Below are 246,127 nucleotides of genomic sequence, written 5' to 3'. Positions count from 1 at the left end.
TATCAGTGCTTTTTTTCTGGGGGGGAGATGCAGGGGGACGCAGACTCCTAAACATTTTGTGAATCTAAGTTTGGCCTCATTGAGGGGTAGTATTTCAATATGAGTAGGAGAATGAGAGTACCCCTAAACATTTTTTTTAAGAAAAAAAGCACTGATCAGTATGGTGTGTTTCTTTGTTTTTTGTTTTTTTCCTATATTATTAGCCAGAAAAAAACAGACACTGCCTTGGCCTGTGGATCAGTGGAAGAGAGGTGGATCACAGAGTAAATGGAGACAGCAGATGGACTAGATTTCAGCAAAGTGTAATTTGATGGGGCAACTCTACCAGTAGCTTTTGATAAGAGAATATCATATCAAAAGCTTATAAGTTTGCTGTGTTGGCGCTTAACCTTTAAAGTCCTGAACACAAGCTTGGCATTCAAATACATAAAGGAGTGCCTCTTTCCAGACCCCTTTCCTCGTGACTTAAGGTGTTGTCAAGTGTTTCCAGAGGTTGTGGTGGTGCATTTTTAGTAGAATGGAAGGAGAAACTGGTGATAGTAATCTGGTGACTGAGAGGGAGATACACAGTTCCACATCGGATGTTTGTTCTCTTGAATAGAGAGGGGGCAATTCTGAGCTTGTCAACTTTGGTAGCGCTGGTGAACTTGGGACGTCATGTGTGCATCTTAAATCCTGCATACAATTGCACAATGTACATACCGCTCAATGTACATACCATCCTGATTTAAGTGAGACATCCCAGAATTACAGAAGCCATTCCGGGTTCTGATTGGATCCCAGAATGTCCTGTTTTTTGGTCCAGCATTCTGGCTTGAGTCAGCTGGCTTGTGCCAGAGACCTGGACAAAAAGGAGCCCGTTTTTTGGTCTCAGTTTCTGGTGCAAGTCAGCTGGCTCTTTCAAGAGCTTGGAACCAAAAAGACTAGCAACCTGATTTGCCTCATTGGGATGCTGGAGAGTATGAATGTGTTCCATGGTGTGCCAAGTGGTGGTGTGACTATGCATTGTGATTGTGTGTGTGTGGTCTCCATAAGAATTTTTCAAGTTTCCAAATATGCCAAAATTTCAGATTAATTTATTACAGATTGCCACTGATCACAGCTAGTTAACAGGTGTTGAAAATTGACACAGTGATCCTTTTTATTCCAATTTTCAACAGGCGTATCATATATTTCTTTCCACCTTTTGTGAAAACTACCAAGAGACTTTATTCAGGGTGTGTTTTTCAAGGAAGGCAATCGTGCCTTAGTTTGGTGGAGTTCTGAGCAGCGATTCAGATGCTCTTCAGGTTTTCATACCCGATTGAAGTCAACTAACAGTGACAGCATATACATAGATCAAATGGTGAAGCAAGAATTTTGATAAGGTCCACAACGTTAGCAGAGAACCACCTTGTAGATGCTGTGAGCAATGCTGAAATATAACCATGTTGTGCAGAGCCTCAATGAATTTGAAGACACCCAAAACTCATTTAGGCAAATGGGGCCTAATTCTAGATTTATCTTCATCCTCCCCACCCCCCACCCCCCTCTGAGTTCTTTGCAAGTAACACTAAGACTAAGGAGGAGGAGGAAGAACCTGATTGGCCGTACCACCCCCTGAACTGGTTGTAAATAAAAAGTCAGGCAGATGGGGCTTGCTGGGGGCAGACTGAGGTGGTCAGGGCAGGGCCCCATTTGCAGGAAAGGGTTAGCCTTCCCTGCTCTCTACGCAGATGTTTTCTAGATCAGTGACACAGGCACTGTGGAACCAGAGAGCATTTCAGGAACAAAGTGTACCTTTCAAAGGGTTCATAGTTTAATCCTACTGTAGTCCTGCCAAATCTTTTCAGCAAATTGATTAATGATTTTCAGGTCAAACAGCCTGGCTATTTATGAGACTTCACCCATTCCCTGCTTTTTCTTTGAGTCATCTTCATCTCAAGAATTTCAGTTTTTAATTGAGGTTTCTCAAGCAATCACCTTGGCTATTACAAAAAGATAAGCATATGCTAGAGCTGAACTACTGAAATCAAAATTTTCTCTTGAGAAAACCATCTTCTCAAGATATATATTTTATTTTAGTAGTTCTTCTAGTTAGGTAATGTGAAAAATGTCAACTGAGAGCCAATGAAGTTAAAAAATTACAGAAGAGGGGAGAAATATAAAAATCTGCTGGAAAGGAAATGAAATATACTCAGAGTCGCAAAGTGATTTCATGCTCTTTATTCAGCTCATAGTGGTGAGGAGGAATGAATGAATGTCCCCTCAAAGCATCTGCTTTATATACATTATTTACACAATGGGCTGCACATGATTGGCTAATTCAGGAATTCTACTGTAAGCCAATCAGGTTGTGGATTCACTTCTATCTGGAGCATGATTGGGTGGTTCCTGCCAACCAATCATACTGCTGCATTGTTCTAGGACCAATCAGACTGCTGCATTCTGAATCCTATTGTTCTAGGACCAATCAGACTGCTGCCTTTTGGATCCTATTGTTCTAGGACCAATCAGACTGCTGCAGTTTGGATCCTATTCAACTCCGTACATAACAGGAAAACACCTTTATGGCTATCTCCTTTATGGCTATTACAATTAAGAGAATCAATATGGATAGACAGTGGGCAACTAACAGGGAATTGCTGCACTTTACAGAGGGGGAACCTAAACTGAAATCAATGGAAAGTGTAAGGAGCCATGTTACGGACTGGGTTCAATATCATCAGTTACATGCAATGTTTAAAATAGACAGGAAAAATGGTTCTTTGGACCAAAGTTCTCAATTTGAAAAAGAACTAACTTCTACAAAACAAAGAAAAACTTTTATCTAAAATGTACATTCTGTTATTAGATTGGGAAACAAAGATGAGCTTGTCAAAGCTTCTATGACACACAGGGCAATAGATATAGGCCATAATATAGATTTTAATCTCTGGGGAAAACTTTGGAAAAGCAATTTGAAAATTAAGCATGTTATTATTTGAAGGAGAACTACCTGCAAATGATTTACAGATGATATTTAACACCATGTAGGCTTGCTAAGATGTTTAAAACTGAATCAGATAAGTGCAGGAGATGTAATGAGGTTGAGGGAATGTTTTTTCATATGTGGTGGACCTGTAAAAGGGTAAAAGAATATTGGGAAATAATCCATAATGAATTGAAAAAAATGTTTAAAAGTACTCCCCCTCCCCCCCAAAAAACAGAGTCTTTTTTGTTGGGGATAATTTAGATGGAAATTCCCAGGTGTCAAAAAAGGTTATTTATGTATGCCACTACTGTGGCCCCATGTTTTGTTTGCCCAAAAATGGAAAAAGAGCAAGGTCCCAACTAAAGAAGAATGGCAACTTAAGCTGATGGAATATGTGCTGCTTGCAGATTTAACATATAGAATAAGATGAAGAACATACGTTTAGAGAAGACTGGGGGGAAATTGTGTACACTTGAAAAAGTTGGCAGCATTAAGATAAATTCAACAGTGTAAATAAGTTTTGATGGATGTAATAATGGAATACTGAATGGTTTAGTTTCTGTAAAATATGCAGGGATTTATGATATGCAAAATGAACCATGGAAAGAGAAGAAGGGAAGTCATTCCCAAGCCAGGCAAGCGCTTCCTGATTTAGGGGAGGAGGCAGGAGGGTTGCAGGATCCTGTCAGAGCTTTGCGCCTCCTTCCCAAACCCCAGGAAGCTGAATGCAGAGGAACAGAAGGCAACTTCATGTGCTGGAAAGAGGCAGAGAGGGTGATTTGGATGTTGCCAAGTGGGGTGAACCTTTTGTCCCTATTTTCTGTCCCAGATTCTGCTCCTCTTGAAAAGGCCTGAGATGCTCCTCCCAGACTCAAGGGCAGCTTCAAAGGGCATGGGAAGACATCATAGGGCCCTTTTGGGGAAGGTCGGCAGGAGCAGTGCAGAGCTGGGATCAGCCTGTACAGAACGTCCTCAGGAAGACTCCTTGTTGCTTCTACCCGCAGGAAGGAGTTTTGCGAAATCTTTCCACACTTAAAACCCCGCCGAAGGCGGCATACAGCAGGAAAGGATTTGTGTAATTGCAAAAGTATAGCAAAAGAAGGCCTAAGCAAGAAATAAAAATGCACCAGAGCATACGGTACATGACAAAATTAAACCACCCCCAGATAAGTCATAATGAGATCTAAAAATAAAGATACAAAAAAACCAATAGCAATAACAGCAAAATTAATGTCTCCATGGTGGACATCAGAAAAAAAGCACTGGGTATGCTAGTGTTTTAAATTTATCGTGCAGATGGGGCCTCTGACTGTCCTTGGCTCTGGCTCCACCTATTGTTGGCCTCCCTGCCTTCCACTATACCAGTTTTAATGTGCAGGCACCAGCTATCACTGGCAGAGAGGCAGCAGACATTCAGAGGGGCAGAACATCTTGATCTATAAATGGCAACCTGAGCATTTTTAGGCAAGGCTTAGGCAGCGATGGAGGGGCTGCTTATATCCAATTAGACATATAAATAATCTTCTTCTTTGGCAATCACTTGTAGCCGAATAAGATTGTCATCCATAAACATGGTTTTAACAATGAGTCCGTAAGTGACTGTGGAGGCCAATTCTGGATCCACACGTCCTTCCACAGTGGGGACATTGGTTTCTGGGCGGGAGCTGATCACAGTGTGGATTTGCCAAGCTTGCCTTCCTCCTAGCATGTTTCCCCCTTGCGTTCTGAGTTCGAGTGTCTTCAAAGTCCATGACACCTTTGGCTGTTCTCCAACTGGAGCGCTCGCAGGCCAGTGTTTCCCAGTTGTCGGTGTTTATACTACATTTTTTAAGACTTGCCTTGAGACAGTCTTTAAACCTCTTTTGTTGACCACCAGCATTCTGCTTTCCATTTTTAAGTTCAGAATAGAGTAGTTGCTTTGGAAGACGATCATCAGGCATCCACACAACATGACCAGTCCAACAAAAGTTGATGTTGAAGAATCATTGCTTCAACACTGGAGATCTTTGCTTCATCCAGTATACTGATATTAGTTCGCCAGTCTTCCCAAGTGATGTGTAAGATTTTTCGGAGACACCGTTGATGGAACCTTCCGAGAAGTTGGAGATGGTGTTTGTAAGTGGTCCATGTTTCACAAGCATACAGAAAGGTTGGTAGTACAATAGCTTTGTAAACAATGAAATGTGAGAAATGTTCATCAGAAACAAATTAGATGTCTGTTTCGTTGGCCAGTCGTGCATGTGGGTGTATATACTCTTTGTATATACAGTACATTGTTTCCCAGTTTTATCCAATTATTGTCTTATGGAGAACTGTCGTGACAGTTCCATTGGCATGGAAATCTGTTCCTTCTACACAGGGGCTTCATATGGGTGAACAGGCCCTCATAGGGATGCAGGTGGCGCTGTGGTCTAATCCACTGAGCCTCTTGGGCTTGCCGATCAGAAGGTTGGCGGTTCTAATCCCCGCAATGGAGTGAGCTCCCGTTGCTCGGTCTCAGCTCCTGCCAACCTAGCAGTTCGAAAGCACAACAGTGCAAGTAGATAAATAGGTACCACTCCGGCTGGAAGGTAAACTGCATTTCCATGCGCTCTGGTTTCCATCACTGTGTCCTGTTGCACCAGAAGCAATTTAGTCATGCTGGCCACATGACCTGGAAAGCTGTCTGTGGACAAACGCTGGCTCCCTTGGCCTGAAAGCGAGAAGAGCGCCGCAACCCCATAGTCGCCTTTGACTGGACTTAACAGTCCTGGGGTCCTTTACCTTTTTTTTTAACCTTAATATGGACTACCTCATGAGTTAAGGAATATGAAGGATTTGGTAACCACTACAATCGCACACAACAACAACAAAAGCCACCCAGAAATAGATCGGATGTGATTCCGGATAACTCAAGAATAGTTGCACTGTAGCCAAGGGCTTTGGATGCTCAGGACATATTTGGAAGTCTTGCTTTCAGTCTTCTTGGAAGTTGACAAACATTTGTGAAGGAAGAAGAAGGTGTGTAGATCTGTCTTTGCAGTAATGTGAATTAGGAAGGAACAGAAATAGGCCTTGATCACAACGATGCTTTGTGAGAGGGATGTTAATCTGGAGCCTGGTCAGGGCTTTGTAGGGAATTAAGAAGGAAGGCTGTTCCTCCTTTTGCATTTGGACTAATCTTTCTCTGGTTGCATAGTAAGGGAGATTAAATTGATGTCCTGTTTTGATGAAACACACTACTATCTAGGTTGTTGTTCTATGTGCGTCAGGAGATTAGTATTAAAAAAAAATGAAGAGATTTATTCTAGTTATCTCTCTTGTTATCAGCTAGCAAGCCCCACTCCCTGATCCACTTTGCATGCAAAGACAAGCACATTAATCTGAATTTTCATTCTAAGCGTCCAGTGAGCCTGGCTAAATTCCACTAAATCCAATAAAAATCCCATTTTCTGGGGTTCTGGAATAAAACTCTAGGAACAAATCTTTAGTTATCTGAAGGCACAATCTATTCAAAGGCAGAGAGGTGCAGTGGGTAGACAATAGGTGAAGAACAAATTTAAAATATGCAGTTAACATTTCAATTAAAAGCAGCAAAAAAGTAACCCCCCACCCCACCCCACTGTTTTTACCAGCAATGTTGAGAGCAAGGACAAATGAAATGTGCAGAGAACTTTACAGATTTCAGATATGCAAACATGTAAGCAAACATGTAAGCAGAAATGAGAATTGATATCTGCAGGGTTGGTAAATATCTTCACTTCTGGAAAAGTTAGCAACACGATGAACGTAACCTGCAAAACGTACTGGATCCTGCAGTTAGGTTTGTAAGAGTCATACATCCATTCTAAAGCTATGGATGTGCCCTTTTAAAAAGATAACATAAAAGGCCTTTCTCCAGCATTTGCCTTTCAATTATGGGTTTTGTGCCAAAGCACACAGTGCAATTAGCACTATCATGTTCTCTCCATATGGATTATAGACGAGTAAGACAAGTTAGTCCACACAATCATTTAGTGTGAAACAGAAAACTCCATTTGCATTAACTTCCAGCAAGTTTTAAGTTACTCAGATAGAAATGTGATAATGCTGTACTGTTGTGTGATGTGCGTGACGAACCAGGCTCTGAGTGGCTTTGCTAGGTGGACTGTTGTGATAACAAAAGCAAGCTGGCATCCCAGAATATGTAATCTCTCAAAGGAGAGTTTAATCTTCTGAACAGCACCTGGTATAAGATCCTAGCTGTGTTCTTGGCAGCTACCATATATGCTGGCAGTAGTAAGCTCTATTTTATAAGTGGGCTTGCTCCTATAACCTTTTCTTCCCTAATAAGAAAGAAGGATTATAGGAGGTGTGCTTTGCTGGCAGGAGGGCTGGCCCTGCCATTAGACACAGTGAGGCAATCGCCTCAGGTGGCAGATACTGAGAGCTGTGGTGGGAGATCCCCTGGCTATTGCTTTGAAGTTTCCTGCCCATTCTCCTCCGTTTGATATCAGAGTTGTGTCGATCACACTGCCAGTCATGCAGACCCTCCAAGGTGGAATTTGCACCCATATAAAAAAAAAACACTGTGAAAATGAATTTTGAATTTTATTTTATTTTATTGAAAAAATACATTGAATTTGGCATAGCTCACTATTACCATCTAGTGTCACATTTGCACTTTACAATACATTTAAAATGTTTTATTTGCAGCTGTGTAGCTGTCCCTATTTTCCAGGGACGGATTTACAGAAGCTGTTCCAGTTTCTGATTTTATCCCGGAATGTCTCGCTTTTCCTTAGAACATCCCTATTTTCATTGGAGAAATGCTGGAGGGGGTGGTAAGACACCCCTATTTTCATTGGAGAAATGCTGGAGGGGGTGGTAAGACACCCCTATTTTCATTGGAGGGTACGGAGTTATTCAACCCCTGAGCCAAGTAGATAAGTAACTATACAACCTTTATACAACATCTGGAGACAGCCCTGTATAGGGAAGGTTTTAAATGTTTCATGTTCTATTAAGTTATATAAAAACATAATTGGAAGCCGCCTATTATGGAATAGGACGTCCCTATTTTCATCAGAGAAATGTTGGAGGGTATGGCACAACTAGCCTGCTGCCTTCAGGTGCAATGAAGGCCTGATCAATGGTCAGCCCAGTCAGCTTCTGTACAGGAATATGAATATATATATATATATATATATATATATATATATATATATATATGAAAAAAGTTCAATTCCTATCAGTACTGTGGAAGTCTGGAAGACAGAGTAACATAGAATGCTGCCTTATACCAAGCCAAGACACCAGTTCATCTTGCTCAGAACTGTCTACCCCAACTGGCAGCACCTCTCCACCATTTCAGAGCGGGGTCTCTCCCATCCCTACCTGGAGATGCTGGGCAAAACAGATGCTCTGCCACTGAGCCACAGTTCTTTTTGCTAGAAAGAGATGGGGCTGGTCTGCAGTCTCCGCGGCCTGAGCCTGCAGAGCACAGTAGTTCATCTTGAGTCTTTGGCGGGATCTATACTCACTCTTATGGGACGCGGGTGGCACTGTGCGTTAAACCACAGAGCCTAGGACTTGCCGATCAGAAGGTTTGCGGTTCGAATCCCCGTGACAGGGTGAGCTCCCGTTGCTTGGTCCCAGCTCCTGCCAACCTAGCAATTCGAAAGCATGTCAAAGTGCAAGTAGATAAATAGGTACCACTCCGGTGGGAAGGTAAATGGCGTTTCCGTGTGTTTCTCTAGTTCGCCAGAAGCGGCTTAGTCATGCTGGCCACATGACCCGGAAGCTGACATGTGTTGGCTTCCTCGGCCAATAAAGCGAGATGAGCGCCGCAACCCCAGAGTCGGGCACGACTGGACCTAATGGTCAGGGGTCCCTTTACCTTTACTTTTATACTCACTCTTTAAGAGTTCTTGGAACGATATTTTTTGATATTGTTCTAAAATGTCAAGGCATTTGGTTTCTTGTTCGTAACATTTCCTTTTCTAACGTGTCTACCCACTTATTTGATTGGGAGAGCTCTGCATCGCCCTCTGGTGTCTCATTTTAATAACGTATTACTAACTATTTACAGTAAAGCTATTTGAAGCTGAGGCTTCAATACTTTGGCCACCTCATGAGAAGAGAAGACTCCCTGGAAGAGACCCTAATGTTGGGAAAGATGGAGGGCGCAAGGAGAAGGGGACGACAGAGGACGAGATGGTTGGACAGTGTTCTCGAAGTGACTAACATGAGTCTGACCAAACTGCGGGAGGCAGTGGAAGACAGGAGTGCCTGGCGTGCTCAGGTCCATGGGGTCAGGTCCATGGGGACCCAACAGAATATCCTTTACTTCAAGTAGTAGAACTCCAAAATTGCACTTATTTTTGGCTAAAGTGCTGGAGGCAGAATGGCTGAGCGCTTTAAGGGAACAGGAAACACCCAAACTTTCCTAAAATGGTGAAGCAAGCAGCATTGTACAGACTGGTTTTATAACACAGCACATTGTACACATCAGCTATCTGTGTAAACTTTGTACATTTCAGGGAGTTTTCTCTTTCAGGCAGAGGTTGGCCAGGTTTTGATGACATCAACTCGTCATTCCCAAATCCTAACAAATCTATGTTGTCTCAGTTGCTGAATTTCCTGACACTGTCGGAGAAAAGATCAGTGACCAGCCTCGACGACAAACACACGATAGCCAAAGTGTCTATAACACAGAGAGTAGATGAAGACGGTTTACAGGAAACGTTTTTCGAGTCATGTGGGGAAGAGATGACAAAGCAGATTCTGAACTGTTTAATGATAAACCAGAATGCAATCCAGAGGAGGGGGGAAAGGAAGGTTGCTAATATAAAAGGGACTGTCCCAATTTGCAAGGTAGCGTGGGGAATTTTCAAGCAAATATACTTAGGTAAAAACCCCTTCATTTATTTATTTAAATATGTCAGCGGGGTTAATACAGAGGGGGAAAACAGCATTCAAGATCCTCCGCCCTCTCAGACATCCCCAAAACTGCTCCTCTTCTGCCCTCAACGATAGACTGACCACCAACACCCCTTCTGAGGCGGAGGTCAGGGCCAGTGACCAATGACAGAAGTTGGATTTTATCCTCTTGACTTTAAAAATTAAGTTTAATAGTGCCAATAAAGAGATTGTGCAGTTGCACAAACACTACATTTCATCATATTCAATTTTATTTTGATGCTTTTGTTATTGAAAGCAACGGTCAATATATACCATTTTTCACTGAGAGCAAAAACTACTCTCCAAGTGAGGAGAACTGGAGTCAAAGAATTTTATGAACATAAAAAAGCCCCGCTGGACCAGACCAAGCACCTATCTAGTTCAAAATCCAGTTCTCCAAAGGCCTATGGGAAGCCCACAAGCAAAGCATACTCTCCCCCTTGTTATTCCCAACAGCTGGTGCTAGAAGCCACTGACAACTTGTCCTCCATAATTTTTTAGGGTGGTACTAGGGACAGAAAGAACATCTAGTGTGATTTTTGGCACCAGGGCAGAAATACCCAGTTCAAAGAGTTCAGCCCATATTGCATAAAGTATGGTCTCTCAAAAGCAGAAAAAAAGAGATGAACAAATAGACCTTGAGGCATTGGCTGTGTATTACTTAGCAGAACATATGAAAGCAAGCCGACCTCTTAGCACAAGCAAAGACAGGAGGGAAAATCCCAGAGGCACCAGCCATTTCACATGGGAGAGAATGAGTAAGATTCTACACTTCTGTCTATAACTAACTGCCAGCAAAACCTAGAGTTTACTTCAGCTAGGGCTGGATGGATATGCCAATTTCTGTCCTCTCAGTTTCTTATTTTTCCAATCTTATATTCAGTTCCTCACATTTCTGCAGAAAACTGCAGGTTTTGTTTTTAAAAGAACCATGAAAATTCATCAGCATTTTAGTGCCAAATTCTCCTAATATGTCTGTCTTCTTCTTCTTCTTCTTCTTCTTCTTCTTCTTCTTCTTCTTCTTCTTCTTCTTCTTCTTCTTCTTCTTCTTCTTCTTCTTCTTCTTTGACAAACACTCGTGGCCAAGTAAGATTGTCTTCCATAAACACGGTTTTTAAAGTGAGTCCATAAGTAACTGTGGAGGCCAATTCTGGATCCACACATCCTTCCACAGTGGGGACATTGGTTTCTGGGTGGGAGCTGATCACAGTGTGGATTTGCCAAGCTTGCCTTCCTCTTAGAATGTTTCTCCCTTGCATCCTGAGTTTGAGTGTCTTCAAAGCCCATGAAACCTTTGGTGAAGGCTGTTCTCCAATTGGAGCGCTCGCAGGCAAGTGTTTCCCAATTGTTGGTGTTTATACTACATTTTTAAAGATTTGTCTGTATGCAAATATGTCTGTACTGTATGCAGTTTTGACTAATGTGAACGTTTTGCAAGCAATTTTACCCAATATTTATGTGTTTTTAAAACATTGTTTGGAGAACTGCATCACAAGCTTGGGCTATAAGGACAGATTTCAAAAGCGGGCTGTGTTTCAGTTTGGTTGTCATATTGTTTCAGAAAGTGTGATTTAGACAGGTTTGCCTTTAAATGTGGACTGAATCAAATTTCTCCCCCAACCCTAACTACATTCTATCTAGTTTGTACTGCCTGCTTGCTCTAGAGCAGGGTTTCCCAAACACTGGTCTCTAGCTGTTTTTGGCCTACAATCCCATTGGTCCTGCAAGCTAGGGAAGGGCTTCCAATGACAAGCGCAGGGACTGCAGAAGCACACCCATTTTATATGCTTCTTGGATCATCCAAATGTGATTTGGAGTCTCTTCTTCTTGCATGACATGATTCCCTTTAGTAAATAGTCAGGATTTTGCATTTTGTCCTCTTTTGTTCAAGGTATTATAATCAGAGTGTTGTGTTGTAGAAAATATGCAAGTGATTGTCAGCTGTGTTTGTCAGTCTTGGGCTCCTCAGACTGCACAAGAAGCAAGCTGTGTATGTGTGCAAACACTGTATGCAATTATCTGCACATCCCACTTCTGCCAAAAAAACTACTGCAGTTCATAGAATTTGTCGGTTGCATGAGAATATAAAGACTTTTAAGATTTGGACTTCAGTAGTGCAAATATTGAACTTCAGTAACACAAACACACCCTTGTTTGCACTCAAATCCAACACCTGTAGACTTTATTCATTATTTTAACCACTCCCAATTTTGTTTTTGCGTGTTGTTTTTGGCAATTTCACCAACGTCTGCAGACTCCAGAAATATCTGTACAGAGGAATATCTTTGGAGAGATATTTTCAGAACAGGAGCTCAATTTGTTATGGCTGTGTAATTTTTCTGCATATCTGTATACAGTACTCCAAACTTTCAAACAATACTGAAAACGAGTGAGTCAGAGCATTAACATATCATCAGCCAAACCCAGAGTGGAGGCAGCTGCTGGTGATATGACACAAACATTCAGACAAGTACATAACTCATGCTAATCAAGAAACATTTCTGCAGAAAAGATGACTAAAGATAGGCATAAACCATTCTTGATGATGGGTCCCAGGGACTCTCATCTCTTTCTAACATTTGGACAGAAGCTAGTTAGAGGCCTTACCACTTAGTCCTTCAGAGATCATGGAAACTAATTTACTTTTCAGAACAGCTTCTGGCAGTTGACCTTTGAATGAGTTTTTTCTGCATCTTCTTATGTATGGTTGGGTGTTTGCTTCTTTTAACCATCTGTATCTTAGTGTGATTTGTAGGTTTAATATTTGTCGCATGCTGCCTTGGGTCTTGGAGAGTGGTCACAATATTTTAAAGAAAATAAATAAAAAATTAATGGGAAGCCCAATTTTATTATATGCTGTAGAATAACAACAACAACAGCAAATTATTATTTATACCCCCCCCCCAAATCTGGCTGGGTTTCCTCAACCACTCTGGGCGGCTCCCTACAGAATATTAAAAACATGATAAAACATCAGTCATTAAAAACTTCCCTAAACAGGGCTGCCTTCAGATGTCTTCTAAAAGTCAGATAGTTGTTTATTTCCTTGACATCTGATGGGAGGGCATTCCACAGGGCGCGAACCTCACATCTCGCAGTGAGGGAACCGCCAGAAGGCCCTCGGAGCTGAACCTCAGTGTCTGGGCTGAGCAATGGAGGTGGAGACACTCCTTCAGGTATTGAGGGCCAAGGCCGTTTAGGGCTTTAAAGGTCAACACCAACACTTTGAATTGTGCTCGGAAACGTACTGGGAGCCAATATGGGTCTTTCAGGACCGGTGTTATATGGTCTCGGCGGCCACTCCCAGTCACCAATCTAGCTGCTGCAGTCTCCAGTCTAGCTGTCCAGTCTAGTATTCTTCTAGTCAATTACAACAAAAAGACCAAAGGCAAATCCACCCAGTGCTGCCAGTGTGAGGATATCTTCCTGTTATGTACTGAAGTTCTCACCCTGGGCCAGCAGGGGGATACTGTAGATAGTTATGCACATGAAGGATCGAAAGTGATGTTCAGTGATTGGATAGTTTTAGAATGTTGTTACAGTAACGTGGTACTGGAGCTCTATATAAGCAGGCTGACTGAGCCCTTCAGTTCAGTTCTGTCCTGGCCTGTGAATAAACAAGAGCTGTTTGAAGAATCGCTGTGTCGTCTGATATGTTCACCCACAACTTAACACTTCCGTCAAGGTCACTTACGCACAGGGGGCTCGTAGCACGGCCCAGTTATTGCTCTTCCATTGTAAGCTGCAAGCAGAAGGGCAAGCACCTTTGCATACCATCAGGACTACTGCACTTTTTCTATGTGTCTCTCCCACTGTGTCCTGTCCAGACCAGTTGGCCTGACATAGCAGCTGTGGGTGAGGCCATTTGCAGCTCAGCACACACAGTCACCATAACCCTTGTGGTGGGTGCCATCTTGATTTTTACATTTTAAGGCAATTTTAAAATTATCATTAAAGCAGTGCTCCAGCTTTTATTTGGAACAAAATAGAAGTATAGTGCTATAACACCACACTGCTATTATGCTGTAACGCTATACTGTACTGTGTTGTAGCTGTCATGAACTGGCAGAACAACGGGGAGGAGGAAGAGGATCCCGGTGAGGGATTGCTGGGACAGGGACACACCAGGGCAAGCAGGGGATGGGGAAAGAAGTATTCACAGGATGACAGAGGATAGTGAGGGGATGGGGGTCAATGCACAGGAACCAGAGCAGCAGGACCCATCAGCAGAGCCAGAGGGGCTCCTGTCTCCACAAACACAGCGGGCTCTGAGGGAGCAGGAGGAGGGGCACTCTAGGAGGCTGAGGCAGGCAAGGGCCCACAGCCCAGCTCCCTAGCTGGCCAGGTGAGGCTCACTAGCTCTGGGAAAAGGTGTGATTCCTCATCAAGCGCAGGTGCCGCAGTCAGCATGCAAAGTACAAAAGGGAAGCAGAGCTGAGGTGCTGTGTCTGCTCAACTGCCCATGTTCACGGATCTTGACTTGGATGCTCCTGGACCTGTGCTTTGGGTTTGCCTCTGAACTGTATCCTGACTGGTGGACTTCAGACATGGCTACTTGGATTGACCCTGAATTGTGTTTCCTGACCTTTGGATGTGGGACTTTGTTTGTGTGGGCTGACCCTCATGACTTTGAACTTGGCATACTGACTTGCTGCCAGGTAGGCCAAGGGTTTAGGACAATAGCTGTCTTTCAGCATGGTCATAAAATGGCACCTATTGCTAATATTATCCTGAAAGTGTGGTGAGTTGTGATAGGTTCTGAAATATACTTGGAGTTGAGAATGGATTTCATGCTCTTTATTCAGCTCATAGTGGTGAGGAGGAATGGAAGTTCCCCCACAATATCTGCTTTATATACATTATTTACACAATGGGCTGCACATGATTGGCTAATTCCGGGATTCTCCTGTAGGCCAATCAGGTTGTGGATTCACTTCCACCTGGAGCTGGATTGGGTGGCTCCTGCGGACCAGTCATTGTTCTAGGACCAATCAGACTGCCTCATTCTGAATCCTATTGTTCTAGGACCAATCAGACTGCTGCATTTTGGATCCTATTCAACTCAGTACATAACAGGTCCACTTTACAGTGGTACCTTGTTTTGAGTCCGGGATCCATTCCAGAGCTCCAGACGCTTGACGAAAAGGATGCTTGATGAAGCGCCACTCTGCGCGCACATGTGGAGCGGTTTGAGCTTCTGCGCATGCGAGAAGCGTGATTTAGCGCTTCTGTGCATGCGCGAAAGGCAAACCCGGAAGTAACCTGTTCCAGTACTTCCTGGTTTGCCATGGATGTCCGCTGAAATGGATGCTGGACAGGGCGGACTTATACAGAGGTACCACTGTATTGATGTATCACTGACCATGTGTAGCACTGAAGCAGTGTTTCTCAAACAGTGGACTGGGATCCACCGGTGGCCCACTTTCAGATGGGCCTCATTGCCTCTTCAATTGTCGTCTCTCCCCTTAACCCACGACATTTCGGTTGGATCAATGTGAGCAACCAGCAACTGCTTGCATGCTGAGCAAGGTGGCTGGGGGAAGGAGGGAAGCAAGGTCTCCTTCCTGGGTGGGGAAAGGGCCGCAGAGGAAGAAAATTAGAAAGTGAGATAAAAGGTTGTGATGGTGGTGGTGCAAGTTGCTGGGAATCACAAGTGTGGAGAGTGATGTTCCTTTCATGTCCTGCTTATGGGCTTCCCATAGGCATCTCGTTGGCCACTGTGAGAATAAAAGGTGGGACTAGATGAGTCTTTGGCCTGATCTAACCTGTTCTTAATGAAGCATAGAAACTCCAGACAAAACACCTTCTATGGAAGCACTCCAAGTGGAGCATACGTTAAATCCATCAAAGGCATAATAAGAATATCAGGCCGTCGCACAGAGATGTTTCATGCTGCCTAAATTGCTTCCAAGAAATGTGCAGTTCCTCTTGTGTTACGAGAAATCCCAGGTCTTTTTGCATAAACCACTTCCAGTCCACGATGTTGAAATGTTTATGCTATTAGACCAGGGGGACCCCTTCCCAGAGCAAAAGAAAGGCCAAAGCTGACTTGGCTCAGCTTGAGCAATCACAGCTCTAAACAGTGTATAAATACAATCTATTATTGAGGCTAAAAGGCCTCCAGGAAACAATACCGTTGCTTCCCTTTGGACATGGTTCAGCCGTTGCGCTTAACTTACTTAAAACCCTTGACAGGGATTCAAAGATTCTGAACCAATTTTGTCTTTAAATAGCTAGGAAGGAAAGGGACTGGACCTGTGATCCAAAGCAGTTAGTGTTGCCAGCAAAACCACCAATTGTGCAGCCAAATCTGCCTTTATGTGGCAGTTTTCTCTGCTGCAGCTCAAATTCTTGAGGCCAGCCCCTTCTGTATACACACCATACATTTAAAGCACGCTCCCAAGAATCCTTAACAAAGTACACCTCACTGGATTATTTGGGGAGTGGATGTGCTTTAAACATATGCTGTGTGAGAATGCTACAGAGAAAAAGCCCAGCTCTAGCAAATACAGTGGCACCTCGGGTTACAGACGCTTCAGGTTACAGACACTTCAGGTTACAGACTCCGCTAACCCAGAAATAGTACCTCGGGTTAAGAACTTTGCTTCAGGATGAGAACACAAATCGTGCGGCGGCAGCAGGAGGCCCCATTAGCTAAAGTGGTGCTTCAGGTTCAGAATAGTTTCAGGTTAAGAATGGACCTCCGGAACAAATTAAGTTATTAACCCGAGGTACCACTGTATACTGTATTTTTACTTTGGCTTGTGGCCCTCCCGCTGTAATGACAAGAAAAATGAAATGAAGTTCATGGGTTATATGTGGCTAGCTGCCACTGAACTCAGTTGGACTTACTTCTGAGTAAACAGCTTTAGGAGTGTGCTTCAGTGCCAAAATTTCAAAGTATCCTCTCCCAAGAACAATCTTCCTTAAAAATGAAGGGTTTGGGGGGGGGGGAGGAAGTTGAGAGGGAAAGTCACAACCACAATAACTTCACAAATATGCTTACAGGGTGTGTGAGACCTGGCAGTGAGTGAGAAAGAGGGATCTTGGGATTGTAGTAGCTTTTAAAGGGAGGTTGTAGACAAATTCCTGGAGGATAAAATGACTAGCCATTGTGGCCACGTATTGGAAGCAGCAAATATCCATATAGCCATTGCTGGGAATTGCAAGGTGGGAGACTGCTTGTGTCCTGTGTCCAGGCTTCCTATAGGCACCTGGTCGGCTACTGTGAAAACAGGATGCTAGACTACATGGGCAAAGCTCATCTCATGATCTGAATGCCCATGTATTCAAGTAAGCTGCTTAAATGTTGCCACCACCCAAACATTTTCCTTTGGCTTAGCAAGACCTCACGATGCCAGCTCTGGTCCTAAAGGTCCTGTTCCTTCCTTCTCCAAATGTATGGGGACATTTACAACAGGATTTAGAGTCCCACAGTTGGCAGGGACCCCATCTACTATCTTTAAATGGCATCCAGGAAACATGGGCTATAGATATTGACTTTGGCTGGCTTCTCACCACAGCCTTAGTAGTGGTGTGATAAAAGTAATCTGACACATGAATTTCTCTTATATAAAGACAATCACCACTATACTTACAATGCAGGCAACTGATACAGCAGGTGAAGGAGGCAGGTTGAAAGGTATTACAGTCCTTCGGGTACATGGACAATTCAGGCAAACAAATTCCTATCCAGACCCCTGTAACCAGAATATAAACCCATTCCAATATAAAATAAGATTTGAGCCTTTATCTGTCAAAACTGCCATCCCTTGTACAGTGGTACCTCAGGTTAAGTACTTAATTCGTTCCGGAGGTCCGTTCTTAACCTGAAACTGTTCTTAACCTGAAGCACCACTTTAGCTAATGGGGCTTCCTGCTGCCGCCGCACTGCCGGAGCCCGATTTCTGTTTTTATCCTGAAGCAAAGTTCTTAACCCGAGGTAATATTTCTGGGTTAGTGAAGAAGCGTCTGTAACCTGAAGCGTCTGTAACTTGAGGTACCACTGTACACCCATTCTGCAATCTTTTCTATTTCTGCTAGCTCAAGATATTGGATCAGCCATTCACAGACAGAAGGGAGCTTCATAGCCCTGTGCCATTTTTACCGCTACCATCTAATTCCCTATCAACAATTTCCCCAAATCAGGGATGCCTACATGTATCACATTAAATAAGACCATAAAAGTCTCAAAGGCAGTTCATGATACTGCAAAGGGATCATACCTGACTTAATTATATTGTTTCCAAATGTTGAAATGATCATGTCTCAGTTTGGCAAGCCTGTCTAATCATCCAATAGTGTTTAGAAATTCGAAGAGCTGCACTTTGCCTGTAAATTGATAAGTGGAAACTTCATTTTCTGGAACAACGGGTAATTGGCAATTTACCTTCATTTCACCTCTGACTTTCTGTTCTAATTACAACACTGGTGACACTAGACTAATAGGCACGATGGATTAAGAGCCACTGGTTACCATTTCTGTCTCATGTCTGATGCTTATAGGTACAACCTATTATTTGCACTGAGCCCTTTGTTTCCGCCTCGGCATGCTGTTTGCCTGTTTGAAATGGGAGAAGCAGACCAGAGACTGTGTAGAATTGGGGGGTGGGGGTGTGAGTTTCAAGCCTGTGGATATTTTCTCATATACTGTAATTTCCAGAAAGGAATTGAAAACAAAACTGCCAATATCATAGCACTACTATATTACCTATGGCGCAACTGCATTTGGAATACTGTGTTCTGGTCACCTCACTTCCAAAAGGATACTGTAGAACTTGAAAAGATTTAGCAAAGGCTGGAGCACAGGCGTAGGAAGGTCAGGTGGTACACGGTGTGGAAAATTTCTTGTCACAACTGGAGAAACTTCCCTATGAGAAAACATTACATTTCTGACTTTATAATTTGAGGGGAGGGAGATAGCATGTAAGATGGGACACGATAGAGGTCTTTTTCTCCCTCTGTCATAATTCTAGAACCCAGGACCATCCAATGAAGCTGAATGCTTTGAAATTCAGGACAGCGGGTAGTACTTCTTCACACAGCGAACAGTTAAACAATGGAACTCACTGCCACAGGAGGCCGCAATACCCTCTGCTGCTAGACAATATCCATTATGTAGGGATGGTGTGATGGAATAGTTATAATGAAGTGGGGCTTGAAGGAGTTTTACACATAAAGGGGTAATATTTGGTTGAGCACTGCATTTTTTTGGGTTGTGTGGAAGCTCTGGTTTCCTTTGGAGAATTCCTGCAGTTACCTAGGATGTCCACTAGATGGTTGGATTGGATAAGAGCAGTTTATGATGGTATATACAGATCTCTCTCTCTCTGTTTTACTCCTTCATGTCTGAAGGATGGATATGAATGCTAAGTGCTCACTGTGATCAGACTAGAACTCTACAACCAGGACTGGCTAAACAACACAGCGTCTAGTCCTGCTCTCTTTCACATCGCACATGCTTTTTTAACTCCTGTGCTGACGTCCCTGATGTGACTTTTGCAGTCTCTACAAACAGAGACCCTCTTTCTTTCTTTCTTTCTTTTTTAAATAATACTTTTTATTAATTTTGAGCATACAAAAATTTTAAAGACATACCACACAAATTATTATACATATGTCCTTGTTTGGACTTCCTTCAGCATCTCTGATAGCCTTCCGTCTTGATTATTTCTCCTGCAATTCTTAACTTAATATTGCCTTTTCTAGCTAATCATTTCTCCCTTTCCATTTTTACAATATATTTCTTAAATTACTCCTCACAGAACTTCTTGTAGTCCTACAAACATAATCTGATCATCACAAATACTTTTCAAGATACTCAGTAAATTTAGTCCAGTCTTCGGTAAACCTCTGGTCTCGCCGGTCTCGGATCCTTCCTGTTAGCTTGTCTAATTCTGCGTAGTCCATCAATTTCATCCTCCATTCTTCTAATGTTGGTAGTTCTTCTTGCTTCCATTTTTGGGCCAATAATATTCTTGCTGCTGTTACTGTATATAAAAACAACTTACAATCTTTCCTGTTTGTATCATTTCCAACAATACCTAAAAGAAATGCTTCCAGTTTTTTAATAAAAGTGTATTTCAACATTTTTTTCAACTCATTATATATCATCTCCCAGAAGCATTTCACCTTTTTACATTCCCACCACATATGATAAAATAATCCTTCTTTTTCTTTACATTTCCAACATTTATTGCTGACTTTATACATTTTTGCTAACTTAACTGGTGTGATGTACCATCTATACATCATCTTCATCACGTTTTCTTTTAATGTATTGCATGCAGTAAATCTCAAACCTTCTTTTCAGACCCTATTTCTTCTTTCGACCCTGATAACACAATTAGCTAAGGCACCAACGTTTTTAGCTTTGTTAAAACATGAATTTCATTCCACTGCACCTAAATATATTCCTGTGGTGTCTACTCCTCTCTACTTCAGATTTTTTTTTTATTTGCATGCTGCTCTTTTCAGAGGGCAGTTTAACAACAAAATCAAGGAGGTAAGAATACATAAAATCCATAAAGTAGCACTCTATGCGCTGGCAGCTAAGAAGATCAGGAGGAAGGAACTAGATGAAATAGCAGTTAACTGCAAAGGGGATTCGGATATTTAATTTGGCACATCTTACCTGAGAATCTTCTGCTATTCTATTCTATTTAATGCAACAAATAATTTTAGTAGCCGTGACTGTGGTTTTATTGTATGTGTGGTGCCCAATGATTTTTATGGTTATTGTTGTTGTTTTTGTTGTCCTTCTGAATGATGCCATGGCCTGTGGCTAGTGCAATAAAAGTTTAATTGGAAAACATAAAATCCATAAAATAACAGTCAATTAAGAATGCACTGATGCATCTTCTTGTCCAGCTGCTTGACACTTTAAACAAATGAGGCCAGACACATTTCTTTTTAAAAAATTAAACAAAATATTAGATTTTACATTTTAGTATTCAACACATTTATCATATAAACAAAGAAGATAGAAATTAAAACAAAACTCCCCCCACCCCTTGACATCCCTCAACTTCCCCTCCTGGTTCTTTGACAATTTGTTACTTCTGCTTAAGGCCAGGCACATCTCCACAGGGAGAGATTTCTGCACGCAAGCACCCACCTCTGACTGAAATAGCTCTGTCCCAGTCCCTCACTCAAGGGCCACTAGGAGGAGCTCATCTGATGACGTTAAAGCATAGGCAGGTTGATATGAGACATGAAGTTGCAGGTATTTGGGTCCAAGCTGTTTATGGCTTTAAGCATCAGAGTAAGCACCTTGCATTGGTACTTTCATTTGCAATAGCATAGATTGTATTAGTTTAGATTTCATATATATGGTCATAACAGTCTCCCTCGGGGGTTTGTGGGCTCTCCTTCCTTGGAGGTTTCTAAATAGAGGTTGGATGGCCATCTGTCATGGATGCTATAATAAGAATGATAATGATAATGATAATGATAATGATAATGATAATGATAATGATGATGATGATGATGATGATGCCGTTGTTGTTGTTGATGATGATGATGATGATGATGATTTATTATTTATATCCCGTCCATCTGGCTGGGTTTCCCCAGCCACTCTGGGCGGCTCCCAACAGAACATCAAAAACAGAATAGAACTTCAAACATTAAAAATTTCCCTAAACAGGGCTGCCTTCAGATGTCTTCTAAAAATCAGATAGTTGTTTATTTATTTGACATCTGATAGGGAGGGCATTCCACAGGGCGGGCGCCACTACCAAGAAGGCCCTCTGCCTGGTTCCCTGTAACCTCACCTCTCGCAGTGAGGGAACTGCCAGAAGGCCCTTGGAGCTGAACGGTGGGGGTGGAGACCCTCCTTCAGGTATACTTTAGCTGAGATTCCTGCATTGCAGGGGGTTGGCCTAGATGACCCTGGGTGTTTCTACAATTCTGTGATTCTATACATGCATCATTTTATTTGTATACCACCTTTCCCTTGTTCAAACCATGCCCAAGGCACCTTGCAACATGAAAAAAATACATCATTACAAACATAACCAAAAGTAGGCATAAACAATAAATAAAACATCAAAAAGGACACAACCAAATTAATTTCAACACAAATCATAATAAGTTTTCAACTAAAAATTAATAATATCAGTAGCAGCACACACACCTGAACAAAGCCCCCCAAACAATACTGAGCCCAAGAGTCTGTTCGGCAGCCTCAGTTTTTGTAGCTGGAGTCAGTCAGAGGTCCTGCCCTCCCAGGCCAAGTGGAAAAAGGCCTGCAAGGCAGGGAGCAGGTCTTCCAGGACTCACAGAAAAGATGGTCATAGCTTCAGTCAAGCATGAAACCTTATTTTTGCAGTTGTTGTTCTTTAGCATTCCCTTGTTGATTAGGCAGTTCTCCAGGCACTTCACATGAAGCAGTATTTATTACACACTAGTGATTCCTTTAGAATAGATCTCCACCCCCCACTGCCACCGCCAATATTTTTGAGAATTAAATTCAGCTTTCTGTTCATCCTCCAGCTAAAATCAGGATGAACAGCTGCACTCTCAGCCCTTACCCTCCGCCCCTTTTCAGATTTTGAAAGGGGAATTGATTTCTTGGCAGTCATGAAAGAGCAAGTCTTTCATCACCCCGAGTGACTTTTCCATTGCTTCCTAAATCTTTTATTGCTTTGCACACAGCAATTGCCTGTATTTCTTGCCAGTATGGATGAGTCTTTTGGTTCAGCCTCGGAACCCTAAAAATCTTTCATTTCACTGGCATGCATTAAAAAGCATGGTTTCTTTCCTCGCCATCGTTAATTTGTGCTTTTTAGCCTTAGCCACCATCCAGTAGCCCATGTCTTTAAAATCTCCTCGGCATCCAATTGCTTAATTGCAAGGCAATGGCGGAGTCTTAGATTATAGTTTTAAGACAACTTTTAGAAGGTAGAACAAGTATTGCTAATGTGGCATCCATGGGCACCTGCAAAGTCCTTCCCTTGTGCTCAGCAGACTCTTCTCCCCTCACTGAAATTAAGCTTTTGTAGCCAAAAGGATAGGTTGTAGTATATATGCTTGGTTGTGGTCTATTTTGTTTTGCAAATGTCCCTTGAGTCCCCAAAGGCTGGTGACCCATGGTGCAGCTGTTCCTTGCTTGTACTGAAAATATTTATGTTGGAGTCTTGTAAAGTATTATTGTTTTTCCTTCCTGAAGGAAAGGAATAACAGCAGTGGTTCATGCTTGTGGTAGATAGAGTCCATTCCTGAGAGTCTTATTTCAGCATTTAGTTTTAAAACAATAGTTTCTCCATCCGGCAATCGCACACAGGGATGTTCTTGGAGAGCAGGAGAGCAAATGAAGAAATGTGCTCTGCTTTCACAATATCCCCATCCTCAGGCCAGCTCTCAGCGGATAGGTCAGCCAGCCAATGTGAAGGCATGTATTTGACCCTTGTGGCTAGTGACTGCTTAGTTACATAAATATGTTGCATCTATCTTTGGAACCAGGAGTTCTGTGAGTTAAGAGCTTCCTTACGCAACACTAATGTGAAAAGTGTGTGGTGTTGGAAGACAATAGCCCTCCAGCTTTTCGTGTTATTCTCAAACTGGAGGGTTCTCTCTCAGTCCCATTACTGAGGGATTTTCTCTGTCTGTGATATGTCATTAATTCATTAATTCCAATAGCTTGTCCTGTTCTAGCTTCTGAAGCAAGACCTGTTAGTAAATGGATTATAAAAGTGTGTTCTATTAAACATCAAAATTTCACAGTAAATCTCATTATGCTCATTATAGCATATTGGTTGCTCAGAATTGTTGATCAGTGTTTGTTCTCTGGATAGGTAGTTAGGGGAAGGATCAGGGGCACTTTGAGCCCACAGGTGTCTATTTGCATGCACGTTGTTCACCTGAGTAAGGAATGATCTGAAACTTGCGCATCTCTGACGCATTTGCTATATTTTTTTAAAAAAAGAAAGGCATCTCATCTGATCATTGCTGACAAGAAGCGTACAAGAGGTCTACAGGCATAGACATACTAAGGGGTTGGTAAAGCTATGCTGTACCAATGAGCTATAGCCCTCTCCCTTCATTCAACTTTGCATTTGTAGACCAACCGCACATCTATGATGTGGGGGGTGGGACTCAAAAGTAGTAAACAAGGAAACTCTGATATCAAGGCCACCTCCCCTCAACACATGCACACAAGGCCTTTTCAGGAAATGAGATGATCACTCCACTGTGATTGGATTAAGGAAAGTGTTGGCAAAGGGCTAAAAGTAAAATTCATGAGAATTTTGTTTTCTGCAAAGTCCTGTTGTTCCATATTTTTTTTTACAAAATGCTTTAACAGACTTCTGACTTGGGCAGACGTTTCTTATAAAATGCCATGGGAGTTGGAAAATGAACTAACCCATTATTTCTAAAGCAGATGCACTCAGCTTCCCTTTGAAAAAGGCTTTAATGAAATGTTGACAATGGCCACCTTTGGCAGCACTGTCTGTCTAATTAATAACATACGCAGCTAAGCAGAAACCTCTGAAAAATGCATATCTGGGTTGGGAAACCATCTTTTGCTCAGTTCCTGACAAAACAAAGCTGTGAGGGGAATACAGAATGTTCCAAATCCCCTTTAATGCTGGGCTGCAATAGGGGATTTATAGATATGTGCAAAATTAGGGCTCCTTGTCACTGAGAATTCCCCAAGTTATTAGTATACATTGTTAACTGAGAGGATGTCTTTGAAACATGATTACAAACAATGATTTGCCATGGTTGAATTCTAGCATTTTAATTCGATGCTTTCTTTCTATTCTCCGTTCTTCCTACTCCCTGATTAAAGTCAGTGGAGGCTGGTCTATTAGGGGAACCAGGGCTTAGTTGTACCAAGTGAAATGTAAAGCCATTTTTAAAAAAAGTGTTCCCCAGAATCTCAGAGCCACACTCTTTTCTCTTCTAAACATCATTTGAACTTGGAGAGGCATTTCTGTCAATTGGCTGCTCTCTAGCTGCTCTCTGCGCCACTCACTCCAAAAGTATTGCGAGGAAGTCCATCCCATCTGTCTCCAAACAGAAAAACCATGTGATTGTATTTTTATTTTTTTAAAAAAAATAGTGACCGTCTGAAAACGTCCACAGAATGATAAAAAGATAATGGAAGGGAGTTCCAATTCCTTAGAGAGTTTGACTCTAGGAGGAGGAGGCCAGGGAGTGCTGCCATACCTTGGTTCTTGTACGCCTTGGTACTCACCTGTTTTGGCTCCCGAACACTGAAAACAAGGAAGTAAGTGTTCTGGTTTTTTAACATTCTTTGGATGTCCAGTGTGGCTTCCAATTAAGTGCAGGAAGCTCCTGCAGCCAATCGGAAGCCGTGCCTTGGTTTTTGAACATTTTCGGAAGTTGAATGGACTTCCAGAATGGATTACATTTGAGAACCAAGGTACAACTATAAATCTGACTGAGGAAGCTGCCTCAGGTGGCTGATACTGAGGTGGGCAGAGTGGCCGGAGCAGTGAGTGCCATGTGCACTGCCCTGTAACCACCACACTAGCCCACAAATGCAGTAGAAGACCCTTTCCTTTCACCAGTATTGGAATAAGATTCCACTGCCAGCCCAATTGGCTTCTGTAGGTACCTTGGGAAAGGACGCCATCTTGTCCTTTGCCTCAGGTGGCAAAATATATTGAGCTGACCTGGAGGAAAAGGAGAGTTAAATCCTCACAGTCTGTCTTATCATGCATCTAATGAGTAGCAAGCAATAAACCCCTTATTTCTTAGTCTAACTGGAGTATACCCAGGCCTTTGGACTCCCTCCACATGCCATCTCCACCTCTAACTGGCTGCGTTCCCCGTAGGCAGCTGGCTTTAAGGAGAAAGTGTGCACTCTGAGCCTCAGGAAACCGGCCCTGGCAGGGTGAGTTTTATGGCAGTGGGTTGGACCAGTTGACCCTCAGGGAACCCTCCCAACTCTACGGTTTTTTGAGTCTATGGTTCTCTTAGGGAAAGACATGTGTCACATGACTCAGCCCCAAAAGATGCTAGTCCCAATTTTCTTCTGTGGCTTGTTGGAAGGTACGGGATTTACTTCTGAGAAGAACTGCATAGGATTATGCTGAAAAATGCTTGCAGCACTTTGAAGTCTAACAAATTAATTATGGCATAAGCTTTTGTTGTATATAAGCTTTCATGGATTAGAACCCATTAGAATCTGGTAAAGTGGATTTCGTGTCACAAAAGCTTGTGCCATAATAATTAAGATGTTCCAAGAGGCTTTGTTGTTTTTGCTACTTCTCTGGAAAATCTTCAAAGGTCTGTTCCTTAAAACACATTCAAGAAAATAATTATCTGATGTGGTGGACTAATGCAATTGTTTTGGAAAAGAATTAGAAATTGGTTAGTCACTGTGGTGGAGATACATTATTAAATGCTGCTTTTATTTTTATTTTTTTGTTTTTATTGTATTGGTTTTATGTTATATACTGCCCTGAAATCCAGAACCTGACAATGTTAGGTTCTTTAACATTAACAGCCACCTGTTTAGGGAGTATTAGTACTACTACTAGTAGTAAAAAGGGACGCTGGTGGCGCTGTGGTCTAAACAACTGAGTCCCTTGGGCTTGCTGATCGGAAGGTTGGCAGTTCAAATCCACACGACAAGGTGAGCTCCCATTGCTCTGTCCCAGCTTCTGCCAACCTAGCAGTTCAAAAGCACACCAGTACAAGTAGATAAATAGGTACTGCTGCGGCAGGAAAGTAAATGGCGTTTACATGCATTCTGGTTTCCGTCATGTTCTTCTGTTGTGCCAGAAGCAGTTTAGTCATGCTGGCCACACGACCCAAAGCTGTCTGTGGACAAATGCCAGCTCCCTCGGCCTGAAAGCGAGATGAGCGCCGCAACTCCATAGTCACCTTTGACTGGACTTAATCATCCAGGGGTCATTTACTTTTACTACTTACTACTACTACTACTAAATTTGTATACAGTGGAACCTCTGTTCCCAAACAAAATCCATTCCAGAAGCCTGTTCGGCTTCTGAAACTTTCAAAAACCAAGGCGCGGCTTCCCATTGGTTACAAGAGCTTCTTGCACTCAGTGGAAGCCGCGTCTCATGTTCGGGTTCTGAAAAACATTCGAAAATGGAAGCATTTACGTCTGGGCTTTCGGTGTTTGGGAACCGAAACGTACGAGAACGGAGGCGTTTGGGAACTGAGGTTCCACTGTACTGCCTTTCATCCAAAGAACACAGGGTGGTTCAGAACATAAACGGGGTGGTTCAAAGCATATTAAAGGTAAAGGGTCCCCTGACCATTAGGTCCAGTCGTGGACGACTCTGGGGTTGCAGCACTCATCTCGCTTTATTGGCCAAGGGAGCCAGCGTACAGCTTCCGGGTCATGTGGCCAGCATGACTAAGCCAGTTCTGGCGAGCCAGAGCAGCACATGGAAATGCCATTTACCTTCCCGCCAGAGCGGTACCTATTTATCTACTTGCACTTTGATGTGCTTTCGAACTGCTGGTGTGATGGCCTGGGAATCTGATTCAGAGGCTGAACCGGAGGAATCCCAGCCTGCACAGGAGTCCCCGCCTCCAGGGCCAGCTGAGCCGGGGCAGTGCCTTGAATCTGAAGCGCCTGCACCTGTGCTGGATCCTCAGGAGCAGACACCAGATGAATCCACTCTGGCTCCGGAGGTGATTGAGGACCCATTGCCTACAGGTGCGCCTCTCCCAGCCCTGTCAGGGGAAGGTGAGCCTCCCCCTGGGTCCAGTAACCCTCCAGCCTCTCCTGAGCTGCAGAGGCTCAGGGCAGAGAGGCAGAGGGAACTGGGTTCTCTCAAGAGGAGTGCTCGTCTTAAGGCCAGGAGAGGCGGGTCACCTGTGGGCCGGGACTGCCCCTGGCCTCAGAGAAGATAAAGGCCAGTCAGCCCGGTCCCAGGTTGCGGGAAACCTGTTTCTGCCAGCACCCAGCCTGTTCTTCCAGAGTTCCCGACCTTGCCTGGCTCCTTGCTTTGGACCCCGCTTCGCCCTTGGTGGACAGTCTCCAGACCCTCGACCCAGGACCGGATTCTGACCACGCCTCACGGTAACCTCCCCCCGGGACCAGCACAGCTAGGTTGGCAGGAGCAGGGACCGAGCAACGGGCGCTCACCCCGTCAAGGGGATTCGAACTGCTGACCTTCTGATCAGCAAGTCCTAGGCTCTGTGGTTTAACCCACAGCGCCACCCGCATCCCTTCAAAGCATATTAGGGACAGCCTAATATAGTACAGTTATCTATATTGGTTGACTACCACGGCCCACTTCTCTGCTTAAGAATATAAGCATGGTCAAGGTGGTTGTATAAGCTACACTACAATTATGATTACTCTATCAACCTGTTGTGTCAGCATAATTTAGAAAAATGTAGTAAGTTCTATGAGAGCAACTTTATATATTTTTTAAAAAATGATATTTATTCAAAGTTTCAAAAATACATAAGTATGAAAAAAGAACAGAAAAATACAACAGAAAAATATGTCAAAAAGAAAATACAAAAAGAAAAAACAAGAAAAAAGAATACTAATCCCATATTGCATCTTTTCATTTGCTTGTTTCTTGGACCTCCTCACACCTCCCTTTTTGTATTCTAGCTTAATTCGTTGTTTCAGCAAATTCTTCCCATATTTCTCAATTTTTGTTTAAATAATTTATCTTAACAGTCTATCTTGTTTATTAACTCAACATATCCTTTCCATCTTTTGCTATATTCTATTGTTCAATTTACATTAATTTCTTTAACCTTATCTTGCCTTAAAAGTCTTAAAATTCAAATTTTAAGCCATATTTCTACATAACTCCTTAAATACTTTTTACTAAAGCCAATTAGTTCCATTCCAGCATAATCCCTGATATTTCATTAGTGTTACACTAATTCCAAAAATAGAAAGAAATTTTTCTTTTTATAGACTTTTTCTTTTTCTCTAGTTTTTATCCAACGTCCCTTGTTCCTGGTCTCGGGTTATGTCAGTCCTTTCTAACCATTGCATCCAGTCCATCAATCTGGTGATCTTATGTCCGAGGCCCTTAAGTCTCTTCTATGCCCCTTCTGCAGATTTTCTTGTTCTTGTTTGTGCTTACGCTCTTCTTTGTCTTTTGTTGGTTTCTTTCATAGTTTCTTTCTTTTCTCCTTGGGGAGTGGGTCTCCGGGGAATTCCAGCCGGTAATAATCTCCATTTTCCTTCATCAAACTAGCCCATTCCCCGCAGTCCCACTCCCCGTCATCGTCATTGTAATCCAAAAAGTGGTTATCCAAAAGGTAATTGTCAACCTGTTTCATAGTCCCACCAGAATTAAGAGCTTCCTTGACTCCAGACGCTTCCAGCCACACTCCAAGTTCAATCTTCCAAAGCAGCGGCTTTTGCTCCTGCAGGACTTTAGGTCTCACCATTTGTGTTGCTTGGGGTACAGTCGCAACCTCTTCCGTCTTCATCTGCCCTTGGACTTGCCCTGTCGAACCAGTTTCCTGAATTGGTCTCTGTATAGTTTCTTTTTCCTTGTTTCCTGTTAAATCATATTCACTGGCTACAGCAGTCATCAAGTCCAACTTTTCATTCATCAAGTTCATTTTCTCATGCAACTGCTCCAGCAATGCATTTGTCCTGCCAAGGGCAGACACCAAAACTTCCTCCCAGCACATTTCCGTTCAAGGTCAAACGACTGGTCCCACGATCTCAATCTCGCAGCTGTGAAGTCACCGAATAAACTGCAACAGCAAACTGACAGGCTCCCTCTAGGGGACACAATTTCTATTTGTATCCATCTTTAAAAACGTATCCACCAAAGGAAAATTACTTTCGATTTTCAAATACTTTGTTTCTTTAAAATGCAGAAATGCAGAAAGCAGCGTTGAAGTTAGTTTGTTTCTCTCTCTCTCTCTTTTTTTTTTACTATCTGTCAAAGTGCTCCACTTTTAATCAATGGACGTCTCCAACGATTTCTGTCCTGACATCCCGTTCCCAGGTTTGGGATGATGGAAACTTATATTCCTTTACTCTCTCTCCTGCAGGCTTAAACAGTCAAATCCCCCCCCCTTTTCTCCTGCTTCCAAGGGGGTTTTCTTGGTAGTAGATGCAGGAAATTTCAATCTTTAAGACAACTTTCCAGGCTATTAGATTGCAAGGTTTTTGCTTCAGTCTGATTACAAAAAGCGGAAGGCGGACTTCCTGTTTAAACCTTCCCGCTTCAGAGCCTAATTCACAAATTTCTTAATCCAATTTTCCGTTTTTACTCACGGGTACTTTGTTTAGAGTCCAATTGTCATCAGGAAAAAGTCAGCGCTCTCCGGCGATGGCTGTGCGGCTTCCCTCCGTGAAAGTAGCAATCGGTTCGCTGCACCGCGCTGCTCACCCCACTTCGCTCCGGAGCCCCAAAGAGGGGGTTTCCCTGCGAGTAGGGGAGGCGCTCTTGGTGCTCTGCCGAACCCCACGTTCCCAGGCTCCTCCGCCTGGGATTTCTAGCGGGTCCCCGCCTTCGCCGCAGCGGGAAGACCCAATTTCCACGGAGCCCGTTCCTCCGGTCGAAGGAACTCCGCCATTCGTCGATGGCGCTGACCCGGAAGTCTGAGAGCAACTTTATAATAGACTTATAAAGAGGTGGGGAAGCCCTCTTTCTTGGAACTTGGAGTAGATCTGGACTACAGAAGGTGCTGCACATTGGCCAATGCATGAGTCACATCCATTGCTACTCCAAGCGGTTTCCAGGAACTAAATGAAGGGAATGTCAGCATTGTTGTCTTGTTGTAGTATTATGCTTTATATTTTATTTGCATGCATTAATAAAGAATGTGTAGCCTTCACCCATACGTGTGTTCATTGTCTTCCAATCCTAAAAGAACCTTTGACTTCTGGCAGCACCCTTTCTAATTGCATGCTATAAATACCCCTCTCCTCACCCCGCCCCCAATGCCATCTTATTTTTCCATAACAAGACTTTGTATCCAAAGTTTGGCTTGGGTCCAACAAAGAGGCGAGCTACTAATGAACATGAACGCATGTAAGCAACATGTTCTCTGGGTTATTCTTCCTGAGCACAACATTTTCAGGTAAAATAATCTGTGTGCTTCCCTTTTTTGGTCTGTTCTCTCAAGACCATCAAGTATTTCTGCACTATGTCATGGCTATAAGCAACTGCGTAAATATTTCCCCCCCCTGAGAATCTCATTCTGTCCTGTGTACTCTGCCTCCTTGTCCAAAGGCTCACTGAGTCAGGCTGCTTCCAAAGCAACAGATTTTATCCTAATTGTGCTTCCTTTTAAATCCTTGGAGAAAAGCTGTTTCCTAAGAATTAGGACTAATGGACCCAAGTGCATCCAATTAATCTTAATTGAAACTAAAGTACTTCACATTGTTTCCACTGGTACTTTCAAGTCTCTGTATAACAGTCCTTGGCTCCTCCATATACAAGATTAAACGGCATTTAGATTCCATGGGTTTAATTTGAGAGAGTGACAAAACTGTGATTCAAACCAGGAAGGATTCTCTTCAAATCTCTCCTCCGGAATAAACTCGGAGGGGGCAATAATAATAATAATTATTATTATTATTATTATTATTATTATTATTATTATTATTATTTATACCCCAAGCACCTGGCTGGGTTTCCCCAGCCACTCTGGGCGGCTCCCAATAGAATATTAAAAACACGATAAAACTTCAGACATTAAAAACTTCCCTAAACATGCCTTCAGATGTCTTCTAAAAGTCAGATAGTTGTTTATTTCCTTGACATCTGATGGGAGGGCGCTCCACAGGGCAGGCGCCACTACCGAGAAGGCCCTCTGCCTGGTTTTCTGTAACCTCACATCTCGCAGTGAGGGAACTGCCAGAAGGCCCTTGGAGCTGGACCTCAGTGTCCGGGCAGAACGATGGGGGTGGAGATACTCCTTCAGGTATACTGGGCACAGGCTATACTATTCTTAGTATAGTATTACAATGGATAGTTCTGATAGTTCTGCTTGCAGGAGATCTGTGAGGTTAAAGGTTACTGTTAAACACATGTTTAATGTGGTTGATTGATATGACTCATACCAACCATGTAGATGCTGCTTGTTGATGCGCTAGATGTCAAGCAATATAGGCATGGGGGAGGGGGGAGGGGGCTGAACTTGCATTGACAGCAGCCACTTGCTCCTATGGCGGTGTACTCAGAGGAGCCCTTCCTACCATATTCGGACATTTAGCTGCATCCACTATTTCGGCACTTCTGTAGTGCCATGACATGCTCATGGTAGGCCCACATTCAGCCTGACACCCGGTCTTCCTTCTTTAAATACCTCCAAAGAACTACTGTCAAAACCACTATTACTTGTTTTGATTGGTAGCTCTTTGCAGCGTAATGGTTAACAGCCACCAGACATGTGAAACTCCCAACAAAAACCGCTTTGGAATGTGTGCAGAGTATGAGAAGATCTGTGGGTCAATAGTAGAGCATCTGCTTTGAATACAGAAGGTCCCAGATTCAATCCCAGGCATCTCCAGCTGGGACTGACAATATTCCCTATCTGCAACCCTGGAGCCAGTGTAGACAATACTGAACTAGGTGAATCAATGGTCTGGTTCATTTTAAGACAGCTTCCTATATTTAATTTATTCACTTCCCACCCAGCTACAAGAAACAGGATGTAAGCAAAGAAAACTATTTCTCTGGCTCTGATTTATATCAGGCTGCAATCTGACTCATTTCATTACCTAAGAAAGCCCTCGTGTGTTTGGCTTTCGTCAAGGTCAAACTCAAACCTTATGAGAAAATTCGGCAAAATGTGCATATGACAGTGACATGAGCCATGGTTGATATGAGATTAAATTCACATCCTGTCCCAACCCCCTACAGAAAGAAAATATGTTGTCAACAAGGTATAGGTTATGTGTCTCAAACATCACATAACCAGTGGGATTTTAAAAAACCTTTGTTCTTAGCACCTTGAGCTACTCTTTTTGCTATTTCTGTACATGAAGAATGTGTGCAGTAATGGCAGATCTTGACTGTAAACTCCCATTCCTAGTCATCTAACAATTAGAGATGAATTTTCACCTGTTGATGTTCTTTCCTATCTTTGACTGCAAATTGCATTGCTCTTTCTATTTTGGTGTTCATGTTTTGCTTTGCTGAAAGTGGTGTATATTTATTTCTAATTGAAATTATAAAAAAAGAGAGAGATGAGCTTTCCTGTGTCCCAGGATGAAAAATGAGGAATTGCAGAGCATGGGGTAGGGCAGCAATAGCCAAGGTGGTGCCCTCCAGATTTTGTGGACTCTTGGCTCCCATCGTCCCAGACCATTAGCCATGCTTCTGAGGGGTTTCATGTTGGCTACCCCAGAGGCAGGGAATAGGAAGAACATGAAAATGAGCAACACCAATTTTCCATTTAAGACAGCCCATAATAACCATACATAAGATGCAAGGATGCTCAGCCAGATTGCACAATGAGATTGGCGTCACTCATGAGTGCTCATATAGGAACGATCAGGAGTCACTGCAGAAAAGAGACTCGTATAGAAAGTCCAAGAATAAAAGCAGGCAGTTAAGTCAACAATGCCTGATATTGAGATGATAGTTGTGCACAAAACAACCTAAAAGACAGTCTAACCCCTTATATACTTGATCAAACACTGTGCTCTGCAGGAAAGTGTCTCTCCTGCATAACATCAGGAGATTCATTCAACCGAAATAGGAACCAGACCTTCAGTGTGGGGGCAACTGAGTCAGATGGGCAGGGTACAAATAAAACTACTACTACTACCACTATTATTATTATTATTATTATTATTATTATTATTATTATTATTTCCCTCCCATTGCACATCAGAGAGGCGCTATTTCCATTGTCTGTTGGGTTCTATGAAAGACCTTATTTTTAAAAATAATGAGTTGTTTTTAACTGTTGATGCTTCTACTGCGAAATCATTTTGAGATGTTTCATGATAAACTGTTCACAGATGCGATAAAATAAAACAACAAACATTTATTACATGGATTTGCCACAATATCACAGTTTCAGGAGGAGTTTACTGCTGATACAATTAATGGAAATGAATCCACTTTTATGTACAATACACAAACAAATTCTACTTAAACCTCTGAAACCATTTTTCACAGGATGGAGTGTTTCTTCCAGCTCTGAACTACGAACAGACAACATCTCCTAACACCTGGCCTGTCAGGATGTTGCAGTGCCACTTGTGGCTGAGCGGAAGGGAGAGGTCTGGCCGATCTTGAGTCTTCCTTCAACACCACATAGCAGCAAGAATAGCTGCTGAACCTTTCCCTGGTGTGCAGACAGTGAAAGCCCAAAAGCCCTCTTTGGACTAGGAGTTGCCAGTTCTGCTGTATGAGGGAACAGATGACTGTCAAGAAAAGACACAGCAGTAGAGGCCAGCAGTAGCCACGAGAGAAGGGAAATGAATCATGCAGGAACTACAATAAATTGTTGCATGCTCATGCCAATTATATGTTCACTGTTGTCAGGCAGAAATAAATGGCTAGTAAATTCATTAGTAGAAAGGGAACACATTAATGGACAGTTGCCTGAGGGTGCGTGTGAAACAGGGGGATGGATGGAACAGCCAAACTACCGTATTTTTTGCTCTATAAGACTCACTTTTTCCCTCCTAAAAAGTAAGGGGAAATGTGTGTGCGTCTTATGGAGCGAATGCAGGCTGCACAGCTATCTCAGAAGCCAGAACAGCAAGAGGGATCGCTGCTTTTGTTGCACAGCGATCCCTCTTGTTCTGGCTTCTGAGATTCAGAATATTTTTTTCTTGTTTTCCTCCTCCAAAAACTAGGTGCATCTTATGGTCTGGTGTGTCTTATAGAGCGAAAAATACGGTACTTGTATCGCATCACAGCTGCAAAGATTCCCAGTCTTTACAAGTTTATTCCCCTAGTTGCCATTCCTTCAGTACAACTAGGAAAGGCCCTCCCATCCCATTCACAGAACTGCAAGATGCACACAGTTTCACAAACCCAGCAGCAAAAGAAAGTCTCTTTTGCTCCACTTTTTCATTGCCACATTCTAAACTAAGGTTACCAGACATCCCCGTTTCACGGGGACAGTCCCCGGATTTACAAACCAGTCCCCTGACAAAATCCTATCATTCCTATTGAAGTTGAAAAGTGTCCCCGGATTCATTGAAAAAAATCTGGTAACCTTATTCTAAACTGTTCCCTGACAGCAAATTACTTTGTTCAAATCTCATTCTCCCCTCCTCTGTTTTTTTTGTATTAGATTTTATTAGGTTCCTTAAAAATAGATGTTTAATGATGAGTATATCATTTTGTAACTGTATACCACAAATACGATAACTTCACTTATCTACCTACATCTCATTTCTCTCTTCCCCCCCCCCCAATCCTTTTTCGGCTGCTGCTATTTGGATTAGAGGGATCTTGGAGGGAAGAGAGAATGACCAACATTCCAGCTGGGAGCAATGAAAGCTTTCCCCCACATGGTTTTTACCGAATATGTCTATGTCTATGTCTCAATTTGAATGGGATAGATAAAACAGGTTGTGTTTCCACATCTGGAATCTACATGGAAGGGTTTTCTTGGATTACATTTCATTATTCCTTTCTGACATCTGTTTTTGCCAATTCCTTATTCCTTTGGAACAGCTTGCCCAGTAAACATGAAGAACCATTTTTCAAATAAAAGGACACACCAAAAATCCAAAACAAGAACCATCTGGAATCCTGAACCAGCCAACTTGATTCCATAACTGGAGATAAAGTCCTGGATGTGGAGCATTAGGGACACAGTTTGTATTGTGCAGCCAGGCTTCTGGGGCACTTCTGGTGACATGTGACGTCCTCATCACATGATCATAGTCTCTGTGCTGCTGTCATATTCTTGTTGGCATGCCTCCATTGTCTCCTCAGAGCCTGGCCTGGTGTCAGAGAAAGCCTGATAAACTGACAGTTTCCCTGTAATCCTTTTTTATCTCGTGTTTCTCAAAAGCAAAGCCAAACATAGTGACATGGAAGCAAGTTTCACACGGCTCCATTGTGTATCGGGTGTGTCCGGACTCTGTAAATGATCACTGCTGTCGCCGGGCACAAGAGCAGGGATGTCATGACAACGATGGTGACCAGGATGATCAGGACAATGACCCACACTTCCAAGATGTGCTTTGGAAGGGGAAACTGTGTGGGCTCTATGTCTCCCAAAACATCCATGCTCTTCCTGTTCCTCCCTAAAGCAAAGAAGAAGAAAGGTATCAATAAAACAGGACACAGAGCAAATGCAATCCTCACAGGTGACAAGCACAAAACCTTGCCCTATCTCCAGAGTTGAAATAACAGAGATTGGATAGGCTGCTTGAAATTTATGTAAGTTAGAAGACTTATCTGCACTTCATTCGGTCCAGAAGAAGACATGCAGGGCGCTTCTATCTATACATATTGTTATGAGTTTGTGGGTTCCAAACAGCCCTAATCCCTAGATCCAGTAAGTGTTAGAATTTAATCAATGCTTGGGGTGCTAAGATGGGTGCCAGACCTCTCTAATCCCCAGGTCCAGCAAGTATTAAAATCTAATCAGAGCTAATTAAACCTGGCTAGCTTCCTGTGTTGAAGTGATCACCTGGGTGATGGACCATTAAGAGGACAAAGAATCAAAGGATTCCTCAACAGATAAAACCAAAGTTTACAGCATAGAGAGGTTAGGAAGAATAATGTGGCAGAGTAGCAAAGAAGCGAGCTGGAAAGCCAGAGAGGCACAGCAATGGTTGATCTCTGCCATTGCTGCAGCTATGGGAGAAACAAGGCCCTTTTGAGGCTTTAATGCTGTGAACCCCTCCATCATAGACTCAGGTTGTATATATGTGTAAATAAACCATATACAATATCATAAAGGCATCACAGTCTCTGCTGTGTCCCATTTCCAAAAGGAAACATGAACCCTGGGTAAGTACCTGGAGCCTCTGGAATCTCAGAGATTGGGGTAGCATGCAACAATACTTACTCAAGCCCCACTTCATGCAGTGGGGCTCTCTGGCACATAAATAAGCATATGATTGCAGCCTTAAGGACATAAGGATTTGGTCTGTGCCAACACTGCTGCGTGGGATCAGATGGGATGGATCACTTCTATGCCTGCCTGCCATCCAGGCACTACACAGAAATAGATGTCATTTAATGTTATTTCATGTGTTGTGGCTTTCTCAGCTAGTTTGCTGTAGTGACTAGTATATTGGAATTCAATGTTGTAGTATGTTGAATGTTCCGTCAGTGCAAACATTTCAGGTTGCTAGATGGAACAGTCGCACCCACCCATCCACCTTCTTCCATGCGCTGTTCTGGGGATTCTCCTGACCGCCACCAGCCTTGCACAGGCTTCTGTCAAAGGGATTCATTAGCTGAATCCCACCCAGATATAGGACTTCTAAGTCTGAATTCCTACTCAATGGAAAGAGGGTCTGGAGCAGGTCACAAAGCCAGAGCATAATTTGGCGCATGTGCTAAATTAACAATTGATCCAATTGCGCATCAAAGAATACAATGAATGTTATTTATTTCAGAGGACTGCATTTCCACAAAATGTCACAGAAACAAAACGAGGGCTTTGTTGCAAAACACTGCTGTGCAACCGCGCCACATGCTCATAACATCAAAATGTGAAACTGTGCATGGTGGCACAGAAGGGAGGCAGTTCTCAGGGTGAGTGTGGGCTGCTGTTCATACTTCTTAAGCCGCATGGTGAGGAAATGTTCTGTTTAATAAGGTATCTTGAGGAGGGAAGGGAGCTGTAAAAGGAAAACCATGTACTCTGATACCCTCCAATAAAAAAGCATCGTAAAATGCTGGCTCTTCATTAGTATTCATTACATGTCATTATTTTAACTGCACCGCTATTGTATAATCTGATGGAAAAAATGAACAACTCTGCTATTCTGTCCCCCAGTGAGATAGAAACATGTTGACTTAATGCAGGAGAGCCAAAGTTTAATTAGCCTGGAAGGGTGCCAGATACCGATTATTTCAAAACAAGGATGGGGAACATCAGATCTACAGGCCAGATGTGGCCCTCTAGAGCTCTCTACCTGGCCTAAGAATTGTACCCATTAAAAACCCCGGAAGTGCTGCAGGATATCAGCGTATAAATCTTCTCAAGCAACATCACAGATTCTCTGCAAACTGGCAGGCCTTTTGTATGCTCAAAAAAATGATACACAGTACATCATTTATGCCATCTGAATGTGAAAATGTGCCTTAAAAATGGAACAGTGGGGGGCAGGGGAGGGAGAGGAATTGTTCAGTTGTGTGTGAGCTACCTAATTGCTATGTTGTCCTCTGCTATTGGGGGGGGGTGTCCCCTGGTTCTTTGCCTCCTTGTACAAGTTCCTACCAACCCCAATGGATGACTTAAAGATTAGATAAGATTAGATAGATATGCACAGTTTGTGTGTGTGTGTGTGTGTGTGTGTGTGTGTGTGTGTGTGTGTAATAAGTTCTGTAATGAGTCAGCTCAAAAGCAAGCAATTTGGCTCCCAACCAATCAGTTGTAAGTAGCCAGAGTCTCTCCTCTCTCAGCAGCACATTGCCACAGCAGAATATGCTTTGCTGGATTAGGCTGCAGTCATAGGGGCACTGAGTACAGTGGTACCTCGCAAGATGAATGCCTCGCAAGACAAAAAACTCACTAGACGAAAGGGTTTTTGTTTTTTGAGCTGCTTCGCAAGATGATTTTCCCTATGGGCTTGCTTCGCAAGACGGAAATGTCTTGCAAGTTTGTTTCCTTTTTCTTAACACCGTTAATACAGTTGCGACTTGACTTCGAGGAGCAACTCATAGAACGCGGTGTGGTAGCCTTTTTTGAGGTTTTTAAAGCTTTTTGAGGTTTTTGAAGCTTTTCCAAAACTTTCCCGACACCGTGCTTCGCAAGACGAAAAAAATCGCAAGACGACAAAACTCACGGAATGAATTAATTTTGTCTTGCGAGGCACCACTGTATCTGCAAAGAACCATTCTGATCAGTTTGCTGTCCAACTTCAGGCAAGCTGACACCTGTTTGCTTTTTTAATCTAGCAGGGATGATTCAAGAAGAAGCAATTGCCCTCCAAAAACATTTCCCACTACCTTTTTTGGTAACTGCACAGATGTGTGTATGCACCTGCAAGAAGAGGAAGGTGGGGAAACATAACATAGGGCAGAGGTTGCCAGGGTGGCACCCATGGGGCACACATGTGCCTGCAGAGGATTTCCCTGATGCCCACAGGGTCCCCATTTCTCGGTTCAAATGATCAGAACAGGACCTGTGCAAGGCCCTTTTCCTCTCCAAACGCAAGCATCTAAAGTTCTCTTTTTAAAAAAAAAAAAATTATTAACCGACCAATCAAATCAAATCACATCACATAAATTCCGAATTACAAAGCCGAATTTTAAATTTTTGTTGAGGGGACCCATATTTCAAGTTCCTAAGTTCTAAAGTTCTCAGCCCCTCAACCAAAAAGAGTTATAGCCCTGAATTCCATCACCTTAACCTCAACATACAGACCTGTATCTGTACAATACTATCTACCTTAATGAGAAACATTGGACATCCCAGGCTAATAAATTGCTGCAGCACTCCCCCTCGCCCTCTCTTCTCCTGGACGAATCCAACTGGTGTCCCATGAACTGCCGGAGTGTGTCTATGTATGAAGCCCCATTCATAGTGCCTCCTACTTCGGTACTAGCAAAGGGGCACTGCCCTGCCCCTGAGGGAGGTCAGCAGGATAGATATAAACGTGGATAGCAAAGTGTGTGACACACAGTTCTCTTCTTGAACAGAACAGTTTGGTCAGGGAGCTCAGGAGGATATATGCTGCCTGAGACCTTACTTTGCCCAATGGCAAAACTGGCTCTGGTAGGAAGCTTGCAGCTTCTAAGCCCATGGGACCCTGCCTCTCATCTGTCCAGTCTCCAGGGAAGATTTTGCCTGGGCAAATAAAATTAGTGATGGAGTGAAAAAATCCTTGTCAAATCTCCAGTCACACGGGCTGCCTGTGTGTATATTTTAACTACAGTAGGCGTTGACGCAGATTTCGTGTCTGATTCAGCAGCCTCGAGGCATCTCACCTGTACTTAATCATGGTTTCCTGAGTCACGAAATCCGTTTCTTTACACGAATGAAGCAACTGATGACACCAAACAGTGCGCAAACTCCTGCCAGCTGGATATGTTGCTGTTTCCCACCCTGATCTTTTGATCCTGTTAACATTTATTTATTTATTTATTTGCTTGCTTGCTTGCTTGCCTGCCTTTCCAGTCACCATCAGCCTACAAAGCAAACCAGTCCATTCTTTCTCAACAAGAGGCTCAACATCTGATTCTGTCAATGGGTCGAATCCAGACTAAGGCTGTGTAAACATTATCAGCTCAAAACACAGCCACATCATTCTGTTTCTCAATTCAGATCAAAAGTGCTTTGGGGGAAACACATCAAAACACAGTATTTCCTAAGAAGACCGCCTTAGACTACCTCCCTCCACCCAGCCTAGGGTGATCTACCATCAGCTGCCCTGTGGGAAAGATCCTGGTAACTTTTTAACATGTTGTTTATTGTGTTTTTAAAATATGTAGTTAGTTGTGAGCCACTTTGGGAAGATTTGTATCCTGAAAGGCAGGTTATAAATAAATGTAACCAGGGATAGGAATCCTGTGGCCTTCCAGATTTTGTTGGACTCCAACTGCTGTTTAATGCCCTAGGTCAAAAAAGCAGCTCGTCCCCTTCCTGGCAAAGTAAGTTATAAAAATACAGAGAAAATGTCTACTTTAGGATAAGCCTTAGTGGAACGAAACTGCTATCATGTATGCAAGAAGAAAAGGACGTGCAATTGTTGTTTCAGCAGACCTATTTGCCACAAGTTTTCACAGGGAATTTTGTCCTAGGACTATCCTAATTCAGAACTACTGACGAAGTATGAAAAATGCTAACCTCTGCTCTGGTAACCAATCATCTCAATAAGAACCAACTGTGGAACTCAACTGTAAATACGTGCTATGAAAATGTCTGCTACGAATGGGAAATGGAGGTGTCATCATATGTTGATGTTTCTCTGCAACTCTTGAATCAGGAGAGGCTGTGCAAGCCCTGGACTTAGTGCCTGGACTTAGTGCAATTCCCGTCCCCTGGGTCTACTCTTGGTTCTGTAGATCTCTTAGTTGCAGCCTAACAGGACACTCCATTGACTAAAGATGTCAATAAACTGAACAATAAAATGTTAACCAAAAATCATGGTTCAAAATTTAGGAAAGATAACCAAAGTGACTCTGTCAGGAATATAATTCATGAGCAGGATTCCTGGGAATGCAGGCTGGTTGGGAGTGCTAGTTTAATTTGGGATTCAAGTTTCACCGCAATGCTATTTTGTGGGTTTCCATGTCAGAGTCTTATGTGGAATAAGACTCTCCTATGTCACAGGCAGGCTGAGGCGTGTTTCAGTGGAGGAATTTTCTGGCAAGCTTCTGCTGAAATGGAAGACCTTCCTTCTATGAGTGTGTGTGTGAGGCAGAGCCTACGCACAGCACAGGAAAATGTGTGCTCCGTGCTCCGTTTACAGAGAAGTGCATTAGTGCTGTCGTTATTTGGAATGAACTTCCTGGCAAGCAGTAATCTAAGCTGTTGATTTGCTCCGAGTGAAACTCAGTTATTTCCTACACTGACAAACGTTTTGTGGCTCCAGGCTCTGATCCCTGGACGCTTCCTCATGTCGTAAGCAGCCTCAGTAATCTTATTAGTTTTGCTTGGACTTCATGTCCACATTCATGTCACACACAGAACTAAACTGGGATGCTGGAATACTTGAGATTTAAAGCCGGCGAGTCCCATTAATTCAATACAAAAGCAATCGACTTCAAACACAGCTTTCTGACAGCCATGATCGTACCATGAGTAGAACAGGGATGAGGAACATCTGGTCCTCCATATGTTGTTACACTAAAGCTCCCACCAACCTTTGGAGCAACGTGTTGGGCATGGATCCAGGAGACCTGGGTACCAAGCCCTGCTTAGCCATTAAGTTCACAGGAGGAGTCCCTGTTTCTCAGTTTAACTTCCTCTTATGCTTGTTGTCATGGAAATGAGACAGTACCACACATCATGTGTATGAGTATGAGCAGGAGGTTCGAAGTGAAGGACTACAACTCTCTTTGCCTCTTCTTCTTCCTTTCCATTCCGATGAAGGGTTCCATGTGTGGCTCAGAGGCATTTCTAGGAAATGCGAGGGAAGAAGGTAGACTTGCTAGGTGCCTGCACATTGCTTTTCAGCCAGCACAGTACAAATTAAACAAAACAGAAAACCGGAAGAGGCAGCTGGCGAAGGGGCTGTCTGCGGGCATCGTGCCACCATGTAAGGGACCTAGGTTTCAGTATAAGAAGCATAAGTAATCCTTGCTTACTTACTTGCCTCTCTTGGGCACGTCATTCCCTCTCACTTTAACCTACCTCAAAGGGTTGTTGTGAGGCCCCAGTGCTGTGCTGATCTGAGTGACAGGGTGTGATAAAAATGTCATATGAAGAAAAAGCTTACGCAACTGTGCAACTTGTTATGCGATGACTATGGGATTGTGTACAATGCGCAAGCGGCTCCGACCGAGCAGCCTGACATCATATTGGCTGTACCATTTTTGTAATTTATCCCCGAAGTTTGGTGACGCTTGTTGCCACTTTGACATCAGCAAGAACAGGTTAAGCTGGAGTCACTGTGCCAATTCTCTTAAGCGCTCCAGATCAGAAAGATAACATGACGTCAAAACCTGTGGAAATTCAAAGGCCAGGCTACACCCATCTTAATGCCTTCAAGGGATTACTTGTTAAAACACAGGCTGTTTGTAAGAAACCCACAAACCTATTTATTACTATCACGCAGCGCAGGGGGCTCCGCATTTAAACCAGCTTGCCGACAGACAAAAGGGGGGTGGGGACCCAACAGGCACTGTGCTCTGAATCCTGGTGTTTAATGAAATGAGAGAGTTTGGTGGAGCTTGGAGAAGATCCAAGAGCAGGTTACTCAAATTTTAAGAGATTCTTCATTGCCGGTTTTAATGGTCATTCTTGCTGAGCTGAGGATTTATGGAAACCATTTCTCCCTCAAATTGTGAACGCATCCTGCTGGGTGTTCAAATGCAAAGACTATAAACATGGAACAGTCTCCCTCGGGAGGTGGTGGACTCTCCTTCCTTGGAGGTTTCTAAGCAGAGGTTGGATGGCCATCTGTCATGGATGCTTTAGCTGAGATTCCTGCATTGCAGGAGCTTGGAATATATAAACCTTGGGGTCCCTTCCAACTCTATGATTCGATGGGCCTGTTGCTCTTGTTACTACTTTCTGCAGGCCCTTCCCAGTTTACCTGGCCACCCTACTTCTGGGGTAAATTCATCTAAATCTATGTCTACCCTAACATTACAGCCCTCCCAGCCAGAAGTGACCACCCCATCTGGTTGTACAGTGGCTACTGCCTCCACATTCCTGCCCCTCCAAAGGAAATCCCTTGCTAGTTCCTAAGTGACTCCAGCACATCAGGAGCTGGGGTTGTTCTTCGAGTTCACCTGAAAAGTTTTAATTCTTGTTGGGAGGGTGACCAACAAGGTGCTCACCCACATACCAGGTGTTTATCATATTGTATCAAACAATACTTGATGCATTTAATTTAGCAGGGCACAGGGTTCAGTAACTCCAACCCAACTGTCTTAATAGGCTACAATGGAACAACCCTAAACTCATAACCAGAAATACAAAAGTCCAGGCAGCCATTAGGGGCAGCAGAGCTCCCCCAAAGCTGGGCCTGCTGGTAATTGGTACCTGGGTAAAAGCATAAGAAGAGTCCTGCTGGATCAGGCCCATCTAGTTCAGCATCCTATGGCAAATGGATGGAACAGCACTCTCTTCTCTGGTGATTCCCAGCAGATTCAGAGGCATCCTGCCTTTGACAGGAGAGCCTAGAGTTGCTAGTAGCCATTGATTGCTTTCGGCTCCATGAATCTGCCTAATCCTCTTTTAAAGCCGTCCAAGTTGGTCATCTTGTGGGAGCAAATGCCACAGTGTACAACCATCACCTCATTCTGTTGCATGTGTCAGCCCTTTGCTACTTTCAAATAAACACGAAACTCTATTATCCATAAGGTATGGCATTATACAGGAACGGAAACAAAAGGCAAAAGTCAACACTTGGCTGAAACTGTGCGCAGTGGAACAGAGCAATGCAACCTTATTGCTCTTAAATGATAACAGTGAATGGGTGTCAGTTCAGGGCACAGAGGATAGGGCAGATAAAAGATTCAAAAGTTTGTTCCTGGGCAGATATTTAAATAAAACGTTAAATAACTATAGCAATGCTATCAACACAGATTAAGCAGCTGCCCTTGGCACACACAGACCTGTTGGATTGCTTATAAGGGCCACTCGGGATATTTACGTGTGTGGAAACCAACACATTGGGGTCCATTCTACAAGTTCTGCCCCAGCTTCCAATCTTTCCAGGTCTCCATTTGCATAAACCCAAGGCACATACCCTGCAACAACATGCATAGGTTCCCATACGTGTGATCCATGTACCAGGTATTGATGGTGCATATGGAGATCTTGGAACATATGGAAGTCAGCAATGGGACGGCCATCTCCCACTCCATGCCTTAATTTATACACAGCTGGGCACCTGGTGAAGACTAAGGTGTAGAATGGGGGGGAGCCCATGGCCCTCTAGATGTTGCAGGATCCCAATTCCCATCCGCTCCGGCCAGCATTGTAAGAATCACAGAGATGTAGAGTTGGAAGGGACATCGAGAGTCATCTCGTCCAACTCCCTACAATGCAGGAATCCTGCCCACAGTCATCTCTGGGTGGGCTTGAACCACCAACTTTCTGGTTAACAGCCAGTTGCAAAAGAAGATGGGTTTCATAATCTAGCAACATCCAGAGGGCCACAGGTTCACTACCAATGTTCAAAATTCCCCATGTGCATTTTGCACCTGGCTATCACCTACTTGCAACCACATGAAGATGCCCAGGCACCAGGATGGTGCCTGACGTCTCCACCATCTGGAGGTGCATGCCTGGGGATCCTGGGATCTTGACTGTTTTCACACACTAGCAACAGCTTCCTGTAGAATTCTATTCGTGATATTTTATCTGCACAATCAGAAGGAATTTCAGGAACCAAAACGTCGTATTGGGAAATATGACTTCCAAGACATCTGGCCACAAAATGGCACCTAGACATTCCGTTTTGGCGACTGTAACCCTGGTTTAAGGAGTCATTTGGCTCCTAGCTTCTATATCTGAGTTTCTAACGCTGTTCCCTACCTCTAGTGTAGTACAGTGGTAACTCAGGTTACATACGCTTCAGGTTACAGACTCCGCTAACCCAGAAATAGTATCTCAGGTTAAGAACTTTGCTTCAGGATGAGAACAGAAATTGTGCTCCGGTGGTGCAGCAGCAGCAGGAGGCCCCATTAGCTAAAGTGGTGCTTCAAGTTAAGAACAGTCTCAGGTTAAGAACGGACCTCCGGAACGAATTAAGTTCTTAACCTGAGGTACCACTGTATAGATGTTTCCAATTAATAACCTGACACTGCCAAAAACAATGGGGGGAATGGCATTCCTGTCATGCAGTTCCTTAGAAACGCAACATAATTGACAAAAACTCTGTCCTATGTAAGCTATACAATACTTAAATGTTAATTGTTTATTTATTTAACAAGTATCTTTCTTGGATAGAAACTGCCTGTCTGCAGAAAACTACTACTATCTATTTCAAATTCAACAGGAGTGGAAGGCGTGTTATTAAAGCACATAGCTTGCTTGACTGGTTAAGAGTCAGTCCTAATTTGATTGGAAAATCTCTTGCTTTCCAAAGAAAGTGGAAACAAATCAGAAGGGAGAAGTCTAATCAAAGCAGAGGCATGAAAATCAGGAAGCATCTTATCTGAGAGCAGAGGAAGCCAGTCTGAGATTATTTTGGTGGCCAGGTATAAAAATAAAATTAGTGCTCTTAGCACGCCACAAAATAATACTAAAAAACAAAATGGACATACAGTAGTCTAATAATGCCACGCCAAATCTGTCGCCTGAAGCTGCCTCTTAATGGGAGGTCCCTTTTCAGAAACATGATCAGTCCTTCCTTGAAGGTTCAGCTTTTATTTTTAAAAATACTCTGGCCCTTTTTAAGACTGGAGATATAAGGAGGGGGTGGGGAAGGCTTCAGGCAGCATCCTATCCAATTGCTCATTAAGAAGCAATGCAATTAAATCCCTTCCAACATAGACAGATACCTGTATTTATGATCTTGCAGTTCTGTAAGTGATTCCCGCCCCTTACCACAAGGCTTCTGGCTAGGTGCCTGAAGTAGAGCAGAGAGAGAGAGAGAGAGAGAGAGAGAGAGAGAGAGAGAGAGTGTAAAGGGGCCCCATCACTTTATATAATGAACAGATTATTGTTATCATTTATTGAATTTATATACCGCCCTATACCTGCAGGGCAGTTCACAGAATAAAATCAAAATATACAAGCACTGTAACTGAGGACGTTAAGAACCTAGGAAAGCAGGCAGCCTTCAAATCATCAGTAAGGGAGGAGGTAGGAGCAATTCCCATTTGTGAGGCAGAGACTGAAGGTTCCAGGCCAGATAATCTGCATTTATGTCACTTTCACTTGTCTGCCTTCACCTGGAATTCCTTCAGCCCCAGAATTCCAAAGCAAGGGATGCTGCTTTGGGCTGACCTGCCTCACCATCTCCACTGCCTCCTGTCATCCCTGCAAGCGAGACCCATCCAAATATGCATCTATTTTGCATTCTGCACTTTAGCAGCGTGTGGTAGGATTGTTTTATAGTATTATTGCATAATACTATAAACACTTTAGGAAGTTTGTGTTTATTGTATTTCGCTTTCTGCTTGTTAACTGATTTCAGTTGTTGTTCGGCAATTAAAAAGAAAAGAAAACCTAAATGCAATAAATAGTAATAATATTACATGTAAAGGTCTAAAAGCGTGCAGTTGATTTCTGGGTTTTATTTGGGAACCAGACGTGTCAATTTCCCCTACATGTGTGTAGGATTTGACATGTGCTCATTCACATCTGGACAGGCCATTTCAGTATGGATGGCTAGAGATGGAGGAGGAAACATGCCTTGTGGTGGACAGCTTCTTCGAGAATTGTCTAAACCAGCCAAATGTCTCTCAAAGGCAGCACAAGAGAAACAGCGGAATATCCAATGCTAAGTCAGTGCCCAAACACTACTGATCAGGATACAAATGGTACAACAGTTAAGGGTGCGGACATCTAAATGATGGCAAACTGGCACACTGAATATGATAGGCTGTGTGGCAGAAAGCTAACAAGTGATTTAGAACACAGTGGAATTTGTTAGTATTGCTGGTAATTTACAATGTCCTTTACCATCTTTATTTCATGCCTGCCCTTAACGTCACAACAGTCCTGTGAGCTGAATTGCTGTTATTTCCATTTCACAGATAGGTAAGAGAAGCTGAAAAATAAAGGACTTGTCCAGAGTCATACAGATAATCCAAGAACGAAAAAGGAGTTGAACAGTAGTTCAACATCTTGTGCTGTACCACACCCGATCTTTTCCAAACGCCTGAACTAATAGAGATTTTTTAAATATATCTAAAGCATCCCTATCCAACCTTTCCTTTAAAACTTCAAAGGGTTACTTGGAAAGTGGAAAACATTGCAGATAAGAAGCTTCCCCACAGCTTTTGTTCATGCCAGAAGATATAAACTGAAAGAGGGGAGGAAGAAAACAAAATAAAGACACAGCACATCTGTGGTTAGTATGGTTATGAAATTCATACAAGCAACATATTACTTCCAACCTTATATTTGACTTTCTTTGCATTTAGGTACGTCTGTCACAATTAAACAGACAAGAGTAGGAATGTGTTTATTTCTTTGAATCAAAAGATGAACCTGGTGACACTCCTTGCAATTGTCCCTTTCTGATCAGCTGCATAGAGAAGACTGCAAACGCACTAACCAGAAATGGGTTGAAAACCAAGAGAAAGTGAAAAATGAAAATAACAGAATATCATCTGAAACGATCAAACGCATACCCATATGGGAGATCATATACATTCTGTAGCCTGAGAGCCACTCCCAAGTCTTTTTCAAGCACCGATAAAGGCAATTAGACATGCCAATGAATTCCAGCTCACTGCAATTCCTTTGAATAAGTACTGAATTAGCGTCATTTCACTACTGGGAATGGAGACGGTTACACAACACTGTGTGGGCAACAAAATGTATAATGTACATAGGCCATCACAGGTGATTAATGTAAGCATCACTGTTATAGGTACTGGCTTCCCTCTGCATATGCATGTGGTGGATTAACTATGTCTAGTCATTGCATGTGCCCAACTCCATGGGTTTTTCCCATATTTTGCTATAGGGAAATGAAGGAAAACAATTGCCTTTCGGAAACAGTCTGGAGATAAGGATCCAACAAGAGAGGAACTGTTGCCAAAAACCAGGATACGAACAGCAAACCGCACAACCTTTTACATCTTAGTTTCATCTCGTAGTTTTTGTTAGTGATAGCTTTACAATAGTTGCTATAAAAATGATAGGCAAGAATACATGCAATGCACATTCAAAGATCTCATATTTATATCATAAACCACAGGAAAAGCTAACTATAAAGCAAACAGCACAGGCATATCTAAAAGAGCAGTATATACAGATATATAAATGTGTGCGTGTGTGTCAAAGGTTTAGCTTAAGCGATGCTCACCAGAATAAAATAGTCATAAGAGAAGGTTTGCTACCACCTTAAATGCCCCAGTGTAGAAGGAAACTTACAAATGGGTCTTGCAGGGTAGTAACCTGATCTTGCAGGGCAAGATCACTCACTTTCCTGGGGGGGGGAATCCAATTACTTTCTGAAATGAAAGATCAAAGATGGTATGGATAGAGCCCTTTCTTATTGACGAGCTACTTGTGGAATTTCCCTTGGGACTTAAAACTATTACTGATCTCCAAGGCAAACTGCAAGCAAACAAAAATCGGAGCAATGCTAAATGCAAACGGGAAAGGAAGTGAAGAGAAACTGACATGAAGAAGGTGCTGGAGGAATATGAAAGCGCACGAATAAAGCAAGCAAGCGAAAGAAATCGTGGCACTCGCCTCTCTCGAGAGTAAAAATCACGGACAAGTCGCTGCTCATCGCTACAAAGAGGACTTACAGGAGTTTCTTATGCTGCTCTTGAGTCTCCGGGCTGCTTCCAAACCCCGCCTGGAGAGTCGCCTGCTCGGCTTGCGAGCGTCTGGTCCAAAAGAGCGCAATATCCGCGGCCGCCGAATAACTGGACGAAGAAAAGTGGGGAGTAAGTTCACGCACACCCGGCAGGTGGGATCCTCTTTCTCCGAGCCCGGCGGACAACTTCCACCCCGAAGACCCTGCTCTGGCCAACGGGATGCCGCCTCCCACGCCCGGAAAAGGGAATTCGAACAAAAGCGAAAGTTTCCCTCTCGCTTGCTCCGCGCGCTGGAACTCCGCGCTCGCCTCGTTTGCGCTGCTGGGAAGGTCAGGCTTCGGCTGGGCAGCCGCGCTACTACGCCCCGCCCCCGCGACATCAAAGGCGAGAGGGCCACCTAGTGGCCACATGCGAAGTGCAAAACCTTAGTTTGATTTGATAGGTTTTATTGATATACCAGTAGTATCCAGTTGTATACTGTACCTTCTCATCAGAAATAGCATGTCGAGGAGATATTTAAGTATAAAGTAGCTTGTCAAAGAAAAAAGAAAAACAAACCAACATGGCTGTATAACAATGAAGCATTTATTTATGATGGATATATGATGGGTGATTATCATGTATGATATCATGCATGAGATATTATATATATGTTAATCGGTGCTTTTTTCTGGAGGGACGCAGGGGGACGCATACCCCTAAACATTTTGAGAATCTTTGTACTTTTGTCCATTTACTGTATTTATTTTTCCCGATTTGAACTATAAAATAGCGATTTTCTTGAGTCAAAATGAGAGTACCCCTAAACATTTTTTAAGGAAAAAAACCCACTGATGTTAATTTTAAAAGATTTCTGGGTCTGGAGTAGCCCCTAGACCCAATGAAAACGTGCACTCATGGCCACAGTGATATATGAGCTGCTTTACACAAAATAAAAACTCTGACATACGCAGACATACACATGTAGACCTGGTGAGAACCCACCATCATAGTAAAGAGTTTGGTGGCACCTTAAAGACCAGGAAACATGCTGTAATGTGAGTTTTCTTAAGGAAGAGCTTACTTCATTGGATCCATTTCTCTCAACTTCCTGTTGCATGGAACATGCACATTTCCCACACTTTTACTTAGTATCACAGAGTACATGTGGTTTTCCTATGCGGAAGTAAAAGGCATTCATGTAGATAAGCAGCTGCATAAAATGTGGCCCCAGAATGTGAACATATGCAAGACTTCACTTGAGGTTCAGCACTGGAATCGTTAATGTCAGGACCTTGCCCTGTAGTGCATGAAAGAATAATAAAAAAGAGAATTGCAGCTTGCTCTTAGTTTTCTGAAATCAACAGCTGTTTTTTGTTTTTTTGTTTATGTTCTCTCTTCACTGTCAGAGTTATGAAAATACACGTGCCGGATGAAGTAATGTGAGTCATGGAAGTCATATTTTCCTGGAAGCTCGCTAAGGTGTCTGTTTCTGAGAGCTAAGTGGTGCACTCACAACACTATACTGAGACTCTTCTATTGCCAATGAAGACTAAAACTCTATTCAAAACATACAATTGTGACTAAATCAGGGGTAGTCAACCTTTTATACCTACCGCCTACTAATGCATCTTTCTTGATGGTAAAATTTCCTTACCACCCACCAGTGCTTGATTGAAGGAGGATTCAGCTTGTGCCATAGAACCCCCAACCGCCCACCTAGAATCCTGAAACGCCCACTAGTGGGCAGTAGAGACCAGACTGACAGACAACCCCTGGACTAAATAGTTAGCAAGCCCTGAACTTGGCAACAGCATAGGAAAGGGAAATGAAATCTAATGAAATTCACAAACCTCACTCTCAGACACACACATCCCATTTCAGCTAAATCGCACGCACGCACGCACTTTGCGGCCTTCTAACACATCCTTAGGGTTACCACTGTCAAAGTTGTTATGGACCCCACCCCACACAATGATCTGGGCATTGCTTGAGAGCCAATGTCTATATCTGCCCTGCCAGAAGCTCGCCCACTCCTCCATGAGCAATTCGACTGTTAACTTGTTGCACCTCAAGGCCCCACCCTTCCTGCCTCCCTGAATGGGCAACCTGGGTGGACCTTGGTTCACCTCTGCTAACATCCTGAAGCATTTCAGGCCACGGTGTCAATTTCACAGGCATCTATACATCTCAGCTAAGTCCTGTGCTGGGGATCTTCAGCAAGTGAAGCTCCATGAAGTTCACACTTTTAATCCACAAGGAAGGTAGCACATAAGAGAAGCTATTTGCCTAGAACAGCCAGGGCATGTTCAAAGGGTAAACAATCTTTTCTTCTGGATTTTAATTGACTTCAATGCTCTGTTTTTAATATTTTGTTAATATACGTATATTTTGTTATATTTTGATACTGTATTCTGCATGTGCTGGCAGCTAACGATTCATTGGGCTATTCTGTTGTGGGTTTAATCCTAGTGAAAAAGGTGGAACATTTAGCTAAACTGGTCTCCCTGTTGACCCCAGAAGGTGCCATGGTACAGACAGGGATAAGAGCTTTGTTAAATGCTCCAAGGTACATCACACCCTTTCAGAAGGAGTGTTCTTTGTCTTGATAGTTGTCTTATTTCAACCATTTCAACCATTTAAAAAATCTTCTTCTATGCCTTCTAGTGGCTAAGGGAAGGACCTCACAATTTAGGTCTTGTCTGGTGTAGACATCATCCCTCTTTAGAACATAGCTTAAATATGATGACCATTGAAAATAGAAGAGAGCCATCACAAGTTCAAGTGCTCAAAACAAAAGTGCTCAAAACTTTGATTGGTGGTAACATTATAATAATAATAATTTATTATTTGTACCCCGCCCATCTGGCTGGGTTTCCCCAGCCACTCTGGGCGGCTTCCATAGAAACCAAAAATACACTAAAATATCACAGATTAAAAACTTCCCTGAACAGGGCTGCCTTAAGATGCCTTCTGAATGTCAGGTAGTTATTTATCGCTTTGACATCTGATGGGAGGGCGTTCCACAGGGCAGGCGCCACTACCGAGAAGGCCCTCTGCCTGGTTCCCTGTAGCTTTGCTTCTCGCAATGAGGGAACCGCCAGAAGGCCCTCGGCGCTGGACCTCAGCATCCGGGCAGAACGATGGGGGTGGAGACGCTCCTTCAGGTATACTGGGCCGAGGCCGTTTAGGGCTTTAAAGGTCAACACCAGCACTTTGAATTGTGCTCGGAAACGTACTGGGAGCCAATGTAGGTCTTTCAAGACCGGTGTTATATGGTCTCGGCGGCCGCCCCCAGTCACCAGTCTAGCTGCCGCATTCTGGATTAGTTGTAGTTTCCGAGTCACCTTCAAAGGTAGCCCCACGTAGAGCGCATTGCAGTAGTCCAAGCGGGAGATAACCAGAGCATGCACCACTCTGGCGAGACAGTCCGCGGGCAGGTAGGGTCTCAGCCTGCGTACCAGGTGGAGTTGGTAGACAGCTGCCCTGGACACAGAATTGACCTGCGCCTCCATGGACAGCTGTGAGTCCAAAATGACTCCCAGGCTGCGCATCTGGTCCTTCAGGGGCACAGTTACCCCATTCAGGACCAGGGAGTTCTCCACACCAGCCCGCCCCCTGTCCCCCAAAAACAGTACTTCTGTCTTGTCAGGATTCAACCTCAATCCATTAGCCGCCATCCATCCTCCAACTGCCTCCAGGCACTCACACAGGACCTTCACCGCCTTCACTGGTTCTGATTTGAAAGAGAGGTAGAGCTGGGTATCATCTGCATATTGATGGACACCCAGTCCAAACCCCCTGATGATCTCTCCCAGTGGCTTCATATAGATGTTAAAAAGCATGGGGGAGAGGACGGAACCCTGAGGCACCCCGCAAGTGAGGGCCCAGGGGTCTGAACACTCATCCCCCACCACCACTTTCTGAACACGGCCCAGGAGGGAGGAGCGAAACCACTGCATAACAGTGCCCCCAGCTCCCAGCCCCTCTAGACGGTCCAGAAGGATGTTATGGTCGATTGTATCAAAGGCCGCTGAGAGATCCAGCAGAACCAGGAAACAACTCTCACCTTTGTCCCTAGCTCGCCGGAGATCATCAACCAGCGCGACCAAGGCAGTTTCAGTCCCATGATGAGGCCTGAATCCTGATTGGAAGGGATCCAAATGGTCCGCATCCTCCAGGCGTGCCTGGAGTTGTTCAGCAACCACGCGCTCAATCACCTTGCCCAAGAATGGAAGATTTGAGACTGGGCGATAGTTGGCCATACTGGCCGGGTCTAAAGATGGTTTTTTAAGAAGCGGTTTAATGACCGCTTCTTTCAGCGGATCTGGGAATGTTCCCTCACAGAGGGAAGCATTCACCACCCCGCAGAGCCCATCGCCCAGCCCTTCCCGGCTTGCTTTTATTAGCCAGGATGGGCAAGGATCAAGGAGACAGGTGGTTGGTTTCACGCGTCCAAGCAGCCTGTCCACATCCTCGGGGGTAACGGATTAACAACAACAACAACAACAACAACAACAACAACAACAACTTTATTTATGCCTTGTCCATCTGGGTGGCTTACAGCATATCTAAAAACATAATAAAAACATTAAACCTTAAAAACTTCCCTAAACAGGGCTACCTTCGATGTCTTCTAAAAGTCAGATAGTTGCTTATTTCCTTGGCACCTGAAGGGAGGGCATTCCACAGGGAGGGCGCTACTACCCGAACTCAGGAAAGCCATTTGGTCATTCTGCTTCCTTCTTCTTATGAAACCTGTCTTCATCAGATGAAACCTACTAGAAGCACATCAAGGGACCCACTAAAGCTACAAAAGCAACCAGGAAATAAACTGGTTTAAATCAATTGCTTGTCCCTGAGAGGAAATGATTACTCTAATTGAGCTTGCAGGGTATGTAGAATTTCTACAGAGGTGAGCATGAGCATGTATTTGGTTGGGATTTGAAAGAAGATTAGGAAACTCCACACCAAAGTTCCTCGAGAAGGAAAAGTAAAATCCCTTTGTTAAGATCTCCCTGTGATGTGAAATGTTTGTTTTACTGCAAATTCATATTAAGGCATTTCTCAGGATGCCAAAAGAATAGCTCAGCCGTGGGAAACTGGATTTCCTCCATATGGAACATTACACAACAATACAAAGTTTCTCTTGGAATATTCCACTGTTGCATGATGTTAAAAGGCCAAGGAAATATGTCTATTCTTGGCTGACTCTATTTATTTATGTTTTAAGCAAGTAATAGAAACAGCTTCAGTTTTCTGTGGCCACTTCATACCAATTAGCTAACCTTCCAATATAGGGGCATGAGAGCAGCTTGCAAGTGTATATAGTTCAGAAATAATGCTAACCCACAGTCTGTTTTAGCCATCCTTTTTTTTTTTGAAAAAAAACTATCAGTTGTCCAACAGATGATCAAACAAACCATAACCTTTCCCCCTGAAATATACTCGAAGTCGAGAGTGGATTTCATGCTCTTTATTCACCTCTTAGAGGTGAGGAGGAATGGAAGTTCCCCCACAATATCTGCTTTATATACATTACAGTGGTACCTTGGGTTAAGTACTTAATTCATTCCGGAGGTCCATACTTAACCTGAAGCACCACTTTAGCTAGTGGGGCCTCCTGCTGCCACCGCACTACCGGAGCCTGATTTCTGTTCTTATCCTGAAGCAAAGTTCTTAACCTGAAGCACTATTTCTGGGTTAGCGGAGTGTGTAACCTGAAGCGTATGTAACCTGAAGCGTATGTAACCCAAGGTACCACTGTATTTACACAATGGGCTGCACATGATTGGCTAATTCTGGGATTCTCCTGTAGGCCAATCAGGTTGTGGATTCACTTCCACCTGGAGCTGGATTGGGTGGCTCCTGCGGACCAATCATACTGCTGCATTGTTCTAGGACTAATCAGACTGCTGCATTGTGAAGCCTATTGTTCTAGGACCAATCAGACTGCTGCATTTTGGATCCTATTGTTCTAGGACCAGTCAGACTGCTGCATTTTGGATCCTATTCAACTCAGTACATAACACCCCCCAAAATTTGGTTTTTCCTTCCCAGCTATTCTTGGCTTAAGGTACTTTTGTAGCTTTCTGGGCATCTGAGATGGGGGGCCAAACAAACCATGGTTACAGATGGGTGCTGGATTAATATTATGCCAAACCACAGTTAAAACGAAGGTTTGTAAGCCAGAAACAAATGATGAAATAAACCGTAGAAGAATATAATGGATGCTTTAGCTGAGATTCTTGCATGGCAGGGGGTTGACCGCTAAGGTCCTTTCTAATTCTATGTTTCTATGATTCCAAGGTGCTTCTTTTGACAGGAACCTATACTTACATGGTTCTGATTACACTGTGTAAGATGTAGCATACCTCCCTGCTACACCTGGTACCTTAATCCTAAAACCAGTACCATAGTTTCATTAAGAGTTTTACTGACAAACTTATGGCAAAGCTGCCTGCTACATTAGATAGACTTCACATACTGTATATGTATTTTTAATTAATTAAAATGCTGCATTCTGAGAGGTTCATGAAAGCTTACAGTGAATGTGTACACCACCCTCCCCACAGTACCCATGCCACACACAGCAAATAAAACATCTATGGAAAGTCAATTTTCAACTCCATTTGGAGCTTACAGCAGAAGAACAAGGATTGGATAGTAGGAGGAGAGGAGTCACCGACAGGTGGGGAAACACTGTAAATATATCTAAGCTTCCATAAACATTGCTATAGAACTAAGGTACTGGCTAAATGACAAAGTAAACACGAGTCTTCAGTTGTGCTTTTGCATAGTATGAGGTTTTCAGGGTGGATTATGTGTCCTAAACAGTTTCCAGCGTGAACATCGGAAGGAATTCCAAAAATTTTATTTAAAGGGGGGATAAACCAATTAAGAAGATTAGGACTGAGATGCGCTTCCTAATTTATTTCTACCTTTCACAGAAATGTCCCCAGGGTGGCTTACAACACAGCTCTGAACAATACAATACATGGTCAAAGTAATCTCTTAAGTATAAAAATCCATAAAAGAGCAGCATAAAAATCACCAGCAGAGATATTAATGAATAATAATATATAATAAATAAATATATATAGATATTTATACACAGCTACAGACTTTATCCTGCAGTAAATTTTGTGGATTCTGTACAGAAACGTTCAAACATGTTCTGTGGCACCCATGAAATCAAATTTAAAATTTAGAATCAGATAGACATAAATATAATATTTTATATATAAATAATATATTAAAAATATCAATCTATGTATCTTTCTGTTTTAACCATCCATTTACAGTACAGTATTTCGCCTCCCCTCCCTATGACGTTACACCAGGCGGAGTTAAGAGAGGGTCACCCGGAAGTGACCAGCCCACGCGGTTCTCTTCCGGGTCACGTGACGGAAGTCGGGGCGGCTGGGTGCGGCGAGCGGCTGGAGAGGTTGGGGCTGGTCCCCGTCTTTCCAAAATGGCTTCGCTGCTGCAGTCCGAGCGCGTTTCGTACCTAGTGCGAGGCGAGAAGGAGATCCGCATGCCGCTCTCGCAGCTCTATTTCTGCCGCTACTGCAGTGAGCTGCGCTCCCTCGAGTGCGTCTCCCATGAGGTAAACCGGGCGGGGGCTGGAGAACCGGGGGGGGGGGAGGCGCCACATCCAACGCCTCGAGAGCCCGTTGATTGGCCCGTCCAGCTGCCACTCGCTGCTTCCCTTCATTCTGTTGGTTAGGGGGGATGGATGGATTAGAGGGAGGAGGGTCCATATCATTCTTTGATTTATATACGATGTGTGGAGGTAGCGTCGCCCTCTCCCTCATCTCTACCGCAGGATGCCAGTTCTGGCATCACTGGAGTTGTGTTGTTAATTATAGTCCTCCGTAGCCTCTCAGTTGCTTCCTGGGGTGGTGTGAGCCTGCCGGTTGCTCTGTTCTGCCAGAGCTGAGTTTTGCACAGGATAGTTAAGTCACAACAACCTCTATCGCATTCTGTAAGCAGTAGGCGGCTGTTACTCTCTCTGTGTGTGGGGGGGTGGTAATTAGCTACACCTTCATTCCCTTTTTGCTTCCTAAACTGTATATTCAGCACATTAAAATAAATCTCTTCCAGTCTTCTTAGTTGTTCTTTTAGCAGCCTGTGTGGTGCTTGAGTTTTGTGCCCCATCCCTCCATTTCTGTAGCATATTGTGTCCTCTGCAAGTCACAGAAGCCAATACGGATAAAATGTAGCACTCTTACCAACTGATTTATTATTATTATTATTAATAATAATAATAATAATAATTATTATTATTATTATTATTTATTTCTACCCTGCCCATCTGGCTGGGTTTCCCCAGCCACTCAGGGCGGCTTTCAACAGAACATCAAAAACAGAATAGAACTTCAAACATTAAAAATTTCCCTAAACAGGGCTGCCTTCAGATGTCTTCTAAAAGTCAGATAGGTGTTTATTTCCTCAACGTCTGATGGGAGGGCGTTCCACAGGGTGGGTGCCACTACCAAGAAGGCCCTCTGCCTGGTTCCCTGTAACCTCACATCTTGCAGTGAGGGAACTGCCAGAAGGCCCTTGGACCTGGACCTCAGTGTCTGGGCTGAAAGATGGATGTGGAGAAACCAGTTTCTTTCTCTTCTGATTAGCCAAGTCATTTTCTGATTACCCAGTCCTATCACAACCTCTAATTGATTGTCTTAAAAATTCTGTCTTCTTTCCCCCATTTTATTTGGATGTAGAGGGTGGTATTCAGCTAAGTTTTACTCATAGCAGACTGGTTGAAATTAATGAACATAACTGAGATGGGTCCACTAATTTACTCTGGGTGAAACTTGGTTGAGTACCACCCAGGGAGTTTTCTTGTTACACAGAATGGTCATTTATAGCTTAGTTGAATTCTTTTCACTCTTAAATCTTTTTTGCCCTTTTAATCTGTAGAGAATGGAGACAGCCAGTTCATAGTGTGCCAACCTGAGTGCAGCTTCTACCTTGACCATAAGATTACTAAATAGGCCTGGACACATGTTTTACTTTGTTAGAACATCAAAATAAGTAAAGTAGCTGTAAAACTTTTAAAAAGCCATGCTGCTTTGTGACTTTGGCTTAACAAATGTCTAAAGATTAGAGCCTGCTTCTGCACCTAATTTTGGCATAGTTGGGGGCTGAAGTTGCAACTCTGTTCACAAGTCACACCTGCCTGCCTGCCCACACCTTGGTCCAGTGTTCTTTTCATGATAACTTTGACTTGTGTAAAGAACATCTGTATTATTTCACAATCTTTCAGTGTAAACCCCTCCCCCCACATTTTAGATGAGTGTTAGTAAGCCTTATCTCTTCTATTCAAGTTTATAAACTAGATGCCAATGTGATAGGTTGGGAATTCATTTGTAAAGCCTAGGTAAGTGGTGGAGCACATGCTGTACCTATAGAAGGACCCAAGTTCAGTCCCTGGCATCTCCAGTTAAAAGGATTAGGTGGCAAGTGATGGGGAAGACTTCTCCTGTTAGAGAAACACTGTTGGTCACAATAGAGCATACAGGCTTAGATATACAGATATCCTTACTTTTCTGTATTCCTGTGTTTATGTAAAAGATGGAGAAAGACAGTGGCAGGTAATTCGCATATCACTGTTTTTCACCAGTTTTGTATAGCTAAGAAGAATGAGAACAACATTAGCATTGTTGATATGCATCAAACGCTGTGACTAGAACAGCCAAAAACCTGCTTTGTCCTGTCATCAGAAAAGGTTACCCAACAAATCTCTTCATTGTGTTGAAATGAATGTGAGATTCCCATACATCAAGTCAGTATGTGCTCTCAGAAGAAAGTGAACACATTTCAGGCCAAATAATCCAAAGGGTATATCTACACAATCAATTTATGGGTTTTATTCCAGTTCTGATTCATGAAAGAATCCTTGGAATTGTTCTTTGACAAGGTTGCTGAATTTTCTCTGCTAGAAGTCCAAAGGTTCCTTTACTGAACTATAAATCTCAGAATAGTTTAGGAAGAGGTAATAACTATTAAATTAGTTTTTTAATTTGTATATGCAGATACATTGTATCCCCTGTATTGATACCCAGTGGATTCAGAGCTGAGTTGGTTTCTTTGTCCTCATTCACACCTAGACATTTCTTCATTTTCATCTATTCTTTAGCTAAAAAATTAATTCATTGCTAAATTATGATAAATGATTTCATTTGGGATAATGGAAGCATTCCTCTTTATTATAGGTCTGTGGAAGTTGCAAGATACAGGATTCTATATTGAGAATTTTTTGTTTGAATAAAACATTGGATACATGGCTTGAATTTGATGACCTTTTAAAAAAATATATAAATGGAACTGATGTTCCGAAAAACTAACATAATTTTATTAACAGTTCCTGATCTGAATATTTGCTCCTGTGCAGAAATCCTAATTTACGCTGGATTTAACTAAGATTATTAAAACTGAAATGTTTATTTTTGAATGCCTTGCAATGCAATTCTATACATGTCTACTCATATGTAAGAGCTATTTAATAAGTGGGTATTGAATTCTGATATGCCTTGTTCTGGTGTATGAACCCTGAGTAAGCAAGGGTCAAGATGCATGCAATGCATAAACAAAGCAGAAAAGCTGAAAGACAGGCTCAGGAGGGTGAAGTAGTCTGTGTATTTGACTGTCCACTCAAAATCAGTCTAGTAAAGCTGTTTTATTCTTAAGGGTTATGGAAAAAATTAAGCACTCCCCTTCTTTGCTGGTTCTTTTAAAGGTGGGGTTTTATTACATGCATTTGTTTGTAATGTGCCCCTTTGCTTATAAATGATCTTTAAAATATACAATGTCTCAAGAAGTAGCATTATGTTATTCTGGAAGGACGAAAGGTTCAGACAAGTTGGAAATAAAGTACTTTAGTGTGAACAGGAAATTATTTGCTCAGTTATTTCCACCAGTGTTCATAATAATATAGATGATGATATATTTGAGAGTGGCAGTGTGGAAGGTTGTTAGCACATAGTTCAGCAACATACTGTTAAATTCCATCTGAATAGTAAGACAGTAATCATACTTGGCTTAGTTCCTGGGCATTAGAAAACTGAATAACTTTGCCAGAACAGTTTGTCTGTTGTTTGAAGATTTTTTTTGTGTTTAGGTCAAGAAATTTCCCAGACATCTCAGTTTTAAGATGATGATACTTTTCAGTGTTTTGGGGGGTTGACAACATTTCGCATTCCTTATAAAGGAATCTTTGTATTCATTATAACTACTCTGTAAGTAAAGAGTTATAAGGCTGTGTACTTATGCATGACTTCCTCCAAAGAATCCTGGAAACTGTAGCTTTCCCCACTCACAGAGCTACAATGCCCAGCATCCTTAACAGACTCCACTTTAAAACTGAGGTGGAGTGGCTTGTCTAAGGCCATCGGATGAATTCATGACAAAGGTAAGAATCAGACTGGGGACTTGATGTCACATAACTTGAACTACTTACTATGCTGTGCAGCCCTTAAAAAAATTCAAACAGTTGTTGTTTTTTGTATTGGAAAAGGATCTGGTGAAGGATAATGGTGCAAAATGAAAAAGAGCTTTTTGTATTTTTTTAGGTGGATTCTCACTATTGTCCCAGTTGCCTGGAAAATATGCCATCAGCTGAAGCCAAGCTAAAGAAGAATAGGTAAGACTACATGCTACTTCTGTGATTCTCACCTTACTCAATACTTTTCTCATGCTTTAGGATAGTCTCCCTTCTATCAGTGTATATTTGTCCACAGCACCTTAGTAAGAATCTGAAACAATTTTGAAAATCCTCTAAGTGAGGATTTTATTTACAATGTGATCTCATTGTGATGAGGAAAGTGCTTTTGTGTGTTTGACTTAGCACTCTGTTTATAGTCTGCACTGCTAACTACTGACAGTACTGGAGAAATATTGTTGCAATAATTTACACTTGAGCACGAGCCTGTTTCCTTTTCACACTCTCAATGTGTTTTTTTGTGAAATCACAAGAAAAGCACACTGTGGAATTGCTGGTGATCTCCCATGCTGCAAGAAGGCTTTCAGAATGAATTTACATCTGTCGTACATTGACATCTATGCTTTTGTGAATTTCTGTGAAATACATGGGGAGTGGATCAGAGCACTTGTGGAATCTTGAATGTTTACTGTGACCAGATTTGAAACTTTGCCTACAGCATGTTTTGTGCCCTTTCACAAAGGGTGATGGAAGTGGAATGAAATGGCTTACTTTGTTTTTTGTTGACTGATTCTGTTAAGTCTTTTCTTTCATAGTAACACCTTTGGAAAGAATTTGGTTTTTTAAAACTTGTCAGAGGCAATTTCTGAGTTATAAAACAGAAAATCAGGAGCCTTGAACAGCAGGTATAATCCCTGGTGTTCAAGTACAAACTTGAGTCAAACTTCCATGCTGGTCTCTCTCTGTTTAGGTGTGCTAACTGTTTTGACTGTCCTTGCTGTATGCACACTCTCTCTACCCGAGCAACAAGCATCCCTGCTCCGCTGCCTGATGACCCAGCCAAGACCACAATGAAGAAGGCTTATTACCTGGCCTGTGGCTTTTGCCGCTGGACTTCCAGAGATGTTGGCATGGCAGATAAATCAGTTGGTGAGTAGCATTGGTTTTCAGATGAATATTGCAAGTGTTGTTAGAAAACTTTTTCATGACATGTTTTGCATGCAGCCTTAATTAGAATGTGGAGTGTTGTTTTTGTAATTCAATACTAAGAGCTGGGAAGATAAGTAGGGCTGTGTGAAGAGCTTATAGAGGTTAGCTTCCATTGGTGAATGGTGTTATTATTATGCTACCAAAATAGTCAGAATTGAGCTCTGAGGATGCATGCCTATGTCCTTGGAGTACTGTTTGCTCACAGGCTGCATTTTATATAAAAAAAGCAGCTTGTATCCCACAAAGTTGTCCTGTTAACACAAAAACTTCTGCCTATGCCAGTGGTGGCCAAACTTTGCCTTCCAGCTGTTTTGGGACTACAATTCCCATCATCCCTGGCCACTGGTCCTGTTAGCTAGGGATGATGGGAGTTGTCGTCCAAAAACAGCTGGAGGGCCAAGTTTGACCACCATGGGCCTATGCAATGGGACTTCTTCATGGGCTTTCAGTATAAATATAAGTGGAAATTTCATGTGTTGTAACATTTTTCATGCTGTAGTATTATTTACCATGTATATATGGTGGAAGGGAGGGTGCATTATTCTCCCCCACCCTGGAAATATCTTATGCACCCCTAGCTATGTTTCTACTGTGTTTTACCTAGCTGAATTCTAAAACCCAGAATACTCTGGGTAGGGGAATAATCCTCTAGGAAAGGGGTCATTTGTAGGTGAAAATATGTGGGTGTCAGATGGGTTCAACATCTCTTTCGCCTGTCAGTAATTTCCTACAAATATTTCTCTGTGCCCCTGCATTCATGTTGACCTTCAGACACAAGTATAGAAAACATGTCTTTGCTAGTATATTATGCAGTTCTGCCATTTTCAGCTTGTGATGCAGAAGAACTTTTAAAAAAAATTATCTGACATGTTGATACTAATAATACCAGATTTAATGAACCGTGGTCTGGGTTAGATGAGAGGAGGAGAGAAGCAGGCAGTAATTTTCGATATGTTTCATTTTCTCCGTCCAGTGCATGTATGATCTCTCTCTCCCTTCCCTCACATCCACCAGCCTTTTAAAAATTGCTTTGTTGTGTTGCAGCCAGTGGAGGTTGGCAGGAGCCAGAAAATCCTCATACTCAGAAGGTACGTAAAAGGAATTGCTTCTTCTTTCATAGAGTAGCCTGAAAAAGAAGAGTCTTTGTGTTGGGTCTGCTCTTGTCTATCTCTTAACTCACAGAAGAGAATCAACATTTAATTAAACTTGAAAGAATGAGTCTGCATGGTTGAGGCTAGACTGCATCTTTCCCCAATTGATTTAGCACTGTAGCATCAAATTGGGGCTGGGGATGACATTATGTTGAGCAAAACATACCAAGTAGTCCAAGCCGTTTTCCACAACATGCATTCTTTGAGAAGTGGCCCATCTACATTGACCTCATTAGCTGCTGGAATGCAGTTTAAACTAGCAGTCATCAGGAATTGGCACAGACCTTGTGTCATGCAGAGGTCAGCATCTTTCCCCAGCTTCAATATACTACACTGATTTGAACCTTCTCATACAGATGCACTGCCACTAACATGAATTACTCTGTTCAGAGTAGTTATTTGAGAACGAGAGCTCTATTTCCTGCTGGCCTTCTTATCTGTCTGGCCCTACCTTTGAGATGTAGGGCGTAGCTCATCTCCACCTAAGAGTAGGATATGATGTAATGCAAGCTTCTTTTTTCCGTTTCTCTGAGGAAAGAGCAGTGGGTAAAATTGTTAGGATGTGCATGACACTGCTAGCTAACTGGGTCAGTTAACTGATGTCAGGAGTTGGGCAAGAAGCTGCTGCTGCAGCTCAACTAAGGAAAAAACAAAAAGGGACACCCCCCAAAAGTATTTCCACCATTTTGTTTAACCTTTACTTTGGCAGGAACAGCTTTTCTTCCAGTTCACATCTTAAACTGACATTCCTTTCTAATCAGATTAACAAACTGGTCGAGTATTATCAACAGCTGGCTCAGAAGGAGAAGATGGAGAGGGATCGTAAAAAGTTGGTTCGACGCAGACCCTACATGCCCCTTGCTTTTTCGGTGAGCTAGGACAACAGTACAGAATTCTGGAACTCTTGGGCAAAATCAGAAGACAGTTTTTTAAACTTCAAAGGCATAAATGTTGTTTTTAGTTGAGACTTGTAAAAAAGAAGCAAGCAAACAAAACAAACTAAAATCTTCAGAGTTTATTGGAACCGTGTCAGATCAATAATCTTCCAAGAACAAGTTCCAAGCATCTGTGTATAGAAAGATTTCAGAATGTTTTGCCGTTTATTAAGGGATATTGTCCACTACTGAAATGTAGACACCTGTCATTTGAAATCCCTCAAGTAACTCAGGATTGTATTAAGAAGAGCAAGAATTAGTCTGAGCTGGAAATCAGCTAGGCCGAGATGCTGCTGCTTTCAGTTTTATTATACTGACTGATCAGTCACTAAATATTTGCTTGCCTAGCTTATAGTCAGCACAAACTTGCTATGTGCTAGAAATCATAAGATGTGACAATATTTCATTTCAGTTTTCAGCTGTGCAGCCTGTGTCATTTGAGAGGCTTACTTTTTGCTTAGCTGAATATTTTTGCATATGCTTCCTACCTCTTGGATACCCGTATAACCTGCTTGCTCTGTGCATTTGCTTTTGTCTTTATTGCTGCTTTTTTCTTGTCTCCGTTGCTACCTGCTGCTAATTTGGGGGCTCTCCGCAGCAACACACTATACATGTAGTGGTAAGTCCCTTCAGTTTCTGATAGTGTTAAAACCTTTGAAACCACTTGCGTTCTACTGGTATGTCAATATTTAGTGTACTTAGCCTTCTGGTCTTGGATCTGCTTGTAGTACTACAGTTGAAGTCCAGTTTGCATACAGTTAATGAGCTGAGCTTTCCAAGCAAGGTTGGTAGACCTATTGCTATGGACTTTGAGTACATTTTCATTGTCCGTATAAAGAATGATGTTTGCCGGTTCAAGTCCCTGCTAACAGAGTGAGCTGGTTCATACATGCTAAGCCTCAGTTTATCTTAAACCATGGTTTAATTGTGAACATGTCTTCCCTTATACTGCAAAAGTCCCTTTGCAGCTTCTCCCCCAACGCAAACCATATTTTGATTTGCTGTGATGTCTCAACTAGGAACATGCACAAGCAGCAAGCTAGAAATCAACTATTCTCTGACTTAGATGTAATATCATAGGTCATACAGGTAGAAAGAAGTACACTTGAACCTCCGTTTATGTAACCCTCTGGTTACGTAAACTTCAGGATGCGCGTGTGGCAAACCTGGAAGTATTTTACCAGGTTTCGCCACGCACGCATGCGCAGAAGTGGTCCTCAGGTTGCAGAAACCTCTGGATCTGACTGGACCTCTGGAACGGATCCCGTCTGCAACCGGAGGTACCACCATACACCATTTTTTCTCCAAGTGCATGTTCCTTCTTCCTAAAATGACATGCACCACCACCATACAAAATGACACAGGATGTAACAGGACTGCTTCCTGGGAAATTTTCAGTTGAAATCCCCATCCCACGACCCCTACAGCCAATGATCTCCAGAGTAGCAGAGTAGCATTGGCCAAATCTTTGTTTCTCTGTTTTCCTGTATGTTGATTGGAAATCCAGTGACTTGAATTGCAGGGTGGTTATAGGATAACACTGAATCCAAAGAACCTTGAGTGGATGGAAACAGGTGTGCAAATAAATATTTGTGCAAGTCTTCTCTGTTGGGTAGGTTCTTGGTGCAGTGCTCTAGTACAAGAGTAGCCAACTTGGTGCCTCCAGATGTGGTTGGACTTACAGCCCCAGCCAGCATGACTCGGAAAGTTCAGCTGTATATTCACCATGCTGTTTCTTTACGGTTGATACTGTTCTATATATTTGCTACTAGTTGAATTGTAGCAACTTGTCAGTGAATACCTTGCCTGATGGTAGTTAATCTGAGCTGTAGAGTGTCATACCATTATCACAACTATTTCTTTCTGTCCAATGGCGTCTTGACTGTAGTCAAATATATTTTTGTCACAAAATTATACCCAGTATAATTGTCACAAAATTATACCCAGACAGCTACATTAGCTGTCAAGTGGAGTATACATTGGAGCATCACATGAAAATAGGTCAGGGTAGGAGGTTTTAAAAAATAGGGTTGTTTCAGTGGCATGCTGCGCCCCTCTTCCAGCATTTGATCAATTATTTTATTTTATTAACCAAGCTACTAAAAATTCATTTGAACAGAAAGAGAAAACCATATGCATTGCCTTTGTGTGTGCGTGTGTGTGCATACTTGATTCCTTATGCCCCTCAAGCTGTCAGAAACCACGTGAACTTGTTTCAATCAACAGACCTAACTTTCCTTGCATACTTCTTTCCTAGGACAAGTATGGCCTTGGAACCAGGCTCCAGCGTCAGAGGCCCGGGGCCCCTATCAGTGCCCTCACAGGACTTTCGTGAGTGCTAGGCCTTTTTATATGTATGACGAGAGGTGGAATGATGTATTTTCACAAGCTTGCCAACTGCTGCTCATCTAGGGTGCAAATAAATTGCCTGCAGACTGCCAAGAGTGATCCAGAGTCTCCCTCTGCAGCTTATATTCAGGAGGAGTCTGTTCCCCCCTTTTTAAAAAAAAAGAAGAAGTGGTCCATTGCTCAGTTTGGAGTGTGCTTTGGCACTGATGTATACTTCACAGTTGTGCCTAAACCTTCTGCTTTGTTTTACACAACAGTGTGACTGCTACCAGTCTCTTCCTTTAAGTTTTGCGCCTGAGATTGATTATCTGTGTTAGTGCAGTACACAGCTAGTGTATGGTGGGCGTCATCTTTTCTTGCAAACCCAGAAGCATTTGCTCATTTTATCTCTTTGCTGTTGATCTTCTCTTCAGAGGAAACAAACTCAGATGCTTTTTGCATATCCACACCATACATTTGGTGCATATTTAAAACACATGGCTTCCCCCAAAGAATCCTGGGAGCTGTAGTTCGTTAAAGGTGCTGGGAATTATATCTACAGTATGTCAAGATTCCTTGGGGTACAGTAATGTGCATTGGATGTGCCTGAAATGTATGGTGTGGCTCTCTTTCAGGTTCCCTGTGCATGTATTCTTGGAAGTAAGCCCCTGTGTGCTTAGCGAGTCTGAACTCTGCACGGTTTGCCTTGGGATTTCAGCAATGCAGTTCTGTGTAGCTTGATAAAAGCCATTTTGTGAGGGAAAGGTTGAAAGCAGGGGGTGAGGGGAACTATGCTTAATCCTTTTCTATGTCAACCATTTCCCATTCTAAATTGTTCACTGAACAGCTCACCCCACCCCTGCTGTGGGTTGGTTTTCTTTCTTTTTTTCTATGTATGTAGGGTTTTTTGTTTTTTTGCTGATTCCACCTTCCCTCTTCAGCTCTTTGTTGCCAGGAGGTTGGGAGATCCAAAATATTATAAGAGGTGGCATGGAGGGCTGTATATTTTTGTAAACTGCTTAGAAGATCTCTTACAAGCAAGCACTATATAAATGTTATTAACAAAAGAAAAATAAGAGAGAGGAGGAATTTGTGGAAATTGCCTCCCTTCCTCTTCTGTCAGCAGAAGCCTTCTCTGGATCAAGGAGCCTCCATAAATGGGACAACACTAAATGCAATCTGCTTTGTTGTCCCTTTCTGTATTTTTCCTTGTTGTTAATCCTCTAATCCCTAGAACAGCTGTTCTTAAGAAGTTTTTTTTAAGGGTGTGGCATTTAAGGATTGCAAAACTAGTGAAAATTAAGGCTAGTGAATGTCGATAACTTTTTCTTTATAATATTTACATGCCGATCTTATTTATGGTATTATCTTAAAGATGGGAAAATTTCAAGAAATGGTTTTGAGAAGCACATCAATTTTCACCTTCACCTGGCTGAGCAAGTTCTCTCTCCCACTCATTCTCTGTAGCCTTGTGTCATTGTCCTAGGTGTTGTAAGGAGGTCTGAATGTCAATCAGCAACTTGCTTACAGTTGCTCTGCGAAAGTTTTAATTTAGCCAGTAATTGTAATATTATTGAGGTTTTACTGTGCTCAGTTACTTCTAAGCAACTTTCTGATTATCCTAAGCAGCTGCTTTCTTTTTTGCCTCAGGCTGAAAGATGGAGAGGACCAGAAGGAGATAAAAATTGAACCTGCTCAGGCTGTGGAGGAAGTGGAGCCTTTGCCTGAGGACTATTACACACGACCAATCAATCTGACAGAAGGTAGTAGCTCTTAGCATATCTCTTGTGCTCTCCTGCCCCAGCTTAATATGTTCAGGTGGTGGTCACTCTTTCGTATTGCTCAAAACTGTTTTTTGTTTGTTTGTTTACTTTCTGTACTGTGAACAGTGACAACCCTACGACAGCGCCTCCTCCAGCCAGACTTCCAGCCAATCTGTGCTTCTCAACTTTACCCACGTCATAAGCATCTGCTGATCAAACGCTCCCTTCGGTGCCGGGTATGTAGATTTTGCTGAAAAATATGTTAGTTTCTACTTCTACTGCTTTTGGTGTTTCTTTTTTAAAAAAATTGTCTCAGTGGTAGCATTTGTAGTTGTAGGTTGTTGTCTGCTGTTTGGCCACACATTTTGTTAATGTTTGTTTCCCCTAGAAATGTGAACACAATTTGAGTAAACCAGAGTTCAACCCTACATCCATCAAATTCAAAATTCAGCTGGTAGCTGTGTAAGTATTTTGGATATGGGTGGAAGCAACAATCTATAACACTTACGGTTGGGTCTGTATTCTCTCCTGAGTTGTTCCACTTCAGACTATAGGTGAGAGCTCCTAAAACAGAAATCACAACACATAGCAAACTGGGATATCAGAGAACAGGGACCTAGTCTAGCCTTCCCTCTGACACACTAGTGACTTCTCTTCTACATGCAGGTACATAATAGTCTATGTACAGAGGGCTACTTGGTTTACAAACTCCAGTTTTGAAATGTCATTTAAACCAACCTCTTTAATTAAGTCTGGCCCCATGTTCTCATTTAGTCTCAGTTACAACTTTGGAAGTTGCAGCTAATCTACAGTACAGTTCCCTTTTAAAAAAATTAAACCATGTTGTGTTTGTAGTCATCTACTTTTTCCACTTTTTAAAACATCACCATCTTAAGAACCCATTCTGGGTTGAAAGGTAGGAAGCCAGATATCTAAAAGTGAAAGTGCAGTCAGAAGTCTAGAGATGTTGGGTTCATACTTGAATTTGCTATTTACTTTCTTTTATTTGTATTGTAGCAACTATATCCCAGAAGTGAGAATCATGTCGATTCCAAATCTGCGCTATATGAAGGTTTGTTCTTGTGTATTTTGAACAGTCTTTCTAGAGGTGGGATTTTAAATTAGGGATGGGGACCAGTGGCCCTCCAGAGTTGTTGGGCTGCAACTCCCATTATTTATGACAATTGGCTATGATGGGTGGGCCTCCTGGGAGCTGGAAGTTTTAAAGGTTGCATGTGAGTCAGTGTTAAACCAACTTTTTATTTATTTTATATAGCTTTTCATATTGAGTGCGTTATTTTTTATAACCTTGGCTCAATTTAAGACACCACACCAAATCATGGTTTGAGCAAGCTGTAGTTTCAGAAGAGCCGCAATTGATGTTTATTTGATTGGATGAATGAACTGGGGAGATCTTTAATCAACTAAAAGCCTCCCCCCTCCCGAATAATTGGATGACATTTAAAAAAGCACCATCTTGAAGCACAACTCCGTTTCATGTATATAGGAGGAAATGCCTTTTGCAGTATAATGCTTGCTATGACAAATATAAACACTAACTAAATCACTAACTGAATGACTGGAAGACTAGCTGTTTTTTAAATGTGAGAAATTTGTGAATTTTAGAGGCATCAGTGAAAGGCAGAAACGTGTTTTTTGCAACAGCATAAAAACAGGGTGAAAGATTCTTACTGAGAGTGATCGTTTCCTTTGTGTGTCTGTCATTTGCACAGGAGAGTCAAGTTCTTCTAACTCTCACCAATCCAGTGGAAAATCTCACTCATGTGACACTGAAAGAGTGTGAGGAAGGTGATCCTGATGACACCAGTAGTACTGCTAAGGTACTGCAGCTTCTTCCTAGCATAGATTCTAGGCCATACTTTGATGCTGTGCTGGAAGCTACACTGACTGTATGCTCCTATAAATAGCCACCTGTCATTGAAGACTTAGGGTGGATTTATATGTAGCTATGCAAAAAGAGACTTCCACATGGTATTGGTACCCATGTGGGTGCCATAAGCACTAAGGGGTTTGCCATATTAGGTGGGGTTTGTTTGTTTGTTTGTTTTAAAAAGTGTATGTTTGCTCCTCTGGCTCCTTTTGAGAGGAAGGATGGGATATAAATATATAATAAATGATGATAGTAACATGCACTGAAGATGTATTGGGTATTTTCATTCCAGTGTTGTATCTTGCAGTTGGCCACAGGCAATCTCTCCCACTCCATTACTTACCGTATATATACTACAGGGAAAGCAGGGTGAATGTTGGTTGGCTACTTGTTGCAAAACATATTTTCTACATAACTCTTTTTCAGGTGGTGGTTCCTTCCAAAGAGCTACTCCTGGCTGGCAAAGATGCAGCAGCAGAATATGACGAGCTGGCAGAGCCTCAAGATTTTCAAGATGATCCTGAGTAAGCTTTTCCATATCTTACAGACCTGTGTATCAATTTGTCATCCATGATTCATTGGCAGTTGATGGTGTTGGCTTCCGTCAGGTTGGCAACTGATAGCACAGTATTTATTTTCCTCTGCTGTGTAGTTTGGAATTTAGAAAGTAGTTGATAGAAGAACATCCCACCCCCAATATAATACTAGAACTTGGGGTGATCTGTCAAATTGATTGGCAGGGAATTCAGGGCAGTCAAAAGGAAGTGCTTCATGTAAAACAATTAGAGCCTTCCTTTAGAGCCCTTTAAAAGGAAATCTGACAGGTTCATGGAGGAGGGATATATCAATGCTTGGCATGCCTCTGAATGCTAGTTGCTAGGAGGGCAATATGTGTCAATTCTAGTTTCTAGGCTTGAAAGAGGGCTCTTGACTTCATGTCTTGCTTGTGGGATTCTTGGAGGTATTTGGCTGGCTGTTTGAAGCAAGATACTGGATTTTGTGGACATTTGGCTTGATTCAGAAGGGCTTCTCTTACTTTTTGAAAATTCAAATTCAGGCATACCCATGAACTCATCTTTTAGCACTGGGCAAGTCCATGTATTTGGTTAGTTCTGTCTAGCTATTCTAGTTGGCTTAAGCAACTAATAAACTTTCTTAGTGACATAGCTCACAGGGAAGTGTTGTGGAATTATATTAAAACCTCTTTTCTTCCTTTGCAGCATCATAGCCTTCCGGAAGGCTAACAAAGTTGGGATATTCATCAAGGTCACTCCACAGAAAGAAGAGGGAGAAGTTACTGTGAGCTTTAAGATGAAACATGAATTCAAAAACCTTGCCGCTCCTATCCGGCCCACGGAGGAAAGTGATCAGAGCTGCGAGGTCATCTGGCTCAATCACCACGTGGAGCTCAGCCTGGGCCCTGTGCTTCCATGAAACTCGTCTGTAACTGGAACCTAAACGATGGCCACACACTACATTGTGTCACTGTTCTATAGAAGAATGCATCCTGACAAAATGCTGAAGGCACTGCTTCACAGAGGCTCCCATCAGATATGAACTCGCACACCACAAATTTCAGCCAAAAGATGCAGAGGTCGGATTAGAAGAGAAGAGCCACACTCTTGGATGACTCTCCTCTCTGCAACACCTATGAATTGATGGTCGTCATCCCCCGTCCCCCCCACGCTTGGTCAGCTTTGTAGCAGAAAGCTTGGTGTGCACATTCTGTGGTCATCTTGTATTGCTCCTTGATAAAACGGCATGGAATTTCCCAGCAAACGACCTTACTTGGCGTTCTCTGCATCGGTTTTGCAAAGCTAGTATTACATAATGCCAACATCTCTCTCCCTTGTGGTAGGTTCTGTTCACAGTAAAAATTATTCCAAAGCTACAGTGGCACCATCTATAGTGAAACAGCAAGCAGCAGCGGCAGTATAATGTTCTCTTGCTTCCACCTTCAATTGGATGTGCCATCTGTTTCAAATAGCACTTGTTGGCCTTTTACTCATGTACCAGAAGTTGATATTTCATAAGATGTTACCTTGTCCTGCATACTTTCTTAAGGAAAGGCTCTTAAGAAAAAAAGGCATTTGAGTGCTCCTCCCAATATTCTGCAGGTTTTTTGTGGGGAGGAGGGTGGGTCTTCTGCCACTCTTACATTGGAAGATGCAGGTGTAAAAATGGAACAGGATCTAGGGTAGTTCATAAATGAAAATGCTGCTGTAGTGCTCTTATTGTAGCAGGGGTGCCATTGTGGGAATCATTTGTGTGTTTTTTGTTAAATTATTTATTTAGGAATAGGTTTATGACCAAAGATAGCTGAGAATTTTGATACGTGAGATCACTTTCGTTATGCTTTGAAGTTTAAAATCTCTTGAAAAAGTAGCTACAAGCGCCCACCGTGCATCCTTGCACACAATGTACTTAATACTTGATTCCCATACCATTATAAGAAAAAGTGAATGGCTTTCACAAGGCTTTGTTAGTAGCAAATTTAAGAAATAAATGGTTGTAAACTCTTTAATTCCCAGAGCTTGGCTCTAACCTTCCACCCATACTCAAAAATTCAGCATTGCAGTGTTGCATACACACAGAGACACAAAATGCAGAGATATGTTCCAACACAAACTTCTTGGCTAGTATTTTTTGTTAGATTACTGAGAAGGAAAATGCATATGGTGGAACTCGGCTGCTTTTTCTGCTTATAATTCTCAGACTACGTAACAGATGTAGGTGTGCTTTGAATGGGGCTCTGCTGTTGTAGCCTGGGAGTAATGGGGGCATGTGCAGATCACGTGATTGAATACTGTTGTCAGCAGGTGTGCGTTACAATATGAGAGCTTATTTTGTAGCCTCAGACAGAAAGAGGAATGCTTATTTCCATCTTGGATTAAAGTAAATGGACTCAAGGCTGTGGGAAAACTGTTTTCTTGTAGATTGCAAGTTGTTCAGAGGTGTGTCTTTTAAAAGTCTTCATTAGTTTGGCAGCATTTGGATGAAGGTAGCACCTTATCCAGTTTGTGCAATGGATGTAAAGAAAAAGAGAAGCTTGATGTTCACAAGATCTGCGTAGACTATACACAATATAAAGCATGAGTTTAAGAAGTCTAACCAGTGTTTATTCTTAAATGTGTAGTGTTTAGTGTCTGCTGATCTCAGTTTTTAAAATAACTCAAACTAACCCCTGATTTAATTCTGTCAAGACAATTCTTGACTGAGTAATATTTGGGAACTTCATTTTCGAGAGCTGTTGCTGTGCTGAAGTGATACACACCCAAAGCTTCTTTGCAAAACGTATAGGAAAGTTGGGGCATACATTGGAAGCTTTTTCCTTTTAATCTTTTAGGACTCTGTTCTGTATTACACACTTCTGCAGAAACATCTCACTGAATCCTCACTAGAGGGCACTGGAGACACTCTGCCTTTATCAATATTAATAAAATGACTGTGTTGCCTTATTGTTTTACTTAATGTAGTGAACTTGAAATAAAGAAGCAGACAAAGCCATTTATTTATTGTGTACTTTTTCTGATAGCACCAATCCTTAGGGTGTAATGGAGAGGACAGCATCTGCCACTGTCTTTTTCTCGCTATGCAAGCATAATGGTGTCAGACTGGATTTAGGAGTTCAGTGATTTTAAGTGTACCTACTATGCCCTTATATATGGGCAAAACACAAGCTGCGGAAGCTTGGCATGAGGAATGCTGTGGGGGCACTTGATACAGTAGCACTGATGGACCTAAACAGGTGTTGGCCTCATCAGTGCCTGCTTGAGAGACCATTGAGAGCCACACATAAGCTGCTATTGGCTCCTAACGAAGACAGGTGTGTGTGTGAGAACAGCTGATACAGCCAACTGCCGCCATAGGGTGAGGTAGATCATATTAAGCTCCTGGAATTGCACTTGAGCTACAGCCAATTTTGGCTCAAGAGAAATGAAAGGAATATTGGAAGGAGACATGGGATAAAAATGGTTTAATGTTTTAATTGCTGACTCCGAGGAATGCAGTCAGTCTGCACCCCACTTCATACAAGGTAAAGGCTCATTTACACATTCCTTACTACTGTGAATTATCACTCTGCTTCATCTGCTCAAGTTCTTCCCCATGAGAATAAGTATGTTTTAAATGCCTTTATCACTCTTGTCTGTCCAATTTTGTAGTACATTAGCATCTTGGGCATATAAGCACTCAAATGTGCTTAGACATTAATAATTAACATTTATATTGTGCGTTTCCAAGTGCTCAAATTGCTTATTTCAGTTATCCTTACATGATTGCTGTAAGGCACTTGGGTTAAGGATAAGAGATTACATAATGCTTCCTAGTGAATTTGTGACTGAAGTAATATTTGAACTAGGAATGGTACAGCTCCTAGGTGTTGGCAGTGAGTTATCACTTGCTACTGACATTACTTGTTGATGGTTAAATTGCTATAAGACTGCCCCTTTTTATAGCCAATGGTTGCTGCCATGTAATGTTTAAATTGCCCCCATACTGCAAGTACCTGTGCTTAAATTGCCACCTATCATAATTTTTTAAAAATTGCTATACAAAGAGCTAATTGGAATCTTTGTTATTATCAGACTAATATTAATTGGGCATCACTCATAGAAATTATAACCTATAGTTCCCATTTTAGGAAAAGCATCTTTCCTTGTAGACTCATGGAATGTCTTACGTTATGAGATGATCCCTGGTGTGAGATACAAATTCCTCCATCTGAAAACAATGCAAGAGCCACCTAGATTAGGCCAGTGGCCCTTCTGGTCCAACACCCTGTTCACAAAATGCCTGGGGAAAGCCTGAAAGCAGAATATGAGAACAACACTGCCCATCTGCAGGTACAATTTCATAGTGGCTCCAGTACAGAGCAGTTGGGATGCCTCTAGGTTTCATCTTGTTCCCTTCTGCTTTAACACCTAGTTAAAACTGTTGGGAGTACTCATCCGGAGGTTTGAGCTAAACTCTCATCAGTGTTGTTATAGATTCCTGGGAGCTAGGGTTAAAGCACTGATTATGCAGGCTAACCTTGTTTTTCGAACCAGGGCACCACCTAGGTAGGAGATAAGCTGTTAAGAGCTGGCTGATGATGGCCAGTCATCAACCTATCAATAGGGTGAAGCCTGTGTGAGAAAGGAGGGGGGACTCATCTAACTGTGTGACAAAAGTTCAACAACTTTTGCTCCCCTAAAAAAAAGCTCAAGAACTTTGACCTGAACCCCCCAAAGGGGGTGGATCACTGCCAGTTTATAACTCTGTGAGTAGATGAGTCTCTTGGGAGTTGGCCACCCCTGATGTAGACAGAAGGAAAGGTTTGAAAAGGTGAGAAGGGAGGGCAGATCTCTTGGTGGGCTGGCTGAGACAAGCTGGAAAAGAGAGACGGATGGCTGTTTGGCTGCCTTTGAATCCAATGCTGGAAGCTCCTCTTGAGATGTGAATGCTGGAGATCCCTCCACTGTACATATGTGTAAATGGAACACTTAATCATAAAGATACCACAGTCCCTGCTGTACCTCATGCCAAAGAAAAAAATCCCTGGGCAAGTGCCAAGCCCTCTGGAATCTTGCACTGTTCAGAGTTTGGGGTGACCTGTAATGGTATGCAGACGACTGGTCTGGAGGGTAGGATTTGAACCCATGGCTACAAGAAACGAGATTCCGACTCAACAGGAAAAGCTTTCTGACAGTAAGACAGTGAAACGGTCTCCCTTGGGTGGACTCTCCTTCATTGGAGGTTTTTAAGCAGAGTTTTGATGGCCATCTGCCATGGATGCTTTAGTTGATATTCCTGCATTGCAGGGGGTTGGACTAGATGACTCTTGGGGTCCCTTCCGACTCTATGATTCTATGACACAGCTCTACCTCTCACGTCTCGCTTCTACCCACTGGCCTGTGGGGGCTGTAACTGAGCACTTTCCCACTAGGCATTTCCTACTAAACACCACGGAGGGGGTGGGACTAGATGACCCTCGTGGTCCCTTCCAACTCCACGATTTTATCATTCTATGGCTTCCAGACAGGCTGCAATCCTGTGCAAACAGAAGCAGGACACCTGTGACCTCTCGGTACAGATGAGCTCTCTGGACACCGGCCATGCTGTCTTGGGTTGATGGGAGAAAGAGGTCTCCCTCCCCCCCCCAAAAAAGACCCCTCCCCCGGTCTGTAGGGCCACCGGTTCCCCGTTGCAAAGGTGGGGCGGGGCACTGCCACTCTACCCGTCTCTATCTCTATGGCGAGGTTACGTGTGGAGCGCTTCCGGCGTGCCGACAGTCTACTTCCGGGCGCCCCTGTTCGGCGTGCCAAGATGGCGACGTCTCTGGGATCCAACACGTATAATCGGCAGAACTGGGAGGATGCGGTAAATACCCCCCGGGGCCGGGTGGTTCCCTCGGGTGCCGGGGCGGGAAGGAGAAGGGTGCGGGGGGAGGTAATCGGGGCTCTTCAGTCTCCCGCGGGCGAGGGATCCGCTGCCGCCAGCCCGCCCGCCCAGTGAGGCGGCTGGGTTCCTGCTTCTTGCCGGGTCAAGGGAGTCCTGGGAGTCGGCAGCGAGAAGCCTCGTGCTAACCACCGAAGTCGATCCGATTTCCCACCTTGTAAAAGAGACGTTTTTGGGGAGAATCTAGCTTAGCGAAGCTAGTGAGGTGTTAACTGTTGCTGCACAATAGTGCAGCAGTGGGCGTGTGGGCTGTTCGCCTAATATGCCGAAGTGCAGTTCGGAGGATGTATTTAACTGCATGCTTTAAACGTGAGAACTCATTGCTGTGCTTTCTCTCACGGGCTGAAGAAACCAGGAGATTTGAGTTGCACTCATTTGTTCTCCTCTTGCCGTTTTTTGCTATTGTGACACAGCACTTAAAAATAAAGCTGATACTGTACACATAAGTAGCACCCAGCCCCAGAAGTGCCCGTGACACTGAATGCTTTACATCAGATCCATTTACTGATATTAGGAATGTCTGAGTTGTTCGTTCTCACATTCAATTTGAAACGTCCTGTTTATAGACAGGATGTTTATAGACATGTTTATAGACATCCTGTTTATGAATTCAGGGTTGGTGAAATGTGCTTGCAGTTAAATTATTTTCTTTTCTTCTGTGTAGGATTTCCCCATTTTGTGCCAGACATGTCTTGGAGAAAACCCCTATATTCGAATGGTATGTGTTTATTGTGGGCTATTACTAAAGATCAGCCGAATGAAACAAAGATAAGAGGATATTAACTTGCAGGGAACTTCCAATTCTGACTTCATTGTTATAAAGTATGTACTCTTTATGTGATGGATTTTGCTTCTAAGAAAATATGTTTTAGATTAAGGTATTGATCTTGTGAATAGGGACGCGGGTGGCACTGTGGTCTAAACCACTGTGCCTAGGGCTTGCCGATCGGGAGGTCAGCGGTTCGAATCACCACAACAGGGTGAGCTCCCGTTGCTCGATCCCAGCTCCTGCCAACCTAGCAGTTCGAAAGCACATCAAAGTGCAAGTAGATAAACAGGTACCACTCCGGCGGGAAGGTAAATGGTGTTTCCGTGCGCTGCTCTGGTTCACCAGAAGCGGCTTAATCATGCTGGCCACATGACCCAGAAGTTGTTCCGGCTCCCTTGGCCAGTAAAGTGAGATGAGCGCCGCAAACCCAGAGTTGTCAGCGACTGGACCTAATGGTCAGGGGTCCCTATTGTTCTTGTGTATTCACTTGCAAGAATAAGCAATGTATTGTATTATAGTTTCCTTGGTAGAAGGTTATGTTAAATATATTGAGATGAATATCTTAGTAGGTATTTAGATCACTTGTTTGTCTGTGATTGGAAATTAAGCATTTATAAATCCTTTTAAAATCAGTTTGACTGATCATAGTGATGTGCCTCAATTTGTGTTTGCAGGCTCTCCATAAGAATCATTTTTCTCTGAAGTTATTCTTTACTAATGCTCAAATTTACACTCTGGTGTACATGCACAGCTGTTATGTAACCAGCCATTCCCACAAAGATTTAATATAAGAAACATTTCCCTTTTGTGTATAAAAAACGACTACTTCCATTGAATCCCTGGCAGGCAGTATCCTTTATGCTTGGAAGGGAGATCAAGATAACATTTCTTGTAGAAATGTGATTTACAGTCTCTTTAGAAAGAGATGTGAGGTCAGAGGTTTTTGCATATTCTTATCAGAGAAAGTGTGAATTCTCTTCTGTTCCCTAGGACAGTCTGAGCAGATAAAGTAACATTCAGTACAGTTAACATATATTGTGGAGATAATTTGTAGGAGTTGACAAGGTAAACTGGATTTCAAAAGGCATATAATCTTGGGATACAGTTATTTTTTCTAACATGTATTTTCCTTTATTTTAGACCAAAGAGAAATATGGAAAAGAATGCAAGGTATGTTTGTCATTCAAAAGAGAGTATGTTACAGTGACATAATTTTAAAGGGTGGTTGTATTACTGGTAGAAATATTTCCTGACAATTTAGTGTCACAGCAATAAAGGATAAGCATTAAATCTTACTCATGCAGTTTAGTTTAGTTTAGTTTAGTTCAATTCACTTCAATGGTGTCAATAGAACATGTATACAACAGTGTTGCTAGATCTACACAGCAAAACGTATCATTCATTTCCACAATGGAATAATGGAGAACAGCAAAGATAGCATTGGCTAAAAAGGACAAAACACTCTGCAATCAGTTCCCATCCTCATTGAGTCTTCCAATAATTACTTCCCTTGTTTTGAGTTTATGTAGTGTTGACAACTGAAAGTCATGTGTTCTTCTATAGTTAGATAGGCTGCTACATGTTAATGCAATCTTGTCTCAGATCTGTGCTAGGCCATTCACAGTATTTCGTTGGTGCCCGGGTGTACGGATGCGCTTTAAGAAGACAGAAGTGTGCCAAACATGCAGCAAGCTGAAAAATGTTTGTCAGACCTGCCTTCTTGACCTGGAGTATGGTGTGTAGCTATCATTTTACTATACTGTGCAAATACAAAATTAACATATTGTTGCCGAGTATAGAATGTTGTTGTTGTTAAAATTTTATATCCTGTTCTTCATCTCAAAGGATCCTGGAATGCTGAGTGATACAAAATTTAAACATCTAAAATCAATTTCAGTACAAAAACAGATTGTATATGGACTCCCCTTCCACATTTGGGGTTGAAATTGAAAGACAGTTGAAATTGTCTCTTGCAGTATGTGCTCAGCCTACTTCTCTTAAGGGAAATAACTGGACAGAGGTCCATGGTTTTAGTCCATGATCTACTTTCAAATGCTCTCAAACTATTTGCTTAAATACTTTGCTTATAACGTTTGTGGTCATTATTGTTTTGCTTTTATATTAATTTTCTGTTTCCCCATTATATATTAGGTTTGCCTATTCAGGTTCGAGATGCTGGACTCTCGCTTAAAGATGATATGCCCAAGTCGGATGTTAACAAAGAGTATTACACCCAAAATATGGAAAGAGAGGTGAAGTAATGTTTCTTGTGTAATTAGTGGCGTTAAAGTAAATGAACCAGATCACTAAGACATGTGTTTTCCACCTGGTTTTATTGTGTACATCCCTGTTTCTCTGCTTTTGTAGATCATGAACTCTGATGGCACCCGACCTGTTGGTGCTTTAGGAAAGGCAACATCCACGAGTGACATGTTGCTGAAACTGGCTCGGACCACACCTTACTATAAACGCAACCGTCCACATATCTGTTCATTCTGGGTGAAAGGAGAGTGCAAAAGAGGAGAAGAATGTCCCTACAGGTATAATTATGGTGAAAAAGTAAACTTTATCAAGAAAGCAGATGGAGTAATTAAAAGGTTAGACGAGACAGGTGAAATTGGCACTTAACAACAAATGTCATGAAATATTGCTCTTGAATCCTTAGACATGAGAAACCTACAGATCCAGATGATCCGCTTGCAGATCAGAATATCAAAGATCGTTACTATGGAATTAATGATCCTGTGGCTGACAAGCTTCTCAAACGAGCTTCCACAATGCCTCGTTTGGACCCACCTGATGACAAGACAATTACAACGCTGTATGTAGGTGGCCTGGGTGACACCATCACTGAGACTGACCTTAGGTAAGTGCATTTTTGGATCTACTTCAGATGGTATGGCTTGGCAGTGTTGGTTGCATGTCTTTTGGTATGTCTGCACAATAAGCTTTGAGGTTGTGGAGTGTATTAGGTTTGAAGCATCTTAGACTTCAGGAATGTGAAAAGGGGCATTTCTTTATTGGAATATGTTTCCTCCTCAGGAATCACTTCTATCAGTTTGGTGAGATCCGGACAATAACTGTTGTGCAGAGGCAACAGTGTGCATTTATCCAGTTTGCTACCCGACAAGCTGCAGAAGTGGCAGCAGAGAAGTCCTTCAACAAGCTCATTGTCAATGGTCGCAGGCTTAATGTGAAATGGGGCAGGTGAGTGATAAGGAAATCAAGTGATGGCAACATGTATTTTTCTTTCAGAGATTCTGCCTTGACAGTTTCTGCAGTTAGCTGAGAGCACCATCTTGCTTATTCTCCAAGCTGAACTCGTGCAGCTTCTCATAGAGCTATGACACTTCTAAGAAAGCTACCCGGTTCTCTTCCTATCTATACAGTGAGGGGGGAAAGTATTTGATCCCCTGCTAAATTTGCCCATTTGCCCTCTGATGAAGAAATGACCAGTTCATAATTTTAATGGTAGGTTTATTGTAGCTGTGAGAGACAGAAGAAGAACAACAGGAAAACCCCCAGAAACCCAGAAGACAAAAGTCAGAGATTGATGTGCATTTGATCCTCTAACAACCAGCCAGATGTCAGGGTACCTGGTATCTTCACTCTATGTAACAAGCTGAGATTAGAAGCAGCTACTGTAAGGGAGAGGTCTTACCTGTAATCCCAGCTCGTTACAGTACCTGTACAAAAGACACCTTTCGACAGAAGCAATCAATTCAGCAGATTCCAAACTAGTCACCATGACCAAGACCAAAGAGCTGTTTTTAAATCTGGAAGTCCAGCATCCACCCAGCTTAATACTTGACCATAGTTCAAATGCTTTGATTTGGTTTCAGGTCTCAAGCAGCCAGAGGAAAAGAAAAGGAAAGAGAAGGAATCACAGAATCCGGTATAAAACTGGAGCCAGTGCCGGGATTACCTGGAGGTAAGGAAAGTGCTCCTTGTTCAGAAACATGGGTTTTCTGACATTCTAGACAAGGTGAATTGCAGAATTGCAGAAAAATTGTTTAATTGGAAAACGGGCGAAATAAACATTTTTATTCTGAGAGGTTAAGAAGGTCTCATTTTGAAGTTGGCATAGCTAGAGACTGGCTGAATTAGGACTAGAGAAGGAAACTGTGCTTACGAGAGAGTCTGTGACTAAGTTTATCAGAAGGGAGGGAGGTAAAAACTAAAGGTAAAGGACCCCTGGATGGATGGAGGGAGTTAAGTTATACTTTAAGGCAGAAATGAGGAACCTGTGGTCTTCCAAATGTTGTTGGGCTCTAGCACCCATCAGCCCCAGCCAGCACAGCTAATGGGGCAAGGATGATGGGAGTTGTAGTCCAAGAACATCTAGTGCCTTGCAGATTTCTCCCTCCTGCTTTAAAGGTTGGGTAGTTGAGCTTATTTGAAACCTAATAATATAGGCCTTGGCAAGATGAGGCATTTGATTTAGAGTCAGGTAGCTTTGATAGGGAAGGAAATTCCTTTACTGAACCTATACGAACAATAATAGACATTGAGAAAATGGACAGCAGTAGTGCTCCATGGACTTGGGTTGCTCTCGTCTGCTGAAAAAGGTTGACATCAAGGCTTTTGTGTCCCCACAGCTCTTCCTCCTCCTCCTGCAGCAGAAGAGGAGGCAGCCTCCGCAAACTACTTCAACCTACCTCCCAGTGGCCCTCCAGCTGTGGTGAACATTGCCCTGCCACCCCCTCCTGGCATTGCTCCACCCCCACCCCCAGGTAATTTTCCTTTGTTTTCTGGGGAAATATGCAGCAGAATGTCTTGTCTTTGCATCTATGGATCTACTTTCTATTGCTTAGTTAATCTCTAGGATGATGAACATTTTTTATTGTTATTCGCTTAAAAGGGAAGGCTAGTTGAGCGTGTTTGCTTCTTTAATCATCCCGCTCAACTTTATCGTGGCATTTAGCAGCAGAGAAGTGATTGCTTGTGAGGCAACATTGTGGGAAATGTAATTGTGGGGTCAGACTATTTTTCTATGGAAGATTTGCAGCCCAGTCTTGTGCTTGATTGCTAGGAAACACCCCACAAAGTGCCATGTGGCTTACCCAAGCAAGATGGATAAAAAAATGATAACTTGCTTTTAAAAATAAAATAAAAAAGAAAGAAATTGTGTTAAAGACAACAAAATCAAGGTATCTTACATTAATTAAAGGAGTATGTCAGGTGCCGGTCACAAATTCAGAGAATTTTCTCTGACCTATAAAAGCTTTGATCAAGTGTCAAAGATTGTCTGTCCTCTTTTCCGCAGGTTTTGGGCCACACATGTTTCATGCGATGGCTCCTCCGCCTCCTTTCATGAGAGCTCCGGGTCCTATCCATTATCCTTCTCAAGATCCACAGAGAATGGGTGCCCATGCCGGGAAGCACAACAGCCCCTAACATCGCAAGATCATTCTCATTGTTTATTTTCTTCTTCTTCTTTGTTTTTTTTATGGAACTTTACGTTGGTAGCATACCGCATTCAGTTACAATGTGCAGGAAACAAAATATCTCTCCTTCATAGTCACACGGCCCTGGTTCAGTCCAGCTGTGTTACACAAACAAAAAACCAGATCACTTGTATAACCAAAGAACTTGATACAAGTATTTTGAGGAAACAGTGGCTTTTTTTTAAAATGACCTAGAGGAATTTTAATTATAGTAGAACTACAAATCCCATCAGCGTTTTCAATTTTGCATACTTTCAAATAAACTAGTCTTTGGCAACAAAACGAGACACCCTCCTTTAAGACAGTTTGGTAATCCCCAGTGGAAACTACCCAACATTGTTCAGAATGGCCTGGAAAGCCCTTCAGTAGTAATCTGTCTGAATGTCAAATTACTGTGTTGCCATTAAAACTAGATTCAAGTTTCTCTTGGCGCTGAGCTGGAATGGAAAGATACAGGGAGGTCATAGACTATAATGAGGGGCATACGGATGCTGTGCCACTTTCTATTCAACGCTGTTTCCCATCATTCATGATTCTGTCTGTGATGCATGCTACCAAAATGTTGAGGCGGCAGCATTGCATGCTTGTTAAAACCTCTGTTAAAGGGGTTGGTGACTCTCTGAGTTGTGACTTACGTGGCCTTCATGTCCATTTGCTACTGAAACTAGTCTGGTTTATTTCCTAACGCAACACTTGATTACTGATGGCTCTTTTAGATACGTGTTTTCGGTATTTACCCTGTACCATCTGTTTTTCTGCATCAAGTCTGTCATGTGTCCTAGTAAAGAGAATCATATTTTTACCTACGCCCAAGTCTTATTACCTTGTGTGCATTTTTTTTTCTAAAAAAAGAAAATACAGCACTTTGCAGGTTCACTCAGTGATATCTGGAATTTGCTTCCAGAGGCAGTTGTGTAAAAGAAATGGATTTGGCATTGCTTACTGTTTGCCCCATTTACTAAAAAGATGGAATATAAAAGTGACTGATGAACATTTGCACAAAGGCATTTTGATTTTTTAGGCCCCCACACTGGTGTGAAACTGCAGGTGGTATGCTATTTATCAAAAGTGCCCAAGTCCTTATTGAAGCAAAAGTGCCCAAGTCCTTATTGAGGCTTTAACAAATTCTAAAATGACATCAGAGATGAATCTCAAATATTGAAGTGTTTTACCAAATAACCAAGCAACAAGCATTTTAAAATATAGTTCATTTTATTTTCCCACATATTTCCAAATGTAAACATCACTTCCAGTTCATAAATTTAGAACTATTCCTTCACTGACAAGGATTTTGTAACAAATAATAGTCTGATATTTCTACCTATTAAATTGCCTATATGCTGTGTTATGGGAGCTGGAATGGAAAGTCTACTCTCGATGTTCGGAATAGCTGTTGAAGTGCCCCCTTTGGTAGGAATTAGCTTTTAAGTTCCCTTTTAAAGAGTCCCTCTGACAGCTAATGTTCTTAATATTACATTTATTTTACATGTTGTAGCCCCTCAATCACTAACAGCAATCTAAGAAAAACTGCCTAGTTTAATAGCCACATAAATACCAATAATTTAAAATAGCCATAAAAATTACACAGGAGTTTCACAAAGCTGAATAAACAAAATAATAATAATAATAATAATAGCAGCTATAAATTAATGAAAGTAAGTATTTAAATGAAAACTCTCCTATTACTGCTGGTATGTTCTCATCTATTCCAAGATCTGGAATATGTAGGTCTGCTTTATAAAATGCCTGTAACAATACAGGCAGAGTTGAAAACCCAGGACAGTGTGATCAGACCAGTAGCGCCCACTCGCGGACCATTTTGGGAACTGTATTAGTAACAAACAGGTCAGTTAAGTGGCAATCCTTTTTCCTGTTTTAATTTCAGTCCCTTTTCTCTGTTTTATTTCCAGTTTGTGGGTAAGGAGATCTTAAGTTGCAATCCTAGAATGCTGTTTACATGTGATTTCCATTGAAATGGCAAGCATGAATTTACTGCCCTGCTTTCCCCCCTCAAGTCCATTTCCCACTAATTTCTCTAATCCTTAAGTTGAAATTTAAATATTTTATATTAATGGGCTTCTTAGCTTTCACATATCCTGCTACATATTTAATGAGGCTAAATAGAATAGCGAGAACAAAACTTTGTGTTGCTTTCCTCAAGAGCTAATGGGAAGAGCTCCTCTCATCAGATGGCAGAGTTGGCTCTCTCAGCACTAGTTCATTAGCACCATGGTGATGTTGTATTTAGGTTCCATAGCAAACTGCTACTGTGTCCCTGCAACCTAATTTGTCTTGGGCCTTAAAGATATGACTCATCCCTCCCTGTTCTCAAGTTAGATGTTGGGTCTTGTCTCGAATGCAAAAAACTATCTGCAAATAGCTTCTAGGACAAGCGAAAAATGAAGTTAGAAGACAGCTTTCAAATCTTTATTGCTATTACCTAGATATTAATGTGATTTTTACTGTTACAGCATCTTACTTTGATGGCACCCCGTAGAAAATTTTGGGGTGGTATTTGACACAAACTTGGCATCCAGACTTGTTTTTCTCTTTAGACCAAAGGAAATATAACTCATCTGAACTTGAATGTAGCTTCATGCTTCTCAGAAGGAAATAGGTTCACTTTCCTGAACAAACTAGGTTCCTTTTGAGAGTTAAGCAGCAACTTGACATCTTGGCTTTTGCAGTTATGAGCTTGGTAGAAGGCCTCACTTCACTGTAGGATCCTTTCAAAAACATAAGAAATCCCAATATGAAGTGGGTTGCAGGCCGTGCTTGTACAGTTAAATTGTACAGTAAAAGCCCTAGGCGGGAGCTTGTGAAGGACGCATGTAATAGTAACAAGCATAACCTACTATTCCAACTTTGCCTTGAGTGTGAGTAGGGTATCTATTCTATGCTAGAGAGATTCCCTTTTAGCAGGTATATACAGTCATGGGAAAAACAAAGTGCACCCCCTTTGAATCAGGGGTTTTACATATCAGGACATAATAGCAATCTTTTGTCCCTTAACTGGTCTTAAAATTGGGTAAATGCAACCTCAGATGCACAACAACACATGACATATCGTGCCATGATTTATTTAATAGAAATGAAGTCAAGATGGAGAAATCATGTGTGAAAAGCTAAGTCCACCCTTACTGTTTCCATAAAAATTAAGAAGCTAAGTAGCAGACAGGGGCTGCTAATCAAATGTCATTGCTTAATTGATGATCAGCATGTGTGCCCACCTCTATAAAAGGTGAATTTTTAGCAGCTTGCTGGTCTGGAGCATTCAGGCGTGTTTTAACACAATGTCAAGGAGGAAAGAGCGATCCTCATGAACTGAAGCAATGTTGTAAAGAAGAATGGGCCAAAATTCCTCCACAATGATGTGAGAGAGATAAAGTCCTACAGAAAACAATTGCTTCGTGTTATTGCTGCTAAAGTTGCTTTTACGAGCTACTGAATCACAAGGTGTACTTCCTTATTTCACATATGGCTTTTCCATTTTGGCTTTATTTCTGTTAAATAAATCATGACACAGTGTAATAAGTCATGTGTTATTGTTCGTCTGAGATTGTATTTACCAAATGTTAAGACCTGCTAAGGAACAGATGATTGTTACGTCTTCGTGTGTAAAACCACAGAAATAAAAAAGGGTGCTTTCTTTCTTTTCCCCATGATTAGGAGGCTAGCGTGCATTGGCGTTGGAAAAAGTCAGGCAGCAGCATTATAGGAAGTTACAGATCTTCAGATTCTGGCATCGCCTGTATCCAGCCCCGAGGTGCTCTGTTGAAGCTGGGCCTGTTTAACATGAGTTCCAAGCTGCTCATGTCTGTTGGGGCTTCATTCATCTCATACCCAAGGATCACATCATTCAGTAATGGTCCGCCAAATGGGGTTGGGGTCCTGCGGGTACAAAAAGAGAAGGCTGTAGTGTGTAGCACCCATTCAGTGTTAAGTGGGGAAGAGATTACAGTATGTGTTGGTCCTCCGTGGTCATGTATTATTAAATTTATTCTCCACCATTCGCCAGCAGGTCCCAGGGTGGGTTAACAGCAATTTAAAATTCAGAAATTAAAAACAAGTTAAAGCAAATTACATTCAGAAGAATAGTGTGGGTCCTGACAATCTGTAGTGGTCATGGCGATCGTTTATTATTAAAAGTGGGTTGAAAATAAACGTTTCCCATTATCTGCTGCACTAGTCTGCTCTAAGCAGTTTCAGCTACATCGTCGTTGTTGTTAATTGAATTTATATACTGCCCTATACCTGGAGGTCTCAGGGCGGTTCACAGAACAAAATCAAGATATAAAACTTGATAAAATAATCAAAATAAAGACAACAATCCAATAACCCCCACAAAAAAACACATTTTAAAAGGGCATAGGATATCAATCAAATCAACCAAAGGCCTTGGTTAAAAAGGAACGTTTTTGCCTGGCATCTAAAGGTGTATAGTGAAGGCGCCAGGCGAACTTCCCTGGGGAGAATATTCCACAGATGGGGAGCCACTGCAGAGAAGGCCTGTTCTCATGTTGCCACCTTCTGGAGGAAGCACATGAAGAAGGGCCTCAGAAAATGATTTTTAATTATGTTTTATGTTTTTACTTGCACCTACAGAGTTCACTGCTGGCATGTTTCAGTCAAGTTTTCCCTTGATGTTCTAGTGCACACACAATTTGAGTTGCCTCACACTTGTGAAATATATGCATGTGTTTATTTTACAATGTGTATTTTTTTGGGAGGGGGGACTGCAGATGGCTTCAGTTCTCTGCTGCTTTGCACAGCTGGTCAGTGTCTGTTTCCAAAATAGTAATAGTGTTGTTACTCTGCAGAACTTTGGTCCTTTGGTGAAAATCTAATTGTGCTTGAAAGTAGCTATGTGTGTTCTTGGTGTAGCAAGAAGCATGTTACATGGAATTATATCTTGAAAGCAGCACCTGGAAGGCAGATGTGCTGGGGGTGTTTTATCTAGAATTTTAGGATGTTAAAGACTAGCATTTATTCAAGTGTATTATGCAAACAAAAACGTTGTGTAAAACTCAGAGCCAGTTTATTTATTTTCACTTGCAACAGGGCAGTAAAAACTGAAAATCTGGGTGTATCTGAGGAAATAAATCAGTGTTGTTGGCACTGAAATGAAAGTAATTTTCAAGTCAAAAGGTTCTAAGTTAGAATGCTTAACCAGAAGAAAATATTTTCCCCAGTATATATATTTTTTCAAAGACCCATCTTGGCACCTAGGCTGCCTTTGAAGACAGCCTTGACATAGTACCCCATGGTGCACTGCCCACTAGGCAGATCCCAATTGCAGCCTTCACTTCATTTACCTATCAATAGGCAGCCATTTTTATTTCCGATAATACTTCCTGATGTAGCATTCCTCCAGGGCAATGTGGGAAATTAAAATGAGTGCAGGCTGCTCCTGTCAATAGAGAAGCCTGCATACCAAATACTGATTCTGTGTCCTCTTGGTCCCCTAATGGCCATGGTGGGTTTTGTTTTAAACATACAATAAATAATAATTTTCTTTTAAAAAAATTCCTTGCCTTTCAGTCAGGTTATTTGCCTTGAAACATTTGTTTTCTTGAATTGTTTTGTGGCAAGTCATAATCACTGAAACATTCAAATGAAGGCGTGGTAAGCACTGAGTTAAATTGGTATACAGTGCTACTAAGTGTTCATTTAAAACATCAGAGAGAGGAAGAAACCAGGCAGCTATGTCTCTTTAGCATATATGAATGTATTTCTGCTACAGGGCCTGAAATAAACGGAAACATGAGCAGTAACCAAAACTAAAAGAGTAAGTCTTTGGAACAGTTCCCTGGTCCAACATATGTTAAAGATATTGAGACACAGGAAGATTCTGTTTTTAAAAAAGACGTTGCAAGACAGTAATGGGAGCAGGGCTGGCCCAGGACATTTTGGCACCTGAGGCAAATCACAGAATGGTGCATCCCTCCCTGCCAGGGTAGAAGGGGTAAGTGAAGATCTACATCAGGAACTAGAGGAGGAATAAATATCTACATCCAAATCTGCTGCCCCTGTGGATCCTGCCGCCCAAAGCAGTCGCCTCACCTTGCCTCCAGGGTGGGCCGGCCCTCATTGGGAGTGACGAAGATTAGTTGGTCTTGGTTTCAGCAAGAATTTTTTTATTTAGATGTGAAGAGGCTATGAATTATGCTTTAGCAACATACACTGCAGATGATGAAGTTTTGGAAGTTGCCAATTGGCAGCTGATGAAGGCAAAAATACGAGTGGCACCTTGACTGCATTGTGTGGATCTCTAAGATTAAAGTTGGTGACTGTTTTCATTTGCAAAGCTGTGGGTGGAATTGGATGTGGCAGAGGTTTCCTGGTTTATGCCAGGGGCAAGGTCATCGGGGGAGCTGTTGACAAGGTAACAGCAGCAGTATTTCTGGTGCTGGTAGCCAGGGTAAGGGTCTGAATGGGATAGATTGTGGTCAGGGAAGGAGTGAAGTAGTTTAGCCAAAGATCCGCTGGGTCATACCTGGGCTAGCAGCTGAGGAGGAGCCCAGTGTTGACTACTCTTTTTGTACCAGCTTGGAGCTAGCACAAGAAAAATAAATACAAATACCCCCTCTTTTCTGTCCTGGCTTGCAGGTGGGAAGCCTACGTCAATCCATTCCTGCCCAACGAATCCTTGGTCAGGAGTTAGAATTGCTTTATAGAATCAAGTTGGCAGCACTGTTAAAAACTGGGAAGTCTAACTTGCAAATTATTGCCTTATGAGTTGTGGAAAAATTTCTGCCATGAACGTGATAGGTTTCATTTAATTTCTGTTGCCAGTGTGGATACCATATGGATTAAATGGATTAAAACTGTGCCATCAAATCAGAGTATTTCCCCTTGACCTAACAGCATTGCCCTCTTGAATCTTTTCTTATAATATATACCCCCGCAAGTGAAAGACAGCAGTTAGCTAGTGCAGTTTAATAAGGAAAAGTGCCACTGTTCAAGTACGTGTGGAAGCTTCACTTTCAGTGCCAGGAGTTAGGGGTGGTTGAAGCATTAAATCTTAATTAATTCATACATGAAATAGCTTTTTAGATAATGATGTACAGATTGAAATTGAGCTCCACAACAGATTTCACACTTCTCCAAATGTCAGAACACAGTTCTCGGCAATTTAAGCATATCAAAATATAGATTGACATATGACTTTGAGAAAAAATATATATTTAGATACGTAATTAAAATAACCTTTTCAGTGTTGTCATTTTTTAATTTGCAGATTAATGCAGAAAGGAAACAGAACTCTTGGTTAAAAGCATGTGAGAGTGGCATGGGGTGTAAACAGAATCCTCACTTGATTCCTCTTCCTCCAGTTCCAGCGACACAATGATGTAGGAGACTTACAATTTCAAGGTTCTGTTACTAGCAGTTGGGAACAAATTCATAAGCCCAATCATCAGTGAGCCCCAAGTCCTAAAGCATTTTTCATACAGTGGATGCTGGGGTTGCGAAATTGATCCGTGTGGGAGGCACGTTTGCAACCCGCAGTGTTCGCAACCTGCAGCGCTGCGTCTGCGCACGTGCGGGTTGCGACTCGGCGTTTCTGTGCATGCGCAAAGTGCATTTTAGTGCTTTTGTGCATGCGCAAGTGCCAAATCTGGAAGTAAACCGTTCCAGTACTTCCGGGTTTTGGCGCGTCCATAACCTGAAGTGTCTGTAACCCGAGGTATGACTGTACTTACTTTGTATCCCTGCAGAATGGGACTTCTGGAAAAACACTTGCAAGAAGAAGGATGCAAATACATTAATAGTGCCACCCACATGTCCTCCAGCTAAGTCCTAGAAGTGATACCAGACTCCAGAGCAAAGCCCTACCTCAAACCAAGCACTGCCCAGGGCAGGCATGTCCAAAGTCCATTTCGGGGGCCTAATTCGGGCACTGCGGCAGTTTATTTCCTGTTTCCTGGGGTAAAATCCTAAAAAAACACCCTCAACAACTTCAATTCTTAAAAAAGGTCAACAACTTTGGTCGGCCCTCACGGCCCTTCATTTCATCAAATCTAGCCCTCTTTGAAAAAGTTTGGACACCACTGGCCTGGGGCAAGTTGAGGGAATCTAGCCCTCCAGAGGATGCTGGACTACAACTCCTATCATTCCTGACCATTGGCCATGCTGGCTGGGGCTGACAGGATGTGAAGTTCAGCAACATCTGGAGGGCCACAGGCTCCCCATCCCTAGTTGATGGGGATGGGGGGGGGTGTCCTGCACTTTTCTGAAAAGTTGGTTTATGATTATATGCTAGATTTTCTGGGGCCATCTTCCAACATTTTCATACCATAAGCCATGATGAACTGAAAGTATTAACTTGTGAGAATTTTCCACAAGGTAATGAATGGCAAAGCAGTGGCACATGCAAGCATGCCTTCTACACAATTGCTGTTACTTTAACAGTCCTATATGAACTACTGCTAGTGAGCCATGGTGCTGGAATGGTTGCCTGGCTAACAGAAGAACATCTTGAGACACCAGCAGCGCTGCACCTAGGGATGCAATTTGAGGCCAAAGCCTGTGGCCCTGCAGCACTCCCAAATGACCACCCAGAGCAACAAACAGATCCTGCATCAGCTCCTTGGGTGGAACAGACATGCCTCCAGTCACCACAGCATCCTTTCTTTATTTTGTTTTAATTCTAGTCAGCGGGAGGCAGGAATGTTTATGGCTGCAGGTGCTCGTTTTATTATTTTAAACTTACAAAATATATTATCCCATTTTTTTCACAACGAAACAGTGCTTATTCCCAAATAAATGGGAGGAATTCAAACTTGTGCTAAGGGAATTGTTCCACCAGGGCAAGCATTTTGGCTTGACAGACAGAACAATCACCCCTCTATTTCCCCTGCGTACAGTTCTACAGGTTCTTCTGACACACACTCTAATTTCAAGGGTTGTTTGTTGTGGGGCATAATCAGCCATGAATGCTGATTAAACTTTATGCTGAACATCCCAGCTCAAAATTCCACACGGAAATTGAATGAAGCCTTACCTATTGAAGCTCCTGACGTCAAAACTATTCACTTTTCTGGGAGGTTCAGGCAAACGGGTCTCATGGTCTACCTGGTAGTCCTCGGTGCTAAGGAACTCCCGCCAGGGGGACTGGTAGCCTTTGGGGATGGCTGTCCTGTTGAACTTCTCTGGTGGTACACCAGTTAGAGGTCCAGAATAGCCTGTGGTTCAGAATATCACATTCAATGAAAACATCTTAAGTACGATGGCAGAGAAACCTGAAGTATCTGATTTCAGAGGTCTTGTTCCTAGCAGAAACTAGAACATATGATGTGAAAGAGCAGGGCTGTTTCTAGATTTCGGAGGCATTCAACAATATCCTGTCCTTAGTAGAGGATCTGCATGGCATCTAGAATGTCCCATGATCAATCGCAGCATCTCTGCCTGAAACCAGGGAGAGCTGCTGCCACTCGGTGTACTGAGCTAGTAGTGACTCAGTAGAAGGCAGCTTCTTCTCCTTGCCTTGGCATGTCCTGTCCTGCTTTTTGTAGATGTGCAGTTCACACACACACAAGAAAGCAGCACTGGCTCCCTCCCCAATCATTTTGATAAGCAGGGTCGCTGCATCAAAGGCCAGTTGCCATCCTTAGAAGCTCCCTCTTCCTTCCCCTGCCTTCCTGTATTTAATGAAGGACACCAGCTTGTCTCTGATTCAGCTGTCCTCTGCATCAGTCTGCTTAGAGGGAACGGGTATTGAGATGTCTCGTCAGACGTCTCAAGGAACCTTGCTGGTGAAGTGAAGTTCCCGAAACTACAACTAACCTGGAAGTTGTGAACTAAATCTTGACTCCACCTTTGGTCAGGTACAAATGGCATCTGCTGATGCTAAGGGAGATTAAAAAGAAAACAAAACTATAGCAGTGTCACGGGCTCCAGGGAATGTTTGAGATAGCACTGGAGTGGGGCTTAACCTGACAGCAACTAGGATCCTTCCAACGACTGCTGTTACCGTTATTTGGACATTTATTGACATGAACGAAATTTAGGAAGCTGCCATGGTCCACCTAGCTCAGTATTGGCCCCACAGTCTCTCCAGGGTTTCATACAGGGATTTTTTTCCAGCCAGTTTCCAAATTATGGGATTGAACCTGGGACCTCAAAGCAGGTGCTCTACCAGACTTTTAGAAGACATCTGAAGGCAGCCCTGTTTGATGCACTATTGTATTTTAATATTTTGTTGGGAAGCCCAGCCAGATGGGCGGGGTATAAATAGTAAATTGTTGTTGTTGTTGTTGTCGTCGTCATTAAACTGCCCACTTGCACTCTTGCTTTTGTGCTGAATAAGAGTTCTGGTCCCAGTGGTGCTGTGCCTGGATCATACCTGGAGCGATGGCATTGGGATTCAGGGCTTTGCTCATCCGCAAGACTTTGTTTGTTTTCTTTGGCACTTTGGGAGGTGTCGCCTTTCCTGAGGCTGCTTCGTGAAGTCCAGCCTGGTAGTTCTCCTTCCCTTCAGCATTATGGATAGACTAGCAGACAAAGGGAGACAGGCATAGGCTGTAAGATGTTTTCTGTCATCAGAAAGGTCTTCTAGCATGCTTTCAAGACTGAGGTAGGCAAGGAAATTCAGACAGAAGCAGAATGACAAAAGGGGAGTGGAAGAAGGCCAGCCAGGCCCCTGGTTGTATGAGCTTTTTTTATTCACCATTGAGGAAAATAATTTTGCTTGAAGGAAATAGAACACATCTCGCTGCTTCTGTGAATGGACCGCAGTCCAAAACTGCCTGAATGCTTTCCAGTGCTTCCACCTCCTGCTACTCAAGTGCCATGTATTCTACAACGGGATTGTTAGAAACTAGCATATTCACACTACAGCCTTATATTTGTTTCAGAGTATAGAGCTTCCCCCAAAGACTCTTGGTGGGCTGAGGCTTCTTGTTAGAAAGCCCTATCCTACCCCTCACAGAACTACAATTCTCAGAATTCCTTGGGAAGAGGCAATGATAATTATACCAGTTGGTCTGTAGTGTAGGTTCCCTCTCTCAGAAGAAAGGTACCAACGAATTTCACTTTTCGAGCTGCGCAAGATATTGAAACCTGATCAGCAAGCACTGAGTGCTACGCTTCCATCACATGCTACATAAATGACAGGACATGCAGATCAGGTACATATTTGGGTGCATGCATGAAGACAGTTACACTGCCCCCACTGAAATATTAACTTGGAATAGTCAGTGAGTCTGCTCCCTCTCGGGGAAATGGGTGACTATGGGAAAGAAGTCCAAATGACATAGGTTCAGGGTGAATCTGCCTCAGTGTGTCACCTTTTGGCTTCTCCAGGTCTCATGATGGACCCTAAACTCTAGCCTAAGCAAGTGAGATCTTCCCCATGCAGCAGTCATGCACACTACCTGTCCTTCTGACATGCCAACTCCATTGTAATTAGCGTGTGAGCCTCCTCCTCCTCCAGAAGCATTTGAGATCTTGCAAAGAGAGCAAGGAAAAGAATATTAATATATGACATGGGCAAGGGCCATGGATAAGCCCTAATGCAGACACTAGTAGATTAAAGCTAAATATGGCCTCCTGTTAGAATTGGCAGTCCTGCAGCTTATTCTGCAGTGGAGTGGTTCATAATTTTGCCTTTGCGTTGTATGCCCGTTCCCATAGCAAATATGGTGGCCTCAGTTGTGAACCTATTTTTAGAAGATGGGGGTGGGGGGAAGAGAAGTGGTTTGTCAAATGCATACTATATGAAAGAGTAATTAATAATCACCAGCCAGGTGATTTAACTTTTAAAGACTACTAGAGAATATATGTGTAGGTTAAATGCTGGGATGACTAGATGTGCTCCAGCTACTCACAGACAGAGGTGTAAACAGTTAAATTTCTTTAGGAATGAGTTAAAGAAAAGCCGTCAAAGACATTTACTGTCAAAGGCTTAATGTAGCCACTATATAAATGAAGAAGATCACAGGCCTACCACCCAACTGATGGTGCCTGTATAATTAGAAAATGGGGACTTTTTCCAATGTGAATGCATTCAGCTCTAAGTCTCTGATACTGACTTTTGCTGAGCAAAAGAGACTGCAAAGCATGGCACCGACTCCTCAAGCAGGGGTGGATAAGCCCCCATTCAGGGGCCTGATCTCTTAAACACTCAGTTTGGGCCGTGGCAGCAGCAGCAAAATGAGGGGGGGTGAAAGGGAGAGAGACAACGCTGTTGTGGGCACAGCCCCATGATCTAGCAGGGGTGTAAATTGTCCCCTCCCTGGACATCAGGTCCATCATTTGGTGAGCAGGCAGGGAACGATAAAGCCCCCCTCCTCAGTTGATCCACAACTGAAAAAGCGAGGAGGAAACTGTGTATCTTCCTGCCTCTGTTATATGTATGTGCTATGTGCGTGCGTGTGTGCCTGTGAGAGAACAACACGCCAGGACATGTGACACTTGGAAGATTGACTAAGGGTGACTGTGGCCCTCTGGCCCAAATAAGTCAGGCACCCTTGTTCTGGAAGATTCATGTCACAGCACAACAGCTGGTGCAATAAACTTACAACTGGGTTGCATCCAATGCTGGTCCTACTCAGAGTAAACCCACCGATGTCAATAGACATGACTATCTTGGGTTCAGTAATTCCAATGGAACTGCTGTGAGCAGCACGCAGTTGCATACAGCCCACTAATTCATTTTATTAGCCCATTGAATAGCATCTGAACAGAGATAAGTCAGTAATTGTTTAGACCAGGAGTGGTATTGCTGGCCAAGAAGAGGGTCAGAGGTGCCTGCCTGCCTGCCTGCCTGCAAGATGATCTTGTCCATGCATTGAGTGCATGACCACCATGCCAAATCTTGCATGTCTTGTGAAGCTCAAAGGACAGAGGATGAGCTGAGAGCAGAAGCGGCTTGACATCTTGTTCTGTCTGTCATCAGTAGGAGCAGACATGCCTTGGCATCTGTTCTCAAGGCACCCTCTAATAGCTCCTAGGTGTTTAGTTGTTAAAGCCTTTCCCCCTAAACAGTTTAGGATAAGGCTTTTTGGAAGATTGCCTTCTCCCACACTGCACATCCACTGAGACTTTGCTTCATGTTGTGTGGCACAACCCAGTTTGCCCCCATCTTACTGACATTTTTGGCACATGTTTTGTTTCCTCTTATCTTTAGTTTGGTTTCTCTCCCCTCCTTTTATGGCTTTATGATCTGGCTGCCAATGCTTAGTCCTTGCTTGTTTTTACACTATTATTGGCTGTTGCTTTTAATCAGCAGTAGACAACCTCTGGTCCATGGGCCTCATTAAGCCTGGCAGGGGTTCCAGTTTGGCCCATGAGACTGTTTTCCCCAAGCTATGCCCAATGTCAAATATAATCTCAGGGTGAGGCTCTGATTGGCAGCCCCTAAAAGCCCCTTGCAAGCACTGACAATCAACTAATGAGTGGTGCCTGCAAAACTTTGTGCCTGGGCCAGAGCAAACCATCAGCTGACTGGCGGTGCTTGCAGAGGCACAGGCCCACCTGATATCGCCACAACATCACATGAAGTGCTTTTCCTGTGTACGGGTGCTTGCAAAGTCCTGTTCCTCTGCCGATGCCGTTTGATTTCAAACTGTGTGGGCAAATGAAACTGCTTCTCACAGCTGATGGCTGGATCCAGCTCCCTGACCTTGCTTTTAACTGATGTTTCATGGACTATCTTGGGAAATGCTAGTGGGGCAGAAAAGTAGTGTGCAGATATTTTGATGAATAAAAATAAACAGGTGGAAAATAGAGGGGAGGATGGCATGGAGGCCGTGGATGAAGATGGAGCATAGCTTACACTTGAAGCCAAGCAACAGAATTAAAGAGGCCTGCCATTCCCCTACCCATCTCAGCAACCTAACTGGGAAGAATTCACTTTCTCATTCTTAGGCAGTCAGGGATCCATGGTTGAGAAACAAGAGTCCATTTGGTCAGCACTGCTGCCTCCCTTGCTGCACCTGTTGCTGTGGACCGACAGGTTGTTCTCACAGAGCTTCCTGCCTCTTCCCTCAGGACGGAAACACAACTCACAATTCTGTAGCCCGAAGGATGCTCCAGCACAAAGTTCTGCACTCTCCTCTGCCTCTTCTGGTACAGCCTGGAGCCCTTGTTGATTGGCAGGGAGAGCTCCTCCATCATCAGATCCTGAGGGATGCTCACCTTCTTTCCTAAATCGAGCTCCACCAGAGCTGAGAAAAACAGGCGTATGTCACATGGAGGCAGCGGAAAGGCTTTAATTTACAAAACGCTGGTTGTAAATTAATTAAAGGTGCCCTAATGTAAGGCGGGGAAGTGAGGCAGCTCATGCTGGAGGGAAGAGAGGAGAGGGGGAAGGAGGTGTTGGAGAGCAAATCTGCATCTGCCCTATGTGTCCTGCCCTGCCCACTCCCCTCACCTGCCCCCAACAGCTTGCTCCCCTCAGGCGTGATGGAGAGCACTGTCCTATCGCCAGTACTGAAGCTTCAGTCTATGGAATGGGGGCACCATTTTGTCCTTCACCTCAGAAAGGTTGTTTACTGAGCTATGAGAAGAGCCATCTAGGCTCCACTTAGGCGAGGCTATAGAGGAGGAGGAGTTGGAGTGAGTGAAGGCATCTGCAGCTGAGCTAGTCTCCCAGTGCCAGTGGAAGGACACAAGAACTAAAATCCCCCTTCTGGCAACTGGGCATGCTGACAGGAAGGTGGTATCTTGGTGGTATCCCTACTGTCAAAAAAGCACTTAAATTGTTTGTTCTTTGGGTGGGTGAGAGGTATGAACCGGCCTGGGATCTGCTGGAGCCTTAGCCAGTCTCATTGCCCTTTGCCCTAACCTGGAAACAATCACGGAGCCAGCCTGGAGCTGACGGAGGGATCCAGCCCTATTGTCCTGTTCCCGCTGCTACAGCCACCATGAGCTGCTGGCTATGAACGCAGTGGTGGATCCACCTCTCCTTAAAGCCCCACTGACAGGGGGCAGGGGCAGTCTGCTTGGGACTGCAGCCTTTGCCTTTGTGAGCTAGAGGCTGTAAACGAAAAGCCCAGTGAAAACAAGCCAATGCACGAATCCTGTGAAGGTCAGCAATCTCTGAAGATGATGGCAGTTGAGGACAGCTTACCTTCTCCATCTGTGAGCTCCCCCATAATGGTCTGGACCCGTGTCCTCGGCTCTCTGCTGTGATCTGAATGAAGGAGGGGGAACATTTTCTCGACTGCAAAGGAAAGCAAGAGTTTATCAGTCTCCATACAAGCTTCATTAACATTTAGAGGGGGATCCAAAATTTGGGGGTCACACGTTAACGAAGCTATTCACACACATCTCTCGTGTGTGTTGTTGTTTCTACATAGTATTGACTAACAACTGGCCCTACTTGGGATGTTTGTCTTTGTAAATTTGCTCTTTTTTCTGAATGTGAAAATGCTGGAAATGTTGCCACTGTCCTGGGCATGAAGCCAAATACATTTGTGCAATAATAACAAATGTGCAAGTGGATGAGAGACTAAAACTGGCTTTCTAGGTTATAGAAATGAGCAGTGAGTCATTTGAAGGACAAAACGTTTTAAGACCTTTCTGCCATTCAAAGCTGTTGTGACCGTGGAATGGGCTGCCTTGGAAGTTTTAAAACAGAGTTTGGATGGTCATCTGTCATGGATGCTTTAGCTGTGATTCCTGCATTGGAGGGGGTTAGACTTGATGACCCTTGGGGGTCCCTTCCAACTCTACGATTTTATGATTCTATTTTATTTGACCCGTTCTTAGAAACAGCCCATTCATCCAGCTTGCTCTCTCCATACTTTGAATTTTAATCCAGTTATGAAGCATTCAAAGCCCTAGAAACAACTGGACTTTGCTCTTGGAGGTGGGGACCTAGTTGTCTGCAGGGGACTTGCCCCCCTTCCTTTCTCTGGTATCCAATGAAGAAGGGCTGTGGCTCAGTGGTAGAGCATCTGCTTTGCATGCAGAAGGTCCCAGGTTCAATCCCTGGCATTTCCAGGCAGGACTGGCAATGTCCCCTGTCTGAAATCCTGGGGAGCCGGGGCCAGCCAGTGTAGACATACTGAGCTACATGGATCAATGACCTGAGTCAGGAGCATAGGAACCTGCCTTCTGCTATCTCTTTTGTGACCCAAACAGATCTTGTCTCTCTAACAGTTTGGGAACAGGTTGGGGTATATTTGTAACAATGTGACTGATAAAATAAGCTCGGTATACAAGGTCATCTCCTGAAACCTCTCGGTTCCAGAACCAAACTGCAATTAATGGTTATATTCATTTGGTCTGTATCATTATGCAGAATTATTCTCACTTAGGCAAGAAAAGGAGCCTTGTTTTTAATGCCCTTGGGTTGTAAACAAATGACCTTGAGGATAAAAAATAAATAAAAAGCTTGAGCTCAAGCTTTTTGAATGGAGCACATTACAGTGAGCAAAGTTCAGCTTCTCTGAACTACATAGTTCATGTAGGGCTGTGTGTTCCTCCTCCGTGCTGCTAGAGAGACTTCCCTATATCAGCAGCAACTATTTTAAGTTACTGACCTGGGAGGATTGGGAGATGTAACCCTGATCCTTGGTCCGTGAAGGATGGAAGCAGGCAGGCAGGCATGGATTTCTGACATGATGATCTCATGGGAGTTGGAGGTGGACAAAAGTACTTAGCCCTGAGATTTCAAAGGGCCTAATATTGCTAGGGGTTAAGCTGCGCATGTACACAACCATCAGGTCTCCAACATCATGAGCAACCTTGGTTTTATGAGCAATGGGGTTGCAATCCTAAGCCCTTTTAGCTGGGCATAAGCCCCATAGAATTCAATACAACTTACTATTGGCAAGGTTAGGACTGTGTTGTTTAAGGCACCGTCCATTATACACCCACTTCAGCTGGCATCATTTTGCAAGCGTGCCACTGGCATAAACGGATATGCTCTGGAGGGTGGGGCGTGGCATTCCTGTCATTGCAGCATGGCTGAAAAAAATTGCTTGTAGATTATCTCCAAACCTGGCCTCTTGGATACTGAGTTTGTGCCATGAGTATTCACTAGGCAATGAGTCAGAATTCAGGATGGAAATGCAATTGCCATCATTGCTGGTTGCAGAATCATGCTCTCACTTCCTTATTACTGCTTCCTGAAATCCTTTCACCATTAGCTCTCTTATCCTTCAATCCATTTAGCAGGTCTGAAATGTTACCATGCCTCACACATCTACTATGAATTTTTTTAAATTTCTCCATCTGTCTATTTTCTATGTACTTGGTCACCTCTTACAATACAGTGGTACCTCGGGTTACATACGCTTCAGGTTACATATGCTTCAGGTTACAGACTCCGCTAATGCAGAAATAGTACCTCGGGTTAAGAACTTTGCTTCAGGATGAGAACAGAAATCATGCAGCAGCAGGAGGCCCCATTAGCTAAAGTTGTGCTTCAGGTTAAGAACAGTTTCAGGTTAAGAACGGACCTCCAGAATGAATTAAGTTCTTAATCCAAGGTACCACTGTATTATAACCATACTTCACCTGATGGAGGCTGAGACCAAGGAGCAGGTTTTTTTGTCTACATATGGACATAATTGGATGCCATTTTGATCAAGATGGTGGAATTAGCCTTTCAAAACTGCACAGGTTTTTTTGGTTTCTTAGAATTCTCAAGCAGCACCAGGTATGAGGCGACTAGTCTGATATAAGCAACCTGGACTCCTGGGAAGTTGGCAGGATATAAATGTAAGAAAACACACACATATTCCTGCCTTTTCCACTGTCCTTCTCCATTTATTTCCTCCTACTCTTTACCTTTCATGAGCCTTGGAGTCAACCCAAATAGAAGAGTTGCTTAATTAATCAAGCAACAATTGCAATCCTGAACATGTCTGTTCACATAACAAAGTCCTACTGAATGCTACAGGGCCAGCTCCCTGGTAAGCAACCATAGGATTGCAGCCTACAATGCCAGCAAGGTGTTCATACTAATTTTGCATTGACCTGCCATCCAGCTATCACTTAGACACACTGGCAATTTCTTCACTCTTGAACGTGGCCTGCATCTAAAAACGTGATGTGGAATCCATAAACGATGATAGTAGGAAATTGAACTTTGTGGTCACATCCTCCCTTATCTGAGAAATGCGTAGACAATGTTGGCTGGGTGAGAGAATTTACTTCCCCCTTGCTAGTTCCAAGCTTTGGCATATATAACATCCCTCTTTCTTGTCCTGTTTTCAGGCCAAGCCTCTGGCTGCAGGCTGGAGCAAGTCACATTATGCCCCGTAATTCAAGAACCAGAATTGTTTGGCAAATTTAAATGGCTTTACCTCCCAATAGGAAGCCTTTTAACCATCCTATGTTACTTACTGCCACAGGACAGACCAAAGAGAGACACACCGTGACATCTGCAGAGTGCATTAGAAACTGGAAAGCTAATTATCACATAGCCAACGGAGCTAATGTTACAGAGGCAAGGGCTATGTATTGCATGGCCTGACGAGATTGCCAGCTTGGATTGAGAGCACATTTCCCTGCTTTTGCTCTGTGGGGGCATTCAGCATTCTTCCATTGCAATTTTGTGTTGGACAGGGTTAGTCCCGATCATAGTCTTATGATTTCCTGTGCCAGAAGCCTTTTTCCTTTATGGACTGAGCAAACACCCATCAACTCATATTCTGGGGCTAAGTGCTAATATTTGCCCTATAGACATTAAGCTGAGCTGCCTAGCCGTTGCAAAGAGTGTTTCCTATATGGATACACTGAACAGCCACCAAGTCTCCCTTTCTCCTTCTTCTGCCTGCCTGTCTAAGTGACCTTGCAGTAACGATGCCTCATCTAGCATGCTCCCTAGCATGGCTTATCTGCTACCCACGTTGTGTCCTTGGGGAACAAGCTTTCACACTCATGGTGCCCCAGTTGTATCAGAGAAACATCACATGGCACTATAAAACAGATATAATGCCCTTTCATGCAGTAGGGATGGATTTGCCATCATGTACATGCTCTCTGCTGCTTTCCTACATCAACAGCTACTGGAACATCTCCTGCTTATTAAAGCCCCAAATCTGCAATTTAAAAGCAGGGAGGGGAATGTCCCAAGTTTCAACTCTACAAGGATCTTTCTGTGCAAGATATACCTGCTGCATAGTCTGATCCTCAATAATATACATATTATCCAAGCCACTAGAAGACATTGTCCAGATTACCAACATTTTTCCTCTGATGTTTCCTCTCAGCAGCCTCTCCCTTCTATCCAACTACCCCTTGAGTCCAGAGAAGAGATTCCCCCATACCTGCTTGAGCCCTTTCTCAGACCGTAAAGCCCTGTGGTGAAGTCCTGAGATGGCAGACACTTCCCAGGTGAGGATTAGAGCCCAGTTTGAGTTTCCTCGACCCCTTTTCTCGCCCAAGAGCGTTCCAGCTGTCCCAGGTCTTGCCCCCTTGTGTCTTTTTCGATCTCCTGCCGCCGAGATGCCAAGACCCTAATCCTCGTTACATCAGACATTTATTTCTGGCTGAGAAAAGGGGCGTGGTCTGAGGAGAGTCTTGGCGAGCTGAGCTGGTGGCAAGTGTTGAAAGCTAGGAGTTGTTTCTTTCTGTTTTCCAATGTATTTCTTATCAATTAAGAAAAAATTGGTGCGGCATGAGCAAGTTTTTATTCTGAAAGTGTGGCACAGAGATAAAAGTCTGAGAACTGCTGATTAAAATACCGCCCCCCTTGCTATTTAGGATGACTTGAAACATAATGAGCTGTAAGTTGAAAAATACAATAGTAGAACAATTTAGGGCCTAGCTCATAACCATGCATCCTATGTTCGCTTAGTGGTTCTCAGCCTCTCTCCCCGCTCCCAGGTGAACCAAATGAAAATTGCTGATGTTCTTATAAATAAATCGAGTGTAGGGTCAGTGCAGATGATCTCAACTGTAAAGGTAAAGGACCCCTGGACGGTTAAATCCAGTCAAAGGTGACTGGGGTTGCGGTGCCCATCTCGCTTCAGGCCGAGGGAACAGGCGTTTGTTCACAGACAGCTTTCCGGGTCATGTGGCCAGCATGACTAAACTGCTTTTGGCGCAACAGAACACTGTGACGGAAACCAGAGCACACGGAAACACTGTTTACCTTCCCGCCACAGCGGTGCCTATTTATCTACTTGCACTGGTGTGCTTTTGAACTGCTAAGTTGGCAGGAGCTGGGACAGAGCAATAGGAACTCATCCCATCACACAGATTTGAACCACTGACCATCCGATCGGCAAGCCCAAGAGGCTCAGTGGTTTAGACCACAGCGCCACCCGTGTCCCTCTCAAGTGTACAGCACCTTGTCCACCTGAATGGAGCTGGCAGACTACCAGACCACCAGTGCTCTACAGAAATTCTGCACGCATATAACAGTGCTCCAGAACACTTAAAAAGAAAAACGCAAAGCATTCCTGAAGGAGGAATTTAGACCAGATTGTATCCCCAAGCTGTTTCCATCCTGTAGGGCTCTGGGTGTGTTTTTACTTATTAAAAAAATGACTTTGGGGCACAGTTACATGCATTAGCATGTCTTATTAGGCCCATAATTATAATCAAGGTGGGATTTATTTATAAAATTATTGATAGGCTGCCTTTTTCAGCACAGCCCATCTGTGGGTTGCTTACCTCATGTAAAAAAAACCAAAAGAATCCAACAACTATTTCAATAGCAGCGGTGCAAGAAATTTAACACAGGCCATTTAGAATAAATAAAGCAGCGAAAGAGGAAAGGCGAGAGTGTCTCTCTCTGCTCTGCGTCCCAAGATAATCAGCCAGGTTTTTCAGACAACCACTTGGCATACCCTTTGTAAATGATTTGAGTTTGTTTAGTGCACAATAGACCCATTGAATATTCTACTATCAAGCACAATTTAATACATGTTCCAGAAAGAAGTCTACTTCTCTCCTGAACATGTGTATTAAATTGTATTTAATATCAGAGCACTCAGTGGGGCTATTGTGTTATAAATGAGATGGCAAACAAATATTACATAGGGTGTGCCAAATGCTTGTCCTAAATGCCAGCTTGACACCCCACCCCATGGGGTAAGAAAAATGCAAAATCCAGGGCATCTCCCTGGATATCAAGAAGGGAAAGTTGGTGTGAACTTTCAGGACAACAGCCTATGTTCAAATGTGAAAGTCCTGCTGGAGTCCCTTGTTTCCAAGTGGCCCAGCAAATATGTAAAAAATAAATAAAAATGCAGTGCAACATTTCCCTTGAGCACTGTGATATTGGAGTGAAAGCTGGTGGACAGCATTTTATATCTCATGTTCAAACCCAACTTTAACCACTGAACCCATTTTGAAGAGCGAAGGATATAAGCAAAACCCGCTTTCTGCTTTACTGTGGTTGCCATCTCGTGGTCATTCTTCACCACTGCATTCTCAGAGGTAGGAAAGAAGCTTCCAATTGCATCCTTTAATTGGTACACAGTACTTAAACGTTAAATGGTTTTCCCACACAGCTTAGTCTGAAATGAAAAGGCTTCCGCTCCTTAAATGTCATCCCCTGCCCCTCCATTACTGAATTACTAGGGGAGGAAGCAGAAGATGCTATATCACAGCCCCCCCCCCCCCGACACTGTTTTAAATGGCTCAGATTATGGGTTTGGGGATTTCACCATTCCATCGCCACCACATACACATAATAATTTTCACACTGTAATCATGACTCAGGACTGCGATGGGGTGTGCAAGGTGGAAATGGTTTCATTTATCTATTCATTTTCATCTTAAAGCTGCAATTTCTTTCATTTTCACTTAGTTGAAATCCATCCACTTTGGTTTTCAGTCTCTTTCCTTTTAAATCTTTCATTCATTTCATTTTTCTTTGCATTGCACTTGCCTCATTTTTCATTCATTATTAGCTCATTCATTTTCAGCTTTCATACATATACACCAAATCACATAGCCATATTCTGAAAGCAACTTCAGTGTTTTCTATCCAATGATATGGAGCTTTCACGTGTTCTGATATTCACTCAAGGCATCATACCCTTCAAACTTGTGTCTATCTTGTATTTTACTCTGTGAGGCACCCTGAGATCTTATGATGAGGGGCAGAATATATAAATTTAATTAATAACAAGAACAACTTCATACAGACTGATAAAAAGGGCTCCCCATTGAAGAGTCCATTGATGTTTCCATTGTTTTGGGAGCTGTATGTCTGTGTTTTACAGCACACTTGCATGACATTTTCAAGTATTCTGCTACTCCTCTAAAGCATCAGACCTCTCAGGTTCCTCATTTCATAGACAGGAAGCCAGAGTGTCATTGGCTAAGGAGCCAGACCAGGTTCTTGGCTTGGAACCTGATGTTGAACCTGAGGCTGGCAGGCAGGCAGGCAGGAGTCCACCGAACCAGGTTTCACAGTATCAGGGCTGCAGAGCTGGAGCCAAGACCTTCATAGGCACCTTCCCCTGGGCCTGAAGAAGTGTGCCTCCTTTAGTACCTCACCAGTCACGAAACACAGGGAGCATGCCAGGCACGAGGTCATGGAATGCAGGAAAGGAGCCTGTCAGAGGGCCGGCCCTTTAAGAGATTTTTCTGCAAAAGGGGGCGGGGCCTATGAGAGGCAAACAGGGGAGGCTGAGGCACAAAGGGCTTCAGTTCACATCCAGCTCTCCTCAGAACAAGTTGCTGAGCAAGCCACCCTCATTCGAAGAGGTGCCCTGAGGCTGGGGCAGTGCATGCAGCAGCAATACCGCCTCATATTCCTACTCCACAATTTCAGCAAACCCTTTGACCATCGATCTCTCTCTCTCTCCTTTGCAGGATGAAATTAGGCTTTGCTTGTTAGAGGGCAAAACAACAACAACAGGCAGAGCAGTTTGTGTTCAATGCAGTGATAAGCCGAATGTTATGTCAACACACAGATTTCTCCTTGTGCAGCAGAAGGTTCTCTCCCTATGTGAGCTCACATTCTGTTCTTGGGGTTCCCCCATCACCCTGGAACGGATTTTGGGGTGAAATGTGTGTGAGGCAGGGAGGAGGGTGCAAATCATGTCCTGTTAGTGCTAATCCTCACACCAGTGCAAGAATTTAAACCGCCCAGTCTTCATATCCTACTGAGAATGAAGTGTAGCAATTCAAGGATGTGTTTCTCAGCCTCAGAATTCAAACTCTGGTTTTAACCTGAACAGAGACTGCCTCTTCTACCCCCCCCCCCCCGTATCTCAGTGGATGTTTTGATGCCTGTTGTTGGCGATACGATCTCTGCATCAGGCTTGGAAGTAAGGGCACAAAGAGAAGTGGTTTTTTGGTGACTGCTTCTTTCCTCTCAGGTGACTTGCCAAAATTTGAGCCTGAAGGCCTTTCGGAAAGGTTACTGCAAAGGTTACTGTGTGCACCAGGGCTTTAAATCAGAAAAGGGTGTGGCAGTTTCAATGATATTTTAACACAAGGCTTATTTTGCCTTGCTAGGGGAAGCCAGAGCGATTGCTTTTGTTACCTTTGGGATGCAAAGGACCATGAAGCTAAATAAACACATTGGATTAAGACGAAACACAAACACTCTTACTTCAACAGAGTCTCTCCCCCACCCCTGCCCCAGTGACTGACCTCAGCAAGCTATGTTCCTACAGTTTCACAGCACTATTATTTTTAGGTATTTCCAGCAGCCATTTTTGTTGTCAGGTGATTGCCACCAGAGGCATTAAGATCATTCCCCTAGGGCAGCATACAGCTAAACGGATACAGTGTGCTTTGAGCAATGACTTTTAGCTGTGCAGTGTAACTGCTCTGCCCTCTCCTTTCCCTGTGCACCACCTAAATCTGCTCTGGAGGGTTGCAGGGAAACCTGGAGCATATTTTGGGAGGGCATGGGGGAGGAGAAGGGGACTTCAGTGGAACTTCATTTGGATACTGCCCCTTCCCAGTAAAAGATTATTTCTGAGATTCCGAGGCCCTTCTTCATGTGCCTCCTCCTTGAGAAGTTTGGAGGGTGGCAACATGAGAATGGGCCTTTTCTGCAGTGGCTTCCTGTCTGTGGAATGCTGTCCCCAGGGAAGTTCACCTGGTGCCTTCATTATACACCTTTAGGTGTCAGGCAAAAACGTTCCTTTTTAACCAGGCCTTTGGTTGATCTGATTTACATCCTATGCCCTTTTAAAATGTGTGGGGTTTTTTTTTTGGGGGGTACAGTGGTACCTCGGGTTAAGTACTTAATTCGTTCTGGAGGTCTGTTCTTAACCTGAAACTGTTCTTAACCTGAAGCACCACTTTAGCTAATGGGGCCTCCTGCTGCTGCCGCGCCGCCAGAGCCTGATTTCTGTTCTCATCCTGAAGCAAAGTTCTTAACCTGAAGCACTATTTCTGGGTTAGCGGACTCTGTAACCTGAAGCGTATGTAACTTGAAGTGTATTGGGTTGTTATTTTTATTTTTATTATGTATTTTGTGGTTTTGTATCTTGATTTTATTCTGTGAACCGCCCTGAGACCCTCGGGTATAGGGCAGTATATAAATTTTAACAACAACAATTATTATTTTCATTTATCACTACATTTATCACTACAACTGTATCCTACCTTTTCTTGGAGTTTGAGATGGAGCTCAAAGGGAGCACACACAATTCTCTCCCCCCCCCTTTCCATTTTATCCTCACAACCCAGAAAAGTAGGTTAGGATGAGAGATAGTAACTCGCCTGAGGTCACTCCATGAGCTTCATGGCCAAGTAGATATTTGAACCCTGATCTTCTGGGTCCTAGCTGAATGACCCCTACAGCACATTATGTGTCTATGGAAGTGAACCCATGGAGACTGCATGTAAGCACAACAGAGAGAGAGGCCTCTTTTCTTGTGGCTAATAATTTGGTTCCCAAATAACACAAGATGACCAGGCCGTGTGGGCTAATGTATTTATTTTGGAGTTTTGTTATACAGAGGCATGGTGCAGTGCTAATGCAAAGAGCATCTGATGAAGAGACAGCAAGCCCAGTGTGTTCTTGGTTATAGAATTTCAGAACAAAGACATCCCACAAGCCCAAAAGTCATGAGTCGCCCAAGAGGCCCCCTAAGTGAGACACTTGCAATATTTAATTAACAACATCTTTTCTCCTCCAGCAATTCCTCTGTGTTCCTCTTGAATCGAGCTGCCAGCTCCAACCATGGCAGTGTGTTACAGTTGGGATAGTAATACATCCTTCCTCTTGCTCTTTGTTTTCTGGGAGAGATGCCCAGGGAAACAGCAATACTAATAGAAACTACACATCTGCTTTGCATGCAAAAGCTCTTGTGAACTGGGAATCAATTTTGCTCATAAGATCTTTGGCATATATTCCTATCTGGGACCTTTCAAGAACAGGGAGGTCAAGGCTTCTGCTGTGAATGTGAGTCCAGGTGTTTGCAAGGAGACTTGACCGCTGATTTATAAGCAAGGGATTTAAATTCAGGCTCGATGCTTAACTGCCCCATTGAGTTCAATGGGGCTTACTTCTGAGTAGCTGTGCAAAGGTTTGCACTGTTCAATGTCGTGCATATTGTCCCTGATTCATCTTGCTTTGTAACTTACACGAGGGGCAGGTTTATGTGAAACAACACATGCTTGATAACTGATTCCCTAATGGGAAATAAACATTATTTTTTTAATAACAGATTATCAAAATGGTTTCTTTGCATTGAGTGAGCAAGTAGGAAATGGTTAGCTGTGCACATTCTCTTGCAGAGTGGGTATCATACATTGTTTCAGAAGTCATTGCTACTATTTACATGCAGTATCCGTATACATTGTGTGTGGGGGGGGGGGGCATTCATTGTCACTATTTTGAAGAGGGAAAAAACTTACAAGGCTTTCAAAAAGCCCATTAGTAAAAATGGTATCCCTTCAACGATTAATCGTTGTGGTTTGGTTTGTAAAAGCAGGGTAAAAATTCTCATTTCTCTTCAAAGGAAATCAACCTTCAGATTGATTTAGAAGGATTATTTTAACTGTAAGAAGAAGAATTATGCTTCTGAATTTGAGTCCCTGGAGCTTGATAATACAACTTAGACTTCATAGTTTATTCTCACACTCCCAAAGGAGGTTGGATCAATGCAGTCACACTAGATCAGACATCTCCAAATTTGCACCCATGAGGACTAGCTGCAGACATCCAGCCCGCAAACATAACAACACAGGGCCTCCTCAGCAACGAGAAGCACATGGTAAAGGTGGAGAAGGTAGAGCCTGTGAAATCAGGGACAAGAGGGACAAGCTGATGCTTTTAAACCTCATCCTCTACCCTAGCAGAGCTTTAGCTTTTCTTAAACTCACTCAGTTTTTCTTTAAATGCAACATCACTAAGCAGTTCTTCAAAAATTGCTTGGAAGAGGGCTTAGACCTGGAGAGGGAGTTTTAGAAGTCTGTACTGGGAACCAAGGATACAATCAGTTTATTCTTTCAAATATAACTTTCCTTTCCTTTCCTTTCCTTTCCTTTTTAATCCCTCTCTCGGGGAAAGCAAGAGGCTTCTTGTCTCTCAGGAAGTTCAGGGATGTGCTATTACTGATACGGTTTGCATCTCATGTTTTCAATTTCCTTATCTTAGCTTCCCTCGGCTGCAAGCAACAGTGTGTTCTAGAGGCTGCCTGAATGGCTCAGGGAACAACAAGGAGCCCTTTAGAGATTCATCTTTCAGCACCTTCTCCCAGATCAGTGCCTCCCTCCCACACACTCAACGACATGCAACGCTTCCATCTGCTAACTAACCGAGACCTTCTTCCTGGAAGATCCGAGGCTGAGCTTTCTCTCTGCCACAGTGTTCTCTTTGTGAAAAGCTCAATCAACCAGTGTTGCTTTTATGCCCAACTTTCCCTTAGACACATTTTTTCTCTGTCTCTACCATGCTCTCGGGAGGAGTGAAAAATCTCGTAGTTGATCCCACGAGCCTCTAGAGGGCACCAGCAACCTTTCCTTGCCCCCATCAGTCCCTGCCCTCACTTTGCTGCTGCTTCTGCAAAGGACAAGTTAACTGGCTAGAGAGCTAGCTAGCTATCTGAGAACGGTACCTGATGTACCCATGAGTTCCCTGCCTGTGGGACTGAAATTTATCGCTTAGGCCTGTCAGTCACAACAGAGGGCCTCAGCGTGGGATCCAATGTGTGATATGCTCTTCTCCCTTGCCATTCCTCCGGTGAAATTGGAGCAGCAGCAAAGTATCTGCTTGACCTCCAAGCCCGAGGGGCCAAGCAGCTGCAGAGAAGAAGCAAACATTTTGTAGCACTGGGTGTTCTTACACCTCTCCATGCTGAGTCAAGGAGGCAGAACTCAGGTCCTCATGGCAGCAGCAGCAGGATCTTTGTTTTGGCTTCCCTGAGCCCCTGCCATTGCTGACTACAGCAAGCGGAGGCATAAGGGCTCCAAAGTTGGGTTGACAGGTTGCTTGAAATAAGTGTCGGGGGCAATGGAGAGCAATGGGTTAAGGCAGGTCCTCTTCCCTGAAACAACCAGATTCCATTGGTGGATCCCCTTTATAATAAGTCTGGGAACACTATGTAAGACCATTAGAAGAGCTCTGCTGAATCTACTCCATCTACTCCAGCTTCCAACAGTGGAGGTAGAACAAAACTATTGTGGCCAGTAGCTACTGATAGCCTTGGTGGATGGAAGCAGTCCAATTGTTCTTCGTGGTCATATATACACAGGCCTTGTGATCGCCACATGCCTCCAATGGTGCCTGCTTGAATCACCTGATGGTCTGCCCTACCCTGCATCTCCTTGTCCCCACAAATGGGAGCCTTTGACTAGGGGGGTCTGCCGTGAGTCTGTACCGCCAGAGCAGCAGAATGGTGACCGTACGTCCATGCCACGTGACAAAGCTGGGCTGGCTTGCTCAGCCACCTTTCCAAGGAGCCCACCGCTTGAAGTGTCCCCTGCCTGCTCTCCCCCATCGCGAGCCATGCGTGATCAGAAGGAAACAAAGACGGGGGCCTAGCTTACTCGTTTCTGGCTCACCTTGAATTAACACCTAAGGCATGCTCCTGTCTTTAAAGGTTAGCGGGATAAAAATAGAGGATGCCTGCAGAATCAAGGGCAAGTGGGGCAAACATCTGATACGGCCCTGCCCATGCCAGTCAGAGTATCGCCTACACGGCAGCGCGTTACACAGCATCGCACAGGGAAATGGGCTGGACGTGGGTGGCCAGATTTGAAAGGGAGCTTCTCTGGGCAGCACAAAATAGAAAAGTCCATTTATCAGGTCCTTGATGGTGGTGGCAAGTGGAAAGGACGCAGAAAGAAGCAAAGTCCAGTCAGCCAATTCCAGTCCCAAGCAGCCTCCTTTTGACCTTTCCATCACACAGGAGGCATTCCTGACTTTGGCCAAACAAGGCCCACTCGCCATTTATTTATGGTTATTCATGAACCCATTGGCAAGGCCCACTTCTGCTGTATCCAGCCTCTTTTCTAGAGGAAGGAGTCTCTTTCTCTTGGAGTCGTCGTCCTTGCACAGTCTTATACAGTCTTTAAAATGGGCCTCCACCTGCTGATATTGCTGTCATGAGAAATATAACTGATTTGGGAGTCAGTTAGCTGTCTGTCTTCCAAGTCCTAGGTCAGGCCTGCCTCTCTTCCCAACCCCTTCAGGAGATCTGCAGTCTTAATGGAGTCATACTGCACTACTCAGAGTGTCTCAGGCCTCCCATAGGAATACCTCCAGGCACACAGATTCTCATGGGAACAGGCTTTATAGCAAAGGCTTGGGTCCCCACCCCCCAATAAAAAGGGTGTTTGCCAGGGACCCACTTAGGGCACATTAGCCTTGATATAGTATTGCTGAGGAAAAGTAGTCTCCATCATGCTCTCTTGTAATGCTTGGCTAATGTTCCAGGCATTTATCAGTTTTGGGACCCAGATAACATTTGGACATTGGCTGCAGGGATGTCATTTTTATGTTGAGTATTTTGCCTTTGCCTTCTGGACTGAGCAGCCACTCCACCTGTGTTGTGGTGGAATATTCCACACCTCCGCCCCAGGATACAGGATTGCTTGGGTCATATCCCAGTGTGGATTTCCAGCACCCTAGAGCCCATGAGGCTAACTTCTTTGGATACACAGGGCTTGTGTAAAGCCAGGCCTTCTCTTTGGAGCTAAAGCTACATTGCACAGATCAGCCACCAGGGGTAACTGCTGACTGGGATTCTTGGCCATGCCTCACCTTCATGTCCAGCCCCCCTGGTGTGAGGGCAGACTAGTGGCCACCGTCAGAATAGAGGGGGAAAGCCAATAACAACTATTATATGGAAGGCAAACAAAGCTGTTGGCAGGCCTCTCCTCCTGTTCTCTCGTGTTGACAGTCTGCCGGGGATTATGCTGCAGGCTGTGTGTGTACAATTGTCCTCATCCCACAGGATGTTACTGCGTGACAACAAAAGCAGCCAAAGCCTCATTAGACTCCCTTGAGCGAGGAAGTCACTGGTGGCTCCAGTCTAGCAGAGACAAATGAACGCCAAAAAAGCAGGCAAATGCTGTGAGGATGGAGCCCATGATGATCTGGTGTGTTGGTGGGTAGAATCTCAGCCATGTTTTGTTTGGTTTGAGAGTACCTCTGATCTGAAAGGTCTTCCCCACAAACAAATGGGCTCTGATCCATTCTTCTAAACCTCAGAAAGGAGCAGGCTTTTTGGGAAGGGATTGCATCTGTGCAGGCCCAGCTCCTTCCTCTTGATGCTTAATGAGATGGGTGGGATTAAGTGGCTGTAGTAGGACTTCATAATATTTTGGCAACAGGCAACTTTGCTGGTTGTTTCTCCTTCTCATCTGCTGCCCTAGGTTTAGGAGGTACAGGGGGCTTCTGCAGGGAGGCTTCCCCGCTTCAGCCTCAGGCTTCCATTCCAGCCCCGGGGACAAATGTTGAAGCTGCGGATGCTGGGCGACTTGATCCCAGAGTCTTCTGAGTCGAGGGATACGTCTGAGTTGGTGGGTGACAGGGAGGTGAAGCGCTTTAGCGGAGAACGGACTCCTACCATGGGAGACTGCAAAGGGCTTTTGATGGTGGGGGAGCAGGTGCCTACATTCTTAGGGCTGGGACACGATGATTTCCTGGTTGTGCTTCCTGGGGGTGTGGAGATCCTGTGACTCTCCACAATGGAGGGTTTCGGAGACTGGGCCGCAGAATGGGTGCCTGCTGTTCTCAGGCCATTGTTGGATGCCACTGCGTGGCAGAGGGATGCCCCAGTGCTGGCAGGCATGGTGAAATACTTGTTCCCATTCATCCGCACTGCTTTGGGAGACTGCAGCGGGCTCTTGTAGGTCGGGGACTGGCTGCCTAGCAACCTGGGACTGTTGTTTGAAGGCGCACTGGGATGAGGCGGTGTGGCAGAGAGAGGAAGAGACACACGCCTGTATCCGTCCACCCTTGTTGGCCTGGGAGATGGCAGCGGGCTTGGGGAATGGTTGCCCACACTCTTAGGACTTCCACCTGAGGGAGTGGCAGGAGGAGTGAAGGGCCTGAAGCTCTCTATGGCCACAGCTTTGGGAGAAGAGCTCTTCCTCTTGGCAGCGTTGATGATGTTTCTGGCCAGCAGCACCTGCATCTGTCGGCTGGACTTGGGGTCAGCCTCTTGCCGAAATGGGGACACAGATCTTTCGCTCCAGGATGGAGACATGGGCGGGGGAGGCGGGGTCATGACACTGGCTACTCGAAAGGCCTCTATAAGCCCTTCCTCGGGCTCTGGAGTTTGGGCTGGACTCACCCAGCCGTCTAAACTGCTAGGTGGTCGGCGCAGCAGTCGGGGAGTCCACGTCGGGGAAGCAGGGAGGGACATCTTCCTTTCCTGTAAGGGGAACAAGAGATGAGGTCAGTGTCCTGCCCCTTTGACATCCTTCAAGCTAAGTTTATCAGTGGAAGGCTGGTATATTTGGCAGTCTCAAATGGTCACTGAAAGAGGAAGTATGGGTCAGAGAGCAGGACCTCTGAAATTCCTTTCCCAGCTGTATCAGTTTCTCTATGGGTGACCTTGGGCAAGGCACATGATCTCACAGAATTACCATTTCTCAATGAGTTCAGTGAACAGAATATCCTGCTGACATCACTGTAAGAGGGATGGGTTCATATGTGAGAACTAATCAGAAAAACCTTGAAAACAGAAGGAGGATAGAGAGAGAGAGATTCCAGAAAATGACATACAGCTTTCAGCCAGACACAGGTAAGTTCCTGGTACAAACACTGCGCTTCTAGAACCAATGACAGTGACACACCTGTATGGCTTCCACTTGATAGTATCTCCCACCCAAGCATTTTATACCTGCTAGCATAGGGTTTGGGGAAGGGAATGGCAGGAAAGAAAAGCAATGCATGGGTCTGCAGGGGATACAACTAAAACTTTTCTTTACTATCTGATGGCTTAACTAGCTGTGGAATATGTTGCTTGTTTTTAAACCACCATTTCCCTTTAAGCTGAAGGTCTTAGGTGGCTCGCACACAAAGACATAGGCACACACAATTTTCTCCATCACATGGGCAACAATAGGAGTATTCACGTCCTATCCCTGCATATACGAACAAGTACGGTAGTTTAAATCTCCTCTGTCCTTATAAACTAACCCAAGGAATTCTGAAATACTTACTTGTATTAAGCAATGGTTTTGCCAGAACCATTTTAAAGAAAGGCTGTATATTTGTACTTTGAGCCAACCATTTCTACTACAGGCATTTGCACAAGGGGAAATAAAAAACCTAATCAATGAATCTGGATGTTATGAGACACTCAGGTTTCCCAAAACAAGCACAGGCAGGGATATCTCAGAACCCTTCTCTCCCAGCTGTGCCAGTAAAGAGGTAGGAAACTGCAAGAAGGGTTTAGTGAATGAGCAAATGTGGCTGGAACCTACCTGGAACAAAAGTCCCACATTTTAGGGAAGAAGCAAGGCAGAAGCATCCATGTTCTGACATGCAGGCCAGTGTTGCAGCCCTCAGTTACAAGGAGCAACAATTACTTTTTGATAAAGGACCCAGGTATCCTCTGTTTCTGATATCTCAGCAGAATTAAGCTGTGCATTTTTGGATACTTGAAGAATGCATCTCTCTCTCTCCCCATCCCAGAATGCAAGCTCTAAGAGCTGGTTATGCATGCTATTTCTGTCACGTGTGTCTCCACACTGCCTTTCTTATTTGCGCTCAGGTCTCTATGTTGGATCAGGCCCATAGATGGTTTAAATGAAGTAGTTCCTCTACATGGAGGGCATAACATGTTGCATGGCCCCTCACCACTCAGATCACTGCATGTGGCAAATCTCCATTCAACTGCTGGTGCACATCAGGCCGATAAGCCACCCAGCAAGTTTTACTACATGCTGGGTTCAAAGCATGAAGAAGCTGCCACAAAGAATCTCTTTAAGCCAGTGTACTATATAGCCTGATTCTCTAGTAGTGATGGATTTGTCCACCTGGGTTCTCTGCTTCATGTTTTTCCAAAAAAAAATTCTTAAGTTCAGTTCTCCAAATAAACATGAAAATTTGTCAGAATTTTGTGTGAATTTCTCCTAATAAACACGCTGGTTTGCAGATTTGACCCATGTACCTATTTTCTGCAAGCAATCTTCCTCAATATTATGCATGCTGTTTTCACTGATATATGCATTTCTATGCACATTTTTCCCCAATATATGCAATTTTGCAAACATTGGCTGGAGTAGTGTGAATTTTGAAGGGTAGCTGTGCTACGGTTCTCATACTGTTTTGGAAAATGAGGAAGGTTCATCTTTAAATGTGAACTGAATCAAATTTCTCTCTCATCCCATTACAACCATGTGCAAAACCTATGGCTTCCCACATGGTTCTAATGCATCATGCTGAGCAAGAGTGGGCATATTTCACACTTTGCTTTTCCCTACAATACTGAGGTCCTCAAACCAGAGCCAGGGGCAAAATAATGACTTGAGGGAGGAGCCAGATGAAAAATGCCAGCTTGTGGGGTGGAACCAATGAGCAATGAGCCATACACTGAGGCAACCTTCAGACACTAGTATAGCCTGCCCAAATCTGCCGCCTTCCAGGAGTTTTTGGACTACAAGTCCCATCAGACCCCTGTCAGCATGGCTTTGCTTGCTGGGGCTGATGAGAGTTGTAGTTCCAAAGAGAGACTGTGGCAGAGACTGTGTTAGGACAAATCTACATCTGAGTTACTACGGTTTAGGAATTCTAGCAGAAAACTTTGCAGCTAGCCAACACAGCTACATAAAATCTGATCAAAGACAGTAAGTGAATGCTCATATTTTATAAGTGAGGAACACTGAAAGATAAGCTACTGGCAGGAGGCCAACCAAGGCAGAATTGCTGTTGTTCCTTTAACCTAGGTTCAACGCATGTGCTACATGTTATAAAGAAAGGCTGGGATGTTAAGCACAGGTTTTGAGGATCCTCTGTTCACTACTGTACAATCTGACCTGCTGGCAAGCTGGTCAGGGGTAGCCATTGAACTCAGAGCATAATTGTGCCAGATACTGCTAGGGGTACTAGTGCTGCTGACCAAGTTTAGCATATGAACCCAAATCAGGAGAAGTGAAATTCATGAAGGAGTGTGTTGTTCCTCTCATTTATGTAGAAGAATGGCAAGTGGTTCTTTGTTGTTTTTTTAAAAAAAGAAACTAACACACACAAAAACCAAGGTGCTGGTGGTACTCGTATCTTGATAAAAGTGCTGTGGGTACCAGCACAAAATGGTTGCCATGGGCAGCAAAAGGCAGGCAAGAAGGTGAGAGTACTTTGTACCAGTACAAGCACTGCAAATAGCACTTGCTGTTTTGGGACAACTAGCTATAGAATAAGCAGTATAAGGCCATGATGGATCAGAGGTGGGGTGGTGCTGAGTCTGACAACAGTTGTGTGATCCCTTCAATGACTGATGTCACGGTTATTGAGACATTATACTGGGTCAGATCACTGATCCAAATGGCTCATATTGTCTACAGGACAGCCAGAGGCTTTCTAGGGTTCCAGATAGAGGTCCTTCCTAGCCCTGCCTAGAGTGGCAAGGGATTCAACCTGTGACCTTCTGCATTCAAAGCATGTGTCCTAGCTACTGATCTATGACCCTGCCAGCCTACAGAAACACTCCAAACTGCAGTGGAACCTCGGGTTACAGACGCTTCAGGTTACAGACTCCGCTAACCCAGAAATAGTACCTCAGGTTAAGAACTTTGCTTCAGGATGAAGCTTCAGGCGGCAGCAGGAGGCCCCATTAGCTAAAGTGGTGCTTCAGGTTAAGAACACTTTCAGCTTATGAACAGACCTCCAGAATGAATTAAGTTATTAACCCGAGGTACCACTGTATATCCTGCCAACCTAGCAGTTCGAAAGCATGTCAAAGTGCAAGCAGATAAATAGGTACCGCTCTGGCGGGAAGGTAAATGGCGTTTCCGTGCGCTGCTCTGGTTCGCCAGAAGCGGCTTAGTCATGCTGGCCACATGATCCGGAAGCTGTACGCCGGCTCCCTCGGCCAATAAAGTGAGATGAGCGCCACAACCCCAGAGTCAGCTACGACTGGACCTAATGGTCAGGGGTCCCTTTACCTTTACCTTTTACCTTTGTATAAGAAAGGTGCTTCAGATGCTTTATGTGATTTTCCAAGTCATATCAGCAGTTGGGCAACAAACATTACAAAGAGAAGTAGAATCTCCCTCTCTTTCTCTCCCTTTCTTTGTTCTTCCTATCCACTGCATGAACCTCTTTCATTTCCTCAGTGTGTTCCCCCTGCTACCAACCATTTCACTGTCTGCCGCTAGCGGAAATGCTGACTCATGAAAATAAGTGGTTTGCTTACATTTCTGTGCCAAGGATTACAGAGGTTTAGTTCATGCTCTGTATCCCACCCATAACTACATCACAGCAGAAACTATTGGAAAGAGTGCTTAAATTTCCTTTGCTTCCAGTACCCTATTGTCTATGGAGGCTCTGTTCCCTCTCCACTGTTGCGATGATTTTTCAGCAAAGGGAAGGGGATCTAGATGCGGCCAAACAGAGGAAGTTTAGACATGAAGCATCTGCCAAACCAAAAGCATTTCGCAGTCACCTCCCATAGGCACTGTCTAAGAAGACCCATAACAGTGGCCCAAGGGGTCACAAAGATGGCACCCATGAACACCCATGTGCTTTAAAGGTATAGCATGTATACAGCCTCATTTTCACATATTTCCAATCTTACAATTCAATTCTCCAAGTTTCCATGTCAGTTTTGCGATTTTAAAAAAATCCTCATGTAAATTCATCAGAGTATTTCTCCCAGTATAAAAAAATGGTTTGTATGCAATTTTGGCATACAGATTTTGGCAAAACAATCTCCCCTAATATAATACTTTTAAATGTTATTATTACTAATAATATACAAGGTAAAGGTAAAGGACCCCTGGACGGTTAAGTCCATGCATTTTTATGTACACTTTAATCTAGCAGTCACATTTGGGGGGGTATACATTACTTGGCTGAAAAACCCCATTATTTGGAGGAACTGCAGATTTTGAAGATTGGTTGTATTTCAGTACTGTTTTGAAAAGTTGTGCAAAGAAGGTAGGTTCACCTTTCAATAGGAACTGAATCAAAATCCCCCCTCCTATATCCCTAATCCAACAAGAGCCCTTGTGAATACCATTCAAGGGCACACTCCAGCTGAGCAAAAACCCTGGAGGAGAGTGTGGAGAAGGACTGTGACTTGGGAGGAGGCACGGCATGGGGCTACACCCAAGAGTGTAGGAAGTGCTTAGGAAGCCATATTTGCTTCCTGGACCTCAGGTTCCCCACCTCTGATCTAGTTAGTTCTCCTTAATACTACCATTGCCATCACTGCCACTGCTTTGGGGGAAAGCGGGTGAAGGAGAGGAAAAGCCTTCAGTCATTCATTTTGTATGGTGATGGCAAAGGTGGTAGCAGTGCACAACTTGGTTGTGTTTGTTTACCTTGGAGGCTGGGCACTGTAGGGTTTCAGTACAGAAACTTCATCCAGCCACATTTATTTTTAATGGGAGTGCTGAATCTCAGCAGGGCTACTCCCATTTCTCTGCAGCGACACCCTGTCATTTTGCAAACCCTCTGTTTTGTTTGGGTTTTTTTAATCCATTCTTCTTGAGGTTGTGCATTCCCTCTTACCTGTGCTGGAACGCACAGGCAAACTTTCTTTTTTTAAAGGGGACGACCAGAGGCAAGTCTATCCTGCCCCATCTGCTCTATTATGTGCAGCTGGGATGCCAGGCCTTTGTGGCTGTGGGTGTACACCAGGCAAAGGCTAAAAAGTGGTTGGAACACAATACTTAGGCTGATTCGGAAGAAAAGCCTCAGTGCAATGCGAGCTTATGGATTTATTTTTTTTAATGCTATGTAAAAATGTAGAGTGGTTTTTAAATAAAAATAAAACCCACTTCCCTAAGTAGATGTGTTAGCCTAGTGAAAGAGAAACCTGCTCCTAGTTTTTGCTCTAGCCTAACTCAGGCATCTTGCAATCTTATCCTAAAAGTTTCCATTACACTTGGAAAAACCCAACTGCTCAGCAGCAAAGGGAAGGCAGTGAGCTGAGGAATGTTTCCTTGCTGCTTTGTTTCACAGGGCGTTGCCTTCGATGGCCTTTTGTTACAAGGCAGCCTTTGGTCACTCTCCCATCCCTTCCTCAGGAAGAGACTGTGAACCCCTCCAGATTTATGCTGCTGGAATCTCACCCAGGTGCCCCAGTAGCAAAAATCTCAGGTTCTGAGCTTCCTGCCATTGCTACACTGGCCAGCAACTTTGGAGGTAATATAAGGTCTGCATTTCCCCAGGGCTATGTGACAGAAGAAGAAGATCCTATAAGCATGACCTATTTATATGGCCACCTCTAGCACTGTCATAAAGAACTGTTAACCACTGGCATCATGAATGAAGGCAGCCCTGTGGTGGGTAGGAATGAATGAATCTATTTTGATTCCCCTCAGTTTCCAATTTTAAGTTCACTTCTCCACAATCTTTAAGCTCAGTTCTGCATTAATATTTTTTTTAAAAAAGTTCTCATGAAAATCCATCAGCATCTTAAGCATCCATTTCTCCTAATATAGGAATTTATGAATGCAGGTTTGTCTAATATAATGCATTTTTGTATGTTACCCTCACTAACATATGCATTTTTATCCACGCTTTCCCATAATGCTTGCACATGTTGTTGTAGAACTGCATTGCAAAATTCAAGAAGTGCAAACTCAGAAGCATATTTTGATTCTCGTATTGTTCTGGGATGTGCAAATTAGGCGGGTTTGCACAAAATGGTGACCAGACCAAAATTCCCCCTCACTTTCTCTAAAGATGGGTAACATCCCGCGGTGAATTTAGCATTGGTCCTGCAAATGTCTGACTTTCTCCAGACTTGACCAGAAAGTTTAAAAAAACAAAAACAAACTCTTGTGCTGTGTGGAACCATTTAAAATGCCTTTACAGGGAATATTGTTTGTGTCACACACAGCAGTCTTTTATTTCTTCATCACTAGACTATGAGAAATCTAAAATGTGCACAACCGAACACCTGCAAATGGACAGTGCCGAGTTTTGTTTTTCTCTTCTAAAGAGGCGGCAACACTTAAAAGACAGAAGAGCTTAGCAATGGTTTGGTCTCCTCTGATAGGGCATGTGTTTTCATTTTATTGAAATGCAATTGGGATGGAGGTGAAGAGGGCCTTACTTGCCCCTCATCAGATCAATGCAACTTCCATGCAATTTCATTTAATGGTGTTTTATGGTTTATCATTGAGCACCTCCCTGGAATTTTATGACGTGGCAGTGCAAAAATACTTTTATAAATAAACTCAATTGTCAACATTGGTGGAAATGTCTATCAAACTGGCTAGAGATCTGCACAAGTATGCATAAAGGCTTCCGTCTTAACTAAATCCCCAAGGATTCTGTCAGACATTTCTGAAGGAAATGGTAAAAAAGACTGCTATACCTCAACTACACTGCAGATATCTGTGGCCATAAACAGCAATACCCTATGTGGACATGTAACTTCAGAGTTGATGGCAGAAGCCTTTGCTCTATAAATACCCAGCTATCCCATAGCACTTATCCTGTAATTTTCCTGCCATCCCTGTAACTATCCCATCTTCTCCAACCTATGTCTACTGCTCCTCCACAGGCATTTGCCCTATAAATTCCCTAGAATTACAGAGCTTCTCCACATGTTCTCCTACTGGGGACATGGCCTACAATTGCCAGCTAGTTAGCTCTGCTGGAATGTAGCCTACAGCAATTGGCACACTCGACTCTAGGGCTGAATCCAGATTTTAGTCCTGCTTCGAGGAGACCCCTTGAAATCAATGGACTTGAAAATTAGCTACTGATTTCAATGGGCCCACTCTTAGCATGACTGAGTCTGGAGCCAAACCCAGGGATCAAGCTTGTAATGGGAATTTTCACCTGTATGAAGCTTCGATGCACAGTACTAATTTTGGCCAGGGGTGAAGATGTGGAACTGAACAAACACTGTCATGTGGGATTTGCATTTAGCGCTACCAGCCAATGGAGGTTGTTGGCTCACGTGTCTGATTGGTAATTCTACCTGGAAATGCTTGATTTTTTTAACTCCCTTCAGTTATGTCCTCTCAGAAGGATTTGTCTGGCAGCCTTGTGGGATCACAAAGAAAAGACAGAGATGTATAGAGAGTCAGAGAGAGACAGAGACAGAGAACTAGATTGTGTCCTTTCGTGGCGATGGGTTGAGTAAATAAACTGCATCTACTTTTTTAATTTATTTGAGCTGGTTGATCCAAACTGTCATGGGATTGGGGAGAGACTGACTATAAAGTACTACACACTGGAGTTAATGGAGGTTTGGTTGCTCAACATGAGCACCTGGTTTTATGGAGCTTGTCTATTCCCAAAGGACAGTCTGTAGTTAGCTTCCTTCAAGAGACATTTCTTAATGCCCAAAATTAATGAATGATTGAAATCCACTTGTACGTTCTATATGCAGGACTTTATTGGTCTCCCAGTTTTGCAACTAATGCATGGCTCCTCGTGGTCTTAATGCTCCCCCAGGTTGTCAGCTGTATTATGTAGTGCCTGGTGTGTCTCTTTTGAAAGAAAATGACAGGTGCTTGATTACTCTGCATAACACCAGACCATAGACCCCCATGGACGATGCTATGCTGAAAGACCTGCATAGCTGACTTCAAAGTCTGTGTGGAAGTAAAACACTGCAGGCCACTAGCCTTTGAGGGGAGGGGGGTGTTCCTTACTATCCAAATCCCAGGAGAAATACACCACCTGGAGAACTTCAGTTATTGGGAAGTACAGAAATGCAGTAAGTACCTCAACTTCTTTTTGACCAGTGTGTTGGTGGTGTTGTCAGCCCCAAATACTCAGTACTCTTAATCAAATCCATGGGAGGTAATGAAAGAGCCGTAAAATTAAAAGAGATACTTTGAGGTTTGCTTTATTTGCCTTCTGGTCTTTTCAGAGCACATTCTGTGCTTCCTCTGCCCTCGTCCAACAGCCATGAGGGCCAGAAACATATTTGTTAAAACTAAACAATTAAACAATCACAATTTTATGCAGAAGATACTGCACCATGGGATCATATCCCGCACACCCCTGATTTCCGTTAGTATTTGCTAGGGTGGACAATTTTGCCTCTGCTGTGGGGCAACTGCAGAGTCACTTTGAGAAATGCTACTGATATTCAATCTTCACAATCATCCTATCGTCTGCTGTATAAAACTTCACTATGATATTCACCCAGGGCTAAACAGTGGCACTGAGCTATATGTATGCCTGTGCCACAGTTGTTTAGAAGTCTGCTTTTGCCAACTTTAATAGGAACATTATCTTAAATATGTCTGGGTACAGATTTCTTTGTGTAAGTTAACAGCAGCGCACCTGCAGAAACCTCTTTGGCCACCAAAGGAATAATTTCAAGTGTGTCTTTAGCCTAGACTCTTCATGATGGGTGGGGTGGGCTGGCTAGTGTGTGGCTTTCCAGATCAGCAAAACAGAGTAAGGACATCAGCATTGCTGTGCAGTACAAATGGGGTGCTTAGAGGCTATTTGCAGCTTCTCTTCACCCTGAAGTGATTCTCAGTGTTGTTGTTTAAAGGAGACAATGAAAGAAAAGTAGAGAGTGGGGAAATATACAAAGCAGAAACATATGGGAAGCAGAAACAGGTATCAGTGGAAGTGACATCGTCCGAAATCAAAGATGTTCGAGTAGGGAAAGGAGCGCATGCCTTTTGGCGTCAGCAGAGAGCAGAGGTTGCAAGCAGGTCATGCTAAAGTCTCCGGATGCATAGAGAACAGAGAAACAAAAGTCTTGCAGAGCAAGGAAGAAATTCAGAAGGCAAGGCGGAGAGATGAAGCCAGAGATTTGATGCTCCATAAAGTTTCTGGGCAGCAGAAGAAAGAAGGCACCAGACGCTCCTCCTGTTTCAGTCAAGCTTCTGCTAACGATCTTCTAGGACTCCTATGCTTGGACTACTTTTATGCTCCTACTGTGCACTGCATTCACACACTCTTTAGCTCCCTTTGGAACTTAAATCTGCAGAAATGTATGGATCCAATTGCATAAGTTCTGCTAGGCCAAGGCATCCCAGGATTATGTTAAACTGGGCTTCCACCGCAGACCTTGGCTGCAGAAATGCCTGAGGGGAGCACCTGTCTGCTCACTAGAGCTCAGTTTCCTTAGTGTAAACGTCTGGCCCATTGGAGTTTGAGATACGGCTATATTGTATGCAAATCCTATTGGATTTGTAACCTGCAAGCTGTCTTCATTTTGCTTTTTTGCCTTTTTTTTGCACACCACCAATCAGCAGCTAACGATGACACTGGCCATTTGCCCAAACCCCTGAACAGATACCATTACTTGTAGTAAAAAGGTCTCCACACCTGAGGCTCAATTCCAGCATTCTTGGTGGAATAAGAAGGCCTTGGAGCTTGGAAGACTCCTTTTGCTCTAGGCGACAAAATTCTTGAAGAGTATTCAAAAGGCGGCTCCTGCGATGCTTCCATGCTTGTCTGGACATTCTGAGGGGCAAGCGAAGTCCCGGGTGATGGGGCGAAAGGAGCAGGATATGGTCTGCCCTGGCTGAACTGGGCAAGTGGATGAAAAACAGGAGAAGGAGGCAAGGGAGATGTTGGGCAAGAGGCCTGTCTCATATATGTGGGCTCAGCAACCACAGGCTTGGGTGGCGGTGCCCCTTTTGGTAAGGACCTCACGGGGTCTTTGGCTGGGGAAAGGATGAACAAGGAGGACTGAAGCTGGTAAGGCTGCTGCTTGGAGATCTCCAGCTCCTTTTTGGAAATCTCGCTCTCCGACATGTTGCTGTTGTACAAAGGCAGAGGAGGAGCTTTGGGAGATCTGGCTGGACTTTTGGGAGGGGCCTGGAATGTGACTGGGGAGAGATGAGTTTCTGAAGCGTATTTCCAGGAGGGAGGGAGGGACATGGTAGGAGAAGGTGACCTGCCTATGTCTGGGTGCGATGGAGACTCAATGACATACTTCTGCATCCTCGACTGCCGTCTGGCAAATAGTTCTGCCCCCTTTCCTCTCGCCTCTGATAGGCTTTGGTTGGATTTGATCATCGGCTTGGGTTGTATTCTTGGTGACCTTAAACACGAAGACCACTCTGGGGCATTATCTGCAGGAGCCTGAGCTGGTCCTTCTATTGATCTGTTTTCAGGCAGGAAGTTAGAGGCCTCCGCGCCCAGAGCAAATGGCTCCTCTTCCAGACTGGATGCTCCTCCTTGTCCTCTCCCCTTTTTCCTGTTATCTGCTCTCTGGACTAAATTCAAGAGATCTGGATTAGGAGCCACTTTGGGCTTCTCGACAAAGGTGAACATGGACTTCTTTGTTGCTCTGCGGGCTACGGACTCCTCCAGAAGGCCTGTTTCGGTTGCTGGTGACTCCCTGTCCTCTCCTCCAGGAAGAGGTCCTGGTCTGCTGTCTACATACGTAGCCTCATGAGGAACAGGAGCTTTCTGTTCTTCAGTAGGATACAGTGCTGAGTAGGCCGGAGGTGACCTGACCCTAGTTACTGGAGGAGGGCTGGAAAATGTCTCTGCATAAGTGGGTGGAGGAGGAAACTCAGCCACAGGACTCTTCTCTGCTGGCGCCTGAGCTGCAGCCAGCAGTCGAGTCCCAAATGGTCTTGCAGTTCGGTTCTTCACAGGCAACGGTTTAGACAAAGTCAGGCGTACTTCACAGTACTGCTTATTAGTGTGTGTCACAGTCTCGCTGGGCTGCGTGTCGGTAGCTAGCATGGGTTTCTCTTCCTCAGCAGCAGGCGAAACGTCCTTGTCCTCAATGATTGGTACATCCGGCTCCTTGATGAGAATCTCTCCGTTCTCCTTCCTGTCAATCACTGGTTCACTCATTGGCTTGTCAAGAAAAATATTGTTTTCCTGATCGAGAACAGGTGCATACAGCACCTTGTCAGGGATGTTGTTGTTATTCTTGCTGTCAATATTTGGCAAATATGGTTCTTTATCGAGAACATTGTTTTCCCTGTCTGTATGCAGTACACACGGTGCCTGTTCAAGAATGGTGCTGTTATTCTCCCTGTCAGCGACAGGGACAGCATCAAAAATAGGCAGTATTTTTTCCATATTGTCAACAACTGGCACTTGCTCAGTAACTAGTGCCTTTTCAAATTTGTTGGCGATAAGTTCATGCATTCCATTGGTGGAGGCTGTCCCCGTAGTTTCCTTCAGGTACACGCTGAGAGGAATTTGCTCAAAGTCTTCAGCTGGGATTTCCTCAGAGGACAACGTGGCGTGAATTGTGGAAACGGCCTCCTCACTTCTTATTTTATGCCTTTGAGAGCCCTGTGTGTTATCTAGAGTCTGCTCCAGAGCCAGGCTTTTCTCGTATTCTTCCATGCTGCCTTTTTGCCCCCGCAACTCAGAGTTCTTGGCACAGGATAATCCTTCTGATGCTCCGATGTCTATTGAGGCCTGCTTCAAATGGGGCTCTTTCCCATGTCTTGGGCTGCTTTGGTGCTTCTGAGTAGCTCTGGGGATGCGTTCGGCCCCTGCTTGCTTCAGGCTTGTTGTCTTGGGGGCCTCTAAGGTAAAAGCATTCACCCGCTGCTTGCGCCGGTGAAACAGAAGGACTCCTTTGGAGTTGGAGCTTGGTGGGGTTGTCAGCTGAGCTGCAATTCTCTGGCTCCTGGCTTTCGCTTCCTTCAGCTCTTTCTCAGAAAGGCTGGCACTTCTCGAAACATCTGAGGAAGAGAAAGGATACAGGGGACAGTGTTAACTCAAGAATCAAAGAGTCCCAGAAAACACACATACATACTACACATCTACCCAACTGGAATATGATTAATTTAAACTAAAACTTGTTGGTCATAACCCAGAAAAAAGCACCTGTAAAGAATATACAGAAAGCAGTAACTCAAAGCCAACAAAATCACAAGCCACAGAAGTATATAGTTGTCAAGGCTTTTTTTTTATATGCTAATGTATTTCGGCAGATAACTACCATTGATACTAAGTTGTAATCATAACATAAAATTAAAAAATGACATACTAGACATAGCTGGCCAAAATGAATATGGTTGTCATTGTTTTAAATGCCAGTAATAGCTGCATAATTATTGCTATTAATAATAAAAAGTGGACAGCAGTACCCTGTTGTACACTCTGAATACCAGTTGCTAGGGGACAACAGCAAGATTCGTTGCACTAAGGCAAGAGAGGGCTTTTAACTCACTTTAATTGCTCTAGCCTAAATTTCTGGTATGCAGTTGAATCCCATAAAATACTGGCAGCCTGGAGGCAGTCTTTTTCATTCCTGCAGAACGATTGCTAGTTATGCTGCAGGTGGCAAAAAAAGTTGTTTAGAATACAGAAGCCCTGTCCCCTATCCTATGGTTACCAGATTTTTTTCCAATGAATCCGGGGACGTGTTTTTTTTTTTAAGCTGAGTAGCAACAGGGAGTCAGTAGTGGGGATGGTGAGGCAAAAGACCCTGGGTCCAAGCACACATGCATATTGTATAAAGGTGCAAAGCCCTTCTTTCGCACCCTATGAAACAAATGCGCAGAGGTTTTTTTAAAATTGGGCAACGGTCGCCTGTCCGCAACTCCCAAGCCTCTCCCGATCAGTCAAAACAAAGGGGGAAGGGAGCAGGAGATCTGTACCGCCGAACACCCCCTGTTCCCCTTTGGCAGTGGTGGCAGCAGTGGCAGTCAGCAGCCCAGAGCACAAGACACATCATATGGGGACTTCCGGCGAGGAAAAATGGCAGGCGCCACAGTAGTGAGCAGCTCCTGAAGCCAGCCAGAGCCAACTGCGCTACCAGACTGGCTCTGGGCTGCTGAGGCTGCCATGTTTCCCAGGGACAGATTTGCAAATCTGGGGACATTCCAGGGACAGAATTTGTCCGGGGACAGATTTGCAAATCTGGGGACTGTCCCCGGGAACCGGGGACATCTGGTAACCCTACCCTATCCATGGATACAGAAATACTGGGTTTTGATGATGCTCGTCAGAATACTGTAGACTTCACCGTGACCCACTGTGTCAGAGGGCAGAAAATGCTGGGGTGATTTTCAAGTGCATTTCGGATCACTCTTTATCACTGTTTAGAACTTTGGGGGACTGGGTTTCTAAATGGGTTTGAGAAGGAATAATGAAAGCAACAAACAAGAGCAGCAACAATGAGAGCAACAATAACAGTCCACATTGTTTTTCTTCCACTTTTCAGAAAATTCGACTTAAGCACTATGTGAATGTTTATGTATTCCTACTATACATCATGTGCCCAGCCTTAAAATCTGTCTTATAAATATATCAGATATAGAGCAAGGGTCCACAGGACAGCATACATATGATTTTCAGGTAAATGCCAACCAAAGTAAATTGAAGCTATTCTGGCCTTTTCTATCAATGAAGTTTAATGTAATTAAAGCAGACATATAACAGAGTGGGCAGTCATCACACTATTTGGGAGGGCTTGGAAGTTAATCATTGATTGCAAGAATTGGGAACTATTTCCTCATCCCAACCTTGCATACAATTTTTTCACTCTCCTTAGTGAATTATGTGGACCTTCCCTCACACCCCAAGTCCCTGCTCCCAGAACCATTGTATATGTGCATAACTGCTTGCCAGCAAAGACATTCTAATGCTTCCCCCCTTTTTTTTACAATGGAAAAATCCCAGGCATTCTATTCTCTTTATTTTCAAGATCAATTTTTGCAAGAAAATGCAAGAAAAAAAGGCACTGGGAGATTGTGTCCCTGTTTTGTACGCAGCTTTGCTTTGTGATTGTAAATGACTGCATGCAAAAGGAATTTATTGAAAGACTTCAAATGGTTTCAGGTTGCAGTTCACTTGGTTTCAAACACCCTGTACAAACATGCTCCAAGCAGGAAGTTGGCCGACTCGAAACTGTCTCACAGATCTCCCCTTTTCTACAGAGGCTTGGCTAAGCACAATGAGCCGGGTTATCACAAAAATTAGAAAAATAAACTATTGTCTCTGAACACTGCAGGAGGCTCACCTCTTGCACAGCAGATGCAGAGTGCCGGCCTAATAATTTTGTTTGAACCTAAACACAAGATGGCAGCGTCCGATAATAAATTGACATCATTTGGGGCCTTTCGTACGATTCCTAACCAATCAGGGGTTCAAGCTAATTAGCCAACGGCTTCCTAGAACGGAGTCCACTTAGCATCTCATAAAAGCATGAAATATAGGCCACTTGGGTTCCTCCTAACTCACCTTAACTGTCTAGGGGAGGTGGGGAGCTGCCAGCTTTTAAAAACTGTCTGGCCATGGGTCATGGCATAAGTGGCTATTAGCAACGTTCCAGAAAGGATGTGGAAGGACACAGAATGCATTTTCTCTGGGTGAGCCATTTCCTATGAGCAACTTTTCTGAAACTCCCATGATTTCATACATCTGGCAAGAGGAAACATCAGAAACAAAGGGCAGTTATAAAAAGTTTACAGGCCAACCGCTGACATTCCTACTGAGGACGGTGGCACGAGGGGGAAGCAGGATGGCTTGCCCAGGCAAAGGATTCTCTCAGTTCCCCTTTAGGCTTTTGGGCTCACAGCTGGGGTCAGAATCATGCTACTTCTTGGTGACTTTGCTGTTTCTAGTGAGGGTCCTGTAAGGTTTCTTTGAACAGAAGATGACATATTCAATTATTTCTGATTAGGTCGACCACTATATAAAGGAATTGATGTTAAAACCTGCCTTCCACAAATAGGCGGCATAAACACCTTTCAAGCACATTTAAAGGACACAGGTCATAGAGTTGGAAGGGACCACAAGGATCATCTAGTTGGGAATCTTTTGCCCAACATGGGGCTTGAACCCACAACCTTGAGATTAAGTGTCTCATGCTCTACTGATGACTTCCCCCAGAGAATCCTGGGGACTGCAGTTGCTGAAAACTGTCGGTCTGTGAGGGGGAAACTACAGTTTCCAGGATCCTTTGGGGGAAGTCACATCCTTTAACTGTATGGTGTATATGTACCCTATATTAGATTATTCTGACTGCAGCAAGTGTTGCTCATGGAGAATTAACACTTTTGTTAATGGGGCACCAACTCCTTCCTTCATAAGGAATATGATGAGAATGTAGGACCTTAGCACAGACGGAGGACAGAGCGTGATTTACACACACAAATATACCGGTATACCCTAAAAATGAAAGGAGGGAGAAGAGGGAAAAGGGTAAATGTAGAGGATAGGAAAGAAGACTCAAAGGACCACTGAAGGAAAGAAAAAGAAGAAAGCCAGGGCATTGTGTCTCTCTTTAAGGTGCCCCAAGGGTCCCATAATATCTTGGAACTTGCATCTCAAAGTCTTGGGTTCTGTGACTGAAGTCTACCCTCAAAGTTCATAGCTGGAGGTGAGCAAAGTCAGTGCCTGGCAATGGTTGCTGCCCTCTTTTACTACATCCTGAATCATTGATTGCAGGGTGATAATGATGATTAACTTCACTTATGAATTGCTTTCTATGAAGCATATCAGAGTGATTTCACAATACAATAAAAGCACATATAAAACAACTGTATCTATTTAAAAAGCTACTTTATATATATACACCACCCCCCTCAAATCAAGCAGAACGTTGGCAATTAGAAATGTGGAACTGTGATAGGAGGGTGGAATTTTTGTGCTCTCATAAAAGGCTGACATTTTCTCTCATTATTTAGCATTCTCATAATACAAATAAGGCTTAAATGCCTTTTTTGGGAAACCAAGCCAGATGGGTGGGGTATAAATAATTTTTTATTATTATTATTATTATTATTATTATTATTATTATTATTATTAATCTTTCCAAAGAGAGGAAAAAACTTCCATGAAACATTTTATGCAGACATCGCAGATCCCAAAAGATTCATTCAACTGTTGTTTTAAGTTTAAGCAGAAGAGGGTTAATAATGGGGTAACAAGAGCCACTTCAGTTGGACAAAACTTCTGGGCAGGTCTGCCTATACCTTCCTTTTGTTGGGGAGATTACTAACTAAGTAGCCAGGAGATGATCTCTCTCTCAGTTCCTAAGGAAATAAAGCTGGAAGTTCCTGGATGTTTTGTGACATGCCTTGCACGCTTCCCATTTAAGAATGATGCCAGGAAGATATGAGTGAAAAGAAACAAACAAGCTGCAGTTTTAGCACCATGCTAGATGTGACACTAAATGTGTAAGTAGGAAGCCTGTCACTGTCAAGTTTTTAAAAAGTTAATAGCATATTTAGGAAGGTTTTAGCATAGGTGGGGGGGTTTTCATATGGACTGAGGGGGTTAAATCATTTCATCCGCTGCCTCTTCCCTGGAGCAGTAAGCTGTAAACCAGTGTGGTGTAGCAGTTAGAGTGTTAGACTAACACCTGGGAGACCAGGGTTCAAATCCTCACTTAGCCATGAAGCTCACTGGCTCACCATGGGCCAATCCCCACAGAATTATTATGGCCACTTTGAGCTCCTTTGAGGGAATGTGGAATATAAATATAAATAAATAAATCACAAGAGTGGGTTTGACCACCCCCACTCTCACTTGCAAACACTTGTGTGCGTGCAGACACACTGAGGGAATCACAGCATGATGTGTCTGTTTTATTTATTTTCTCTTTTTGACACCACCGCCAAAATTGTTGGGATTACGGAGGGGGAAAGTTTACTTGGAAGCTGGATCAGGCCCTTGGACTGAGGGAAACCAAACTCAGATAAGCATTGCCCCTGGAATTTCTGTAACCATAGGCCTTTAACACAAACCTTCAAGCAGTCTTCATGCTCTATAAGGGCAGATCTACACCATATATTTAAAACACATCTGCTTCCCCCAGAGAATCATGGGAACTATAATTTCCCCCTCACAGAGCTACAGTTCCCAGCATCCTTAACAAACTACTGCTCCCAGGATTCTTTGGGGTAAGCCAGGTGCATTGGGTGTGCTTTAAATGTGTGGTGTGGATCTGCCCTAATGACCACTTTAAGCATGGCAAGTTTACTGCATGGATAGCATTTGTGTAGAGGAAAAGTGAGTGCATGGCAGACATGGTGTGGTCATGTGTTTAGGTTTCCAAAAGAATATGGAAAACATATTCCTTCCTGACCGCTCTCCTTATTGCTCCCATAGGAGATGCTCACATTAAACACTGGCTGGTTTAGAACCAACCAACAGGAAATCCCACTTCATGCAGCAGAAAGAGACACAATCACAGGAAACAATTGACTCCTGACAGCAAGGCAGAACTAATACAAAACGTATTGATTGGTTTATATGTTTGTAGTCCACCCTTCCATCTAACAGATCCCCATGGTGGCTAACATCAACTGCAAATCAAATAGAACCTCTTAGAAAACAGAATTAACAAATGACAAAAAGACGTATCGGGCAACCGACACCAATAGTGGAATATTGATCCTGCATCTTGCAAACTAAATAGAAATGTTAGCAAGTGCAGTGGTCCTCATCTCTCCCGTTTTCTTCTAGCCAATCTAGTAATATTAAGCAGGTGCTCTGAAACTCTTCAGGTCTGACTGCTTCAAGATCTGTCCAAGGAGATTGCTTGGGAAGGAAGCTTGCTATCTCAAGAGAAAAGCACAAGGAGAGAAAGCGTCTGAGTAAGTCAATGGTGGGCAAGGCAAAACCAGGCAGCTCAACTACCCCAGATACTGGTCAGAGCCCATCCTTGGCCAGGTCATAAAACAGGGGTAGTCAACATGGCACCTTTCAGATGTTGTTGGACTACAAATCTCATCAGCCCCTGCCATCATGGCTGATGGTCAGGGATGATGGGAGTTGTAGTCCAGCAATGTTGACTACCCAATACACACCCTGAACTTCTCACTGCAATAATTTTCTGATAGGATGAAAGGTGCCAGGACTAAAGAGAATTCTTCTATCCCATTATCCCTCCCTACCCAGTAGGTTTTCCCACCACAGAAGGCTCGAGCCAAGTTGGGGTTCCAAGAAAACTCTGTTCAGTTCTATGAGCATGCACTCCCTCTATTGTGAATGTTACATGCTAATTTCACCGACATCTATCTGTGATCTCATAGCCTTTTATTATTTCAGCCTCTGGTATAAGGGAACCACTGGGGATTTGATAATATTACACCGCCAAGATCGTTCAGGAAATTTGTTACAGAAAACTATGATCAGAACTGGGTCTTCTAACCTATGGAACCATTCCCCTATCGCCTTACCATTGGCACAGCTGGGCTGTGTCCACAGGCACCAGCTCCATTTTCATTTGCCCAGGCATGAAGTTATAAATTGCTCTACACAATACAAAACAGGGAGCTGGCGGGGAGAAGCCAGGCTAAGCTATGTTGAGGTGCAAGTTAACAAGCTGTTAGTTACTACTAGGGAGAAAATAATACACAGATTAGATAATGCTGTAGGCTGGATGTGGCCTTTTCTTTTCTCCTCTTGGCAAGGTAAAGCTATAGATTCACAGATACTTTGGGATTTGCAGCGATAAAAGAACTGCAGGTGTGTCTACAAAGGATGACTAAAGCAGATATACCTTTTGCTTGCACCATGCACATGCTGTTTCTTAGCCATTCCCTGAAGCCAGAGGTCTGACAACTCTTAATTTTACACAAGTCATTTGAGAACAAAGCCTGGCTTCTCCATTGTCCATCTAGCTGTCACCATTGCTACATGTACTCATAGATTATGCATTGGGAAAGATAATAACCCACAGCCTTTGATGCTTGCGTGATGAGAGATATTCTTGGGAATTTAAAGTATTTCCATCTCCTTTCCTTTTCTTTTGACCTGCAGTTTGCCAAATCCATTCATGACAGGTTTTAACAGCGTTTGCCTCCAACAAGTGAGTATATTCAAAGGTAAAACCTCAAAGAAGGAGGAGAAAATTGCCAAAAGGTGGCCAGGGGGCTCTGGGGGACCATTAGTAAATAACCAAGAGTTCCACAAAATTATACACTGTAAGGGCATTTACTTAATTTAGAGGGGGAGAAAGGGGTGCCATAAAAATACATTCTTTTTGGAAGGAAGATTCACAGGCATGAATAAATAGAACAGAAGAAGAAGAAGAAGAAGAAGAAGAAGAAGAAGAAGAAGAAGAAGAAGAAGAAGAAGAAGAAGAAGAATAGTAGTAGTAGTAGTTTGGATTTGATATCCCGCTTTATCACTACCTGAAGGAGTCTCAAAGCAGCTAACATTCTCCTTTCCCTTCCTCCCCCACAACAAACACTCTGTGAGGTGAGTGAGGCTGAGAGACTTCAAGAAGTGTGACTAGCCCAAGGTCACCCAGCAGCTGCATGTGGAGGAGCGGAGACATGTACCCGGTTCCCCAAATTACGAGACTACCGCTCTTAACCACTACACCACACTGGCATAAATTGGACATGCCTCCTTTGAGGTAGCTTGATACCCAAAGACATGAAGGAGGTCATTCAAAAGACTAAATCATATGCAGGTTTCACCAACAGGAGATTGCAAAGAACTTGTGGTAGTAGTAGGCCTTGGCAGCTGCCCAGTGATTCCTTCTCCTGACACACCCTTGAAAAGTAATGTGAAAGTTTACCTTTCCTACCTTGCCAGAGCACCACGGCTGAATCAAGGAGAGAACAGCATGGTTGTGGATTAAGAGAAAAAAAAGCCTCAAAATGAGCAAGTCAGGAAAGAATGATAGCGAGATCTGAGGAAGCCCAGTACTCACTTGGTTGTACAGCCCTGGTGGGAAGCCACAAATCTGAGGGGCAGGGGGGATTGTGGCCCTCCAGGTCTCTCTATACAGTCCTTGGGACTCTGACCTAGGCTGGCCGCCCACCAAGCCACACCCTTCACAAGATTGCTCCATGTCTTCCTCAAGCGCTTTTGCCTGGCTAGAATGTGTCCTTGAACTATGGTAATGCCTCTTGCTTGCCAGGACGGAAAGATGCATTTCTGCCTGGATAGCTCAGTTGGTAGAGCATGAGACTCTTAATCCCAGGGCCATGGGTTCAAGCCACACATTGAGCAAAAGATTCTTGAATGGCAACGGGTGGACTAGATGCGACCCACGTGGTCCCTTCCAACTCTACCATTCTGATTCTATGTGTGTGAGTGTGTGTGGCAATGTGTCTCTCCGACCGAGAAATATTCCCCACCCCAATCCATGTTGGGACCATCAGTGCTATCTAAATTAGCTCTTGTGATAGCTGGAGTTGAAAAGTGGAGACCAGGAGAGCAGATTGTTTTTGTTTTGTCCTGGGAAGGGGAGGTTAGTTGCTGGAGGAATTTGTACACATCCTCTGCAACTCCACCTCCTTGCATCAGTGTTTGAGGACTCAGGACAATCTCAATTAAGTTAGCATTGTTTAAATTATGTGTTGTTGCTTAAAAACGTTGTGGTGGTGGGGATGGGGAGGTGGGGGAAGAAAGAAAGAAAGAAAGAAAGAAAGAAAGAAAGAGAGAGAGAGAGAGAGAGAGAGAGAAAGAAAGAGTAGGACGTTCTACAGAGCTGCCAGGTATGCTGTGGGTTGCTACTGCCACCGATTCCACCCACTCGGAGCTTGTCTAACTTTTATGCATTTAATATGTTTTTCATTTTCTTGCCTTCTGTGCTGCTTGGAATCTTTCCAGGGTATTTTTATCAGTGGTTCAACCCCTTCAATGTACCAGCAGCAGAGAAATGGAATTACTAATTCAAAGCTCTTCAGTGAGATGGAGGGGAAGAAAGAAAGATTTCTTTAAGGGAAAGCCTATATTGAACTGTAAATTTCCTCCCAGACATTCTTTCTCTTCCAGGACACCCTCCAGCAGAATATAAAAATCACGACACATCAACAAAAAGTTTTGCAGGGAGATTCCAGTGTGAAGCCACTGAGTTGCAGCAAATTTGACAGTGTGAAACTTGGGCTCAGCACAAGCTGGAGAAGACTAGCTGTCTAACTGAGAGGCATAGAGTCCTCTAGTCCAAATCTCTGCCAATGCTGGCAACTTGCCACTACAGCATCCCTGACAGGCTCCTCGCAGGAGTGGAATGATCATGTTGCGGCACTTGTAAAAAGTGATCAGAGATCCATAACCACTTCCTAGGTCCCGGTATTTCTCAAAACCATCTTTAAAAAATAATTTCAACTATTGTTTTCAAAAAGTCACTGCTGTGGTGATGTCTTGGTGGTTTGAGGGAGGGAAAGAGGGAAGAAGAGGTGGTGGCATAGAAACTGGTGACACCTGTCCCAATGGCTTGCAGTTGCTGAAGAATATGGAGAATGGAAGTAAAGATGAAATGGTCAACAATGCCATTTCAGGCTACATCAGAGAGATGGGTCATAGCAGTCTGGGGACCTCTGCTCTGAGTCTGACCCCAACCTTTATTAAATAAGCTATGAGATTCATGGCACATCCACCAGCAATCCTGTGTGACACAACCAGGTTCTGAATCAACTCAGATAGTCATATAACTAACAAACTGGAATTGGCAGCTAGAATGCTAGTGAGCACATGTACTCCCTCCTGGGAGTATAAAGGCTTTCATGTTCTTTCAATACAATTCTATTCTTTTTACCCAGCATCTCAGTAAAGGCACATAAGGCAACTGACCTTCACTGCCATGCCTCCTGCTTTCTAGCACCACACTCTGAGCTGCAGGGGGAGGACATGGAACCAGCTATGAAGCTTCCTCCCTTGGGATTTCTATGTACATCTCATCTGTGGCTCCTTTCCAAAGACCCTTTCCTGTTTGATCAGCCATTCCACCGTCATAGACTTCCTCTTGTCCTCACTTAACACGCAGTGTAGATAAGGGGATGACGACAATGTAGCTGGGAGACCCAGTTCCATTTTAAGAACAACAAATGTGCTATCCACCTGCACTGAGAACAGTGCAGGAATCTGAAGTCAGTTTGATGAACCATCATGATACCAGCCTGCAGGTCAGAATTTCCCACATTGCAATGACGATGGTAATAGCATTGATGTTACTGTTTCAGAGTGCTAAATCTGACTGGTTCCATAATGTTGCAATTTTGTGAGGGCAATTCAGTCACACACTGGTAAATTCAGATTGTGCAATTAAAGTGGATTTGGTGTTCTTGTGCAACAAACCTACTTTTATATAAACAAACAAATCAGACCTTCTGTGGTAGGGAAAGTAATGGGAAGATGCACTGGAAAATGTGGGATCAACATAGCTTGGCGCAACGTCAAACAAATCAGAGAAAAAGCTCAGGGAATAGCAGGCATCATACAAGTTTCCCACAAAATTTATGCAAGCAAACAAGGAAGAGACATACTGTATAAGCAGGTAACCTGGAAGCAATCACTCAACCCCGACTGGGAGACAGTACCAAGATGCAAACATGATCTTCCATTATTTGGTATCACTGAGAGCAGTAATATCTCAGCCATCCCTGCCATTGTAAGTGTTTACTTTATATGTCTGTTAATCCATGGCCACACCTTTGTCCCTTTTCTCCCTTAACTTTGCAGTGAAGTGGAGCCTGACACTTCCTGGCAAGAAGCCACTCCATCAGAAGAAGTTGTCCTCATTGGACAGCAACTGTAGTGGGTGTCTTATTTGCCATACTTCTTATGGGAACATGGCTCTATACCCACCATACATTTAAAGCACCTGGCTTCCCCCACCAAAGAATCATGGAAGCTGTAGTTTGTCCCTCACAGAACTTTGTGAAGGGTGCTGGTAACTGTAGCTCCACAAGGGGCAAACTACTTCTTTGAAGGAAGCCAGGTGCTTTAAATTCATGGTAGGTACGCAGCCCAGGCTCATTCATCCAGCCGCAAGTCTTGGCCTTGGATGTTTTCCCACCTGAAGCAAAATCTCAAAATGGCTCCCTCCCATGCTCTTTTCTTTTTAAGCGACGCACAAAAAGGAAGGCCAGAGACAAGAAAATAGCACCCCCTGTGGAATACGCTGCCTGAAGCAACAGCTTCTTGGGACTGTCATTTTGTGGTAGAGCTCTCTGAGCCGGAGTTACATATTTCATGCCTTGTGAAGTTATTCAAATAAAGTACCTTAAGTGAATCAGGACACCCAAGAGGGTTTACATAATCTTTATCATCTAAGATGATCCAGTTCAGAATTTTCAAGCTACTTGTCAGCATTCCAGGAGATTGTGAGTGTGATAGTGTTCATCACTTTGACATTGTAATGTTTTAGTATAGCATTTCATAGCTCTGTAGCATTACTTTAAAAAAACAACACCCCATTCTGGATTCTTTTTATATTATCTTCGCTTTTCACAGATGCACTTTAATACTATCACCGCAGTGTCCGTTATGTCACTTTATGACCTTTATACAACTCAGCAGTTTTAAGTGGCAATCTTTGGAAGGTTGGAGTGGAGCTACTGTTCCATCTATTGCCCCCTCACCACAACATGATCGGTCCTGAAGGTCACATTGGAAATTAACTGTGAGCTGGAGGACCCCAGCAAATTTGCATATCTCTTTCTCATGGCAGTGATACAACATGCATATTGTCTTGATGAACTGAAGGGTGACAGACTGTATGCTCTTAGACCCAGGATGTCCCAGTGACCACAGGAAGCATCAGGGCAAAGTAAGATGACTAACTTCAGAGAGAGAGAGATCAGTGAATGTCAGAAGCCAGACCTATGTCAGCAAGGCCCAGAAATGGCTGTCCCTGGGCAAATTGGGGGCATGCTGGGGGAGGACCAGGGAACAGCTTGCATCTCCTATATTTCCCTCTCATGTAAGGATGGGTGAATCTACGCAATTTCAGTTCCTCTCACTTTCTCATTCTTTCCGGTCTTAAATTTGGACTTCCACATCAGTTTGCATTTTTTTAAAAGGGGGAAAAAAGTCGTCCTCATGAAAATTCATCAGGGAATGTCTCTGAATATATTACGTTTGTAAGTGAGTTTGCCTAATACATTCATTTTTGCAAAGGCTATTCCTCCTAATATAACACCTTTTGGTATGTTATTGTCACAAATACATACATTTTATGCACTTTCCCGTAGCTTATGCATTTTTATACATATCCCTTGGCTGTAGACGTGCATTGCAAAATCTGGAAAAGTGCAAATTTTGAAGGATGGCTGTATTTCGGTGTGTGCATTGTTTTGGAAGGTGCAAATCAGGTCGGCTCGCCTTTAAATGTGAACAGAATTGAATTTATCCCATATCCCTACTCTCATTGTTGCCAAACGGGAGAGAACATTATATATGAGCATTCAGCAAGCCTTTGTTTCTCCCTCCACCTCCAACCCAGTTTTAGGATTGCAGCCTCAGTCTGCAGTGTTCTAACGCAGTTACCTTCAGCTTGATAATAATTTTGTACTTGCAATTGTGGGTGTTAAAACGCAGCTATATTTAGCTTCTATGTGCTTATAAACTTGCTTGTAGTACATTATTATTTTGCCATCACATTTTCAAATTAAGAATTTCAGCATTCACAAAGACCAAAAATATATAAGAGATAGAGCGCTGGCAGGGGTGGCTGGCAGCAGACAGAAGGGAATTCCAGGTTTTGAATTAGATTGAAAACAAAAAATTAAAACAAAATAAATAATGACCCGTATTTCCTTTATGTCCCTCCCACACCCAAGGGGTTTCTTCTTAGATAAAGTAATTGTGGGTCGGCAGGAGATGGAACTGTTATACCCTTTCATTTAAGGAATTTATCCACTCAAAAGCACCCCCTCCCTTAAGCTGCTTTTCTCTCTAATAGGTTATTATTATTATTTTTACAGAGAGCTCTTGGGATAACCTGGAGTAGAGTGATTAGAGGACAAACAGCTGAGAATGAAAAGGTTAAACAACCACTTCCTGCCTCGTCTTGCTGCCTCTTTGCTTAACCTGAAGCCGCACAGATACAGTTTATAGTCCTTGGGAACAACTATCACCCAACACAGACCAGGTTGTGCCTTAAAATCAAAGGCTGTGGATTCAGCCCATTCCTATTGAAAGATATAAACCTGTTGGGCAATGTATCACAAATGCAGGGGGAGGGATACGTTAAGTCAATAGTGGAGTATTTCAGGCACTATTACATATTGGTGACCATTCATACTGCATGTTTATACCAAGCCAGTGCATGATAACTGCATGAATAACAATGGGAGAAGGGAAGTGCTTCAACCCACCATATCTTCTTGAAGGAGGAGCGAAAAGAGTGAAGGAAAGGAAGCCAAAGTAAGAGCACAGCGCTCAGGGGACAGGAATGTGTTAAGTGTGCTTCCTGCGAACCATTCGTATCCCATGTGCTTTTGTCACATTCCATTTTTATGCAAGGAGGAAACACCACACACACCTGAACTCTAGCATAAAAGGGCAGCTTCTTTTGGAGACAGACATCAGTTTTTCCGTGGCAAATGGGAAATCAGTGGAAACAAATAATGGAAATATACATGTTGTGATGAACATGACTTAGATTGTGCTGTCTTCCCCACAGCCACATCACCATAATTGTGTCATAGGAAGCCACGTCACCAGGGACTGGACTTTTGCACTGGTGTCAACAGACTGGCTCTCTTTATGTGCACCTTCACAGACATTATGCTGCCACAGGATACATTAAAATTAATTATTTTTATAACCCACCTTTTTAAAAAAGAAAACAAGAAACGTCCCTGGCTGCGCTGCATCAGGAAGATGCCCAGAGAGGTTTGTCTCATTCCGGGGGCTGCGTGTGCCCCCAGGAGCATTCCAACACTTTCTACTATGGCTACAGGGCAGGAGGGAGTTTTGATTGCACCCTAAAACATTTACTATATATATTTGAAAATATAGAATAAAAATGCCTGTACAGAAGAATTGTGCAAAAACGGCAGGGCTTTCATACAGAGTTCTGTGCCACGTCAAACACTCAATGGAAGAAGTCGTTTATTTGCGGTGTAGGAGAAAGTCAGCAGTGATAGGGTCAGATGGATCCAGGTCATTTCAGATATCCTGCCATGACTGAAAAAAACCTGCTGTTACATAAATAAATAGAAATAGGTTGCATTTGTTGGATACTAGAGGATAACCAGTGTAGTTGCTGCCTATGACTTCTGAAATACAGAGTTTCCCCATCTATGAATAAGAACAGACTAGGGCTAGCTTTTTTGCTTAAGCCTGCATGTAACACACATGCACACATTGCTGCACATCCTATTAAACCAAATATGAATGTGCCCACACAATACAGTCAACACTACAATTTATAGCATTTTGCTGTAAACGCTTTCTCGTCTTTCGCCAGAGAGTCTTTCCACCATGTCCCATCTTAGAGACAGTTGCCTCCTCAAAAAGCAACATTTTTGATCTCCGAAATTACTGAAGTCTAAGAGCTTGCTTACTTAAGTTCACCAGCGCTTACTTCCCAGTAAGTATGTTTAGGGTTAACAATTTAGGAGGACAGCATCATATATCAAAGAAAATCCCTCCAAGGAAGCCCTGTGTCTGAGCATAAGCCACCGCTATATTGTAGATGCAGGTGCATTGCATACCCTATACCATATACTGCCTCCAGAAGCACTCACACAGCATTCCACATTTTCTGTTGATTTTACATGTTTATTTGAACTTTTGTGGCTTTTCAAAAATGTCAAGCTGGCTACGTAGCAACTCAAAGTTCCTTTCCTTTTACTACTAAGTGAATATGTATCGTTTGGGGGGGATTAAAATGTTCTTTATCACAGGAAGGTCTATTTATTTCAATTTACTCTTTCCTGCAACACAGACAATTGAACAAAATTGTATTCCAATAATAATAATTGCTTTTTAAAAAAATAACGTGGCTATCTCTGAAATTTTGCAGAAGTGATGGCAAAGAGCCACCCCATTGGTTTACTGGACAGAGGCTCCAGGAATGCTCCTCGCTTGGAAGCATTCCTGGGCCTACTGATTGCAATGGTAAATTATGACTTAGCTGTAGCCATGCAGTCACATGGACAGGCACTGCTTTTATTTTGCTTCTTTGCATTCCACTTTCATTTTCTGATAAAATATCTGATGTGGCTTTCAGAATAATTGTTATCGTCATCCTCATAAATGATTTATAGATTTATACAGTGCTTTCCTCCCAAGAAAAATAGGTGCCAGTACTCGCCATGATGTTGTTACAGTAAGGGCCACACTTTTTAACAACAACAACAAAAGAGGTGCCAGTATTGCGTACCCTTGAGTACCCCCTGGAAGAAAAGGCACTGGATTTATTATTGTTGTTGTTTAGTCGTGTCCGACTCTTCGTGACCCCATGGACCAGAGCACGCCAGGCACCTCTGTCCTCCACTACCTCCCGCAGTTTGGTCAGACTCATGTTTGTGGCTTCGAGAACACTATCCAACCAACTGGATTTATATATCCAAATAAATCTTATATACAGACTTAAATAGAGACAAAATAGACTTTAATATTATTCAAAGCAAACAAAATGAACACAATGTCAGAACAAGGAAGACAAGATAAACATCTGAGAGCCATGGATAATAAAATCAAGGTGAAAAGCTTGGCAAAACAGCCTTTTTTGTCTCTGGGCAGTGACATATATAATCAAGATAAGTGCTGAACAGATTGTGTGTGCATGTGTGTGTGAGGTGTGTGTGGTCTAGATACAACAACAGAGAGGACTCACAGCATTTCTATCAAGAACAGTACTTCAAATAGTGGCCAAGAAGTCAAAAAGGTATCTGAGTGGATGGAGAGGCTCGTCTGGGAAGATGGGAAGTCCTAAGCCGCTGAAGATGGTGTAAAAGGTGATTAACATGCTCCAAACCCTCATCTCTGGTCAAAACTTTAGCCAAAACTTTTGTACCAGCTTTTCAAAGGCAGTCCTATGTAGAGCATCTTGCAGCAATCCAGCCATTATGTAACCAACAGCGGGCATGTTTGTAAAACCATCAAGCTTGCCTTGCCTACTTATAATGCTTTAGGGGGAGCTGGGAGGTGGAGGTGGAGATGGTTAGGACCTGGCATAGTCTGCTACGATTTAGGGAGCATATGCAAAACATGGTCACGCTCTGCTCATGTTCCTGTCCCCCCCAATGTCTGTCCACCAAGTTCCATTTGCATGGTGCGTTGTCCACCACAAACATTTCATTTCGTCCACAGCGCAATGGGAACTTTTGAGCAGCATGCAACAACACACCACTCATTCACATTAAACCATCATTTGTTTTAAACAATGGTTTAATGTGATGTGCAAACCAAGCCTACGAGTCCCAAAAATGTTGTATTACCAACAAATGTTAGAAATCATGGCATATGTTCAAAATTTTAAACTGTTTCATCAAGAATGTGGGGGATATTTGTAACATGAGCAAACATCTTCTTGTCCCCCTCTGAAGGAGCTTTTCATGAGGAAAAATCAGTCACCAATGCTTCTTTGCATTTAAAATGACTTATTTGTTGCCACATTGGGGAAGAATCTGTTAAAGAAGCTAAGATCAGGTGTCAAAAGTGTGGGTTGCTGGCTACGGAGGGATATAAGTGTGAATGGCCATATGTAAAACAACAGGTCTAGACCTAACACAGCAAAGAGAATCCAGTACAAAATATTCTGTTCTTTTCAATCTTAAGTAACATTGCAGTTCTCTTTTCCTTGGCAACAGCACAGAGAGAAAAGTTTCCTCAGTTGACCAGAGAGACTGACCCCACCTGGAGACGGGCCAGAGCAGGCCTGAGTTTCATCCTCCAGTGGGTCACCCTTTCAAGTGTTTATCTTCCTAGAATGTGGAAGAAATATGGCTGCAGGATGCTGGCGGGACTATTAAAAAACAAACCGCAGGGGCCAGATGATTATGAATTTCAGGCTTAGAAGCTGAAACACTCTGAGCACACATCCAGCATTTTCCCCCTGTAGTGCTGAAGGCTGCTTGGGAAAGAAAAATGAAGCTCTTGCAGGAACTGTTTCTGAATACTATTATTTATGCTTCTATAATATCTTTTCTGTGTTCAGAGTGCCTCATAATTCTTCTTATAACCACCCGTGAGGCAGGTTAGGCTGTGACCTATCCAAGACCACCCAGTGAGCTTCATGGATGAGTTGGGAATTGAACCCAGCACTCTCAGGCCACTGCACCACGGTGTCCCAAGAGGGCCCTTCAGAGCGGGTTTGAAGGACACCACTATTAAATACAGAATTATAGCTTGGTCAGGTCATTTGCCAGCCTCAGAAACCTACCTGGCTCCATTTCGGCTGATTCTACATTGAACACACTCCTGTTGAAACACATCCGGGACACAAGCATTGTCATTTTTGTCACCGTTATATAGAAACATTCCCAAAACTATGTACCTAATGGAACACCCTACCACTAGAGAATCAGTGGGCGTCCTTTGTGCCAACTTGTAAAGGCCCGCTGAAAACTCTTCTGTTCCATCAAGCCTATGCCGGCAGTTAAGAGTACATACCCACCACAATGGTCTATTTATGTTTTTTTCTAATTTCTTTTTGCTTTTAACTTGTTGTAATATTACTGTTTGGTTTTGTGGTTTTATATACAGTGGTGCCTCGCAAGATGAAATTAATTTGTTCCGCGAGTTTTGTCATCTTGCGATTTTTTTCGTCTTGCAAAGCACGGTGTCGGGAAAGTTTTGGAAAAGCTTCAAAAATCACCAAAGTCTTTAAAAACCTCAAAAAAGGCTACCACACCACGTTCTATGAGTTGCTCCTCGAAGTCAAGTCGCAACTGTATTAACGGTGTTAAGAAAAAGGAAACAAACTTGCAAGACGTTTCTGTCTTGCGAAGCAAGCCCATAGGGAACATCGTCTTGCGAAGCAGCTCAAAAAACCCTTTTGTCTAGCGAGTTTTTTGTCTTGCGAGGCATTCGTCTTGCGAGGTACCACTGTAATTACATATCTCTTTACTACCCTACATATCTCTGCTCTAGCATCAGGCTCTTATTTTTCAAGAATTTGTATCCTGTCAACAGCCAAGCTCAACAAAGTGCTCTTCACTTGCTCATCCACTTTTCACTTTTCCCATACCTCAGAGTCTGAAATGGAATGTGGCATTTTAACTTGTCTTAACATTCCTATCCCATATAGAAGAGGAGAGGGGTTCCCCGCCTCACTGACCCCACTTCCCCTCAGGAGTCGCTAACTGGTCTTCTGCCTGCTACAGGCAGAGCATTCCAAATGACCCCAATGTAATTTTATTCTTCATTGTTACGCTTCATTAAGGTCTCTTTTGCCCCAGTGACCTGTCTTGCAGGATTCTCCCATCTGCTTTTCACATCCTACTCCATTTGCCTGACTTACTGCCCCAGCGAATGAGCTCTTAATCCCTCGCTTGCTATCTCGGACAGGCTGGGAGCATCTTGGAGGCTTTAGGTTTCTCTCACCTTCTCTCACCTCTTCAGGCTTAGCCCAGAATCAAGGAAGTGTAAAATAAATAAATAAAAATCCAGGTGTTCAGAAACAGAGAGGGAAAAGAAACGGTGTGTGAGCCCCACTCGCTTTTGGATTTTTTGTTTTAATGCAGATATTTCTGATTAAAAAAGAAAGGGGCTCACACGCATCACAGCCACAATGCAACATATAATCAGTTGGCAGGCTTTCAAGAAGTAGCGTGGATCCTCAGAATTTGGCTTATTCAGTATTACAGTCTGTGCCACAAATAAAGCCAAATTATTTCCAAGGAATACCTGCATTGTACAAATATAAGTACAACTTTCCGTAAAAGCATTAGTAAATGCTAAAACATCCATTAAAAAACACACACACACACCAGACTTTCAAATTCCTACAGGTGAAATATAACTTCTAATTCCAATGGGCAATAGTCTCTTTTACAGGAAAATTACTTCTGGTTACCAAGTGTGCTTCAGTATGCAAGACAAAGCTGACTGAGACAGTATTATAAGTCCCTTTCTGGTGAGGAGGCGTTGCGGGACGGCAGACGCTTCTCTGTGGCCCCGATGAGGGAATCATTTCATTGGAGCCCTGTTTGGATAGGGGGCATGAGCATAAGCCCGTGCCAGCTATCAGAAACCGGATCCTGGCCTGCATCCCAGAATGGCAAATAGGGATGCAGGCTAGGACATGGGTTGGGCTGGGGGGCGGAGTCGACGGAGCAGGAAGGCTTCCCTCAGGTCTGCTCCCTGGCCATTTAAGCAGCCTTCACCTGGGGCCCTACCTGCTTTTCCCTTGTCGGGTTCCCTGTTTGATGTACCGTATTTTTCGCCCAATAGGACACACTTTTTTCCCTCCAAAAATAAAGGGGAAATGTGTGTGCATCCTATGGGGCAAATGCAGGCTTTCGCTGAAGCCTGGAGAGCGAGAGGGGTCGGTGCGCCTGGGGGGAAATATATTTTTTTTACTTTATTTCCCCCCCAAAAAAACTAAGTGCGTCCTATAGGCCGGTGCGTCCTATAGGGCTAAAAATACGGTAAGTCTTAGGACTGACCTACGTGTCACTTCCGGTGGCGGGCCAGAAGTATTTTGATTGCCCCATGCCCAAGCCAAACCTCTTTCATTTGTATTCAATAAGGTTGTGGCCTGTTTCGATTCAAACCAGCCTATGTGGTCCTTTATTTGTCTGTGGGTTGTGGACTGTGGAGCATAATGCCCGGACCCGCAATTCCACTGGCCCAGGAAAAGAATTATAATAACATTATTTGGGTCTTTTTCTTTGCAGCAGTGGAGTGGCTAGAGGAACAGTGCTGCCTTCCTGGCATTCACTGAGACAAAGACGAAGCAGAGTAGGTGGTGGCAAGGCCACCCCTGCCAACTCTGACCTCACCACTGCCTCATTCCACTCCATCTAGGAATAGCAGAGAAAATGGATTCATTTCCCATTTAAAGGTGAACCTACCAAATCCACCCTTTCTGAAACATTACACAAACCGAAACACAGCCATTTTTTGAAATTTGCCCTTCTCCAAATTTTGCAGTGTGGTTCTCCCGCCAAGTAATGTACCCAAAAGTGCATATAGTAGGAGAAAGTGTGCATAAAAATGCATATACATGTGTGTGTGTTTTTGGTACTGTATATATTCTCCTACTGCGTAAATACACACACACACTGCATTATACGTGGGGAAATTGTTTTGCCAAAATGTGTAATCAGGAAAAATTCTATACAAAAACGTATATATTAGGAGAAATTTGCACTAAACTGCTAAGGAACTTTCAGGAGGTTGGTTGTTGGTTATGCTTGCCTGTGGGCAGAGTGTGGAAATTCGTAATATGGTGGTGCCCAGCCCATGCAGCAGACATTTCCAAATGCAGAGAGGGATGGGGGAGTTTCCACAGCTCCAGGAAACAGGTGAAGGGCTCAACAACAGTGTGAACAGATGCCTTGCTAGAATTCTCCTATTAGCAGGTAATTCCCAAACATGAGTCCATCAAGTGCGAATGAGCAGCTTAGGCGCAGGGGAGGTGCTTGCTAAAGTGTCTGTAGCAAGGAAGAGTTCTTTGGCTGAAAGGTGCATAGTAAAATGAGAGATCTGCCTGTGTTCACGTAGGAAAGGAGAAAACAACAGAACTTTTGCCCACTGCTCTTAGGTCTTGTCAGTGTTTTTTACTCAGTGGTAAGCAGTCCCGGCACCTCTCTCTCTCTTTTGGTTAAAAAGTGTGGCACTTACTATAACAACTTCATGGTGAGTACCAGCACCTATTTTTCTAGGAAAAAAGCATTAGGTCTTATGGTGTGGCACTCAGGTCCCATAGCCGTTTGGTGGGCTGCTATGAGAAAGGCAACAGGCTCTCTTTATGTTTTCTGTTTCAGCTTATATGGATGTAAATCAGGGGGCGGAGCTGCTGCTATTGGCCCTTCATCCCCTTTCCATTTCCAAATAAGTCTCTCATTAAAAAAATAGTTGTCAACAGAGGCCTAAGATGTCATTTAATCCACTCTCACGCTGAGCTGGACTTGCCAGCAGGGTTGCCAGCTGTCCTGATTGTCACTCCATTACTCTAATTTTTTAAAAATATCATCCCTCTTCAGGGCAGGGGAGTCTCTTGTGCAGATTATTACCAAAAATATACTCGCTTTTGTGAGAGAATGCTGCTTGCTTTACAATACGCTTGTGCTACTAACACAGACCAGTTGGCACATTCTTTCTTCTGGGATAGATATGGATGCTGCTTACATCACATTTTAAATTGTGCTGATATCATCAGGCATGGAAGCAGCTACAAATTCTCCAGTCTGCTGAGTTCGTAACTACAGTCCCCATCATTTGAACTGCCCCTCTCCCTGCTTCCGTTGGGGCTGGAAGTGAATTCCAGAGGGCAAATAAGAGGGCAGGCAGAAGCAAGGGGAGGCAGGATGAGAATATGAAGAGGCTCCTTGGCCCTGTGCACTCAGGTGCAGAACGATGTAGCAGCTAGAATTTCCAGTATCAAGCTCAACAGAACTGCTTTTCAAGGGACAAAATCCAGTTCTGGGTCTGAATCTGATTTCATATTCCTGGGACATAGCCTGTGATAGAGTGAAGTGCCTCGCCCCTGCCTAAGCAACAAGTCATTTGATTTCTACAAATCTATGAAATGCTGACAAATCTGAAGGGCTCAAGAGAGGTAAAGAGGATAGGAAAGGCAATCTGTTCCAACAAGGATGTGAGAAAGATACTGCTTGTGGGTTTTTTTGTTTTTAAAAAGTAGGTCTCATTTGACCACCTCCTGTTGGCCTTATGAAGCAGTCCAATGGGCCAGTTTATTGCACAGTGGGGAATACACCTATAAAAGACTAAATGAAAATAGGGGAAGAAGCCATAAGAAGAGAGTCTCCGTCCATTTAATGTTCATTTCAGACTGAGGGAAGCAAAATAAAGGCTCGTTTTGCATCAACTATTCAAAATACTTGTGTCCCCTTAAAAATAAGCCTATATTGTATGAAGGCTAAACCTCCACACATGATTTAAAATACAATGCAGAAATGACAGGCATTTACGGCCAAATTGCTATAGTGATTTGGACTGCTGATATTACGTTTATGTGTGCCATCTATTATGTGAATCCTCTTAATGGAGAAGCAAGTTGTGTTTTCCCACAGTGCATAATGCCACACACACACACACACACACACACACACTACTGTTAAGTTTCTTATTGAGGGTGAAGAGGAGTGACACAGATTTTCAATAAGGCTACTTTGAAGGTCACCATGCAGAAAGGTGGGAAATGGCTCTGCTCTGTTGCCACTGAAGGTAGAAAATAAGGCGAAGGATTTCAGACCTGGATGGAATATTTGTAAGCTTCACAAGACATTGTATAAATGTTGACTTCCTTTGTTGGAGGCATCACAAACATTGCCAGTCTGTAGAATATGGCTGCAGTAAACCCAAAAGTGCTTGTGACCTTCCACCTTGGCTTTCTCAGAGCTGTGGGCACTTGTGAAAGAAAAGTGTCAGGGGCAATGAACATCCCAGAGATTGCCCTTTGCCAGTAGCAAGTCTGACTGAGGGTAGAGGTACAGCCATGACATAGACAAAAGCAGAGGGAGCCAAATGGGTGTGGCCAGAGTGGAAAAATTAATACCGTCTAAATTCATTTTCAATTAAATGCTGAATACACAGAATATGTTAACTCTCTCCCCTTCATCCCCTTCCCGACATTCATCGCATTAACGATCCCTTCCCTTCATTAATCCCAAACTCATGTTAAATTCTTTCCACCCAAAGCCAGTCCATTCCCTTCCTTAATCCTCCCAAACTCATTCTATTTGCATTTTCTTTTACTTTTTACAACTTCTTTTATTTAATGCATTTATGCTGCTGCTATCTATCCAAAGTGAGGCCATTCCTTTCCTTATTTCCGACTGGTTATTTTATTTTACTTTTTTTTAAAGGTATTTAGTTTAACTGATTTTCCTAATTAATATTATTTTTTTCAAAGTTCCTCTTCCCTCATCCTAAATTCCCCTAAATGGAAAGGTGGTGAGTGGTTTGGTTTTTATGAATGCATGCATGTATGCATCAATCAATCAATCAGTCAATCAATCAATCAATCAATCAATCAATATTTAACTTGTCACTGAAATGGGGGGGCACCCAAAACCTCTTGGAGGGCTATATATAACCCATGGGCTAAGGGTTTGCAACTTCTGCTCTGAAAGAATCCTTGGAATCATAGTTTATCAGTAGTGTTGAGGGTTTTCTCTATCTTCTTAAACAGATTTTCCCTATCCTCTTTTGCACCTACAGTTCCCAGGTTGCCTGTGGGAGGGGATAACTGCTAGATCCGTTTAAGGCTGCAATCCTGTCCATATTTACTCACTGGAGCACCGCTCCTGTCCATATTTACTCACTGGAGCACCGCAACTGAGCACAACAGAAATAACTTCAGAGAAGAAAATGCATAGGGTCAAGGTAGACACGGGAATGTTTTAGTCACTAAAATTTAGTGCACTCTAGAGTTTTATGGCAAGAGTAGAGTCAACCTGTTTCTAAAAGAAGAGCCTTACAGCCCTAACCATGTTAACTCAGATATATATTCTACTGAACTGAAGGAGGCTTACTCCCAGGTTATTGGAGTTAGGATTGGAGCCTTAGTTATCAAGTTAAAGTCAGTGATATGGCATGGAAAGGGGGAGCACCCTGAGAGTTCACTATAGGATTGTTTAGCAGCCAGGGTTACGCAGAGTCAGGAAAGTACTGCCTCTCAGTACCCTGAAAAAAGAGTGGCTAGGCATAAAATCAACAAAAGAAAGTAAAAGAGAGAATGAAAGCGATAAGGGGAATAATGGAACAGACCGGCTGGACAATTGCCAGGATTGGGAGGGGAAGGGGTTGACATCGCAGCGTATTTGTCCACACTAACCGCAAAAAGGTTAGTACCTTCTGAATAATGTACCAAGAGACCTGAAAGCGGAGCAATAATCAGCGTCAGTAAACAGACTGTGGCAGAACTCTCAAGGTCTTCATGCTATTTCTGTTGGTAAATCATGCCAAAATAAGCTGCTGCAGACTTACCCAAAGTGCTTTGCTGCTGTTTACTTTTCTACAGTGGTGGCCAAATCCACACAAACAACCCAATCTCATCCCCCCCACCTCCAAACTTTAATTCTCCCTGCCCTGCTCCAGCCTTGTTCTCCGAGACTACTATTTTATCCACGCTTAAGCTGGGCATGCACTATGCTTGATCAGAGAATTGGAACATAATGGCAGAGGGATGGTACATTGCCTCCAATGCCTGTGTGCTTTCTGACACCTGTGCCCCTTCAATGGATCGAAAATTGTAATGGCTGAAGATGGTGGGCTTCACTTCTAAGTAAATATGCTTAGGGTTGCAATGTCTGTGATTTAACATGCGTCCATACTGAGTGAGTCTGAAACCGCCTGCTCCGCTCAACAAACTGGTCACAAGTGTGTCGAGCCACCCTATCAAATCCACCTGATACTTTTAAATATATAAGCCAATGCAACCCATTGTGGATTAAAAAGTGTAAGTTGAAAAACAAGGGGGAAATTAGTTGCCTGCACAGCCTCTCCGGCGGTACGTCGAGAGAGCATTCAGTAAAAATGCTGACAGGCCCAGAGCTGTTTGAGAGCCACTGGAATTTATGCCTGCGCATTTGTCACTTGACAAGCTCCCTGGATTTCTAAATGTCATGGTCATGACTTCCAGTAACATCCCTGAAACTCAAAGCTTCACATTTTCTTTCCATGCTGTCAAAGTCAATCCGTTATGTGGCAAGGACTTCCACTCCTTTCTTCAGAAGCTGAGTGCCAAAGATAAGAGAGAGTGTTGGTGAAAATAAAAAAAATTCTAGGATGGGAAGGAATGTAAAAAAATCATTACACTTGACCTCCTGAATTAAGAATGTAAGAAGTGACTTGCTTGACCAGACTGAAGGCCCGTCTAGTCCAGCATCCTCTTCTCAAAGTGCCAATGCAAAGCATGCGAGCAGGACCTGACTGCAACAACACTTGGGTTGGACTAGTGTCAAGGGCTGGACTGAGGAGGAATGGTGGGGGTCACCCCCCTTCTCCTGAACCTTCCTGAGAACAGGAGGATAGTATAGATTTAGAACAGTGGTTTGCAGAAGGGCATAGTTCAGAGGCTGCAGAGGGCAGAAGCTGGGAAATATTGGGAGAGGAACAGCAGGAAGAAGAAGAAGCACCAGGGGAGGGACAGCTGACAGTGTCCTTAGAAAGCATTCTTGACCCCCATCCCCTCCCAGAACCAGGCGGGCATTGAGGGTATTAGAACAGAGAGTTCAGAAGCAGAAAGCTCAGATTAGTGGGCGCAGGAGTGACATCTAATAGGGGAGACGTACGGGGGTGGGACTTTACTTGGAGCAACACCATGATAGAGAGAGAGACCGCATTCCTTTGTCTCTCACTGTAATTATTGAATAAACTAATTGGCAAGAACTCTTCTTTTTTCTCTGCTTCTTTGCTGCCACTGTAGGGGGATCCTATTCCCCAAAGCCTAATAACTAGATGATCCTCAGGGTCAGTTCCAAAACTGTATGATACTATGATTCCAGTTCCCAGTAACTCATATATAAAGGAACACTGCCTCTGACAGTGCAGGCAGAACAGCAAAGATATAGCACTTCTGAACTCAGAGCTGCTTATCCTATATTATCTACTGTGCCCACCAAAAACAACCCGTGGACTTGGCCAGCTGCAGCAATGCTCTAGTGCCAGCCTGACATATTTTTGTACTCAAAAGGGGGAAGTCCACCTCTCTTTATCCCTTAAATGCCACTGGGAGGGGTTGATCAAAGTATTTGCATAAGGCCCTTGATCAGAAATTGAGTCCAGGGTGATTCATAGTAATACAATCATTACACATACAGAGTTAGGAGTGGTAAAATGCCCCATCTGGAATTTGATGCCTTTGGAAGGTCTACTTCATATTACTTCATGCATAACTCAAGTTTTGTTTTTGGAGTTCTCCTCTGATTTGTACAGCCAATAAATTTTTCAGGGAACAACTGATCCCGTTAGCACTATGTTATTCATATAATACTACTATAACAGCAATGTGATTGCTGCAAGAATGTTAGAAGAATTGCAGTGAGTGTGTGTATAGTGAAGGTTTTTCAAAAAAGGAAACCAACCATGGGTTAGATCCAATGTGGGAGCCTGCTTGCACAATGGAAATCTGCTTCTGCAAAGGACTTCAAGATTACCTTCTCCCCCCGACTCTCCAGAACCAGCTCCAGAATGTCTCTCAACCATCCACAGCAGATTTGGGGCATGTGCAGGGGTCATGGAATCATAGACTCATAGAGCTAGAAGGGACCCTAAGAGCCATCTAGTCCAACCCCCCTGCAATGCAGGTTGGGGGTAGGGCAGGAAGGAGAAGCACTGTTGCATGAGCAGACACCCATTCACACTACATTGGATCTCACCCTCTAGAGTAAAATGATTTAGGGGGGCTGAACGGCTGCATATTGGGCTAACACCTGCACAGCCTGATCCTAAAGATGCTAACTTGGAAATGTGGATTTGCATCCATGGAAGCATAGGACTGCAGCCTTGAATGACCAACAGGAACATGAAAATGGTTGGTAATTAGATCTCTCTCAGTCAATTATTTCCTCACCCGGTAAAATATCTAAAACTGCATCCTTGAAAAACCATGTACCACTAAGGTCACTGACCCAGCTCCTAAAAAACTAAAGGCAATTAGAATTTCACCCAGTTATTAGATACATTACTGCACCATCATCAATCCCAAAGACAATTGTTAAACAGTCACAAGGTTTATTTTTAAAAGAAGTCCTCCAGCTTTAACGTTTATCAATTAACTCAAAAACAAAATATTGGCTGCAGTTTTTATCTGCTTTGTTGCTGTAAGTGTTTTATTTGTTCTTTTTTATTCTTTGAGGGATTTCAATAGCTAGCTAGAAACAGACAATGAGAGGTACCAGATAGTTCATAGCGGTTGGCTATATATTTCTCAGCAAAGCTTTTTACCCTCTTTCACATAGTAAGAGAAAGAACTGCTCAGATGCCCAGAGGATCTACAAACCTAAAAATAACTCATGAGCTACATGGAATCAAAACAAAGTATATCATTTCAAAAAATGCTTTTTGAAAACCCTGTTTTAAGCTCCCTAGCTACTCCCAGAAATCCGAGATTAAAGAATGAAGAGGCACTGTCTGATGGACTCAAGGAAATTTAGCACCATCCAGATGGATCCACATGTTCAGAAGGAGGAGAAAGACACATTCTCGCTTAATATACTGGGCCCATCATCAAGCAAAGAGCTGAAGTCCACAGGTCAAAGCACACTTCTTCTTCCTGCTGGATTCTGGCCTCCTTGTTTTCATTCCAGGCTATTGTGAGGGTTAAAAGAAAATGAGGTGGAGCTGGCAGGGTTATTGTCTCCCCCTCGTTCTAACAATATTTTCTACCGAGCCTTTGGTAAAAGGTACTCACCACCAGACAATGCCAGGCAAGATTATTGTCTGGATTCCATTCCGGTAGCAACATGACTGTATCTGGTGTGAGTTACGGCTTTGTTCAGGCTAGGTCTATTATGTTAGGAATGTTATCCAGTGTGGCTGAATGAGCTTATGGTAGGGTTTGTCAACTTCAGTGGTGAGGAAAAATGAGCCAGGCAGGGGTGGATTGAGTCAGCTGAGCAATCCCTTTGCAGGTGAGACTTTCTTCCTTTCTTTGTTTCATAGGCAGTGGCAGGCCTACAAGAAATGACCCCAAGACCTAGTGAGTGTGTGTGTGTGTATATGCACGTGAGTGTGCACGTGTGTGCACGTGCACAAACAAACACACATATATTCATCCCATGTAGTGATATAAGATAAATACTTTAAATATATAATGTAGCATCCTATATATAACCAGAGAAGGAAAACATTGCATTTTCCTTCAAATGCTTCAAGTTTTTGACAATAAAGAAATAAAGACAGGTTTCTTGGCAAGACAACTGACTGGCTGTTTGCCTTAGCAACAGCTGTGTGGGATATCCCCCCCCCATCCCCCATGTAAGGCAACATACGCATTTGCTTGTCCGCCTATGAAATTTCAGACTTTTGCTCCCACACATCAAAGCTCTGCATAACACAGGGCTTGCAGATCCATCTGGTCCAAGTGAAACAGGAACCCTGATTCCTCTGAGGATGTTGCACACTCATTGACCCTGGTGGGAAGACGTTTCCCTTGATGTGCATTGACTTGTGATGGAGAAGGTATTCAGAGAACTTGTATCATTGTGTAAAGCTCTCAAAAGTAGCCCTTGCATTGCCATGCTCTTCCTGTGGGAGTGTGGGAGATAGAACGGTGGGGGCAAAGAACTGCTTCTTTTAAGGTGAGCCTTAGCAGGTGTAAGTACTGCCACACCTGCCAGCAGCTCAGCAATGACCCAAGGCCTACACACATAAATGGCCAAAGGTAGAAATAAACAGGGCCCTGTATGACCAGGAAAGGAAAATGTTCCCCTTCCCTTCTTCTTCTTCTTCTTCTTCTTCTTCTTCTTCTTCTTCTTCTTCTTCTTCTCTCTCTCTCTCTCTCTCTCTCTCTCTCTCTGCAGTATCTGCATGTAGCTGATATATGAGAGCTACTAAGCAATGTTAATAGAGTGGAAGTAATTGCTACCCCTGCCCTTTCCGCTTTGCTACTTCTTGGTGGCATCCCTTGCCATACTGTCCCATCTGCTCAAATGAGTAGCGCTCATCTTTATCCTAGAGCAGTTAGCAGCATAGCAGCTGCAATGTCTACCATTGCATCTGCTGGAAAACATACCTTTATCAACAGCGAAAGGTAAGTTCACCAGCTTGCAGCCTGGCAACCCTGGCTGATGTACAGATGAAATATAATGCCTCACTCTTATAACTAGCACAGAAGAACCTCAAAAACAAATGGTCTCTAGATATTGCTGGTAGGTATCACATTCAAAGTAAAAGATGGCGGCTGCCCAAAATTGGGCAGATCCGTTTGGAGATTATTTGGAATATATATTGTAAGCATATTAAAAAGTTAACAGTAACAGAACAACACAATGGATGTGAACTTCTGCAGATTACACTAAAACACAAGCGATGTCCTAAGGTTATTCAACCTCCCAGCACTAGGCAATACCACTACAACCTGTGATTTTGAACCTATTTTTAATGGCATGCCATGAACAGTAAACAACGAGAGTCAGAGCCGAAGAAGTGTGACTTGCTCTCATCTGTTCATTCTTAAAGGAGTAGAACGGACGACTCCACTAGACCATGAGATCAGAAGATGGTATCGTCCGTTGGAAACAGCCTGGTGATACAGATACCTATCTGGCAAAGGTTGAACTTAAGTTTGTCATTTCCTAAGAATCTGCAAAACCACAAAAAACTTCCTCCCAGAGCATTCTGTTCCAAATAAAGAGTTCCAAGGAAGTAATAAACTTCCATAGCTTCTCTCATCAAAAAGCTACTGTTATTCAGATAAATGTTCTTATGGAATGTTGCTCTACTTGAAAGCTCTCTAAAGGACAGTTGCCTAATCCCTTGTGGAATATCCAAGAAGCCATGGAAGCTGTGGAGCTATTATCTCTGAAAGCAAATTTCCCCCAACACAGCATATTGGAAGCTGGGGCAGGACTCAACTAAACAGTTGTGCTAGTGGGAGCCAGCCCAGTGAATCCTGCTAGCACAGCAGGGCTTCTCCCTCTCTTCTTATCCAAATCAGCTCAGGGTGGGGGGTGTCAGGAGAACCCCCAGAACAGTGCATGGGGGGCGGATGAGGAGAAGGGAGATTGTTCCATCTGGCAATCAGGAATGTTTGCTTTGATGTAAGGATCATAATAGTGCAACACTGAATTCCTCCCGGGGATTGGTTCGTACCATCTCCGCCATTGAAGAAACAGCTGGGGCAGGACTCAACTAAACAGTTGTGCTAGTGGGAGCCAGCCCAGTGAATCCTGCTAGCACAGCAGGGCTTCTCCCTCTCTTCTTATCCAAATCAGCTCAGGGTGGGGGGTGTCAGGAGAACCCCCAGAACAGTGCATGGGGGGCGGATGAGGAGAAGGGAGATTGTTCCATCTGGCAATCAGGAATGTTTGCTTTGATGTAAGGATCATAATAGTGCAACACTGAATTCCTCCCGGGGATTGGTTCGTACCATCTCCGCCATTGAAGAAACAGCACATTGATAAAAACCATTCACAGACCCTGTCAGCCGGGACTCTTTACTTGTGATGAAAATACACACTTTAGTGAACCCATAACTGCAATCTGAGATAAAAGAAAATTTGCCAGTGGATTGTGCCTGGCCTGACGCCAAGTGAGAGGATCAACAAAAAGAGTCCATTTGACATACAGTAACACAAACCATAGATGATGAGCAAGGAATCTGAAAGGGTATAGATCATCACTGACAACTATGCTCAGATCTCCTGGGCACCATGTGGGAGATGGCATTTGTTTCCCAAGGAAGATCCAGTCCAGTCTATGCATGGCACTGAAGCTCACACGTGGCACCACCACAAAACCAGCCGAAGACAACTATCATTTGCGCAATACACCGGTATTCTAGGCTGACTTCATGATGACTCCTTTGCAATCACAGGGTGACCCTTTTGCCCTGAATAGTCACTCAGCATTTTTCCAGTGCCATAGCAGATCTGTAGTTACTGAGAGTGTAGCCCTGGGCTAATTTTGTCATGTCTGAATATGAGTTTAAAGGAATGCCAGATCCCAATGACTTGAGAATTCTAGAAAACTGAACTCATCAGCATTTGAAACTGCTCAAAAAGCTGAAACCTGTACCCACCAAGAATCATCCTAGTTTTGCAAAAAAAAATCCTCCATCAATTTCTGTCTAGTTCTCATTTTTGTAAATCATGCATTACACCTGCCAATTCTTTGCTCTACTAGGGGACTTGTTGGATGTAATACAAATTGGCAACAGACTCACCACTGCTTCCACTGTGGTCTTGCCTGTGTGGCATACTCTACTTTGGTTGAATTGCTGAAGTCAAGCTGGGCTGGCCCCACCACTGAGCAAAGTGAGACAGTCAGCTTAGGCAACTGATTTGGGGGATCATTCGTGAAAGGGCAGCAAATTGCTAGCTATTCAGTTATTGACACATTACTGACATGGAAAGGATATGCTTTCTGATTTTTCTGCCTCGGGTGGCAAAATAACTTGCGTGGCCTTGGGTACCATGTATCTTGACTTGTGGGTGCAGCATTTGCTACTTTGCTCAAGGAAGAAAGCTGCTGGGCTCACACTTTCGGAGATTAGTGCTACTAGTTGGCTGTAGCAAAATATCCGCTCCAGAACCATAGAATCCAGTGGCACCTTAAAGACTAATGACTAGCACATTTATTGTGTCATAAACATCCACAGGTACTCTTTGTAGTTGTAAGTATGAGTGTTCAACCTGCTTATTGCTCAGGGATGAGACTGAGCACTCACAAAGTCCTTTGCACAAACATCCTTCCAGCTTCCAAATTCTAGAAAGCTATCTTCTAAATTCCTGTCACTCAAGACCTGACTGGACAGTGCAGGTTGAACCTTGAGTCAATGTGATGGGTGAGACATTTGATTGTTCAGGCAGTTATAAAAATTCCTCAGAAAAAGGACATTGAATTTTTTTACTATAGAACAAAGCAGTGGTTTCTAAACTGTGTTCAGGGGAGTCCTTGGTTACTTATGAGAGGTTCATCAATGAGAAGGCCCACAGCGCAGTGGCAGAGCATCTGCCTTGCATGCAGATGTTCCCGGGTTCAGTTCCTGGTACCACCAGTTAGGGCTGAGATTGACCAAGGGCCCAAAATCCAGGACACCCACTGCCAGTCAATGTAGACAATTCTGAGTTAGATGGAGCCATTTGTCTGACTTAGTTTAAGGCATTTTCTCATGTCCCTACATTCCTAAGGAGGCCAAGTTGCCCAATGGCAATCTTTACTGTATTTCACAATCGCAGAAACGCTATGGGGTACCTTCTAAAGTATGTTCTGAGTGCTTGCAGGGCTTCATGCAGATTGGCCTAAGTGATGTGGAGGATACAATTTTGAATCAGGGCAAAAAAAGTAACATTGATGACACCCAGTGGCCTGTTCAGTGCTCCTTACAGCATGTGCCAGACTCTTCTCTAACACAGAGGGGTTCCCTGTGCAGACATTTGGGGTTTTCTCATCTCAGAAAGAAACTCCATTTTTAAACAGTTCTTTTTAAATGTAGAAAGTTTGAAAATTACTGGCAAATAGAAAAGCAAGGTGACTTGTCCAGTGTTGTGTGGCAGCCTAGTGGGAGGGACAGCTACAGCAACTAAACTTTCTGTGGCTTCTTGCCCACATCTCTCAAGAGGTTTCATCTGATTTAGCATTAGCAGGAGAATTGTTGGCTAGACACAGGGAAAGAGACACCATAGAGGTGGCTCAGAAGTATTCTTCTCCTTGGGTATTTTTAGTGCGGTGACTAGAGGGATAGACTAGGACCAACCATGATGCTCACCTTGGGCCAGTCACCAACCCTCCCCAACTGTTGTGAAGATAAAATGGAGAAGCGAAAAGCCATCTATGTCACCTTGAACTCCTTGGAGGAAAGGGGGGGGTATACGTACGCAATAAATAAATAAATAAAGTGACAGGTAGATTAAGTAGTCTAAAAATATGCATGGTGGATCCCTGATGCATAGAAAGCTTTGGCTGCAATGCCCAAAGACCCAGGCTGTGAGCAAAGGACGACAAGGCTGTGAATGGACTCATCCCCCAGAAGTGCTCTCCGGTTGGCAGATTATTTTTACTGACTTATAATTTCTATTTATACTCCCTCCTTTCTGGCTGTTGGGTTTCAGGGTGATAATAGATGGAAGGGCAAAACTAAGACAGGCTGAGCTGAGAGTGGAGAGTGAATAACATGATGCAAGACCTGATGACCAAAATATGGAAGATGTTCAGCTCCATCACATCCCACAGGATTCCCTTCATTGTTCTCCTCCCGCCTCTGCTTTCAGGCACCACAATCCACAAATTTGCAAGTCAACCCATTCCTTTTAGACCACCACATAAAGAAGGTCTGCAGAGGCTAGAGGCCAAATGTATAATTAAAGGCTGTGTCTACACTCCCATCCAGCGCTCTCCCACCACACAACATTAGCCACAGTCCATCTCTCTCCTGCCATTTCTTATGAAATAGTGCATTTTGATGCATTTCCTCCCAAAACCAGCCTCAATCCAAATTGAGAAAAAGAAGGACCTCGCTGCATTTTAAGCCCAAGCAGCCAAAGAGACCCACGTGCCTTTGGAATGAGGTCATCCCTACATCATGGGAGCTCCCAGTGCACTCTCTGTTAGTGCAAATCCCCAAGGCACTACCTGGAATAGAGGTACTGGGAAAGGGCCTTTTCCCTCCATCCCTCCCAAATGGCATTCCCAACACCTGCTGCGGCTGACCATTGCAATTCCTCTATTCTGCCATGCCAGCTACTGGTGACACCAGCAAGGCTGCGGGCATCATCGTTGCCCTGCACGGGGAATCGGATTCTCCAAATCAATGCATTTGGGGGGGGGGGGGGATGTGGACATGCAATAAACCTCCTCAACCCACAGAAAGTGCAAATGTTGGGAAAGAAGCAGAGGGAATAGCAGCAGCAACCTCAGTCACCCAGCAGGTCCTTCATCCTGCGGGTGTTTACCGGTATATACTGATCGCTGCCTTATACTAGAGGTTAAGTCTTACGGATGGGGAAGACCCTTAAGGGACGCTTCCCCTCCAAGAGCGGCTGTCCTTAGACTTATCCAAAAGCACCCTCACCACCGACGCGCGTGGCAGCTCTTCCCGAGGGAAAACAACCCCCAAGAGTTTGCTGAGGTCGCAGCAGGAGGCAACAGCTGGGAAGTTGGGCGGCAATCGCTGGACTCCGAGGGACTTCTTGCGAGCGGGCGAGCGAGGAGACGCCAACACCGCAAGCCGGCCAAAGAAGTGACATCAGCCGCCCCTCGACTCGCCCTCCGCGAGCAACAAGTAGCGCAACCAAACAAGCGCACCGGGTCCCGGGGATCCCAGGAGGTTTCGCTTGTGGGCGTGGGGGTGGGAGAGGTTTTACCTGGGGCCTCGTGGGGCAGGTCGCCTTGGCACGCCCCTCAACTCCCAGCCCAGCGGCCCTCCTTTTAGCTCGCCCGCTGCTCCGCATGAGAGCCCATCCGGCTGGAGGCGAGGAGAGCAGGCGCAGCTTTCACTTTCCTTTCTGCCCGCCGCTCCCCCGCAGCCCCTCCACCTTCCCCGCCCCCGCCTCTTACCTCCGCTCTGGACCCCGCGACTCCCCGCTTTGCCGCTCGCCCGGCTCCTCGCTCTCCTCCAGGCGCCTCCTCCGCCAGCCTCGCTCTCCCGCTGCCGGGGTTTTTTTTTGCACAGCAGCTCTGTGTTTGTTTGTCTGCTGGCGGCGGCGGCGGCTCCCTGGGCTCCTCCGAAAGGGAGATCGGGTGACCCGGCTTTTCGCAGCAACTGGCCGTGTCTGTCAAAAGGGAAAAGGGGTGGAGAGCCGCCACCACCCCAAACCCCCTTCTCGGACTCCCCACGGCGAGCAAGGATGGGCCAGCCGGGGACTTGACTTTGCCCCCACACGCTCTGGCTGCGTGTGCAGCGGCGGCAGCCAGAGAGCCGGAGGGAGTGCGCTGGCCTCAGCCCGGCTGACTCACTGGGACTCGCAAGCTTAGTGCCTGCCGAGGTGCTCTCGCTTTTTATTTATTTATTTCAACGCTCGCTCGCTCCTTCCCACCCCCGATCGCCACGCGCACTTCTTTTTTTCTTTTTAACTCATCACACAAATTTCTCCCCATCAGACATATAGCCCTTTTGGTTTCCTGCAGCATTATCCGCCCCCTTGCTTTTTTAAAAAAACAACTTGTCAGTTCCCTAAAAGGTGAACAGGAGTCGTACCTGATAGTAGCAAACGCAGCTTAGGCGTTGTGCAAGCGCAGAGATCAAAACAGTCGCTCCTCCGCTCCGTCCTCCGGGCGGCTACTGGGAATCCAGGCACGCCCCTCCTCGATCCGAAGCTGATCCCAGGAGGAGGGGACCGGAGGGCAGCTGAAAATGGCCCTCGGCCTCAGTTTCACGCAGGTGACAAGGTGGGAGGAAAATGTGGGGGATGCAGCCCCCAATTAGGGATGCCAACTTGAATAAAATATTGGGAGGAGGGCCAGTAACCCACCCCACCCCCGCATAATCGACCACAAGATGTGGGGCATGCACAATGCCCATCAACTTCGGGGGGCAGCCCCCTCATATATTTTATGGGGGGGGCAAAGGGATCTCAGCCCCTAGGAGTTGGCTCCAATGTCCCCAACAGGTTACCAAGGCAATGTGACCCTCTATATTTCTATTTATATGTTCTCCATCCTCTCTGAATGAATGAACAGAAGTCCCAGGGATGAGGAATCCCAGGTGAGGAATGATTTGCACTGTGCTGGCCTCTACTGAGAGGTAACGTTCATGCCCCATGTTTTTGGAGGATAAGGGGCAAAGGGTCATATCTGGTACTGCAAGCTCTGCTGACACAAGGGGGCTTCCATGCAGAACTATGCTGTTTAAGTCCACCTGTGTACCAAATTGCAGAGTTCACACTATTGTGGCAGTAACTCAATCTTTGGGAGCCCACATGCGCCTTATTCTGAGGCAGAAATGTCCCATCTGCAGACATCTCTGGTACTGGGATATTTTAATGTGCATGAAATTGTAGCTTTCCTCAGCCATTTTGGGGATATATTTCAAGAATCTTTTTTTGAGTGAATTCTGAAACCAAATACGTTTAAATGCACCTGTCTTTGCCTTCCTATACCAGCCAAGTCAAAGATCAACTGTGAACTCCCCAACATCTTTCTAATATAATGCAGGTGGCACCTTCAGTTCATGTTCAGTTTGTCTACTACCCCCCTCCTTTTTTTACTTAGAACGTTAAGAGCCATCACTATGACTCCCATCAGCTCCTGCCAGCTGTGGTGTCTGGGGCTGATGGAAGTTGTAGTCCAAAACCTCTGCAGTACACCAGGTGGGGGAAGGTTACCTTGATGTCTTCTCTACCCCTGGATCTTTCCCTTTCTCTCCACTTGCACTGTCCACCAGTCTCTCCTCTCATCCAAGCTATTAACTCTTCCCTTTCCAGAGTCTTTGTTCTGTGGTACATCTGTGGCAAATGCACAGTAAATCAGTGCAACCTGGAGAGCCTGGCCGCAGTAATTCATGCGCCAGTAAGCTCAAGACTAGATCATTGCAAATGCTTTATCCTTGCGCCTAGTCCAGAAAGCTCCAGCTGGTGCGAAATGTTGTGGCAAGACTTGATGGGAACAGACTACTGCCAGCACATAACTTTGGTGCTTAAAAGCTTGCACTGGTTGCCCATATGCTACCAGGTGAAGTGCAAGGCTCTTGTATTAATTTACAAGGCCTTTAGTAACTTGGTTCCATGGTACCTTAAGGAATGTTTGATGCCTTAGATCCCTGCCCAATCACTGAGGTCTTTATGGTCTCCCCATGGCTTGGATGCATGACATGCGTCCACCCAGAGCCAGTATTGTGGGTCCAATTCTGTGCAACTCCCTTCGGACAGACTCCCTCTCTATCAGATGTCAAGGAAATAAGCAACTAACTGACTTTTAGAAGACATCTGAAGGTAATCCTGTTTAGGGAAGTTTTTAATATTTGATGGTTTATTGTGCTTTTAATTCTGTTGGGAGCTGCCCAGAGTGGCTGGGGAAACCCAGCCAGATGGGTGGGGTATAAATAAAAAATAAATTATTATTATCATCATCATCATCATCAAACTTCAGGCAACGTGAATAATAATAATAATAATAATAATAATAATAATAATAATTTATTATTTATACCCCGCCCATCTGGCTGAGTTTCCCCAGCCACTCTGGGACGTGAAGAGTTCTCAGCAGCCCTTTTAATCGAGGCTTTCTGACTTTTTAATTTTAACCGATTTTATCCTTTGTAACATTTTTTGTAACTTCATTATACACCACTTAGAAACTATGGCGTTAGGTGGTATAGAAATTGTTGAAACAAGTAAATAAATAAACCCATAGATTCAAGTTGTGCAGACACTGCCTCCGAGTCAAAAATACCTTTATCACCAATATCACCAACTGCGCAACAGCAAGGGCCCATTCATAGATTAGGTTGGTGCACAGAGGCTTCCTGAAACCTGCCAAGCAAAAGCAGATTACAAAAGTGGCAGCTGTACATAAGGAAGGGCTGTAGCTCAGTGGTAGCAGAGAATCTAGTTTACATGCAGGAGGTCCCTGGTTCAATCCCTGGCATTACCAGGTAAGGCTGGGAGAAACCCTAGTCTAAAATCCCAGACAGCCATGCCAATCGTTGTAGACAATCCTGTGTAAGATAGGCCTTTCAATTATAATACTGGTTAGCTTTATGACTGCCGAATGTCAAAACAGCAAAGGCGCCAGATAAGCTAATAAGCTATATCTTTCAAGTTGTCCCTATAAAACATTACAAAACTAATCAGTCAAGTTTTAAAGTCCAAGCATCTCCAATCACTGGCCAGTTTTGAGAACTCTAGCTGAAACAGTTTAAGGTTTATCATTAACAATGTTGGCAGGGCAAACCTTATACTTCAGGGCAAAGCACCACATACGTCTAATTTCTATATACTATAATTTCTATATACGTCATAGCTTTGGTTTATGTAACAGCTCTGCTATTTAATTGTCATTCTAAAAAATGATCCACGAACAATTGTTTTTCACTTTGGAAAATAGACTGCAGTTCCATCGTGTCTGCCAACCTGGACTCTTAAAGTAACCCAACAATTTCTGGAAATGGTTTGTTGGTAGGCATCATAGCATATGAAAGGCCATGCTGGATTAGCTAAAAAGCTCCACCCATCTCCGCATTCTGAGCTAAGGGCAGTTTTTCAAGATGCCAAAGTTTCATCAGTTTCTAATCCTAATTGGTTCCCGTGAGACTCAGCAAGTCTAATCATGGGAATCCCAAAGCAAGGTTTTTAGACAAACATCCACAGATATATACCGGTATATGTGGCTTTATAGAGATGAAAGATTGGTGTGTAGATTCTAAGACAGACAACCATACCCTGCACAGAGCATGCTAGCATCAAAACCTGGGGCAAGAGATCCTACAAACTATGGAAGAGAATAACGGAAGGATAGAGTTTTCATGGGCACCCTTGGCTAGGCCCACCTGGACTGAGGCAGCTGCCTCAGGTGGCAGAATCCCATGGGCCAGTGCCCTTGCAGGCACCCTGCCTTCCCCTACTGCCACCCTGGAGAAGCAAGGCTCACATTAAGCCCCCCAGGTTTTAAATGTACAGTGACCACATTTAGAAAAATTATAAACACGCACCTGAGAACACGCTCTCTGCATAATAAATGGCACCTAACATGTTACAGTGGTACCTCAGGTTACTTTTGCTTCAGGTTACAGACTCCGCAAACCCTGAAATAGTGCTTCAGGTTAAGAACTTTGCTTCAGGATGAGTACAGAAATCGTGCTCCAGTGGCGCGCCGGCAGCGGGAGGCCCCATTAGCTAAAGTGGTGCTTCAGGTTAAGTACAGTTTCAGGTTAAGAACGGACCTCTGGAACGAATTAAGTACTTAACCCGAGGTACCACTGTATAAGCCTTTTTCAGTTGCTTTGCTGGGGCAAAATTTGCTGTTATCATAGACCTGGTGTAATGCCTGGTCAGGCCCTTCAGTATATTCTCCTAGCACAAAAGGTGGCGGAATGTAATAAAAATTAATCATTAAAGTAATCGAGAAATAAAAAGTCAAAGGAAACTCAGATCCAGCTGAGCAGATCTCTGTCACTCACTAATCAGGTGAGTGCAGTACTGGCTAAATAATTCCCATCTCCACGCAAACATTAAAAGCTGTTCTGATCTGCACCTTTTATGTGTGTCATACTGGAAGCTACTTCCAGCTAATCTTGCATCCTAGGAAAGTTATGATCACCATCTCAGCCTCATAATGGCCAAACAAGCAGCTACTTGCCTTACCCACAAGAAAGAGTGAGGTTGTCCCGTCCCCCACACACAAGTGATTAGCTTGCTGCTCTAGGCAGTGTGGCAACAACACCCACATGAGAAGGAGAGCAGGGGTGAAGAGCCTCACCATGACGGAAAAATACTGAATGATACTCACAGGAGTGGGCGAGTACTGGCTGCTAAACCATACATTCAGTGTGATTCAGGAGAAGCAGCACTGAATCTTATGGGATTTATAGGCAAGTAACTGAGCACAGGGCTGCACCATCAGTGACCACATGGAACGTATAGTGTTTTTCTTTCTTTCCCATGACAAGAATCAGGGCTGGGAGAAAAAAGTAGGGCTGCACTTACTTGCTTTCCTAGGCTCAGCCACAGGAGAAATAAGGACTCGCTTCACTTTCACCACTTTCCATTCTTGACTCGGGTCGCCGTTTTTGCTAAACCCAGGCTGGAGCAAGTCCAAAGCTGGCCTTGGAGAGTCTCTCGTCGTGGGGCACTCACCCCCTGATATCAGCCCGCTGCCATCTCCCTTGAACGGTAGCATATCTCCACTGGCTTTCCAAGATTCCTGCAAGAAACTCTTTCTTGCTGACTCTTTTATCTCTTGCTCTGCTGGGCGATTCTTCCCAGCTGGGAGACATCTTTGACTGCTTTCTCTCTCCTTTCCTTGCAGGCCTTCCAAGCAGCCATATCCATCAACCAAGTCAGGCTTGGGCTTCTTAAAACTGTATGGATTTTGCTTTGCTTTGCTGGTCCCAGCACAGCTGGATTGAGGTTGGAGACAAGGTTGCCGTAAGGTCGCCTCTAGCATTTTGTCCCTTTCTGCACTCTTACTGGGAAGGGTTCAGACAGTGCTTCATTGATTGGGTGTAGCAAGGACTAGCCTTTGATTTCTTCTAAGGGGAAAAAAAGATAAACCTCTACAATTCTGAACACTTGTCCAGGAAAGAAGGTTGAGTAAATAATTGCCAGGATGCTTTAATGCACTAATCTTTGCCCCGGCCTGAACAAGAAGATATTGAATGCAGGAACAGAGAATAGGATACCAAGTGTGGGTGTTGCACTTCTTCTTTTCAAAGAGGAATTGCAGACCCTTTGCTGTGAATTATTCTCTGGGAATCAAGCTGATCTTTCTGATGCTTCTTTATGGCCTTTAGCTGCTCAAGATGATCAAAGTGGAGCATCTTATGGAATTCTCCTTGTCTACTGCAGGTATTCAGAGCAAACAAATCTGTAAAGAAAGAAATGCACAACATTTAATTTTTAAACTTTGTCTCTTGCAGGAAAACATGGATCTCCAGCTTTTCCATAGTCTACTTAGATGTGTGGCTATACTGTTATATTTTAAATAACAAATGGTGGCTTTGCACTAGTGAAAGCATTTCCACACGTGCAAGGCAGGGCCCCTGATTTTCACCAATTGTCCCTTTCTCACTGCAAGACTCCCCATACCAGGCAGGCCTTTAAAAACTAGTCATGGGGGTTGGTAGAGTCTATAGAACAGTGTAAGGTACCATACATAGGACTACAGCAGGAAGGGAGGATGCATGAAAGGGTGCCGCCAGGCAGAAGTGATGTCCGCCAGTGCAGACGTGGCCAACCTGTGCTCCTCCAGATATTGTTGCACTAAAAGTCCCATCATCCATGCTGGCTGAGGATGATGGGATTTGGAGTCCGGTGATATCTGGAGGGTCACAGGTTAACCACCCTTATGAAACCGTTTAAGTTTAAATTGAAAATATGAATCTACATTAGCTTTAGAACCATAGTGTACTTAGCTTAAAGGGGACCTGAAAAGTATCTAGCCCAGAGTTGCCCATAGGAGTTTGGGAACCCAGGAAAAGCATTGTAGTGTTTCCATGGCAAACCATGAATTAGGTGAATCCCACCCTATGTTTTTTTGCTGGTAGTTGGAGATCGTACTTTTTTTAAAAAAAATTTTTTATTTGATTTTACAAAAATGAGTTTATAACAATACCAAATGTATATCCATATACAGAGATTTCTCTGAATCTCACGACTCCCCCCCATCCCTTCCATGAGTCCTATTGTGAACATTTTCAACTGCAGATTATTTCATAATCTATATTTTGTATTCATCCATATTCACCATAATACCTGCTACATTACAAGTGATATTAAAATTCTGCTAATGTTTTCATCTGCTTACAGTGGTCTCCTAAGTAAATTATAAATGTGGACATAGTATTTTTAGGCCACACACATACATTTCTAGGTCAGAAGCGAGCTATAGTGTTACAGAAATGCTTCTTTCTTCTCATACGGCCTCGGTCCAGTATATCTGAAGGAGCGTCTCCACCTCCATCATTCTACCTGGAAACTGAGGTCCAGCGCCGAGGGCCTTCTGGCGGTTCCCTCACTGCGAGAGGCCAAGTTACAGGGAACCAGGCAGAAGGCCTTCTCGGTAGTGGCGCCCGCCCTGTGGAACGCCCTCCCATCAGATGTCAAAGCGATAAACATCTACCTGACATTCAGAAGACATCTGAAGGCAGCCCTGTTCAGGGAAGTTTTTAATGTTTGATGCATTTACTGTATTTTAATATTTTGTTGGAAGCCGCCCAGAGTGGCTGGCGAAGCCCAGCCAGATGGGCGGGGTATAAATAATAATAATAATAATAATAATAATAATAATAATAATAATAATATATTATTATTATTATTATTATTATTATTATTATTATTATTATCATCATCATCATCATCTTGAAATCTGACGTATTGTACATAAAAGAGTCAAATTACAAATACTACACTATGAGTGAACAGTCAATAATGTTTGGCTCTAAATTTTAGTCTCAAATTTAAGTTAGATTCTATTACATGGAGAATAAAAATGTGATCTACACTTAAAACTGTGGTTACATATATCTAAGCATCAGGCGAAAGCATTCCTCTTCTCCCAGGCCTATGTATTTTTGTGTTTTTATATTGTAAACCACCCTGTGATCTTTGGATGAAGGGTGGTATAGAAAATTAAACAACAACAACATCATCGTCCTGTCAATATCTATTCAACTCATTTTAATTTTGTATTATTGTTTTATACATGTATACCTGCTTTACTGACTTTATGGCTACAATGGAGTGTAAATAATATGTTGTTCTAGTTAAAGCTTCCCCGTTCCTTTGTTGTGTTTGGGTGCACATTGCAATCACTTTGTGGTCTTTCATCCACATGCTAGAATTTACATGGGGTGGATTAGAACAGGCACCATATGGGAAAGGAAGGAAAAGAACTCTATAAAGTGATGGCAGTGAAGTTGCTCTAAGCCAGGTGTTGGGAACCTTTGTCCCTCCAGATATTGCTGAACTACAACTCCCATCAAACTTGGCCAATGGCCAGGGATGATGGGAGTTGTAGTCCAGTAACATCTAGGGGGTCAAAGATTCCCCACACCTATTTTCGGTCAATGAATAAATAGAATTTAAGGCAGAAACAGAACAGACTTTTCTTACTGAGTCATCCCTGTAGTACTGAGATGACAACATCCCTTAACTGTCGTCCAAGAAATGGTTAATTTTGCTTCTTCTCAAAGATATGTGCTTCATTCATTTTTGGCTTTGTGTTGTTGTTTTTTTAAAGAAGAAGTGATGATAAAACACCCAAAGGGGCTTCTTTGATGACTCAAGTTCGCTGAAAAATTCCATACATTCTGGGATGGCAGTCTTAATCTCCCTGACCTGGGAGTTCATTCTGCTTCTTCATCAAGAGTCACATCACCAGGCTAATATTCAAAGAGGGCCTAGACAGAAAAGAATCTGTCGGGTACAAGAGAAGAGATGTGGTAGGCACAGGCAGGTGTAAAAACTCTTGCTAGCTGGGGCTCTTGCGGCATATCTCTTCCTTTTCTTCCATCTCTGATTTTCAGTTATAAACAAAGATAGATACAATAAACTCCTGCTATAAGCAAAGACAAAACAATGGAACTTAAAAAAAAAAATCCCACTCTAGCTGATCCCAGTTATATTATCTAAAGCCCCCCCTAGGAATACCCAGGATTACCTAGGAAGATGCTAAGAGGCATGGGGGGGGTCATGAAATGTGTAATTAAAAGCTGGCATCATTTGATCAAGTTCATCAATTTTGCTGAATTAATTAAACCAAATACAGTGGTACCTCAGGTTAAGTACTTAATTCGTTCCTGAGGTCCGTACTTAACCTGAAACTGTTCTTAACCTGAAGCACCACTTTAGCTAATGGGGCCTCCCACTGCCGCCACACTGCTGCCATGCGATTTCTGTTCTCATCCTGAAGCAAAGTTCTTAACTTGAGGTACTATTTCTGGGTTAGCGGAGTCTGTAACCTGAAGCGTATGTAACCTGAAACGCATGTAACCCAAGGCACCACTATAATTTTAATTGGCTTCTGACTAAACATACCTTTGTAAACTGTTTTGAATTTTATTTTATTCCTTCCAAACATCTGTTCTGAATAATGCTTTTATAGTATAGGGTCAGGAATGCCAGCCTGGCCCCACGATTCTGGGTGTGCATGGCCCTGGCACTGAAATTTGTGGATGCCCACCCCCTTCATGGATAATTTTGTGGGTGTCCGGGGCACCCAGGGCCCCAGGGAGCCAGCACCTATGGGTAGGGGTAAAGTAGGGGGAACTGGGGATGAGTTTATAGAACCAAGTGGGTGGAGGCCCAAAAAAAGTTTGGGAACTGCTAGCCTCTGTATTGCCCTCTATGGCACAGCTCTCCTCATTCTACTGTGTCCCACCTGAATAAACCTCACAGAACTTTGCCCGCCAGGTATATATATATCTGCTTGTGACTTAAAGCCTTCAGCATCTGTTGGCTTGAGGAGTGGCAGGCATCAGTTTCAAGCAGTAGGCTGGAAGTCCCCCATAAAAAAACCGCCCTCCTGCCATGTTCCTCAGATAGGAATGGCTCTGTTTCAAGAGGCTTGCTGAGGAGAATCTACTGATGAGTGAGTAACAGACAAACACACACACACACACAGTTTGAAACGGAGCAGGCAGATGGGAGTGCTTACTCACAAGTAATTAGTCTGCTGTTCTTTTGCAAGTGTGAGCTGGACACCCACTGAAGAAGAAGAGGAAGAGGAAGAGGCGGCAGTGTTGGGAGAGCTTATCTGTCTTTCTCTAACAAGGAACCTCCCAGTGTAAAACCAATTTAAAGGGCCAGTTTCCTCCCCATTAACCTGCCTGATTCATGCCTTATCAGCTTCAGAGGTCTTGTTCCATGTGTCAGCCGCCTCCAGCCCTGCCTGCTGCTGTCTGCTTTGAGGCAGCAAATGACAGGAGAGACCTGATCGTGCAACTTATTCCCAAGGGAGATTCCTCTGAGTCTTTATTTTCTTTTAGATACCACTTTCTTTATTTGCTCAGAGCTTTCTGTCCTGTGTTTCTTTAAAACCAACTGCTCAGCTTTGGGTATTTTTACCATGGTGAATTTCTTTGTATTTTGATGTTCTTTGTTTGCCATAGCTAAAGAATAGCAAATGGGTATTTCAGACAAACCAACAACAGGTTAAACTGAGCAATTTACAAGGATGGTAAAGAAATTTGATTCAGCTTGCATTTAAAGGAGAACTTTCTCAGTTTGCACTTTCTGTAACAATAGGCAAACTGAAATTTTGCAATCTTACAAAATTCACGCTTTTACAAATTTCTCCAACCAAGTAAGGCGTACAAAAATGCATGTACTAGTGTAAAGTGTGCATATAAATGCATAGATTACTGAAAATAACACAAAAACGCTTTGCAAAAAAATTATATATTAGGGGGAAATACACACAATTTGGGAAAATTTTACATACAGCAAAAATGTGTATATTAGGAGAATTTCCACTGAAATACTGGTGTATTTTCAGGAGAGCTTTTTAAAACAAGAACAACCCCCACCCAAACTGATTAACATAAGAAATGAAGTTAAGATTGGAAAAACGAGTAACTGAGAAAAACCAAAATTGACATGTTTGCCCATCCTGACATGCAAACAAACTTCAATGGTTGCTCCACAAGTGGCCCACAAGGCATTGTTCTATGCACAGCAGACACAAAACAAGGAGCTCTGAAACAAAACTGTCTAGCCAAAGAGCCCTATCCACAAAATAGTTATATCAACATCAGAATAAGGCTGATTTTATTGGGATGCAAGCTTTCTGCATATGAGTGCAGAGAGGGTAGACTTCTATTGGGGTAGGGAACTTTTTCTGGTCAGTGAGCCAGATAGTTATCACACCAGCCCCTGGCAGGCCAAATGTGCAGATGGGTGGGTGTGCCCATATGTCAATCACCTGACATCATAGTGACACCAGGTGATGTTGTGCTTTGAAGGCCTGATTGTTGGTACTTCAAAGCACTGTGCTGGCTATCTGAAAGCCCTTTGCAAGGCTGATTGCGAAGGGCTTTCAACCCAGCCTGCTTGTTTAAACCCTCAAGGTTTAAGAAAGCCTGAAACTGATATCTCCTCCTCATGCTGTAAGATCATTATGGACTGATTCACACATGCACTGGAGTATAGTACGTCAGAGCTTTGCTCTGTGTCTTCCATCACACAGAACTTTGACCAAAATAAAAGTAGTTATGCCACATCAGCCTTAGGTATATATTGTTCTGTGCTGCATGGCATACAGTGCCATTGGTACAAACACTAGCGTCCTCCAGAAGCACAAATAGAGGGCTTATTCTGGATGTGATGGCTGAAGTCATTATGAATGTCAATGTGTTTTAATAGCAGCTTTAAATAAGTGAATTGGATTAGGGCCCATGGCAAAAGTGGTGAAGGGGAAGGGTTGGATTTCCCCTCTGACTAGACTGCTCTGATCTATATATCTTCACCTGCACATCCCATTTTAGCAAGGGGGAAAGATGTCACAAGTGTTAGTGGCAAGGAAAAAACTAGGTATAAAAGGAGACCTCCTGGATGTCAAGATCTCTTTGGTGAGAGAACCCTAGCAGAGATTTAAATTAAATTTAAGTTTCCCTCTTCCCCCAGTATAGAAATATGATCACACATTTGTTCAATTAAAAAACGGTTCACTTACAAACTCTTCAAAGGTCAGGTTCATGTGATTTTCCGTACATCAGTTGGAAATGTTGCACAGGCAGTAAAACTTGGTTTAGTTACAGTCCTGAAAGTTCTTAAATTATTGGTATATGAACTCAAGAGTGTCTTGTTACAGCCATGCTCTTCACACACAGAGCGTCCCTGGTAGACTGGAAGGGAACAAAGCTTGTCTCTAGTCCCTCCCAAAACGAGCTAAGCCTGGCAGGACAGCTTACTCTATGCTCTTAGCCTCTTCTCGCATTAATTAGATGTAGGCATGTTGGTTATATGAGACTAGTAGTCCCACAAGAGTGAATGCATTAATTTTGTGCATTATGTCATATTTACTTAGGCCCTGGTAGGCACCTGGAAAGTCCTGGTAGGTATTAGGTAGGCATCTAAAGACTATGTTTAGATATCTAAATGTGGCTTACAATCTCAATGGGTGTGAACATCCAGCAATCTCTATTGGATTTCCTAGAGCCAGATTTGGAAGTCTGCATGTGTACTAAGGCTGGGAGATATCAACTTTTCAAGATCACAGTGTTCAACATCGCAGTTGAAAAAACAAGATGCATTGACCTCTGCCCACAGGGTTGGGCTGGGACAATGCAGCTTGTTTGCACCACTCAGCTGGGGGAAGGAAACACCACCCCCCCCAGCTGAGACAGCCTCTGTGCTCTCGCCACTGCGGGGAGTGGAGCATCAGGGGTCCTATAACTACAGGTACTCACTGCGGGGAGTGGCAACCACACTCCCTCAGCTGAGCAGTTTCACATAGCCCCCACCCATATGAGGGCAGAGTGGGATGGCAGTTTCACTCAGCGATATATCACTGGTGAAACCACCCCCCCTCCTGAGTCTCTCTGCTAGCAGCACCCACTGGAGGAAGAAACTCTTGAGTGAAGCCGACTTCACAGTTTGCTCCTCATATTGGTCCTGGGCAATATATCAATATATCTCCGAGACCTAATGTGTACATTTTGCACTCTGCAATTTCTAGTCTCCTGGACTCAGAAGTATAGAACCTACCCTGTAAGATTCTGTATGCTTCCAATATCATGCAGCATGACCTCTGAAACCAGGAACTGCCAGCTTTTTGATAATTTAACAGTAATGCAGTAATTTCCTTTCAGAGAACAGTAGAAAAAAACCCTGTATCAAGCTCCCCCCATGATACAGGTTATTGCATACTCATTTTGCATTTTATTTGATGAAAGGGATGAATACGCCCCCTTCCAAAAGGAATACTAAAGTTAACTTTCCACCTCCTACACAAATATGTTTTGGCAGGCACGGCTCTCTTCAGCACTGTCAAACTGAGGAGAAAAAGGGCTGTGAAAAAGCTTCTTATTCAGCTATCCCCATCTGGTGGGGAAGGTGAGTGCTTCAGCAGCCCAATTCAACCATAAATATTGCAACCCCCAAATGGGCAGGATAATCCCATAATATGCCTTAGGCAAACTCAGTGTTTCGGCAACCGAGTATTATTCATGCTGCGCAAGCTCATGCAGCGTTCGGTTTCAAAAGCAAGTTTCTATTATTGGCCGCAAAGGTAGGTAAAAGCATGTGAGCAATGTCTGGGGAAATATCGGAAGCTCTGGGAGGAAGGATGTTTGTGAAGGGGTGGAGTAGTCGAGGGTGAGGTTTCACTGCTCTGTGTAGCTTCTTGTCCTTCCTCAAGACGCCATCACCATCATACACATAGGGTGCAAATATATCAAAGCTAGTATATTTGTGTGATGTGTGTACAATTTTCAGCCTTTCTTGGCACAGACTCTGGAGTGTGTGTGTGTGTGTGTGTGTGTGTGAACAAACATACCCACAAAGAATCTGGATCATCCTGATACAGAGTTCTGATATTTTTAGTGCAGGCTGCTGTACCAAGCCCTGCTTTAAGGTTAATGAAAATGACCACACAATATGATAATCCTTAACATTTGTTCCCTACTCAATAGAGCTGTAAATAAACATTACATAATCAGTGCTAGCAGCAGCTCAGTAAGGGACCTCTAGCAACAGGAATAGTATGCTGCCTCTGTTTTTAAGTCCCTTTTACAGCAGAGATCCCAAATAGTGGGTGTATGTGCCTTCTTCCAATCCCACGTACTGTGGATATTACTATCTACGGTCTGGATATTTGCTGAAACTGTAATTTCTAACTGTGTTAACCATGTAGTTCACCAGTTTTCATTGTGACGACAGTGAAAGTGATTCCCTCTCTCAACCAGAACCTCTTTGCTGGAAATTGCAATCCCAACCCTCGGGTCACGCTCAGCTGGTTGGCCAAGACCTGTCAATGAGTCATGGGAGTCTTGCAAGTTCCCAGGAACAGTTGAGGCATCAAGGATCACAAGGTCAAGGAGTGGTCTGACCAACAAGAGCACCAGTTTAGCCCCTAACAAATCTGAAATGTTCATGGTGGGTCCTTTTAATAAGACCTAGAAGCCTATCCTGTGAGACTGTGGGTACCAGCAGGATCTTTCTCAGGGGAAACTTCTGGAATATGAGATGGGAGTCAACTGAATTCTCCAGGGACCACTTCTGAAATCTTGAATTGGAAATACTATACCATGCCATGAAAAAAAAGCTCACAGATGTGCATAAAGTGACCAGGTAGCTGAAATTGATCCCTTTTTTTGAGCTTCAAAGCAAAAATACATATAAGAGGCTGCATGAAATGGAATAAGGCAGCCTTGGGGGAAAAGAAGTTCTTGGGACCCAACCAGACCAGAAAACAGAGATCCATGAATGGGTTTTCTAAATTTTGGCAAATGGTAGCTGTACAAAGATGGGTGGGACCCATATCAGGACTGAAGTGCTGGTGGCAGGGATTAACCCTTTTTCCATTTTCCAAGTGAAAATGCCCTCTCCAGTTGCTCTTAGTCCCATTAGGAAAAGAAAAACATGTATTAATAAGCAATACATTTAAGTTTGGAGAACAGGCAAGATTTTCATCACGGAACCGGTACAGGAGAGGGATGAACAAAACAGTCTTCCCATTTCTCCATGTTATTTGTGAATGACAAAACTGAGGGAATCATTTCATCAAATATTCTCCTCAGGACATTAGACTTTCGCATCAGTTGGGGATGGGTGGCAAAATAAAATATAGCAGAGGGCATTTGACAGCCTCACCGAGTGCTAGAAGTCACTTCAGAAGAGCAGCTGGTCAATTCAGAGGTCAGGAGTGTGAAATGCTACCTAAGCCTAGTGATGCAATCGTTGATACCCAAGATGCCATTCCAGGTATAGCTCTGGATAAGATCTGATGCATAGCCAGAGCTGACAGGGCAGCCCTACGTATTTTGCTTGCCATCTGTTGCAGTCTAATATTGCTCAGTCAGTGAACTGGCATAAAAGGTCCCTCTGAGCTTCTTTGCAATATCTCTCTTGCACCCTTTTCTTATGGGGAGAACTTCCAACAACATTGCACTGGGGGACAAATAATGAATGGAGCCACTAGAAGAGGGATGAGGAACTTGTGGCCCTGCAGATGTTGTTGGACTTTAACTCACCCTATCAATCCCATTCTGCATAGCCAATGATCAGGAACTATGGGATTCGTAGTCCGGCAACATCTGGAGGGTCAACGTTTCCCTACCCCTATGCTAAAATATAAACATGCTGGTTACTAATACAGTAGGACTGAACCAAAATTTATATACATATAAAATATTCTAACAAATTTTTGGGAAAAAAATTGAAGTACAGTATTCTTGAGTTGTTGAAGAATTTAGTCTCTCCTAAGGAGACTTTTCTGTGAAATGGCCTCCCCTATTCATCAATTTCCCTATTCATCAATTTTGGGTGCAGCTGTGGATCTAGTTTTTGTACCAATCAATATTCCTTTAATGTTCTTAAAGGAAGCAAGGGGCTAAACTCTTCTTTCTTTCAGTCCTCCTGTCTTAACCTATTTCTTCTTTCATCCACCAGTACGAATTTGCAATAGCATTTCATTTGACACTGAGCAAGCCAAAATTTATCTGAAAACAATATTCTGAAGAAAAGCTGTCCAATAATTCATCTACCCACCCTCCCCAAATATGAGGCAAAATCTTGCTGTGCTTCCTGGACCTCCAACAGGGATGTTCTACATTGTGCAGAACTGTGTCGATGCTTGTTTTTTGTTTGTTTAAAAAAACATTCCGGCCATTTATTTATTACCTTTTATAAAAGGATACCATATTCCAGATGCCTGTCCAAAATCTAGCCTTTTTTTAAATAAAAATTCTGTCTCTGATTTGTTTACTGCTGCTGCTTTCCTTTGCTTCTGAGTGGTGCTAGCCAAGCAGCAGAGGAGTTGAGGCTTTCCGGGTGGAGACAGTGTGGGATGGGGCAAAGGGTGCCCCATAAAAGAAAACTAATGGGATGGAGATGATGTCTGGCTTGTGTTGCATTAGCCCCAAGATGCACTGGATTTCATTAAGTCTGTATGCTTATCCAGTAATGTGATCTGAGGAAGCACTCAGTGTTGCTTTTAAAACTTGGACAAAGAAAGAGTAGAAGAGAGGAGAGGGTTTTAAAACAAAACCTCACTTTTCTGTGCCTTTTACAGTCTCTTACTGCCTTGCTCCAGGTGCTTTCGTAGTGAACTAGAGACTCCTGCTCTCTCACACAGCCTGCTTTGCTGCTTTTCTCCTCCCCTCCCACTCCTTTTTGACCATCCTTGACCTTCTTGTACCTTCCCGTAAAAAACCGCAGGATGCATTTGAAAGTCTGGAACATCAAGACAAACTCTAGGTGGAGGAGGGAATGAGACATCAAGACCTTTCCCTACTCCCACTCAGACTTCACCCACCTACATCCATTCATCACACACAGACTCCCTGAGTGGAGAAGCTGGCCTGAGCCCAGTTCTTCCTTGGCCTGTTCTCAACAGCAACAGCTTCAGAAATGAATAGGCTAGCAAGTAAGTGTGGGTGGAGAGTTCCCATGCATCACTGAGACTATGACAATTTTGTTGGGAGGGGGTGAAGAAGAGATGGGGAGCCGGGACTATTTATCCAAACCCAACTCTTCCCAAACTAAACAGGAGAAGGAAGTGAGGAATGCTGCCCCGTCCCAAACCAGAAGTTGCCAGGGAGTGACCCAAGCATCAGCAACAAGGACCACCATGGAACTGATGGAGTGATAGCTCTCCTCCTGCTTCCTGTACCAAGTCCCTGGATCTTTGATGGATGGAACTTTGAAAACATTGTGTGAGGAATTCAATCCATCTGCTTCTCTGATGGAACAATCTCCCCTCTCCTCCCCCACCATGTGTTCTTCTGGAGGTTCTCCAGACATCCCCCCCAAAGCCAATTTGGGGAGGCATGGGAGGAGGGGAGGAGGAAAAGCCCCATTGTAGAAGTCTTTGTATGGGCTTCTGCGAGCAGGACCAACTTGCTAAATCTGGCCCATTGCTCTCATCCCTGTAACCCTGGATCTGCCTTTGGAAGGTGGACATTGCTCCACTGGTGCCTGGTTCACTTGATGTAAACGCCCACTAAATGATGCTCTTTACATTCTTCATTGAAATAGGTGGCCATATGGGAGGCAATACATAGGTGCATTCAGAGCTGGGAGGCCTAGTTGCACAGACAAACCAAGTTGCCCCCCAAACCAAGCCTCAGTCCAGCAACAGTGGGCCTCTGAAGCCTGGGACCCTCAGACCAAAGACTCTGACATAGAGGTTGCAGCCTCTGAGCTTAATACCACTAAGGGACCAGCACTGTTGCCCCCAAAGTCTCACACTCCACAAAGTCCAGTCACCACTGTGGACAATGTTCCTAGTGAGAGATAGAAGAAAGGCAATGGAAAGCTAGATTTAAGGTAAGATAGGAACCCCTTTACGGATCTCCAATCCTCAGTAAGGGGACGGGATGGAGGTTGGAAAGAGAGTCCTGCCGACCAAATGTCTAAAATGTACAACTTCTTACTAGAATGATACGCAAAAGATGAACAGACAAAGGAGGTGATGATGAAATGGGCAATGGATTTTGGGTATAACATCGAGTATGATGCCTGGGTAAAACTGTGGAGTATAAAATTTACAGCATGTACCACCTTAAGAGAGAATATAATGAAAATGATGTATCGTTGGTATTTGACACCTGTTAAACTGATGAGAATGTACAGGATGAGCAGTAAGACATGTTGGAAACGCAAAGATAAAGATGGAGATTTTTACCACATGTGGTGGACGTGTGAGAAAATGAAACAGTTTTGGGAACAGATTTATAAAAAATTGAAAAAGATATTTAAATACACTTTCCCAAAAAAGCCGGAAGCTTTCTTGCTAGGCTTGATAGGAGAGGAAACAGAAAAAGCAGATCAAAGGTTATTTATGTATGCTACGACTGCTGCCAGAACTTTGTTAGCCCAAAAATGGAAAGTACCAGAATTACCAACAATAGAGGAGTGGCAGACAAAGATGGTTGAGTATGCGGAACTAGCAAAACTGACCTGTAGAATCCGAAATCAGGAGGAAACAAAATTCCAAAAAGATTGGAGTAAATTTATGGAGTACATAAACAATAACTGTAGAAATTTGAAGACTCTGGCAGGACTGAAATAAATCTTACGATGTAGATAGGATTGGATACAATAAGAAACTGTGGAAAAGTAACTGACATAAGAAAACCTGTTGAAGGGAGGGAAGGAAGTCAATACTCAGCAGAGTGTGGGGAAAGAATGTGGGTAAATGATTGTTTAATTTTACTGTATTTTGTTTGTTTGTATTAAATGAAACACCAATAAAAAGCATTTTTTTAATAAAAAAAGGAAAGAATGTCCTGCCAATGAATATATAAGGGCATTTCTTTGAGAATGTGCTACACTCAGTGACCTGTCCATCACTGTGAAAGATCACTTGCTCCCCAGGTTTGCTTGCTTGGTTCATTCCTGATCTGCCCAACTGCTTAGGGTGGACTCAACATGTCTGCTTGCAGCTGCTGTCTCCTCCTAACCTAGATTTGCCACATCTGCTTCTTCACCTTCCCAGTTGGCTGTGAGATCAACCTCACCAAGACCAGACAGACTTGGCAAATTGGTGGTGGTGGTATAGACTGTTTGGACTGGATACATATTTTATACATAAAATCAAGCCATTGTATTATCACAAAGTCACTAGAACAGAATCATAAGCATTAGAATCACCTCTCCTCTTATTGGTAGTCACCGTCAGCAAGTCTAGAAAATAAAAAGTGTTGCATCATCTCCATACAAATCATCAGCCCAATTCAGAACTGCATGCCAATATTATGTGTGCACAGGGGTAGAGACCCCTCAGTTTATTTCCTTCTTTCTCACAGTACCTGCTATTTTTGCAAGTGTAACAGACAGACTCAAAACAATGAGATCCTGTCTGGCCACAGAATATAAGGAAAAGCCATAGTGCTAGTCATATCCCTTGCAGCACTGGGTGGAGAATTAGTATGATGCAGCCTTTGCGTTGCCACAGGGTAGCATGACTGAGCAACATCTGGGGCGGTAATCCAGATTTCTCATAAAGCACATCAATCTTGAAAGAAAGCTCTCGTCCAGTGCTATTGCATTTCAAAGCAAGCGCCCTGGCTTTAAAGTAATTACACATTGTGTTCCCCGACAAATAGATGTAAGGGTTGTGCCATTGGTGATGACTGATATGAGATATTTATGCCTTCAAAAAGAAAGCTTGGGAAATGCCTGAACATGTCCTTCACCGGGGGGGGGGGGCAGGAAAATCTGATTCTACTTTGTCAATCCAGAGTCTGGAAATGCTCTAGAAGACGTTCTTGGAATAGAACTCCCATCAGTTTCAGCCAGCATGGTCAGGGGTCAGGGATGATGGGAGTTGTAGTCCAGCAACATCCAGAGGACACCAGGTTTGGGAAGGTGGTCTAGTGGATAGGATTGCACACAGGTGTTCACTGTGTGAGTGGAAGAGGGAGGCTGTGGCAGGAGGCTCTGCCCCTGTCATGTGACCACCCTTCTTATGCATTGGTCAGAATATGTGCAGACTACAGAGCAACCAATGTATGGCCAACTCCAGACATTCCTGAATCAACATGGATAATCCCTACCCATGTTGGCCTGGTTGCTGGGTAGGTTTTTGGACTGAATTAACCTTGGTTGCTTGGTGGGCAACGTACACCAGCAGCTGGGGGAATGCAACACATGGGCTCTTCTGGACCTTTCAGCAGTTTTTTATGCTACCCACCATGGTATTTGTCTGGTCTGAGAATTAGGGACAGCACAGTTTGATGGTTCTGCTCCTATCTGGAAGGCAGGTGATAGACAATGGTGCTGGTGGTGTTGTTGTTTTGTTTTGTTTTTTCTTTATTGGTTCTTCACAATTCTGTTACAAAGTGCTTCAAAGTTTATTCCCACACCACCACATATTGTTTAATATCCATATGAAATTGCTGGATACAGGGATTTGGGCTCAAGTGTCACTAGAATTCTCTTTCAGTTTTTCATCTAATCCAGATGTAGCAGTGGATGTCCTGGACAGATGCCTGGAATTATAATGGACTGGATTGGGATTAGCAAAATGAAAGTCAATCCAGAGAAGCTGGAGGTACTGTTTGTGGCCAGCTTGTTCTACGATCAGTAGGTCCACACCATACCTTTGAGGTACACCCAATGTACATTTAAAGCACATGACTTCCCTCCAAAAATTCTAGGAATTGTCGTTTGCTCCTCACAGAGCTAGACTTCCCAACACATTTCCCAGAATTCTTTGTGCTTTAAATGTATATTGGATGCTCTTTAAATATGTAGATCTGCCCCATGGAGATTCTTTGTGCTATAAAACTCCACATGGCCTAGAACCAGAGTTTCTGGAAAACTACCTTCCACATGAACAAATCCATCATTCAAGACCCTGCTCTGGGTGTCTTCAGAGGTGGTGATGACACCTGAACTGTACAACATCCTCCCCAACATATTCAGCATTCAGTCTTTTATCCTTTGGGCACCAAGTGAAAACGGTTCCATTTTGTTCAGCCTTTTGCTGAGTAATATGATGTACTGTACTTTATTGCTGTGACTAATCATAACTCAGGGTGTGCTTTGAGTCATTTTAAAATAGACCTTTTAATTATTTAATTGTATGTTGAACTGTAAACTGCCTTGAAGAATGTGTGATGGAAAGCTGGGATATAAGTGTTTAAAATACTCTTTTAAAAAAACACAAAAACAATCTGCTTAGATAAAAATTAGCAGGAATAGGAGAAATACAACCTCATTCCAACCTCTGTGCACCATGGTCTACATGTGTAGTCACCGCACACGTGTTCTAGCCAATGCATGGGGGATGGGCCCATAGAGAGAGCTAAGTCATATTCATACCATATATCTAAAGCAGTGTAATACCGCTTTAAATAATCATGGTTTCCCCTAAAGAATCCTGGGAGTTGCAACTTGCTAAGGGTTCTGAGAATTGTTAGGAGACTCCTATTCCCCCTTCCCAGTGAAAAGGGCTTGATTGTTAAGCCACTCTCAGAATCATAGCTCTGACTGTTTCAAGTGGTATCATAGTGCTTTAAATGTATGGTGCAAAAATGTGGCCAGAGTCACATTTCCTCCTACGGATGAACAGATGTGCAGGCTTGCGTCTCACTCTCTCTTTTCCTGTGTATCTCTGTGCAGCTGATAACATTCAATGAATTCAAATGTCTGGATCCATTTCCCCACAAACACTCGATGTGAATTGGAAATGCACAGGGCAAGGGCATGTGCAAGGCAGCACAAATAGCTTCTGTCAATCATTTCATGCCTACACTTTGTGTTTTCTTCCTTATCTTCCTTTCCACTACCCATCCTCAACTTCTCCAGAGCCACAGAGCAGCACAGGCTTCTGTATATAGGCATAATTGCTCTGTCACTAACTAAGCAACATGGAGAGAATCAAGCCAGGACAAGGAGAAGGGCCACTTCTTAGAAATGCAGGAATAGTAAGGGGTCTACGGTTTGAGAGCAGAGCTTGTCTTGTGGCCAAAAGACAACAGGGGTCCAGCACAGACTCTTAAGGGCATAGCTGCAATGTGTTACCTGAGTGGCTCCATTAGGAAACTGCCTGCTGCATTCAACACAAACTTCTGAAATTCATCCAGGGCATCTCCATGTAGCACTCACTACCATTGTCCAGCTAGCTGATGGCACTGGGAGCCACTATAGTGGGATGAATTTGGGCTGGAGACACTTGCTTTCAAATACAGTGGTACCTCGGGTTACATACACTTCAGGTTACATACGCTTCAGGTTACAGACTTTGCTAACCCAGAAGTAGTACCTCAGGTTAAGAACTTTGCTTCAGGATGAGAACAGAAATTGTGCTCCGGCAGTGCGGTGGCAGCAGGAGGCCCCATTAGCTAAAGTAGTGCTTCAGGTTAAGAACAGTTTCAGGTTAAGAACGGACCTCTGGAACGAATTAAGTACTTAACCCAAGGTACCACTATAGTTGGTAACATCTTTGCTTACTTCCCTGGGCAACCTTGGGCAAATCGCTCTCTCTTGGCCTAATAAACGTCTGAAGGTTGTTGGATGGATTGAACAGCCATTGTAGTGGAAAGAGTGCTAGACCTATGCCAGGGGGGTGCAGGTTCAAATCCTTGTTCAGAGATGATGACCCTATATATGACATGCATAGGGTCAGGGCGACCTTGAGCCAGTTATCCTTTTCAGCCTAACCTAAATTGCAGGGTTGAGGGAACCTACTTTAGAAGTAAGACTGAAGAGGGGAGGGTTTCATATACACCACCTTGAGTCCCACAGAGAAGGGGTAGGATAAAAATCTGCTGTGAACAAAAAGTGATAGTCCTGTGTAGGCTGCCCCCTGCTCTCCTTTGAGGAAAATGGGGCAGACCTTCCAAGTGTCCCTATTTTCCAGGGACGTCCCTGATTTAGAGAATCCCAGTTTCTGATTTGATTCCAGAATGTCCCACTTTTCCTTAGGATGTCCCTATTTTCATTGGAGAAATGTTGGAGGGTATGGTGGGGTGCAGTTGTGCTAAATAAATAAGTGGATTTATATTAAGACAGGGGCAGGATATACAAGTGTCAAAATAAATATAATGCATTTATGGAGAGAATTGCTTGGAGTGGGCGGGAGACAGCCGTGGCTGGGGAGCTGGAATTACACAGCTGTAAGAGAAAATTAGATTGCGCAAAGAATTTACAGGCTTTGAGGCAAAAGTGGGGAAAGGAGAGAGGAAGTTGAACACAGGCATGCAGAATAAGAGGACTATAAGGACCCTTTGGCTTCCCAACCATTCTAGCAGTAGAAACCATATAGTCTGAATCTGAGGGTGTCTGTCTCCAAAGCTCACTAGAGATGGGGGTAGAAATTTGGTCCACTTCACATTTTAATGCAAATCTATCAAACTCCCACTTCACCCTAAAAATGGGCAGACCTAACCACAGCCATCCTTTCAGATCCACACTTGTTGCAATTTTATGATGCAGTCCCCCGACCATAAAATGTGGGCAAAAAAATAATAATGAATTAATTAATTAATATGGAGAAACTGTGCAAATAGAGGAAATTGCTTGCAAAAAATGCATCCAGGTGAGGAAAAGCACTTGCAAAAACATGCATATCAAGAGCAATGCACATTAAAATGCTGGTGAATTTTCATGGTGTATTTATTTTTTTAAATCACAATCTGATATGGAAAGGTGACAACTTGAATTTAAGATTAGAAAAATGAAAAACTGAGAGAAACTTCCATTTAAAGGTTCACCCAGTCCTGTCTCCATTCCATTCCAGCCCATGTCGCTCTTAACCCTGTTATTTTAAATATACCACTTTTTATTCAAACTTTGGATTGGTCTACACCTTTGAGAACACATTGTGATGAATTTGTGGTTGGACTTCCCTTTAGAAACTGTTGTCTTCCTTTAGATCACTGGTTCCCAAACCTTTCCCCCCCTGAAAATTGTGGAGGGTCTTGGTGGACTGTTTAATGCTTCTTCTCCTTGTTATAATGCACTATAATAGAGGTTGCATGATTCTAAATTGAATTTTAATTGCTTCTTTGATTTCTTATATTGCATTGTATAATGCCATTGTATTATAATTTGCAGTCCATAGATTCAAGTTGTAATAGAATAGAATACAAGAAACAAAAGAAACAACAAAAATACAATTAAAAATCCAGTTGAGTATTTAATGCAGGCATGCCACAGACAATCTGAATGAAGCTTTCGCACCACTGGTGGTCCAAGGACCACAGTTTGGAAATCCTTGCTTTAGAATCACCAATATCAAATGCATTGTTATGCAGTAATGACAAGAGAAGCCAGGACCAAGGGACAGCAGAATATTCAGAATGTGCCAATCAGGTGGCATTGTATTTATAATCTTTCTTTTTCCCCACTGTTATTTCCTTCCTGACTTTTTTTTACTTACTCCTTTTACCCTCCTCTCCTCTTCTGTGCAGCTCTTCACCACTAACAGCACCCCCAACATGTTGACAGGACAGACAAGTCAAAGGACATTCTGTTGATTTAAGGGTGATCAGGAAGGCCTTTCATCACGATGGCAGATGTCAGCACCTTCAGCCATCCAAAAGGCAAAGGGAAGAAAGTCATGCTTTCCAGGCCCACACAGAAATTCGAGGACCTTTACTGCTAAAGTACCCCATGTCTGTGTCTGTATCTGTGTCTGTATGTGTGTGTTTTAAAGAGAAGGAGCTCATCCAGATATCTACTTGTCCTGCTGCTTCCCACTGGGAAAACCTGATCTTTACCGCAAAATCAGAGCCAGGGTTTTTTTTCAGTTTTTTTTCAGAACTCACTGGAACTCAGTTCCGGCATCTCTCAGGTGGGCATCATTGCCATTATAAGAGAACAAGGGAGACATTCATGGTGAGTTCTGGTACCTCTTTTTCTAGAAAAATAGCACTGATCGGAGCAAACATCCATTGGGTTTTCCATGGATTGACGTTTGCTCCAATTCAGTGCTAAAAAGTGGGTTTTCCCAGGGAAAATGACAACACAAATGGAAAACCACGCAGACCCATGCATAGAAAGCAAGTGTGGACGACCCCAAGTTGAATGTAAAGTTCAGGCTGCAATCCTACGCTCTTACCTTTAAGCCCCATTGAATAAAGTAAAAATGCATAGAATTCCACTGACTGGATGATTTTCAGAACAACACAAAAATAGTCAATAAGTCATTACAATTTGCAAAGTCTGAGGGCCCAAATGAACATGCTGGCCCCTCAAAGCTTCTTCTTTTAATTTAGCATGAGCAAAGGAGATTTTGTGCATAGTTGTGTGAAGCTGAATTCATGCCTGCAGCTCACTAAGGATGAAACACACACACACACACACACACACTCTTCCATTCCATCAGGTAACGGAACCCAGCGAATGGTGCTGATTGGTTTTCCCCATAACCACGTGATGCTCCTGTACTTTATTCCACCACGCTTGCCTAATGAAAGGCTCATTGTTAAAGAAGAACAGGAAAGGGATGATGTACGTGTCCATTTCTGGAGGTCCATATCTGCCCTTTGGCTCTCAGATACCAAAGGGCAGACAGGTCAGTGTCTTTAAGCAGTCGGGACAGGCTTCCTGATCCTAGGAAAGCACTTATGATCTAAGTGAAGCTGCCTTGCTGAGAGAATTGCACAAATTGAACTAGAGGGGCAAGAAAAAGGCTGTGCCTCACACAGAATGGCCAAGCCAAGCCTGCGGAGAGGGAATCTCCCTGACTCTTCCATTAATACTGAGGGGAACATGCCAAGTTCTCGGTCCCTTGACCTATACATGCCACTTGTGAAATATACCAAACTTCTGATCACTGTTTGGCTCCATCATCCCCCATCCATTCCCAGCCTACAGCCTTGAGTAAAGTCTGCCCTCCGGCCTCCGCTAGGCCCCCTTACCTGCAGCAGTAAAATGATGCTCTCCCCCCGGCTACCATGCCAGCCAGCAGATCCTGTCTTCTCCATCCACCTCAGCCTGCAACTCAAAGCAACTGGGTTTCTCCTCTCTCTCTCCCTCCCCTCCTAGTTGCCTGAGCAGGAACAGAGGAAGGAAGGGTGAAAGGGGGTGGGGGTGGGAAGGGGGAGGGAGGGAGGGAAGGGGAGCGTGGAGCTGAAACTTTAATAGCACAGAGCCCCTTTTGTTTCACAACATATGGTATATTTCGTACATACTGAAGACATTAGCCACCTATATTTTTTAAGAGCTTACTTCAAAAGTATACATGGAGCTCATGCCCGGCTCTCTGAAAACACACTCTGGGAAGGGTTGGGAGCTCCTCAAAATCCAAACAGGAAAAAAAGAAAGAAAAAGAGAAAGAGGAAAATAGTCCACACTGAGATGCTTTGAAAGCCAACACAGTTCCCCCCCCCCTTCTTTTTTTAATTCCAGGGATACATGTGCGCAGCTTTATATACAAGCCTTTGCGGACGATCTGTGTTAACCAAGTTTATTTATTGCTCATCTGGCTGAGGTCTCAGTCCAAGGCACATTTACACAAAAGGCAGGCGTGTTCTCTGTAGGTTCTGGGGCATGGCTTGGTGCTGAAAGAGGACAGTCGTCCCATTCCCCACCCCCCCACCCCCGTCTCTGCACTACTCCACACTTCATTAGCCCCACTGGAATTGACCCCGCTCCAAACATTTGCACATCACTACCAAATCCTAATGAATGGGTAGCGGGGGCAGGGGGAGAGGTGTCCAATGAATTTTGGAGCACATAAGCTCTAACCCGCATGGGACATGATGCAGTGGCAAAGATAAGAGACTCCACACATCTGGCAGTGGTTTCAAAATGCATAAATATTTATCTTGAGTCCCAAACCCTTACAAAGCCAAAGAAACCATTTGAAAGAGCCTAGTATAGAGTCACAAATGGTAATTTTTCACACAGCCCTCGTAAAAAAAAAAAAAAAAAAAACAAGATAGAAAAGCACTTCAAGTAACAATGTTGTAAATGACTGAGACTAGGTGATTCTGAAATACAATATAAATGTTATTTATTTTTGGGTCTACAATAACGTTGCCAGCCTTTAAGATTCTGGTACCTGGGTGAGACCTCAGGGATGAAGTCTAGGGATGAAGAAGGGACAGAATTTTGTGGTCAGGCAGAGTCCAATGGTAAAAGGATGTGAAAATACAATTTCTCTAAGTTTTTAAGCTGTTCCATGTGTTCACAAATCCCCTCCTAGCAAGGGATACATTTGTGCGTGATATCAGGCCAACCATTTATCCATTGAGGCTGTCAGTTTCTAATTCAAATGACAATCAGTGGCTTCGTGGCAGACAACTCAGAACCCATACAAAGCAGATTTTTCATGGAACTGAGCCAAGCTTCAGATTAGTGAATTCATGGCAGGGAACACAAAACTCACGCAAAACAGATCACACACACAAAAAGTGAGGGGGGGTGTCATATGAATCTTTGGCAGAGAAGTTTTGCCCCTGTTAGAGCCTGCAACAGAGTTGGCTATTTCCATTACAGTTGCAAACTTCTTTTTTGACCTCTAGTTTGTGGCTATGTTGCCTCACATTTTTTTTAATGCTAGTGTGAACCAGTAGGGTCTGCATGGAATTTGAATTCTGGAAAGTTGTGCCCTCGCAAGCCTTCCAGACTTTATTCTTCAACGAGCTTTGGAGATAAATGCTATGCTCATGAAACGGCTGCCACCTGATCCATATTCAAACATTTGGGTTAGGTCCACATTTTCTGATTTAAGTAGTGATCTTTGGATGAACCTTTTCTACGCTTCTTATGAAAAATTAAGGGGCTTCTCAACTTATAACTTCCTCTCAGTTTGTTTCTGCCACCCAAACACATCTCAAGGACAAATGCCACAAAACCGGTCTCCTTTTGCTAGGCACCATGCAGTCTCATTCCTGGGCATTCCACCAGCCTGCTTCTATCCAGTGTGACCAATAGGCTTTCTCTCCTTCTATTGTCTTAGAAGATATGGCAGGGGAATAGACTGAAATGAAAAAGTTATTCTAATGCACACATGAATTAGGGTAAAGGAGTGAGTGTTCCACAGCTAGGGACTGCGGCTAATTATGAGGCCCCATAAATCTGTCACTACAACTGCTGTCCACATGGGGTGAGGGCACATGGCAAATTGGTGCTTTGTCCAATGTTTATCCAGTTGCATACTCTGATTTGCAATTGTAAACGCTGCCAGTAAAAAGGCTTTATGGTTCTTCAGCACTCATAAAGTTGTAGTGCCATAGCAAGGAGGGGAGGGGGCCCTGATTACTATGAGGCAGCAAAGCAAATTTATTACAGATTTGGGTAAGTTAATATTACAGTACAGCACTGCTAGCACTAAGCCTTGGATCACCGAGCAACCCCCACAAAAGAGACAAAAGAAACTTTATGGTGGGTGACGTGGAAAAGGCTGTCATTTGCTCTTCTCCTCTCAGGTAGACTTTCATATTTTGCCTCCCAGGCTGTTGCAAGGAGGCCATTGATTGGATATTTTCGACCTGAGATAAAACAAACAAGAACTTCTAGGGAGTTAGTCCTGTGCAAACAATCTGGCCGCCATTAGCAGTCATCCTCTGAAACAGCATCTGCCCATAATAAAGAAAACGTTTTTGAAAAATAAACGAAATTAAGCTCTTCTAATCAGCCCCTTTTGGCTGTGGTTCTTTATCTTCCATTTGCAACTGCAGTCACATCCAAACCATACATTTAAAGTGCATGGCTTCCCTCAAAGAATACTGGGAGTGTAGGTTTGTTAAGGGTGATTGGAATTGTAGCACGGTGAGGGATAAGTTACAGTTCCCAGGATTCTTTGGGGGAAGCCATGTGCAAGCCAAATGTATGGCATGGATGTGACAGGTGAAACAGGCCCATGAGACCACAAGTATACCCACCAATATAGCACAGGGCAGAAAGGCTACCTTTGTTGGAGAGAGAGGTTAGGAAGAGAGATTCTTACTTTCTCATAGCAAAGTTAAGCACAGAGTTAAGCACATTAATATTTGGCTAGATTTACATCTGTCCTCATCCATCGTTAAACAAATGTTCCTCGTAAAAAATACTTAGGCTAGAATAAATCACAGGCACTTAGCTTGCAAATAAGTGAATATTTTACTCACAGAGTTTCCAGAAAATAACAGCAAGCAAGTCTCCATTTGGTCCCAGTAAAACAGAGATTAAAAAAGGGTTCCAAGCAACTTAAAAGTAATTGGTTTTCTTACAAAAAGGATCGTGCAATCTTTCGGTTACCAAAGATATGGACTTTAAAATCTCTCTTTTGGAGAGATTCAGTTCTCTTTTGGAGAGATTCAGTTCACTTGGTTTTTCTTGTAGCTGTGAGCCATTGGCTGCATGGCTCCTTGCTTGTTCAAGGAAGCACAAAAAGAAAAGACTGAAAAGAAGGAAAGCAGAGGCTGCTGACAGCCTGCTAAGCCACACCCACTTGCAACCTGAGCTCTGGGATCAGGTTAACTCCTTCACACATACAAGTGTAAGTCAGTAACTATATTACTACAATCTTCACTTCCAGAACCTAAGAAGGGTCCTGATGGGTCATACTATACACCTATCTAGTCCATCATTTTGTTCCCATAGTGGCCTCCTGGATGCCTATGGGTAGCCAACAAGCCCATAAAAATGAGACATCCAACCGCCCTGTGTTTCTTCTCTTTTACTATATTTCTTTGCCACTGTTTAAATACATGATCAGGTCAACTCACTGGGCCATATTCCACTAAATCATTGCACTAACAGAAGCCAATGCAAAGATTCCTGCTAGCACAATGAGACTTCCTCCCTCGCTCCTTATGCATGCTATCCATGCCATCCCCAAATCTGCTCTGGATCATTGGTGGAACCCCCAGAATAAATTAAAGGAGTGCATGGGGAGAGGAGCTGGAGATTATTCCACTGCACAAGGAGAAATCCTTGCACTGATGGAACAATCTGCTCAACATAAAATTGAATCCCTACCAGTCTTAGTGGGCACAGCTACTACTGAGTTTGCTCATCATTAGCCATGGGTGGAAATTATTGTGTGAGGCAGAAAAGAGTTTATTAGACTCTACAGATATGGCTGTTGACTACTTTCAGACCAAAGAGAAAGTAAATTCACCACAGATTTTGAAAGAGCAATTGCCAAGGCTAAATGGATAAATAAGAAGCTACAAGCACATTAGAAATATGGCTAGATGAACCTTGTTAGTCATGGAGGCTACTTGATGTTTAAAGTAGATGATGTCTGAAAATGTCATTATTACCCATCACTGACGTTCCTTTTGTCTCTCCATGTCTGAATCTTCTGATGACTTTTAATAACATTCCAGCTGATGCAAATACAACTCTTCAAATTTTCTCCAAATGTTTTGAGTGCTCATGATCTGTGCTCATGCCCCTGGCTTCTGGTTTCATTATGGTTTGCAAACAAATGTAAGAGCTGGGTGGTCCCCTACTCAAGTCTTATTCATACATGTTGCGCTGTGATCATGTAATTTTGGGAAGATTGGTTGCCTTTGATTATGAGAGCCTTGATCTTTAATCGTAAACATCGCTGCAGGCCTGAAATGTAGCAGATTGACAAGGTGGGAGCAGGGAGCTCCTAGCATTGCAACTGAATGTATTGCAAGACGGAACCAGAAAAAAGTGCCATGGAACTGTTTTCAAAAAGCAGCTGGAATGTAGAGTGGAAGCATTCTGAGAGTTGACAAAAGTACTCTGTTAAAAGGGATGACATTTGGCAGATACAGCATTGTCCCATGTATTGGTTCCAGACCATGCAATCTTTCTAAATCAGGGTGGGGAACCTGTGGACCTCCAGATATTCCTGGACTTCAACTCCCATCAGCCCCTGTCAGCACAGCCAATGGTCAGGGAGTAATGGGAGCTGTAGTTCAACAACATCTGGAGGGCCATAAGCTTTCCCAGCTCTGTTCAAAAGCAAAGCAGGTCTGCGTCTGGTTAACATTTTTCACGGAAACCATGTACATATATAACTTGGCAAATGCCACAAACCACATAATAGTTAATGAGCAACATGCATCGCTTCTCACTGATACAGATGTAGCCTGCCATGGCAACTGGTTCTTGTGGTTCTGGAAGTGTGAACCATGCCATACTAATGAAGGAACAAGCAGCTGTTAGCAGATCCTGCCTAATCCCTCTTTCTCCTGTTCTTTGTTGGGGCAGGAAGATGAAGTGGTACTCTACCCTATCCATCCAGATCAGGGCAACATAAAGAGCCCATGGTGAAACTCATTGATCACATGGTTTGTTGATGGAAAGTGCTAAGGGGTAGCTTCCTTTCACCATAGAACACTGGTGAGGAAGACTGAGCTTCTTGCCTCTGCAGATGTTCCAAAAGGGTTTGGGTTAATGGTGGTGCTGTGTACAGGGATGCATGCGTCATTTTTAATCTTAAGGAATCAAGAGGAGTCCACAATAAGATAGTAGCAGGAAGAAACTTTTCCCAGGCTAAAAGATGAAAAATATGTTTAGATCCCAGCAAAGTCTGGAATTCAAAAGTAATTTTGCATAGTTTACATTTCAGGAGATTTCATTCCTCCTCATCTTGCCTGGAGATCTGTCTCTCCAGTGTCTGCTTTCCAAGCAAGGTTTTTCAAGAGTCAGGAATTGTGCAAGAGACAGTAATAATATTTTTTGGTCTTTCAAATGTGCATTTCCTGCCTGTAGAAACATTCAAAACCGCAGAAATACAGTAATGGAACTGTACAAATCAAAGATAGTGGATTAGCTCAAAGTGGCTTCAGAACTGCTTTTTAAAGTTAATGGCAGATAATCTACATCTAGAAATGTACAGGTGGTGCAATAGTCTTTCTAGATCTTTCAGAAGCTTCAGAAGCTTTCAGCATTGTTGATCATTACAACTTAAGAAGTGTGGCTGGGGTGTGGGTTCTGTCTTAGGTTATTTTGGACCTTCCATAATCTGAGGGTCCCCACAATGCTGCTGTGTATTCAACAGCTTGTGAATATGCCTCCAAATTACTGCAGGCTCAATCCCATTTAATATTCATGTCTGTCTTCCCCAAACTAGTGCCCTCCAGATGTTTTTGAATCTAATTCCCATCAGACCTAGCCCACATAACATATTGGCCATGCTTTCTGGAGTTGATGGGAGGTGAACAATTGGAAATGATAATCTCTTAATGACTGGGGTTATTAGCATTTTTTTAGCTAGCATCCAATTCTGTTTTTCTTTTCCTTCAAACTCAGGAGCAGCTGATTGGGTTCTAGATTATGTCATATGGTAATTAGAGAGAAGATAGATCAAACACACTGAATTTGTATCTGGGCAATATGGATGTGATTATCATTGTGGATAACATGAGACCTCAGATAATGTGAAATCTGAACTGGATTTCCATTTCTCTTAACTGGATTCCCCACCCCTTTTTTTGAAGAAGAAGACGAAATAAAATGAAATAGACAACTCGCAGATCCAGTTATAGCTGAATAACTAGCCATTCCTTCTTCAAAGACCTAGTATCTATCATGCATATTTATGGAATCCATTAGATTGGCTATTGCAATGCATCCTTCTTGAGGCTACCCTTGAAAATGTCTTTAAAAATGCAGTTAGTGCACAATGCTGTACACAGAGCCGTCTTTCCCATTGGTGTTAGTGGTTCATTGTGCCAGGGCACCAGCCTCTCAGGGGCGCCCTAGCGATTGGGATGCTGTGTGGCTTTGCCGGCAGCCTCCCCTTTCCCTGCATGCCCGCCAGCTGCACCCTGCCAACTATATGGCTGCGCAGCTTCCTTCCCAAGCCTCTGCAAGAGGAGAGCAATCCCCACAGAGGCTTAGGATGGAAGCTGTGTGCATCTGCTAAAGACGGCCCTGCTCCCAGTCGTTGTCCTCCTCCTGTTTCCTGGCGAAAGGTGGTGCACAGCCTTCCTGGGCTGCCTTCTCAGGGCAGTGGGGGGGGCAGAGGACATTTTCCACACACCCCTCCCTTGTTTTGGAGTTGCCTTGGGGGAGCACTGGAGGGATCTTTGCACCACAGTGCCAGATATGCTTAAGACGGCCCTGGCTGTAGCATGCCAAATGACAAGAGAAAGGCAAAGATAGCATATAATGTAAACATAATATGTAACATGGCTGCATGTAAGTTCCCAGACCCAATTCAAGAAGCAGGTTACCAGTTTCCTACAATGTTATCTATGGCCTTGTCCCAGCATACCTCAAAGAGATCTGCTTCAGATTACATCAGCTGACGAAGTCTGTAAGAACATGGAAGAGCAGGAGTTTTCTCAGCTGAAGCACCTCAGCTAGGGAACTGCCTCTCAAGGGCATTCTTGGTCTGGCTCACCTAACATTACAGGATTTCAGGAAGAGGGCAGGAACTTTCTTGTTCCAGCAGGATTTTAAAGATAATTGGTGTTTTTTTATTGGCTGTATGTCACGTTTTGGGGGTTTTCAAAATCACTGCTCAGAGGTTTTAATAAATGTTACTAGTTTTCTGGGAAATGTTTCCAGTCCTTTTATGATCCCGTGATCTGCTTTAAGCATCCTAAAAGGGAGTGGAAAGCAGGGCAGGGCACTAGCAGAGTACTCATTATTGACCAACAGAAACGAGGCCTATGGTTTAACTCACCTGTTAAGCGTTCCATTTGTAAGCTTGCTTGTTGCACTGCTTGTCAGTTTGTTGGTCTGGCCTAGGTACTGAGGTATTAGAATGAAATATGGTTCACATGTTCAGCACACCGTTCCTTTGAGTAGAAGTATGCCCTAATTAGTGGGACGCAGGTGGCGCTGTGGCCTAAACCACAGAGCCTAGGGCTTGCTGATCAGAAGGCCAGCGGTTCGAATCCCCGCGACAGGGTGAGCTCCCGTTGCTCGGTCCCTGCTCCTGCCAACCTAGCAGTTTGAAAGCATGTCAAAGTGCAAGTAGATAAATAGGTACCACTCCGGCAGGAAGGTAAACAGTGTTTCAGTGCACTGCTCTGGTTCGCCAGAAGCAGCTTAGTCATGCTGGCCACATGACCCAGAAAGCTGTTTGCGGCCAAATGCCAGTTCCCTTGGCCTGAAAACGGAGATGAGTGCTGCACCCCATAGTTGATTTCAGCTGGACTTAACCATCCAGGAGTCCTTTACCTGTGATGCACCAATCTTCAAAGAGACCAAGAAATATGTAAAACACATCATAATGTGTATGCCCCTTGGGATTAAATGTTAGTGCACACATTCAGAACACCACTTTTAATTTCACGTATGAACCTCATCTAACTCATCACACCTGTTTTCAAGGGTGAATAGACTGTAATGCAGCAACATCTAAACGCCTCTCAAGTGCTATGCTTTCCTAGTATGAATCAATATAACTAATTATATGCCATCACCACTAATTATATGCAACCACCATCCAGGCTTTTCTTTAAGAAAATAACAAAGGAACTGCTATAACTTCCTAAGGTTGTCTGCTCCAACATCCAGCTTTTCTTATACTGGAAATCTTCATGTCTGGGTTTGCTCCTTCTATATTATATAATAAAAGTAGCAAAACAGAGGTGAAGGTTCTGCAGATGATTTACGTTACAGAGAGGCAAAGATTGGTTAGCAGCTATTAAGATAAACCTCCCAACCATAAGCGCACTTGGCAATGGATGTGATTGTCTAGGAAAGTTGTCAGCAGGATTTCCTTCTTTGGAGCTGCCAAAAGCGACTATTGACAGACATGGGCTTAGCTACAGCAAAGAGTGTCTCACTGCACCAGGGTGGAGCAGAGGCATTTCCAAGCCGCTTGTGAATTCTCTTCACCTTATCTCTCCCCCAGCCTCACAGCCCTTGGCTTTGTCTGCATTAGTGGAAGTCTGCAGAGCAGGCAGGAAGAGTCTGGGCAGCCAAAGTTTGTAGTGGGAATTGTGAGAACAGAGGCAGAATGTGAGGAAATGGTGGGGTGTGTGCCTGCTGGCCAGCTGATTGGGGAGATCAGGGGGGCAGGGGAGGGGAGCGGTTTCTGTTCCCCTGGCACTGTTTTGGCTGCTACAGTGTGAACTTGTATAAATGGACTTCTTATCTCGCAGACCATTTCATGTTTGCATTAAAGGAAAATAGTCTGCAGTGGGGGGCAGGGGGAAAATCTTGATAAAATATTTTGTTGGCATTGTGAAGAATACTAACTGCTTCTAATCAGCCAGCTGCTTTGTCACATCAGGGCTCGCATATTTCTAGAGTGAGCCACTTCTGTCTGACACAGAAATATAGAACAGCGGCACATTATGTGGGGGTTGAACTGTTCAGGACTGGCTTCATAGTGGTAGTGGACCATTTCTCACTCTTTCTCTCTCGTCCACACAGAAGTTCACGACGGAAGCAAGGCTCAGTGTTCCATCTCTGACAGAGCCAGATTTGTGTCTGTGTGTCTGCGTGTGCAAATCTGTGATTTTTCAAGAACTGGTGTGGTGTAGTAGATAAGGCAATCCAATACACTTTTGTTGGGGAGTAAGTCCCTTTAAATTCAGAAGGTTTTTCTTCTAAGTAGGGATGTGCAAATGTGTCTTCATCTGTCGCTCATTGGCACTTTAATCCGGTGTTTTCTAAACCACTGCAATTGATTTGATTTGCCCAAGATTTTCTTCCATCTTTTCAGCTGCTGATGTGGAAATCTGCATTTATTTATTTCACATATCTCATAGCACACAATGGGCGTGCATCATCAGATATTTACAAATTGGTTACCATCTCTGTGTGTTTTCCTATCAAAGTTAACAAATTCCCAGAGGGGTAGCCCCTTGATCCTTTCTCAGCAGAAACAACAAAGAGTCTTAAATAACACACATTACAAAGCAATTTATGTATTTATTTACGCATAATGCGTGAATATTGAAATAAAAAACCCTCTTATATTGTAGAGAACTTAGTCAAAAACCATTCATACCAAGAGTCTGTGCCGTGATAAGGGTTGAGTTGGGGATGGAAAGAATCTGCTTGATAGTCCATTTCCACCAGATTCCTCTAGCATCTGTACTAGGGAGACATATACAGTGGTACCTCGGGTTACAGATGCTTCAGGTTACAGACACTTCAGGTTGCAGACTCCGCTAACCCAGAAATAGTACCTCAGGTTAAGAACTTTGCTTCAGGGTGAGAACAGAAATAACGCAGCGGCAGCGCAGTGGCAGTGGGAGGCGCCATTAACTAAAGTGGTACCTCAGGTTAAGAACAGTTTCAGGTTAAGAACAGACCTCCAGAACGAATTAAGTTCTTAACCTGAGGCACCACTGTATAGGACTTTGTGGCACAAATGTAAGTTAGGAAGTCCTAAGAGAGGAAGTCTTACTGTAACCAAATATTCACTGGGCATGGGCAGGGAGGGTTAATTCTGTCAGTTTTTGTTTCTCTCCATTTCTGATTTTCCAACCATAAATCCAGCATTTTTGTATGCAATGGTCCCAAATATACATATTGTAAGCATTTCCCCCTAACAGAATACATATTTGTATGTTATTTTCACAAATACATGCATTTCTATGCCCACTATCACCTTGCATATGCATTTGTGTACACATCGTTTGGTTGGAGAAGTGAATCGCAACATTCAGAGAAATGCGAATTCCAAAAGGTAAGTTTGCTTATTGTTTCAGGAAGCGCAAATAGGTAGGTTGGGGGTGGGGGCAGAATGCTAACTGTATACGGAATTTCTCTCTTCTTTCTTGGAGAAGGCTGCTTCTGCTAGGCCTGGGCTGCCTCCCCGGCACCATCCCTCCATTATCTGCCTCTCTTTGCATACCATGGGCTTCCAGCACACCTGTATTCATTCATCTGTGCTCTGCTGGGGAGAATCTACATTGGGCTCCCACACCATCACAGTGTTTTTCTTTGGCACCACAACATAAAGCAGACATCTAGATTTTCACAGTGCCACTTCCTGCAGTAGATGCCTTGCTGGCTCACCAGTCTTTTGAACGCTCACATCCCTGGCTACTTCCGTAGCAGCGTTTTCTCTGCTCAGGCTCCTCTGTTTACGTTTCTCCCAGAGGTTTCTCCCAGCTCCTAGTTTAGAAATCTTAATGGCTGGCACTGGGCTCTGCAGAGTGCTGTTAACATCAGAATAGCAGCATGGCGCAATCTGCGTGAGGGAAAAGATCATGCACGCTGAATTGCATCAGTGAGGTACTTTTGCATAACAAGCCGGCTAGTTTCTGAAGTTGAACAACCGGGAGCAGGCCACACCTTCACTTCCCTGAGAAGACTTTCACCTGAGGATTACGCTGTGAAGTTATTATGTCAGATAATTCAGTTCGGTGCTTGCTGTTTAAAATGCTACAGGGCATATACCGACTGCAGAAGTCTCTAGTTTTTTGAGGCCTTTTGAGCCTGATAAGTCTAAGGGAGGCCCAGTCGCATCTTGCTCTTTGCGCAAAATATGAACACTGCAAAATTCTGTCAGCATGTAATACATGGGGAAGTGGGGGACTTTGCTTTATTGCAGGAGTGCATAGGGGCGGGGTGCTATTGGTTAAGCCCCTTTCATTTTTAAAAACACACACTCGTGTTTAGGGAAGAAGTACAGAGCTTCCAATAAATATATTTTCAAAACAGAAAAAGAAAGTTCATGTAATTGGTTGGGCACTGTTTTGGGGGAGGAATGTAGCCCTCCTGGCATAAGACTCTATTCTGGAATAGCACCATCCTCATCTTAAAAAACAAAAACAAAACGGAAAATGTTTATATCAGAACTCTGTTTCCCCCTCAGAAATCCCATCACAGCCACATAAATGCCAATCAAGCATGGATCAGAAGCAGTAAAAGAGCATATAAAAGGAAAACAAATGTGCATTGATTGTGCAACAAGCTGATTGCGCAGAATGGAATTGATAGATACTGAACCAGCTCCTCTGAGGGCAGCATAGATTTTCGCACTGTCTGGAGAAAAAGCAAATTCCAAGTAAGGCTCCCATTCATTCCCAGAGCTCTTCTGAGAAATTTGCCTTGCAGCCTCTCTGACGCAAATCATGGCTTTCCTTACCCCTTGTTGAACCAGCACAGCTTCCCTTGGGTAGTACCAGAAAGAAAGCTCTTTTTGTTCATTTCATTGAGCAGGACTATGCCATTGAACAATCCCCCCACCCTCCATTTCTTAATTGATGTCCCCTGCCTATGTGCCGTCTGGGCTCACCCCTGCTGTCTAACAAACTGCCCTGACATTAACCTCATGTTTTTATAAATGACAGACTTCCTCAATTCAGCAAAGCAGAGCAGCCCTTTGGAGTGAAAGGAAGCACATTAATCTCCACCATGTCAGAAAGAAATGTGCATTTTGCAATGGACGCACTGCCACATGTCTCTCAGCCTTGGAAAAGGAGGAGTTGATGAGCAGGCCTTGAGACAGTGTTGAGAAGAGGGTTGCTAGAGTGCAGCTGGATGGGGCAGTGGAGATCATGGGTTGCGTCTTCCACAGTCTTCAAAAATGGTAAGTATAATCATGGGAGGGCAGGGTTGAACTTCCTTGGAGATGTGTGTGGAGTATATGTGTGTACACATATTAACCCTTTCCCCACCCCAGTCTCCCGATCCAAGTTGGTCCACCCTTGAAACTGCCATTTGCTCTACAAGGCAAATGATAGAGGTTTCTGTTCCAGGCATCAGGGGAAACAAGGGAGGGAAGACAGATGGAGCAAGAGACTTTCAAATGACAGAGGGGGCTGGAGATGGAGAAGTGAAGGTCATAGGCAAAGATATTGTTACAGCAGTAGCAAGATTCCAGGGGTCATGGCACTTAACCAAGGTTTGTGTTTCTTTGGAAGGAGGCATAGTGGAAGTAAGTGCAATATATTTTATTTTACACATACAACGTGAGCTTTGATGGAGGTAGTGCAGAACTTTACACCTCAAGCGTGTCTCTCATTGCTCCTCTCATAGCTTCTGCAAGCTTGGGTCCAAAGCGGCTGCCGGCCACGCCTCCTGATCTCTTGGTGCAGCCTCCAGGCCACCATCATATTCTGCCTGGCTGATGGCTCCCATTATCAAACAAACCGAGCTATTATAAGCCTTTTGTGTCTTCAATGACCCACCCCACAGTGCAGTGCAGTGCCATAGCTATGGGTGGGCTAGCTGGGTTTTTTGCCCTGGGTGAAGCCTCCAGAAAAGTGCCATTGAGGCTCCCAGTCTCTCTCTGTGTGTGGATGCAAATACGCATGGGGAGGTGCCAAACTGGGTCTTTGACCTGGGTGAAAGAAACCCTGGTCTCACTCCTGTCAGCAACTGGGCTGCAGCTCCTGCACTTTCTGGGCCCCACAGTGAGTTCATGGCGGGAATCCGGCCTTGAAGTAAACAGTGCATGTTACCAGCCTTTCCTGGTCCAGCAATGTCTTCTATGGACAATTGCAAATGCAAACACATGCCTCGACCCTTAGGTCTACCCTGGTGATGTACTTAGGACCCAGATAGGAACAGGTGACTTAGGTCAGGCCCACCAGGCTCATCCATCCAAGTACTAGTAATACAGACCAGAGGGCACAGCGAAAATGCATTTAGACTCTGTATTAGTTGATCACATGGCCCTACCAAGCAAAATATAAAAACAAGCATGTGTCTGATGTTGTGAGAGCCGCTTACAGCAAGGATTGGAAATCCACAGTCGACTATTCATAGATTAGAACTATATAAAGATTTGTATTCCTGCAACATCTTAGAAGCAAGATACATTAATGGGCACGTGGGTGGCTAGGCAGATTGGTTACAAAAATTCTGAGTGATATAAACTACAGATGTCTGGAATGACTACATAGTCATTTTTGTTTATTCTGATTCTGGCACAAACCTTAAGTTAAGATTGATCTGTTAAGTTTATCTGTATGAAGAGCAGAGTATGACAAGGATATAGAGGACAAATCTGTCTTGCTGTCTCTACCAGGCCCTGTGAATTAGGCCCATCTTGCCCCAAACCTGATCCACAACTCGTCTCTATGGTCTGTGTCTAAGGCATGCCCTTGAAAGCACAATGGGAACATGTCAAATCAATAGATTCCTTCGGAGAGGGGTGTGGGAGCTGTACAAATGTGGCTACAGCCAACGTAGAAGAAGCTGGGTGGGCTTCAGAGCTGTTGAGCTGAAGCCCACTGAACTGCAGAGCTCGTCCCAGCAGCTGATGAACTTGGCATGATCCTACCAAAGTACATCTCACTATAAATTTGTCAGGCCTTCTATGGTCCTGTAGGATTTGGTTGTCTCAGCAACTGATTAGTGCTTTCCTAAGGCAATAAGCTTCAAGGAAGGAAGCAACTTAGGCTGTGGGTGGGTAGAGAAGGGGGGGTGGATATTCCATTTCCCATGCTGTTTTTGGCTGCCTGGCAGAAAGGAATCAAAGTTCCTTTCCTCCTCCACAACTTATACTATCTGTTGAAGGTGGACTTATGCCAGAGTATGGGGGATGGAGAGAGAGAGTACATGTTTGCTTGTGTGCTAGCATGTGCCAGTGTTGTGTTGTGGTGTGGTGTGCATTGTATATATGCACAAGTCTGGGAAATAATGCTCATGACCACCTATGCAGGAATCTGTATGTTCCAGAGAGTTGTATATAGTGGGTTGACCCATGAGTAGACCCATGACCTAAGTTAGTCATGGCGTTTCATTTCAATAGATCTACTCTAAATACAAGGTAGTTTAATACAATCCAGAGTGCATATTGGGGGGAGGAGAGAGGTGAAGAAGGAAAGAAAGAAAGAAAGAAAGAAAGAAAGAAAGAAAGAAAGAAAGAAAGAAAGAACGAACATGCTTACATGCATTTTCTAGGAAAACTCCCTACTTAATGCTTGAATTATTACCTTCAGGCTCTATACCTTCCATGTTCTTCACCTAGATCTCCAAGAGGAAGGGATGCAACAGAGAGCTGGAAGGAGAAAAGATTGAAAGCTGTTATGCATAAGGAGTTGCTGGTAGGATATGAAGTTCAAAAACCATCTAGGAATCCACTGATGCACAGGTTGGAGACTACCATGGTCTTAGCTAACTGGTCCTATACAACTAGAAATTCTTTGATAGGCATTTGACCATCTGCAGTGGAGTTTTCTAGGCAGAGAACAGAGGAAATTTCTTGCATAAACACATACTTTTCATTTTAGGCTTTCATTTTCCCTTTGAAGAGAGTACCAGAAAAACAGCAGAAATGCCAGATACTGCAATAAAATGTACAGAAAACACACACAAAATGCATTTCCCTTTAAATGTAATTGTTTGAACTAACACCAAAAAATGTTCATGCAAAGGTATTTCATTCTTTTCTTTTTTAATGCAATAAACCAGATGCAAGAGCTAACATGAGCAGGAGGAGTAGAGGATGGAAAGGCTCATTCCTAAAAGAAATGATGTCCAGTAACAAGAAACAGCTGAAGATCTGCTCCCAGCCCTCCTTCTCCTCCTCCTCCTCCATTTGCCCTTTGGGTCAGTTCACATTTTTTTGAATCCTGATTGCCGAGAAATTGGAGGCTTGTGTTCCGCTCAAGGTCTGACTTGTTAATGGGAGGCCTGAGGCAGCGTGCATTGAAATATGAGGAACTGTATTACAAATGCCATCCTAGGAGTTCCACTAAAGTTTTAAGATTTGGGAGAGAGAGAGAGAGAGAGAGAGACCAGGGGTGGGGGAACACTTTCTGTGACCATATAGAATAGCTGAACAGCTGCAAGGCAAAACCTCAGGGACTCCCCTGGTTTCTCCTTACTGAGAAAACATATGGAGCCTAGACACATGTGCTTCCCATGTGAAGGCTACATTTCATGCATGGTTTTTATGTGTCTAAGTGAGTGAAGTTTGGCTCAGGACTCTCTCTCTCTCTCTCTCATATAGGTGATTTGTTTCAAAGCCTACAGAAGACAGAAACTTCTTTGAACATTACACTGAATGGCATGAGATGTGAGGAATTTGTTTTTGAATGTCATGCCCTGGATATTTTAACACCAGGGATGTGTACACATTGCCAGAGTAAAATGCATCTTTCTCTCAATTTGGATTGAAGCGGGTTTAGGGAGAAATGCACCAGAATGCAGTATTTCCAGGAAAGGACAGGATAGATATGGATTGTGGCTGAATTTGTACATACACCACTTCCCAAACCAGTGATGAGAGAGCACTGGATGCCAGGTAAACAGGAGTGTGTACACAGCCTCTATGTTTTTGGGAAATCAACAAAGCACTCTGTGGCACATCTTTGATACATCTGTTGGCGTATTAGTGCATGTGATTGGACGCTCAAGTCAGCTAACTTTGGGGGAAATAATCATAACATTGCAACAGAACAGTTCTTACCCACAATTAAGATGGAAAGATGTGTGTTATAGAATGAATATTCACACATGTGGAGGGACAGAATGAAGAGGAGTATTCGTAGGGACAAAACACATCCTAATATTCAAAATAAATGTTCTAGCCATCCAGGGCATCGCCAACATTTGGCTGACAAGATGTCTAGCTTAGGTGGTGAGGGGCAAGATGCATGGTACAGACAGCTCTTTTCTCCAGTACCTCACCACTGCTCTCTGTCCCCAGCATCTTCCGCCTGAGGCAGCCACCTCACCCTGCCTAAAAATAGAGCTGGCCCTATATCTGTCCACCCACTGTTAAATATAGGTTGTCTTCTTCTTCTTTGATGATCACTCATTGCCGAGTAAGATTGTAGTGTGCATGCACATGAAAGCTCATACCAATAACAAACTTAGTTGGTCTCTAAGGTGCTACTGGAAGGAATCCCCCCCCCCCCGACTACGGCAGACCAACACAGATACCTACCTGTCTTCCATAAACATGGTTTTAACAGTGAGTCCATAAGTGACTGTGGAGGCCAATTCTGGACCCACACACCCTTCCACAGTGGGGACATAGGTTTCCAGGCGGGACTTGAGCATGGTGAGGGTTTGCCAAACGTGCCTTCCTCTTAGCTCATTTCTCCCTTTTATCCTGAATTTGAGTGTCTTCAAAACCCATGACACCTTTGGTAAAGGCTGTTCTCCAACTGGAGCGCTCACAGGCCAGTGCTTCCCAGTTGTTGGTGTTTATACTACATTTTTCTAGATTTACCTTGAGAGAGTCTTTAAACCTCTTTTGCTGACCACCGGCATTACACTTTCCATTTTTAAGTTCAGAATAGAGTAGTTGTTTTGTAAGATGATAATCAGGCATCCAAACAACATGATCAGCCCAACGAAGTTTATGCTGAAGAATCATTGCTAAATATAGGTATACCCATATGGAGAGCTAACAATGGAGAAGACATCAAGCCCGCAAACCCACAGCCACTTAGCTGGGGGACTAAGTCCTATTGAACTTAGTGGGGCCTACATCTGATTAAGATTGCACAATAAAATCAACATAATAAGCCATTGCAGCAGAAAAGATGAGTCGGCACCAAGCAAGTCTCCCTGGGGTGAACATTCCACATGCAGAGCGCCACCACTTAGGAAGCCTGGTCCTCAGTTGCCCCTTCCTGCACTTCATCTGGAAAAGGGCCTTTATGTACTGCAGGTGTGGGGGACATATTTCAGCCCAAAAGACACATTCCCTCTGAGCAGACATCCAAAGGCCACACGCCGGTGGCAGAAGTGGGCAGAGCAATGAGTGTGAATGTTACCTTTGTACCGTGGGCTCATTTCTACACACACTCCTCTGCATCCGGCAAGCATTATCAGAGTTCCATGGCACATTCCAGCCAGGCAAAAACACCAAGGAAGGGTTTGGAGCAGAACCAATAAGAGATAAAGCTTCCCTCCATAGCTGCAATACCCTTATTCCTCATTGCCTTCCCCACTGCAATGAGGCTTGAGGGGAAAGCCTTGCATTAGCTCCAACAGAGGACTAATGGTTGCCAGGGAGCTTCCTTGAGATCACAGCCTCCTCCTCTGCTCTCTCCAGGAAAATCACGCACAAGTTAGACCTGAAATAAGTGAAAACCATTCTTTCACGCCTGGCAGGTGTGAGTGGGATTGCTGGACGTGCATGCATGTTTGGTTGCAGTCGTGTGGGGTGCCCAGGACTTTCTCTAGTTTGGAGATGTGGCCTCCTGCCCCCTCCACTGGTGACTTAACCAGCTGAAAAAAAGGTAACCCTGAGATGAAAGAATAACAGTAGGGAGCAATATGAGTGGAGAGTTCTCTCCCTTTCTATGCCAGTGCTGAGTGGCATTTAACCTTAACACAAATACAAAGCCATGAAGGGCAAAGATGACAGTATCGGGGGGAAGCAGCAAATTCTTCAAAATTTAACTGGATGGAGTCCCTCACTCTCCTAATCAGATAAGATTCCTCTGAGGAGGAATGGCAGTACTCTGCAACATAGGCAGCTCATTAGCCACGGTGAAACCTGTTACTAAAGGAGAAGGCATCAAGAGTTGTCCTCCAAGCACTGTCAAGGAGGGATAAACACTGCACGTTCTGTCCTGATGAGGTGAAAAGTGATGTTTAAATGTGTGAGAGAGTAGAAACAGATTGTGACCATTTGCCTGCCATTCCTTTGCTCAGATTTCTGGAGGAAAAAAGCAAGAGCGAGAGAGATGATTTCCTGTTTGGAATCACCTGCTTCTGAGAAATTTGCCCAGATGAGACTTGAGCAAAGAAACCTCGGCTCCAAAAGGAGCCGTGATACAGCTGTTATTTTATGACTGCTGCCACCTTTTAGACTATTTGTCACTAAATATTTGGGGGCCCCCAAATCCTTTTCATAAGCATCTTTGGGAGGAGTGGAGGTTGCCAAAACATCTTAACTAACCTTGTCAAACAAGCAAATATAAATGAGGCTGGGACTCTGGAGATGTAACAAGCAGTGCCTCTTGGGTATCTGTCAGGTGCTGGGGAAGCATCACATTTTGAATTGTTGTCCACAGGGTGCCCCCTCCCCAAAATTAGGCTTGAAATAAGTGTTGTATCATAGCAAATAGAATAGATTGCAATGAGGTTAGGAGCCATAGCAGTTTCTCCTGTGGCCACAAGCCCAAAAAGAGAGGTGCTTCTGAGTTAGGCTGATATAGGAAGGAGCCACAGGGTGGAGAACATAAAAAAGAGCTTGCTGGATCAGGCCAGTGGCCCATCTAGTCCAGCATCCTATTCCCATAGTGGCCAACCAAATGTCTATGGGAAGCCTGCAAGCAGGATCTGAGTGTGACTATACTCTTCCCACTTGTGATTGTCAGCAATTGGTATTCAGTGGAAGCAGAAAATAGCCATTGTGGCTAATAGCCATTATTAGACTTATCCTCCATGAATTTGTCTAATCCTCTTTTAAAGCTATTCAAGTTGGCAGCCTCTTGTACCACCTCAGTTTTATGTGGTTGTCAAATGATGCAGGTGGTAGCCGTGGTGCACAGTGACTGTTGCTTCCCCCTTGCTAGGAATAGCTGTACCTGCTGAATTTCTGCTTGCTAGCCCCAGTGCATGGATGTGTTTCTTGGCAGGGAGAGCCTTTCCACAGCTACCACAAACAAACCAGCCAGCGCCATCTGCGAAAAAGCAGCAGGAATTTTTCCAAAGGGATTTGGTCTCTGAAATAACAATTATTACCTCAGTTTTTCCCTTCTCTGCAAAGTCAGAAGCAGAAAGACAGAAGGCCTTGGAATGGCTGCTGTTCTGTAAAAATCGAAGGGCAGCTCAGAGACAGAGGAATGCTTACAGAAGTTAAGCCACACTGGGTGAAATGTGTGTCAGAAGGAAGGCTGGCTAATTAAAGGAACTTTGTGAGCCATAGCTCTCCCTGAAAAACAGAAATGTTTGTACCAGAGAAACACAGCAGCCTCTTCCTTCCTTGTGACGTTCAGCTAACTGTCCTAGCTTCCAAAGGTACCCCAGCACAACAATAATAATTTCCACTCCACATCTCCACCCAAAATGACCCCCTCCCCATAGCAACCTGTAACTGCTGGGGCTTTTAAGTCCTTCTGTATCAAAATATACGGGGAAGCATCAAATGGAGATGGCAAGTGTAAGTTTTTGTTTGCTGAGACAAAAACAAGATGACTGGGGGATTTGTAAGTGTACAAATCCCATTGTTTTTAATTATAACTTGCACTGGGAAGCTCCACACACACACACACACACACACACACACACACACACACACCCTTGCCCAGAAATTGCCGTTTTCATGGAACAAGTCTGGGACACTTGGCTTCTGTTCTCTTCCTGTTCATGAGGTGTCTCTCTTTGAACTTTTCACATCCATTATCAAACCTCATGCTATATCTACCCTATTCTTCAGACAAAGGTATGATTTGTAAGAAAATACCCGTATTCCTTTAACATGAAATGTGAAAAGGAGCCTGGGAGAAGTCATAGCTGCACACGAATACATGCCTCTGCTCCCTTAAAACCAGACCCGGAGGGGCAATGAAACGGTTCAAACATTCGTTAGCAACAATTCCCAGGGAGGCCTGTGGGTATTTTCAATGGTCACAAACGATATGTGGTTACTGTTCACAACTAATGCAAGTTCTTTAAACTCAAGAACGTAACATAAAAATGCAAACGAGATCATGAGACGCAGCCCTGTGATTATCAGATTTTCACCCACAGAAGAGGATGCTAGCCTTCAAAAACTAGGCTGGGCAGACAGGATAAGAGGAAAAGGGTTCCCATGGAAGACCGACTAAGGGTCAACAAGGGAATGGCTCTGGTCAGCAAGATAAGTATTATGCACAGCAATCCAACTGATGTCAGCAGCTATATCTTTGCAAGCATCACAGTTGTGGTGATTTGTATGGGGGGATTTTGAAGAGAACAAAGAAGGGGCTTTGGCTTTATAATTTACGCCATCTCGTGCTGCAGGGTCACAAAGCTGGCATGGAAGCTGGCATGGCATATTTACGGTACATGAAACATATGACTGTGCGCATTGCTAAAAGCAGCTAGACAAATTATGGGACACTGAATAGGAGGAGGTTGTGAGCAATCCTCAAAATCTAGGCATTAGACTGGGGTTGTTGTTGGACCATTTGGACAGGGTTGGGCTCCATCTCTCTGTGCTGGCCAGGAAGTGCCCAAAGCTCTTTTCCCTATGTGTCTACTGGAACTCCACACTTTGGATCGTTGAGGCACAACTCCTTGCACCACAGCTGTAGAAGACTTACTTCCCATCCATATGGCCTCCAGTTCAAACCTTGATATCTCTAGTTGCAGATTCAAAAAAGAGAAGAGCTAAGAAGGCAAAATAGGAACTGTCAGCGGATGTGCGTTTTCAGTTACACCCCCCCTGACTTTGCAAGCCTTATTAAGAAACTGCTGCCTGATTGCAATGCCAAAGAGGTGGTCCTCGTTTGGGAAAACTGAGGGCCAGTCCACACTTAACTTTTGCCCTGTTCTTTCCAGGCACAGATCCACACTTAAAAGCTCCACGTCCAAGCAGTAATGAACATCTGTTTGGGTCTTCCGTCATTTTGGTCAAACTAAATTGGAACAGATTAACTTGAGTCTTGGCTTTTAGTGGATACAGAAGTAGCAGCTAGAACATCCGGGACCAGGGTGAAACTGTTCAAAGTTCTGCATTGTTTCTTCTGCTATCAAGTGGTGTAAGGCTGTTACATTTATAGTACTGAAATGTAAACATATATTTTTGTATACCATCACATGTGATATATGCCACTCTTTTACTACTGTTTTTAACACTAAATTGTTCTTGCGATTGTTGATTTTGTGTATTGTCCGCATTGCTGTATGCCTAACATTTTGTGGAAAGGTGATGATGATAATGGTCAACTATTGTGCAACCTGAATTTCCTGGTGGGTACTGAATCCTACCTCAAAATAGTGATAGTTTGGAAGTGCCCTGAGTGAGTTGCTGAACACAAGTTGTTTAGCTTTTCATCAGGCTGCAGAGAAGAACTTCCTGCAGTTTGTATGAAAATGTGTGTCTGTGTGTGTGTGTGTGTGTGTGTGTGTGTGTGTGTGTGTAAATTGTGTTGTTTTGCTTTTATTAGTAGTATCAGATACCAGCATGCTGGAAGAAAGAGTGACAGAACATGTGCCATTTCTTGAGGCCTTGTTTTTACTGAAGATTTCAAGAAATAGACTCATTTGTAGGAGAGCCTCACACACAAACATTAATTTGCGTAATGACCTACCTACAGACCACATCCGTTGGCATTGACGGGGGACCAATCTGGGGACCGGTCTGGGCTGAGTTTAGGGTGTATGTGTCTTGTTAGGATCAGATGCACATCTGGAGTTAGATGCACAAGAAAAATGCATCTGAATCTCAAATGTCACTTTCTTGGCAAAGGAGAAATCTAATCAGGAAGGCAGCAAATAAAGGAAACATGAATAGGGGAAAAATTATTCTGTGCACATGTAAACATCCCAGGCTGTTGCTCTTTGCTACCACTCAGGCTGGGTCAGGCAGGCAAGCAGTTCAATCTGTTTACAGAAAAACTTAAGTCTACCAAGAAATACATCTCCCATTTCCTGTTCATTGTACAAAGCCAAATGTTGAACAGAGACAGATGAACACAAAGCATTTATAAATCAAGCAAATGTATTTCCTAATTTTTATTTAGTAAAAGAGAGTTTTAAAAAAGTGACTTTTATTGGCATCAGTCACAGGAACTGGGAATGGGAGAAGGGACTGCTTTCAGATTAGGTTGGCTTTAAAAAAATAATCATAATGATCTGAATTCTCATGTTTTAAACCAGCACTTCACAAGCTGTGAGCCAGGGATGGGCAGCAGGCCCTGACACTGCAGTCCACCCACTGGCTGCGCCGTAGCCTTTTGGAGGGGCTAGCAGCAGCTCCTTGCCCCCACATGTAGTGCAGAGGCACAGTTGCCGTTAGAGCAGATCAGAGAAGAGGGTAAGAGTGAGCAGGGGAGAGGGAAAGGACACACTCCTGGATTAGGATTCAGTTTACATTTAAAGGCAAACTTGTCACATTAGTACTGTGCAAAGCAATATGCAAACCACACAGTACAGCCATCCTCTCTAATTCACACTTTTCCTGAATTTTGCAATGCAGTTCTCCAGCCAAGTAATGTGTACAAAAACGCATGTCTTAGGGTAAGGACTAATATTAGTAAACAAAATAACACACAAAATTGCATTATATCAAACTTGCAAAATGCGTATATTTGTCAAATGTTGGACTAGAGGTTCTCTAGCAGCAAGTATGTGTGCATGCATGCTTTCTTCTTATTCTTATTCTTTGGTGATCACTCGTGGCCGAGTAAGATTGTCTTTGATGAACACAGTCTTAACAGTGAGTCTGTAAGTGACTGTGGAGGCCAGTTCTGGATCCACACGTGGGGACATAGGTTTCCGGGCAAGAGTTGATCAGGGTGATGGTTTGCCAAAAATGCCTTCCTCTTAGTATGTTTCTCCCTTTCATCCTGAGTTCAAGCATCATCACACTCACAAAAGAGGTGCTCTGGTAATGAGTATATAGGGCCATGCATGCATCTGTGTCTATGGCATGTCAGATGTGTGATCCTGGTGCTTCTCATTCAGGATAACTTGTGGTACCATTTCTGAATGCTCCCAAATATATTCCTTCCTGTGCATGGAAAATTAACATTTTAGGTAAAAGAAAACACATCTAGACTCATCTATCTGCTATACTAGCTTTAAAAAAATAAATAAGAAAGAGCAAGGAGTTTTTATGTGAAAGAGCATTACCATATGTGATCCACGCACACACAGACCCCTAACAAACAGAAGTGGATAATACAGCTGAAAATGAATTTCTTCAAACTCTGCACTCTGAGTTGTTCCACAACAGCACTGCTTGCATTCAGCAGTGCTTAAATTTTGCACCAAATGCAAGTCACACAGCTTTCACCAGATCCACTCAAACAAACCTTGGTTACAGCTTGTGGTTGGTCAGGACACAGCTTACCGGTAACTAGGGGTCCTGATTTGGACAACACATGATTACTGTAGAATGTAGAGATAGTAACTAGAGCAAATCTATGGACACCCCTCTAAAGCATCAGTAACACCATTAAAGTAAATGAAGCATCCTTAAAGCAGTGGCAATATCTTCAAGCAGCTATCAAAGTAAGTATTGTTATATAACCTACCCGCACATAAACTTGTTATTTTATGTTATGGCATGATTTAATAGATTGTAATATGTTTGTTTGACTTTCAAACACTAGTATCTTGGTCATTTCATCTCATGCCTATACCTAGTTATGATTTAAATAGGATAAGGGAAGCAGGAACTTTTAATCTATGGTGTATATGGCAGGGATCCATGACAAACTGGTAGCAGCCACAGGATTGCTTTTGTGGATGTTTATTAGATTTATATATCACCCTTCATCATAAGATCTCAGGGCAGTCCACAGAATAAAATACAGGATAAATAATTAAAACAAAATAGCAAAACACTCTTCCCACAGACACATTTAAAAGGCTGTGGAATATTAATCAGCCAAGGGCCTTCACAAATTGCTGGGCAGTGGTGGGATTTGTATCCACCACAAAACCCTAACATTACCATTACTTGGTTTCAGATAATGCCAGACTGTGTTTCCCACCTTCAGTTCATACCTTCCTACGGGTGGCGCTGTGGTCTAAACCACTGGGCTTGCCAATCAGAAGGTTGGTGGTTCGAATCCGCACAATGGGGTGAGCTCCTGTTGCTCTGTCCCAGCTTCTGCCAACCTAGCAGTTCAAAGGCAAACCAGTGCAAGTTGATAAATAGGTACCGCTGCAGCCGGAAGGTAAATGGCGTTTCCGTGTGCTCTGGCTTCAGTCACGGTGTTCTGTTGCACCAGAAGTGGTTTAGTCATGCTGTCCACATGACCCAGAAAGCTGTCTGCGGACAAACACCGGCTCCCTCGGCCTGAAAGTGAGATGAGTGCAGCAACCCCATGGTTGCCTTTGACTGGACTTAACCATCCAGGGGTCCTTTACCTTTTTACCTTTTACCACTTGCGTACAGCAATTCAATGTCACTTGGTTTTCACTGAATTTGAGGACTTTATGTTATGACAGAGGTTGGGTGCAATCAGGAAAGACACCAATACAATCAAGAAATTAGGAATTGAGACTGTGTGAGCAATATTGCACAATGCTTCATTGTCTTTAAAACGAAAAACAAGAAAACAATACTTATCATGGTTGACTTTAATGTGACCCAATTCCCATCTGAGAGGCACAGATGCATATCGTTCTTTAGTCACCTGTTATTCATGCTTTTGTCCCTTTCTTTTTATCGAGCCATCTGTCAGATTTTTTAAAAAAACCACTTCACAGATAGCTTACATCTAGTAAACCCCATACGTTTCCTGCATTCAATCCCACTCATGGCTGAGCTAGATTGTTGCTACATTCTCTGAGGTGTGGAGCTCAGCCAGCTATGCTGTACAGTGTTGGATGCAGCTCCTGGTTTCTCCCTGACTCATCACCGACTCTCCTCACCGCAGGGAACCAAAGCAATGTTGGAAACTGCCTTACTTCCCCTAGATCTGGGGGAAGGGGGTGGGGAAGGGTAGGTGGAATAGCTCATCTCCTTTGGGTCATTTCCAGGCAACCTGCTTATTGAACATCCATCCTGATTTGTTTGCACTAAGTCGTGGGCTGGTTGGATAACATTTTGCTTTGGGCTATGGAATATTGTGTCAAGCTGTCACTATCCCACACTTTCCATTGCATTGTCTCAACACTTTTCTTACCATGAAAAGTCCAATTTGGGTGGGGGAAGTGGGTTTGTTGCATATGCTAATTTATACGGAGGGACACACATTTCAGAAATAATCATCATAATTTAAGCCGAAATACATCTCACCATAGTGGGGAAGACTGCAACCAGGTCCCATCCAATGGCTAATTGTTGATGGGTATCATCTCACCTTTGAACTTGGACCAGACAGTCCTTCAGATAGAAGTCTCCAACCTGTCAGGAATAAGCATGGACCAATGGTACCAAATAATATGGGAAACAGCTCTACTAGAAAAATTAACCTATAAACTGAAACTGACACGGGGACAAACAGAAGAAGACACCTTCACCCCGGTACAGCTCCCCTTTATCACATAGACAGCCCAACAAGACAATGACAAGAATCCGCCAACAGCATATGAATCAATCTGGTTAACCTGATCCAAAACACCCACCCACCCCACTCACACATGAAAACAAAGATCACCATAGCCAATCACAAACAAACAACCACATCCTAGGCCAACCCCAACCTCTCTCACCACCCAATGAACACAACTGAATAGTAAAGAGAACCCACACAAGCAATGCTGACACAAAACCCCACACATACACTAAGTAGAATAGAAACACCCCCACCCGACCCCCACCCCCACTCACCATGCCCCCTCCACCTCTTTCCCCCTTTCCTTCCTAATGTAACACTAATGTCTCAACAAATGAAACTGATCTGTAGAAAATGTAACTTGAAGAAAGAGACATTGCACATACTTTTATAAACCAAGAAATCATTAATAAAAATACATTTTAAAAAAAGATAGAAGTCTCCAAAAGAGCACTATTTCAAGATTGTAAGTAGGATACTGAGTGTACAGTTCAGAACGAAGTGCATTGGATTTGTGTCTGGATGCCCTGTTCAAAATAATCTCCCATGTGTTGGTTACTAGGGTCTTCGAGGCAGGACAGACATGCCCATGGGACAGATGTGAAGGCACAGTCACATTTCCACACCTTGTGTCTGGGCAAGCTCAAGGTAAACATAATTTGATTTCTAAAGATCGGCAGAGCAATTGAAAACCCATTTGCACTGAGCTGGCCGCGGTGGGGGGAGTAGATTGGGTGGAGATGTCTATCTTCTAATCCTATCACCTCAGGAGCCTCACCTCCCTCTGGTTAAAGGTCTTAATGCACATATGGAAGGGGGCCTCTACCACTCATACTTAAAATGGCTTCTTCTTACATTCTTAGCATCACTCCGGAAAGCAGCCCTAGAGCTGGGTCTCTGAACTTTCGCCTAATAACCTTGTGTCTCAAAAGTTTCTTCTGACTTCAGGACACAGACCTCCCAGTGGATCACGACTGGGACAAGCATGCCAATTTAGGCTTTGCAGGGGGACAATAGTTCATGTGTTCACCAGCTGCTTGGAAATCTTTCCATGGCTTTGGGTCATAAGTGCAGATTTTTATAATGTTTAGGGCTGGTAATCTAGCATGCTGTATTTATTCTGGCTAGCTTTGAGAGATTCAGTTCATGAAAGTCTGCCGACTCAGTAGTGGTGGTGGTAGAGTGGAGAGGAACCCTTTATATACAGGAGTCAATGTACCTTCATGTGTTTATATACCTGGATGCTGATCTGACTGTGTTGCCAGGGTTTTATGTTCTAGAATTTAGTCCTCCTTCTACATGGAGAACATCTGTCTGTTTGTCTGTCTGTCTGTCTGTCTGTCTGTCTGTCTGTCTGTCTGTCTAGCTATCCATCTATCTATTTAAAAAAATCTATTTTCGCTTAAATTCAGAAGTGAAGATTCAGGAAATAAACAGACATCAGGTAGGACCACCAAACTTTACTGAATATCTTCAGAGAATGAAAAAGCATTAGAAGTAATAAATTCAAAGAAAGGAATACGAATTCATAAAGGCAAACACACAGTGAGACCATGCTTCACAAATTATATGTTATTCTGAAATATGCACACATATAAGAGGGAAGCAGTGTGCTATAGATTGGGGGTGGGGTATCTGTGGGGAGGCCTCCAGACATTGTTGGACTCCATGTCTCATCAGCTCTAGCCATGTCTTATCAGCTCTAGCCAGAGATTGTGGGAGTTGTGGTGCAACAGCTCCACTTCTCAGTGACACCTAAATCAAGTGTAGCTGTGCAAGCCCAGAGCCAGTGTCTAGATGCAGTAGTGGGATGGATGAGGTCCAATAAATCCAAGCTGAATCCTGGCAAGACAGAGGCTCTATGGCTTTCTTGTCTGGGATACTGGTCAATTACCTGTTCTGAATGGGGTTGCACTCCCTCCGAAGGAACAATCCTTGATCCATCATCACTGGAAACTCAGGTGGTCTCAGTGCCTAGGAGTGCTTTTTACTAGACTGGTGCATCAGTCTTGTGGAAGTCACTGTCTCCAGAATTTTGTTGGATATTAACAACTTTTCTATTTGTACAGGCTTTAACTGAAGGTTGAGTTGGTTTTGCAAGTGGCATCTGATGCACTTTTTTTTTTTAAGAACTGTTTCATCTGCATCTCCAAACAACCCACAAAGTAAAACCTGGAACAATGGCTGTATGTTCATGTTGCAGAAGGAAAGAGAGGCAGCAATTCATTGCTCATGGTTGCCAAATGAAAATGCAGAGACAACCTCAATGATCTTGTTCAGTCCCTTGGTGTCCTAGCCATGGACGTGGCCAGCATTTATGTTAGGAGGGGAAGAACCGAGCTATCTGCGACATGATTGGTCACTTATTTATTTATTTGATTTAGGAGGCAGCAGCCCCCCGATGCCCCTTGGCTATGCTCAGGGTTCCAGCCACCTCTTTGCTATACAAGCTCTTACCAGGCTGTCCATGGGGACTGCAAGGCTTGCTGCTTTATGACTATGGATCCAAAGGATCTAAGCTCAAATGTAGGCATTCCCGCCCCCCCTGCTGTGAACTGCAGCTGCTCCTTCACCCTTCAGTTTTCAAATGTCTTTCAGAAAGCCCAGGCAGCTGTGAACAGGCAAGCCCAGCTAACTCCCATCTTTTTCAGCCCGCTCACTCCACTGACTCTTTGACAAACTGAACATCTGGATACTGGAATGCTTCCAGACCTAACTGTTATGGCTAGTGCCGAGTCCTTCAACCCTCTGCTGCTGCAGCAAACCCATCAATCACGACTCAGAGCCCTGCTGGAGTAAGTGTGCATGGTGCGTGGACAGCTCTAGACATTCCAGGGCACCCAAGTATCTTTTCCTGTCCATTTAGTGTCATACCATAGATTTTGCTGCTCCAAGATGTATGATAGGGAAACATCAAACAAGACATCTGTCCAAACTTCCTGTCTCTGGAAGGGGCCAGCAGACTGCACTCCGTTAAGCAAGACTAAGAAAATGGATTTTGCTTTTCTGCTTGAGATGGGGGAAATCAATTACTATTTGGTTTCCGTCTCTGTTGGTTGCATGCTTGTGATGGAAGAGTTCTCAGTTAAACTGCCCACCCTCTGTGAGCCACCTCCTCTTCCTGCTCCACACCACTGAAAGTTCCAGGCTCTGCTCCTTAGACTTTTGGGAAGATGAGACCAGCTAGTACCATTGATCCTTTAGAGGCCCTCTACTGAGATCTCAGTCAACTCAGGGTGAAGGATCTTAAAATTTCAAGCCTCCCCAAATCCATCAACACCACCACCATCTTGAATTACAGTGTCTGCAATGAATAAGCAACATCGCCTAACCTGCCTTCAGACAAGTCAAGATTGATGGTTAATTAAGAGGTCATCTTAAGAGTGCCCTAGCAGAACTGGCTCAAGTGCCACAGTTGAAAACAGTGACTATAGCACAAAACCCTGGTCCCTCCTTCTTGTGGTATCTTTCTATACCCAGAGTACATCTAGACCACAGTTCTCCATGCTTTGGTTTGGAGAGGTGGTTTATACATATTGTAAACAAATAGAGGCAAATGCACTGCCAAACTCATTGCAGGGAATTGGTGCCAGAGTGCATGAGCTGTACTGGTCCCCATCCACTGTGTGGACCACAAGGGGCTGTCATAGACTGGTGTAACTCACATGCTCCACAGCAGCGGAGCGTGTTAAGTCGTCCCACATTCTGAGCGACACAGGGCTTACATTTACTTCTTGATTCCTGAAACATGAGCTTTCTTCATTTGCCTCAAAAAACGCCACAATATTTTAAAATCCACACACTGACCGTGTTGATTTGAGACACACTACAGAATGTTTTGGAGCTGAGACTGAGTAAGACTTTGGACTCTCGCTAGGCAATTGGGAGCCAGCTGTGGGATCATGTTTACCTGCTGAGCTAGCGTTGGGTGTCAGTTTTAATGACACACTTTCAGCTGTGCACAGCAGCCTGGTTTTTTTAGCATCAGAGGTTTCATAACCCTCGGATCAGTGAGCCGCTTCAGCCAAAAGCGTAAAGCTCAGATTCAAGAACAAATGATGTAACACAGGGTGGACTCATTGGGGCCCTAAACCTCTGAAAGAACACTTCAGCAAATTAAGAAAGGGGGTGGTGGAAACCCCCTAAGTAAGAGAATACAAGCCGCTAATTCTGTTTGGATTCAGAGAGTAGCCAAGTCACTGTGAACCACAAAGCACTTCATTCCTCATACGCTGTACACCTGCTACTGCTGTCCAGCCTATGTCAGTGCAATTTGTGTCTCCTTTCCAACTTCATTCTGCTCAAGGATTTTGCTTTAAGAATTATGAGAGAACTCCAAGGCAGTTCTCTTAGCTGGAGACACCCTCGCAAATACCAATCGTCCTCTCTGTGCTAGTTAAATTTCTCAGCCCAACTAGAAACGTTTTTGGGTGAGCTTTTATTGTGATCACCGATTACTCAGCATCACTTCTCAGACTCCTGCCTTGTCCTTGGCCCAGCATCACCCTGCTTGAAGCAGCAGCACAGCAGCATACCGTGGCTTGGAGAAGATGCGACTACACCGTGGTAATTGTAGAATTGCAATTGTTGTCAGGCTGGGTGCGAGGAATGGCCTTTGCTTCTGTGCTTGTCATACAGTATTTATGGAGAGAGCCAGCAGAATCTGCACACATCCAGGGAGAATGCAAAACATATGTTTGCCATTGTCCACTGGCCTAGAAATACTAACCAGATCAGCTTGCACATAGTCAATATGCTGCTGGCTCCGGGAGGATCGCATGGGTGGTCTTGTCGTGAACTGGCTGGGCATCCTCAGCTTTGCTAAGATTCTTGATTGTGTCATATGGTGCCACATCACAAATCTCTTTCCACAGCAGGTGGACAGGATGGTCCTGAAAGCAAATACGGTAAAAACAACGTAGGTTGCAGTCCTCAAGATTCCTTAGTAAGTAGGGTTGGTATTGACGCCATTAGCAAGAATGGGGTCCTCTGTTCTGACCTGGATATATACAGATTTCTGCAATGGGCTAGAAATGGGGAACTGGTCTCTGTCCAAAAGCACATGCCTGCACTGCTTAGGTAAACTGACAGATGACTGTGCAGAACACGGCAATCAAATAAGGCACAAAAATGCCTATAGAGATATGTACTCAAGTGGTATGGGGCGTTCATGTTGGAGCTATGTGGGAGGCAAAATGTGCTCATATAAAAATAAAAATAAAAAATCCTTCCAAAAGGCACATCTGTAAGAAAAGAAAAATACTGAAAGCAAGGCAGGGTGTTCTCTTAGGAAATCATCCAAAGCTCGCTGATATCAAAGGGAGGAATGAAATAGCCGTTAGATCATCGCCCTTGTGGTGTTGTTTTAAACAGGCACACAGATTTTCATGCCTGTGGTTTGCATTGAGAAAGCTGAGGATTCTGCTCCTTTAATGTGACCATCCCTTGTCCATTTAATATCTTCCATTTGGCTAGAGGAGACTGAGCAATGAGAGGTTTCATGGGTATTAGTGACCCAGAAGTGTCCTCTTCTATTTCATATGCTGTGTTTTATGAGAAGCTTCTTAAAATCACCAGTTCACTTTGCCAAATCTGTATATAATTTGCTCCCTATATGTAGGGTTGCCATATTTCAAAAAGTAAAAACCAGGACACCCCGAAAGTTGTTGAGCTTTCTTTTAATAAGAAACCACCGAAATTGTGTAACCTGCAGGGAATATGAAGAAGATTCTTCCTTTGTGTGCATGGCTTGAATTTGGCATGTGTTTGTTTGTTTGTTTGTTTGTTTGTTTGTTTGTTTGTTATTTAACAAATTACTATTAGTTTTCAAATCCTTGCAAACTTTGAAGATTCCAAACATTTCCCAGTTCATGCTCATTGCTTTTAAAGCACAAGTCAAGTTAACTCCCTGGCCTGTGCAGAGCAATGGGGTCATGACTGCATCCACAGCTCTGCCATCATGCATGGCAATTGGGGCAGAAGGTGAAGGGGAGCAAGATCGCAGCACCATCCTGAAACCTGTGCAGTGATCAGATCCAGATCGGGCCTGACGCCGTCACATGACAGCAGTGAATCTGACTTGGGATCTGATGAATCCCAAGCTAGATTAGTCTCTCCTCTTCCATATGAACCTAAGACAAGTCTGCTGGGCCAGAACAAGGGCCCATCTAAGTCCATCCTGGTCTCACAGTAGCCAACCAGATGCCTGTGGAAAGCCTGCATGAGGAAAACAGCACTTTGGAGACCTGTTGTTTCCCAGCAACAAACTGAAGCTCAATCAATGAATGCTCAAGGATGGGTGGAACTGTATCATATCTCTGTGACTGGAATATTATGAAGGGTTGTAGAACAAAACTGTGTATGGTTTTGCTTTGGCAGTAGCTCATTAGCAGATGCAGAGCTTAAATAAATCTAGCTTTGCATTTTATTTGAATCACACAGTCAGGCACAAAGAAACCACAACTCACCCACCAGAAGTTGCTTTGCACATCCAAACCCACAGCATTTTGGATTCTGTCTTGGAAAACCAGCTGTGGCCTAGGGCCACCATCAATGGTTTCTGAAGCGCCAATGTTGTTCCCTAAATTGTGGCTGATAAGGCTGCATAAGCAGCTCTGGCTCTGACTCATTCTTCATTCCTCACAGAGCACTTGGGCGTAACAGGACTGTTGTGAGATAACCCAGAATTCTCCCACTCTTCTTGCAGCCAGAAATAAATTATTCAAATTACAAAACGTGCTCAGTAGTTAAACAAATCAGTCAAATGATATATAAACATCATTCAGCCTCAGTGGCTAATATATAAGGAAAGGAAATGGTGGTCTATAGGAAGAAGCCTGGAACCATGAAATGGGGGGTGGACCCTCAGCCTGTTTACCTACAATTCCTCCTAGACCCTCCCCACTTCCGATAGTGCCTATCATTCAGTGCCTCTTATCAGCTAGTGCCTAATATTTAGCAAATAAGAAGGAGCAGGAAGGAAGTAAAGCTTGAGAAACAACTAGGAATCAGCAAGGGAAGAATAGGTTGCCTTTCTGTCTATCACCCTCCACCGGTTATTGCAAGAACCTCACAGGTTCCCAAAGTTAAAATTAAAAGACGTAACACTTACTATGTATTCTAATAGCTGAGAAAGCACTTGAGCCTGAATGAGTATTAGCAACATGGAGGTTTGACTACATCCATTGATCATCATAGGATAAAAAAATTAAAAATCTGGACCTATCATTCATTCATTCATTCATTCATTCATTTTAAAAGCATATTTATAAACTGTCAACTAAAAAAGATCATGGTGGTCCACAATAAAATAATTAAAACATCATAAAATAAAATATGTGGAACAAATGACCAACGCTGAATTAAATCAATTCTCTGAAAATGCTTGGCAACACAGAAACGTTTTCAGTAGCATACTGAGTTTTACATGTATCGTAATTCACTTCATAGTGAGATTCATCTATGCACGTTGGGTCACTTAATTCACTTCTCCTTCATTTCAGGATGAAAAACTATTGCAAAAAAAGAGTAGTAGTATTCTTCAATATGCTGCAGTGGAGAGTTTTCCACAAAAACACAGTGACCTGTCAATGACCTAACAGAGAAGCAGTGTCATGGCTGCAACCTTGAAATGCTTTATGTTTATAGACAGGAGCCAGGATTTAAAATAGTGAAACCACTTAATCGTTTCACTAACTGAGTAAAGGAAATCTGCGTGCTCACTCATACCGATTCTGAAAATCCAGCACCTTTATGAATTGGGTCAGGGAAGAAAACAAGGCATGGCTATACCCATGAGGTAAAAAGTGTTAATCTCGATTATTTGCTGTTTCCATATGTATTCTAACACTGCTTTTAGAAGACATGTTCTCACCAGCACCTCTGCTAACCAGTTAGCCAATGACTTCTTGCATCTTCCTGAAGCATCCTTGTTATGCCAAAAGCCTTTGAAGAAGAAATGTATCTGGCTGTCTAGTCTTGCTTGTCCTAGCAGCTTCTTTTCCTTCAAACATGCCACTTCCCTACCCACCCACTCCCAAAAAGTGATTGCTCTCCTCTCTGAAACCCCTGAACTAGGTAACTGGGGTAGGTGTTCCTGCCAACTCAACAGCTGGAGTGCTTGGGTTGAACAATGCCAGGTAATGGTGTGTGTGTGTAGACTCTCACTGTTCTTACAGATGGAGTTAGAATGTGCACCGTAGTCCAATGCTGTGCTCTGCATTGCATTATGAGCTGCTTTCCCCATCTATAAGAAGGCTTGGAGTGCTGGTGTGCATTTCAAATGTATGCTGTAGATGTGACCTAAAGTTGAGATTTTAACCCTTCAAGAGGGCTGCTACATTAACATATTTTGCAGCTCCAAAGTTGATTGGATATGTCCCTGGTAGGCTCCAAAACACTATTGAATTGGCATGTTTCGAGAATTTTAAAAATGATTGATGGTCAGACCACTAGTTTTATTCATCATCTAATCGTCAGTGCTTTTTTTCTTTAAAAAAAAAGTTTAGGGGTACTCTCATTTTGACTCAAGAAAATCACCATTTTATTGTTCAAATTGGGAAAATAAATACAGTAAATGGACAAAAGTACAAAGATTCACAAAATGTTTAGGGATATGTGTACCCCTGTGTACTCCCAGTGGGGAAAGCACTGCCAATAGTTAATATCTGGAATGCGTAATTCTTTGCTGTCACTATCTAGGTGTGTTATTTGTTTCCCCTACCATGCTCTCAGGACAAATTTGCAGTTGTATGCAGCCCAGAAATGAGAGTTCAAGCCAAGCCAAGCCACATGCTCTCTGGAACACGTAACACTTCAGTTTGGAATTCTGAGCAGTCAAGTTTTTTCCCAGGTTAATGGAGCTCAGGTTCTGCTCACCAGTTTGTGAGCAAGCTGAGTTTGTATCCCAGAGTGCTTTGGAAGAACTCCCTGACTCATGTCATTCCTAATTTTAGCTCTCCCGGTCAGACATCAAGAAATCAAACTGCATTCTTGACCCATGGACTCATCACTAAGAACCTTCTCTAATAAATAGAATCTTGTCCTGCTCACCTAAATATCTTGCTAAATAATGTACCCAGTGTGCCAGGAGGGTCTTGTAATGTAATCACTTACTGTATGTTTTTAGATTCCCCCCTGGTTTGCCTGGATTAAATGACTGGGCAATCAGATTCACGAAGCAAGGAGAACAGGATAGGAAATGTATTTTTCCTTCCTGACTTCTTACATTCCACCTGCTTCTACCTACACAGCCTCCTCTCGTGGCAAAGGTGTTGGGAGGGTTGAAACATACTTGTTGCAGCTTGTACAATGGAGCGCGGTATTAAAATAACACAGAGCACAGGTCATTCCATTTCCCATTACAGAATCAGAAGACAGCTGCAAGCCTTGTTGACAGACCGGAGCTTCCCCAGAGTTCAGAGCTGTTTGGATCCAGAGTTTCAGTTCTTTGCCATGTGAAAATTATATGAAGGGGGGGGGAGAAAATAGCAGACTTTGCTGTCAGCTACCCATCAAGCAACCCAACCAAAGTTCTACCTGCCTGTGGTCTTGCAAAGAAAAATGCAATGAAAAGACTTGGTGGCTAGACATTGCCTGGAATGTTCATAAATGTGGGCAGGAATCTGGTGCTCCAACACATCAAAGGAACTGGAATATACGGACACATTTTCCCCCACCCTTTTTTAAAAGTGTCTCTAAGTAACTTTCTAAAACCACTCCAGTTTACCTCTGAGACTCATATTTCCTTACATAAAATGCAAGAAAAGAATACTGTAAACCTTTGCTGCATTCAAAAGAAGAATTTATAGAACTAAAACTATTTTTGCACAGTGAATAAGCTACACTCCTCCTGGTTTCCAGGAAGAAAGGAAGGCTGAGATTTTAAGAAGAGCAGCTTGAAATCACTGCCCACCTCAAAAAAAGGGGGGAAAGGGGGCGAGAGTAAACTGTAGCAGAAAAGCAACACTTGCCTTGGAGGAAGTTTCCCCATCTCATTTCTAGGGACTACCCAGTAAATAAAGCCTGCAATCTGCATGCACAAACAGATTTCTCTGCATATGGATCAGCTACAGATGGTGTGGAACAGAGTCTGGTATGGGGCAAATGACGCATTCAGCAAAGTGGATGAGAGGCCAGCAGGGGTGGAATTCAGGGCAGCGGGTGGGTACCAGTTCCCAGCCTACCTAATTATTATTGCCTTGAGGGTCTCAGCATTTAACCTTGTAAATTCTGTTTGGCTAAAAGAAAACAATAAAAAATATTTAGAACATTAAGGTTTTTTATTTTACTTTAAGCAAAAAAATATTTATAGGCAGATGTATGCATGCATACACACACCATTAGACAGTGGAGCCAGCTCCTGGGAGCTGAGCCCTTTTGGGCCGCCAAATATTTTGGGATGGGGCCAGCCCCCCAATGTCCAAAAAGCATGGAGGTGAAGCACAGAGCCAAGCGTTGCATGGCTGCAGTGACCAGCTTCTTCTTCTTCTCCTCCTGCCATGGAGGGGAAGAGGGTCAAAGCAGTCCCGCACTGGTGGGGGTCTGAGGAGGAGCACCCGGCCATTGGAGGCACGTGGTTGCCATATTCTTCTGCGCCCCAGATCCTCCCGACATCCTGGTGTCACACGCACAACATCCCCCCTTCCCCACCGCCCTCACAAACTGGTACCTCTGCCATTACAGGAGGCTGCAGCACAGCTGATATTTCTTGTTATGGGTTTTTTTTGGCCTGGGTTCTTAAGGTTAAAACGATAACCCTCAGTGAGAAACATTGTGATATAATGTGTTGGTTGCCTCATATCATCTTTAGACATGTTGCCTTCTTGATCAGGTACCAGAGGGTTTTATTTTTAGGAGGGACCATGCATCACTGCGGCCCACCCTGCCAGGTGATCCTCTTGTCATATAATAATAATAACAATTTATTATTTGTACCCCATCCATCTGACTGGGTTTCCCAAGCCACTCTGGGTGGCTCCCAAAAGAAGAAGAAGAAGAAGAAGAAGAAGAAGAAGAAGAAGAAGAAGAAGAAGAGGAAGAAGAAGAAGAAGAAGAAGAAGAAGAAGAAGAAGAAGAAGAAGAAGAAGAGATAAAAATTCAAACATTAAAAACTTCCCTAAACAGGACTGCCTTCAGATGACTTCTAAAAGTCAGGTACAGTGGAACCTCAGTTTTCAAACATAATCTGTTCTGGAAGACAGTTTGACTTCCAAAACATTCAAAAAATGAGGCGCAAAGGGCTGTCTGCAATTTCAATGGAGAAAATTGGAAAAAACCTCAGCAGAAGCCGTTTGACTTCTGAGGCATGTTCAAAAACAGAAGCAATTACTTCCCGGTTTTCGGTGTTTGAAAACCAAAATGTTCGGCTTCAGAGATACTCAAAAAACAAAGTTCCACTGTAGTTGTTTATTTCCTTCACATCTGATGGGAGGGCATTCCACAGGGCAGGCGCCACTACCAAAAAGGCCCTCTGCCTGGTCCCCTGTAACCTCACTTTTCGCAGTGAGGGAACCACCAGAAGGCCCTCAGCTCTGGACCTCAGTGCTGGACCTTCAGGACCCTAACCTTCAGGTATACTGGGTCAAGGCCGTTTAGGGCTTTAAAGGTCAGCACCAACACTTTGAATATGTGACCAAGTTGTACACAGGGCCTCCCGGCTGTGACCAGAAGTGTTTTTGACCAATTTAGGATAGTACAGCATTTGCATACCTCATATTGTTAGTATGCCACCTTTCCATAGTTGAAACCATGCTCAAGGTGTCTTACAACACAGAAAAACAATTATGTAATTACAAATATAACAAAAGTAGTCCTAAACAATATATAAAACACATCAAAAAATACACAACCCAATCAGCCAATTTCCACATAAATCAAAAGATCTCAAAGTAAAGATACAAAAAAATCAATATCAATAACAGCAACAAGCTCCCTGCCTAAACAATACTCCAACCCAAGCCCAAACATTGACTAACCTGTGGGTCTTGTCTCGCAAATGGGTTGCAAAGCCTGCCCAGGTGGGTCACAGGCTTTATAAGTGAACCCAAATATCACATGGGGTGCTTACATTCCCATGAGCAAAACTGTAAATAACTTTGTAAGTTCTATTTCAACAACTTCCACATTAATAGGGACATTAAGCAAATTTTTGCTTGGGTGCCTGAAGTGATGGTTGTTGTTGTTTGGTCGTTTAGTCGTGTCCAACTCTTCATGACCCCATGGACCAGAGCACGCCAGGCACTCCTGTCTTCCACTGCCTCCCGCAGTTTGGTCAGACTCATGTTTGTAGCTTTGAAAACACTGTCCAACCATCTCGCCCTCTGTCGTCCCTTTCTCCTTGTGCCCTCCATCTTTCCCAACATCAGGGTCTTTTCCAGCAAGTCTTCTCTTCTCATGAGGTGGCCAAATTATTGGAGCCTCAGCTTCACGATCTGTCCTTCCAGTGAGCACTCAGGGCTGATTTCCTTAAGAATGGATAGGTTTGATCTTCTTGCAGTCCATGGGACTCTCAAGAGTCTCCTCCAGCATCATAATTCAAAAGCATCAATTCTTCGGCGATCAGCCTTCTTTATGGTCCAGCTCTCACTTCCATACATCACTACTGGGAAAACCATGGCTTTAACTATATGGACCTTTGTTGGCAAGGTGATGTCTCTGCTTTTTAAGATGGTGTCTAGGTTTGCCATCGCCTTTCTCCCAAGGAGCAGGAGTCTTTTAATTTCGTGACTGCTGTCACCTTCTGCAGTGATCATGGAGCCCAAGAAAGTAAAATCTCTTACTGCCTCCATTTCTTCCCCTTCTATTTGCCAGGAGGTGATGGGCCCAGTTTTGTGCATCTTAACTGCAAGTTTCCTTGTACCTAACCATCACTTCTATGACAAAGGCAACAGGCATAGAAGTGATGGTTAGGTACAAGGAAACTTGCAGCTAAGATGCACAAAACTGATGGCTCCCAAAGACCTGAGGTCCAAAATTTGTGTAACAATTAACAGATAAATAAATAAATTTGGACTTGGAGGGGTTACCATTCCAGGAAGGCTGGGAACCACTTAGACAGCACACTAGCTGTGTCTTCTCCTATGCCCAAGAATCCAGCCTGTGTGTAGGGGTCAAGAGGCTTCCCACATGAATTAGCATAGAGTACAAAAGCATGACCTTGTTTCTGTGATGCTGTAGCCAATATTCTGAGTTCTTAGGAACATGGCCCATTACTAAACAGAACTATGGTTCTCTGACTGGAGGTGACATATTGGCTATGGCCTTGGGTCTTCTGCATAGGGTGTGTTTTTACAAGTGAAGCAACATGCTAAGAAGGAAATTGCTCCCTCGTTCTTTGTAGGCTTTGCAGAGTTAATGAGCGAGCATGTCTCCAGGCCCAGAGCCCATTTCAACACGTGGTTTCAATAAGCGGCACTGGGAGGGATACAATAGCTTCTTGTGAAAGAAGCATATGGTTCACTTCAACCACAAGGAAATGGCAGGTGGTAAGGGTGGGAGGGAGAGGCTGAAGTTTATAGAAGGAGGGAGGTAACAAATAGAAAGGGTCCCCCTCCCAGCCCATATTTTTTTAACAGTGCTATGGAAAAATGCATATTAAGTATGTAAATGCTTGTGGAAAAGGACCCCACTAATTTTAATGAGTAGAAATAAGTATGTGGGGCAGAGGATTCATATCAAGTAGATATACATAGCTCAGAAGGAAAGAGTAAGGACAATGAACCTCAGAAAATATGTCGCCCTGTGAGAGGCATTGTGGAGAAACTTAGCCAAAACCAATTAATCACACTTTATAGCTTGTTGCTGAAGCAACAATAAATAATGGAAAACACGCAAGAGGAAGCAACCTTCTGCCCTGTTGCAACAGGAAGCTAATCTTGGAGAGGTTGATGTCTAGGAGAGATACATTTGGAGAAAATTTGTTACTCCTAAATAGTGTCTCCAAACACTGAGTCTGAGTGTTTAATCTCCTTCGAGTTTTGATTGAGAAACAAACCATCTTTGCTAGGCTGTAGTGATTTTGCATTCTAAGAACTGCCAAGTACATTTTGCCACCAAATAGTAACTGGAAAGCCAGACCAAAATGGGTAAGAGATGACAAAAGAGACCTTTATTTCCCATTTCCTGGACAATTGAGTACAGGTTTCCATAGAAGAGTCATCTTGTATCCTCTTCAAAAGTGCTTCCAGTCCCCAAATCAATACAATGGCTGATATCACAATGACAGGCAGGCAGTAGTCACCAGTTTATTGAAAAAGATACCAATGGTGGAATGTCTAGATCTACTGTAAAATTGCCCATCTGCTAACTTCCGTCTCTGATATTAATGTCTTGTGCTACACTTTCCCACTGTTGGCAGCCTGTTCTATGTGAATGGCCCCAACTTACTATTTTAAAGAGTCTAGATAAAGTTGCTGACCCCCCAAAATGACACGACCAACTCAAGCTATACTTTTTTTATTGCTCAAACGGTACATATTTTTCCAACCCTTTATTCAAAACCAATAGGGATAGGCTTTTATAAGAAAATTGTGATGTCTGACATTCTTGCAAGGTCTAGTGTTGCTCGCAAAGCATATATGCAAGTTTGATAATAGCTCTGGTGTCCTACATACAGAAATGTCTTCCATCACAGAGAATGAATTATTTCACTTTCAAGGTTGAGGAATTGATGGAAATATTTTGAATAGTTGCTATTGAAGAGCACAGTCCATAATGAAATGCTTTTAAATGAAGCTAAGTTTTTCTTGAACGATTTTCAGAAGTAGGCACTGCAATATTTATTTTTTAAAAATCCCCTACCCTCATATCTGTAATTCTGAATAATGATCAGAAACCATGTTGACTAGACCATGTTGCTTTAGTCAAACAAACCTGGGTGACATTTTCCCTAGTGTAGTTTATCTAGCGCAGGCTTCCTCAACCTCGGCCCTCCAGATGTTTTGAGACTACAGTTCCCATCATCCCTGACCACTGGTCCTGCTAGCTAGGGGTCACGGGAGTTGTAGACCAAAAACATCTGGAGGGCCGGAGTTTGAGGAAGCCTGATCTAGTGGAATGTGTTTGGTTTGTTACCTGAGCACTGTTTCATGTGGTGTCCAGGATGTAATTCAAAGCTTCAAGTGGGGTCTTCCTAGACTATTGCAATCATAAATCCCAGAGAATAACTTATGACTCCCAAGAATCTCAACAATGTCAACATTCTTCTCCCTCCTTGTTGACTTTTTATTGTCTCACCACATTGTCTAGACATTGTTTCCTTCAAATTGTCCAGCTTCTTTCTTCCCACAACAGAAATGCAATAAATAGATAAAAAGACAATTACGCCATCATAAACACAGGAATACTGGCTGGTGTGGGCTCAAGTATACATGGGCTTTAGTGTAATTTATGGACATCACCAAGCAATAGAAGGTCAATGACATGTCTCTTATACACAGACAGCTGATTAAGAACATCCGAAGAGCCCTGCTGATCAAGCCAATGGCCCATCTAGCCCAGAATCCTGTTCTCACAGTGGCTGACCAGATGCCTGTCAGAAGCTTATGATCCAGACTAACTCAAAAAACAACTGGATGGGGTTTTGTTTGTTTGTTTTTACCAAGGCATGATACCTGCTTTGTGTAAGGGTCTTGAAAGATTAACAGCTTGGTGATTATACCTAGAACTTGGTACCACTTCCTATACAGTGGTACCTCAGGTTACATACACTTCAGGTTACATACGCTTCAAGTTACATACCCCGCTAACCCAGAAATAGTGCTTCAGGTTAAGAACTTTGCTTCAGGTTGAGAACAGAAATTGTGCTCCGGCGGCGTGGCAGCAGCAGGAGGCCCCATTAGCTAAAGTGGTGCTTCAGGTTAAGAACAGTTTCAGGTTAAGTACGGACCTCCAGAACGAATTAAGTACTTAACCCGAGGTACCACTGTACAGTGCTTCTTTGTGCTGAGTAAATAATTATTCTAGGGAGCGAGGTGGAAACATCTAGTGCTTGCAATGGCAGTGTTCTCAGAAGCAAAGGACTCATCTCAAAGAGTGAGACTTCTCCTTGGCTATCAATGAGAAATAGTAAACCATAAATTGTCAAGGAGCTGAATTTGTAGTTTTTAGGTTGGTGATGAATTCAGTTGTGAAAGAGTTATTTTTTCACCGTGATGTTCATGATTCATGAACACATGATTTTTAAATTCATAGGTTGTCAATCTCATATATTAAATAAAACAAATCTCAGTAATTTTTACTGAAGTAAACAAGACTTCCTGCTTTATTCCAAGGAACATGATAGACTGTTTGGTCAATAACTGGAATGGATTCCAGGCAGCCACTGTGTCCCACAATGTTTATTGATTTGCATTTATCTAAAACATTTCTATACATCCTTATATCCACCTCCCCCCAAATCAGGAAAGATCACAAATATTAATGAGAATAGAATATACATTAAAGTGGGTAGAAAAGCAAAGACTTTAGTAACTAATTGCGTGATATATATGACAGTGTTACTTGCACATATATATATTTAAACTTTATAATGTTTATCCAAACCATTTATGAACAGGTATAGTAAATGATCCTTATGGGAATTGGTGGCACTTCTCTTTGAATAATGTTCAGTTACTATCTTCACTCTGGTCTTTTTGAGCAACACCTTTCATATGTTCTTTCCAAGTATTGATATACATGTGCTCGTGAAACAGAAATCATTATTGCTTAATTTACACATTTCTTGACTTTATTCAATGCTCCTCCTGACAGCCTGTTTATTGAGCGCTCATTCGTATTTGCTTGCACAAAGTTTAGACTGTGCCTGGTCATTACTGAGCATTCTTTCTGATTCAGGGCATTTATATAACAATCTTTCATTTTGCTTTGATTACAGGGTGTTTACGTCGGGAGCTCGGCCTTCTCTTGAGTAGGACCCTGGCAGAGACATATGCCCAACTGGCATGTTCTCTCCCTCCTGGTCTTTCGTTCAGGAGATTCAAAAGCTTTCTTTTTTAAAAAAAAATAATATTTATTAAAGTTTCAAAAAGAAAAAGAAAATTACAAAAATGAGGAAAAAGGAAAAAGGAAAAATACAAAATACAGAAAAAGTAAAAACAGTTAAAAAGAAATCCATCTTTCCATAACTTATCTTTCATTTACTTATTTCCTTGACCTCCTCACACCTCCCTTTTTTGTATTCTAGTTCAATAGTTGTTTCAGCAAATCCTTACCATTTTTTCCTTTATCTTAATAGTTTATCTTAATATATTGTAACTTTACATTCTCACCTGTTAACAATCCATTTTTACATACCCCTTAGTAACATTACTGCTAAAACCACATAACTTCATTCCAACATCCTTCTAACATTCCTTAATTTTACAGTATTTCTGTAGATAATCTTTAAATTTCTTCCAATCTTCTTCTACCGACTCTTCTCCCTGGTCTCGGATTCTGCCAGTCATTTCCGCCAGTTCCATATAGTCCATCAGCTTCATCTGCCATTCTTCCCGGGTGGGTAAATCTTGTGTCTTCCATGGAGATTCAAAAGCTTTCTTCAGCCCAAACATCACAGCAACCGATGCCAACAGACATCGGCACACTTAGGGATCCACAGAGTTTGCGCAGCTTGCGTAACAGACCTCAGCAACACAACATTTTGGCTAATCTACTTTATTTACATATAAACACACACGGAGCACTGCAACATGGCTCCCTCTCTCTCTAGCATCAGACAGCACAGAGAAAAAGAACAAAGGACAATAGTCCCACTTCATGGAACACAGTAACACAAACATCCTGTCTCCGTCACTTCCCACTGTATGGAGTCAAAACATATACCGTCATGTGAAAAACAACAATCCCATGACTGCAATCATGGAGCTGGAATTCGAACAGTTTACACAACTTCCCATTCATCATTCATTCATCCCACACTTTTCAGTGTATTTTCCTATCACTTTTCTAACTGCAAAAGGTCTGTGTGGACTGATTTTTTAAAGTAGATTTGTTGCCCTAGGGTGCCAGAACACTATGAGCCACTTTAATTGCCCAGGCCTAAAGTTCTGGTATGAGCAGAATCTCTCCCACAAAATAGTGAAGTCTAGGGGCACCCATAGTCTTCTGGAGCTAATTTTCATAACATACTTCCTCTCCAGTGGATGGTCTCAGGATGATCTCTAGGAATGGTCATTTCCCAACAGGTCCAGGTGGAAATGGGCAAATGAGGCCTTTTCTTCCCTCATCTGTTGACTGTCACTCCATGACAAGGAAATTCTTCAGTTAGCTCTTCTTTCACCATCCATAAAAGTAAAGGATATTTAGTGTTTGACCGATAATGCACACAGAATCATAGAATTGCATACCCTCCAACATTCCTCCGATGAAAATAGGGACATCCCATTCTATGATAATTTTACTATTTATACCCCACATCTCTTACTGGGTTGCCCCAGCCACTCTGGGCAGCTTTGAACATATATATTAGGGTAATAAAACATTATACATTATACAGGATTGCCTTCAGATAGATTGGGGGTCAGATAACTCCATACCCTCCAACATTTCTCCTATGAAAATAGGGACATCCTAAGGAAAAGTGGGACATTCCAGGATCAAATCAGAAACTGGGACGGCTTCTCTAAATCAGGGACACTCCTGGGAAACAGGGACACTTGGAGGGTTTGGAATTCTAGACTTGGAAGGATTATGTAGTCCAGTGGTTCTCAACCTGTGGGTCCCCAGATGTTGTTGGACTACAACTCCAATCATCCCTGAGCTCTGGCCTTGCTAGCTAGGGGTGATGGGAGTTGTAGTTCAACAACATATTCTAGTCCAACGCAGAATGCAGAAATCAACAACATATTCTAGTCCAACGCAATGCAGAAATCTCAACAGGAGGTTCCCCATCCAATCTGAAACCAAAACGGTCCCTGCTTAGCTTTGCAAATGTGCTAGCAGTTTTATTGCCACGAAGGTTTCAAAGCAAGAAATTTAGTTCTCTCTCTCTCTTCTTTTGTAAGAGCTGCTCAAGACACAAGTGAACAGAGTTTTCTAACAGCAGATGAAACCATAAATCTCTTTTTTCAGCACTGAACTTTCCACAGAAGCCATCCCAGAAGGAATGTTGGAATCTCTTGGCCTCCCTCTTCTGCCACAGTTCTGCCTTTATTCCGAGCTCTCTTAATAGGTGGACTTGGACCTCAGTCCTCCAGAGCACTCTGCCAAAAAGAGCTGCTTATTCCTGCCAAACACATAAGGCAGCAACTAAAGGCCCAGAAGCAGCAGCTCAGGAAGTGGCCAGTGTTTCTTGCCCACTCAGAGTTTCTAACACAAATCAAAACAATCAAGAGGCCTGCGGCCTTTCAAGAGGTAGTGATGCATCCACACCTGAAGAACCTCAGCTTCGACCATACCACAAGCTAACTGAGGATCAGAGCAAAAAAAATCCCTACTCAGCCCAAAATGGCAACTGACTAATTGTGTACTGATATCCCAGGGAAAGGGGAGCCAGGGGCCAGCTGAAGACTGAAGAGGGATAGGGGAAGATGGAACCAGAATATACATTCCAGCAAGGCTGTGCCCTCCAAAGCAGTGCTAATGTGCATCCACCTGCAACATTTGATAACAAAGCTGTACTGATGGAGTCCAGAGAGAAGTCTTTGATAACACTTGGACAAGGAAACTGAAGGAAACCTTATATCATTTGAGGAGGAAGGAACAGAGAGGGGTTGTTGTTGTTGTTGTTGTTGTTGTTGTTGTTGTCTTTCTTAAGTCAGACCTTGTACACAGCAGGGAGACATTCAGATAAAGACACAGAGTAAAACTCTCTCAGAACTGCACTAACAGAGGGCTGATCCACACTTCCGTTTGCCTTGCCACTTTCCCCTAGGGAAACCCACAGTTTAGTGTTGAACTGGAACAAATGGGAATAGGGTTTTCTGTGGATTGCCACTTGTTCCAATTTAATGCTTAATAATGGGTTTTCCAGGGGAAAGTGGCAGAACAAAGGCAAAACCCCTTCGACCCATGATTTCCAGGCATAGGAGGAGCAGAAATGCGGATGAGCCCATAGTTAACGCTTAAATTACAACCTGAATAATCCCTGCTGTTGCACTTCCAACAGCGTTTGGCCTCTTGCTGGCTTGACCCACAAACAGGTCCTTCTCATACCTCTGCATATGCAAGCAGAGGAGCAGGATTGCAGAAACTATAGTAGTCCAGGTTTAGCACTTTTCAGCCTCAACACAAAAATTAAAATTCATCCTTCAGTCTCTCCATGGATATCAATGGAACTTCAGTGCGTTTACCTTTTGGCTTGTTGTTTTACTTTACGCTACTAGGAAGAGCACAGAAAGTGAGGCACGTGGGAGGGAAAATATTTTGGGAAAGCAACTAGGCGATCCAAATAAAACTGCTCAGATCTGTGCTGGAATCCCAACTGCTGTCAAGTGGCTTCAGAGGTTAAAATCTTTGTGCTCCAGAGCCGACAAATGGGCAGAAACCTTCGCAAGGGTGCGGTTTGCAAAGTGCTCTGGGAAGCTCAGCTGGAAGATGCTGTTTGGAACACAGCACATTTTGTATTGCTATTGGCAAAGCAGAGTGCTTTCATTTTTGGCACAGCTTAAAGGGGCTCAGTAGGCAAGATCATGGAAAGCTGGCAACTTCAGATGAAAGATTCATTAGGCTCGGAGGGGGTGGGGAATTGGAATAAGGCAGCTGAGCTGACTGAACAATGCTTGGTAAAACAAAAACAAACCCCTGAGCTTAATTAGCTCCAAGAATATACACACACACACACACACACACACACACACACACCAAGCCAGATCATTACCCTTAAATAATATGTTTCCAATCGTAGCATTTTCTTGCATTTTGTGTGGTCTACTCTCTGTCATCTTGGGGGACTATGGGGTTGGAGAGTGTATGGCAAGCTCTCCAGTGGCCCCTGTTACTAGATGCCCAGATGGGGGCTGATGGGCCATAGCACTCCCAAAATGGTGGCCTTGGAAGGGTTGCCCCAATTTGATGTATGTCATAGGGCAATCCTTGACCTTGGTTAACCCTGCCAAATAATCAGCCAGCAAGCAGGCAGGGTTGATACAGGATACATGCCCAATGCCTACGCCAAAACCTGCTGACATCTGTAATTGATAAAGTTGTGGCCTGTTCAATCCCAAAATGGTTGCGCTGTGCTCACTGCAATTTCCCATGCCTTGGCTCCACTGCCCGCAGCTTCACGATGCCTGGACCTGCAAAAGAGGACCATTTATGTCCTGGTGGTTGTTAAAGTTTTCAGGGCAGGGAGGACAGATGCAGAGCTAAAATGGGAAATAGAAGAGGGCTGATTACAGCCACGGATCCTGCAGTGGGATACCTTCTCATATGCGGAGAGCCAGCGTTATAACCATCTGCAAATGCTTTCGGACAATTGAGCTGAGGCATACATCTCAGGGTTCCTCCCTAGATCTCTGTTTCCTGAGTTCTTACTGGAACTGCCTTGGAAGCGGATTAATCATTCCATTCTATTCCAGCTCGAAGCTCTGGAAGAGTGTGCGCTGCAGACCGCAAGGCTAAACGAGACCAGCAAGGGAAAATGGGCTGGGAAGGAGAAACAGAAATAGCAACGGAGGGATGTGGATGCTGCACAAGCCCATTAGCATTCCCGTCCTCAGGATTTTACACAGGAGGAAACTGAATCAGGCGCACTCCTGGAACAGCAGGAGCTCAATTACACTTTATGGTCCAATGGACTCATCTTCTACACAGGGAGAAAAGTTAACACTCCCAGGGTTTATATGCACAAATGTGTTTTTCAGTCAATACAAGGGCCTCATTTATTCCTGTTTACATACCCAACCAGTATAATTAAAAACGAGTGCGTTGCTGGAACCTGCCCGTTTATTTCCAACGAATCACTTGCCAAGTTCTCTGCTTGCCCAGCTCAATTTAATTTTAGCCTAGTCTCAGTTTAAGCAAATGACCCGAGTGCTATGAAAGTACTTGCTGATGCATTCATTGTTGGCTCTGTTGGGGCGAATGGGGCACTGCCCTACCAACCTATGTCTGTCCCCAGCCAGACCCCACCTGCCTGTCTTCTTATGTACAACTGCTCCAGGGAGTGGCTCTGCCGCTCATTGGCTCCGCCTTCCCATGATGTTGGTCTCCCTGCCTTCTGTGTCCAGGGCAGCAGTCTAGCAGCTCCACCTGGTACTAAGGCTAAGACCCTACCTGCCCACAGACTGTCTTGCCAGAGTGGTGCATGCTCTAGTTATCTCCCGCTTGGACTACTGCAATGCGCTCTATGTGGGGCTACCTTTGAAGGTGACACAGAAACTGCAACTAATCCAGAATGCAGCAGCTAGACTGGTGACTGGGAGCAGCCACCGAGATCACATAACGCTGGTCTTGAAAGACCTACATTGGCTCCCAGTATGTTTCTGAGCACAATTCAAAGTGTTGGTGCTGACCTTTAAAGCCCTAAACAGCCTCGGTCCAGTATACCTGAAGGAGCGTCTCCACCCCCATCATTCTGCCCGGACGCTGAGGTTCAGCTCTGAGGGCCTTCTGGCAGTTCCCTCACTGTGAAAAGTGAGGTTACAGGGAACCAGAGGTTACAGGGAACATTCTCAGTAGTGGCGCCCACCCTGTGGAACGCCTTCCCAACAGATATCAAGGAAATAAAAAAACATCTGACTTTTAGAAGACATCTGTTTAGGGAAGTTTTTAATGTTTGATGTTTTATTGTGCTTTTAATATTTTTTGGGGAGCCACCCAAAGCAACTGAGGAAACCCAATCAGATGGGTGGGGTATAAATAATAAATTATTATTATATTATTATTACCTGAGGTGGGGGGGCTGTGAAACTAGTCTACTGAACTTGCAATGGATGAAGGTAGTACCAAAAAGAAATCCATCCCTGATAGTCTGCAACCTGGTTTTTTTCCCCTGAGCATGATTCAAAAGAAATGTTAAAACTGGTACCACCAACCTGTCCTTTATCCCGCGTCAGAGTCTGCAACCCTAAATCAAAGAAACACAGGTTGCTATAAGAGGGGAAACAGAGAACATCTTTGGCTCCACTTGCAGCTGACTTAAAATAAGGCACCCCACCCCAACCACCCAGCAGCATATGGATCCTTAAGAGATCAGGTCCACACACAGAAACCTGTCTCCATGTTTCATTTTCACTGGATTAGGGCTGTCAGCTGTTTTGTTGACTGAGCCCCAGCGCCTCTTGTGAACATGTAGTAAGTGGAAAATTTGAAAGTGAAGCTTTCCCTGTCACTCATCATGTTAGCTGAGAAAGTCACAGGACCCCACCGGGGGGGGGGGGAGAAATTATTCACACTAAGGTGTTGGATTGGGACATTTCCTAAATTTTAATAAATCACCCGCCAATTGCAAGTGTTCAGTAAGATTAAATTTGTAATTTTCATCATTTCGTTATTGTTCTGAACTTTAATCCTTGGTCACCAAAAAGGACCCTAAGATAATTTTTGGTGATGTGTAATCTCTTGTTTGCAGGAATCTCCAATGTAGTCAGCACTCAGTAGATCTAAACCTAAAACAGTGGCTCTCCCCCCCACACACACACAGGTAATGTCTGGCAGGTAAAGGCTGGCATTGCCTGACAAATCATATTTCAAGGGAAACATAAAGAGCATGTTAACTGTGAGTTTATATAATAAAAGTAGTAATTGATGATAATGATACTTCACATTCCTAAAGTCCTTTAGAGTATTCAGACTGCTCCAGACATATTCATATTGAAATGCCTTAAGCATTGAACAGCGGAAAGACTGGCTATATACATTATCCATAAATTAGCTAACACCATTAAGCCATCCTACACATACTTACCTGTGTGTAACTCAGTTTTAAAAGAATTAACAGGGTATAAATCCAAGGATTCCCTGGCAGACGAGGGAGGGGCATCCCTCGCAGAGGATTTGAATGCCTTTTTTGCCCGTTTTGAAGTAACATCTGCAGCAACACCTGCTGAGGCTTTACCACCACCACCACCACCCCCTGGGAAGGCTTTGCCATCATCACCACCATCACCATCATCAGTACAAAGGAATGTAGCAGTCTCTGTGGAAAAAGAAGAGATGAGGAAGGTGTTGAAGGGAATCAACCCAAGGAAGGCCACAGGGCCAGATGGGGTAGCTGGAAGGGTATTGAGAGACTGTGCAGATCAACTAGCAGGAGTTTTCACTGGGATTTTAAATCGATCCCTAGCCCAGGCTATTGTTCCATCCTGCCTAAAGTCCTCTATTATCGTTCCAATAGCAAAAAAACCTAACCCGGAAGAACTGAATGACTTTCGTCCAGTAGCACTCACACCTATAATCATGAAGTGCTTTGAAAAGCTGGTACGAAATCATGTCATTGCCTGCCTACCAGAGGGACTGGACACATTCCAATTTGCTTATAAAACGAAAAGATCGACAGAGGACGCTGTGGCGATTGCCCTCCATGCCGTCCTTGCACATTTGGAGCAGCGGGGGGGTTATGCCAGACTGCTTTTTTTAGATTTCAGCTCGGCATTTAATACCATTCTACCACAGCGTCTGATGTCTAAACTGGAAGATCTGGGGCTTCCGTTATCACTTTGTGGGTGGATATTGGACTTTTTGTCAGACCGCTCCCAGAGGGTTCAGTTGGGCCCTTATACCTCTAAAATGCTTAAGACTAACATAGGAACACCACAGGGATGCGTACTCAGTCCGCTCCTTTATATTCTCTACACGTACGATTGTGTCGCTGCTCACCCTAGTAATAGGGTTGTCAAATTTGCAGATGACACAACCGTGATTGGGCTCATCCCTGAAAGGGAGGGTGAAACGCACTATAGAGATGAGGTGGAGCGGCTGACAGAGTGGTGCAGAGCTAACAACTTGCTCATAAATACAAGGAAGACAAAGGAGCTTGTGGTGGACTTCAGGAGACAGAAGAGCAATATCCAGCCACTTTTGATTGATGGGGTCTGTGTGGAGAGGGTAACAACGTTCAGATTTTTGGGCATTGAATTACAAGAGGATCTGTCCTGGAGTGTCAACACAAGGGGGCTTGTGAAGAAGGCGCAGCAGAGACTGTACTTTTTGAGAATTCTAAGGAAAAACCATCTTCCGCAGAAACTGCTGCTTGCCTTCTATCACTGTGCCATTGAGAGCGTGCTCACTTATGGCTTATGTGTGTGGTACGGAAGCTGTACTACCCAGGACAGGATGGGGTTGTGCAGAGTTGTTAAGGCAGCAGAGAGCATTGTTGGCTGCCCACTCTCCACCTTAGAGCAGATTTATGCCACAAGGTGCCATAGGAAGGCACTGGACATAGTAAAAGATCCATCGCATCCTGGTCACTGTCTCTTCGAGCTCCTGCCGTCGGGACGGAGATACAGGACGATGAAGACAAGAACGAGCCGTCTTAAGAACAGCTTCTTCTCCAGAGTGATCTCAGCCCTGAATGGGAAGCCTGGACTTTGAAAGTCATCTAATCTTCCTTGCTGTACTATACTGTATTGTTTTAATTAGTGTTTTTATAGAGCAGTCGAGTAATTTCGTTGTCCCTGAGAGGGGGCAATGACAATAAAGATATTATTATTATTATTATTATTATTATTATTATTATTATTATTATTATTATTAAGTCAACGGAGCTTACATCTGAGTGGACACTGCTGGGAGGCGGGGTCTGTGTTTCTTCTCACACAGATGGGAGAGAAGGAAGATGGAGGCAAACTAGGAAGAATATTGTGTTCACTGCAGCTTAATTTTAGTATGGAATGATTCTTTCAACTTAGAAAGTTAGATAGTATTACTTAGCACAGTGAAAATGCATCTTGTGTTATTTAGACATGGTTCTAGTAAGTTGGCAACCCTAATAAACAGAAGCACCAGTGTCAACTTGTGTATTGGGCAACCTTTGCCAATGCTTGTTTGAGACATTTATGCTCATTATTTGTTACATATAATGCTTTTAGAATATACAAAACCTCTTAATTCTGTCCTATCCTTTCATTATAAAGCTAGCGTCTGCAACCCAGAAAAAAATGAAAACTTGAGCATAATAGATGAAGCTTTGAAGTTCACTAGCTGTTTGTTCCAACCTTGAGGATTAAAAAAAAGATAAGGTCCCTTAGCAACTGCTTAGTGATGGCATAGTAGAAAGGATATAGTTGGGGTGTGGGGGTGTGGATGGCTTTTGCCTAGAGGCAGAGAGCAAAAAAGCTGGGTGGAACTACTAGCTGTGAGGTATGAAGCTGAAGGGGAACAGTGATGCAAGCATCCTGACCTTTGCTACTCAATGGATTAAGTTGTCATTCATGTTAAGAGGACAATACTAGAGACATGATATTAGTCTGGCAATTAGTTGTTGCTGTTAGAATTTGTATATCACCCTAAGTATGTAGATCTCAAGGCAGGTAAAAACACAAAATACATAATAAAAATAATTCTTTTTTGTTGCTGTTGCTTCAGTGACTTCTAGATTATGTTCTTTAGACCCTGTCGTCATTCCCCCCAATATTATCAGCACTTAATTATTAAAAATATTATTAATTCATCCCCATGTGGTTTCTTACCACGCTGTGTGCTTGAAGACCATTTGCTAGACAATGCACTCCATTATAGCCAGACCTTTGTCAACCTATTTTCTGTGAAGACCTAGCCCTTTGCTTTGTGAAGCATACCAGTTCAGGTGTAGGCGCTGCCATTGCCACATCTCCACCTGAGTTTTTAAGAATTTCAGGGGATGAAAAGGAAGCATGCTATGGAGCAAGGCCTCTCATAAATGCAGGAACCAGGACACTTGCTTCTGTTGCTTACAAATGTAAAGCATGACCGCAACAAACATGTTTGCAACTGAACCTTTAATTCTGATGGAGATAGGGAGCCCCAACTGACTACAGAACCCAGTGGAGCACACCCTTGGTGGCAAACATGGGTTTGCTTCTGTGCAATGTGCAATGGCCTTAGATGTCACATTGCAAAGGAAAGATGTCACTCTGCAAAGGAAAACAACAGCAGCACCTGCATGCTATTTTTTGTATGATGTGTGGGGCAGATACAACAAGCAAGCAGTCAACAAGTGCATTTTTAATACTAAATATTTAGTAGTGTTTTGATGCTGCACCAGTTGTTGTGAGGTTCATGTTACGTATTCCGTGGTCTGTGTTTGCCTGAGCTTGAGTCAGGACTAAGGAGTCTAAGCCCCTGTGTTCTGATTCGATACATGATATCCAATCACAGAACATTTCAGGATTTGGGCCTCTGCCATTGGCCCTTAAACTCTGAGTCATGATTCGCAGCTTGGAAGTTTAGACAGCCAATCACGTTGGGAGTGGGAGTGGCCCAGGCCTTCAGAAATGTATATAAGCAGTTGCTTTGCCCCTGTTGTCGAGTTTTGTTAATTCAATAAAGGTTCTTGCTGTTATCACTGTTTCTTGCCTTGTGGGAACCCACGTACACTTCAGTTCAGACCTTCAGTGCCTTGCATGTACAACCTCCTAGGTCCAGCCCATTCTGTGGGCAAACATGGATGCTCAGATATCAACCCTTGGGTAAAACTTCTACACTTTTTAAACTCTTCTTGCTACCTGCAGGCTGCCTACAAGGTCCAAGGATGGTCTCTGCTTGATTCTGTTCCTGGGCCCCAGCTTTGACTTCTTCTCTCTTTCTGGCAATCTCAGCCTCAGGTATAATTCATGTCTTCCTCTTTCTCCTTGCCAGCGCCTCTCGTGTGCTCGATTTCTTGAGGTTTCCATGTGCTTTTCATTTAAAACGAAGGTGGGGAAACCTGTGACTATCCACAACTCCCTTTGTCCATGCTGGCTGGGGCTGATGGGAGTTGGAGTCCAACAACACCCTCAGGAGGCCTCTCCACTTTCCTCCTTGCCTTTGGACCAGTCCAGTTCTGAGCGTAATATTGGGACAGGTTAAAAAGAAGAAGCAAGCATATCTTCCAGTTTGCTTTGTTCTGCAGGGGCAGGAGGGAAAAGAAGGGAGGGCTGCACAAACTTTTCCCAGACCTGGAAAGGAAATGGCAATTTGACAGTGCCCTCTGTGGGGGCCGCTGGGAGAAGAAGGGCAGATCTGTGTTCTGTTTGGCTGATCTCTTGCCTGCCTGCCGTGTAGTACTAACAGAAGGGCCTTGTACTGTGCACAGGATGGGACAGGAGGGAAGGAGGCATACTGGCCCTCGTGCAGTCAAAGAAACCGCTATTCTCTGGCCGAGGATGCCACAGGGAAGGGGCGTGCGGAAAAACAAACACTGGGCTGAGAGCAGCTTTTCATCGTCAGCAAGAGGGGCTTTCTTTGGAAGGCTGGCTACGTAAACATTGTGACTGGAGGGAGCAGCTTCTGCTGGGAGAAGGAACTGGAGCAAGGCGGCATTAATTAATCCGGAATAATAGGACCTGACCCTGCGTCTGAGCCAAGCGCAGGACCGCTGAGAGGCGTTGGGAGGCGAGGCTTGCTCCCTTCCCCCAGACTTTGAAATGTACCAGTGTTATTCTCGGCATCAGTCCCAGTTCCAGCCGACTCCCTTCAAAAACCACTGTGGGTCAGGACTCCCACTTGGGGCCACGTCTGGAATCTGTCTGCAAAGCTTGTCGGAGCTTTGGTTTCCCCACTGCACTCTGGACATCCCAGACCTTGGCTTGGATTAAAATCACTTTGCAGGCTCCACCACTAGCACATTCCCAGACCCGAGAATGACGGATCTGGTCTTCCTCTGGGCTCCTGTCAGGGACTTGGGGCCTGATCTCCTAAGGTTCTCATGCTCAGACCAAGCCCTGGGTTGAGTTCAGTGCTTGAGAGATGAAGGCAGGAATCCTGTATGCACTTAGCAGGAAGCTAAATCCCATTGAACATGATGGGACTTACGTCAATGTGGGCTTGCACAGGAAACAGAGCTTCATATTAGGGTTTAGTGATGATCTGGTAAAACATAAAGTAACAGTACCTGTATGTCATGCAGAGAAGGGCTGTAGCTCTGTGGCACAGCATCTGGTGGGGGGTCCCTGGTCCTCTGGCATCTCCAGGTACCCCATCTGAACCCCTGGAGAACTGCTGCCAATCAGTGTGGACAATGTTGGGCTAGATCAACCAATGGTCTGTCTCAGTATAAGGCAGCTTGCTGTGTTGCTAGGTACCCTTTCCTTAATTTATATAAGGGGAACATAATTGCTTTCTTCTGGAGACTGCTAAATTAAATTAACTGCAATGTAGACAGGTTAAAAACAAGGAATTTAAAAATGAAGCATACAGTTTAACTCCCCCTGGTGGTTTGAAGCTACATATCTTTTCCCTTTTAGAGTTTTCTTCTTATGAAAAAGTATTAAAAGTACCTTAACATGTTCCTGAGTTTTCCACTGAGGCTGCTGTCAGGTATGAAATCGTGAAGTAGCTGACAGGATCCCAACAGCCATTATGAGTCAAGGAGGAGGTTAAAATGCAAAGTGGAGCAAGAATGAAAGGAATAGGACATCACAGCTGCCATCTTTACTCTGTGTGCTGGGCTGGCCCAGGACATTTTGCAGCCTGAGGGAGAACAGCAAATAGCCCCAACACTGGCTCCAAGACAGCGAGCCCCACATTCAGTGCCTCTCCCTGTCTCTGGTAATAAAAATACAGTAATAATAAATTAAGTAACAACACTGCCTTTTCATGACACCCCAAATCAGCCACCTGAGGCTGCTGCTTCACTCTGCCTAATGGTAGGGCTGGCCGTGTGTGTGTGTGTGTGTGTGTGTGTGTGTGTGTGTGTGTGTGTGTAAAAGAGGGAGAAACGCACACACTGGGGGCAAGGCATACTCTTTCTTGTGCAATGAAAGCACATGTGAGAGGGGTGTGAGGCCATGCTGGATAGCTCTGTCCCCATGTGCGTGTGTGTGTGTGTGTGTGTGTGTGTGTGTACACGCACGCACGCACACACACACCCCAGACATCTGATTGGTGTCTTGTGAAGGAGACTACATATGCACATAGGGTTTCTGAGGGAAAATTCAGATTGGCCAACAATTCATGTGGAGACCTAGGAGCATATATCAGTATGCGCTTTGGACTGCTTCCCTAGCCCACCAAATGTATGGCAGGGGGCCAGAGCCAATATAATCCCCTCACGTTTGCTTTCATTAATCCAAAAGAGACCCTGTGCCTTAGGGATGAGATGAGGAATCCCCATGGGCACCAATGGGGGACTGCCCCCCTAAAAAGCCATGCAGGAAAGGGGCAAGGACAATCCCCTTTCCAAACATGGGTGGTGGGGAGTAGATCAGTAAGCCTCCCCTCCCTCCCAGGTGCTGCCTTCCTAGGCAAAATCCGGCTCCCTGTGCCTGTAATTGAACAGACATCTAGTTTGGCCTTGAGCAAGAAACAAGGGAAACATCATTGACAGCTGCTTCCAGAATTGACAAAGATGATTAAAATAGACCTTGCAGTGCCCACTTCATTCTGTATGTCAGGAGGTCCATTCTCACGCCTTCAGATAACAAAGGCCTTTTTACACCAAGGCATCACGCAGATGAGGCTCTATCACATGGCTTTTCTGCATGGATATCAGCAAGCCTCTCAGGAAATGGATCCTATTGCTCTAGCTAATGAGTTCATCCAGAGATCACCAACGTATTCAGTGTAGAAGAATTCTATCACTGAAGTCAAGTGCTGTTTCTGCCTCATCCTGCTTGAAAATATGCTCCTTTTCATATGAGTGGCCAAAACCTTCTACCTTGTTTGTTCATCCCACCAAGTGCCTGGTAACCATGGCTTTGGAAAGCAGACTTGTGTCCTAAAAGAAGCAAGAGTTGCTGTGTTTTGAGTGATGGACTCCTAGGGTAAAATGCCTAAAATTCCCATATCTGGTTCCTGCTCAGACAAGTTGGGGGCTTCACCTTGCTGGTTCTTTTCCCTGTTGAATCTTGATGTGCCTGCTCCTCTGTGGCTTCTTAACCAGAGATTGGCCTGGCCCATAATTAGTGCTGGAAAAGCTGTGTAACTGGTCCAGAAGCAGAGTCTGGCAGATAGGGAGGGGTCACAGCTGGGTGGTACTAGGAAGCATCCTGCACTTTGCCTTCTCCAGCAATGAGCCGGAAGGCTGTCTCTCCTCCACACTTGTTCCAGCAACCCCTGGCCCTTGGCCAGCTGGGTTTTGCCTAGACTGCAAATTTGCAGCAGAAATTAAGAAAATGTATTTGGCAGACGGCTGGGGCACCCGCCACACCCCATTGACAGAGAAACGCATGGCAGACTGTCTGTCTGTGAGCACCCACTTCCAACCCCAAAGAGTGCAGACCCTGCTTGGTCTTTTTAGCCATCATCACTGGGATTCCGGGTTTCTGGGCTTCCTCTCTCACCCATGTCTTTCTCAAAGGGCTCCTAGCCCTTCTGACTTTAATTTTAGACACCTCCCTCTCCTCTCCTGTATTTCAAGGAACCGGGACCTTGCTGGTCTCCTTGCAATTTCTACATCGTGAGGCCAACCATGCCAAACAGTCTGCCTTGCTCACGTTCATCAACCACCGGTAAATTTACCATGCTCTCCTATACATGATTAAAGTTAAAGGTAAAGGGACCCCTGACCATTAGGTCCAGTCGTGGCCGACTCTGGGGTTGCGGCGCTCATCTCGCTTTATTGGCTGAGGGAGCTGGCGTGCAGCTTCTGGGTCATGTGACCAGCGTGACTAAGCCGCTTCTGGAGAACCAGAGCAGCACACGGAAACGCCGTTTACCTTCCCGCCAGAGTGGTACCTATTTATCTACTTGCACTTTGACGTACTTTTGAACTGCTAGATTGGCAGGAGCAGGGACCGAGCAACGGGAGCTCACCCCATCGTAGGGATTCAAACTGCCAACCTTCTGATCGGCAAGTCCTAGGCTCTGTGGTTTAACCCACAGCACCACCCGCCTCCCTATACATGATTACTCAGAGGTAAATCCCACTGTGATCCATGCAACCTGCTTCAAAGTAAGCGTGCATTGGAATGGTGCATTAGCTGGGCCTTCTGGGGATATTAAACTCTCCTCTTTCACATACAGCAGGATATGAAAACTTCAGTTCCACCCTGATCCCCTCCTCTCCGCCCCCCTTCAGACACCGCATTTGGAGCTCTAACTAAACTGCACGTCATTTTTCACTTCGACAGGTTAAAATAAACCTCTTCTGCTTCCCAGTCTGGTATTCATTAGGCTTATTCTTAATTTCCTCAAGCATTTTCCATCGGCCCGAATCTGGTGGGGGTGAGGTGGAAAAGACCAGCTTCTATCTTTTCATCTGAAGGGGACCCTGTCTGAAGACAACACGGCAACATTCCACAGCCCCTGGATTCAGTTTACACTTCAGTGGCCTGCAGGCCACATCACAAGGGAATCGGTGCAAGCCCTGGCGCCTGATGGAAAACCCAGCCACCAGTCAGCAAAGAGAGGCAGACATAACTTCCCCTTACACCAATTCTATGGCAAAATCCATCGCAGGGTCCACCCAGCAACTCTAAATCCCTTGAGCGGCTTTGTCAACCTAGTGCCCAACAACTCAAATCCAGGCTGTGCTGGCTGGCTAGGCCGGGGCTGATGGGAGTTGTAGTCCAAAACACCTGGAGGGCACCAGGTTGGCAAAGCGTGCTCAGCTGAGCTGGTTTACCACCAGATATGCAGGCGATGGAGTTGCAGCCAAAACAACAAAAGCATAATGTGTCAGTTTTGACCCTAAGCCAGATGGTCAAAATGGGAATCTCAGTGCCAATTTATCCAAGACAGAGGATCTGAAACTGTGGTACATGGACCCCCTGGTTGTTGACAAGCTCCATTCAGGTGGTCTGTGAAAAGGCTGTGGAGCAGTTTAGAGCAGTGGTTCCCAACTGGTGGTCCACAGAGCCAAGGGGGCCTGCATAACCTACCCAGGGGGTCCATGGCATAGAAAACTACCATAGAGATATCAAAAGTAGGGGGTCCATGGCCTGGTTTTGGAAAACTGGGGGTCCGAAGTACTTAGGTAATTGGGAACAGTTGGTTTAGAATATCTGCACTTGGACCTGTGCTTTAAATTCCTTGGTTTTGCCATAATTTATGTGTTGTTTTTTGTGATATTAATCTCCTGGTGTGTGTTTTTTTCTTTTTCTTTGCAGTTCTATTAATGTATTATGAACTTGCTCCTGCAATCCTGATGGATGGATGGAAAGTGGTCCATAAATAGAAGAAACAATAAACAGATAAACTTGAATTATTATTTTTCAGATAACAGCGATCAAGACCATTTCAGTCAGAGGAGATCAAACAGAGTAAGAAGCTCTGGCCTGGGGCCTAAGATTTTCATAATACAGCATTATTTTGATGAAGATACCAGTATAGAAGGGGAAATGTTGTTTCATTTATCCTCATCTTTAACCCAGAAGCACATCCATGATATTAGAAAAGCAAGGTTTTATTAAGTGGTCCACCAACTGCAGCCCTCCCCCCCCCGGCCCACAATTTTCAACTGGGGGAGTTTGAGAGCTGCTCGATTCTCTCTTTGCAATAGCCATGCACCACCTTAAGAGCTCCTTCCCTCAAAGCATTTGCTTTTCTTCCATTTGAAATGCACCTCTGTGACCCTGCCATTGTCACAAAATGGGGGGAAATAGCACATGCCACTATTAGGAACAAGTCCACCGATCATTCTCTCCAAAGCATGTTAAGAAAACAGATGCTAATTTCCCCAGGCTTCCATAGGATCCATTATAAACAGTATGTTTGGGCAGGGGGGTTGTGTGATTTACTCACTTATGACCATGCTGGCAGCATTCTTTTCCAAACAGAAACTTGTTGCAGGATCTCAGACATCTGCCACTAAAAAGGAGACTGCTCCTTCCACTGTTAATGGGAGATATTGCTAATCTCCAGCCATCTACTATCTGCTCCTGCCACAGCAGGGGGAGATTAAAGGAGTCAGGACTAATTTATATAAGGAGGCATGCACAACTCATCCCTGCAATTAAATCAGTACGGGAGGAGAGCCTGGTGGGCCTTTGTCCAGGTGCTCAGGGATCCACTCAGGAATGTCCTTTGGCTGGTCGCACATAAGGTCAATGGCAGACGTCAACTAGTTCCAAAAGCAGTATCGTAAATGCAGTAAAAAAAAAGTAAGAAAAATAGGGTTGAACCATCCTAAGGTTTTAATGAAGCTCTTGTATCTGTAGCCAGCACAGTATTTGCACTCCTGATATAAACAGGTTTTGAGAGCCATCTCTAGGAATTATAGTACAATAGGGAATCACAGCACAGGACTGGCAATATCCTCAAACTTTGTTTCTCATCACTGGGAGAGGAGGAGTTTGAGCAGGTGAAGCCATGACAGTATAAGGCAGGGATAGGGACAGGGAAATGGTGCAAGTAGATAAATAGGTGGCAGGAAAGTTAGCGGCATTTCCATGCGCTCTGGCTTCCATCATCGTGTTCTGTTGCACCAGAAGCAGTTTAGTCATGTTGGCCCCATGACCCAGAAAGTTGTCTGTGGACAAACGTTGGCTCCCTCAGCCTGAAAGCAAGATGAGCGCTGCAACCCAATAGTCGCCTTTGACTGGACTTAACTGTCCGAGGTCCTTTACCTTTTACCTCTCCAGATGTTATTGGATTTCAAATCCATCAGCCCCAGCCCAGTTTGCCTCA

The 246,127-nt window shown here is 43.6% G+C and overlaps 5 protein-coding genes, 1 long non-coding RNA gene and 1 other non-coding gene across 11 annotated transcripts; 4 read left to right on the top strand and 3 right to left on the bottom strand.

The window, feature by feature from the left end:
• Positions 1–18,700: 18,700 nt before the first annotated feature.
• On the bottom strand, positions 18,701–49,433 carry SMIM3 (small integral membrane protein 3). 2 transcript variants are annotated; one of them, XM_053377040.1, is made up of 2 exons: positions 49,036–49,433; positions 18,701–19,863 (listed from the first exon to the last, which is right to left on the bottom strand). In XM_053377040.1, exons 1-2 carry the CDS (start codon positions 49,424–49,426, stop codon positions 19,673–19,675), a joined length of 582 nt encoding a protein of 193 aa, XP_053233015.1. In that variant the 5' UTR covers positions 49,427–49,433; the 3' UTR covers positions 18,701–19,672. The 2 variants fall into 2 exon arrangements, with proteins under 2 accessions (XP_053233015.1, XP_053233014.1); XM_053377039.1 differs by lacking the exon at positions 18,701–19,863 and adding an exon at positions 33,974–36,047.
• Positions 49,434–56,424: 6,991 nt separating this feature from the next.
• Positions 56,425–73,259, top strand: DCTN4 (dynactin subunit 4). 2 transcript variants are annotated; one of them, XM_053377033.1, is made up of 14 exons: positions 56,425–56,635; positions 60,606–60,676; positions 61,446–61,624; positions 62,729–62,772; positions 63,597–63,704; positions 64,369–64,389; positions 66,028–66,101; positions 67,749–67,861; positions 67,988–68,097; positions 68,250–68,323; positions 68,879–68,933; positions 69,595–69,702; positions 70,179–70,276; positions 70,973–73,259. In XM_053377033.1, exons 1-14 carry the CDS (start codon positions 56,501–56,503, stop codon positions 71,184–71,186), a joined length of 1,404 nt encoding a protein of 467 aa, XP_053233008.1. In that variant the 5' UTR covers positions 56,425–56,500; the 3' UTR covers positions 71,187–73,259. The 2 variants fall into 2 exon arrangements, with proteins under 2 accessions (XP_053233008.1, XP_053233009.1); XM_053377034.1 differs by lacking the exon at positions 64,369–64,389 and having other exon boundaries at positions 56,426–56,635.
• A 2,729-nt stretch (positions 73,260–75,988) lies between these two features.
• RBM22 (RNA binding motif protein 22) lies at positions 75,989–83,208 on the top strand. The gene is made up of 11 exons (XM_053377035.1): positions 75,989–76,112; positions 76,855–76,908; positions 78,100–78,129; positions 78,562–78,694; positions 79,111–79,211; positions 79,327–79,499; positions 79,625–79,825; positions 80,002–80,166; positions 80,802–80,890; positions 81,558–81,692; positions 82,226–83,208. The coding sequence occupies exons 1-11, from the start codon at positions 76,059–76,061 to the stop codon at positions 82,354–82,356; spliced, it is 1,266 nt and encodes a 421-aa protein (XP_053233010.1). The 5' UTR covers positions 75,989–76,058; the 3' UTR covers positions 82,357–83,208.
• A 2,779-nt stretch (positions 83,209–85,987) lies between these two features.
• On the bottom strand, positions 85,988–101,829 carry MYOZ3 (myozenin 3). 2 transcript variants are annotated; one of them, XM_053377037.1, is made up of 8 exons: positions 101,633–101,829; positions 99,181–99,323; positions 97,480–97,572; positions 96,417–96,574; positions 93,782–93,853; positions 92,752–92,899; positions 91,411–91,591; positions 85,988–86,297 (listed from the first exon to the last, which is right to left on the bottom strand). In XM_053377037.1, exons 3-8 carry the CDS (start codon positions 97,562–97,564, stop codon positions 86,129–86,131), a joined length of 813 nt encoding a protein of 270 aa, XP_053233012.1. In that variant the 5' UTR covers positions 97,565–97,572; positions 99,181–99,323; positions 101,633–101,829; the 3' UTR covers positions 85,988–86,128. The 2 variants fall into 2 exon arrangements, with proteins under 2 accessions (XP_053233012.1, XP_053233011.1); XM_053377036.1 differs by lacking the exon at positions 99,181–99,323.
• On the top strand, positions 98,283–98,354 carry TRNAA-UGC (transfer RNA alanine (anticodon UGC)). The gene has a single exon. It is a non-coding gene; the product is annotated as a tRNA-Ala (tRNA).
• A 9,330-nt stretch (positions 101,830–111,159) lies between the features above and the next one.
• Positions 111,160–185,570, bottom strand: SYNPO (synaptopodin). Of its 2 annotated transcripts, XM_053377032.1 has the most exons (5): positions 185,456–185,570; positions 165,651–165,789; positions 164,910–165,454; positions 123,169–125,504; positions 111,160–113,113 (listed from the first exon to the last, which is right to left on the bottom strand). In XM_053377032.1, the coding sequence occupies exons 3-5, from the start codon at positions 165,367–165,369 to the stop codon at positions 112,112–112,114; spliced, it is 3,798 nt and encodes a 1,265-aa protein (XP_053233007.1). In that variant the 5' UTR covers positions 165,370–165,454; positions 165,651–165,789; positions 185,456–185,570; the 3' UTR covers positions 111,160–112,111. The 2 variants fall into 2 exon arrangements, with proteins under 2 accessions (XP_053233007.1, XP_053233006.1); XM_053377031.1 differs by having other exon boundaries at positions 164,910–165,789.
• A 12,091-nt stretch (positions 185,571–197,661) lies between these two features.
• LOC128409604 (uncharacterized) lies at positions 197,662–201,697 on the top strand. The gene is made up of 3 exons (XR_008329270.1): positions 197,662–197,958; positions 200,347–200,422; positions 201,331–201,697. It is a non-coding gene; the product is annotated as an uncharacterized LOC128409604 (long non-coding RNA).
• The last annotated feature ends 44,430 nt before the right edge of the window (positions 201,698–246,127 follow it).

This window comes from Podarcis raffonei, chromosome 2, assembly GCF_027172205.1.
Source record: "Podarcis raffonei isolate rPodRaf1 chromosome 2, rPodRaf1.pri, whole genome shotgun sequence".
In the NCBI taxonomy this organism is placed as follows: Eukaryota; Metazoa; Chordata; class Lepidosauria; order Squamata; family Lacertidae; genus Podarcis; species Podarcis raffonei.
Note: the sequence above shows the minus strand (reverse complement) of the source record. Positions and strands in the feature narration are given on the sequence as shown.

What these genes read in the sequence shown, in the direction of transcription:
- SMIM3 (XM_053377039.1), bottom strand. Translation starts at nt 49,426, where the DNA reads ATGTCGCGGGGGCGGGGCGTAGTAGCGCGGCTGCCCAGCCGAAGCCTG. An exon ending in GAGCAGCATAAGAAACTCCT is followed by an intron (nt 36,048 to 49,035) that starts GTAAGTCCTCTT and finishes TCTTTGCTTTAG; the next exon opens with GGAGGAACAGGAAGAGCATG.
- DCTN4 (XM_053377033.1), top strand. Translation starts at nt 56,501, where the DNA reads ATGGCTTCGCTGCTGCAGTCCGAGCGCGTTTCGTACCTAGTGCGAGGC. An exon ending in GCCAAGCTAAAGAAGAATAG is followed by an intron (nt 60,677 to 61,445) that starts GTAAGACTACAT and finishes CTCTCTGTTTAG; the next exon opens with GTGTGCTAACTGTTTTGACT. An exon ending in CATGGCAGATAAATCAGTTG is followed by an intron (nt 61,625 to 62,728) that starts GTGAGTAGCATT and finishes GTTGTGTTGCAG; the next exon opens with CCAGTGGAGGTTGGCAGGAG.
- RBM22 (XM_053377035.1), top strand. Translation starts at nt 76,059, where the DNA reads ATGGCGACGTCTCTGGGATCCAACACGTATAATCGGCAGAACTGGGAG. An exon ending in AATATGGAAAAGAATGCAAG is followed by an intron (nt 78,130 to 78,561) that starts GTATGTTTGTCA and finishes ATCTTGTCTCAG; the next exon opens with ATCTGTGCTAGGCCATTCAC. An exon ending in CTTAATGTGAAATGGGGCAG is followed by an intron (nt 80,167 to 80,801) that starts GTGAGTGATAAG and finishes ATTTGGTTTCAG; the next exon opens with GTCTCAAGCAGCCAGAGGAA.
- MYOZ3 (XM_053377037.1), bottom strand. Translation starts at nt 97,564, where the DNA reads ATGTTCCCCCTCCTTCATTCAGATCACAGCAGAGAGCCGAGGACACGG. An exon ending in ATCCTTCGGGCTACAGAATT is followed by an intron (nt 93,854 to 96,416) that starts GTGAGTTGTGTT and finishes TCTCTTTGCAAG; the next exon opens with ATCTCAAATGCTTCTGGAGG. An exon ending in TTGGCATGTCAGAAGGACAG is followed by an intron (nt 92,900 to 93,781) that starts GTAGTGTGCATG and finishes TTTGTCTGCTAG; the next exon opens with TCTATCCATAATGCTGAAGG.
- SYNPO (XM_053377031.1), bottom strand. Translation starts at nt 165,369, where the DNA reads ATGCTAGAGGCGACCTTACGGCAACCTTGTCTCCAACCTCAATCCAGC. An exon ending in GGCTGAGCCTAGGAAAGCAA is followed by an intron (nt 125,505 to 164,909) that starts GTAAGTGCAGCC and finishes TCTCTTCCTCAG; the next exon opens with ATGTTTCGAGAAGTGCCAGC. An exon ending in ATGCTGGAATTGAGCCTCAG is followed by an intron (nt 113,114 to 123,168) that starts GTGTGGAGACCT and finishes TTCCCCTTACAG; the next exon opens with GAAAGGAAGATGTCCCTCCC.